The following is a 254,465-nucleotide window of genomic DNA, read 5'->3' on the forward strand; positions in this document are numbered from 1 at the left end:
TGACGAGACAGAGATGCCGTTTGAGGTTTGATTACTTTTTAGTTTCCTGTTTTCTTGAGGAAAGTATCATTTGTGTATTAAAGTTGTGAACTAGCTTGCTAATCATGTAATTGTTTAAGTAGAATGATTGTGTTACCAAATGAGATCAGGCAGAACTGTAATCAACCTCTTCAAGTGATAGTGGGCTGGAGTGACTAAACTCTAATTTTATCCTTGAGGAACATTGTGACAAATGTTTGGAGCTTTCAAAAACCAAACAGATTAGATGAGTTTTGGGGCCCAAATATTTTTTTTCTTTTAAAATAAACAAAGCCATACTATCATAAAGGATATTCAACAGTCATAAAAGTTTACTTATTCTTCGTTACCACACCTCATTACCAAAGTATCTGAAAGAAGCTGAACGTCTGGAGACTGGATACTTGGCATTTTTGCTATTTGAACAAAAAATTAAAATGTTAGATAGGAGGAGGTGGAACTGCTGAAGAGAGCCAGAGGAACTTCTGCATGGGGACTATGCAGAGGGAGGGAGATTGCAGGCACTGGGAGAAGTCTGTGTCCATCATGTCAGGTTTACAATTCCTAGATCCTGTCTTTCGTTGTATTTTGTGTTTCTAGAAATGCACTAGGCTTCATTCACTCTCTCAAATCCTTTGAGACAGACAAAGCTAGTTCATAAGTTTCATGAATGGAGAAGAATTCACAGCACTGTGCTATTTTATCTAGAGGGGTCCTGCATTCAAATTAGCCTTCCTTGAGCAAACATCCTTGGCCAAAGCTTCAGAGTCCTATCCTCAGAAAAGCTTCCTCCAAAAAGTAGCAGGCCAGAGCCTCAGACTTCTTTTCATTTTCATACCAAATAGGTCTTCAGAACATATAAAGCACCCCCTTTAGTCTTTCTAGATGAGCGATTTTGAAGTCCATGCAGAGCACATGCTCTATGACAGGTGATTTAAGGGAGGTTTTTTTCTCTTTTGGGCAACTGCACAACAACGTAATGAAAACCCAGAAATTTCTGCAGGTTTTGACAAAGACCTTATTCTCAGTGTCTTATTCTAAGAGCAGTTACTGGAAGTAACTCTTAAAAACCACTTGTGCTTTTGCAGTCATTAAAGCATCAGAAATGTACAGTAATGGCAGCGCTATGTCTGTACTGTGGTTTGTGTGTGTTTTATGGTGAGTCCTGCAGTTCCTCCTACTGCCCAAATTGGGAAATCTGTTGGAAAGCACCAAACTCCCTTCCCTTAGATCGATCGCCTCTGCAGCCAGAGTTGGTTTGGATTTTGTCCCAGAGCAGAGTCTGAATGTATCTGTGCTACTGCCAGGCTTAGGAGCAGGAACAGGTAAGATGCTCCAGGATAAATATGTGACATCTTTCCATATGAAACTCATGAGTTTTTAAGAGCAATTTCTACAAGAATTTGCTAGCTAGTTTAAATTCCAAACTAGGCCATTTTAGAATTTTGAGTGCTGCAACAGTTTGATAGCTGGAAAAAAAAAAACCAACACACCCACAATAACAGAGAGTTGTCATATTAGTTCTTAAAAGCATGCTCAGCTACTTTTTTCAGAGAGATTTATTTCCTTAAAATAGCATTTTCCTACTAAAACTGCCTGCTGGGCAGAGCCATCTGACAGGCAAGTAGAATTATCAGCGTGTTTACTTTTCAAACATCTCTGCCACACTTACACAGTTCTGCTGTGGTATCAAACATACATGAATGATGAGAGAGTGAATGATCAGGGAAGTGTTGTAAGAGTTTGTGTACAAAGGTATAAACAATCAAAAGGTTACAGCATTTAAAGAGCACTAACATTTCCATCCCAAACTAGTCAAAGCAATGTCCTTATACCAAGGTAAAGCATTTTCTGTGACTGAAGCACCCCTTATTGAAACACATCCTCAGCTCAAGAAAAGTTGCATTCCCATTAGCACAAGTTATATTTCTTGTGTTGTCTAAAAGATGCAGAAGCTCCTTTACAGCTTCAGTTATCTGCAATTTCTAGTAAAATTATGAAAGGATGTAGGCAGAGGTTTGGACGTGATCAGTGTACCATCTACTGTTGTTTGTGTCTGTGATATCCTAGAAGCAAAAAGCAAGGATTTCCAATGTAGCTTGACTCTGAAGGAAAGTTTTGAACTACACTGGGATGAAAGTAAGGGAATAAAGGGACAAGTTCCCTGGTGATTTTTTGCAGAATCACTATCGTTCTGCTACCACAGTTCTTTACAAACAAAGGAATGTAGAAGAAAAACTTCAAAACTTTCCTCGTTCAAAATAAGATTAAGGAAGTGAGATAAATTTATGAAGTATTCAGGGCACTACTTTGGATTTCTTTTATAAAGCTTGGGACTTGGCTTTTAAGTTGAAGACATTGAGATGTGAAATGAATTCTCTGGGGCTGCTGGTGCTACAAGGCTATGTAATCACTCTGGGATTGCCAAAGAGGGGGTTTTTTTTGTTAGATTAGTGTCACTTTCACTCCCACACATCTGGCAAGAGACCTCTCTGCACTGGCTTAGTTGAAAATCTTATCTCATAGATCATTACTAGCAATAAATTCCAGCCTTTGTGCTTACTTATATCGTCCCACAGCCTGGAGTCACTGATTTTGTGGAACTAGGAATGTGGGCTGTAAAATATTTACTCGCTAAAACACACACTCACACACACACACGAAAAGCCTCAAAACCAACTCTCTAGCTCCTTCTTTGTGAAGCCAGCTCTGAAAATGTAAATCACATCAAACCGACTCTCAGAGCCAAAGAAAACAGGCAGCTAGATTTCATCCCTTTAGCTAAGAATCAGCCCTTAAATAGCTCTTAAATATACTTTATATGAGCTATAGTTATACTCATTTTCGAGTAGTGTTTTCCCACGTGTCCTAGCAAATGCAAACAGCAACTCTCTGCATGTGGATGTGACTTGGGTACTGACAATGGATAAATGTTCCCAAAACCTGTTCGCACGCATCACTGCAAACCGCTAGTGCAGTTCTACCACCATTCTTCTCCAAGGTCACACCTACACTAAAAAAAGGATATATTTCTAACCCATGTCACAGTCTTTAAATATAGCTAAGGCAGCTGTGCTCAAAACAGTTGTCAGGAAATGGTCTGTGTTAGGTGTTTTCCTGTCTGCTAGTTCACATTAGTCAGTGAGAATTCTCCTGGTATTGCATTCTAGAAGCGTTCTTATTTATGGTATTTATTGTGCTATTCCTTTTCTGTATGACAGGGATGGGGAGCACAAAGGCAGAGGTACCTCGTACACTGAAGGCTTTGCAACTAATAACGAAAAAGACTGGAAAGGTAAGAGAAGGCAAGACAAATGAGGGAGCATAATGACCGGCATAGATGCAGTTATCTCTGCAGCATAAATTAAATATTTTGCTAGGGACTAAACCACAGATCTCTTGTTTAGTGACCTCTTCTCCTGGAATACTCTTATGGAGCAGGATCGGAGTTAGTAACAACCAGTGACTGTTGCTGGGTAGCAGAGGCATTCTCTATGTGTGTGGGGAAATGGTATAGAGACACTTGAGGTGCAACGTAGTCTTATATCCCTCCATTCTTGATTGTCAGACTTCAGAAGAAAAATTGGCAACTGGCAGATAATAAAGCCAGAGTATTTTTCCAAATGTCCTGATTATTATTATTTTTGAGTAACTTACCCCAGCAAAAACATGGCAGAATAAACAATCAGGGTATAAAAAACTTGCAATGCCTTCCCCTTTTGTTTTCACAGGACAAACTAAGACTATTTTGACTCTAGGTAGTGTTGCATAAGATGAAACATAGCAGTTTTAACTAAAATAATCCAGGAACAAACTGTATCTTAATTTTTGGCTTTTTTATTTTTGGTTTCCCAAGTGAATACCAGTGAGTGCATGTAGGTGTTTTTTAATCAGCCCTGGTCCGTATCCACATTCACTGCCATCTAGAATGAGGTTAGTGCATTATAGCTGATGCGGGAACCTTAACTCGCTTTCATTGACTTTAGGAGGATTAAGTCAGAAACAATACTATTTTAATGCAATTTTTTGCATTTACTTGGCAAATACTCTTGTCAATTTAAAGTTTCCCATGGGAGGTGTCAAGAGGTCACTGAAATTTTCCTGGGCAAGAGAGGGAGAACAGCTGAAACCTTGGCCTCCCTGCTGCTTCCTTCAGTGTTTTTCTTCATGTCATTAGTGCTGTGCTCGGCACTTTCCCCCCAGGTTCCATTAGAAGAGGGAATGAGTGAATGTAAAAATGTTAGTAAGAAATGGAGGCAAGAAACACAGAGAAGGCTTCCCTGCTGTTTTATTTGGCTAATTCCAGGCCTTGGTAACAGTAAACTTGGTCACAGAAAGTCAGTATAGAGTATATTGTCTTGTATGCACAAAAAACCTCCCAGATGCTTTCAGCACATTTTTTTTTTTCCCAGTTCATTCTATTACTCTACACAGTTTTCTGTCCAAGGATCACAAAGCCTTCTGACCTCTTCGTTATCCTATGGCAAGGAAATGCAGTTCCCTAAGGCTGGAAAAGCATCAGGGTTTGATTTCCAGAAATGAGGTACCTGCACTTTCCATGAACATCAGTGTAACTGTGAGCAGCGTATTTTTCAGATACTACTAAGACAGAAATGCAGAATGGAGGGCAGGAGAGACACCCCATGTCTTACAGACCTTGTTTTCAAGATTTCTGAATTTTAGCTGAAAATACCTGAGTTGAGGTATCAAAACCAGCTTTGTTAAAGCTAGTGACTGTAGGAAGGCATCTGACCCATCTCATACTATGGATTAGTGTCATCCCTCTAACAAGCCCTAGTGGTTTATCATATGACAATACAGGCAGTTTCACAGTTACTAGATATTTTAAACTATTTCAGTTATAGATTTCTCACATTTTCAACTGCTGTAAGGCAGAATAAAACATCTGTGGGGAGTTTTGCCAGCAAGTGAAAACAAAAACAGTGTTAAGTAAGCGCATTATGATTTGATTAATTTAAGATAAGCATTATACATGGCGCAGCTTTTGCTCCTCAGCAGGTCCGTTTCACATTGTATATTCATAGATAAATGTATCTTATTAACACTGCACAAGCTGTCTTGCACCATCCTTGGCAGATGAGTTTTAAGAAGTATTACAAGGTGGTTTAAGTTATAGCTCCATCTGTTACACTCCATCCTTCTGATGGAGGTTGCTTCCACTGTGGCAGAATAAGCAGAGTGGAAGATGTGCTGATATCCTCACCAACTGCAGCTCAGAACCTGGTGACTTGGCTTTAATCAACAATGCTATGCTTTGTGCCAAAGTGCAAGGTTGGGCACACATTTCATTCTCCATGTCCTGATAATCATCAGCAGAGGGAAAGAACAGACAGCTGAGAAGAGGAGCACCTTAACAGATCACAGTGGGATCTGACTCGAGTTTTCTTTAAGTTTTACTGGGAAGAGGGGGGCCTTATGACTGTGCTCATCCGTGCTCTGTTATTGTATGTACAGTTAGGTACTGGTAGTTATGGAAAATCTGTCTATGACTGATCTGAGCGGACTAGTTCTTGCAGTGTCACTGTATGGTTAATAAAGGTCACAGGCCAGGACTGAACTGGGCTCCCTGTTCCAGCTGGCAATGCTTAACCCCGTTGTCTTCTTGAGTCAGAATTTGGCAAGTCTCTTCCTGGACAAACAAGATTGCCCAATGGAGAGAAAGCAACAGTGGTCACCTGAGGAAAGGAGGCACTGCAGTGACTTAGGTGAATACAGTGAGTGAAGTTATCCAGGGCACTGTGATCATTAACTGATGTACTAAAGTCCATGGTGGAACAGGATATACAACTCAGTGCAATCAGGCTTTTCAACAGCTGAAAAAATGCGGTATTATTAATAGCTAAAAATCACGTGAGATGTTTTAGTGCTGTGAAAGAATTCTCCATATGTGTTTACTAACAGGTCATCTAAATAAGGCTTTTAAACTACTAAGCATGAAATACTAAAAAATGCTAACATTTCTTGCCATTAGAAAGGCATAAAAGTGTGTCCAGCCTAAGCCCAAACTTACTCTGTTGAGAAGCCCAACTGCCATGATAATCTGTACCTTTTGATTTTGTCCTACAAGGTTTGAAGAACAAGACTAAAATGCTCCAAACCGCTATGTAAGTTATTAAGACTATTATCAGTGGGAATGGATCAACTAAGTGCACTACAATAATGGTAAATTAGGTGCATTTTATTACTTTTAGATGTCTTCATTGAGAGTCATTACAGCTTTAATACAGAGGAAAAAACAGAGGTTTTTTTTAGTACAACAACTACACCAGTTTATAAAAAGGAGACTGACCAACCCTTAAAGCAGTGGTCATGTTGGTGTAGCCCCACAATAGACAGAGCTCTAGCTCATCATTAATAGCATCTCAAGTTTTCTGTCATTTCTATAGCCCCATCAAATCAATCCCTTCTTCAGAAAAAGGCAGCATACCTTACTTTTGCAAAACTAGTCTGATAACTTTTAAATAATTCCCACAGCAATAAAACAAAGAGCAGTGAGAACTCTTGCCAGCTGATGGGGAAGGCAATAGAAGGGAAAAATAAAATCCCTGAAGTATTGCTTGAGATTTAAAATTTTATTAAGAGAGCTAGAGCCACAGAGGTTTTGCTTAGGCAAAATTTGAATCAGGGTAAGTTTTTTCCTGTATTGAGGATACAGCGAAAATGCATACTTCATCCCTTCCCCTCGAGAAGAGATTACTGTCAGGACTGTCTGCAAGACACAGCAAAAATGAGGGTATGTCAAGGACCTGATTATGGTTCCATTATCCTCAGAGCGTGTCTGCATCCGCCTGAGCCACAGTGCTGTTTAAAACAAACTGTTTTCTCCTGGCTGGCTGTAGTCCCCGAGGGAACATCCATCAGCCAGGCAGAAGTGACTCACGCAACGCCCCAGCCTCACACTTGATACAGTCAAGCTCGGGGATGACTTGTGAAAGAGCTGTCACAGCCATCCTGAAACTGAGCAAATGCTGCCTCCCTGGAGTGCTCCCCCTGCGCCCCCTGCCTGGGTTTGGCTTTTGTTGTGCAGCTAACGTGAAAAAAAATCCTCTCCGAGCCTTTGGCTCCTCGAGTTTTTAAACTGCATCATTACAAAGAGAGTTAATGGAATTAGCTAAATCACATCTTGGTTTAAGAATGTCTTGGAAATAAAATCTGGAAGAGTGCACTGAATCAGAGGTGCTCAAGGCAAGCAGTTTAGCAGGAGCAGCTGAACTCCTATGTTCACAAGTAACTACAAATTAATGTATCTTTATGGAAGCAGCCCAATTAAGGGTTTAGTTGCTGAAGAAGTGTTTTTAAGACCGTTGCACAAGCCAGTCATTCAAAGTGCTACTATTTGTTCTGATGAACACATCAGCTCAGCTGGAAAACATATCAACTTGGAAATGTGTTTGAAGTGTGTATTGCATTAATACTCAAACTTAATTGAAAAGAAGCAGCTCTTAATGGATTTTAAAACCGGTACTTAAACTCTGCAAATTGCTCCATCTAAACTGCTGTGATAAAAATGGGCAAAATAAATGTTCTAGGAATGGTAACCATTGCTTTCTGTTTTATGCTAAATTTTAGCCTACATGGCTCATGAATGAACAAGTGTTAAAATAAGATCTGAGAAAGCACTTCATTTTATTTGGAAAGAAAAACATTTAAAAGGATTGAAAAGTCAAATTCCTATATTTGTCTTTGGTTTATCAGTTAGTAAACTCAAGTAGAGTCTTACCTTCATTTGAGCCTTGATGAGGTGCTCTTAGCGGAGAGATAAAAGTCGAATCAGTAATTTAGTCAGGGGCATTTCTGCCCCCCAAGTTGAAGGGAAGATTGATATAGTCTGACCATATACAACATCATAACCGTGCTAAAACTGTCATATTTTGTTTTATTAAAATTTGCATCTAGTGAAAACTGGACATATCCGGCTGCCCCTCTACCCGCCCAGGATAAGGAGCATAAGGATTGCACAACTGATACAAGCTGAGAAACTCTGCCTGCTTACCTAGTTGAGTAGGTTCTATATATTTCTCTATATTTTGATCTCTAAATTTTTTGTAACAATGTGTTGTAAACATATGGAAATCTTGTGTTTATGTGTAGGGTTTTCAGAACATGACCTTGTACAGGGAAATAAATCTTCATACATCAGGGGAACTTGAGAATTCCCAGGCTGATTCGGGCTCAGTTATGCTGCCACCTGGCGGCTGCACGGCGGCACCGCCGCCCCGTGTCAAACACGGAGGCTTGGGCCGCGTTTTCTAAATCCTGGCTTAAGAATTCGCGGTTCAACTCTTGAGTCGAGGACAGTCAGATGTTTGAAAGGGTGTGGTTTCCTCTTCAGATAAATTAAAACAAAAAAACAAACAAAAATATTTTGTAAATTTTCAACAGATTTATACATGGTTGCAAAGCTTTAGAACAGAAGGGTTAGCGGAGAGCGCATGTTTGAGTGGACATACAGCATTTATGCACAATTCAGAGCAAGAGGAAGACAGAAGCACTAAAAGCTGAATAAGAATTATTGATAAATGTTATAAATATCTACAAAAGCACAGAGGACCTTGTCAGGAAAAGGTACACTGGAACTTTGTTTTAATCAGCCCTCTGCTTACCAGACCACAGACACATTAGAGACCTGCTTTGGTTCACATTGCCCAACCAGGTAATAAGTTTTTGGTGTTTTGTTTTGTTTTGTTTTGTTTTCCTAAAGTACCTTCTAGCAGTAACTTCAAATAGTCAGAGTTCAGCAAACTGAAAAGCAAAAGCCTCTTCAGGCTTTCTTCTTCAAAAAAGATTTTAGGCACCAGTGCTTGTGGTAGCATTACTGTACATGTTTAGCTCAAAACAAAGCCAGTTGGCAGCCAAGACTCCCTGTTCCTGCCACAGGCCATGAGGACACGTTCGCACTCATTCTGTCTCGCTGCTGGGGTTTCACTCCTTCCTGCTGGGGTCACAAAACTCCCTGTGTACACACAGCAGTAAATAGCACAGCTGGCCAGGTGCCACTGACAGGGACTACAATCACATCTGCAGGGCAGCACAATACAGGGGAATGGTGGGGGTTTTTTTTGTTCTGTTTTGGTGGTTTTATTTTAATAAGGATTTCTCATCTGAAATACAGTGGGCTTCAGAGGTCAAGATGAAAGACCGAGGACAGGGAGATAATGTGGAATAGTTCAGAGAATTGTGCCAGAAATACCCTTCTGTATCTCAATTTGCTACTAGAATTACAACACAAATTTATTTATGGTGAATGTAATATGCATACAAGCCAAATACTCAACTAATTTCAATAATTTGTTACCTACAGACCAATAAATTATTCTGAAGTCACACTGTCTTTGATGTCATTATAATGTATGTTAAATAGGGATTTTAAATTTCAGATAAAACTATTTTTTAGCAAACTTATATACTGCGTCAATTTTAAATGAGCTCTTGAGGCATTTCAAGGATATCCAGTATTGGTTGGCAGGTTTGAAGATTATTCTTGAAAAACTCTGCACAATCTATGCTTATTTTTCAAATAATTAATTGATAAAAAGCTGTATGTCTGTAAAGCTTGGCATCTGGAAACTAGCTTCCTTTTTCTTACCAGAAGCAAGCCAGCACACTGCACAAGAAATGAAGAAAGTCAATAATGATATTATTTTAATTTTAAAATAATTAAACCCTCCCCAACCCTTAACTTCAATATTACCTTGAGAAAATTCAAAACCAGAGCATGGAATATAGCAGTCAGTTTATCTACATCCTTGTAAATCTACAGGTTTTGGGTCCTCCCCCAAAAGGTGAGCAAGGTTATGGCCTGAAAAAGGAAAATAACGCAGGCTCATTCTTTATGAAACCTTTTAGGATGTGTTTGTTAAATGTCATGGATGATGTAGCTCATGAGGATCATTTCACTGTTGAATAACCTATTCAGAGAAAAGTGGAACAGAAACCTTAGAAAAAGCTGCAAAATTCGCTGTGGAAAGTTTAACCACCACCACTACCACAAACAAAAAACCCTAAAACCAAAACCAACAAGCTCCCCTCCTCCTGCTCCCCCCCAAAAAAACCAAACAAAACCAAAAGAAAAACAAAAAACACCCCCATACACCAAAAAAAAAACCCAAACAAACAAAAACCAAACCAACACAGAAGAGGAAGGGAAAAAGCAGCAGCACAGGACAGAACCAGCACTATTTCCAACAGTGGTAATACTTTCATATAAGATGAAGCAAGATGTGTTTGTCAAGTGAAAAAGGATATCAAAATTTTAATAATTAAAAGGCATTTATGATTATTAATTTTATTTTCATAGCAGGTTCCCAGGATCTAGCTGAAAGAGAATACATTTGGTCCACCTTCAAGAGTTGGATGTCTTTAAAAATAATTAACACTTTTCAGTGGGCAAAACTTTAATAACAACACCATAAAACAGTTATACAAAAATCATGTACATATTTTGACAGTTCTAAATAATACATATATATATATATATACTTTATTTTATTTTGTGGAAAAGTAACTTTTGACAGTTTTAGATTGTGACTGGCTGTAGCTGAAAAAAAAAAACCAACAACTTTTTCTCCAAGAGGGCAGATGGAAGTTGGACAGTCCATCAGATTTGTACCAAGGAACATATTGTATGGCTAAGCCAGTAAAGCTGTTCCAGAGGTGATGATTGGAAAGTACACCTGATGTACTGCCCTGTATGGTGCTGCTTTGACCAGGAGGAACAAGGAAGTGCGGACAGAAGAAACCTGTTTTTTCTTTCAGGGCAGTGGAAATCAAGCTACAAAACATGAGCCAAAAGCTGCAAAGTACTTGTGCCTGGAATATTTAATTGCCTGTGGTGGCTGCTGGAACCATGAGTTTAACAGGAAGAATTTAAAAACGAACTGGAAAAAAACCCACCCCTTTCATTTCAACAGCATACCATATTATCATTGACCAGATTACAAAATTCAAAAGAGCTAAATACTTGGGAGTTTGGAAAGGGGCTGGGGAAGGGGACAATGAAGGGGAAGAAAAATATATATTAAAAAAAAAAAAAAAAAATTCTAGCTCCAAATGAATCTTACAATCTCAAAAACCCAGACATTGCAATGACAATTGAAGTACCTGTTTGCCTTGGCTTAGAAACACCATTGAGGTATTTCAGATGACACTGGTTAAAAAGTGATAGAAGCCTTCTGCTTCAAATTACAATAATTTTTTTATTAAGAAAAAAGTGAAATACTCAAACTGGACCACTAGGATTAAGATGCTATTAAAATACAACCACAATGGTCAATAAAATGAAGTAATTTCTTTATGTAGTTGTAAAGAGAGGCTCTTTTAAGTATGTAAGTGAACAGGGAGATGTACTTCTACAATACAGGAGTCCTTCCAGTTGCTTAACCGTACCAGCCAACTGCTGATACAGCAGAAATTCTGTTTTACAGGATAGGTCTCAGTTTTGTATCAGAACCTCTACAGGTATTCCTCTCTATACTTCTTCTGGAGTTTGAGAGATAACAGGTTTGAGTGGGTTTTTTTGGTTTTTGATTTGTTTTTAATTTTTGGGCATATGATAGTTAATGAACACACATGAGTAGACACAAGAAAAGTGTATAGATATCGCAGTTTTAAAAGGCATGTTTTTCCTGTTTGTCATACAATCAACATTCTTTTCTGAAGTCTTGCTTCTCCTGCCCCATGTTACATTCTCCACTATGATTTGCTGTTCAGCCATGCAGACTTCAAACACCGATCCCTAGTTCAGCATTAAGGAATTTCTTGAGTCAGGTTTATTCATCATTATCTGTAAAAAATGAGACGAGGGGGAGAGACCGGGTGAAAAGGAAAGACACGCACACAAGTGAAGCTGGGGTTACAAAAACTAGAAACCACAATTTCCTAGGCAATAATACAAGAATTAGCACTAAGTCAGTCACCAGTGAGGTGACTGTTACCAAAACTGCCTTGAAAGTGCTGTGCGTACAAATGCTGAACAATACGTCATCTTCACCAGATGAGTGAATTTCAGAGAGTTTCATCCCAAGTTGGCTGCTTCAGTTAGAACAATCCTCTTAGGAAACAGCCTACCATTTGTATGTCAACAGCAAAGTGTCATTTAAGCCTTTTAGTACTAGTTTTAAAATATCCTTAAGGTGAAGTGGTAAGGAAAAGAAACTGGTAGCACTATCGTTACCATTTTCTTCTTGTTCTACATTGCCAGTCCTTTGGACACTTGAAAAATGCACTGCCAAAATGTATCTTTCAAATTCTGTCACTAAATCAACACATTGTGGTTGAAAATGTATTTTTTTCAGGCACTTTTCTGTCATACTTCTATAATACAGCATGAAAACAACCTGGTACTGGTTATTCTTACTGCGTGGTTCTAAATCAGTAGCAAAGAAAAATTGGAAAAATGTAATTTGTATTAGAATTTTTTTTTTAAAGTATCGTTTCTAAAACTAGTTTTAAGACTTTTTTTCCTCCAAGTATTTATATATAAAACCCATAGAAAGACATAATCTTATTTGACCCTTTATTCACTGCTATTGCAATGTATTTGTAAAAGAACTGAAAAGATGCAGAAAGTAGACGTTGGTTAACATTCATTAGAATATTTTTTTAAAATTGAAATGTATTAAATAGTGATTCATTGCACACAGTTCTAAAGCCAATATGTAATGCTTCTGATTTCTTTAAAAATAATTGAGATTTCAGATTTTTTTTTTCCTCTCCAGTAAAGACCTTCATTGTAAGAAATCTAGAATTACACAACTGCAGTTATACTTTTGACATGAGATAAGAAAAAAAACAAAGACATTTCTCCCCAACAGTGGTTTGTGTGGTATTTCACAAAGTGACTCAGAGATCTAGGAACTATCCATCTGCCTAGTAACCTGTGCTAGGGCTCCAAAGCAACATAAATTCTCTTCGTGTATTACTGAGCCACCTGAAAACTAAGATGGATCGTGCCTCCATATCAAGTTCTTCTGAAAAATGACAATTATAAAGAGCCACATGAAATTTTTTTTCAGAAAAGTAGTGATGCTGCAACCCATTAGAGTTTTGTAAAGAACAATATTAATGTAGATTAAAAATTATTAATTCTCAAGAAAACATTGCTTCTAATTCTGAAAGTTTTATTCTAGATTTCCATCTTCCCAATCTGCATAACTGCTTGACAGAATCTAAATAATTATACTACACCCTTCATAAGGCATCTACTGTTACAGTTGACTGTATATGTACGTACTGTTAAATCCAAGTGGTCAGCATCCCTAATCAAAGTTTGTAACTCTCTTTGCAGGAATAAAAACACCCTTTGTGAAAATATTCTTTTTATCAATGTAGCCAATCGAGATAACAAAGCACAGATGTGTTTTAGCAGTACATTCGAATCTATTGTATATAACCAAGAAAAAACTAAGACAAGCCTTAATTGTCAGGACACAGTGAGATCACCTTCTTGGTAGGCTCCGTCTGCCATCACCAGGTGAAGTATTTTGGCATACAGGTGTTTGTGCTCGTTTCCAAGAATAGTTTGAACTATGGTGGAACAAATATCGATATTTTCATCTTCATCTTCATGTATAGCCTGGGAGAAAGGACAATCCACGTAGCCAAAATTAAAACTGGTATAGAATTAAACAGTTCAAATTTATTAAATGCAATTCATGGTTAAACCTGAAGACTTCCTCCTCTTTAAATCCACTGGTATGGCATTTTCTCTGTATTTTAGTGTGTTGAAACAGAATAAGAGACTAAAGAAATAAGCATTGATGCTAGTCACACAATGCAATTAGCTACTGGCACAGTAAACAGCCCTAGGTACATTTATCTTGTTTCTTAAATTATTTTCCGCTTGAGGTTATTCCACAAACCTTTATTTTCTCATAAACTTCAATGAATTTATCAAAGCCTATTTCCTGCTCCAGGTTATATCTCAACTCTTCCAAATGGCTGAAGATACTATCACATTCTTCGCATTCACTGGCAATCTCACCATCACTATTATCTGTAAAGAAAGAAAACAACAGTAGAAACACCTCAGTTTTCCTACATTCTTAATGTAGTTTCTGTGTCCCTGAACTTCATATTCACACAGACCTCTAAATGTAATGAAAGCAGGTAAGCTCAGGACCAGTAGATGATGTTGGCAGATGTTCTGAACAACCTGCAAGGAAACAGGAACAGTCCCTTTCTTAACAGCAAATAAATTCTGAATCCCAAATGGGAAGCATCTAGCTATCTCCTCTAAAGGTCCACTCTGATAGCTAGCCATAAAGGGTATTCACACCGAAAGAAAACCCCATATGGTCTTAGAGCAGACTTTGATTTATCAAAGCAATATTAGTAGCTCAAGTTCCATATAACCATTTCACATATTCCTGAGATGGAACTAATGCAGGGCTCAGTGGCTGTCCCACTCCAGGGAAAAGAGCTTTACCTTAACGAAGCAGCTGTCTTCTATCTGAAAATAAGGGCATGTCTATTAAGAATCAGTTATCTAACTTCTGCACTGAGATGCATCTTGTTCCATGGAGCAAGTCTAGAAAACTCAGTGCTAATTTAGCTAAAGTTCTTCATTCTTCTATGAGTGCATCTCCTTTATGCTGCAAATTTACTATGCCAATTGGTGCAATAAGATATGACAGAAATCAAGATGATTTTGCCTATAGTCTACAGAAACCTTACAAATAGGTTTGTAACAATCAAATATTAGATAAGTTTAACAAAAAAGGGTCTATTTAAAAATACAAGATAGAATCCCTATGTGAAATCCTATTATAAAATGCAAACTGCTTTTGCCCAAGAAAAACACTTCCTTAAAGTAAGCATTCAAATTGTGAAATAATTTATCTATCCAGGGAAAAAATATACAACTTTTTAGATTTCAGAGCTTATCAAATCTGTAAGAAAATACATAGTATTGCCTGGTAGGTGACCGACTTCATGAGTTAGTATAAAAACTCTACAGCTTTCGATTCCTACATGTGACTAGTGTCAGGTATAATCCTGACCAAATCATATACCTGATTCAAGTATCAATAATAAATTATTATGGAAATAAGAAGAAAACTCATATATAGGTTAAAGACCCACTAGATGACTTCTAATCCTGTATTTAACTTCCAGATCTTGAACAGATTTGGTTTCAAGTTCTGTCTGTTTCCCTGAGTTTTGAAGGCCTTCCTCCTACCCCCAAAAATGAAACCTGCAATTCTTATGAAATATAATGAATCTAGAAGGTGGGACACTGACACCAAATACAACAACACTTGCACCAACAACAGAATCACAGGAACAGAGAGTATTATATGTTTTCATTGTATAACATCAACACTATCAAATATGAAAGAAGATGGTATTACGCAAGTTTATTTTCCATAACATACTTACTGGAATATATTATATAGATAATATTTTACATGAATATTCACCAATTTTCAACTTGTTTAAAATTTTCTTCGATAAAGCAAAATTACACAAAAGCTATGGTTTAGATTAGTTATTGATTGTATACATATTTTCCTACCTATCTTTCTAAAAGCACTTCATTTTACTGCAGTAGTAAAATACTTATGTTTCAACCAGAATTTAAAAAGCAGGACTGAGGCTTCAGGACACCACTGTGTGTAGCTAATGCAAAATGCTAAAAGCAATAATATATTTTTCTGTCTTGTTTTTAGTTCGACTGCATTAATAGCTATTTTGGACCAAGGACAAGGTTGATAACTTCATGTTCATTTTGACTGCTTGTTAAATTACTAAATTGTAATGTAAGCTGGGTCACAGATATTCCAGTCACGTCAATTGCTATTTCTTTTTCCCCTCTTACGTTGCAGTCATGAATTATTCAAAACATATGACGTGCAGAGAGTCATCTTCCTTGAAAACAAATTTTAGGCAATTAGAGAAAAATTGACTTATAATAACTGCTGAATATACAGCCAACATTTAATTTGCAACATTCAGTGTTGATTAGATGTTGACCTTAACATTTAGGAAGTCTACATGTTATATGACTTTTTTAAACTTCTGTACAAAAACTATTAATTAGAGCTTTATTTCATTGTAAGTATACAATGAAAAAAACATTTTTTTATGTTCAAATTGTTAATATGAATAAATAACTTGTAAAACATATAACAGAAATTATACCTGACTGCCATTCTTCATTAAGTGCACTTTCACTACTGGGGTTATTTTCATCTCCTTCATCCGGCTCTGTACCATTTGCGATGCATTCGATGACATTTGCCTTTAAAGTAGACTCCTCCTCTTCACTGAATTCCTCACTAGGCTGCTCCCTAAGCAGTTGCTCCATTGAGGCCTGGAGTTCCTGCAGATCTGTATCTGCCTCCCCAAACATACTAAAAGAAAGTGATATAGAGGTTACATAATTAATGCCTTACAAAACAAACCCTGTCAGAAGAGCTGATTTCTTTTGTTGAGTCAACAAACTGGAAAGTCAGTGTAAGTGGAGGAAAAGATGAGAGAAATATTTGTGTCCTCAGTCCAATGTGATTACAGCACTAATACCACTATGCTGTGCAAGACACAGGGAACAAAGATGAGCTAAATGGATATTAGACTGCTTTGTAGAAAGATGACGACAGGTCCTCTGTTTGACTTTATTAGTAAGACAATTTCAAAAATCTTTCTATTAGTGCAGTATTATAGAACTCCAGAATCCCAATTAGTGTGAAATAGTTACTGAAACTCAAGGAGTTAATGGTAAGATTTTCCTTTTCTATCTCACCCTTCTAAGAGATTGTAGACTGAGAGAGATCTGGGAAGACTTCTCTTTTACACAGCTCAAATAGGTGATGCCCAGAGATGAAGAAAGGTAAAGACCAGGTAGTGATCAACCTGAACTGGCGTGGCACAACTGATGGGTAAGGAAAGAGAAAGTGATCTGCACAGATCTGCACTTGCTTGTCCAAAATAGAACACAACTAATAAGGCAAAAGCATCAAGAGAGCTGTGTAGAAGTAACAGGGTAGGATCTGAGTCATTTTTCAGGGCACTTTCTACATACATGTGGGACAATAATTTAAAAACAAAAGCAAAAATGTCCATTAGGAAGACAGATTACTTTAGTAAATGGCAACAGAAATTGGTAGTACAGGCCAACAGTACACATACATATCTTGAAAATTGAGGTGAGGGAAGAAGGGATGATTCTAAGTAATGGAGCAGAGAAAAATGTTTTGTTTTGTTTTGATTTTAAACAAGGAAGGGAGCTGGCATAGGAATACCAAAGATTATTATATAGTCAAACCAGGAACAAGTGATTTTTGTAGTAACATTCTAGATACAGGGTTATGAGTTAAGCTCATTTTTAATCGAGGCTAGGGGAAAATATGTTTAAGTATTTAGTCCTAAAACAGCATGAAACCAGTTGACTTTCTTAAGCCCATGAACAGAAAAAGCTGAATATTCTCATAAATGTTATTTAAGATGCAATCTGATAAAAAAAATAGGCATGGTTTGGATACAAAGACATAAAAAGCTTCAGTTATAGCAGCAGGAAATATAACGATATTGTTCAATGGGGCTTATATGAAAAAAAAAAATCAGGATGAAAAAAAAAAAGACAATTAATAGCTTGGTTTTCAAGTCCCTGGATTTGAACCAACATATTTATACATTACAAGGAAATGCTGGAAATAAATGAAAACTCAAATCCAGATAAAAATGTGTCTGAAGCAAAAATAGATCACAATCTCATCAGAATAGATCCATCAGATAATTTTATCCCTGCAGACTATCCAGGCTGCAGGGAACATTCAAGAGCCAGGGTCAGAATTTTAAGCCCCTGGAAGAATTTGAGGGACTTGAAGGACATCCCAGTACAACAGCAGAGGAGACAGATGAGCAAGATTCCCAGAGAACATGAAGAAAAGAAATAGTCAAGAAATCTTTATTTCTAGAAAAGTGGTAGCCATCAACTTTGATCTGCTTCAGCGGAATGCAAGGTGCAGAAGCCAGACAGAGTAGCGTCTTGGATGAGACTTGGAAAGGAATTTCAGACAGCTGCTGTAAGCAGTACATCCCATTAGCTTCTCTGGAAGAAGACTTGAAGTACATGGAGATTCAATACAGTATTTTTAAAATTTGGGTAAAAACCTCATGCATCTAACCAAAAATATTATTGATCTAAGATGCCTGTTGAAATACTCAATAAACTTGATACACTCACGTATCCTCAGAATCAGAGGGTCCTTCTTTGGCTTGCTCATCTTCCGTATCATCTATTTCAAGATTATGTTGATGCTGCACATCTGCTACACTGGGAACATCGACTAAAGTTCTACAGAGTTTGTAAAGATCCGGAAGAGAACATGTTCTCAGCATCTGCAAGGGTAAGAGAAAGTCTGTTTGCCAACACTGCTAAAGACAGTCTGAGCTTACAAAATACTTCAAAATGAGATTTTTTTTTGTTGTCCTTTCTCATTTGAGGGTCAATTTCAAAATAATGACGTGTCCAGCACAGATACACTAATTGCTGCAAGTCGGATGTCTTGAATTTTGCCTCTCAGCTAAAAGGAAAGCATTCCTTCTGCCTTCACAGTTACAGTGATTGAAAAGCTTTAAGAACGTCAGCTGACATACAGATCTCCATTTCTGCAGATTTGTTCGTAACCTTAATGGCTATCTAAAGAAAAGGAATGTTGCAGTAGATAAATTATATTTTTATATATATATATATATATATGCAATTGTTTACAATGTATGTCTGTCAGTCACTTTTAAGATGACACTTCATTATTTCTCTAGGTTGGTTACTGTAAACAGTTACTTTTGTTTACAGTATACTTCAAGGCAGTTCCATAGTATTAGAAAAAAGTTCAAATTACAACTGTAATTTGTGGCAACAGAAATAAAGCAACACGGAAACAAAACAGCTATTTGCTCAATTATCCACCAGATCACTTAAGAAGTCTAAGAACCCCCCAAATTTACTAAATATTCATCATAGTGTTAATAAAACAAAATCTCATATGCACTAAGAAGTTTTACCAATAAGCCTCACCTGCCTTCAGCATAGCTCTGAATACATGCATGTTCAGTGTTTGCTCCTAATGAAACCCACTCAACTTTAATGAAAAAATAGTTTGTACCAGCACAGTGTATTCATATACATGCTCAAGTATCAAACCTCTGTCAGCACATGGCCAAAATATTACTGCCATCAAAGGAATACCCACTCTTTCTGACCACTACTACCAAAGTAAAGGAACAATTAGAAGACTGACTTTACCCTGTTACTTGAAAGATTCCAGGTATTTCAAAAATGCTTCTTTTCCTATTAGCCTACTTCTGTTAGCATACAGAGCTACCTACAGACTGGACACTACATCTGCCCTGCTCCCTGCTAAAGGTTTTCTTAGCTTCTGAGGAAGAGCTGCAGCAGACATATATTTGAAAAATTCCAGAAAATTACATTTGCAGGTACTGCAAAGAAGTACTGAAATTACTCTTGTTGCAATCAAATCAGGAAAGGAATTAGTTGTTCTCTTTCATCAAGTCTACTGCAGCAGTAAGAAAACACATCTGTTGCTTTTCTTCAAGTTCTCTGCTATTATGTAGAGCTCATCTGGTATTGCATTAAGCATTAACAATTCTGTTACAAACACCGCCAAAATACATGCCAAATAGGAAGTAACAAGGGACATACTGAAGCGGTTCACAATGGTACGCTGAAGAACTTAATTATAAAACATTAATCTGTAAATCTGATAAGGGTACAAAGAATGTTCATCTGTCATCCAGCTGCAGATAACTTTCCTACTTTATGAAGCTGTTTAACAACAGACTAACTCTTGAGGAATCAAAATTAGAGTCATGAATCCATTATGATGATCAGAGGACTGGAGCACTTCTATGAAGCCAGGCAACACAGGTGTGCAAGTTTCCAGAGACCCCTTGTCACCACTGTTTCTCAAAAGCCAGTTCTTCTTCTTTTACATACTTTGCACTTGAAAACCCAGGGAAGTATTTCACATCATTTAAAAAAAAAATCTGTTTCACCTATCAGTTCCATAACTATTCTTGAAGTATTTTAAATTAATATCAAAACCACATTTCACCACCTTGTGCTCATTTCACAGACCATGAGCTGCCACTCAACCTTCTGTAGCTGATGAGGAAACACCTTCAAGAAAGCAGTTAGTTCCACTGACCCTTTTCCAGTTTTCTGCTTCATAGCCTTTGCTAATCTATTCAGTGTTTATGATGGCAAGGTAGCGATAAGTCTGAAAAACTGTACAAAAGGGAGAAAGCAGATATCGGAAGTCAGGAATTTCCTCTTGAACTCCCTCAGTTGTATCTCAGAAGTGGTGGCATTCCTGCATGAGCACTTGGACACAGAATGCTGAATGGTGAAACTAAAGACTCTCAATGCTGCATGAGTCCTGCTGACAGAATGAACACAGGACACAGTCCTACTGCAGGGCAGACATGGTAAGACAAATACAAACACGTGCTGAAACAGTTATGCCATCTGTTCTGGCCTCATTCAGCCTCAATAAGAAAATAAGAATAATATTACTATAGAAAAACAAGTATTCTTTTTCAGTTTTTTAAACTTGCCTTTGGGTCATTCGCATCAAAAAGCCCTGTAGAAAGTCCAATCAACAATGAACTTTTGCCTTTATTTTTTGCTGGCGATATGGAACGTGAGCGAGGTACAAAAGGCTCCTCCTGTGAAGACTGAGCTGACAGAACCGGTGAGGCTGTTGGTACAGCTGTGGGCTGTATTACCCTCTGGAATAAGGGTTCAGGTTGCAGAGAGTCACTGGAACAAGTTTCTGATGTGGTAAAAGAGAGTGTTACAAATCTAAATAGATTAAAAACCCCAAGCTCTTAAGCAAAATGCAACTAAAGTGAGTAAAACTAACTCATTTCTGTTGTACAATTAAAAACAGAAATAATACAGTTATTTGGATTATTTTAGAAAATACATTATAACATTAAATTGGCACATTTTAACTTTCTGAGAATATACAGCCCTCAGCTATAGCCTGTTCTGTTCTCATGCCTTCTAGTTTCTCATTAACCAGTCCATGCCTGAAGTTATGGTGTCATACCTTTTCATCTGTTGCTTTTTACCTTATACTAGATTTCTGCAAAGCTACCTCAACATAATTCACCCAAACACAGGAAAAAAAAAGTTTGCTTAAGCCACCCATAGATAGATGCAAGAGTTTCACCAATGATACTTGACAGTATTGCCAATGTATTTTCTATTCTACTGTAAAATACGCAGACCTTCTGAAGTTACTTCAAAGACCTCCAAGAGCAAGTAATTTTTCTATGCAATACAAACAAAAGATTATAATTAGCAGCTGCCTAAAACATTTAAGCCAAGCTGCAGCTCAAAATTAATTTGAGATGTCTATAAACAAAGCAAGAGTTAAGTAAAATAATCAGATTTCATAACATTTAAAACAGTAGTTTTAAAAGGTCATAACACTTAGAAACTTTCAAGTATCAGTGTGGGCCACTGCGCTGTTTATCTACACATACTCTGGCTTTGCTATTACAGGTTTTCTTCCCAAGTGGCAAAAATAACATCCACAGTTTCTCTTTGTAATCCCTCAAAAATTTGCTTTTTGAAGTATGAACTAAAAAAAGAAACCAAAACCAGAAAACCTGCTCTTCTGAAATTGGTGAAAAACTGAAAATGGATGGATCAAATATTCCATACTGCCAGCTACAATAAACAAAACAAGAGACCTCAACTGACCTTCTGGAGCTTCCCTTTGTGGCTGCACCTTGTCAGGCACTAGTTTCTGAGAAGCTGCCTCATTTCTTCCGTCATGTTGTGCCCTATTATAAAATACCATATCCAAGGGAAACACCATGTAAAGAAAGTCATTAATCTACTGAAGAAGTCACCAAGTGCAATAAAATTAACATGGCAGACAAGCCATAAAGCTTTAGTTAAGCTTAACATATTAGCTGATATATCTAAATCCTACTCAGTTAAAGGCAGTTGTTTGAACAGGAAAGAGAAGGCTAAAAGAAACAGAGTACTTACTCATCCTCCTTCTCTTTTACCCATACTTCATTAACAGTGATGGGAAATTTCTTACTCTGGTGCTTTTTATCTTCTTCTGTTTCTTGCAACATCTCTGTTTCCAAATCATCAAGCTCTAAAATTAATAAAGTCGTACACCCCATTAAAAAATAATCCAAACCAAACAAAAAGACAGGAGAGACTGCACATCTTAAGATTACATTTAAATCCTTCAGCTTTAATAATTTTCTGCATTTTGTAGAGACAACTGAAGTTTTGTAACCCCAGAGCTAAAGGTTTGCTTCTGATACAAGAAAAGCATCTTAAAGATCCAATGAACTATGTGTTCTGAAAACCTCCGTAGCGTTCATTCCCCTAGACATCAGCAGAGTGCTGGTATCACCTAGGGGAAAAGATTCCATCTCAATTGATGGGGAGAAACAAACAGAAAACTCAAGAACAACAAAATTGAAGCACTTTACAGTTCCACTGGTAATCTAGAGAGTTTTCTATAAGCACACAAAAAAGGTTTCCAGAAATGTCCAACATAGGCTAGTGAATCAAATTACAGCAGAGGAATATCTAACGTAGGCCTACCTAAAAGGCATTAATAAAAAACTGCTCATTACTTACGGGAAGATATAAAAGCATAAAGGATCAGTACTTCTCTCATCAAATGGGAAAACAGATTGTAATTATTAATGAAATTACCTACCATTCAGCATAATAGGTTTGCTCTGCACCTGGGTAGGTCCAGCTCTTTGAGATTCTTCTGGTATAGTCATGTCAGACACTGTGACACCAACTGGTACTGATGACTGAGCTTCAACAGGAGGAAAAGCTTTTTGTTCCTTCTCCTCTTTTACAATTAAGGACTGGTAACCTCCTTCAACAAGTTCTGCAGTACCTAGCACAAAAATTATTTTACTGTTTAAGCAGTACCTTGACACAGTTTGATAATAAACTACAATGTGACTACAAAGTAAGTTGAGAATTTTTGTTTTGTTAAAAGAAAACAGAATGAAAAAGTTTGCAAGCTTTCATTATAACTTACAAAGAGAAAAGCTAGAAATATTAAAACTTGAATTTTACTCGCTACATTATCATGAGTACAAGTTTATACTTGGAATAAACATAAATTCTTTGGTCCTTGGAAAGGATAAAATGCGGGAGCTGACTAGAAAATAATATCCACTGATACAGTAAGTTACATGCTAACAAGAATGTTACAGGAATTATCTAATACAGAAGTCAGTTGATGACATCCTTTTAAAAAAGACTTGTTTCCATCAGTAAGAAAAGTCCAAGACACCAACAAAATGAAGATACTTCCCTTTCACCACATCCTTCATCATTTCTTACCACTTCACAGAGTTAGAAATATTTTGGTGTCTTCCAGTATCAGCTTGTGCTGACATTTAGAACTGAGGCAACACCCCACCCAGAAAGGGAAAACAAGAGTGAGGGTAAAATATGCTTTTATGACTTCAAAATTATTCTCGATAGACAAACTGGTAATCTGACACTTCCTACACTTGCAGTGCAGATAATTAGCAGCTGTGCTTACCATTTATTACATCTAGTTCCTCGAGTAAGTCAGTTTGCAGCTGCAACTCTGCTTCTCCTAGGATCTTCAGGACCGAATCAGTAGGGCTTTTGCCCCAGACTTTCCTGTGGGGTTCACCAATATCTAACTTAAGTACTTCTCCCAGAGTTTGACCTGTTGAGACAAAAACACAATATAGAAATATTCAGAAATTAGAAACTTTTATTCACATTCTATATAATAAACAAAGAAACAAACTCTACAAACCTAAAAACTACAAAGCCAGAACTCCTGTCACTTCCCCCCAAGTCAGACAGCCTGAAGACTGTGCTCAAAAGTCTAGAGTTTTTCTTCAGCCAATTCCATTGAATAACAGAAGTTATCCAATGTCAGTTAATGCCTGCAACTTAATAGCAGCAGGAGATCTTTCAGTAATTCAGGAACGCCAAAATAAAACAGTATGAGAAATGTTTAAAACTAGCATGATGATGGTCTTGACTTTACCAGAAATGGTCAACTATAAACTCTCTTGTCCTGCTACTCTTTTACATTTGTTTCTGTTATTTCTCCCTTTAAGGAAAACAGAGGATACAAAGCAACAAAGGAAAACAGAGCAAAAGAAGTTTCTTGATCTTCTAACATTTCAGCTGTGTAAAACTACTGTGCTGTGAAGGAAGTATTTCACATTCTCAATGATTATTTATTTCTACAGTGAAACAGACCCTTAATAACACACACTGAAACCAGGAAACAGGTCTGCCACCTGAAAGACCAGAGAAGGCAGACTGAAAATTTGAAGACAGGCTTGACATAAAAAGAAAACAGGAAAAAAAACAAACCAAACCCAAAAAACTAAGAAGGACACAATAAAAGTAACAGATACAAATTGAGAAAGCCCTCAGTTTTTAATGTCCTAATAATAATACAAAATGATATTAAAGTTAAATAAGAAACTTTAATCTATCTTAAGTGCTTTTATTCTTTCTGTTAAATAAGTGCCTATTTAAAAGACACTTAAAAAGAACGCTCAAAGAAAGTAGCCACGCATTTATTTAGATAACTATTTGTTGAAATTAAGAAATTATTTGTTGAATCTCCTGCACGCCATTTAATTACTCAGCCTGTGCCTTATTCCTCATCCAAAGGAACACACAACCACCTGTTTTTCAGAAGCGGATGACACACAACTGACAACAAAATGGTAATAAGAAAGAGTACTGGCTTTATAAAACCAGACACTACACATGGTAAACTGATTTAGTCATGTCATGGTGACAAAAGAAAAAAAAAGTACTTACGATCTGTTCCAGAGAGAGAATCTTCCATTGATAGCTGAGTTAAAGGAACTACCAACTCCGATGGCTCAGGTTCCCATTTTTTGCGATCTCCTAGAAGTGCATGGTCACCTTCTTTTTGTTCCTTACCATCTTCAGACCCAGCTGATTCAGAGGTATTTTTACACTCCTTTTTTCCTTTCTCATCTTCTTGAGCTTTAAGATTTTGATTTAATCTTCTCAGTATTTCTCGTTTATTCTGAAATAAGGGGCAGCATGAATCACTCAAATAGTACCTTTCTTAAAATGAGAACTATATCAAATGGAATACGATTTGACATACTTGAATTGCAAAATCTGCCTTTTTGATTTCTTCCTCAGCTTCCTGGACAGCCATTACATTTTCATCCTTTAAGTCCAAGAAGCATGAAATAAAATGTAAAAGAATATCAGAAAAAGATAATCTTGAGAATATTAACAGACATAATAGGGAAAAATCACATCTAAAACCTTTTCATTGACAACTGCAGATAGACTGAGACAGAATGTATATTTCTGTTTTTATGGGATTTCCCAAAGACAGAATTTCAAGGGCAGCTTCAGTCTTTGGGCCATTCACTATCTGAAAGTGGTGAGCAAATGAATCAGACTCAGTTTAAGCAAATATGTGAAAGTTCAGAGCATGAAACACGTAGAGATAAAGCTACATATGACCTCTACAGCAAGATGTCATCAAATTCTAGTGCTAGAAACGAGTAATTCTATAAGAGAACAGAAAAGTGGCAGGGACAGAGTCAAGGAACACTTGTAAAGAAAAGCAGAAGCAAGAAGTGACAACTTCAGTGATATGTAAAACAGTCAAACTAAAAATCGAAGGCAAAAATGTAGAACTTATAATCCTTGTGTACAAGGCTTGTCTTCTGCAGTTGCTCTGTGTGCTAATTTGTAGTCAGGTATAGTCACCATCTTGCACTACTGTAAGACAAACTATCCACATGGAAAAAACACTCTAATGATTTAAGTATTTGCCAAAACATGATTTGTTTATTTCTCCAGCTGTCAACTGACATCTTTCAGCATATTTCATTTTACATACACTATTTAGCACTAATATTCCTATAGTCATAGCCTTCAGTGTTGCATACAGCACGCTACACTGAAATCTAGAAATAGCTTAGGTAAAACCACAAAAGTAAGCATTCAAATTAACACACACTGTGTTAAGAACTCAAATTACACAAACATTCACTAGTATGCTCCATTTCACAATTATTACTTAAATCAAATGGTGGTACTTGAGGTAAATGTGTAAGCATTTACAATATCAGGACCCGACATAACAGAAAATAGAAATTAGGAAGCCTCTTATAATGTTTTAGACAACAAGAAGAGACAACATTATCAGATTCAAGTCCCTTAAACTTTATATTCTGTTATATTCAGTACATACTTTCAAACTCACTGAAAACGAGAATTAATATAAAATAGTCTTCTTATTAAAAATTTATTTTCTCACAGCAGGTTACAAATTCCCTAATTCTCCTTTTCACAAGGCTTATGAAAATGCTGATATCTTCTTCCACTAATCATGACTGCTTTGATCAAAATTGAAATTGCAGCCTAAGGTTCATCATACGCCATTTTGTTAAAAACTGACTGATTTTGAGTTTCAGTGTACGGATGTGTTTCAACAGCTTCCAAGTTTTGGTTTCTTTATACATGGTTTTTTCCTTTCCCTAGTCAGAAACAAGTATCCTTAACAATTTTTTTCCCTACCTAATCTACACATTCTTCTAAAAATTATTTTTCAAATCAGTATTTTTTTTTCCCATTTATTTTACCCTCTTAGCAGAAGTACCTACCACACCCACTTCCTTCAAAGCAGAAGTCATTGAGATGACTGGTGTACTGGGCTTCACTGGAAGTTGTGGCTTAGGAATTGCTGCTCCAAGCTCCTGTAGTCCATGCACAGGACTGTGTTCTGTAGCTCCCACATGAAAAGGCACATTAGGACTCTTTACCCCTTTTGCTATCAGCTGTAGAGATTCAATTAAAAAAAAAAAAAAATTGACAAATTAACTTCAAGACTTTGCGCATGAAACACAGTATTATCAAATGGGCTCATGTAAATCTTAGAAAAGGACAATAATGCCACACATTTTTATACAAAAGACAACTGCCAACCATACATGTGAACTATTTCCAGTTTATCAGCTTCACAACATCCTGCTTTTTGTAGTGATATATATTACTAGTCGGACTTGTCACTCCATAGCATGCAGAAGCAAAAGAAGATTAAGTACACTTCGGTAAGTTACAGATCATTAATAAAATACTTAAGGTAATCCTAGTGATTCTTAGGTTTGATGTTCTTAAATGAAGAATTTTGTTGAAGAATTTAAGTATACCTAAGATTAGGTAACTAATGAGGGAATTCTGACTGACAGATGCTCTCCTCAGTTTCAGAACATAAACTAATTATATAGGCTCGAAAAAAAAAATAAAAAAACCACACAATGAGATTTTAACTATACAAAGATATGGCACTACATTCTTGGACTGTATGTAACAGATTTATTTTCTTACGTGTTCTTCCCAGGCTCTTTTCTCTCTTTCATATGCTTCCTTTCTCTTCCGCTCTAACTGTTCTTTCAGAACTGCAGCTCGGGCATTTGCTTGGGCCTGTAGTACACAAACAAGCGAAAAAAGGCCAACTTAAAATAACGTAAAGCATTAGTACCTAATTCCATGGAACATTTTAAAAAGAAACATTCTTGGATTACCTCATCGACCTTCCTCTCACTTACTGTATAGACTATGAAGGGAGGACTCAATTGATAATTGAGATCACACAAGTATAACAACAGATCTTCTATGTTGAAAATAATGGCAACTCAAAATTTAATTACAGCTCTTGATTTGCACAGTTATATTTTTACTGTACATAGTAATCTTAAACAGAGTAATGTAAGATTAGAATATCTACTTCAAATTAGTTTTGAAGTCTAAATGCATTAATTATAAAACATTACACTTTCAGTTTAAGCTTTACATACTTACTCAACATAAACACTAAAAGCTTCAGTTGCTGTTTCATCTCTAGTTTTAAGGTTAGGCATAAGGTTAGCTTGGTTTTACATTGGCTCTTTGAATATGATGGGGGAAAAAAAACCAGAGAACTGAGTAATACTTGCTATACATCATATGGTAGACACAGTTATTGACAAGAGAACTCCACAGGGAATAAAGTTCCAACCGAATGCTGATTTCTGCAATCACATTTGCTTTAAATGTACTTCACCACAGGGGTATATTGCCCACTTTCCAATCCATACGTAGCCCATGTCAGCACATGCAAGGAGTCTTGCCTTCTTTTATTCTTTTAACTAAAATAAAATTGTTGCTATTTAAGGTACATCTTCCTTTCCCCTTTAGTTTTTAAGGGTTATCTTAGTTATACCAAATTGCCTAAAGAACTAAAGCTAACCTAGAGGAAAACCTCAGAGATAGTAAAAATCCTTGATTTGCTATGTTATGTAACAACACATTTGAAAATTACTGAAATAACTCAGTTGAACAGAGTTGCTACCTCAGTACAGTTAAAGTAAAAAACTCTCGTGGTGGATGTATGAACAAATTCTTGATAGCCAAATGAAATGTAAGAAACTTTGTGAGATATGAAGCAAATCTGAAAACAGGAAGTTCCATCTCCTCCCTCCCCACAATTACCTTCTGCACTTCTATCTTTTTGCGTTTCAGTTCTGCTTCCTCACTTGATTCTTGTCCATCAGAACTGGCAGCATCATTCTGCAAAGCAAGAGTCCTCAAAGAATTATTATATAATTAATTCATGCATTGAAAAGCTGAGCAATCTAGAGTGACTACTCAAACAATTTAGACAAACTCTGGACCATATTTACTACATGGATTTTCTCTCAAATGAAACTTTTTGAAACAAGTAAATGGGTTGCTTCCAAGGGTGCCTTGGATTATTCAACAATAAGAAGTGCTTGTTCTGAATCTACTATCTACTGTTGTATTATGAAAAGATTTTGAAAAGTGATGTTTAAAAAAATGTATTGATTAAATTGAGCTCATGCCAGGAATTTCTAACTTTAATATACATCTACAGAATGTATGAAAAGAATTGCTTCATACGTATTCTGTGTGAGCATTGTTGAAAAGTGAATTCAGAAAAGTTCCTAACTAAAAGCAAACAAATGCAGACATGCTAGTGCTTGAGAAATGTATATGTCAAATTCAGATGTAACCTTATGTTGTCTTGTTTTTAAAACACTGTTAGTTCACAGGCACTGAAGCTGCACCCCCAGCACTGAAACAAACAAACATATTTTGCATATTCTGGAAAAAGAGACAGAAGTACATACACTAAGTGTGGAACAGAATTAAATGTCAAAAATATATGTCTCTATATAAAACTGCCTGTGAGAAAAGTCTTCCTGCATGGATAAAACAATACATCTCACAGCCAACTTCCATAAGTATTTAAGATTTTTCAAACCAACCTTTTCTCCACGAAGTTTTGCTCTAATCTGCTGACGTTCATTAAAGTTTTGTAGTCGGATCTGTCTTAATCTAGCCAAATATTCCTGAGACAAAGAAAGGAAATAAGCTTCAGCTATAAGGAAACCATCTCCGGTATTATTAACTTAAAATACGTAAGATTCCACAAAAAAATAAGATGGGTGAGCCCCCTCACCCCCACTACTGCTGTCACCATATTTGCATTTACTAATCTGCAGGAAAACCCTCACCTAATGAAAATAAAGAAAACTGCAATGTATGTTTCCCAGTATTAAGCTTTCACTACAGTTTACATCACTGAAGGCTTAGGAATAGTTACCTTTATCACAACAGGATTAAGATACAGAGAGTCATATCTACATGTATGCACATTCAAGAATCTCTTCGAAACAGGCTGATATAGACAATAATTTTGATGATTTAAAAAAAAACAAGAAGAACAAATCAACCAACCAACCAAAAAAAAAAAAACACACAACGAAAAAAAACAACACACCACACACCAAAAAACAACCAACACACCCAAACTCTTTATACAATAAATTATTTCTTAAGAATTTACAGTCCTTTTATTTTGTTACACAGATGGACCATGCAGGGAACTAGGCACAGTCAAGGTCAGCGCTATTTGTGCAATGAGCAAAGTGGTAAACATGCGGCAAGCGTACCTCTTCCTCCTTGTTTCTGGATTTCCTTCCTCTTGCAGAAATGGACCTGCCTCCATAGATATCTGCCATGTTTTGCAGTGTACCCTGTTTGCCATTTAATGGTATCAAATTTAAGGTGGCTGGGGCAGTAAAATTATCTGCTTTATCTAATAACTGTTCACTTACAAGAAACCAAATCCATCAATAATCTGCAGTTGTTCTGGAATTAATCAATAACCCCTTTTCCCTTACACTAAACATATGACAGTAGTAACTAAAAATCCAGAGTAGCTAAAGAGAGAATATAGTTGCCTACTCCCTGTAATTCTGATTTTCTCCTGCTATGTTAGAAAGCCTAAATTCTGATAGGCACGAGTTTTTCTACATCTGGTTTATATACAAATTGTGACACAAAATTGGCATTTCTGCCATTGTTGAGCCAAGCCTAAAGTAAAAGTAGAACCTTAGTATGTTCTTAGATTAAGCTTTTCCACAATTATGACTTATTTTTAAAAATATACTACAAGTTGCAAACTCAAAAACCTAATAAAATACTTTGATATACATATTACTTCAAGCAAGCTATGTTAAATGCCTAGTACGTGTGCATTTATAGTATAGCCTTGGTTAGTGTGATTTACTCTGAATCCAAAAGGATTCAACATTTAAGGCAGTCTGATACAAAATAATGCAGAGATCATCTAACTCCAAGTTTCCTGCTTGAATTAAAATCCAAATTATTTCAATTATTTTGTTCATGATATACCATAAGCCTCTGCTGAACGGGCTAAAAATATCTTGCTTTGTTAACTCAACATACAATTATAGACAGTAAGCATACATGTAATAGTTACATGGACCTTCTGCCTTATAAAATACTGAGGCTTTAGACTTCTCTAGTGTGAGTGTAGAGAACATCAGTAAGTAAATAGCCCAGTTAAGTTCTTCATAGGGATGACTGAATCCAAATAGTCTGGCTAAATGCTCTCTCAGATTGAGGGAAAAAAAAAGCATCAATAACTCAGGGAAAATAGCAAACTTATGCACTTCTGCAGTTTAGTGACTGAGGGATCAGAAAACAAATTAAAGGAACCATGCTGTGGATAAGAAGTAGCATACATTCATAGAGACTCCACAAATTCTGGTTTCAGCTTAAGCATTAAGCCCTACGAAATGGAAAGAAATATTTTCATATTTACCTTTTCAGAAAACACTTGGGTTTATTTTTATCTTTTTTATGCCTGTTCCTGAGTTTTACAACAGCTGACACTATTCAAGTCATCTCATTGTTTTTCATTCTAGCATTCAAGTTTGTTTAGATATTTTCAAACTGATGGAGATCTATACCTCTGTTCTTAAACAAGAAAGAAACTGGAAGCAAGATTTTTGAGCACTGATTTTCTTTCTGTAGATCATTATCTTTCACTCATCTGCCTACGTGAAAGTTATCAAAGACCAGGACTCGAATTTTTACAAAGCCACACAACTGTAGTGAAGTAGCAAATTAGGTCAGCAGCTGTCTCAAAGAAGAGATGACTGAACAGATCAACTGAACTACTGAGTCAAACTTCAGACTGTCACTTGGAAATTAAAATTTTCTACATTTAACATTAACTACATTTAACAGAAGCTGGGTAAATTAGTGTGAATCATTTGACTTACAACTATTTATATGACAAAGAGATGCATATTAGTTGATGATTCCTACTGATTTTCATCATGGTCTGGACAATAGCCCTGTCCCTATAAAAGAACTACAGCCAGCTAATCAAATTATTTTCCTGCATGAGTAGAAGGATGCTGCTGAGAACTTCTGCTGTCAAAGGTAAATGATAATACATGAAATTGGAGCCTTGTGTTCGAGTTACAAGTCCTAAACACCTGGAAGTTACTTTTACAACTGTTAAGTAACCTCCCTGTTTTATTATGGCAGGCAGTTAAAACAGTCGGGCTCGGTTGAATACATTAGATAAACCTGAGAAACCTTAACCTGAATAGTTAGGTATCATGCATCAATCGATATCACATATTTATATTAATGACAACAAAGTCAAGAGCAAAACAGAAGCAGGTACTACTGAGGACTTGTCTAAGAAGCAGCAGTCTTAACTAGAATTTTTACTTTTTCGAAACTATTTACTGGTCTTGGAGGTTTTAAAAAACAGAATCATATTTTTAAAGTGGAAGATTTATCATTTAAAACACATATACTAATGTAAGGATACTTCACCACCAAAGCAGTGAGTCAAAGTATCTAAGAATTGCTTACTGTGAACTGTAAGTGAAACAATCCCAGAAACAAAGACCTGGCTGTACATCATGATGTGATATTCAGCTATAACTCAGGTGATACTTCTGTAAATCTGCAGTTGGTCTTGTCTTACTGCAGTGCCAGCACAGTCAGTTTAATTTCAGCACCTGACAGTGATTTTGTGACGTAGTTGTATACGAATAGTGTGGAGAAGCATTCAAAAAGCAAAACCCTCCACATCACAAATACACATAGTTCAACACACAAAGTCCTAGTGCAAATAAGTAATTTCAAAGATATCTTTACTGCAAAACAAACTTCCTAAAGGAATACTGAACTTAGAACTGCAACACAAAGAACATATTGTGACACTGTCCACTAGTTAACCTCTACAGAGTAAAGGGTTTTGAAACATCAACCTTGGCAGAGATGTCTTTATAATACCTTCTCAGTAAGCAGAATGTGTTTTTGTAAAACACACTACTGTATCTAATCATTAGCTGTATCAGTTTAACCAAACTTCATTTTAGTTGCAAGCTACTGAATAATACATACAGTTTAATTTTAACCACATCTCTAAAGCTATGAACAGGAAAAAAGGTAAATGAATGATCCAAAATTCACTGTATCAAGTTAGACACATGCAAAAAAATATACTTTCCTTCATTAATAAATGTATAGTCATGAGAAGTGTATTGCAAAATTCTATTAGATTTTAATAAAACCAAGAACAGAATGCAAAAAACTTACCTACCCCCTTTTTTTAATACTTAAGGAAAATATTTAGCCAGCATTTCATGGTAATGATGCTACTTCAAAGATTCATAAAACACGCTGAAACAGTAATATACATAGGAAGACCAGATTCCATACCATGTGTCCCTCAGCTCGAGCTTTGTTTTCCATGGCTTCTCTCTTTCGTTGCCAGAATTCTTCCACTTGCTTTGCTCTATCTGCAGCTATCCAGCCTTTTTGCCTGAGTAATTGCAACACATTGCAAGATGAAAGTCTCCAAAATATGACACTCAAAAAACCCCCACTGCATTTATTCTGTTCTAACTAGGACACATACAAAAAAAAGTAACTTTATAGGAACAAAGCATCTTCAAAATACACCTTACATTAGCCAAAATACAAGTGAGACTTCCATAAAATGGAAGAAAATAGGCTCAACTAAGTTAAAAGAACAATTAAAAAAAAAAAACCCAGACCAAACCACTACATTGTCCTTCCAGATCCTGGTCATGGAGACAAAAACGAATGTCAAAACACAGTCTTAGTGCATTGATGTCTGAAAATGTCTCAGCTTGTTTCATTATTGTTGTCATTTGTGAAAAAGAGGACTCCTTCAACATTTCCCTTCAGAGATGAGTAAGAACTCACCACGTGAGCCACTCAGGAAGGTCAATACTGCAGCAGTCTTTCAAGACTGACCTACACTTGGAGTAATAGCTTCTACCACTTAGATAATTGGTATTCTCAGTGTTCTGGCAACAACTTTTGTTTTTTTTTTTTCTTTTTTAAATGGATTGTGAAGGAATTTCCCTACCTTAGAATTAGCCAGAGCAAGATATTTTTTTCACATTGTCCACCCCAGATCAGAGACCTGCTTGGGTAGACAAGGTAGCTGTGTTCAAGTTACCCCAACTGAGCATCTAGCAAGTCTCCTAGTACATATACATGATCATTGGCCTCAAGCTGCACCACAGAAGGTTCACATTGGATATTAGGAAAACTTTCTTAATGGAAAGGGTTTTGAAGCACTGAAACAGGCTGCCCAGGGAACTGCCTTAGTCACTGTCCCTGGAGGTGTTTAAGAGACATGTAGGTGAAACTCTTGGGGACATGGTTTAGGGCCAGAGTTAAGTTATGGTTGAATTTGATGATCTAGACGGTCTCTTCCAACCTAAAAATTCTTCCATTCTACAATTTAGTAGAGGAGCCAGTTTCTGACAAATTGTTTAAAAGTAGACTCAGAGGAAGCTTTCTATTAAAACAAGCAAACGAGACAAAACACAACACCCAACTGAGAAATAGTGTAAGATAGTCTAACAAATGGCAGAATGATGAGGCAATCTGCTTGCCAAGGTTCCCTTACCCTCAGTTGACTGAGGAATATTGGGAGTCCAGCAACAGAACTTGGAATAAGCTGATAGCAATAACCCATCAAGCTGAGACAGTTACAGACAGAACCACTTTGCAATATAGGAACTATTGCTAGTAAGTAATAAATGAATTAGCACACTTAATCAAGCATCTTTGCAACTTGTTTTTTCTCTCTCCTCGCCTCCCCCCCAAGCAATAAGAAAATGAAATATTTCTATATGCTACAATTCATTATGAGGACGACAGAGATAAAATTACTTTGATACAATAAAACAAACACTGTAGCAAACACCAAACAATTTATAATCTTTGTATACAGATATTTGACCCACTAGGAGATTTTTACTGTAACAGTTCATTACATATGAAGTTAATTGGTGGACAGTGAAATCTGTCCAGACCTGTGTCATACAACTGAAGTTTAGTTTACAGTGTTGGAGGAGAGGTGCTTCCCAAGCAAAAAAACCCCAAAGAACAAACAAACAAACAAACAAAAAAAAAAAGCCAAAACAAACCAACCAAAACAAACCTATTTATCTGAAGCCAATTCACAGGAAAAACTTATTTCAATTACAGTTCATGACAATAATTATGCCTACTCTAAAGCTGAGTCACTCATTTTGATAAAACATTTCTTCTTGGCTGTATTTCTGGTCAAGAGACAATTTTTAAAGATTGTTGATGTTGAATATACTTAGCTTTATGTTAGTTCTGGTAGTATAATCCAAAACATTGTAACTTAAGGATTTCTCAGCTTCTTTAATTTACGCTCTAAATTACCTGTGTTTAAGAAAGTTGTGACTATTTAAATGCTTCATTTGAGCTAAACATCCTGAACACTTACCTTTATATTTCAACTCTAGTTGAAAGAATACAGTGCAGGAGAGAAACACTGCTAGGCTAGTTATGATAATAAAATAGCTTCTAGATTATTAATGAAGTACAAATACTTACCACATTTTAAATGCTAAGAAAGAGAACCTCAGTTTATGGCTAAAGGTACTCTGGTTTATAAATAGAAGAAAAATCTCTAAATATTTTGAAATTACTACATAGTATTTTCAATGAGTTCTCCCAAGTTCATGTATTTAAGAAATATTGAATCAGTTTCTCTTCATTATCTCCATGTTATTAATAATTTGCAGTCCTCCACTACAGTTCTTTTCAATTTTAACACATTTAAAACACTTTACCCAGATGTAGCCAAGTATCATTTAATATTGTCAATGTGCGAGGCAGTGTTTCCTAATCTAGGCAAGACCTGGGGATTGTGGTGCTTCATGCCAAGCACTGAAAATAAATAGAGGAGGATAGAAATATGCATCTACATCAGCTGGGAAAATACACCTTCCAGTACTGGGTTCTACCAGGAAGAATTTAGCTCATAACAGCCCAAATTACTGTAAGAAATATAAAATATATCTTGTAGCTTGCAAAATTGTAACAGTGTTATGTTATTGCTGCAAATTTTAAAATAGAAAAAAAAAAATAATCTACAGAGGCAAAATATATTATTAATACATTGAAACATAAAACTGAATAAAATTTGTTTAGAAGAACAAATGTTTTCTTTGGCCTCTTTCTTTTCCTGACATTAACTCCATTTATTTCTTCCTCCATAGGATACATCACAGGATCTGCAGAAGTTTAAATAATGCATGAGAAAATTGGTCCCTCTAGGAAAGTTACTTAGTGACGCTCATATACTACACTTCTAGAAAGATATTTTCCCATTTATTGCTCAAAAGTGTGGACACAAATCTTTGGGCAATACTAACAAGCCTGAAGGAGTGCAAAGAAGTTTTGAAGAAGTGACCTGAAAGAATGAAATAATTAAAAAAAAAAAAAAAAAAAAAACAATCAGTACTTGTTTACAATCCTTTTATATATAAACCACTCAGTTTATAAATAATTGAAAAGAATAAGTGTCACCAAATAAGAAATTGCACATCATCATAACATCTTGATGAGGAAAGCTTCTGGAAGTTTTTCACTGATCAGTAAACAGGAGCTAACAATTCTGGAAGCATTCTAGACACTCTCCTATGCTAGAGAGCCAAACACTTAGATGTAGGGAAGGCAGTCAGAATGAGAAGACAGGAGAAGGAAGCATCTAAACACATAACACAAAAAGTGGAACTATGAAAACAGCAAAGGAGGAGGCTCATAATTATAATATTATCTGCAAGTTCATTAAGTTAATAATTTTGGCTGAAATGTAGTTTACTAAACAGTTGTTAGTAATCTACTTTTTTCCACTACTGGGGAAGCCAAGGTTTCCATTGGTTCTGAAAGAACTGTGGTCTGTGAGGGACTAACGCACCAACAGACAGAACAGTACCAATGGATAAGAGTGATTTTGAGACATGTCAAACTACTAAATGAAACAAGACACAGAACAGAATCTAACATGTAAGGACAGATTTATGGATTATTGTAGTCCAACCTGTTTGCATTGCCTTGTTTAGACACTTCCTTCAATCTTTTCACTTTTTTCCTAATTGCACCAGCATCAGGTAAATGGTGATGACCTGCAGGTCCCTTAGGAACTCCTGGACGTACTCCAGGTGGAATTCCTCTGTAGGTAAATATGTACAGTAACTTTCATTACTTTCATCTAAAGCAGACCACACACAACTTCTAATGCAAGGTAGCCGTACCTTTCAGAAACTTCTCGGCCTTGTACTTTTGCCCTCAATCTGGCTTCCCTCTCTTCAGCTACTCTAATGTTCTCCTTCTGCTGTTGCATCTGGTCAAAAATAGCATGATAGTGTTCATATGGTCCTCTGGAAGACACAGGAAAAGGGCCAACACCACCTCCACCGCCATAATATGGTGCCTGAAAATCAGAAAGGAGAGGGTGGAAATCTCAAATACTGGTTTTAACAAGCCCTTCCAATTTTCACCTCTTCAGCAGAATAAGAGCTTGAATATACCCTGCAACAATTCTGAATTGCTCCTAGTTTTATTCCTGGCATGCCCCAATCTTAAGGAACTACAAGATAAATATATTTAAAACTTTTTTTTCTGTTAGGACTTCAGAACAATACAGCATTTTACCTCCCTCTGATACCAGACTAGTTATACACAAGACACCTGTCACACATTTTGAAAGTTATCAGTAACACATCCATTGAAGTGCAATTAGAGATAGATGTTCCACACAGCAAAAATAAAAGTTTTAACACAAAAGCTAGAAGTGACAAAGTACTAACCAAAGTACTAACAAGTGATTTGTAGCCAAACATCCTTTTTTTTTTTTCATGAAGCTAGAAACAGTTAAGCACACTTCTAAGGTTGCTGAATGGCATTAAGTGCAGATTTATCTAAGAATCCCTCTTGCTACCAACCTATAATTCTGTTTCATCACTAGAACTGAGATGCTTCGCTATTAAAGCTCAGATCGGGGGCACATATACCACAAGTGACTACTTTATGCAAATTATCTCTGTCATTCTCAAAGAACTAGAGTTCCTACAGAACCTTCATATGAAAATAATAATAAAAAAATATGTTGCAAGCAGCTGTGTACAGTAGCAGGCAAGGATGGAAGCAGAAGATGTGAAACTGGCAAAACAAGGTTAAGGTTGTCAGCACATGCATAAAAATGTTCCCTTTACACCTGGGGAAGCAGTTAAGTAGCCCATGGTAGAGAATCTATGGGATTTGTTTTAACAATAGTGTAAATGTTCCTTCCAGAGTGGCCTTATGTATTTTTAAGAAATTTGAATAGGTGAGTGCACATATGACAGGTTCAAGATTGCCTGCTTAGCAGTTCTTGAACAGATTACATTTGGTGATGGAATTTTGCTCACATTCCAAGTTTCAGTTGCTCAGTACCCATCAATAGCTCCCTATAACCCATATGACAGAACACTGAAAGATTCATCCAGGCACTCAAATACTTATGCTGATATGCTGTTCATCTGAATAGAAGTAATTCACTATACAAGACTCCAGTTTCCACAAATAGAATGCAAGTCTTGCATTAGACACTATTCAAGGTTTCACCTATCATTATTACAGCTCAGTTTTTAAAAGGATTATCTAAAGGAATGGTATGATCAATCTCCAGGCAAATGCTGTGAAGCAGGTGCTCATCAATAACCTGCAGAACAGTTACAGCCCCTGCTAGAACCACAAATCCAAAAGCCAGGTCCTTGTCACCTCTTTCCCCACTTTCCCTCAGAAACAGGTACCAGCAACCAACCCAAAAAGACAACAGGAGGAGAAAATCATGCAGTGCCTGAGCCTACTGTGCTTTCATGAGAGAATGCAGTTAGACAGCATTGTCAGGAAGTTGCTGGACACTCTGTTTTCATTTTGGAGAAAGGAAAATGATAATGAAGTCAAGAATACTATAATAGCATATGGAAACCTGGAGTGATGATAACCTAGCAGTATGCAGTAAGATCTGTACTAAACCATCCAATCTGGAGAAGACATTTCAATGAATTTTAAAGCATGTTTGCCATGACATTTTGCACCGGTGATCCTTAGTGAAAAATATATGCAGTCACTGAACCCGTTTCCCTAGATAACTGAGGATACTGATAATGATGCAGCTGTAGCTACAGAATACTTCATACATTTGCAGTGACTGAGGACCTTGCAGTAAAATTCTCAAAGCTAACCAGAACCATGACTGTTTTCAGAAATATATATAGCTCTGATCCAAAAATGACAATGCTGATATATCATGTTGTGTGGAAGCTTGCATTGGTGCCTGCCAGTTTCATCTTGAGAGAGAAGCATGGCATGGCACAGCAAGCAAATTATGTATTTTGATTTTTCCATTAAATGAAGTTTTAAAAATCTAGTATGCTTAAGTGTGCTTTTATATTTAAGCTTTACTTATATGATGTGTGACACACATCCAAAGATTATGTCTGTTTTGAAATAATATACTTAATAAGCAGCCACGAAAACCTTGTCAAGTGCTTGTTTATTCCCCATATTCTTGTACAAGGAACAGAAAATAAAACCTTATTCATTTTGACTCTACAGCTCAGTCAGACCTTGTTTACAAAAACACTACTGAACATGTTCAGGCCAAATATTTTTGTAAGTCTCACTAACACCACAACAAATAGCTGTGTTTAATCCATTTTCTACTGTGAAAAAGATTTACATCACAACAATACTTAAATCCCTGCACTGGCTCTGTCTGATGAGAGTATCCAGACCTTTATATTCAAATAACTTCACAAGACTACTTCCCAGAACAGTTGTTTCTGTGAAACTATAAGACACAAACAGGCAAAACGAAACTGTCATAGAATCAGATTAAATTATGTAACTAAATTATGTAAGAAGTGAATGGCTAAAGAGTTTATTGTTTTCAGACAAAAATAATTAGATTTACTCAGAATTTGTCACCCCCCTCCTGAACAACTTATCAGTATATATAAACATTGTCATTTATGTTACTAAATAACAAAGAATGCTTAGAACTAGGTGTTTAATACTGGGGGAGAGGTCCGGTATCATAATATGAGAACCTGGAAAAAGATTTCAACAAAGGAATTCAAGAACAAACTTGAACATGAAAGCAGCTGTTCATGCATAGATTAAGCATAAGAAAAGTAGCAAAAGCGGGAGTGGAAAAAAGAAAGTGGTGCATGAAAACCATTACTGGCAGAAAGAGAAGAAATTCAGAAATTTAGGAAGTTGGAAAGTGAAAATTGCACGTTCTCCAAAAAGCCAGGGAAGAGAGTTTCACTTAAAATATCCATAGATTAATAGCAGACAGCCCCAAGAGTTGACCTCCAAGAACAGATCTTTCTGAAAAGAGAAGACCACGCCAGATAACCAAAGTCAGAGGGAACAGACTACAGCACATTTCTGCATCTGCTGCCAACCTTAACATCACCACTTCCACCTGAACCAAGCACATTCCTCCATCCTTGTTCCCTGGCTCTGTTTATTCGTTCCATCTGAAGGAGAAAACAATACAGGAAAACGTAATTCAAGGAATCGCTAAGTAAAAATTGAACTTCACTATTAACACATTTTAAACATATTTTACCCTTTCTTTTTCCAATCTTCTCATTTCATCCGCCTTCAGTAAACTGATCTGCAATGCGCAAGGTTTAAGCATGTTTAGTAACTGAGAAATTTAACTACTCCGTATTCTTATGCAATGTACAATACACCACAAGATATTTCATTAAAATTAATATGGGTGGAAAAAGAAAGTCTGAAGAATCTTGTCTACCTGATCTCTCTGGCGTTTTTCTTTTTCAGGCAATTCTAATCTTTTCTTTTTTGAAAGTTCCTGAAAAATAAGCATATAATTTGGTATTTATTACTGAACCATTATTCTGTCAAGTCTCTGTCAAGATAGGCCAGTGCTCCAACTGCTGCTGTATATCCAAGAAGATTAAAAAAAATAATATTTTTTTTTTCAAGTCACTGTTACATAATGTTTGGGAAAAAAGGAGGAAAGGTTTGAAGGTTTTGTCATTCTTTCTCTGTACTTCACTTTTGCTTAGTTTGAAAAAATAACATTATTTTATGATACCTCAAACATTTTCCTCCTTTCTTCTCCTGGACTAATTTTCTTCATTGGAGTTTAAAAGCCTAGATAAAAGGTGAAACTTCAAATTAGATAGTATGATGCCAGAATGAGAGAAAAATTCTAATTAGAAAAAAAATCTTAAACCCACAACTTAGTGCATGCAAAATGAGGTTTAAAGTAATTACTCAGGAGGTTTTAAATGAAAAGCACTGCTAGGATCTAGGAGTAAATGTACTACTTCATCTTCTACTACAAGCTCTGTCTTGAAAGTCGAAGGCAGTAACTTTTGAATCTGTTTGTCTTAATTTTTCTTCTCCGGCAGGATCATTCTGCATCACAATCTGTTCCTATTAGAAGTCTTTGAGGGTCCCTGGATTTCTCATTTATTCAGAGAAGAGATTTAGTAAGTTATCCTTAGGTTCTTGAGCCTGAGTAACTCTAACCAAGGCTCTTGCTACCTATGGAAAAGAAGAACACAGCCATTATTCAATACAGGGTAAAGAAACACCCAGACATAATAAACCATGCCGCTTAGTCTAGCCTTCTTAAAGAAGTGGTTACTTCTAAAGCACGTTTTTCTGAGCATGCTAGAACACAGAGAGCTTCATAGCATTTTCTTATGATGACCTAAAGACCTATCAAATGAGTACTTTAAAATCAAGTATTTCAGAAGACAAGCCTTTAGAGACTTAAGTCAATGTAGTTCAACTACAGTGAGTTAATGTAATATCACTAAACAAAGCAGATGATTGCTGCATGCTCGTCTGAAAAAACAGTTGAGAGATGCAAGCTCAGACTACCCTGGAACAACAACAAAGAGAAGAAAACGTATATGACACTGTAGTCATTGTTTCTATTTTACATCTTATTCCTCATCACCAGGTACAATCCACACAAAGAGTATGTCTTAAAATAGCAGCGTTACAGACTCCTTACATGTAGAGCAATGTACTCTGCCACTTTGAGTGCAAGTTGGATTGGTGTTGACTGGTGACAATGATTACAAAGAGCAGCAGCCTTAAACCATAAAAACCTCGTGGTCTCATAAGGCCACACAGAAGTCTGTGCTCTCCCTTCTTCTTGCTCTCTTTGAAAAAGTATGTATCCCAAGGCATCAAGACTTGTGTGATCAATAAGTTTTTCCCTAAACCTCTGATAATTTTGAACTTAAATGATAAGTTACATCTCAGGGATAATTTTCTATCCACCTATCAAATTTGACAGATGGGTAGAGATATCAGTATCATATTCCCCAAAGTGCCATGGGGAGAAGGGAAAAAAAAAAACAAACCAAAATCAAAAACCCAACACCTCCAAAATCCACAACAACAATAAAAATACTACTCATTCAGAACAAAATGTGAATTACTTCTCTTGCTGAAGTGGAAGCTTCTTGGTTGCTAGTTGTTTGGTGTGTGCATATAGCTCAAAACTAGCTGTACCATAAACATCTCCTGGCCATGCAGTAATTAAAGGAATAAAGAGAGAGAAGAGGAAAAAAAAAAAAAAAAAAAAAAGAAGTTTTACATAATAAGGACTACAGAAAAGATGACTGGCAGAAAGATCAAAAGTAAAGTATGAAGGTATACAGAAGGCTATTTCTCATTAGCTCATGGAATTAAGTCTGGGAAACTCCTTTTCCAATTGCATAGTTTCCTCTGGCTGACAACACTTCAGAAAATAACTAATAAATTTTCTATGTCTTGAAAATTTGAGACTATTTTTGAGTAAGGAAGAAAGATGTAAAGATTCTTATTGTGTCAATTATCCTGACAGACTTCCAATATTTCTAAGAGTGGTTAACATTAACAAAGGAACTGAAAACATGCAAAGCACATCTAATTCAGCAGTGGAATTAAACCCCAAACTTAAGGTAGCGGTCTCCAAAAATCATCATATTAAAACCAACTAAACAAACAAAAATCAATAACAAAGCAAGCCAAGCAGTTATGCTACTACTACTACTTTCTCTGCAGATGCATGTGTCCAGATAGAAGACATTTTGAAAAGGAATGCATAGTATTTTCATAGCATGTAAATATGAGCAAATCAGTTCAATTTAAGTAACTTAGCTTCTTACCTGCCTAGACTTAGCCAATGGCTTCTTTTCATTAGGCTTTTTAGGTGCATCACAAGACTTCCTGATTGCTAAAGGCACTCCATATTTTGCAGCAGGTTTGGTAATTTTCTGAGCTGGTGAAGTCAGTAATTGTTCTTGAGCCAGTCTTTTAGCTAAAAAGAAAAAAAAAAAATTGTTTTGCAGCTATCCAAGCTGGCCAGTTTACCATATTTCCTTTTACCAAGGTGTTGGAACAGCAAAACTGAAGGAACACAGATGAACTGCTAACATTTCATTCACGTGGGGTGATGTATAAGTGCAGTATACCCAGTTGTCTAAAACAGCTCATCTAAATTTCATGCTTGGTAAGAAACAGCAGAACACAATCCCTGAGCTTTTCACTCTCAACACTTCACTCTAAACTGCAGAACTGAAGCTTATTTCAGCTGCCGTGCTTTATTATCCAGTGGATATCCCATAGACACAGGGAAAAGTTTTCCTAATGGAATAGAGAGACAGGCTTCTGTCCACTAAAGACACTGGACAGCAACCTGCAACACTCATATCAGAAGAAGATGAGCCCTGGAAGAGCTTCAAGGGCCTTGAAGGACATTGTTTTCCCTGTAGAGTTCTCAAAAATATGTCAATATTGTGGATTTTATTCTGTGTTAGCAGGGTTTTCTTACTACAGAATAGCAGGGTATCAGTGAAACACACAATATTCTGACAAAACATCAAAGGATGTGCCATAGCTTCAAGTAATTACAAGGAAAAATAAAGAAGGGTAAGAAAATCTAGGAAAAAAGGGTAAAATAATGCAGGAAAAAGAAGTAAGATATGAACATCTAAACAAAGTGAAGCACAATCTCATTTCATAGAACATAGAATAGTTTGGGTTGGAAGGGACCTTCAAAGGTCACCCAGTCCAACCTCCCTGCAATGAGCAGGGACATCTGCAATTAAATCAGGTTGCTCAGAGCCCCATTTAGCCTGGCCTTGAATGTCTACAGGGACGGGGCATCTACCACCTCTCTGGGCAACATGTTTCACCACCCCCATTGTAAGAAATTCCTTTCTCATGTCTAGTCTGAATCTCCCCCCACTTAGATTAAAACCATTACCCCTTGTCCTGTCACAACAGGCCATGCTAAAAATCATGTCTCCATCTTTCTCATAGGCCCTTTTTACGTACTGAAAGGCTACAAGAAGGTCTCCCTGGAGCCGCATTTGCTACCAGTAGTAGAAATTCTACTGCTTTGGGCTAGAGTCAGGGCTAAATCCTGGAATCTTTACCAAAACCTCCCACATTTTTACAATAAATGTATTTCTCATTACCCATTTGTCATTAGTAAGGGAAAAAAATAAACAGACAATAACAACATATAAATTATTTCCAGTATTTGTAGTCTTCACTGTCTCCTTTAATTTTGGAAGCGTAGCATATTTCAGAAGGAAAAAAGTACACCTAAAAATCTTACAGAAGCATAGTTCATATTTGCATCATTTGTAGCCTACATACATCCCAGCTCCCTGGGGGAGACAGGAAAATTGCTTCCCTCTTTTTTTTTCCTGACACTTCTACAATCATGTATAAGAACACACCAAAATCAATAAAAGAACAAAGCTCTATACACCATCTTGCCAGAACTGAAAGCAAAAGCACTTTCCATACTTACTTACCTGGTGCGGCATGTGGTCCAAACTTCTGGAAGATTTTGTGATTGAATTCTTCTGCAATAAGCTAAACAAAAAGTCGAACAGTTAGCCAACAGCCAACAGTATTATGTCTGAAGCTTGAAAGAACTCTTTTACAGACAAACTTATCTGTGAAGATTTCTGATCTTATCTTTCATTGGGACTTTCACCTAACTATTATGAGTTGAAAGTCTATTTAATACACAAAACAAATGGCCTTCTCCTGAAATTTCTTCAGTTGCCAGTTAGAATCCACTAGAATTCTTTATACTTAGTGAGGTCTCCTTTTGCATTAATTTCCTGTATGTCCTTTCTCTGCCTATATTTATTTACCTTGTATTAGTACTACTATTCAATTGTTAAACTTGATCTCTTTTGATTAGATTTATAGTAAAAGGACATGAATAGATGTCAAATGTTATCAACAGATTCTAAACTGAATAGTGAGCAACTTCTAGGTCATATATACGTGATACATTTAAATATCAATACATTTAAAGGTGACTTCACAATATTTCAAAGAACACACTTTCAGGACATTCCAAATTCCAATTAAAAATGGCTTGAAGAAATTGTGATAAAGAAGTGATGCTGAAGTCATTGGCAGCACCGTTTTATGAAAAAACACATATGTAAACAAATCAACATCTCACTCATAATTCCTCACTATGTAGAAAACCACACAAAACAATGCTCTGAAAATGTCAACTTAAGTATTTGGTAGTTTCCACAAACAAATTTAAGTAATTTGAGATTTTTCTTTACAGTTTGTAGTAAAACCTTTTCTTCCACAACTGAAAGGATCTCTATAAAAGCTCTAGGAAATAACATTACTCCAATTTCTCATGTTGAATATTGACATTGCAAAAAAGAAAAGGAAAAGTTCTATGATGTTTTCAGCAAAGTTAGAATTAAAACTAACTCCATACCTGTGGTGTGAGAAATTTTTCAACCCGTTTGGCTATAAAATTTTTCTCCAATATGGAGTTTACTGATGGTCTATTCCTAGGATTCCTTTTAAATAACTGTGACAACAGATTACGTAGATCATAGGAGTAATGCATAGAAACAGGAGGGAAAGGTCCAGAGATTATCTTCAGTACCAAGTTCTTCATGTTACCAGCTTCAAACTACATCATGCAAGAAAGAAAAGTTATTATTACTTACTCTTTGTCCATATGTGAGGCTGCATATAAACATAAAGAGAAGAACAAAAACCAACACACCTTCCCTTGCCTCAACGTATCAAGACAAATTTTCAAGGCCATCAACAGTTCACATCAGCGGTTTGAAATAACCTGCTGCCTCATAATAGAGATATTTAACACCACAGAGATACAAACCTTGCTAACAATTAATTATTTCACTCCAGATCCAGACTGACAATGATATATAATTAAGGATAAAATAATTATATAATTATCTACTTCATCTCCTCTCCCACACACTTTCAACCATCACATGCTCTCTGCCCTTTTTAGCAAAGCCACATTTCAAATTAAACAGTCAAGTATTCACACTCGCACAGTGTGAAATCCCAATGAATGTTTAGACTTCAGCTTAAGCTCAGGAAGCACAGCACACTCTTTCAATTCCTTTGTACTATAAAAGGAAAACAGTACATATCACCCAGCTCACAGAAAACAACCTATTGCTATCAATTCTCAGGCAACATTGTCGGCATTGCTGCCACAGAAGAGACCAAGCAATAAGAAACTATAAAAGCTTGAAATGAAATGAAATCCTTATTCCTTGGTGGGTTTTTTTTTCTGATATTCATATTTTAATATTTTTTTCTTTAAATAAAAATAGCTATTTTAAAAAACAAACACAAACAAACAAAATCATATAAAAAACCACAAGCAAAACAAGACAGAAAAAAAGGTTTTTCTTCCCCTCCTAACTGGAAAATGCATGATAAAGATGTGTTCTTCAAAACAACACACACAAAAAGGCAACTCTTTCACCTCAGGAGTTTTTTCTAAGAACTATTTTTGTTCTAAACATAAATGCATTAATTCATCTGCACAAAAGCCAACGGTCCAAATTCAGACTTGCAATGAAAAAGTCAAGTTTTTGGAAAGAAAGGAAGACTATTCGCAGTATTGTTTTCTACAGCACCTGATATTTTTTTTCAGCTAGCACATTTCATTAGAAACTGACATTGAAACAAAATATACAGTACAAAGATTTCTGGAGAGGTTGGAATGAACAGAAAACAGATGGAAAATGTTGGTCAGTATAGGAAGAGGAGATGAAAATGTTGAGGGTAATTTTAAATAGTCACTATTAAAGCCTTTCATCAAGTGAGACATATTTGCATAACATCAGGAAAAATCCCTGTTTGAAATCACTACGATTTTAAAGAAACAAAACGTTGGTACTCACCGCATGTTTAAGTGTGCACATTTCATAGAGAACACAACCAAGAGCCCAGATGTCACTAAAGCAAAGAGAACATGCTTAAGAATTGGTTCTAAGTGTAACATGGCCATGTAACTTATATCTGTGAAGTCCGTCTTTGAAAAGGAAAAGGTTGTATTTTGAGTATGTACAAGCTCTCTTGTATCTTCCACCCTTTCAAACACAACACCCCAAGGAAAAGGTTGTATTTTGAGTATGTACAAGCTCTCTTGTATCTTCCACCCTTTCAAACACAACGCCCCAAACAAAAAAAGAATTCAACAAGCAAAAATCAGGCCAACCTGAAAACCAGCTGGGGTTATTTTGGCTCCAGATTTTATTTAGACCTTTTCATCTATACCACCCCAATCAGAGAAATTAAACAAAATATGGACAAAGGCTTTCCTTCTTTATATGCATACATTTACCTGAGGTCTTTGAATCAAACAAACAAAAATCCAAACAAAACCCACCACCCGGTTCAGCAAATAAAATTCTTACAGTCAATTTACTCTGTTTGCCCTTGACTTACCTCACCCTTACTCATGACAGGATTACAGAATTTGGTTAGAATACCATCTGATAATAAATCCCATGTAGGAGAAATTAAAGGACAAGCAACTGTAATAATTTTTATCTTTGAAGAAACCAATTGGAATTAGTACAAAGACACCCCCAACAATGGATGGAGCAGCTTAATGAGGCATAAGACTAAGTTGAGAGTGACCATGTTAATGACATGATGGATGCTGTTACCAGATACAGCCTACTGCCAGGACAGCAAATATATAAGCAAAGTATCTGTATGACTTTGTTATCTGAAGCAAGCTGAGTCACTTATTTATGCATCTGCTCAGAGAACCCAATTACTGTGTTTGTGATTTCATCATCATCATGCTTTCACATTCATAGTGGATAAATTAAGGCAGTAGAACTAGTGTGGAGATAAGCAAAAGCTGAGCCATCATGAAGAACAGAGCCAGATCAAGAACTCAGAGCATTAAGCTACATCATCTCTGCATCACATTGCTTTGTACTGCACAGACCTGCTAACGTCCCACTTGTACAGACTCAATACTTTCTTGGGTAAGAGATGGAACTAATGGCTCTTCACCATCATCTGAATAGAACAGCTTCAGATTTCTAAAGAGCTCACTCTATTTTCCTTACCAAAAATGTTTAATAAAATGTTTATTAGTACCTTTTATTGTTGTAAGGCTTGTTTTGACATATTTCAGGTGATAAATAGTACGGTGTTCCTATGCAAGTGCGAGCCAACTCAGCAGTACTAAGAAAAAAATAAGAATGAATGTTAACTAGTTAACTCACATGAAGCACACACATGATGTTTTCCTAGATCAAAGCGATTTACATTAAGTCAGAGAAAACAGCATCAAAAAGGAATTACCTGTTAAGAACTCTGGCGATCCCAAAATCTCCCAGCTGTATTGTTCCATCTTTGGTTAAAAATATATTCTTGATATAGAAATTTTAAGAAGTCTGTTAATTAAAACATTCATACAATTGCAAACTTCTTGTTCTCAACATGTTTTGGGAAGAATAAAGTTTTCTACTATTCAATCACTATGAAGTCACTAGCAGTAGCATTATTGACTGCTCCAATACACCAGACTTACTCTAGTCCTGCTTAATCAAAATTAAACACTATTACACATTCTAGAATATAACCTTTTCTGTCCCCACTGATAAATATGAATAATAATCAAGTAGCTTCATCAAATAGCCTCATCGGTTTGTACAAATATCATATAAATCTCTTCCAGACAATTCTGAGGAAGAAATGTGTTTCCAGTATTCAAAGTGTTTAGGTAAAAAGACTATTTTCTATAATTTTCCAACTTACACTAGCAAGATATGAATGTAATCACTTTGGAAGTAAATTAAGTTAAAAAATAGTTACCTACATACCTGTGACTTTATATCCCGATGCAAGATTTTTCTATCATGTATGTGTTTTAGCGCTAAACAGATTTGTACAAACCAATCCAGAATCTATGTGTGAAAGAAAATGCAACATTAGTACTGTTATTTATCTGAAAGCTGCCCCAGTTACATAACTGAAGATATTATCAAATTAGCTTTAGAATTCTAAGTCAAGATTTTACCCTCTTCCCACAAACCTGTCATTCATACCACAGAATAATTAAAACCTAATAGTACTGTCACTATAGTGCTAACTTTTAAATGAAAGATGCGTATTACCCAAATTGCATATTAAGCCAGAGACCACTACATATTATAAAGCTAAAAAAAAGTACACAATATGAATTTGATTGACTAAAATGTTTAAGACACAGAATTTACATCTTAAAGATTGTACTTTTGCTGTAATGACTACAAGTCTTCTTGCAGTCAATCAACCAAGAGTCCTATAAAACCATACCGATGTTTACAGGAAAACTTATTTTATCATACAGTAATTTTATCTATTTTACCGTAAATAGAAAAATAGTACAAAGCACATTTCAACTAGAAAAGCAACGAACTACACATACCTAGAAGATTAAAAACAAGTCAACAAAACCCATGTTTTTGTAAATTTATAAAAACCATAATATAAAGTGACTACCTGCAAGAATTTGTCCATGTGAACACTGGTTTCACATTTGCAACTTAGTACATACATGTCAAAATTACAGTATAATCCAAGGTGTAATTTTCACTTTTCTACGTTAAGTTTTTCTTGTAAAAGTGAGCCCAAATTAGAAAAAAAGTTTTACAAATAATATGCCAAATGTTTCATGATTATCCTATTCTAAACACCATCAATAGACCTAATATAATAGCAGGCCTTTCTAGCCAGAGGTAAACTGAGATACTACTGGAAACAGACACAAAAGCATAGAAACAGTTTTATAAACAAGGAAACATATGTTAGTTGTAAACAAAAAACCTGAATCCTACATAATCTATTTTCACATAATTGAATCAGATCTACATAAAATCCTCTCTTTTGTTCCAAACTCTCACACAGTACGAATGACTTTATAAGGAGTATCATGGAAAAAGAAAATCTGCTGGCATACATTTATACAAGATTAATTTTTTTCTAATGGAAAAATGAACTTTTGAATGATATCAACTTCATATTGCCATATTTCATATTATTGTACTTATAAAGTACGTTATTCTTTATTTCTCGTAAATGCAAATCAGTGTTACAAAACAAAATTCCTGTGCCATTATATATTTACAAAAATAATTCCAAAGGTTTAAAAATATTCATGTTGTCTTTCAGTATTTTTCATTTCTCAGACTTGGTTTACTTACTTCGTAAGAGATCGAACTTTTTTTTAAATCATCGTACATGTATAGACAAAACCCCAATTAACATAGCCAAAAATTTCAGCTACATTTTTTTTAAGACACTACTGTAACTGATGGCAATGAGAATCACAGTTTGAGAGCCTCCTTTAGATTAGTCAACTATATCTACCACACTGAACCAAAATACTTTAAAACTCATGAAAAAGTATCATGCAAGAAAACACTGTAGCAGCAGTTTCCTGTTACCTGATCTTCAGAGAACAAGATTCCTTTCTGGGCATTGATTTTTTTAAATAGGTCTCCTCCTTCACAGTAATCCATCACTATGTAAAGACAGCCATTTTCTATAAAATAAAACACAACGTATTTCAAAAATAAAAAGGCAGACCCATTTTTAATGCAGCTTTCCAAATATCTTCACTGCAGTCACAGAAAAAGCAACAAAAATGTTAATCTTTTCACATGCAGCTTCAGATATCACTTCAGTCCTTTTTTTTTTTTTTAAACTTCAAGCAAAATTACTTTTACTATTATGAGTTTCACAACATAAGTTTCCCATTTCTGGTAAGATAAGACTATTTTGATACGGAGAAAAAAAAGTCACACCTGCTGAACCAATGGCACAAAACGAGGTTCAAAACTACTGAAATTAAAGGTGTCACTTTATGAATGAAATATAAAACCACTCTTCAACCTGCTTTCAAACATCTTATAGACCCCCTACTCTAAAAACAGAGTTCTAATTCAGGTAGTTGCCTCTATTTGCCTAATTCTTTCTTGGAGTTTTATCTGGCCAAGGTATTACCCACACTAAGTGAAAGACTGTGACAACCATCAGCTCTCACACCAGACACACTGTTCATTTCAGAGACTGAATAAAACTTCCAGCAGATGATGACAGGTGGAAACAATTATTTTTCTTATTTTTTGAATTAAATTTGGGGAGACTTCCAAAAGTCCTATGCAAGGTTCCATTAGGATGTAAGAACATTTATAATACATTTCATACAAAGTTACAGTTTTGCTCCCCAATGCAATCTTATCCTGTTACTGATGAAAAAAAGACTGGGCAGAAGCAGGTTACTAAAAACTACGAAGAACTACACTAGCCACATATTAGGCATAATTTTGATAAGAGCTCAATGAATGCATTATATCAGTCATATGTCACTCAAAAGAAAAACTCTTATTTTTGAAAGAGATTGTCATAGCACTTAAAAAATCTAAACAGAGTAAAAATTAATTAAATCATCTAAGTTGCTTAAATTTTAGTCCTTCAGAATGCTTCTGGAATTTGCCTTTCAAAACATCAAATTCAAGACTTTTCTTTCGTGCTTACAGCTGTTTGTATCTTGATTAAGTTTTATAATGGTGTAATTTTAAAAGATGATCCTAGGATTCTGAGTTTCTAGTAGACCTGTTGCTGAAATAGTTCTCTTTTAAAAAACAAATCAGTACAACTCAAAATCAATGTGATTTATCAATAAAGATGCAACATGAATTCTGTTGAATTACAGATTACAGGATCTAGCCTGGAAAGAAGGAAAAAAGCAGTCTTAAAGAATAGGCTTCTGTTACAAAGAAAAAAGTGTAGATTTATAAATTAGAAGACTATGGCTGTGCAATGACTCCAGCACAAAATTCTAATTTAATGAATAGATAAAAATAAAAGCCCCAAGAAGACATAAGAAAACCAGCAGAAAAGAAGGAAAATAGAAAAGAGCAGTATTCCTAAAGAGTACCTCAAATAAAATTTACAGTTTAATAGTATTTTAACCTATAAAGTAGGCTCTTTGAATCTTTTATCTGTTCTGCTCACTTCCAAAAACATTCACTGTGAAAAATAATGTGGGATTATATTTCTCTTTCCTTCACAGCTTGATGAAGCAAATGGTCCCATCTATTTTTCCACCTCTGAAAGCAGTTATATGATTATAGTTACCGAAGACTGTATTCTAAGACAACAGGCTTTGACATCCAAATTGCTCTTGGTAGGTTATCAATACCCAAATTTAGACCACTCTCAGATTTAACACGCACAAGCATTCAAGTCATTAGAGTATACGCAAGTATTCAAGGAGACTTACACTATGGAGAAATAAGGGGAACATAACCCTTTCATTTAAGCATCAAACAAAACTGACACACATAAGGACAAGACGTGAATATTTCTATTTAATTGTTGCACATTAACTATGATTTTTAAACATGTAGGGAACTGTGGAAAAATACAACCAGAAAGAACTGAAAAGAGTAACAGAAGCGTGAAAAAAAATGATTAAAGAGAGAAAACACACTGACTTTTAAACTATGTGCAGTAAGTAATGCATGGACAGTCACTATCATTACCTCAGGTTCTACTGTGTTAATTAGTCTTACCTTCAAATGACTCCCTATACAGGACAATATTCGGATGTTTCATGTTAGCCAATACAGCAACTTCTCTCCTTGATTCGTCTCTCTCTTTATTTGACATCTTCAGAAGGAAAATAATTATTTTTGAGAAAAGGAATGCGAAAAGCATGAATCAGTAATTAGAGATAAACACTCACCTTAGATATGTTGATTTCTTTAATAACATACTGTTGGCCATTTTCTTTAGCTTTAACAAGAATTGCTTTCCCGAAGGATCCTTCTCCAATCTTTCGCACTTTAATATATTTATCCATAGTTATCTTCTTAAGGCATCCTTACTCAAGTACTAGGGAAAAAAACAAAACAAAACACACACACAAAAACAACAAACACAAAACAGATCTAGTTTGCTGTACTTAGTCATCTGACTTGCCAAGTCATCTTACTTTTTTTTTTTTTTTAACTCAAAATGTCAACCCCTTTGTCTCCTCAGTTGTATCACCTGCTTTGTAGCTTTTCTGTAAATCACCTACTCTTAGTCTCAATTCTATTTGGGTACAGTTGGCTCACTTGGTGTAAAAACAAAAAGGCTGCATTGAAAAATACAGTTTAATCTTTCTCCTTTACAGACAATATTTTAAAAATTGTGTATTTTATCATTAAATAAAGCAAGTAGTCAGTGCCATAACTTCTGATTCAGCTAGCACACAATCATCATATAGAGCTATAGCACCTGCTTAACAATCCTCCATTCAACTGTACCTGGAAGAACTATGATAGCAGTGAGGCAGAAATTCCTCCATATTGTTTCTTAAGAAGCACTAAATCCAATATTTTGGAAGTTAGTCACTACAATGAAGCAAAAAATGGACTAAACTCAAGAGAGCCACATCAAGTTTAGAATTATTATAAAATATAGAAAGATGTGACCTTAACTCTTACTGAAAACTTAGATAAATTATTCTTCCATGTTGCACAGAAAATAAATTCATTACAAAATGGTGCAAATCAGTAAAGTACTATCTGACCACTTAGACTACCTTTTGAGATTAAACAGATTACTCAACTGAATGTTGATGGTGTTTACGGTCCTATATTAAAAACTACATTGGTAAAAATAAGACACTAGTGAGTTGCATGTGCAAAGTATGGCAATATAGAGATGTGTCAAAACAAAGACCAAAGTGATAAACATCAAAATAAACTCATGGTGGACTAAAACGTATTTCCTACTGTAGATGGAACCTACATACCCTGAGTAAGTTTCCGTAAGCTTGAAAAGGCAAAAGGTTCCTAAGCTTTTCTGCATCCAAACCTCACTTGAGAGCACTAACAGTATTGTGCCCTATTAGATCCATACTTCACACACATCTCAGGTGCAGCTCTTCTTCCTTACCGGGGATTTTTTTTGGTCATGAAATTACCATGCACCACAGATGCTGCTAAATAGTGTCAGGATGATGAAGGACCCATACCACAGAAGCAGGCTAAAATGAGTAAACTGGATTAATATAGCAAGAAAAAACACAAGAGAACTGCAGTAATCTGTTCTGCAAAATAGAAGAAGGGGAAACAAGAAGGACTAAGGATAACTACCAGGAAAGAAAAGAGTAACAATAACAGGCCTGCAACATCTTGGGTGTTTCTTTGCCTTGGAGTACAGAAAGATAGTTTAGAGCAAAGTTGCACTGCTAAAACAAAACAAAACAAAACACTCAGTATTAACATTAACATTCTCTTTTGGGTCATAGTAAAATATAGCAGGTGAAACATAATTCTAACTTCACATGGCTTTACTAAGTTCTCTTCCTACCCCTGCTTTGTTTGTGAACCAAGCCATGCTGTACTACTGCTAAACCAGATGCATTAGGCGCAGCTTAGGGCTCTTACACTGTTCTGTGCAAATATAAGTGATCAAGAAGCAGCCTGTGGGTGAGAAGGTACAGTTCAGTCGAAGAGGGTATATAATTTCGTACGAGTTAGATGGCTTATTTTTACCCGTGGCATGGGAAATACAAGTCTTGAGAAAGGACCGTCAGCGCTGACTGGGCGTTGGCTTTTCAAGCCCTGGGCAAGAAGTCATTTTATCCATCACACACGCGCACAGAAAAGCGGCTTGTGCGCCAGGGCACAAGTTACATCCCGAGACAGACAGACTGACCAACCGCTGGGTGCGGAAGCGAGGCGACAAACCCGAACCGCACAGACGGGCCACAACCAGGCGGACGAAAAGCGGCACCGCGCCGTGCCCGGCGGCCCCAGCCCGGCGGCAGCGGAGGCCCCCAGGCCAGCGGGCCACGCTCCTCTGCCGGGCCCCACCAGGCCACCGCCTCCGCAAAGCTGGGACAAGGCCGGCGGCAGGTAAGGGTCGCGGCCAGAGACCCCCATCCCAGACCGAATGAAACAGGAAACCAGCCACCGGCCTAGCCCCACCAACAGCTCCTGCTACTGCTGCCGCCCGCCCCATCCCCACCCCAGCATACCTCCCCGCAGCGCCCGCCGCTGCCACAGCTGCTCTACCCAGCCTCACGCCGGCCGCGGGCCCGCCCCCTCAGCGCCTATTGGCTGAGCCCCCGGCATCTCAGCTCCTATTCGGTAACGTGTGCCAAGGCGGGGCAGAAGGTTCGCTTGACCGCCCTTCCCGCGTTAGCGGCACTTCACCGTGGTAACGCACGGGCGGCAGTCACGTGACGGGCAGGGAGCACTTTAATACAAATGAACCTGCGGGTATTTAACAACTTTTCCTTGGGGAAAAAAAAAACAACAAACAACCTGCCACAATATTTTCTGGAACCTCCGTTCTGTAGGTGCAAGTTCGCCCTTTGCTGGCCTCCGCACCTCGGCGGGCACTGCAATGCCTTGCGCCTGCCTCAGGCTGGGAGTGCACGGCAGTGACGCGCTCTGCCCGCCGTCTGCACGCCACCTGCAGGCAGCATTTGTGCGCTCTTTGGACCCCACAGTCAGAGCGCACGGCGCCCGTGAAACTCGGCCGCGTCTTGCTTCAGGCAGAAACCAAACGGTGCTGCGATGTACGGAGCCACCTCCTTTACCTGGGAAGCAGCCTCCTCCCCGTTCTGAAGCATGGGGGTTTCCTGCTCCCCCGTTACCGCCCGCTCTGCGCAGCGGCGAGCTGCGACCCGGGCCCGTCACCTGCCCTCACAGAAAGGGCCGCTGCCCGCGTTACGATCCGCCTGCGGCGCGGCTGGGCGGACCCTCGGGCACGGCGGTACCGCGGAGCGGCGGCGGCAGCGCTCCCCGGCAAGGCCCCTCATCGGGCACGCGCCTAACGGCAGCTCTCCTCAGGGGCCGCCGGGAAGCCACGCCCCTCCGCGCTCTCGGGCAACAGGGAGGACCCGTATCGGCGACGGACCGCGGGAGCCGGAAGCAGCGGCGGTGACGCGGCCTCGGGCGGCCCAGCAGGTGCCGAGCGGCGGCGGTACCGCGCGTGCGCGGCAGGAAGCCCCGCCCCAGGCCGAGGGGGCGGGGTTGGCTGCCGGAGCGACCGTTGGGCCGGGGGCCGAGCCGGTGTCCGCGGCGTCTCCGCGACCCCGCCCCGCCGGCGCAGGAGGATGAGCCAGCGCCTCCCCGGGGAGCAGCAGGCGGCGCCACCCCGACAGGTATGGGCGGAACTGGGTCCGGCTTGCCTCCTCTCCTCTCGGCGGAGGGCCGCGGCACGGGATGGTCGCTCCGGCACTGCGACATGACAGGAGGGGCCGCGGGTGGGCCGCTCGGTCCTGCCCGCTGCGTGGGAGCGAGCGAGGCTCAGGTGGCGGTTCCGGCCCAACGGCGGCGAGACGGGAGGAGAGGAGAGGAGAGGGCAAGGCAGCCCCCGCCGCACGGCCCGCCCGCCCAGCGGCTGCTGCGCTCGCGTTAGCGGGACCGCTTCGCTCGCGGCCAGGAGGCGGGAAGGGGCAGAAATGGCGGTTTCTCATGGACCCCTCAACTTATCTGACCTCCCCCCCCGAAACGGGAAAGGCCGGGGTCAGGGGAAGTGTTCCGTGTGTTTACTCAGCGTGTAACCTCATCACCTGATTTCGCTGTTCCATGGCAGCTGTTCTGAGGGGCTCTGCTGCTTGGAAGATCCAGAGTCTCCTCATCATGTAAACAGAGTTGGAAGTATTATTCTGCTTGAGTTGCTCACTTGATGTTGACTCACGGGTTTGGTTGGTAAAGCTGTTGTTGCACAAGAGAGGGAAATAATTGGTTACTCTGGGAGCCTCTTAATTAAATGAGGACGGTGCAGTCCAGTGAGGTTAAAACTGAAGATGACTACATTCTTTCGTATTATCTTCCCTCCTTATCCAAAATTCTTCCCTTCCCAATCAAAAAACGTGGAGCTGATTGTAAAACAAGTACATGTGGATTTACATCTAAAATGAGCAGGAGCAAGTGTGATAGTGGGAAATCATGTGCCAATAGTGAAATATGTTGTGTTGAATGAATAGCAAATTTGCTGTGTCACACTTTAAAATACTCATCTAGGTAAAACAAGGCCTTAAAAGCAAATTTAAAATGTTTCTGGTGCTAAATTGTGTTAGAGTAGCTACTTAAAAATATTTTTTGAAAGATGTCCCAAAATAGCAATCGTTTGTGTTTTAGGACTTGAACATTCTTTTTGAGGCTGTTGGACCTCTGAAATTTAAGGTGCAGAGTTTGTGAAAAAAATTAAGTTCACGATTATTTACGTGTCAGATATATTGGTACCTCTTGCTTTTTGACACCTCTCTTCTTGGTGGACCTGTGAAGGGTTTTATGGCCTGTATCCCTTGGCAACATGGATGCGTCTTTGCAAAAATAGCTATTTGAATGAAGGATCTGTGTGCATGTGTCTTTTTTTTGGCAAGCAGATGAAAACTTAGTGCTCAGTACTTGTCAAAACGGGAAGGAATTCCGCTGTGGGAAAACTGCAGCTAGCGTGAAGCTCACAGTTTGAAACAAAATGACTTTGCATCTGTCTTCAAAACTTGTGGAAATGGAAGGTTCCATAAAAAATGGTCTTGTTTCTTGTTTGCTTCTGTTTGTTATTGGTATATCAGTCCTGAAGAATCTTTGCCTGACAGTAGTAGATGTCATGCACAATGTGTATTGCCATATTTCTAGAAGTATATTTTTCTTGTTCTATGATTTCCAAGGCTGTCTTTGCCCAAATCTTTATGGCATCCTATCTTTAAGTGGTTTATGATACCACTGTTCTCCTTGTGCATACTTGCAAGTAAAAGTAATCCTGGGGTGTATGTCTTCTCTCTCTCGTGCTTCATATTGACTTGTAATAAAAACAAGGCTATCCAAATCCTCAACTGGAAAGACACTTGAAGCTGTTGGTCTTTGCTCTTCTACCTGGACTTGTGCAAAGCATTTGTTACTGTCACACATGACATCCTTGTCTCTAAATTGGCGATACATATATTTGTCAGATGGACCACTCAGCGGGTAAGGACTTTGCTGGATAGTTGCACAGCTCAGTGTCCAAGTGGAGACAAGTGGTGTTCCTCAGAGGTTGGTATTGGGACTGGCTTTGTTTAATATATTTGTCAGTGACATAGACAGTGGGATCAAATGCACCCTCAGCACGTTTGCTGAAGATGCCAGGCTTTGTGGTGCGGTTCACAAACTGGAGGGAAGAGATGCCATCCAGAGGGATCTTGACAGGCTAGAGAGGCGGGCTTGTGCAAACCTCATGAAGTTCAACAAGACGGAGTGCAAGGTCCTGCACATGGGTTGGGACAACCCCAACCACAAATATAGGCTGGATGGAGAATGGATTGAGATCAGCTCTGGGGAGAAGGACTTTGGGTTGTTGGTTGATGGGAAGTTCAACATGAGCTGGGAATGTGTGCTTTTAGCCCAGCCAACTGTATCCTGGGCTCCATCGAAGCATGGCCAGCAAGTTGTGGGAGGTGATTCTGCCTGTCTGCTCTACTCTTATGAGACCCTGCCTGGAGTACCGCATCCAGCTCTAGACCCCCCAGCATTAGAAGGACATGGACATCTTGGAGTGAGTCCAGAGGAGAGCCATGAAAATGATCAGAGGGATGGAGCACCTCTCTGATGAGGCAGGGCTGAGAGAGTTGGGGTTGTTCAGCCTGGAGAAGAGAAGGGTCTGGGAAGACCTTATTGTGGCTTTTAAATACCTAAGGGGGGCCTACAAGAAAGCTGGAGAGGGACTTTTGACAAGGGCATGTAGTGATAGGACAAGGGGTAATGGCTTTAAACTGAAAGGGGGTAGATTTATATTATAATAGATATAAGGAAGAAATTCTTCACTGTGAGGGTGGTGAGGCACTGGAACAGTCTGTCTGGAGAAGCTGTGGATGCCCCAGCCCTGGAAGTGTTCAAGGCCAGATTGGATGGAGCTTTGAGCAATCTGGCCTAGTGGAAACTGACTCTGTCCACAACAAGGGAGTTGGAACTAGATGATCTTGAAGGTTCCTTCCCACCCAAACTGTTCTGTGATTCTATGACTGCATTACGCTGAGCCACTTTATTTTGTGAGTTTGCCTGCGTTTTTCTCTTGTGACTATGTATTTCCTCTTGTGGTCGCTTCCACAGCTGATGTTTTGTCACAAACAGATATTTCAGTAACCTGCAAGTGAGAACCCACTGTGTGCTGGTTATTCTAGGAACAGCTTGGTCTAACTGTTTAATATATGTTCTCCGGTTCACTGAATATACACTTCAGGTTTTTTTTCCCCCAATCTGCTTTGGGGATTGTGTGTATTTTACACTGGTATTTGAACAGCAGAGTTGTATTATTTGAATGTAAACACTAAAGCTGGGACAACTGTTCCAAGTTTGCACCATTGCTGAAAGGCATTCTAGGAACATTTAGAATTTTTTTCCCTCCCCTTAATGAAGTGACTTCATATGCATGTGGAATAGGTGTTACTGTGCAGACCAAGTTTTCAGGGTGAAGCCTTGTAATAATTTGGTAGTAGGGATATTTTTAACTTCATCATAAGGAAAAATGGAGTAGAAGCTCTACTTTTGAAGAGAGTTGTGCCACAAATTATAATGCCAGTTTGTGTTGATTGAAGGGTTAATTTCCTAATTCTCAGCCTCTAGGTTGCATGTTCCTAAACTTCTTGCTTTGGCACCTCCTTGGCGCAACAGTAACAGATTAATCTCTGAAGGCAGTCAGCAGTGGCCGTTACCATGAGCATGAAACTGCTTGTATGCCCTCCCTGCTCATTTTCCCCAAACTAAGGTTTCAACTTAATACCTGCATGCTCGGAGAGCAATTTCCCAATTCTCTGCTCCCTCGGTCAGTCTTTCCCTTGTGTCATAACCTGAAAGTGCAGGTTCTGTGTTGGCTGATATCCGAAAGCTGTGCAGGTGTCAGGCCATCTCTTTCTCTGTGCTCATGAATGAGGTATGCAGTTTTAGGCTCCGCTACACAGTATGTTGTGCTTGTTTATGTGGCAGGCTTTGGAAACCAAAGGTGCTCAGAATATTAGAAAGTTGGCAATTATAAATTTTTATAGCTATTCAACTTGAAACTTTTTTTTTTTTTTTTTAATTTTGGAAGCCTTTATAAAATCACCTGAGAGAATTAGGCAAAACAATATTCATTGAAATTGATTCTGATAAGAGGGTTGTAAACCAACTGTAAAAATAATATTTGTTGGGATGTGTGCTCTGCTTTAAAAAGATTAAGTGGAAAAATCTACGTAAAACGTTGAGATGTTGGTTAAACTTAATGAGCTGATAATACCTGTCACTAGCAGAGAGCAGAGAATTGACAAAGTGATTCCTGGCCTTCATGCATAGTAGAAAGGATTCCAGACAAACCTATTAAAATAGTTGTAAATCTTTTTACATCTGTAGTGTCCTTATTTGTTTGTATTATGTAGTTGAATATGTACTCCTGGAAATCAATTGAAAGAAAGGAATTTATAATTTCACAGTGGGCACCAGTGGTTATTTTTAATGACTTGCAGGAAGTCTAGTTTGTTATTTCCCCTTAAGCTTTCTAGACATTCAGCTTTTTTGTTTGTTAAGCATTTTACTTAGGCTTTCTCATTAGAGGAGTAGACTCTGTGCTTACTTTGGGAGGGTAAGGAGGAACAGTAGATGAAAAAGTGAATTAAATTCCCCTCTAAAGCACAGACGCTTTGATAAAGATAACCTTTGCCGTTGCTTTTTTTTCTTGGTTTTTGGTATATTTTAATAAATTTATCTAAAAAGTTCATGAAAGAGGAAGTACTTACATGTCCATTTTGCATTTTTATACTGCAATACAGTATAATGGTGAAACATTTCCTGATTGAAATAGTTAACATGAAATTTTACTTAAGTAATATGTTTAAATTACAGATAGAGCTACTGAGGTGACTTAATATTTTGGTGTCCTTCCAGTTAAAGTTCAAGTACTCATTTTCATGGAAGATAAGTTTGTGTTTGAATTCCTTGCACTCTTATCCCCAGATTAGTGTTCCCTGCCAGATTTGCTGGGTTTTGATGTTTTATCTGGAGTTCTTGATCTACTGCAGCTTTCCCCCCAGGTTTCTGTTATTAATGTCTTTTGTGTATGTGTTGGAAAAAAACCCATGCAGTTCTCCATATGCTTCTGAACATGCTCATTTTATGATTCTGAAAACTGAATCTACAGATTTCCAAAGGAGGTATCTCTAGGAAGGAAAACTGAAGATTTTTTTAAACTATTATTTTTCTTTTTGCTTCTTGTTTTGCAGAAAACTTTTATTCTTATGTGGAACACTACAAGAATGAGTAAATGCAATTATTATCAGTCTTACAGATTACCAGTTTTCTTCTGGTTTGTGCTGTGACATGAATATTCTTTTAACTTGTGCAATGAAGCTTATAAGACTGCAGAAACCTAACTCACAAAATTCTGAATGCTTATTCCTCTAAGAAGTTTTTAAAAACCTTTTGGTTCTTTGTATAGGTAGAGGATGGGTTATTCTTAGTAAATTTGATCTATGAACCCAGTGAACTGATCTCATCTCTGTGGTTATGTAACGTTTAAGATAACTGACCTCCTTGTGTTAGTTCTGTTAACTAGAAGCCTTTTAGTGAAGTATTACTGAATTGTTTTTTTCTATAATTTTCAAAACTAAAAATCTCCCATAAAGCCACTTTCTTTTTTCCCTCATAAAATATCCACCTCAGTTAATGCTTTCAACTTGATACCACTATTTAACAATAATAATTTCCCTCCAGACTCTCCTGCCAGGAACTTGTCTACCATTTGTAGACCCCGACAAAGTATACATAATTTTACAAGTTGCATTTGCCAAACAGCCAGCTAAGTTTCACAGCTGGAGAGAAAAATATTCAAGTGAGGGGAACTTGCTATGCATTCAGAACAGCTAACACACTTGTTTTAGTGACTGCTTCACTTCTGGTGGTGTTTGTGCATCCAGGGCTTCACTGCCTTTTGGTTTGGTTTTGGGGTTTTGTTGTGTTAGTGTTTGTTGTTGTAGTTGTGTTTTTGTTTGGGGATTTTTTTTGTTAAGGTATATATTTTTATTCAAAATCAGAGACAAGCCATTAGCAATCTTATGCACTAACATCAGAGGTTCACGGGTCTTTCCTAAACAAATTTCTTTCATCCTTTGAGGAAGACCAGAATGGCAATCAGTAATAGTTGGATATGCTGTATTTACAAAAATGAGGCAGCTTCTCCCTAGTACATGCAAGAAGCTCAGCTATGAGCCAGATCCAGGTGTTTCTTGTAGATTGCTTCAGTCCTTCCTCACCTTGCTGCCTTAACCCTGCTGCTTAAGATTATCCAGAGCAAGAAAAAAGGCAAGCCTATTGTCAGGGCTCCCAGCCTTAAAGTCTGAATAGCTGCATCTGTCAGTTTATCTGTGCATTACACATACCAAGAAGAACCCCCAGCCTTTTGTACTTCTTGGCGACCAAAGACTTGTAATTTCTGACCTGAGTACAGTGAATGGGTTCCTTAGTAGCTGGTATTCACTTCTTTGAAGTTTGAAAATCGGTGGTAGGGAGAGTAAGTAAACAGGACCCACCAGGGGTCACCACAAGATTTCATAAGCAGTCGTTGTCTGCCTGTGCTAGTTTTTGGAGAGATCCATAGGATATTTTTGTTTCTTGATTCAGGGGCTTTAGTGTGTTTATAAATAAATTGGAGTTCAGTGCAAGGATCTTAAAAATCTGTGGTAGCTGCTGTTATTGAGAAGATGCTTAGAGTTAAAATGGGGATAGTGGTACTTCTTCAAATTCCAGTTTGACTATCCTGAATTATAATTTTGTCTATCAAGAATGAATACTTTTCATGTGCTTCTCTTTTTGCTGGAGTCTGCCTTGGCTTGCAGAACCTCTTTTCTGTGATGCTCTCTTATTTCCTTTAATATAAAGTTTCTTTTTCATTCCTTGAGTACTTTTATTAATCATTCAGATATAAATGTATTGAACTGGAACAAAATTATCTGAAAGATATCCAGCTCAAGTGTGACCCTGAACTTATGAATCTGTGCACATAGCTGAGGACTGTTCAGTGCATTTATCTGAAAAGAGAAAGTAGTATGAATGACAAGACTTCTGGTAATTCCTATGGTGTATTAAAGCTCTGTTCCATTGTTTGTGTAACCCTCAGATGACTGCAACACAAGTCTATATTAAAAAGGAACAAAATACTTTAAAAACTGCAAAGAGAAGGTTACATGCTATTCCCGTGTCTTTTCATCAAACAGAAAATGAGAATCGTGGCCAAAGACAGTCATAGTTCCTGCCCTTCAAAAGAAGAGTATGGGTTTTACCTTTCAGTTGTCTTAATGAATTTCCATGTCATTCTCATGTGAGTATGATCAGAGAAGAAACACCAAAGATTATTTTGCTAAAGAGATTCTCCATCTTCTCTGAACAAAATATTTACCCCTATAGGTACCAATCCATTAATTTAGAAACTAATACGAATATATTGCATGTATTTTAGGCTTGCTCTGAAGTGGCAGCCACAGACACAATTGTTTACCATGACTTAGCTAAGCATCAGTACTTGTCTGTGAAGCTTAAGCTTTTGAGTTGTGTTTGGTTTTATATTTGGTTCGGGTTCATGCTAAGGAATTATGTTCTTAGCGCTTTTGTTTTGTTTTTTTCTCTTTAAATAATTAACTAAAACCCTCTTAAGAGACCTTACCACTCACGTAGCTGCTTATTGCTGTCCCTGTGTGGGAGACTACTCTTCAGCTCAGATAGCAGGGTTTTTTCTAATGTATCAATACATGAGGTTAGTTTAGTGAGTTTAAATCCAAGTTTTTAGCTAATCCCACTAGTTTTGATTGAAAGCAATTTAAAAGTGTTTATATTGGTAACCTGGTGAATGTGAAAGAAGCAATTCCATCATATAGGTGAATATCTTTATGCCAGGTGGTACAGACCTTCAGCTGTCACAGCTATGAGTAGCCGCGGCCTTAGTGGTTAAGACATTTTTACAGAGTGGAGATGAAGTACTTTTGAATAGTTCATACAAACTGAAGTCAATACCCTTAATGTTTGGAATCATATGACTAGAAGCATGAGTTCAGTATTCATCCTGTAATTAGGCTGGCAGCTTTTAGTTTTTTGGTTTTGTGTGAGGTTTTTTTTAAGCTGAGAAGGTTAAAAGTCCTATAAAAATGAATATTTTTTATTGATTCCACTTCTGTGAAGATCAGATATAGTGCTGATATTCTGTGTTGGTACGTATCATAAAAGTGAAAAAACTTTGCATGCTGTTATATTATATTCAGCTTTTATAACTAAGAGTGGTAAGATTCAGTAAATTCTAGAAAGTAGATATGAATACTGGGTGGGGGGTGGTGGTGGTGTTACAGTTTTAATGCTAAAATTATCTTCCTGCTTTACAAGTATAATCTTTTCATGTAGTTTTGTCTGTGTGTTTCTGTTATTGCCCTTGCTTTTTTTCTTGTTTAAAGAATATTTGAGTTTGTGTATCTTTCCTCCACAAACATTGATGTTATTTTGGAAGCAGCTGTGAATGAAACTAGACTAAAATTTACCTAGGTATATTTTGCAAGTTGACTTTGAATCTTTTGTTCCAAGAGAACATAATATATAAACTCAGAGGTTGCTTTTTTGTTTTTGTTTTTAACGCAAATAGCTTTCAGTTAACTGGCAGTGCTCCTTTGTGACTTTATTTTTCTAAATATGACCTAAAAATTGACCAAGATCCTTTTTCACTAAATGACTGCAATGAGAACAGTATTGTCCCTGAAATGAGTTCAAATTAGTTTCAGATGGGTTTTTTTGAATCCTCTAGAGAATGATCTTCTGTGTATTTATTTTTGCAAGGTTAGAATATGCATTCCCTAAATTGTTAAGAGTTTGGGTTCTTGAGTATCCTTAAGAATTTTTATGGTCCAAGCTGACTTGAGAAAGTTCGGGAAAGCTGCTATTGCGCTTGTCTTCCCCTCTGTATTTGAATTGAAGTGTAAGATTTTTTTTTTAGCATTTTTATGAAGAAAAAGTCTGCTAGTGATCAAAAAACCTGAAGTTCAGAAGATTAGTGATGTTCTCATCTCACTTAGCAATCTTCACATGACAGGCAAAATAAATAAATGGAGGTTAGATATGCTGGGTCTGCGATGAAAGTGAGAATGTAATTCTGATGCTGGTGAGACTAAAGATGGTAGAGTGGCCACAACATGGTCTTTTAAAAAACTGTTATAATAGTCTTATTTCTGAGCTCAAAATTTCTTTCTGAAGGGTAGGCTTATTTAAAAAATAAAAAAGATGACACTGTGTAATTTTAAAGTAACATCATATGAAAAGTTTGGAAGTAAGCGTTTAAAGCTGTTCTTGACCTCTTGCATTTTTTGGGCAATTGTTCTGACACATATCGCCATATGTGAGGTATATGATAATTTTAATTTAAGTGTGGGTGTGGGGAATGTTTCTGTCATATTATTTACCTGTTCTTAAGGTATATAGTAGTTGGATACTTTTTAAATAAGATGATGTATTTAGAATTTCTGTTTATAACAAAAAATGACTTTTGAAGGTTCTTACCAGTTAAAACCTTTAAAATCCTTTTTTTTTTTTTTTTTTTTAAATTTACAGCAAATGACTTTTCTATTCCCATCACTGCATTTCCTCTACTGTAGGACACATGTTTAGAGATTGTATTCTTAATTTTCATTTCATTTGCTTTTGTTCTGTGTCTGCATAGCATTTATCACTAGGTGCTGTGCTTTTGTAGGGTTTGCATGAATGTATGTGTGAGTTAGGGGACAGATGACTTCCTTTTAGCTCTTGTTAGTACTGAACAGAAAAATGGAATATTACACTGATTTTGGGGTTTATTGAGATTCTTAGTTTTGGAAAAAGCTTTTCTGTTAACAAGAATAATCATTGTTTTGTTTGTTTGTGGGCTCTTTTGTTTGATTGTTGGGGGGGGGGGGGGGGGGAGATAGGGGGTAGTGTGTGGTGTTGGGGTTTTTTTCCCCCCACTTCTTCCTCCACTAAATCAGATTTGGAATCTGGAAGAGTACTTTTAAGTTTTCACTCCACCTTCCTCCCAGGGAAACAAGAAACTTAAGATGCCTTTGTTTCCTGCCACCCCTTTGAGATAAAGAAAAGTGTTTTTATGGGACAGCAGAACACGTAGCAGAGATTTACAGGTTACTCAAATCGCCTGACAACAAATGTCCTGTAAATCAGACTTCTAACTGTCCTACTCTGTCTTCTCTAGGGACACTTCTCTGAGTTGAAAGTGGTTCCCTCAGCTGACTCGCTTCTCTGCTTGACCTTTTCTTTGTAGAGCTTGGAAGATAAGCAGGACATCTGATGTTTCAGAGTAGAAAAGTGCCTGAGGTACTAGACTGTGCAGAAAACTGCAATAGCCTTACGTGCTTTTTTCTATTAATAATGTAACTGTTTCTGTGCTGTTCTCCTATACCAATGTAGTTCCTGCCTGCACTGTATTTGATTAGATCTTTTACAATTCGATATACATACTTTTTACTTTCTTCTCCTCTCCCTAGTTGTAACAGGAAAGACATCCTGCTTTAGCTGTTTGTTCTTTGGTTTTGTTAAGACTTTTTGTTGGTGTTTTTGTTTTGTTGGGTTTTTTGGTGGTGGTTTAATTTTTTTAGTGTCAGAGGCTTCTATGTTAACCTGCTTTGTAGAAGAATTTTGATGGGTCAAGACATCCTGGAAATACCTTAGTAATGGAAGCGTGACGGGTTAGTTGCACCTTTATTGCTTTACAGTCTTTTCATAGAAGACTTGGGTGTGTGAGTTGAGTCACATTCCTTACCTGTTCCAAAAGCTCCGTGAATATTGCTTAGAATTTTGTTTCTACTTTATTTTATTCTTACCGTGCATTACTTCACTTTTTTCCAAAGATGATCTGAAGCATTTTTGAGTCTGCTTTCTGAGGTATCTGGACTGGCCTCTGGATCAAAACTGTAATGCTTTATAGAAATAAGTTAAATGAAATATCTGTAATGTTCTCAGTCCTTTGTAATAGCTCTGGGATTTTTACAGTAGTCTAGGTTGGAAAAAAAGTTTATTACTTAAATATTTACTATAACTAGGGTTTTTTGAGACTGTGGCATAAGATTGTTTGCTTTTTCAGATTGTTGGTTTTGGCTAGCATTAGGCCAGTACCTTTTTTCCCTGTTTGCAGTTTCTCTTGAGTAATACCCATCTTTCCCCACTTGCCTTTTAGTGCCCATTTGGATAGGGCAGGGAATCTGTGGAATGAATCTGACATTATAAAATGGCAAGTTGGCTGGTTCGTTCTCTCTTCACAACTCCATAAGCATTTGTGCCGGCTCTCTTGTATGACTGCACGCTTCCAGTATCCACAAAGGATAATCAGCACCAGCCTGGGTTAGGCATGGTACTAGTTCTTTTCTGTCTGTTGTAGAAAAAATGTTTTTCTGGCTATTCCTTGCTATCCCCAGCAACCTGTTTCTGAGGAGGAGTCTACTCATGGTGTCCAGATCACTCGATTTCCTTCGCTCAAGCGAGTCAGATCTCTTACTTGCTAACATTATTTTAAAGTTACATAAGCATACGTTCTTAAGTTGTCTTGAAAGATTAACACAGCTCAAGATAGTGCATCCCTAACTTTGTATCCTACTTTGTTAAACAAAACCTTTTCTAACAGAATTTAACAGAATTTACTACTTCTGTCTCCTTAATTTGTGTCTGTTAACGCTATAGAATCAGTTCCTTCTGAGCTCAAGTAATTGCCTTTGCTAGTTGTGTTTCTGCCTGTGGTTTACAAAATGTGTGTTCTCTTCAGGAGTCCTTGGAGCAGTGTGAATTTTGAGCTTGGAGGCCTGGGCTTTACATAGAATTAGTAGTACTTTTGGGGTCTAGATTTGCTACCTCTTTTTTGTTTTGATGTATTTACAAGCAACTTTTGGTGATTGCTAACTGAAAGGTGGTCGTTCTCTTGCTGCTTAATTGAAGAGCTAATAGACAAATTAGTGATTGATGTGCTCCCAAGAAGCAAAATTTTAGTCCCATATGAAGCTTATCGGACAGTTAGCATTCTCATGCTCTTATTCCCTGCATAAGGTAGTATCTGTAACACAGTGTTAGATACAAAGCAGTTAGGGTAGTTGAGTCTCTTTGAATGCAGAGGACTAATGTACAGTTCTTAAGAATCTTGATTAGGGTGCTTGTAATGAATGGTTTTGGTGTTACTACTTCTGCTTGGTTGTAGGAGAGGTCTGTCAAAAGTGGTACTTGTGCAGCAGGGGACATATAGTGTTTCAAAACAAGAAGGGTCAGCCTGTAGAATCCTGCCTGTGGTGTAACTGTGTGCGTGTGTGTGCCAAAGGAGTTGGCATGAGGGATGGCATCTGTGTGGAGATGGTGTGTGGTTTCTTTGCAATATGCTTGGTCTGGCTCTGAAGAGCCTGTTGGGGTTGTTTGTCAGTTACTAGTTGATTAAACTTTCCCTTGCATTGTAGACCACCAGGCTGAAAGCTTTTTCTCAGTTATTGGAAGATTTAATATCTATAATCCGCTGTTCTGACATTTCTCTAAAGTGATTAAAAAGACATCTTATTCTGAATAGCAGGTGTGTAGTAAGATTAACTGAAGCTGTGGAATTTAATAAAAAGAAACTTATTTTTTTAAAGAGACATTTACAGTATTTCAGCTTCATGCTGTAATAAATATTTCTGCTGTGGCCATTACAGGAAAATGTCTTTATTAGATGAAAAATCTGTATGTGGCTTTCAAACTTGGTACAATAATTTGAAGACTAAGCAGGTTTTAGCCATGCCCTCAGTATGCATCAAACATAACAAAAGTGAATGTTAATAACAGAATTTACTACTTCTGTCTCCTTAATTTGTGTCTGTTAACACTATAGAATCAGTTCCTTCTGAGCTCAAGTAATTGCCTTTGCTAGTTATGTTTCTGCCTGTGGTTTACAAAATGTGTATTCTCTTCAGGAGTCCTTGGAGCAGTGTGAATTTTGAGCTTGGAGGCCTGGGCTTTACATAGAATTAGTAGTACTTTTGGGGTCTAGATTTGCTACCTCTTTTTTGTTTTGATGTATTTACAAGCAACTTTTGGTGATTGCTAACTGAAAGGTGGTCGTTCTCTTGCTGCTTAATTTTCTCCTTTGTAATAAAGATTAGTACATAACTGAAAAAAATTAACTATTAAAAAAGTCAGATATACAACAGGAAGAGAACACAATAGACTAAAATTTACAATGTGCTGCAGGGAGGAGTTTCTGTTCTGTGCTCTTTGTCTTCTAGTGCTACTTTTATGGACAAGGCAGGAGACTTTTTTCCTTACTTGCAAACCTCGTCTGAATGTAGGAAAAATCAGACGAATGTAAAAGTAACAAAGATTTCACTCAAACAGGAGGCCAATTGACAGATGAGAGTCTAGAATATAATTTTTGGTGCATGTGGCAGGTGGAGGAAGGTGATGAATGATGCAATGAGTGGAAACACTTCTGGCAAGTCCCAATGTCTCATTTCAGCTGTGCTGTGTGGCTTCGGTTTATGATGGTATCCAGTTGGCACTGGCAGAGTGGTATTAACAGGACTTTCTATGAGCATAATAATGAAATAGTCAGGCTGTTTGTGATCAGACTTTTTTTTGGTGCATTTTCTTTGTAGGTACCATTTTATTTGGAATGTCAAAAATTACTGTGTTTGAGAAACTTAGTAGCAGTTGAACAGTTTAAAGTATAGCTTCTGAATAAATAGTAAATTGTGATCTGATTTATTTGGGGAAAAAATGAAGATGCTTTTATTGTTTCCAGATATAAGCAACTATATTTTCTAATATAGGATATGGTTCATAATATGGCACTATGAAATTTTTTTGTCTGTCCATTAGGAAGTTTTTTTCTGTTACTGTAAAATGGTAGAAGATCAAACAGAATTATCACATGAAGATGAATGGAAGAAATTTATTTGAAGAGAGAGTATGTTTCAAATTGTAAATATTCTAATTTTTTTTTTCTTTAAGGAAATGAGAATGAGTAAAGCCAAAGGGATCTGTCTTGCCTGATAGCAGATCTCTAGAGAAGAGTGTAAGAACAGAATAAGCATATGCACATCTCCAGAATGCTTTCCTAGCCTCTAGCATTTCCACCAGAGGTGTCATCCTTAATACCTTTTGATGTTCTTTTTTTCTTCTGTGAATTTGTCAGGCTACTTTATGAACCATTGCCTACTTCTGCAAAGTAGCAAAGAATTCCACCACTTCCCTACATGCAGTGTGAAGAATCAGCTCTTTATTCTCCCGTTGTCACCTAACTTCTTTCATTATGACATGCAAGGACTATTGAAAAACAGTGGATACTCTTAACTTTCTTCATGACCTTGTGATTCTGCTGATGTAGGTTATGTTGGCTTCTACATGAATCTTTTCCAGACTGAGGAGTCCCGGTCCATTTTGTTGCCCTGTAGAAGGAAAGCTGTTTTGTACTCCATCATCACTGTGATCTTAATGAAGTTCTATCTCTTAACTGATAATTCTTGTATTAGATTAATTTGGGGATTGTTATTGCATGCTGAGCTCATTCTTGTGACTTTTGTGAATGGTAGTAGTTGGGTCAGAGCCCATTGCTTTGTAAGGTAAGTTGGGTTGGTTCTGCTGCCCCTCACCATGTGATGCGATTCACATTGATCTGTATAGAGCCTTATCTCGTGTTATCACGTGGCTGCACAGTGCTGAGAGTTCCACCTGCAGCTACCTAGCAAACCTTGTTGCTTTGTTTTTCACCCCTTCCTCTAGCTAACTTATTTACAAGGTTGAGTCATTTGCCAATATAGGAAAGCTGTCTGTCTGGCGTCCACTCTTAGCTCTTGATACTGGGCAGCCACTGTGGCGGTACCTCACAAGGCTTGACAGCTGGCTAGAGGAGAGGGATCTGGAATGGAAGTCCTGTTACCTGTTTTTATTGCTGCCAGCTGGCTGGATGTTTACAGTCTATATAGCGTTGTAGAAGTTAAAGTGAATGGTTACAGAATTTGGAGATCAGCAGAGGAAAAAGGGTATAAGGAAAAGATTTGGAGGTGGTTTGGGGGGACAACTCCTTTATTGGAGGGAATGAAAAATTTCTTATTACTGAAAAAATGTATATTGGACTGTTGTATGTTAATAAGGAATGATGATCTTTGAGAAATGACAAACACAAGATTTTCTTTTGCTAAAGAAGAACATGGAACCAAGGTCTGATCATGTCCTCCCTCACACCCCAGTCACAAAGTTATTTTTGTGGATTTAACTCCACAAGGCAAAGGAGGACTCAGCCTGAGTCTGTGAAAACCTAACATGTTAGTGCACAAAAGCAGGTGTTGCTGACACCTCATTGTGTTTAAAAATAAAGTAAGAACCAAATAAAAGGCAGGTAGGTATGGGTTTTGAAAGCTTTATGTGGACATGAAGATTTTGGGCTGTTTTCAACTTTTATATTTTTGCTCTTCTGTGCAAAATAAGATGAACAGTTACGTTCAAGGGGCTACAACTTCAGCTTGCCATCTGTTTCACTGCAAGCAGGCATAGTACAAAGATAACATGACTAAAGAAACTAATTTTTTAACCTTAACGTTGGCTGGGTTTTGCACCAGCTCCATGGTGCAATGCACATGCTTACGCGTGGGGCATGCACATTCCAACCACCTGTACTGAGAGTGAAATACTTTCATGATGATAACATTGAACTAAGGGGAGGCCAAGGAAGGGGATGAGGAAGCATCATCCAGTTAAAGATCATTACAGATGTGTGCAAAATGTTCTATATATAAAATGTTCTGTATTACTGCTACATGTTTTGTAGTTTAGAGTATTGTGACCTTAATATTTTTCCCTGAAGCATGAAATATAGTTTTTATTTTGTTTGTTTTATTTGATGTAAACTTCTCAGTCTTTTGTGCATATTCAAATAGAAAATAACTCATTTTCTTTATATAGGTTATAAAGCAGCTAAATGGAGTCTGAGCAGTTGTTTCATAGAGGCTACTATCGAAACAGCTACAACAGTATAACTAGCGCAAGCAGCGATGAGGAGCTTTTAGATGGAGCAGGTGTAATTATGGACTTTCAGACCTCTGAAGATGACAATCTCTTGGATGGTGATGCATCAATTGGTAAGTTAATGTTAATTTCCACTTAAAAGTTTCTTGGTGGTGTATTTTTCTGGTTTTGTGGGGTTTTTTGTTTTAGGGTTTTCTGTGGAGGGTTGTTTAATAAACAAAACCAACCTTTTTTTCATAACCAGTTAATGTTTCTCTTTAGTTAATCTGCCTTTCAGAGGGATCCTTTAAACCTGAAAGCGGCTGGATGTTTTTCTGTGTGCTTGGCCAGCAGTTACATTATATGGGATGACTTCTGATACCAGGCAGATATTAACTTATTTCTGGCAGTTGGCAAGTTTGCTGTCAAATAAGGGAAGGCTGGCTATTCTGCAGCTACCTGGTCTGTCTTTGCTGCAGCAGGATTTTGGAAGTCTTACTGTCTTCAATATTTCTTTGAGGCAGAAATTAACAGTCTCTTTTTAATCATTACTGCTAGAGATAAATCTGTTTCTGCTTGATTCAGAGAGGCATAAACCTCCTAAGTAGGGGTGTTAGAAGTAACAAAAAACACCATATGATTTGAAATTTTGACTAGGTGAAATGTTGCAAAGAAAGCTTGTTATTGTGAGCACTGAGAAACACACTGAAGTAATACAAAAAAGAAAGAACTGGGAAGCTCTTCCTTCCTCGCATTTTTTAATTTATAAGCAGTTAATTGAGTGAAAGTGTTAAAATTCTCTTAGCAATGGTCAAAGAGGGGAGCAGAAGAAGGGAAAGTAATTTCTGCTTAAGATAGTAAACTTGATTAAATATATACTCTTGTCACTTCCTCTTAGTTTGTTTAAAATCAAAGTCAGTCTCATGGGTTTTCTTTTTTTACCATCCTTTCCTCCCCTGTTAACATTTAGTTGTCTTCTGTCCATGCAGAGTCTCTTCCTTCATGCATCTTCCCTTTGCCACACTTAGCAATTGGATGCTGGCATTCTACTAGATAGTTGTGTTGTATCATTATAAGCATCCTTCTCATCTGTATTCCTTCCATCTAATTACATCTGTCTTGAATGTGCAGTTATTTAACTCTTACACCAATGCAGGTGTGAAGAGCCAGGACACCTTCAATCTACGTGAAAATTCCTTCTGCAAAATTACTTGGAGAACACCAGCTTGATGAAGTCAAGCACTTGGTAGTTAGGAAATTATTAAATGAACAGCTGGCTTCCATGTGTAATATTTTTTTTTTCTGAATATCTGGCACTTTTAATAAAATGAGTGCCTTGCTTGTCCAATGTAGTATTTGCAACCTGCACTGAAAATCTGAAGCTACTCTGGTTATTGTTTGGATAAATCCTCGCCATCACTTCAAGCTTTACAGGGAAATAAGTTTGCAATAAAAGAAGTGGTTTACAGAGACAGCATTCTGCCTCTTACTTGTTGTGAAATTAGATGCATAAATTGAGTTTAAACAGATGAGTTCGTTGTTTTGTTTGCACTGCCAAAGGCAATGTTAATTGCTGCACGTGCCCACAGCCCCTCTCTTGTAATGCTGAAGCATTAGAATGTGCATTAGAACTTAAAACTAATGTATTTTCTTTCCTGGAGTTGAATTTTTTGCTAATGGTGTGTCTGCTTGCCACAATTCTGGTCACTTGGTAAGAAGCAGCAATGGTAATAACCACTACTATTTAAGTGAATGGTGATTTATGTGTCTCTATGCATGCAAAATATTTTCTTGTACAGTAAATCGTAGCAAATAGCAGTAGATCAAAATCTGGTGTAAATTTTCATTTCCAGGTGGTAAGAACGTACTTCCAAAGAAGTTATAAATAAACTTACATGCAGGAGGTGAACATCTGTGTTTCTTGTTCCTTAGGTCTCCAAATGCGTAAGGTGGTTTTTCTTGTGTGTTTTTAAGTCAGCAAATCTCATTGACAAGACCAAACAAGCACTTTTTTGCTGGACTGCATGTGCCCTTTTTGTAGTCCTTTGTAACTTAGCATCAACTGTTTGATTTGTTTTGTGTTATTGTTATTTAAAAACTGTTATCCTGACCTGTTTTTTTTGTGCTGAGTCTAAGTACAGCTGAATTCACCACATGGAATCTATTCTACTTCCTGAGGAAGGGCAGAACCATCCCAGGAGCTGGAAGATCCCTTGCTTCTCAACACTTGCAGGCCCTCCAGAGCATTTTGTGAATGCAGAGGCCTTAGATCTAGCTCTGTACTTGAGCTGGTGAACCCTGCCAAAATGGGGAGACCTATTTAAATATACAGTTTGTGTTGTAGGTCTGTAGGGCTGGAAGAATTTAGAAGCTTGGTTTCTTAGCAACATGAACAAAATGGCAATAATGTATCTGTACTCAGAGTGATGGTGGAAATAAAGTGGTTAAATTGAAAGCTGTATAGCTGTAGAATGTAAGCTTGAACTACAAATGAGCACAGAAATGATTTTATCCAATCTGGGTAAGTTGCCATGGACAATAGAGTGTTCATCATAATTGTGCAGCTTATGTAATGAAACATAAAATTACAAAGTTTTAAAAATCAGGACCATGCAGTGAGGAGAAAATGAAGGATCAGAAAATTTTTTTTCCTCCTTTTTTTGGCTAATGAAAACTGAACCATAAACTACATATGTATTATGCAGATAAAAAACTAACAATATGGAATTTCTAAAATAATTGTAGTCTTTTCCCTTCATTCAGAGGGCAGTAAGTTAATGGAAGAAGTCTGCTCATTTCAGTAGGCTTGATAAATCCCTTGGCTGTTGAGAACAGTGATTCTATAAAGCCGGCGTGGTGCAACCATTCACGTTACCACTCATACTTAAGCACTTAACCAGGGTGTACAAAGCCATTGAGGCTGTTATTCGATGGTGAATATGCCTTGTGTTGAAAGCATGTGAAAATTGGATTATATTGGAAAAGAATAGTAGTGATACATGGTATTTTTCTTATTTGGGAAAATCTTTTATATCATATGAGACTAAACAAGTGAATGTTAACTGGTACCTGTCTTCAGAAAGTCACCTAGAATATTAGGTGTCTTTAATAAATGGTTCACAGAATGTTAGGGATTGGAAGGGACCTCAAAAGATCATCTAGTCCAATCCCCCGGCCGGAGCAGGAACACCTAGATGAGGCTACACAGGAAGGCGTCCAGGTGGGTTTTGAATGTCTCCAGAGTAGGAGACTCCACAGCCCCCCTGGGCAGCCTGTTCCAGTGTTCTGATACCCTCACTGAGAAGAATTTTCTTAAGTGGAACCTCTTGTGTTCCAGTTTAAACCCATTACCCCTTGTCTACCATTGGCTGTCACCGAGAAGAGCCTAGCTTCATCCTCATGACACTCAGCCTTTATATATTTGTAGGCATTAATAAGGTCACCCCTCAGTCTCCTCCAAGCTAAAGAGACACAGCTCCCCCAGCCTTTCCTCATAAGGGAGATGCTCTGTTCCCTCAGTCATCTTTGTTGCCCTGCGCTGGACTCTCTCTAGCAGTTCCCTGTCCTTCTTGAGCTGAGGGGCCCAGAACTGGACACAATATTCCAGGTGTGGTCTCACCAGGGCAGAGTAGAGGGGAAGGAGAACCTCTCTTGACCTACTAACCACTCCCCTTCTAATACACCCCAGGATGCCACTGGCCTTCCTGGCCACAAGGGCACAGTGCTGGCTCATGGTCATTCTGCTGTCCACCAAGACCCCCAGGTCCCTTTCCCCTACACTGCTCTCTAACAGGTCATTCCCCAACTTATACTGGAATCTGGGGTTGTTCCTGCCCAGATGCAATACTCTACATTTGCCCTTGTTATATTTCATTAAATTTTTCCCTGCTCAACTCTCCAGCCTGTCCAGGTCTCGCTGGATGGCAGCACAGCCTTCTGGTGTGTCAGCCACTCTTCCCAGCTTGGTGTCATCAGCAAACTTGCTGATAGTACACTCTATTCCCTTGTCCAAATCATTGATGAATATATTGAATAATACAAGCCCCAGTACTGACCCTTGAGGCACTCCACTAGATACTGGCCTCCAACTAGTCTCTGCTCCGTTGACCACGACTCTCTGGCTTCTTCCCTTCAGCCAGTTCACAGTCCATCTCACTACCTGATCATCCAGACTGCACTCCCTCAGTTTAGCTGTAAGGATGCTATGGGAAAGTGTGTCAAATGCCTTACTGAAGTCAAGGTAGACCACATCCACCCTCCTGCCATTGTCCACCCACCTCGTTATGTCCTCAAAAAAGTCAGTGAGGTTGGTCAAGCACAGCTTCCCCTTGTTGAAGTTATGTTGACTGCCCCTAATGACCCCCTTATCCTTGATATGCCTTGAGATGGCACCAAGGATAGGCTGTCCCATCAATTTCTCAGGGATGGAGTCGAGGCTAACCGGTCTATAGTTAGCTGGGTCCTCCTTCCTGTCCTTTTTGAAGGCTGGAGTGACATTTGCCTTCCTCCAGTCCTCAGGCACCTCTCCCGTTTCCCATTGATAGACATTTGCCTTTTTAGTGTCACCTGATCTGCAATTTGGATGATTTTTGTGTATTTCTACATGGAGGATTAACCATTATGTTAAAAACAATGCAGTACGATGATCTTGTTTCTCTTTAACACTATCTGAGACCATGTATTTTACCTAATCCTTCACTGTGTCATCTAACAAGAATACAGAAACTGTGAAGATGTAGTATTACATAAATATGAATGTATAGTAATTATAGCATATATGTAGTATATAATATGTCTGTTATGCTGCCCAGTAGCTGTTTTCTTTGCATAAATTTTAGACTTTTAGTGATAGCATTATGGAAAACAAGTAGGTATAGTGAAATTGTAAATTCTTTGATTGTAGTGTGTTTTAACATGCTAAATAATTAAATTGCTATGCATGCGGAGGCTTGGATGGCTTGCACTAAAGCCCTGCCTAGAAGGGATACTGTCTGTCAACTTGGGTCAAAACTTGTTTTTGTTGCTTATCAAAACTAATTTCTTTGTAGTTCTGAAGTTAGTGGTTTTCCTTGATAAACTGCTGTGTAATGAGAATTACAGTGACATTATGCTGATAACAGAAGTATCTGCCTTTTTGTAGGGAGGATGTCTTAACTAGTGGTTGTACATGTAATGTACTTCAATGGATGCAATCTGCGGAGATAATTTTCATCATGACTTTCTGTATTTATTTTTAGACTGTATACTCTGTTTCTTGCAAGGTCAGTTTAAACACATTACGCTTACCATTGAGAAGCTATAAATTATTTAATAATGAAGTCATACAAGCTAATATATACTGCTTTAAATGTTATAGGAAGAGATCTATACTGTTTAGAGAATAGTTCATTGTTTTCCATCACTTCAATAGGGGAAAAAAAAGAATTATTTCTGAACAGAAGTGAAATCTCCTAAATTGAAATATATTATCAGATTCATATTTTAGCTGGAGAATGTGAATGAGAAGATGAAATGTCTGATCTATTATTTTTCTCTCAACATTGACTTGCCTTGCCTTGCCTGTCTCTGAAGTTTGAGAGAGACACAATTTCTGGCTACTGGCTGGGTTTGAAGGGTATAACAAGTCTCTTCCAAAGTTCAGACTTTCACCTTTTATGACCCAGGGTTAGCCAGCTAGCAAGGTGAAACGGAGAGGTCTCCATAATTGTACTCAGAATTGAGAGTTGTTTGTATGATGTAAGAGGGAACTGCATCAGTTTTCACTTTTTAATTTAAGTGCAGGGCAAGTTTAGCAGAAGCTAGATTTCTGTGATGTTGTCAGACTGCAAATTTTTCAAGGCACTGACTGAAATCAGATTATTAAACCTTATTTGCAGGAAAAATGCTTTGCAAACAAATGATCTCACTGGTGTTTACATCTCAAGGTACTTTGATCTGCCTGTGGGAGTCTGAGTCCTGAATGAGCTTCGTGTTCTTTTCAATAGTTATAGTGATTCCTGCTGCAGTTGAAGGAGCTTGGTTGCTTATATTGTGACTTCAGTGTGGAGACAGTTTACAGTCTGGCATATGGTGTTAACAGAAAATTGGCAAAAGTTAACCTTAATATGACAACCTGTAAACTGGTAATTCAAAAGCTGCTGCTACAGCCGCTACTATCTCCCCACAGTGATAGCAGCACCACTGAAAAAAAGAATATGCCAACAGGTCATGATGTAAAACACTGCAGCTCTCCTATACTGTCCTTACCCATGAGTTGGAGTCCTTTGCCTAAAGTGAGGCTAAAATGATTAATTTCCAACACCCTAAAGACCAATATCAAAAATGTGATACAGTAAACTAATGTTATGGCATTATTTGAGGAATAGAATGTAATTTTCAGCAAGTGCAGGTTCTTCTATACAATCCAGAAATTCATACCACATCAGAGGTTAATTGTTGAAGCAAGATCTAGACATAATAATGTTTTCCAACAACTTGTGAACGTCTTTTCACGTTTGCTTGTTTGTATTTAAATATCGCAGTTCATAAAGAAAAGAAAGAATGCAAAGAAAAGAATAAAATAACTTATTTGCTGCCTAAAGAACTCCAGTTCCTGTTATATTTTTTATGCGTGGAAGTTGCATTAACAGGTGTACTTCCTCATGTCCATGGCTGATATAAAGAAGGCTCTTCAGTGTCATTTTGCACCATTGGCATTGTTTGTGTTTTCTGTGAATGTGGTACAAAACTGACATGACTGAACAGTCCTTATGACAGTTTGACAAATCTCTTTCCTAAGTTACATACAACCTGTTTTCCAAGTTAGCAATATTTGCATTAAAGGGCTCATTGTTCTTCTTGTGGAGGGAATATATTTGCTTTCAAATTATGTCATACAAATTGAAGCATGAGATGACTTGCTGTGATTACAACAGCAAGCGTGAGGCACAGCTAGCTTATTGTGAGTAGTTATATTGTCAGTAACCGTTTATCATTTACTTTTTTCTTTTGGATTGTGGTTAGAATTGTAGACATTTTGCCTGTGCTCCATGCTACGAATGCAGGTGAACACAAGATATCTGACAGTACAGAACAACGTTTCTTTTTTTTTTTTCCTTATTAGTAATGCGTGAAGGTAATTTTATCCATCTATCTGGAACACAGGTTGTTGTACATTATGTTTACATGGATAACTGAGCTAATTAACAAAGTTCTTCCGTCAAGGATTTCAAACTTCTGGCAGAAAATGAAAAAATTGACTGGAAGATTCTTAGGTTAAGGTTCAAAAAAATGTTTTCTCTTTAGTTACTGGATGTCATTATTGAATGAATTGCAGGTGTTTGAAATTTCTTTTGCATCTTACATGTTTATCGTGACGGTGATTTTCTCGAACTCTGATCTGTTGTGTGTGTTTGTTTTGTTTTTTTTTTTGTTTTGTTTTGTTTGGTTTTTTTGTTGTTTTGGGTTTTTTGGTTTGTTTTTGTTTTTGTTTTTTTTAACGTAATTATTGTCCAAAATGAAAAATCACTTGATGTTGTTTTAGTTGAACAACCTGTAACAGTGTTTAGAGTGGTAGTCTGTGCCTTTAGAATTGGATTGGTGTGGCATGAGACTTCCTAAGGGATGGAAATTATGGCAGTGTGTGTGTGTATGTAAAGTTCTAGTAATGAATTTCTCACAGATGCCAAGGTCAGTTCTTTGAAGACTTGTTTATAGGATATGAGAATTGTATTGGTTTTAGAACTTAACCCTCCCTACAGTTCTTGAATAGTCTTGTCAGTTTTCTTTGCCGAAGTTGTATTTACAAAATTAGGTTTCATCATCTTCCAAAACACACAAGCATATGCATTTCTAGCCTGTTACGCTGGAAGAAGATAAATCATAATACTAGTAACTCATTCTTTCTGTCTTTCAGATATTATATAATCTTGTTTTCCTTCTGCAGCTCTGCTGAAGTGCTCACAGCACACTGGCTTTGTTAACAGATGCTGCTGAGGCAGTTATTTCTGACTTGACAGCCCGGTAGAGTGCTGTCAGATGTGTGTCCTCCTCCCAGGCATGCTCTATGAATAGTGTAAGGAGAAGGAATGAAAACAGGAAATGTGATGGCAGATATGCAGGAACAAGAGTCTGAAGCATGCAATAGTCTAATATGACCATAAAGTCTTTAAGTACTAAATAAATAATCATAATCACAACATTAATAATAATGTTTCATTTATTCACTTTGCCTTTGATTTGTTCTCTCAAGTCAGCCAAAGGAGGCAGATAGGATTTTAACCAAATCGGTGTCAGGCTGCACTCTTGCTTTCTAACTTTGAGAATATTCTTGCTTACCAGCTAAGAAGTAAATTTTAAAGTGAAAGCATTTCATCTGCTCGGAATGAACAGAAATCTTCTTCTGGAAGAGGATATTGTGATGTTCCTGAAATGCAAGAACAGCTTTATAGGGTGAAACCACAAATCCACACAGCTCAGCATCCTGTCTCTGACAAGAGTCAAAAGTCAGTGCCTACGGAAGTTCATCTGAGTACTTGTACAGTGGTTTTCAATGGCTGAGGGCCTCTCTCGGCTGAGTGGTAGGTTTTAGAGTTTTAGTCTTCATCAGTGGATTCCTTTTTCATGGTCCTTAGCACCCACACCATCCTTTGGGAAGCTCTAACAGCTTAGCTACGCTTTATGTGAAGAACCACTTCATTTATTGTGAACCTCAATCCAGGTATAAATACTGCTAAGAAGAGCTATAACTGCCAGTCTTGCCTAGGCTGACACTGGCCTATGCAGTAGCATAGACTGACACGTGGACTTCTTTGTCCCTCACCCTTGTACAGCATAAATGCTCTTTTTTTTTTTTCTTGATATTGCAGCTGTGAAAACTCTTTCTGCTGATACATAGGGGCTTAAGAGGTTATTATTAGCTTGTTGAAATGAAACTGCTGTTGGTACAAAAAGGTTTGCTATGAAACTAGGACAGGGTGACCTGAAACTAGGGTGTCTTGGTTGTCTTGCCCAATACACATACTCCGATAAGGCCTGTAATGCATTGGCCATATGAAGGTAGAAACTAATGGCGGTCAGCACATGGACAGCATGGTGCTGTAGCTGTGGAAGGCTTCTCAGTGGAGAAAGAGAAGAATCACGGTTTAAAAACCCAAGTTCCCCACCAAAAAGAACTGCATCAAAGCAGTAATTCAATTATAGCAAATCAGTTAGTAGGTAAATTTGTTAATCACTAGTGTGAGGTATCAAACTGTTTATAGCTTATGTTTTGCTATACCTGTATACAACGTATAGTCATTAACAAAAATTTCTTGTTGTCCTTGCCCTTGTCATTTGTTGTTTTCTTGATCCTGCAAACCAATAACTATCTTAAGAGCTCTTTCATTAGAATAGATGGCAAGAATTTTATTTCCATTGCTGCTTATTTCTTATTTCTGCTCAGTTGTCTCTTTTCCAGGTTAAGGACTTCTTGTTTGCTCAGTTGGGCCTTGCAGCTATCCCATGCTTTGAATCCTTTTTAGTGCCCCTTTCTGAACCTTTTCTGTTATCTGTAACTTACAGGAGGGAACAGAACTTCACATAGCATTTGGCATGTCATGGAAATACCATGTCATGAAGTAGCAAGTCTTATTTTGACCACTACTAAGTATTGAGCTCATAGTTTCATGGAATTCCAATATGCCTGGCGTAGAATAGTATTATGTATTAACAACATGCAAAATTGCTGTTGGCACTATGTTCACACAGTTTATGTATGTATGGAGAAGATGTAATATTCTTGAAGACAAGAAGTAAGCTTAATATATATATATGGCACATCTAGAGAGGAATACATGTTGGTGCTGTAATTTCATCCCAGTGTAAGTTGGAAATAGTGGCAAAAATAACCCTAAAACTGAATAAGGGAAATCTAACAGATAAAGCCTATTTCCTTAAATGCATTTACGTAAGGGGGGAAACCAAATGATCTTGGTAGCAGAACTTTGGCTAGTCCTAGAAAAGGGAGAAGTAAACTTTAGGAAAGCTGCTAAGTAAGCCAGGATTGCTTCCTGCTAAGAAAGCAAAATTGTTTTGTTGATGAGTTATAATTACGGTTTTAGCATATTGGGGTTGTGAGGAAAGGACACGTCTGCAAAGGTAAAAATGCAGTAGGACTTTTTCTTAGGAAAAGCCTACCCTGTAAAGAACAGAAAAATGATAGAAAGTAGTTAAGAGGTACCTACAGAATCAGAGAAAGCAACTTGTTTGCAGAACATAGTCTTTCTTTCAAAGTCCTTATTGCATTATTAATACAGTAGAATTAGATATTTTTAATGTCAGTATAAAGCTAACCAATTACAAAAAAAAAAAAAAGAACCTCACTTCTCTCAGCTGATAGCTATATGTAGTTTTTTGATGTAAAGGGTTTTCTTCCAGTGTTGTTTGGCTATAGATGAAGAAGTATGATGGACAAACCCAGAAAGAAGTGAAAAGACAATTGAAGAGAGTAGTCTTGCTTTAAGTGTTTTGGGCCAAGGTGTCAAAACAGTCTTTAGGGACCAAACACTTGGGTTTTTTCCACTTTATTTTGGTCATGTTGCATCATGATTTCATTATTTCCCCTTTTTTCTGTTTATTTTTTTTCTTTTCCTGTCCTAAAGTTTTACATGGCAGTAGGGAACCTTTATTCATATTTCACTGATTCGCAGTGAAGGTTCAGCTACCCTGGGGGGAAGTCAGTCTCAAAATTGATTACACAATGTGCTTATAGCTATATGACCTGTTCTACGGCATTCTGTTGGCTGGTTGAGTTTGATTTAAATTACCATCTTCCGTGTCTGGACATTGAATCAAAGCACCCTTGGAAGTTACACAATACTGTAGAAGCATAATTGAGGAACATGTGGTTGGCCATTGAAGACACAAGCTTATTAGTTTAGATCCTGGAATCAAGTGTTCTCTGCTGGGTGAAATGATTGCAAGCAAAATTAAGGAACTAATTTGTGGGAAACAAATTATATTGAAAAAAACCCAGTGATTTAGAAGCTGAGTTTTCTTCTGTATAATAAAACACAAATAGAGGAAATATTATTGTGTATCGCTGCTGAGCACATTCCTCTGGGCTTTTTGACTCCTGTTTTATATAAACCCCATCTGCCTTGAACTACTCAACAGCATGTTATAATTTTTTCTTCTGCTTTTACATTTGGTCTAAAATTTTTCATATTGTTGTCTATCTGCCTCAGTGAGGCTTTTGATGAGGTGGCAATGGAAACACCTTAATGGAGCCTTCTGCATTATCACAGCATTAGCTTGGTACAGAGCTGGGAGCCTTTTGCTACCACCACTGTGATCAAGCATGGAGTTCTATATAGTGCTAATGAATGAATGAAGTTTGGGACTCTTTAATTTAAGATTAATATAATATAATTTTACTGTGTATTAATTTGAAGCTATGAATAACTGAACTAATGGAAGTTGTTTTTTTTTTTCCTCTCTTTTTCTTTGTTTTAATCACATCTTTGAGTTATTTCATTCTGGACTGTGTCTGGGTACCAGAACTGAGAGAAGCATGTTTGAAAAAAAAAAAAAAAACAAACCAAAAAAGCTGTATGATTCTATGCAGAATAAACAAAAGTTATACTGAAGGGGCTGTAAGATCAGTAAACTGAAGCACATTAAGTATAATAAGTCAAGCTGGTAGAGGGATTAGACCTGGTTTTAATTAGGCCTCATAGATTGAGAGAAGAAGAAATTGGAAAAAAGACAGGGTATTAAAGCTGGAAAGGAAAGGAATGGAAGGAAGAGAAATGAGACACAGTAGGTTTTAAGACATTTTGTTTATTTTTTTGGGTAGCCTATTGTAAATGGATGCTTTCATGCCCAGCCTTCAATTTAGGATGTGTACGAGTTAAATGGTTGGAGATGGCAGCCGCTTTGAGGAGTGCTCTATTATGTAGCATTTTTCAAGAGAAAATTATATCCTGGCTCTGCTGAAGGAAAAGCTTTAGTTTTGAATAATAGGAAAGAAAATGACAGTGAAGAGTCACCAAAATGTTCTGCATCAGTCACACTAACTTTTGTCATTATCAGACATATTTTTGGCATCTCTTGTTACTTTAATGAAATCATTCAGCTTCCTCAGTCTTACATTTGGAGTTTTATAAAAGACATGATTTTTTAATTTTCATGATCTGATGCAATGAAATTACATATTCTGTCACCAAAATAAACCAAGTATTTGAGGGAATTGAGAGATTATGTTTGGTTTATATATATCAAGATATCTGGTTGTCTCCCTTTAACCTAGTTTACCTTTTAATATGAAATGTTGGAGTAGTGCTTTGGAATTAAGGTCCTCCATCCAACCTCCAGTAAGCAGGCTGTCATGGCTCTGTGACACTGCTCTTCTTTTCACTGGCCTTGTTTTGTCACCACGAAACACCTTTACTTGGGTGCATCTGATTTGTCTAACCTCTCACTTGTTTTTGTATTTTCAGATATTTTAATGTGTTTCTTCTCTCTCCCTAAAAGGGAAAAGGTGTGGAGGGAGGATTAAGATATCTTTCTTCATTCTCAGTATTCATTAAAGGTGTGTCATCCATATACATTGTGATATTTATAGAACAATGGACTTAGAACTCTTTTCTGCAAAGATAAATGCATCTAAGGAAGGGTTAACCACAGCGTGTGCCAGCTGAGAACAATGGGAGCACTCAGATGTGTGAAGTTACTTGGACATGGAGGATTTCTGGGATTGAGGCCTTAGTCTGTAATTACTGTGATGAAATCTTAAAAGGAAGCTGCTGTACTAACCTGCTGTTTACATATAAGCTGTTCTGTGTACTGAATTGGCCATTTTAAAGGGTTCTCAGTCATTGAAAAATAAGGCTATTGTAAAACTAAGTGTTCATAATATTGGGTACTCCCTAATGCCCCAAGTACTTAGTTAGCTGGAGACACTATTTCACTAACTACAGTGTTGGAATTTGTTGAACTTCACAACAAAAATAACTGACATTCTGTTCCGAATATAAAATTACCAGTCAGACACTATTTCAAACCAGGTAGAAAAAGAGTAATTTGGAAAGATGAAATTGTAGACTTTTAAATATTAAAAAAGACTGGCTTAACTTGGTCAGATTAGCATGCATAGAATCTTTCTCTTGCTTAAAAAACCCACACTTTTCATTGTATTATAGGAAAGGGAATACAGACAGTGGTAGTGGTTATGAACAATGAGAACACAAGCTGCTGGTAATTGAGAAGGGAAAATGACTCTTCTGCTTTTAAGAGTAGACAAAGAAAGGACTGTATTTGGCAGCCAGTCTACAAGTGACCTTGTTAGAGCTGCTGCAATTAAAATTAGGTAGACTTGAAATACTATGTAGCAAATCAGAAGTTGTATCTGATTTACACTGCAGACTTGGTGCCACTTGTTTTCTATCTTCATCTAAAGTTTATGAAAAATGCCCTCCAACTAGTTATACCCTTTATCTTTTCAAACTTGGACTGAATATTAGAAATGTGTAGAAATTTTTCCATGTGCCTTAGTACAGTGAACAAGTTTAGGCCAATAAATTAGCCATTTATTTGCTATGACTGATTTTTATTAGCCGTTCTGAGACATTTCAGGCCTTTGGTAACCACATCAAACTCTTAAACTAGCGATGATCTTCCAGACTCTGTTAAGTCCTTTATATCCTTTATTTCATATTCTATCAAATATGAAGTCTTCTATTATCAAAATAAAATAAATGCACTAACAGTTCATTCTGTAATAATTCTTTCTTCAGGTTACAAAGATTGTTGTTGTATTTCTTCCTGCTGTGAATGACTTTTTATTTAGAGCCTTACAATAAGATTACAGACTCTTTCCAGGCACTGTTGAGGTAAGGAGTTGAGAATGCTCAGGGATTTCTGTTTTACTTCTACTTAATGGAGCAGTAATGAGGATAATTTGAAGTTCAGAGGTGCTTCGGTTTATTTTTCAACAGTCAAAAATATCTGGTGAGAATGCATAATGGCTTTGAAAGTCGCACCACTTTTGGATATTAAAGATCGTAAAGATTCAGTTGCTCTTGTTGAAAAGGTGATTGTAGGAGGCCACTCTTCAGAAAGCATTTCATTGTATAGATGACAGCAGATGCAGGTGTCTGTTTTAACTCAGTAGAAGACACCAGTATTTTAAAACTGAGTACCTGTGGTTCAAGGCTTCGCTTAGTCTTAGAGATAAGATAGTCTTTAAGGTTTTAAAATATATTTTGCTGTATTATCTTTTTTTTTTTCCTTCATTCTCATTTGTTTTTTCCATGTAGAGAGAGAGCAGCATTTTTTCAACATTTGTATTGGAGCAATATTTTAAAGATATTGACAGGTCTGTAAAGTAAATTTAATATTTCCTTGTCCTGTGCTCAAAAAGATCATTTACAGTACATAGGTTGTAACACTGACATTGCCTTATAAAATAAATCACTTCCTTAAGAACATACTTGGAAAATTATCTAAGAAACCAATGCATTTGAAAACTAAAGTAGTTGTCTGTCTGTCACACTTTCAGAGGTAAAAAAGCATACATAATGAAATTAATTTTGTTCCTTATGTCCTGTGTAAATGAAACTGAAGCCGGGCCTTGGTGCTGCAAGCATGCATTGTTCTCAACTTTGCTAAGCATTAAAGGTCTTGCTAATTTCACTGGAACCCCTCAGTTACATCATGTGTTTGTGTGTATACATACACATGTACAAGATATATTACAGTGTTACACTGAGGCAGTATGTCTAACTAGCATATCCATTTTCAGCTCTTGAGAGCATTTTTTACTGTTATGTAGTTTCACAAAAATGAATCTCTGCAACTTAAGTGGTAGTGTAGTTAATATATGACACGTTTTACTGAAGCAGAATACTTAAAATGACTGAGAATAATATCTCATGGAACAATAATTTTATGTGCTGAAGAGAAAAAAAAATATACGTACTTCTTAAGTATTTCATTACAAGTGAACTAACTATGGAAATCTCATGTAAAAAAAAAATTCTTACCAATAATTGCAAGGTAAGACCAGTACAAGATCATACAGTAAGTGTAAATTAATATATGGATACAATATATAGTCATCTGTTTCAAAAGCAAGCAATTTTGTAGTCAGTTCAAGATTTCATCTCTTTAGATACCAGTTATTTGAAGTGCTTGGGCTTTGACAAAGCTGTAACAGTCACTGTTTGGTGATGTATCACATGAATGCCTTGCGTAGCATTCATGTGGGTTGTTGCTTATTTTGTGTCTGAGACCTTTAAGAGACTTGGAGCATTTTATCAATGTGTAGAGTAATGCGAAGTTAAGTATGGACATGTGTTTATTACATTTGCTCTCCTCCAAACTTTTAAATATGAATATGGATATTATGTGGTTATAATACCAGGGCAATTACCATCAAAAAAATGGAGATACCAGACCATTCTAATTAAAGATGTAATTAATTCTTGCTTTAATGTTTTAGAGTGCATATGTTCATATCTGACATTCACTTCTGTAGAACTCAGAGTTCTACAATGTGAATGGGGTGGTGGAGGTGAAAGCAGGGCAAGCTTACCCTGTGTAGCAGTGCTTGGCTTCTAGCATGTGTTGTGGTTTAACCTGGCAACTAAAAACCACACAGCCTCTCATTCACTCCCCCCAGCAGGATGGGGGAGAGAGTCAGAAAAGTAAAAGTGAGAAAACTTGTGGGTTGAGATCAAGGCAGTTCAACAGGTAAAGCAGAAGCTGCACATGCAAGCAAAGCAAAACAAGGGATTCGTTCACTACTTCCCATGGGCAGGCAGGTGTTCAGCCATCTCCAGGGCAGCTGGGCTCCGTCACATTTTAAGGTTACCTGTGAAGACAAATGCCGTCACTTCGGATGCCCCCCTCATTCTCTTCCCCCCAAATATACACTGAGCATGACATCATAGGGTGTAGAATCTCCCTTCAGGCAGATGGGGTCAGCTGTCCTGGCTGTGCCCCCTCCCAGCTCCTTGTGCATCTGGCAGGGCCTGAGAAGCTGAGAAGTCCTTGACTACCGTGCAACTACTTAGCAATAACTAAAACACCAGTGTATTATCAATGTTCTTTTCATACGAAATCCAAACCACAGCACTATAGCAGCTCCTAGGAAGAAAATTAACTCTGTTAAATAACAGGACAGCAGCTTCTCTTGTTCTTCCTCAGTCATAGTAATTTTGATGTTTGTGTAAATAAAATTACTGGGCACAGGCTTTCCCCCCACCAGGGGTAATAAATGAACTTTAATCCTTTACATCCTTTCCGAATAAAATGTGATGGTAGCTATTTAAAAAATATGTGCTGGTGTGACTCCAGATGGGCAAATAAAATTAGTTCGAATATCTTTCTCCAGTTTCATTTGCCGAAATGAATTTTTGCCTTTTAAACTGAGCCTGTAACCACACTGTTCCCTTGTTGAAAAATCTGGCAGTTTTGGCAGCTTCACATGTGCAAGTGAGGTTCTGTCGTCGTTTGTCTGTCTGTCCCCACGACGCTGGAGCTGCAGGACGGGACGGGGCGGTGCTGGCAGAGTGGGGCCCCAGCCCTGCGCGCCCGCTCGGGGACACCTCTGCCCTAAGTCGCAAACGGGCTCTTTTCCTCTTCTTCCTGTCAGCCGTTAAATACGTGGCTTCGTTTTCCTGCGCAGAGGAAACAGCCCGCAACAGCCTCCCGTGCGTGGCGGGAGGCGCAGGTAGCGGGGCCGCCCCGCGGGGCCGCGCCCGCCCAGCCCCCGGCAGCGGCTGCGGCCGCCCCGCGCTGACATCAGCGGCGGGCAGAGCCCGGCTCCTGCGCCAAGGCGGCAGCGGCAGCTGCGGTGTGCAGGCCGGATCCTGGTCAAACATGGCAGCATCCGCCGCGGCCGCCCTTGTGTGAGGAATGCCGCGGCCCTGCTGAGCCGGCACACGGGCCTCGGGTTCGCCGCATCCATGGATGCCTCTTCTGATCCGTATCTGCCCTACGATGGGGGGGGAGAAGACGGCATTCCGCTTAGGGAACTGCATAAGCGAGGTATGCCGGATTCACGTTTGAGTTACTTGTTTGCATATCTGGATGTGTGAGACTGCTGTTCAGCTTTGAAGCAGAGGGCTAAAGACTTGTTAATCATCGCATTGCTTTGTTTTGCCAGCCTCGTGCCCTTTGTAGGAGGGGAATTCAGTTCTGGCTGGTTCCTGTGCTGTCAGTGACTGTTTTCTCTGTGGGCAGATTAGTCCTGCTGCACATCTCATCGGCTTGGGACTCCATCTTCGATATGTGGCAGTCTTGGCTTTCTCTCTTTTTTAAATCAATATAATAATCGTGCGTGCAAAAAAACCCAACACAAACGCAAAAAAAATGTGTTTGTGACTGACCATGACCAAATTGGCAGGAGTGTATTAAATAGGCTATTTTCATGCCTTTCACTAACTCGGAAAGGAACGGTGTCTAGCTTTGAAGTTTCCTTACGTGCTTTTAGTCTTGACTCTTTGTTGACGTCTTTGATATGTGAAGGGAAAGCTATATAATTGCAATATGTCTATTAATACAGTATTGATGAGCTATTAAGAAACTGGAGCTTTGTGGTAGGTTCTTCACAATGTTGCTTGCAAGGAAGCAGATTTAAAAAGAAGTGTATCATCAATGTTGGGAGGAAAAATCCTATTTGGAGCTTGCCTTTTGTTTCTGCAAATTTAAAGCAGAATATGTTCTATAAAGATTTGAGGTTGTTTTGAGAGAAGTTGTAGTGGGATTAAGTTAAAGTTATGCATTCAAGTTCTGAGGATATCTTGTTTTTTCTTGGTTGGATTTGATGGTTGCACTTTGGTGTTTAAAAACAGTAAATGTGGTAAATGCTTACTTTGGTTTTGCTTAAATTGGCTAATCTAAAATTAGAAAGTTATCAATATTTATGGCTGATGGTGATGGCATTAGAGGGGAGGTAGGCTGAGAATAAATATATGATTTACATAAGATTTTTTTTTTTCCTCGTTAATTTGTTGTTTCACCTTTCCTTGTAAAGTCATTTCTCTAAATAAATAAACTAGGTCACACTTTTTAATGTTCTTCTAGCATTTTATCTGTGTTTTAGTAGTTTACATTAAAGGTTATTTGTTGTCTTTTTATGATTTTTAGAGTGTTTTTCAGTGTATGTTAAGAATATCAACAGGTTCTAATATGGCTTAGAGTGTTTTAAGACAAGCAAATTTTTCTCTGCCCAGATAATTATTATATAGCAGGTGCTGGATAGTTCTCTAAGTCAGATTTTAGAATCACTTCCTAGAAATCAAGGATGGTATTTTCGTAGAGTATTTGTGAGGTGTGAATTGGAGATCTTATCAATGTATATAAATACCTGAAGGGAAGGTGCAAAGGAGCCAGGCTCTCTTCAGTGGTGCCAGTGACAGCACCAGAGGAAATGGGCACAAACTGAAATGCAGGAGGCTCCTTCTGAACATCAGGGAACAGTTTTTTATTGTGAGGATGACTGAGCACTAGAACAGGTTGCCCAGAAAGGTTGTGAAATCACCTTCCTTGGAGATATGAGAAAGCTGTCTGGACACGGTCCTGGGAAACTGTTTGTAGGTGGCCCTGCTTGAGCAGGCAGGCTTGGACCAGATGACCTCTGGAGGTCCCTCCCAGCCTCCACCATTATATGCGTGTAGATTTGTAGATAGTTTTAAAGTTGAAAACTGTAAAACAGACCTATTATTACACTTTCAAACTCTCCAGATTATAGTTAGATATTGAAAAGTGATCAGCTGCATATTCCTGGAAATTACCAGATTTTAGTTGATTTTACAGTACAAAAAGTAGAGATATTCGCAGTGCAAAATGGTATCCGGCTTACTGGAGTATTGGTATTAAATATACAGTTTACAAATACTGTAATGGAAACAGTGGAGGATTTGTTGACTGGGTGTTCCCATTTGGTGACAGCACTAGGAGCCAGGAAAAGAATTCCTGGTTGTGATGTGTCCCATTAGGGTTTGTAAATCCTGTATTCTGATACTGTATTTCAAAACCAGTGTTACTGTTGTTTCTTTGATTTGCTGTAGTGAGGTTTTTTTTTTTTAAAAAAAAAAAAAAAAGACAACAAGCAAGAACAAAAAAAACCCAACAGTGTTATCATAATCTCTTGCAAATCTTAATTTGTTAAGTGCATATGACTCAGCCATACCAGTTTGTTCTTTAGATTTCATCAAAATTTGTGTGTTTTTTCTGCTGATGTACAATACCAAAGTAACCTGTTACTGTCATCTTGCTATCAAAATGAGACTTGAAATGCTAACAGTCAAAACCAGAAATTTAAAGTAAATTCTGGACATTTCTTTATTATCTCTGAGTCTAGAAAAGGATACTGCCAAGATTTTTTTCATCTCATGTAGATTTCAGAGCATTTTAATAACAAGCTAAGATAAAATGGATGAAGATATTTTAAGAAAACAAGCTTAATTTTTAGAGCCTGCAGGTTTTTTTCCCTTAATTCACACGCTGACAGCAGTTCTTCATGTCATGCAGATCTGCTTCGTAACATCAAAGCATTTGTTGCACTAATTGACTGCAGTGGCTCACCCAATGTGACTGTACCTCAGCAATGATGAAATCACTATAGGGGTCTTCGAGATTTAATTACCGGCCTTCACTAACATTCAATGAAATGAGATACAAAATATTGTAATACATTATTACTAAAAGCCTGACCTGTTGGTTTGCATTAAGATATTTTATTTTTTTTTTCAATGCAGATATGCTGTGAAACATCAAATGGAAAGATTTAAAAATATATATTTATTAGTTGTGTTTATTTTTTGGTGTTGATTACTCATAATTATCTCTTTGAAAAAAAAAAAAAGGATATTATTGAATACTTTTTATTAGGACTTCCTTATGTTGCTCTGTCCTGAGACTTCTCTTTCTGTGCTAGTAAATGCATAGTTCCAGACCTTATCTTCCAGTTCCTTATGCTCCCTCATACACTGAAATAAAATTGCAGGAATACAGTTCATTTCTATTCTTCTCTGGTAACTAAAAGAGTTAAAAGTAGTGCTTCTCTCCTCAGAAAGGGTTTTTAAGTCCTGGTTTAGGATTGCATATATGGTAGGAATTATTTATAGAATAAACCATATGCTGGAATATATGTCGTGTAAATAAATTGTTAGTGTTGTTCACTTCTTTGCCCCTAGATTTATTTTTGCATCATTTTTGCTAGCTGGACCCTTTTGAAAGTTTGAAATTATCAGTATATTGCTTGTCTTCTAGCCATTTACAGACATGCTCACACTCTTTGATTCCCTTCTTGCCTTTTTTTTCCTAAATAAGCACTCATTTTACCTTTCTTTAATAATTTGAAATCTGAGCAATGGCAGTACCTGTATAGTGGCTAGGCTACCGGTACCAAAACTTGAGCTTCAGCAAACGTGAGGGTTGCCAACTCCCTTTTATTTGTTACACATAATAACTACATCTTAGATTTTAGGGTTTGGAAGTCCTCAAGCAAAATTAATTAAATGCTGTTCTGATAATAATCCGCAGATAGTGACCAGGAGATGTGAAAATTACCTCTGTGAAGAGCATACCAAATTTACTGATGACTTCATTTTAGTAAATTCTTTTTTTTGAGAGAGACAAAAGAACTCACAGTTTCATTTGTTGTGCACCAATTACCACTGCATGTAGGTGCAACTCCTGCTGCTTAGGTTACATACACTATTAATAGCAACACTGGGGAAACCCTCCCCCTTCCCCAGCTTCCCTTGTTATCCTCAGCTATGGGGCAGAGGATGTTTAATCATGTCTTAGGAAGATTTTCAGTCAAATGCCTGCTGAGCCATTTCAGATCCTCTAGGTGGTAAAAGTTATACTTTTGTATTTTAGGCTACATTTCTGCTTATGGGCCTCTCATGTTTAAGAATTAGTAGATAAATCAAAAGCAATTAGAAACCGGAATTCTCAGTGTGACCTTTGAAGAAAATGGGTGTGAAAGTTGTGTACACATGCTCAGAGCTAGAGTTTGACCCTGAAATTTTATTGGTAGCAGATGAAGAGTAATAAAATTAGTTTTTAGACTAATTACAGGCTTATGACAGAAAATGTGCTCAAGGTGCTTATAGCTGTCTAACATTGAATGCTTTGAGAGAAAGTATCGCTTGGAGGAACTCAATGTGGTTACAGCACTGAACTTCTGCTGAACTTTGTTTTAAGGTTCCTAGTATAAAAATGGGATAAGGATTTTCAATTATGAGTTTAGCATATTTGACTTTGGTGATTAATAGAAAATACCATTAGATATAACTGCAGTTCTCTGAAGGTAGTTACAGGCTATTTGTCTGCATCTGCTGTAAATCTCATAAGGTTCTCTATTGGGTTTGTATGTCTCAATTTTTGTAAGTCATCTTGAGATGTACTGTTATCTGAGATATTAGAAAACTAATGAACAGACTGAGGCCCTCCTTGGGCCTGAACATGACCTGACTGGGATAATCCTATTAGCAGAATTATTATTTTTGTTGCGTGCTGTCTTTACCTTCCAGAACAACATATAAGTAGCTCTTATGTACATGCAGCAGCAGCATTTTAAAAATCTGTTTATCTAAATTTCTGTTGTTCTGACTGTTACTGCCTTGGCCATTGCTAGATGATAGATTATTTTAGATTATTTCCCTTTTGTAATATTTACTTTATCTAACTTCATATATCTTTACACCTTTTTTTTTTTTTTTCCTTATCTCCTTCCTGCACTGTTCATGTTATATTGAAGTTGCAGTTCAGAAAAGGCAACTGAAGAGACAGGATGAAAATTCATAATTAGACACAAAGGGGAACATACTACTTGATTACAAAGACTTTAAAATCACCAACAGTAGCATATGATAGTACTCTGACATGGCGTGCTGTGCTTCTGATTCTGAAATTTAGAAATTACTTCTAGCCAGGAAAAGACAATAGTGTTTAATGACTCTTCTTGAGTGGTTACAGACAAATTTAAATAAATTAACAATTGTTTTTTGTTTTTGTTAACAGAAGGCCTCATATTTTGAGATCTGAATATGGAGACAGAAGCTGAGGTGCTAACACATATCTGTGTATACAAATCTTCTTTGTTACAAGTGCAAATGATCCTTATGGTGTCCGTTGCATTCAGGGTGCTTCCCGCCTCCGTTCCCCTTGCCACCTAATACCCAAGGACACATGGGTGAAGCAAAGCCTTGGATTAGTATCTGGCCTCCGGAAAGCTACAGCTCCTGCTGATTTTAGCACTCAGCAGGTCTGAATGCTCATGTCATGGAGAGCTTATTCCAGCCTCCGGTGTAAACTGATTAGCTTCATTTTACTTACAGAGGTGTATTTATTTTTTCTGCTTCTTTCACACTGCTCCAAGTAGCACAGGTAAAATACTTTGCACTGCTGCCAGCCAGAAGGACAACTGCTGCGGGGAATACCATGTAGTTGTGCACTCTCTAGAAAATGGGATGTGTGAGCAGCAGCAAACTAGTGTATTCTTGCTGAAAAATTAGCAGTTACGTAGCTTGTAGAGAAATACCTTTGAGAAATTGGCTCCTATTATTGCTCTGCCATTGACTTCAATATTGGCATTGTTTATCTGTTGGTGTGTTCACAACTCTGAAATGTTTCTAAACATAGCCACCTTTGGGAATTTTGAAATGGATATTACTGTGAAACAGATCTTACTGTATGGTGTCTGGATATTAATATTTATGTAAAAGTTTTAAATTGTTTCCAAAAGAAAGACATAATTAAAATCTAACAAGACCCCAAGGGTGCACTTAGGTATTTCAAAGTAACTAGTCTGACAGCTTGTTGCTGTGAAAGGGGGTGAATTTGCTTATTGTGCCTAGTCCCTGCTCTCAGTTCTTGCTCTTGCACTGGTTCTGTTTCTTGTTTGACAGCACAGAAGCTTGATTCCAGTTCTGTATAAGAGCAGAATTTTTTGTTGTTGTTTGTTTTGTCTGTTTAGTTGGATTAGCATGTTAGATTGGTTTACTGTGCAATTGGATCCACGGGTGACAGAGCTGGTCCAAGGGTGAGAGTGGGAGCGTGTGACCAAGAATGGAAAGAAGTAAGGGGAGCAAGATCTCCTGTTTGGGTGGCAGCAGTCTCTCAGGTCAGCTCAGCCTTTTGTGTAATTATGTCCTGAGAGATGTCTCATTTCATAAAATGCGGTAAGCTGATATATGCTGGGTTTAAGACCAAGCCACATATTTTGTGTCATACATTCACTAGATGTTTATCATATGCTGTACAGCATATGGAAGGGGTCTTAAATTTTATCGTAAAATTATGGTCCATTGTTAACTCTGCTAGCTGCTCTCTTGAGCCTGTTCATGTCTCAGTTCTGTACCTTATGCTCTGCAGAAGCTGTAGCAGTGTGGATTTGTTCTTTTGGTCATACTGGGTAAGTGTTAAGATGATCACATGGTGGAGAACCACATAAAAAGCTGTCATGCACCATTTGATTACCCAGCATGCCACATTTGTCTTACATCTTGATGCTTCTCATTATTCTAATGAGGAAAGAAGGAACACTGTACACACAGAAAGAGTTGGGAAGGATTGTTGAACAGTTATGCAGGAATCAGGAGCATCAATTATGTTGCAAAACCTCCTCCTTGTGTGAAACTGTATTTAGGTAACTGTGAAGCACCTGCTACCTCATTTCTTTAACTCAAGATGGTCCAAATTTACTTTGACTGGGAGTTTTAAATGGTAGAGTGTGGAAACCGGAATCCTCTGCCTCCCCAGAAGACAGAACACCAAGAAGAAGTGAGTCCAGTGGCTCTTTGTTTCTTCATACCAGGGCCTGGGTAGCAGGACGCTGAAGATCTTTATGATGTACTGGGTTCTATCACTGGGGATTTGTTCTGTGAAGTGAAAAATACGGCAGCCTATCAACTCACATTTTGATTAGTTAGTGTTTAAAATGTTTCATCTTGATGATTTTTGAACAGTACCATAGTGAATAGTCAGTAGTGGTCTGCTCATGTTTTAAATGTATTAGTTAGTCCTTAGTGATGTGATCTTTTTAAATGAATTAGCTAAAAACTTAGCAGGTATTTTTCTCAAAACAAAACAAAACAAAAAAAACACCACAAACCAAACATGGCTTTCATCAGCTTTGTGTTGCTCGGGGTTGCTTTTTTATCTGAAAGAAATCTACTGAGTTGCAAAAGGGCAAGGGAATATGGGATCACTACTAGAGAAGGTGAGACAGTCTTTGAAAATGCTCTGCATGGCACCTGAAAAGTGGTGTGTGTAATCTACATAAATCAGCTTTTTGTCATGTTTATCATAGTTCCAACATCAATCAAGACTGATTGTATGAAGGCACTTATACAGAATATGATAGAAGAGATATTCCTTGCTTCGGGGGGACATAAGGCAAGGAGGAACCTGTAATGTATAAAACCACTTGTGTATGTATAGCAAAATATTAGTTCTGTAAATTCTTTGTTCCTGCTTTACATCAGAGGGGACTACATAAGCAAAGCAGGAGGTTGGATCGGTGTTGGGAGCTGACAGCCATTCAGTATAAGTTCATGTTCAGAGAGAGATGGAAGAGCAGTATGGTAAGGACTGATTTCTCTGTAAGGCAGTGTCTTCTCAAGCGATTTTGGATTGCATTTTTTTTATTGTCATTAAAACAAGCAAAAAACAACACACAAAACCAACCAACCACCACCACCAACAAAACAATGAACACCCCACTTCAGAGATGAGAGCTTTTTCATGGTCTTGGAATCTACTTCTCTTATTCCGGTTTTGTCCGTGTAGTTTTTTTGTTTGTTTTTGCTTTACCTCATTCTGGTCAGGTGTCCCAGTGTTCCACTGTTAACCTTAATGCTTATTACATTGTGGGTTTGTTGTTTTTTAATTTTCTTTCAACATGATGCAGTATTATTTATTAGTTTTTCGTTGGTTGGTGTTTTCTTTCTTTTTTTTTTTTGAAGCAGCTTCACTTGAAGCAGTTCTTCAGCAGTACCAGAGCTGATTGCTGAGAAGGGATTGTGCTGAAGGCTTGGAATTACATGCATCGAAAAGATAATAAGTCAGCTGCCTTCCTAGAAGGTAGTTCAGGCAAGACTTACAGTGACTGAATAATCTAAAAAAGTCAGTCTCCTGTCTCTGAAGAAGCATGTTACTTTTTATTGTCTAGTCTCTGCAGCAGCTCATTGGTTACATGTTGAAGATACTGGATTGTTACAGATGCTGTTGGAGAAGACCATGCTAATAAAGGGATGCCAGCTACCTTAGTTTTGCTAAGTATGAAAGGGTTGTTTTAAATTTGCTTTGTAAGGATTCCTGTGAGTTGCATTGAGCCTCTAGAGAGGATCAGTGTATTGCAATTTGCCTCCCCATAGTGACATGGGTTAATTTGGAATGACAGTAATAATAAAAGTTCTGCCTGCCACTTCTACCATCTGCTTCCCAGTCTAATAAAGCCTTAAGCAAACTCATATACAACAAAGAGAAGGCTTTATTTTCTTTACAGCTGCAGAATGGCTTAGGTGTGTACATACAGAAAATTGAAGTGTTCTCTTTCCATAGCTAGAGGCTGTGCCTATATACCTTGTGTGCTAAGTGCTGCTTGTGGTCTTTAAGACTAAGGCTGCTTATATTTTGATGAAAAGTCCTTGCATTGAGTTGTAGCCTGAGAAAGTATTGAAACTTAAGGACTGGGGAGCAGGGGGAAAAGGGAAGGGGAAATACTCTCTGAACATTGGGAATGTCCAGAAGGATACCTCTGCTAAATGCTACAATTTATCAGAGTAATGGTGCTTTCCTGCTTGGAGGTTAAAATGTTGTGATGAAAAATACATATTATGGTAAGGATTTTAACGAAGTCTATTGAGTTGAAAATACATTCAATAACACTTTGATTAACCTGGCAATAAACGATGAGAATTCACATGTGTTTATGTTGGTGAGAATCATTATCATCATAGCTGGAAAGAGCATCTTATGTGAAATGCTATAGAAAGAAGAGAAAAAAGGGGAGCGGAAGTTTGGAAAAGCGTTGAGTATTGGTAAAGGTATATTTCTCTAAATTCTTCTTTACAACAGTTATATCCTGTGTGGATCATAATACTAGCTGGGGATTGTCCTTTTCAACTGCTGTCAGACTTACGTATCTTACCTGCAGAGCATCAGATTTTGTACAGTTGTCCTCTTCGTGGTCCTCTGTAGGGCAGCCTTTCTACCACACACTGCTGCAGGGATCACTGTTGCCTGTTACTCCCTTGGAACAGTGATTCAGCTGTGTCAGGCGTTCATGACAGCTCTGTATTCAACCAGACCACTTCTTCAGCTTCACATCTTGTTCTGTGTCTCCTCCCCATCATACAAGGATCATTTATATGCCAGTATTTGGTGTGACAGCAAATGCTGGCAAAGAAGGAACATGTCAGTTTCAGTGGGGTTTTAATGTATCCAGGCAATGACCATTCTTTGTAGCCTGTTTCAAGTTTTGTTTGGAGTCTGGTGCAGCGCATATGGTGCTGTCCACGATGGTTTCCCTGGACAGAATTCCAATTCAGCACGTTGTGATATGCATAAAATCCTGTTACTCTTTGTGATACATTTATAGCTCTCAACTCTCCTTTGCCTTGTCTAGCATAGGATTGCATGCTCCTTGTAGCTTGATAGTGCTTCATATAAAGCAGGTCGTAAAACCAGCTCTCGTGGGGCAAAGGCAAACTTTCATCCTACTGTGATCACTCAGATTCAGGAAACTGCTTGTGACTTTGTAGGAGATTAATAATTAAACTGTGCCTGAATTTAGTTTATGTCCCCTTGCTTTGTGAAGGAGGTTAATTTCATGTAAAAATAAGATTTTTCATAAAGTATTCTGTTATTCTTTTAAGTTGAGAGCTAAACTAATCATTACAGTGTGAATTTTTTTACTACATCTTCCACAAGATTGGCCTGCCCTTTCAGCTAGCCAGATGTGTATCTTAGTCTTCTAGTTATGAGACTTGGAAATGGTAAGAGAATTGAATCTCCCTTGTCCTAAAACAAGGTTTTCACAATCACCTCTATTAGCAAATCTGATTTAATTTGTTGTTGTAAGCCTTTTATTAATTGAAGCAGCTTTGGAAAGAGTTTTACAGGGCTTAGCTATGGTGAATAGTTGGGGGAGAATTTAGTATGGCATAGACTGGGGAAAAAAACGGTGTTAAGAAAGTTGGCAGCTGGGCTGGCATGAGAGAATGGTATTGACATGTTGAGGAGTTGTCACCTGCATTTCAATTCTCTTACTTTAAGATTAAAAAAAAAAAAAAAGAGTAATCTTTTTAGAGAATTTCATAACTGTTAAGGTTTTCTATATGTAGTGTTTATGTGTAATAAATAATATTTTTTGTCTTTGCACTGTCTTAATAGGATTTTTATATTATTTTCTTACATGTTGTCTTCCACTACTAACAAAATGTCCGAATAAACACTGAGTTATCTAGCAGGCATAAACCAGACCTCTCAAGCAATGTATGGCCGAGGCACACCTTTGAGGCTGAGTATAATGCCAGGTGTCACACTGCTTCTGCTAGAGCTCAGACTCTAAAAATTTAAAGGGAAAGAACACATTTTACCTATGTATAGATCTAATTGTCAGTTATTGGTGAGAGATGGGGCTGCTGAACTCTTGCATTTATAGCATTTGGAAGGAGGTTACAGGTGGACCCTTAGAAGACTCTTTTTTTCTTTTTTTTTTTTTTTCCCCTGATAAGTTGGAAACTTCTACTGTCAACACCAAGAAGCTGAGCCTGCAGTTAAAAAAACATGAACAACCCCCCACCTAGCTAATCATGCCACTGTCAGTCTACTGAAATGGGTTCTAGTGCCTGTCTGAACCAACAGAAGTCTTGGCCAACTTGGTCCTGCATCTTAAGAATAAAAGTTACTGTGGAACATCATATTCTGTTGGCAAGTTATTTTGCTCTTAGTCCAACATTGATTGTCTATATTTACCTAATTACAGATGTTCCCTGTATAGCAATTACTGTTGCAGAAGCAGTTTGTGTTGGGTGGGCAAATGGTGGCTGCGCTATATTGAGGCAGGAACTCATAAAAGTCAAGATATTACAGAACGGATGATGTTTGAAAGCTTAAAACAAACAAACAAACAATAACTTTCTTGATCACTTGCGAAGAAGGAAAACTTCTCAGTATTCCTCTTGCTCTTCTGATGACTGGAATAAGTACTGTTGGGGATGTTGCTATGCAAGCTGTTTGTGAAGAGACTAGCTAGTAATGACAAGTTAGTGGAAATACTGTGTAAAGAAAATGTCTTCTAACTTTTCATGACTGAGGGCTGTTCTGTGAATTGCCTGGAATAAATAAATATTTTTTTAAAAATTTGCTTGACTTTCTTTTCCTTTTTAGTTGCTTTGATAATATGTTGATTTTTTTTTTTTTTGAGTGTAGTGTAGGCATGTAGGAGAGAGTGGTAATCAATAGTATGTATGTTTAAAAATAACTGGCAACTTATGGAAGTGCTGTGAACTTTAATCATCTGGTTTTGTTCTCTTCCAGTCAGATTTTCTTCTGATAGATCATAAACTGAAATAAACTTCAAGTTAAATGTGTGTTGAAGCTCCTCATATTTCCTACTTTGTTCTTTTGTAGTTTCTCTGGAGTCTGCACACAAAGTGCAACAGTTTGACTAGTACATTGATACTTAACCAGTGGAGATACAAAGTTACCAATGTGCAAATTTAACCTACAGATGAGCGACAGAAAAATGTTATATGCAACTTTGAGAGACCTAAATTATTTGAAACGTGTATATTATGGGAAATGTCTTAATTACTTGTTCAGAAATTTTGTATACCTTAGTGCTATGAACATTCAGATACTTTGTTTATTGCAGAATTAGTTCATTTCTGTCTTTCTTCTGCCACAGGAACTCATTATACAATGACAAATGGAGGAAGTGTCAACAGTTCAACACATTTACTGGATCTTCTGGATGAACCGATTCCTGGAGTAGGAACGTATGATGACTTCCATACCATTGACTGGGTTCGAGAGAAGTGCAAAGACAGAGAAAGGCATAGACGGGTACTTGAGATAAATAACAGTGCTTGAAAAATATTTTTGTTATATGTTGGCATTAAGGTCTGATGTAGTGACAAATGAAAATATGTGCATACTTCAAATGTGTAAGTAGCTACATCAGCTAGAACTACTTGAATGCTATTAAAAAAGCACCATTTAATTGGTACCTGCAATCCTGCAGCAGTATTATAACTTGGAAAGGAAGCAGTAATTTAATAGAGTGGGAATAGTTCCCCATCACCCAAATGACATTTTTACAGTGCTTCCTTTTTTTGCATACTTGTATATTTAAGGCTGTTTTCCAGTTTAGATATATTTGTAGTAGTACAGTAGTGCTTACCGTGGTAGTTGTACAGAAAATGAGCAGTAATGTGTATTGCTTTTTTGCTGACACAAGTGTGTCTGTGCTATTGCAATGTAGTGCTGCAGTCATTTGGATTATGGAAAGTGAACATTTTCATGTCTAAAACTTATTAGTGTATATATGCTTAACAGAAAAGTAGTCTCAATATGCGTGGTGAATGTCCTTTTCACTCTCCCATCACGCTTCAGAGGATCATCAAAGTTCGGGCCATTCATCTTTATCAGTGTGCTCTGCCATGAGTTCTTTAATGAAATGGATTTGAGTTGTATTAGTCAGTAACATGCTAGATGCTGTCGTTCATGTAATAAGACTTGTGTAATAGCATTTCAGGAGGAAATATGCTCTTTAGAGCCTTATTGCCAGACTTCTGGGATGCTTACGTTAGTTAACCTTAAAAACAGAACAGAATTTGAGATGTGGTTTCTCCTAAAACATCTATAACTGATCAAAATTACTAGTTAAAAATGAATTGTAATTGTATGGAGGCATCAGAGGAGAGGTTCTTCACGTCCAACACTGTAGCATTATTCTGCTCTCTTTGGAAACACCATTTGTAACTTTCTGGAAGCAAATGTAGGGTGTATATGCTGATTTACTTTGACATGGTTAAAAAGAAAGAATCTTACCCCAGTTTTCAAACCAGAATATCCACAGTTGTGCTATCTAGTGCTTTTTTGAGGGAAAGAGATCCTTGGGCAATGGACCTGAAAGCACGCACCTCGATTGATGTCGGGTCCCACCCAGAGGTATGAGTTGGGGTGGAGAGGTGACTCAGGTTCGTGGGTGCCCTCTGTTGTAAAACAGTACACACGATACTTAAGGTCTGTAAACAAAAGGCATGTATTTTGCAGCTTGGCCTAATTGGCAAATGATTTGGTGGCAGAAGGATTTATGTGGTTTAAGTTCAATTGGTAAACATAAAAAGTTTGCAGGACATGTGGGGCTGTAGATTTATATATGTATATGTTACTATGTTAGTTAGAAAAGCAAAAGAAGTATAGGAAAGAAAGAAAAGAGAGAGAGATTCAACTATCTTTATGGCTCCACTTTGTGTATGATGGGGTTTGTTGTCTCAGATCCAGCAGTGTGCCGTGTCCTCCAGTGTCTTGTTCAGTTCCTGTGGTGAGACTGCTGGATGGAGTGGTCCTCAGGGTAGTGGGTGGGCACCAGCAGTATTTGTGCAGGTGGGCTTTTATAGTCCTCTGGATCGCCTGCTTGCATAATGTTTGCACTTTTGTGTCGGCATCTGTGGGGGGTGACTGTGAGAAATGGAAAAGTCCTGGATGGAGCAGTCACGGGTCTTCTCCCTTAGTACCATGCTGCCTATCAGAAGACAGGGCTACGTGCCCTTCAACACGTGCCCCAGCTGGCCTTTGTCTGTGGCTGTCAGCTTGTTGATATGTAAATCGCAATTCCAGTTGTCCCATCTGCTGCAACCAGGGATGTGACATCTCCTGCTGGATGTTGTAAAACTGGTTTTGCCACAATGTTTTGAGACATTCTCCTTTTCAGTCTCTGACAATTGAATGCTTTTCATTAAAAGTAAGGTGTTTTCCATGTAATGTTTTTTCATAATTTGATGTCTAAGCAGTGATTAACACAATGCCAGCTTTACCCTGTCAGTGTCCAGTGGACATGCCATTGGATAGAATGCCAGGCCTGACCAAATCCTGGCAAGGCAGATCACACCTGGAAACAGTTTGTCTGGGGTGAATTCTCCCAACTGTTACTCATTTTAATGTCTGAAACCAGAAAAGTCAAACAAGACAGTTCGCAGTTTGTGGTCACAGAATTACTGTGAAATTTATACATATGCTGTTGTGGTTTAACCCGACAGGCAGGTAAACACCACAGCCCGCCATTCACTCACTCCTCTACCCAGGAGGATGGGGGAGAAGGTCGGAAAAAAAGGTAAAACTCGTGAGTTAAGATAAAGACAGTTTAGTAGGACAGGAAGGGAAAATAATAATGATGATGATAATAATAATAATAAAATAATATAGAAAACAAGTGATACACAATGCAATTGCTCACCACCCACTGACTGATACTCAGCCAGTTTGTGAGCAGTGGTTGCTGCTGTCCAGCCAAATCCACCCATTTATACACTGAGCATAATATCATACGGTATGGAATATCCCTTTGGCCAATTTGGGTCAGCTGTCCTGGCTCTGCCCCTTCCCAGCTTCTTATTGTGCATCTCCAGCCTCCTTGCTGAATAGTCCTTGACTTGGTATCAATATTGCTTAACAACAACCAAAATTTAAGTGTATAATCAAGATTCTCCTCATACTAAATCCAAGACACAGAGCTATACCAACTATTAGGAAGATAATTAACTATTCCAGCCAGAACCAGGACATGTGTCTTGAATGATAAGAGATTGTCCATGTAATCAAAGATGTAAAAAGAAGAAGGACTGAATACTAGTTCACTGTGGTTTTGAAAGACATGATTCTGTAGGAACAACTTTTTTTATTTAAAAAAAGAGTTTGAGAATCTCACAAATGTCAAGGAAACTATAAAATATATTTATTTGCTTGAGGGATGGTATATTTTTCTAGATTTCCTTGTTTAGAATTGTGCTTTCTTGGTTTTGGTGGATCTTATTTGGTGGTGTTTTTTGGTTTTGTTTGTTTTTTCTTCTGTTTGTTTTAAATATTTTCACCCTCTGTTTACAGTATGAAAAAAATAATTAAAATAGAATCCAGTTACATAATGAAGGTTTAATCATAAAACAAGTTATGCACAAATTTGAGCTAATGGTAGAAAGTAAATAAGAATGTCATTAGTAATAGTTGTATAAAAGTGTCATAGGGTAGTTGTCCAGTTTTTGTTTTATTTTCATGAGGTTTTTAGTCTAAAGATAAAATACGTTTATTTTTAAAATAGAAGTTTAGGAATTTGAATTTTATGGAATAGCTTCTTAATAGTTCACCAGTAGTTTATTTGAGGTTCAACAAAAAATAATTTAAGATATAAGACAGAAATAATTTTTCCAATTATAGTTTTAGATGTGTATCATAGAAAGTATTCATTTATCCTACTAATGCATTTCTTACGTTTTGGTTCATTAAATTAAGCAAATTTTACCTTCCTCTGTCAGTTGTTTGATGTCTCAATAATCAAGGTGATTTATCGATGTAAAGCACTGATACAAGGAGAATGCTTGTAGTTTAAAGAGAAGATATATTTGCCTGCAGCTTCTGTTGTGCAGTTTGTATGTTATACTTACTTTTTTTCCTCCTATTCATATTATAGGAACACGTAGAAGTATACATGACAATTTCTCTTTGCAGATTAACAGCAAGAAGAAAGAATCAGCATGGGAGATGACAAAAAGTTTGTACGATGCGTGGTCAGGATGGCTAGTAGTCACGCTAACTGGTTTGGCATCAGGTAAATTAAAAAACAGAGGATTTCTTTCTTCATATTTGTCAGCAAGTATAGTTACTGTACTTTTTGTTTGTGTGTTATCCACCAACCCGGGTGAGAGCTGGTTCTGACCACTGCCAGAGTTCCATGAGGGAAGGAAAGGGTTGACTTTTTCGATGTACAGGCTTTAGCATTTTGAGGGGGGAGGGTTTACTAATCAAATGGAAAACAAAGTCCTGACTGAATTTAGTGAGAGTTTCTCAGTTATTGAACTTCCACCTACTAAATTATCGATGTTCTTTAATCCTGTGATTTAAATTGCCGTTTTCTCTTTCTGTTAAATTTGGCTTTTTTTCTTGTAGGATTTTTTGTGAAAGTGTATGAATTGATTCTGCTAGATGTATTTTCTGCTGTGAATTATTTGTTTGTTTGTTTGCTGGGAATTTTATTGAACCCATTAGTTGATTTCACATGAACCAAAAGTTAGCTCTGGTTTATGTATAGTTCTGGTAAACATACTTCCTTGTAAAGGATATGTTTATACGTGAGCAAAGTCTAGCTATATGTTTATGTCATACCTTTCTAGAGGTTGTTACACAGAAAATATTGGCTGTAACAGGTGAAGTTTGTTGGCCTCTACTTCAACTCTATCTTTTCTTTTCAATATATTTTAGGATGAGTTTTACAGCTAAAATTGTCTGATAGTTTGTGGCCCCACTGTCAAGCAGTGTTGCATTCTAACAGCATAGTTTGGAGTGACTGAAATGTGCAGGAGTGAGAAGTAACCAACTTAGTGCCTGCTTTTTCCAAAACAGTATTTCAAACAGAGATCCTAGATTAAATGCAAGGAAAATTGAATTAGTTGCAGAGTATGGCTATGCCTGCTAAAAAGGCATGGTAACTGTATAATTACTACTTGTATACATAATCACTTTCACAAATCACATATAAATTAATCTATATGCAAAGTATATGTTGTAGCGTGTTTATATACTTCCGAATGTACAAACTGGGAGTGTACAATTATTGGAAATTGCTTGTGATAATTTGGGTGGGAATGTGCAGTGTTGTGTTTCCACCCCCCCAAGCTGCTATGTATATTGAAATTGCTTTACTGCATTTCTGAGCAAAAAAACAAGCACATTCTGGTTGTGAACTTTCCTAGCTTTTTCGGTTTCAGTTGCTTTCTATTGTACGTGTCTAGTGAATCTTAAATGGTGCAACATTGATTTCAGTCACGGGGAGATGTTTTGTGCCCATATTTGATTAGTTTGGTTGAAATTTTGTTCTGCTGAAATATTGCTTTTACTTTGGCCCAGGATCCCAAACTGAGGGTCTGTAAAGTTTAGTAAATAGAAATAAGAAAATCAGAGGTAATTCTCTACCAGCAGCTTGCACAAGTAAACTGTGTCTGTCTCTAGACAGCTATTTCTAGTAGTGATTAATACTTTAAAAATAATAAATTATAACTAACAGCTGTACATATTCACAAAAATACTGACTTTAGAAGTATTAATAGTTTTTCAGTATACTGCTACCGTGAAAAGCTATTTTGCTTTAGTCAAAGAAAGGATTTTTTTTTTAAAATCCTTTGAAGCAATTCCCCATGTAAGGCCTGGTTTTTTGAGGACTCTTCAGCAAGTTTTCTGCATGTATTTACAACACAGAATCCTTCTTCAAGTTTGAGTTTGTGAACTGTTCAGTATCTCTACTGTTTGTTACCTGCAACAGGAATTTTAAGTACTTACCATGTTACACAATTAAGTTACTTTGCACATGGATTATGGGAATGTCATCAGCATTTATTTGGTGTTTTATTTATGTTGTTCAAAAACTGCTGTTGGCAAGGTAAGAATGGTTTTCTACAAATATGCTATTCTGTACAAAACATAGAAGAATAGCTCATGAGCTCTCTGAAGCATGGCAGGGTAGTTTTGTCAGAAGGTTTATTGTCTTCTGTGTCACAAAAATGTATCAGTTCTCTTTTGACTCTTAACTCCTTAGTTTTCAGTGGACTGTTCAAGAACTATGGCATAGGAAAAAAAAAAAGATACATTTAACCTAGGAACTATATACAGTACTAAATTATTCAGCAAATACTAATCTTATCATATTGCAAACAGGATATATTCCTGGAAATCAGTAATGTTTTAAATGTATATTTCTTTAGGTTTTCTGTAATTTCAATTTACATCAATTAATACCAGCACATTTAATCATTTTAGCTGTGTCTGTTATTTCTGTTTACCAGAATATTAATACAAACCTGTTTCTCCAACAGGGGCACTGGCAGGATTAATTGACATCGCTGCTGACTGGATGACTGACTTAAAGGAAGGCATTTGCCTTAGTGCTTTGTGGTTTAACCATGAACAGTGTTGTTGGGGTTCAAATGAGACCACATTTGAAGAGAGAGATAAATGTCCGCAGTGGAAAACATGGGCAGAACTAATAATTGGGCAAGCAGAAGTAAGTATGTACCTATTCTGTGATGATCTTGCTCAGCAGCTCGACTGAACATGGAAAGAAAATAATGGTCTTAAGGTTAGGGTACTAAACATGGATTTGGGCTGTACTGTCAATTCTCTTTTTCAGCATTTGAGTTGATTAATAGGTTCTCCTGTAATAAATATGCATTTAATGCACTGCAAGGGGGCTTCGAATGTTGCAGGTGTGAGTAAATTATGAGAATATAGAATGGTTAACAACATGAGAATTTCTGTTCATCATCATAATTATACATAACAAAAATTAAAATGGTGGTGTTCTCCAATAACTAAGGATAGATTTGGTTTATTTTTCCACCACAACATTTTTCAAGAAGTTTTACTCAGTATTCAGTAGATGTTAGCAGCTAATAGCTATTAAAAAATAGCTGTGCTATGTTTATTTTTTCTTTTTAAGGTAAAGTGTTAGAACACTTTATACCTTGTATAACCTAGTCTTTGCTGATTTGTGGGTGTCATGACTTCATGCTTTTCAAACAAAACTGTCTCTTGGCTTGGTAATAATTACTGTCCCGCAAAATGTGTGCATACTTGCAGCAAGAGTACTCCTGGCTTATTTTAAGTAGTGATTTTGCTCCTATATCAAATTTAGATTCTGACTTTTTTTGTTGTTGTTGTTTTTGCTTTTAGGGTCCAGGTTCATACATAATGAACTACATAATGTACATTTTCTGGGCTTTGAGCTTTGCCTTTTTAGCAGTTTCTTTGGTGAAGGTATTTGCTCCCTACGCCTGTGGCTCAGGGATACCTGAGGTGAGGTCTAACTAATATGTACATTACAGATGTTTCATATTAACATGGAAATTCCTGCTGCCTTTCATGGTCGGGTGAATCCAAGAGGGAGCGCCCTGTGACTTTGATGAAATCCATTAATACAAGTATTCAAATACGAATAATGTAATTGTTCTAATTTGGTGCTGAGAATTTCAGAGAATCCCCTGAGTTTGTAGGTTTTGCTGCCCACTTCTGGTTGGACTACTTTTTGAGGAAGCACTCAGCTTAGGAGAGTAAACTTCGGTAGAGTGATTGCCAAACCTCGCCCCAGTCCCCCCACATCCCTGCAGTGATGAGAAATCAGTGGTTCATTGGCAGGGTATTGGTCCTTTGATACAGCAATTGGTCTTCTGTTACACTGGTTTTAATCGCCTTAACAAGCACAAACCATCAGACAGTCACAAAGTAAAATGCATAGTAGCCTCAAAACCTCATTGTTTTTACAATTGCTGTCTGCTGCTGTACGCAGAATGGGAGGGAAAAACCCAAAGTCAAAGACTGGTGAGTCTCACTTCTCCAGTCATTCTGTAAATACTTCTGTATGTTTGTGTGTTGTAGAAGTTGAAGGAGAAATCCTGCCTCTGAATTCCAAGTCTGGAGTAGTTCTGTGCCATTATTCCAGAGGAGATTTCATCTTGAATTGCTTTCCAAATTTAGCTGACCTTTATTTTCCAGACACAGCTGCCCAGTGTTTTGTGTACATGCTATTTATAGACATGTTGTCCTTTTCTATGATAACTATATTATTTCCTATATATGAGCATATTTTCTGGGCTAATATGATGCTGGTAGGCAAAGTAATACCTTAGATGAGTGGCACATCTTTTTTAGTGGAAAAAAGCTGATCTTTTCCATCTTTATGTCGAGGAATCTACTGTTAAAGTTTTATATAGAGATGGTAAAACATAAGGAGAAAACCAAGAGGTGTGAAATTGGTGCAAATGTGATATTGCTACAGTAGATGACCTTGAGTATAGTTTTTGCAGTTTTATTTTTTGTTTGGGAGTTTTCTGACTTTCACTTGATAATTTACATCGTAAACCAATGAATGCAGTCTCAGAAGCTGCTGCAGATTAATTTTCTACTAAATGTAGTTGATAATGTTGTTGTATGTTATTGTCCAGTGTTTCAGAGTAAGTTCCAAGTGAAAGCCTCTGGCAACTAAATGGACTCAATGTAGCGATCTGAACAATTTAAAGTGTGATAAAGTTAGTCATTTGAAAAGGCTGGTTTTGAACTTATGCAGCTAAAATGATAACATGAACTATTTTCTGAAGAAAGCAGAACACAGTAACAGATATTGTTTCTTTTTCTTCCAGATAAAAACTATTTTGAGTGGCTTCATCATCAGAGGTTACCTGGGGAAGTGGACTTTGATGATAAAAACAATTACTTTAGTCTTGGCTGTCGCATCAGGTTTGAGTTTAGGAAAAGAGGGTCCCTTGGTACATGTTGCCTGCTGCTGTGGGAATATTTTTTCCTACCTCTTTCCAAAATACAGCACAAATGAAGCTAAAAAAAGAGAGGTAAGTTCTTGTAAAAGCATTTCTAGAATGTATTCAATATCCATGCATTTAAAAGACAATATTTGTTCTCTCAGACAGTCTTGAGCCTTCGATTATCAATAGTTATTTATTGTGTTAAAAGCAATGTATTAATTATTCCTATAATTCTCCAAGGTAAATAGTTTCCATGTCAAAGTAAGTTTGCACTTCTCCCACCTCAGAAACTGTTTGATTTTACTTAAATGCTTTCTGGGCTTTGCTCTACATTTTTGTAATGATGAGTGTCTTCAGTTGTGAGGACAGCAGGGAATTTTTGAATCCGTGAACAAAATATTCATGGAAAAGGATTGGTGACAACAGGGTTTCTGCTCTATTTCAGTTAATTGTTGTTAGTGAGTGTGGTGGATTAGCTGTGGTGCCCACCAAGCCGCTCTCTCACCCCTCCTCCTCAGTAAGATACCAAGAGAAAGTAAGATGAAAAGCTCCTGTGTCAAGATAAGGACAGGGAGATCACTCACCGATTGCTGTAACAGGCAAAACAGACTAGACTTGAGGAAGATTACTTATTTCCAATAAATAACAGAGTAGGATAGTGAGAAATAAAAACAAAACTAAAACCACCTTGCCTCTGCTCCACCTTCTTTGCAGGCTCAACTTCGTTCCTGACTCTTCTATGCCAAAGGGGCACAAAGGGATGGGGAACGGGGCCGCAGTCACTTTGTAACACTGTGTCTCTGCTGCTTCTTCCTCCTCATACTCTCCTCCCACTCCAGCAAGGAGTCCCTCCCATGGGCGACAAGTCTTTCACCAGCTCCTTCAGCTTGGGTCTATTTCCACAGGGTGCAGTCCTTCAGGAACAGACTGCCTCAGCCTGGATCCCCTACAGACTGCAGTTCCTGCCAGAAAACCTGCTCCTATGTGGGCCCCTTTCCACAGACCGTGGCTCCTGCCACGAGCCTGCTCTGTCATGGGTTTTCCACAGGCTGCAGCTTCCTGTAGGGCACATCCACCTGCTCCAACTTGGGGTCTTCCCTGGGCTGCAGGTGGATCTCTGCTCCACCATGGACCTCCATGGGCTGCAGGGGGACAGCCAGCCTCACCATGGGCTGCACCATGGGCTGCAGCAGAATCTGCTCTGGCACTTGAAGCACCTCCTGCCCTCCTTCTTCCCTGAACTTGGTGTCTGCAGGGCTGTTTCTCTCATGTTTTTCTCTCTTTCCCAGCCGCCATGCAGTGTTTCTACCATTTCTTAAGTATCTTATCACAGAGGCACCACCAGCATCACGGAGTGGCTCAGCTTGGGGCAGCAGCGGCTCCATTTTGGAGCCGTTTGGAACCAGCTCTGATGGATATGGGGCAGCCTCTGGTGTCTTCTCACAGAAGCCACCCATGCACCCCCCCACTACCAAAACCTTGTCACGTAAACCCAGTAGAGAGAGCTATGCTAACGAAGACAGTTACAGTCATAGAGAGTAGCAAGTTTTAACATTCTCATTAATTCAATAAAATTTTCGTATTGTAAAATATAAAAGGATATCATCCTAGCTGGGCTTCAGGTCTGAGGCTCAACTTCCGTACTTCTAGGAGACTGCAGAACATGGGAAATTTCGGTTCACTTCCTATTTCAAAGCTGTGTATTCTTAAATCATTTAACTCCTGTGGTTCAGCTGCTCATCTCCAAATAATGTAATAATTCTTTGAGTTTGTTTGTGTGTTGTTCCATAGGTATGTAAGGGCTACTACCTGAGATCAGTGTTCTTGCAAGGAATTCGTCCAATATTGTTATAATTAGTACACACTTTAATCATCCTCATATATTGAACATAATTCATCTATGATGCTGTAGGACCAGCTGTTGCATCAATTCCTCTTAATCTCTCCTTTAATCTCAGTTCACCTCAGATCTTTTGCTGGTTTTTGCTTGAACACTACTGGGATGAGTCCCATCAGGCCCCGTAGACTTGCGAACATTCAGCTAATAACAGCTACTCCCTTACAATTTCAGTGTCCACAAGTGGAAAGTCAGTGTTGCCACCCTTGTGGTCCTCTGACTCAGAGGACTGGGCAGCCCAAGGTCTGTCAGTATTATTAAAGACTGAGGCAAAAACTGCATTGAATGCCTCTGCTTCTTCCTCATCCTTGTTAGTCAGATGACCATCTTCAACAAATACAGGTCCAGTGTTTTCTTTAGACTACTTCTTGCTATTAACATACTTAGAAAAGCCTTTCTTGTTATCTGGCACAACACTGGCCAGTTTCAACTGTAACTGAGCTTTGGCTTTTTTGTCATCTCCTTGCATATATGAACCACAGCTGTGTGATCTTCCTGCAAAGCCTGATCTTGCTTCCAGAGATCATACAATTTCTTTTACTTCTTGACCTCCGTGACCTTCCCAGTCCAGCCAAGCTAGTCTTCTGTCCTGCTTGCTTGACTCACGACACAGTGGAACTGGCTGCTCAAGCACAGAAGAAGCTTACTACAGTTCCTTGGAAATGAGATACCAGCAGATTCATACTGAAGCACAGACTCCTTCATGTGCTTTGCTGGAGAGGCTTTCAGCAGCGTCATGGCTAGTACCTGTTCAGTGGTTGCTGCCGCCACTGGCCACAGCTTATGAGCATCCTGATATACTTCACTTTTCTGTTATCAAGTCTCTGTGTCCTTGATAGAAGCATAGAAGAAACTGATAGCTGTAATGAGATTTTGTTGTTCATGTTTAAAGCATATCACAGGCTGCAAATAAAGCCCTCACCATTGTTCTTTTTCAGGTGTTGTCAGCTGCCTCAGCAGCAGGAGTATCTGTAGCCTTTGGTGCGCCAATTGGTGGAGTCCTTTTCAGTCTGGAGGAGGTATGTCAAGAGATGGCACTGAAGGATAGATATTAAAAAGAATCTCTTTTAGCATGAGTAATCTTAGACCCCTTTAAGCTGTGGAGTCTTTTCTAAGAAGGAAATTATTTCTGGACCGACATTTTGAAAGTCAAGAGTCCTGTTATCAGCAAACTGCCACGGATTTTTTTTTTCTTTTCTCTGGATGAATGTCAGCTTTGCTTTATTGTCAGTTATATTTTTCTGGAGAAGAGGTGAGTCAGTTAATAATTACAGTTTACATACAGATAGAAATATAACAGTTTTTCCCTCTAGGAATGTATTCTAAAAAAGCAAAACAAACCCCAAAGAACAAGCAAACAAATAATACTCCAAAAACTAACAGGGAGCTTTCTTTTTTATTTTGCAAGAGGCTGGAGAAACCTATTTGACAGTTTTGTGATGCAAGTTTTTAAACATTTCTTAAAGTTTCAAACACTAAACACAGTTGAATACGTTAATTGTTAAAAAGACATATATACTGTAAAACTGATCTCCAAGGCAACCAAATTCTCTTCTCCAATAAATGTTTCATATTAAATCAGTTTTCATTAGTTGTTTTCAAAATACATAAGAATGTTATTTAGATCATTAGCATTTTTAAAGAGTCTAAAAATCTAAACATCTGAGTTGAAAAAAAGAAGCAAAATATTCTTTTGTATATAGTTTTGCTGTATCATTAGGGGATTTAGAAGAATTCTTTGTTGCCCCAGAAAACCTCAGAAGAAGACTCTATTGAAATTGAAATTCAAATCCGGCTACGTGAGGCTTAAGCACGAAATGGCGTGTTCTGTTTGAGGATTTTTTTTTTTTACCTTTTAGCAATACTTCATAAAAATAACACATGTGCCTGAAACATTTCAATGTTGGCTGAAGGGAGGTGAAACAGTATTAACAAACAGGAAACTCGAGAGAGTTAATAACTCGAGTGTAGTTAATAGCTCGAGAGAGCAGCTAGTACATCGTCTGGTTCTTATGAATGCTAGAAAAAGATACTTATAAACAGAGAAGCTTTTAAACCTAAATTGCCATGCATTATATTCTAGCAGTTTTGAAACAGCAGTGGTTTCAATACTGCTTTAATGTTGACTTGAAAACTGATCTAAGTATGACTTCTTGTAGAGCTTTTTAAAAATGTAGTATGTGCTGGAGAGCCGGTGTTCCAAGTGATATGAATAACACTGATACCCTACAAGTGCTTTTTTTAATCATATATCATGTGAACAGAAGGACTGTAATGTGCATAAAACAGTCTTCCCAGCATGTTTAATTGAATCACTAATAATTCTCATATTTTGCCTTTTGCAGGTCAGTTACTATTTCCCCCTGAAAACTTTATGGAGATCATTTTTTGCTGCTTTAGTAGCTGCATTTGTTTTAAGGTCCATCAATCCTTTTGGTAATAGCCGCCTAGTTCTTTTTTACGTGGAATATCACACTCCTTGGTACCTTTTTGAACTGCTTCCTTTTATTCTTCTGGGAGTATTTGGTGGGCTCTGGGGAGCATTTTTCATCCGAGCAAACATCGCATGGTGTCGTCGCCGCAAATCTACGAAATTTGGGAAGTATCCTGTCCTGGAGGTTATTATTGTTGCAGCAATAACAGCTGTCATTGCATTTCCTAATCCGTATACAAGGCTAAACACCAGTGAGCTTATTAAAGAGCTCTTCACAGACTGTGGGCCTTTAGAATCCTCCTCCCTCTGTGACTACAGAAATGATATGAATGCGAGCAAAATAGTAGATGATATTCCTGACCGTCCAGCAGGCACTGGAGTCTATTCAGCTATATGGCAGTTGTGTTTAGCACTCATATTTAAAATAATCATGACAGTCTTCACCTTTGGTATCAAGGTAAGCATGAATGCAGTGGTGGCATCACCTGTTGTGATGATGTAATTATTGCCTTTCTCATTTCCCATCTCTCAAAGCTAGCAGCTTTGTTTATAGATTTTTTTTTTTAATGTGGAGTTCTTTTATAGAAAGGTCTTTTTACCATTGTTACAAGCAAGTTTTGTAGAAAACAATATTAAGTTTAATTAAATTCAAACTAGCCCTTTGTTCAGCTGAATAGGAACATGTGCTAAATTTAATAAGGAACAGTAACTGTGTGGTTGGGTGGCTGTTTGTATGGGCATGATTCAGTAATAAGGATGATTCCAAAATTTCCAGGAGCTGAGTTCAGCTGAGTTCAAACAAAACCACTCAGATTCCCTAGTTGTGTTACATGAAAGAAGAAAAGACACTATTTCTTGAGCAACTTGTAGGTTTGTTTGTTTTAATCCCCTCTCTCATTTATCACATCAATGTAATTACTGCAGACTGTCAAAAGGAACAGATGATGATTTCTTTCCTGAAATTTCCAGTATTGCATGTCAAGACTAGAAAGCAGGCTTTGTTCATGTGAGTGTAGTGGGAATTTCTTCTCCATTACCGAGCAGCGTAATTTTTGTTTTTCCTGGTTATTTTGTACATCTGTTTTGATGCTCTCTTCAGCTTCTCTCCAAGCTGTGGCCATTTTGTGAATGGCATATAACTGTCATGCCTTCATCATTTTCTGTCTTTTCAGGCTCCCTTCATAGTTTTTTGCAACTACATCATTATCAAATGTGTCTTAACACAAACATATTGTAGAAAGTTCCTTAAGCGGGATTTGCGTTTAAACTGGCTTTAACTTTTCAGTCTACATGGCTGTTCCATGTAACTGTATACATAAGAAAACACTTCTTTACTGTGAGGGTGGCTGAACACTGGAATAGGTTGTCCAGAGAATTTGTGAATTCTCCATCTTTGGAAATACTCAAAACCTGACCGGATGCAATCCCGGGTAACCTGCTGTAGTTGACCCTGCTTGAGTAGAGGTGTTGCTTTACACAGTCTGGAGTGGTCACGTCCAACCTCAGCCATTCTGTCGTTCTGTAACTGACAGAACAATATCGTGTTGTGTTCCTCACTTGTTGATATTTTAGATGATGTTGCAATCTGTTATTTGAAGTTATTTTCCATATATTGATGGGTAAGAGAAATCCATTCCTTATATTTTAAATGCTAGTCTTCCATAGGTAAAAATTTCAGACATTATTCTATAACATAACCACTCCAATGTATTCACTTACTGTATTTCACTTATATCAAGGGTTCTGCCCTTCTAAGCATCACAACATTTACCATTCATTCATTTGCATCTGGCTCTTTTTCATGGGATTGTCACCACAGGATCACACTTTGATTACAGAAGGGTAGGGCTTACACTTCATTTGAATTTGGTTCATTTTCTCCTAACTTCAGCATCTGCAATTTGGTGGAAATATTTTTGTGAAGTTGTAAGAATATATTTTATCACTTTGGAAATAAGCAAGGAGTCCTGGTGTTGTCATTGATGGGACTCTTTTATACACATTTCTCTGAAACTTTTAAGCATATGGTTAGAAAGCTGGTTAGAATGTCAGCCAGTATCTGGAGGAGGAGGGATGTCAATTCAATATTACATTTACTTCCATTTTATGCTTTATTTCTATGAAAGTAGGAGAAAATGCAATTTTTTAAAAAATTACTTTGTAATTAAAATCATTATTAAGGATCCTCTGGGCTCTCCAGGTGTGTTCCTGGAGCTGTAGCCATGTGCAGACACACGCAGCCCCACAGGAACGGTTTCCCTGGGAGATGAGCAAAGGCCCTTGGCTGGGGCTGGTGGGACGTGCAGGTTGCTGCTGCTCCTGCTGCTGCAGACAAGGACCACCAGGAAGCTGATATGGCACTGTGTGGTTGGTTTGTTTTGATTTTTCTTTCAGGTTTTTGTACATAAACTGTACTGCTTGTTATCAGTAGACTCTTCGCTGTGCCTAAATGCTGATAATCAACAGCTGGCGTGGGATTTGCCTCAGAACCTGACTGGTGTGCAACTGCGCTACCAAAGAAGGGGAAAGTTGCACCCATATCCTGATTTCTTGTTCATTATGATATGTGTGCCACAGAACAAATAATTTCCTCTGTAGTATAACTTGGGTTAGGCTGGCCTGCACTGGAGAAGAAAGCTGAGATGAAGTACAGCATAACTTTCTTTCTTTGTTCCTTCTCAGTGAAAGTTCCTCTTCACTTTGTGACTTGTGATTCAGAGGCTTATGCAAACAAATGCCGCTGTAAAATCATAATTATGGTTAGACTAGTAACCATGGAAAGAAGTTAAAAAGTTATGTTAACAAAGGAACAGAAACAATTTGGGTGTAATTTCCATGTGGACACTGAATTTCTGTGGCATATCGCTGTAGCAGACTATAATCTCAGGCAGATTCTGAGAATTTTATTTAATTGCTTTAATATCTAAAATGTTAATTTTTCAGAATGCTACTGAACTGATTTCCAAGAAATAATTTTACTCAGGAAAAAAAAAAATAAGGAGTTAGAAAGGGGTTTAGATGCATGATTAATTGTGGGAAATAACAGTAGTGGTATAAACGCACAATTTGGATAATATGCTAAAATGATAGCATTGAATAGTTGCTTCTTATCGACACTGAAATGTTAGGTAATTCAGGGTGGGAATGAAGTACTACTAAATTAGTGAACTTTTTTGCCAAAACTGTTGCTGGCTTTCAAACACAAAGTTTGCTATGTCCGTGTGTCCTTGGTTTGTCTGTTAGAAATCATCTCTCCAACCATAAATACTGGCAATATAATAATAATGCAAATAGATTCTGAAATACAGTTCTGCACCAGCTGCCGGATTCCATGGCAAAATCCATGGTTTGGAATTGCACAATACTTAAATTTCACAGCTGTGCAGTGGGAAAAAATTATGTGTCCTGTTACACCAGGAGTGTGGTTCTTTAATGAAGTTATTTTGACAAGATGGATTTAGGTGCATTTAGATGAAAAGTAAAAATTCTACCACTTATTTGTAGTCAGGTTTGTACCTCAGTCACGGTAGAAAATATTTGGATACTAACAGCTGCTGTAAGGAGAAGCAGTGGGCATTTCCAGTTTAATGAGACATATAGACACCAGTGTGTTGTTTTGGAAAGAAGATGAGCTTCCTAAGGAGGAGAAAAGATACGCAACAGCGGTTTCTCAGATGCACCCTCACTCTTTATGAAGCTGCTGATGAAAGCAAGACTTGCAATAATATTCTGTTAAGCCATGTTGGTATTGCAAGGCTGTGTGGCCTTTTCAGGTTTTAGTTAATAACAGAAAAACAGTTTAAATAACTAAAACTACATTATTTTTGTTTGTTTGTTTGTTTTTCTTTTTTAAGTAATGTGGGGTTTTTTTAAGTAATGCGTTATCTACTTTTTGCAATGGGAGTTGTCCTGCCTTTTTCTCTCTTAGTGTATTTAGCATTCTATGTAGACTTCTTTGTATGGGAAACTGCAATATAACAAGCAAAGCCCCTTTTAAAAACCACCTGTTTAGTTGGCTGTGTAATGTATAGCAGTGTTAGGAAGCAGTTTGGGAAGGCAGTCATTTAGTAAGTGAATGTTGACTCATAAGAACATGAAGTAATAAGGGAGTTGGGAAATAGGAAGACCTTTTGATATTAGTAGCACAGCTCAGATTGGACACACATATGGTAAGAATTGCGCTGTTGGCACTGAGTCTAATTTGTGGTCCTGTGTTGGTGATAGATTTGCTCTTAAATACAGTAAAATACAACCACATTCCTAAAAGGGATCCAGCTAACTGGGTTGATCAGAGGTATCCATAGCATTGTGTTAAGTTTTACTAACCTTGCAATGTCAATTTACATCTTTTGAACATGACAATTTGAGCATTTGCATCTCTTTTAGAGGAAAAAAAATATAAAACTATGCATCAGGTGTGTTCCCTTCAGCATGATAGCAGTTCTTCTGTTTCTGTTGCAGGTTCCATCTGGACTGTTCATCCCTAGTATGGCAATCGGAGCGATAGCAGGAAGGATTGTAGGAATTGCAGTGGAGCAGCTGGCTTACTACCATCATGACTGGTTCATTTTCAAGGAGTGGTGTGAAGTTGGAGCTGACTGTATTACACCTGGTCTTTATGCCATGGTTGGTGCTGCTGCATGCTTAGGTAACTAAAGATAACAAAGTAAATACATATCTCATTTATTTTACATTGCCAAAATATCGATTAAAAATTAAAGGAGATAAAAACGTGTGCAGTTTTGGAACACCTTTTTATGTGGACTTCTCTCTCTTCAGAAAAATAGATTCACATCTCTACACAAGATTGTCAGATTCTTATGATCTGAGAAGTAACATGTGAAATTTAAATTGACTGTAGGATGAGAAAAAGAAGAATTCAAGTAGGAGTGCTTGCTTTCTCTTTCTGTTATCGAGAGGTGTCATTACTACATCAGTCAGAAAAATCAGTTTGTTGAAATGTATAAAGGAGAGGATTTGCAGAGTCAAGTACTGTTGAAATTATCACAAGGAGGTGACGTGATCAGCTGCCACATGTACATGAACAGCAAAAACTGTTCTTGAAATTAATAATCCAAACAAAACTTTCAGAAGTGTCTAATGATTTGAGGGGCCCACCTTGAGGTGTTTTTAACAAGCCTGATTTACAAACTGTTGAAAATCAGCTTCATGAAAAGAGGCTTAAGTTGGGCACCTGAACTAGGAGAGGTTTTTTGAATGTCTTGTCTTGTCCTAGCTTATAACTTCATTGCCTTAGAAATTAAAAGTTATTAGTACACATTCTGGAAAAAAAAAAAAGCAGAACTCTTCCTTAAGGAAAAGTACATTTGAGTGACCAGATAAACTAGTGGTATGAATTTATTTTCTGGAGAGATTTCTTCCTCTTTTACTAGATCAACTTGAATACCTTTTGAAAGGATTGAAAAAAAGATCATACTCTTTTACTGAGTGAAGATACAGCATCAGAAACCTTGGCAGAAAAAAACATCTTGAATGCTAACGTACTAACGAAAGAGAAATATAATTCCAGTCTTCTCCCATTGTACAAGACAGAGATTTCTTTTTGCCAGCTCAGAATTCTCTTAAGCTTTTGTGATTCAGCAACAACATTAGATTCCTAATCCTTTGGACAGCACAGCTGTTGAATTGTTACCTGTGACTTCCCTGCATTAATTCCGTCTTTTTTCCAAATTATCATCTTAGCAGTTTTCCTTGCATTTCTCACTATTTTTAATCTAGATGTGGTAAGGAGAAATACATAGTTGTAGTCTTAGCTTACATGAATGAACTGCACATGTTTTTTAAATCCCTTTATTGTCTTTCTAAGAATTTTCCCTAAAGCTCACTTTTAATTCTAAAAGTTTTGTGGTGTTTTGTGGTTTGTGGGTTTGTTGTTCTTGTTGTGGTTGTGGTTGTGATGGTGGTGGTGGTTGGTTGTGGTTGGTTGCTGTTGGTTGTTGTGTGGTTTCTTTGTCTTTTTTTTGTTTGTTTTTTTTTTAATGTCTACTTTTCTTTTTATTATACAGAATGTTTGTTAGGTGACCTCCAGTGGCAAAGTTGTAGTTCTCAACAGGAAGGCAGGAAATTCTAAATTCGTTATTACTTGTTATTATCTAAATTCATTCTTATCTACCATTTTTCTCGCAGGTGGTGTGACAAGGATGACTGTGTCCCTGGTAGTTATTGTCTTTGAGCTAACAGGAGGGCTGGAATATATTGTGCCCCTCATGGCTGCAGTCATGACCAGTAAGTGGGTAGGAGACGCCTTTGGTAGGGAAGGCATCTACGAGGCACACATCCGACTGAATGGATATCCTTTCTTGGATGCAAAGGAAGAATTTACTCACACAACACTGGCTGCTGATGTTATGAGACCTCGAAGAAGCGATCCACCTTTAGCAGTTCTGACACAGGATAATATGACAGTCGAAGACATAGAAAACTTGATCAACGAAACCAGCTATAATGGTTTTCCTGTTATTATGTCGAAAGAATCACAGAGACTAGTGGGCTTTGCTCTACGAAGAGATTTAACTATTGCAATAGGTAATTCTCTGCAAGTATTGCATGATTATATATGCTAAGTTAAATTGATTTTATAGCTTAAACCAGAGTTTACTCTCTGTATTTCAAGACTTATTTCAGGTTCCTTGCACAGGCTGGCTGTTCCTTTATTGAAGTATGTGATTATCCTCAGTAGCAGGCTCTGAAGTGGAAAAAATGTTTCTCTTTTTGTCATGAAAACAAGAGTTATCATACTAAAGTAGGCCAAAACATCATCTAGTCCAGTATTTTTGTTTGGTTTAAGGCTTTTGCTGGTGTTTCTTTTCTTCAAGTCATGCTACGCTAACATTCTTCTTCAGAATTGAGTAATTCTCATTTTAAAACAGAAGGATTCTGTGAGAATTACTATCTACAAGGCATTTTTAAACTTATATTGTACTTCTCTCTGACAATATGTTATTTACAGTTGTTTTAATAAGTAAGATTGTATTGTGGAGAGATAAGTAAAATATTAATTATTTTAGTTTTATATTTTTCGATTTGTTTGTGTAATGGGGCATTTGGCCCTGGGTATATGAGCACACAGGCCCATTTGGGCCCTTTCTCTCCAGGAACTTGTGTGATACTTGTGACAATGCTTTGTGCACTGGCAAGAAAAATTCTGTGCTTTTTGAGGATACTATCATAACCAAAGGAAAAAAACAGTATTGTGTAAGACAGTGTTACAAAACTGTAACATTTGGTACATGAAATCAGTGAAGTTGCATCTTAAACAACTTTTTTTTGGTAATTCATACATTTGTACATTGACAAGTATCTCTAACAAAGATACTTGAGAAAGAGACACAAACATCTCCCGTAACTTTTTAAAAAAATGTTTTGTGAACACAACACTGTTTAATTCAGTAAAACTTCTGCCTGTGGTCTTAATATTGTGTATACTATGGTATTACATTATGTAGGATGTATAGGAATGTCCAAAACTTGGAAATTATTATAGACATGATACTGTTTTAAATTTACATTTACTTAAGAGTAAGCAGGGGAATAGCAGCACATTCTTCTGATAATACACATTCACTGGTAAGACTCATTTCAGCTGCTGAGATTGCACAGTGCAGCTTGCTTAGTCGTGGATTTTGGCTGGCTTATTAGAGTCATTGTGTGAAAGAGCTCAGGGCACAGGGAGGGATGCTGATGTCACCAAGGTGATAAAGACACGAGGAAGATCCAGTTACACAAAGTTAAATAAATTCATATAACAAGACAACAGGATTTTCAGAGTGATCAGAAATTAGTTCTTTGGTTTCAAACCAACAATAGTTACAGCCATTGGAATCATGACGGGGGAGCTGGCAACTGAGATTGGCTTTCCCTTTCACAGTTTCTTCAGCAGCCATCTATGTGCTTCCTGCCTGGTAGTTTTTAAGCCTTTCCACCTCTTTATAGTACCTCTTTATAGTAAATAAAATTCATATTTTAGTAGGAAAGGCAGTAGCCAAAGGATGACTAAAGCTGTATGGTAGATGGCTTTTGTGATTTCTGCACAAGCACTTCTTAGGGATAAAGCAGTGGCTATGGAAACAGATCCATATAGCATCTGTCAGAATATCAGCATTTACAGGATAACATCAGAGTCTGGTAGTGTTGATTGATCTGTCTGTTTGCACTAAATTATCTTACTCCATGAATGTAAATTCTTCCTCCTCTGCTGTTTCCCCCCACTTCCCTCTTTTTCTTGAAGAAAGTGCTAGAAAGAAGCAGGAAGGGATTGTTGGCAGTTCCAGGGTCTGTTTTGCCCAGCACACCCCATCGCTTCCGGCAGAAAGCCCTCGACCTCTGAAGCTCAGAAGCATACTTGATATGAGCCCTTTCACCGTGACAGACCACACACCAATGGAGATAGTGGTGGATATTTTCCGGAAGCTGGGTCTGAGGCAGTGCCTTGTAACACACAATGGGTGAGTAAAGTGGCAGCAGTGCTGTTCATTTCAGTAGATACAGTAACTTTCACTTCCAGGGTCAGAGTATTTGAACCAGGATATAATCCAGGATCATGGTATTTTAACCCAGAAGTTTGTTACTGCAACTGAGGACCTAACTGTTTGTTATGGAGGTGCTGTGCTGTGGCACCTCTCAAGTTCTTATTCCTCCCTTGTAGACCAAGTAAGCAGGCAGGAGATTTCAGTCACTTCAGAATGTTATTTTAGAAATCAGCTCTTGTTCAGCAGCAGAGTTTTACATGTGACACTTGCATGTGGAGAAGACACAGCTTGTCTCACAGAAATTTAGTCTTGTGCACAGTCTGAGGCCTGTGTTTCCTCATTCTTATATATATTCTGAGAATGTGCAATGTATGTATCAACTATTGAACATCTACAAATATCTGGGTTCATAAAAAGTGAGGGAGAAAATGACCCAGTTGATATCTCCTCTTCTGTAGTTCAGTGATGGTGTTTACCACCAAACTCTTGGGTTTGGAAGACTAAGAATTAAGTAACTGCTACTAGTTTTGGAACTTCAATCTGCAACTGTTGTTTTTGCACTTCAAAATACTTCAATAAAGTAATTTTAAGGTTTAGAATGTTTGTAAATGAGATTATAGGGAATTATCAACCCAAGGCATGGAAACATAAATGCTCATCAAAGTTGCCTCTTATCTAAATTCCTCCTTTTTTTACATGATCTTTTTCTGTCTAGCGGTTCCTTTGACATTCTGCTTTCCTGTATCTCTTGCTTTAAACACTTGACACACAACACTGCAGCTCCTACCATAGTATCTTGCTTTCTCTTTAGCTTGTCTTTTAAGGCACCTGGGAAGTGAAACATGGTCTGCTAATCCACATCATTTAGGATCAATGTCCATGGCACAAAACCCAAGAAACCTGAAATATGAGCGAGACTTACTTTGTTTTGCTGTGGGCAACAGGACTGCTGTTATAAGTGGCAAATATTTACATATCACATTTGTTTCCAAGTTTATTTTTTCAGATGTGTTTTAAAACATATTTATTTTACATGTTATCCTGCCTTTTTTTTTTTTTTTTTTGCTTCAGTTCATCCCTGTATTGAATGGCGAGTAGATGTTTCCAGAAGTATAAATGATTCTCTAAAAACCTTTCTCTGATGGGGAAAGGACATAGTGATCTAACAGTGCAGGCATGCAATTATTCTTGTTTTGAGGAGGGAAATTTGAATTGATAAAACTTCAGTGAAGAATATTTACTATGATTTTTTTTTTCTTAGTTTCTGTTGTGGTTGACTGCCCAGACATTGCCATTGATGTCAAAATAGACTCTGTGCAAGGCTATGTCAAACTGTACTATAAATTTTTAACTTTCATGGTAAAGTAGGAACAAGTACGGATGGCTTTAATAATTCGCTGTTTTCAGACATCCGTATTGGTTGTCCTACTTGAGTTTACAAACTTGTGATATTCCATGAGTACACTGTCCATTACAACAAGATCAGATAGTAAATACTACTGTTAGTGGTATTTAACCACAGCATATTGCCATGTGGACATCAAGGACTAATCTATATTTTGGCAAATTTCCTGCAAATTGAATATACCCACATAAGGACACACACCACCTTATTGGTTCCAGTTCAGATTGGAATAGGAACTGTGCAGTAATTGATGCTGATGACAGACGTAGAGATATTTAAAGACTGAGCCCGACTCTTCCAAATTTGCATGACACTATCCATTCCAGGGAATTGCTCTTGATTTACACTGTCATGAACAACAAATTTGTCTGTTTCTAGGGCCACCAGATAACCCTGCTCTATAGTGCAGCTTCAAAAGTCAACTGCTGTGACTTTACACAATTACTACTTTGTTAATCTGCTGAGGCTTGTTAAAATGTGAATGATGATTTGTATGTGTGAGGAGAAATAACTATTGAAGAAAGGAAATAAAGTAGATTTTAGTTTGAGTGCCTCTAAGACCTGAAGAGATGTGAATCTGGGAGAAGGGGTGCAGTGCACTTCCCTGACCTGTACTTGACATGAGAAACCTACTGCTCTGGAGTGGTTAAAGACCCAATTCTGTTCAGCATTTTGGGAGAAAGAAAAGAGGCAATGTCTGGGAAAGGGTGCTGACTTTCAAATCATTTTTCATTTAATTATCTCATGAGCTTTCTTGCAACCTTTTTTTTTTTTTTTAATTATTAGTTTTGCTCTAATCCTTTTTCATTATGATTAGAACTACTTTTTATTTGATTTCACACCCAGTTATTAGCATAACATGATCTGTTTCAGGATTGTCTTGGGGATCATCACAAAGAAGAACATATTAGAGCATCTCGAGCAACTAAAGCAGCACGTCGAACCCTTGGTGATTAGATATATCAGATCTCATAATTAGACACATTAGAAGTCAGGAAGCATGAAACTTGTGAACTGTTCAGGGCTTTGATGACATCGGCTGAGCAATGAAATCACCTTATGCTAAAAATTTGTATTAAACCCTAAAATAATATGTGCAAAATCCTTTTGTAGAAATTAAGCTGTTAATATGAACATACTGTTAGTCACAACATTAAAGGAAAGTAAACAATAGACTTTCTGGTATTTTTTGTTCTTGAGATCACAACTCGGTCAGAGTTGATCTGCCAATTTCCGCAGGTGGGAAAGCGCACAGCTAGGAATACTTTTTCCCCTCCTAATGCAAATTAAGACTTTCGTATCTGCCTTTTTTTCTGATCTTGACAGCTGTAAGTAGCTGTTAAATAGCAAAGTATCATGTCTTTTGAGAAGCAAAGCCAAGCATATTTTTAATGTATCACAGCATTAGATCTTCCCTGTAATTCCCCTTTATCAACATGATTTTTTAAAAGTACTCTTGTTTTTAGTAAAGTCCTGTGACTTTATGTAAAGTCCTGTGATTCTGCGGCTGTTTCTTACAGCAATTAATGTACTCCTTTATAAAATATTCAGTGATATCCTAAGCCACTGAGTGGCACACTACTGTGTTGACTATTGACTTCAGAATCTAGATATTGTTTTAACCATGATGTTGTGAACTAACCTTAGACAGAAAGTAGACTTTGTCTTAATTTGGACATGGGTTACTAGTTACATCTCTACTAAACATACCCACCAAGTTTAGCTGCTTATGTGCAAAACATGCTAATTATGTTCTCATTTTATGCTAATATTTCACAAGTATTTCATGCGTCCTTTAATATGACCAAATAAAATGTACTAACCAGAATAACAAGGGCAGCAGCTCATTCATTCTGCTGTTTGCTTCACCTGTGATATTATCCTTTTGGACAGTCTCACCCTTTTTGATGTTTTGCAGAGTTATAATTTAAAAGCCATGAAGACCCTGTCATAAGAGCACAGTATCTAAATTGGAAAATGAAAACTTGTACTGTTCATAATTTTATTTTCTAAAGCTGTGAACTCCAAAAACTAGTTAACTATTGTTTATTCTACAAAAGTTTCATGGCCACTACTGTGCGCTCCTGTGAGCACATCCAGCCTGGGCCCGTGCAGCAGGCTGGCGGGTTCCTTACGATTTAAAAATGGAGGGAAGGGGAGCTTGATTTGCTGTTAGGATTTGGGGCCATCAGGTGGTACGTCACTTCTGATGGCCAGGTTGGAACATGACTCCCTTATGAAATGGGATCAAAATCACTTCTTTTTCATACCTCTTTTTTCCTTTGTCCCTCTTTGTTACTTTTTTGTTGGCATATGCTAATCAAAATTTCATTTTTGTGGAAACAAAAAATGAAATAAAAATTGTCATGGGCTCTGCTTGTAGTACTTGTATTTTATTAAAATGGACTACAGCTGTCAGAGACCACACGATATGGTGTCTCCGTATTGCTGTCTTTAACAAACTGGTGGTTCCTCAATATTTTGATTAATAAAACGTTTTTGTTTAAATAAGAAAATCAGGCTGTTTACTTTTGTTCTATTCCTGTCAACAAAAAGGACTTGGCTACAGATTTGTTCTGCTTTATGGTTTTCCCGCTTGGATTAATGCTGATCTTCCATTTATCCTTTCCAGGCGCCTCCTTGGCATTATAACAAAAAAAGATATCCTCCGTCATATGGCCCAGACGGCAAACCAAGACCCCGCCTCAATAATGTTCAACTGAAACCCATAGCTGAGGAGAGAGAGGAAACCGAAGAGGAGGTTCATTTGTTGAATAGCACAACACTTTAGTCTGCAGGACGCTTCTAAAATCAGAGACGAGAGCTGGGTTTTTGCGTAGCGGTGCCGCTGGCAATCGGGAGTTGGTCTGGGGGAACGCGTGGCGAGAGGAGGAAGGCAAAGGGAGCGTGGGAAGGGAGCGCTGCCGGCCTGCACTGGATGCGTCCCGAGACGTCAGGTCTGCCATGATAGTGCAGCAGGCGAGCTCTGCGAGGTGGCGCCGTTCTCCAGCCCCAGCCTGGTACTTCAGCGTTGAAGAGATGTGTTATTAGTCCCTGTTTCTGGAGGGATCATTCCGAATTGAGCCATCTTACAGAGACTGAAAGGTCTTGCCCTTTTTACCATTGAAAACTGTTGTGTTAACTCACGAAGCATTATAATGATTACACGTCACCTTTCTACATTCCAGAAGAGCTTTATTTCTCTCTCTCCTGAGCCGTAACAAAGCCTCTTTAAAATTGGTGTGCCCTTTTGAAGCCGTTGTTTCTCATATTGAGATGTACTGTGAGTTACTGAGGTTTGATCACAAGAAGGGAGTTTTTTCTTGTGCCATTAAATGTGTAAGTTTGTATATCATGAAATGCTTGGAGCAGTACAGATCCAGTGTGACAAAACCAGATGGAACAGGTAATACCTTGCAAGAACCACGCGAGACTTATTTCAGCCCATGTGCTGTCATGATGTGAGAAAAATTTAAAGCAGATGAAACTAGCATTTCAAAGAAAAATACTGGTTTTGCTGCAGAAAATATCAATAATGTGACCTGGTCTTATGCAATTTTTGTATTATTGAAAACACTATGATATATACCAATGTTGTGCAGTACAAGGAAAAATACTGCTGTTCTACTAGTTAAGAGCTGGAACAATTCTGTATACGTGTACCTGGTAAAAATTGCATGCTACAACACTGGAGATCTTTCCCCGCCCCCCCCGTAAAATTTGAGAATGGTCATTTTTATTTTTTCTTCTCCACAATAGACGTTCCACTGCTGACATGGTAAGAAGAAATGTAACTCATAACTTGCACTAAATGTATATTATTTTTCTTGAAGTTTTACCATTCTTTATTTATATTTCTATGGATTAAAAAAAATCTATTAAATATGAATCAGTTAATATCTCACATAACTAATTACCTTTTTAATGTGATTTTATAGGATAATTTGTAATCCTCTGCAAGTAATAGAGGATTAGCAAATGTTTACAACTAGATGAAGGGTTGAAGCAAACTGGTTTCTTTATGATCCAACATGCATATAAGGTAATTTTCAAATGTAACTTTCACTGCCATTACCTTGAGATTTCCTTTTTTTCTTTATGAGCATATAACTGGAACAGTAACATTAAAATTTTATTTAAGAAAACTGCAGGGTTTTAATAATGGGAAGAAAGCAATGATAATTATTAGATTGCTTTTGACTTTTTTTTTTCCCAAGTATATAGAGGTGTAAATGATACGCAGCCATAGAAGAGGAGGAGCAGGGCAGAAACTAATCCAGTACTTGAAACTTTGGCAGGACTTTAAAATTCAGCAGCAACACACACGCTCGCAGGTGAACTGACAGATCCTTAACTTCTTTACTTTACTTCTTTCTTTCCAGGCACTAGATGAATTTGTTTCATATTCACGTTATCAAACCACCACAAACACACACAGAGGAAAAAGGCAACGTGCCATAAGCCTGAAGTAGGGAAGTAAAAAAAAAACCAAAAAGAAATCTGGCTGACATAAATCATGCTTTATAATACGGGGCTAGATAAACTTTCCTCTTTTAAAAATTATGCCCAGAAGACTGCAAAAATATAAATGGTAAATGTCTAAAATAGTCATCCTAGGCATGCCTAAGGCAATCATCACAGTTACCTTAAGAACAGTAACATACTGGAACGAAACTGGTAGTTCTGGCAAGCTCCAAAATAATGCCTGTGCTGAAGTGCTCTGCTGAATTTTTAGCGATCTGAGTATAAAACTCCCATCTCATCATCTCATCTCTTACAGCAACTGGAACCAGTAGAAAATGAAATGTGCCTATGGGCTCATGGTGCTCAGCCCCTGCATTTAAAAGGGGGTGGGAGCTGAAGTCAATGCTAGTGGTTCAAAATGTGTTCTGTTACATTGTGTAAGCTTGAAGAAACTTCATAGAAGCAGCTTCACGAAGAGCAGGATTTGGCCCATTTCTAGAAGGCAGCTCTGGAAGTTGGCTCTGATGCCAATTTCTGCCTTTTTTTCTACAGTGAAAGAATGCACTATGTATGTGAAAATTGCTTAAATCAGTTTGAAACCTCTACCCTTTCAGATGTTCTTCTATTAACTTGCTCCTAATCCTGCAGACTTTACCGTCTGAATTCAAATACAGTTTACACCCCTGCTGTGTTTTATAATTTCAGTATGGATCTCAAATTCTGCATATAAGTTGTGAATCTTTGTTCTCTCTTCTTACCTGCTAAGCTTTCCCTATTGACATTTAAAATGTCTTCTGGTAAACACACATTAGAGTTTCTGATAAGGAAGTATGTGTGCCTGTGCTGTGCAACAACAATTTTCTAACATAAAACTTCCAGCGCCTTACTCAAGTTACTAATTTGAAACAAATGTGATGGATGGGAGGGGGAAAGTGTCAGCTTTTGTTTCTTTTTTTTTTTCTTTTTTAAAAACCATTCAGTTACTGGTTCATGAAGAATACATTCTTTGTTAATCTGTGATATTGCCTAGAGCTGTATTTAATATTGATCTTAATGTTTTTATTTATAATAGTGTGGTAGAGCTGCATATCATTACAGTAAAAATTCTGATTACTGTAATGATTTAATCAAACATTAAAAACTTCTGTATGACCATTTATTGTTCTGTCACATTCTCTTGTTTTCATGAACAATATTTGTGTTGAATTTTGTGTTTATTTTCTCTGAGAGAGAATTAACAGCTAGGAATTTTAAATACAAAACTATAGGAGATAGATAGATAAGAAACAAAAGAATGAATTTTAGGAGATGCAGTCTTCGTATTGCCTGGGATATGGCTACAAAGCAGTACCATATCAACCCATTCCAACAGATCAGTGTTAGGTATATGTTTTTTCTCTGAAGTAGACATTTAAAAAAATGTTTTAATTATAGAATAGTTGTCATCTTTATTTAAAAGAGTTAAAAGTAGATGATGCTTTTACTGTCTAAAAGCCAGGATTATGTATTTTCTACACAGTATATTTTTAGTACCTCCAGTTTAAAAAAAGAATTAAGTTAGACGGCTGTTGATGATGTAGATTAATCACATAGAACACTTCAGTATTCTTCCAGTTGTAACTGTTTTCCTCCTCACTGAGAGGTTAACAGGCAAGACTGGAAAATCCATACTAAGATCCCCATTTTTGCTGATTTAAGCTCAAATAACAATACAAAAAGCGAATACTTTTTTGTTACTTATATGATTTATATAGCATTAATATAAAGGTATCTTTTGCTTGCAACCTAAGATGTAAGGAGGAATGAGACCAAATTTTCAAGGAAGCACTGCTCATATAAGACATAACTTTCTGGGCCTGTGAAGAAGTCTATGTCCTTGTGCTTACATTTGAATAAATGGAACATTTATATGCCAAGTGTTGGGGCTGTCAAATTTACAAAAGTAAATGTGACATCTGATCCCCAGAACTGAAAATACCTTTTTGATTTAAAACTCAAGACCCACTTTTACAGAACTCTAACCTACAGTATGTTAGTTTATGCCAGAAAGGGACTTAGGAAGTGTAATAGTTTACCAAAAAGTAGGGACAACTTCAAAGTTTGAGCATGTTGCTACTGCCCTGTAATTTTGTCAGTAGTACATTGTCATTACTAATGACATGAACTGCTCCAACAGAAGCAGGCCGGGTGAGTAGGAGCAGGTGGTATCTTCCACTGCTTTCTAGACTCTTATTCCAAGCAGATACCTGAGAATAACACTCTTAATACCAAGGAAATAGAGCAGTGGACCAGTGAACTTGAAAACAATTCACATCTTGTACAAAATCAGTTTGATTCTATTTTTAAAGGTCCAGGCTGTTGAAAAGAGGGTGACTTCATCTGACTAGTGAAGTACCAGCTGCAGAAGAACTTCTAATTTGTCTTGTAATGTCAGTTAGCTGTTTTTCCAGCCTATTTGTTTCCTGTCAATTCAGCCAGATCCAGAAGACTGTTACCTTTGTTACAATCCAAGAGAACACTACTGTGAGTTTGTTACCTGTGTGGTGAGCTAGAACTGAGGAAACGCACAATGCCAGTCACAGGGCCCAGGAGCAGGGATACGGAGCTCAGTAGGTGTAAAGGAGCAGCTGCTTGCGACTGAGCTGCACTGAACCAGCTTGCAATTGATTACCTTTCCAGCGCCCACTGGTGGGCCAGGCCCAGCCCCTCCCATCAGCACATACACTAGCAGCACATACACCCCTTCAAGCCCCGGACAGTTTGGTGCGAGAAACCAACACAAAGAGGCACCCCATCATTAGAAAAGCTTTACTGAATGTGGGGCATAAACCCACAGACACGCACAACACAGAAAACCCAAACCCCACACCCGAGAACACAAGGATGCCCCCTCGCCTGCACCCCCCGGCTCAGGGAGCGAGCTGGTCCACCTTGTCCTCCCGCCGGCTGGCCAAGTGTGACTGGATGATCTCTGCGAAAAGGTTCCTCTTGAGCAGGGTGTAGGCCAGGGGCAGCAGCTGGCCCACCATCTTGTGGAAGTACTGTAGGGAGAGCAAAAACACAGCAGCCCCAGGGATCAGCAGCTTTAGGTACAGAGCTCAGGCTTTGCCACAACCAAACTGGTTTTTGCAGCCACCCCTGAAAGGAGTGAGCCCACACCTATACTACACCCCAATAGCCACAGGACGGCCAGGCTGGGGGACCTGAGCTGCTGCAGGCAGTTACAGAGATATTGTTTAACAAGGCAGTAGGTGACAGCTGTTCTTAAAGCATGCAGACATCCAGCCTGGGACTGAAGTCCCTTGGCCTGTCCCACTCTACAGCTGAAGGGGATGACAACGGTACTTAGAGTAACCATTTAAGTGCTCCAAATATATAGAAGTCATCAGTATATTTAGCATCTGTAATGTATGTGTAAGCCCATTATAAACCCCTTCCCCATCACAGGAGAGGTAAGTCATTTTCTGTGTCTTCAGCTACAGAGAAAGTGTCAAGGTTTCTTCTGGCTCTGCACACAGAGCTCCACTCAGAATGAAAAGCACCTCTAAGCATCTAGACAGGCAAAAAAACCACTGGGACCAAACCATAGTGCTATTTATGTGTGAAGTCATTGTTTTTCCTTTCTTTATACTAAACTAGAAAATGAAGTAAGGTTTCTATTTTCAGAAAACAGCTGCAAAGTTATAGGTGTTTCAAGTTACTCCATCAGGTATCAGGCCATGTCACAATACTGTAAAGATATCATTAATCATTGCACAAGTTTATCAGTGGTTAATCTCGTGTGCTGAGAAGCATGAAGTGTGAAAGACGGAGTTTCTCTCTACCTACTCAGCCAACTGGAAGTAAACATTTCCTCCAGTGCCCTTTGAGATGTAGGAAGGAATTAAACAGCTGAAACAGTATAATCACTGAAGGAAGGGTCCTCAATAAGCAATATACCAGAGGAAGATACATTATCAGATGCTGTAGGGAACTGAAAAAGTAGAGTGGGGAATCTTAAGAAACACATTAGTAATTTAACAGTGTATAGAAAAAACAGCAAGTTTTCCTTCATTTCAGTGGCTAAATACTTTAACTAGTGTTTAGCACAATGTTTCTGGGTCTACATTTAATATTGCAAGATTTTTATCTTTCTACATGATGCTTTGGAGTACCCCTTTAATACTGCTTTTACTAAAAAGCAGCTATTTTGCATGGGTGTTTCCTATGACTATCCTTTCCTACTACATTTATGTTCAAGCTTGTTATTTCCTAGCCACAGATTTATTACAGACATGACCCTCTTCAACAGGACAGTGGCTAATACAGAAGTGTTAAGTAGAATATTTATGTGTGATTAAGTGCTAGTAACTCAATGACCTTATTTATGATATTTGTTATTAACACAGAACCAGACACTTAGTGGGAGATCTTTGATGCAGCCATACAAGCAGCACCAGAAGGCAACTGACCTAGGCTCAAGTTTTCTCAGCTGGGGTTGCTACAAACAGTCTGTTTCTTGATCCAGTTGACCATGAGTGCTTGTGCCCATACAAGTAGCTGGGGATAGAGGGCTACAGCTATTCAGTATATCCCAAACATTCTGCATTTTTAGGAATCTTAATGACAACTTGTTGTCTTACATCAAATCACAACAGTTAAAGGCTGCTTAAATGCTTCTGGATTGCAGAATTATGCTTTCATACAAGCAATTTTTAATTCAACACGGAATGTTATCATAAGTGGGACTTTTTAAAGAGCCTTCACAAATTAAGACTATTCTTGTAGACTTTCACAATTCCTAGGGATAATTATACAATAGAGTTGGGAATAAAGATCTATGACACATAACTCCTGGTCCACACAAAAAATAATGCATAATTTTGTGACATATGGTTGTTGTATTACTCACATGTGATCCATAGCAGAACAGGTCCATGCCTAGTTCATACCCCATTCCATAGTCACATTCATCATTTGCAAACTGAACAAAGGTAAGCATTTCTTGAATGGGTGCAAAGGCCTTCAGTCTCTCATCATCAGTAGGAGCATCAACAATGGCCTTACAAATTTTTTTAAGATTGGCTGCAAAAAACCCAAATATTTACATCATTAAATAAAGAAATCTAATGTTGTACAGAAGTAGTTTGTGGCAAAAGCTTACTGTGTGTCACGCTTACAGGAAGACAAAGTGAGCACATCCTGAGCTGCTGGTGAAAAAGCCTCCCCCTTTGCCTTTGCTGCACATTCTTGACGCATACCCACCCACCTCAATTCCCCATATAGAGACAAGTATTTGTGTGGTGAAGTGGCATCAGGGAACTGATTCTTATTAGAACACCCCTAGGAGAAGACAGGGAATAAGAAACAAACCCACAAATCCCTGAATATAGGTCATCTCAACTACTGCTTCAGGAATTATTTCAGATGTAGCACATTTCATTGACTCTCATCTGGTTCATTTAGAAAAAATACTTTGAGCTCAGGTATGATGGTTAAGACTTCTGCCTTTTACTCATATTTTTCAAGCAGGAAATATCAGTGCAGTTTTGTTTTTGCAGAGTAGTTGTTTGACTAAAGTTTGTTTATTTAAATAAAACAGGGAAATGTAGCCAGCAAGATATTCACCATTTGTTTCAGGAAGTTCTCTGTATCCGACATCATTTTTGTCTACAGGAACAACTAAGCCTGCTCCATGAAATGCTTTGGTCACCACCTAAATAAAGAGACATTAAATTGAATATAGCGCTCTAAGTCAATACTGTGACATAAAACCACTGACTTCACTAAACAATATTAACACCTGACTGCTGGTGGTCAAACCTAATATAATGTCCAGGCTCCAGGACATCAACATACTTTCAAATTAAAATAGCAGTTACTTTTAAGTACTGAGGTTTAAAATAACTGGAAAATCTATTTCGGTCAGATTCTGAAGTCTAGGAATCCTTGTAGTCACTTGTGTAGCACTGTACTTCATCTGTTTAGTCACCTCCTACTATAGTTGTTTCTGATAGGTATGCAAAAAATCTGTTACTAATCCACATCATCCCTTAACAATCCTGTTTCCAATAGATCAAACCCAAATGTTTGCATTAATCTTCACTTTGAAGCAGTTTTCTTCATGCTCCCCATTTGTTTTAATTTTTAGACTATTTTCCTTTTTTTTCGTCGTTGTTGTTTTGTTTCTCTTTAATTGAATGCCAAGCTATCAAGCTATGATTTACAAGAATACAGTGTTTCAATTTAATCCTATTATTTGGAACACACTTGTATTAATCTTCCCCTTCCTGAAGTTTTAGAGAAATTCCTAAATGAAACATCCTTACTGACTAGAAGGAGAAAAAAGTTAAAAAGAAGGGCAAGTAAATGAAAAAAATTTAACAGAACTTGGTGCTCTCCAGTTGATCAGGAAAGTCATACTTTCTTATCTCTCTGTTTCATCTTCATGGTTTTTTGTTCCAAAGAGTAACCCAGTTCTTTGGCTGTTCTTGTTAGTTTTTCATCTATGTCTTTCAAAATAGCATTTTTCTTTTTATCAGTCACTTCCTTAAGGTTTTTTGACAAAAATAATCTGCAAATAAGAAGAAACAGGTCTTAAGAGAGCTTAACAGAAGACAAACAAATGAATAGCCTTCTAATCACTAAACCTCCAAATCTTATAATGAAGATTAGCAGTCATGGGTTTATTTATACACATAGACTTGGGATTGCAAGCCTCTTGACAATGAGAAAGATAAAAAGTTCAGCACAGACAGTACTTTGGCATTTCCTATCTGTATTTGCATTACAATCCAGCTTATGCAATCTGCAAGTGAAGATTCTCTTGGACTCAGTAGCTGTTCATCTATCTTAAGAATTCAATTTGCTGCTTCAGTGCCATTACACTATTTATCATTCAAGTCATGCACATACATATTTATGAGTTTCATCATGGTGCTTCCAAAACAAATGTCCTCGTTTAACTCTGCACTACGCAAGGGGTCTTTTGCAGAAGCTCTTCTTCGGTATGCTTTCACTTACTGACACGTGTCTGTAAAGAGCTCTCCATTTTTAACTGACAAGTGATGAAATGTTGTTTACATTCATGCTGCAGGACCATGTAAAGCTTCATTAATCATATTGAACTACATATCCATATAAATGTTATCCTGCCCCAAGTAAGAAATGGTACTTCTTGCAGTTATTCATTATATACAAAAAATAATGTATTTTTATGTAAGCAAGAACAAGAGATAGATACTACTTATTTAGTAAAATATTCAGATTTCCTTCACCACTGTTTGAGATGCCCTTTACTTATGAAGTACTTTAACACACCCAGTAGTCATTTTTTCTTCCAACAGAGCCTATTCCTGCCAACATATTTAAAGGATGAGATAATCAACACTTACCTATTTCATTTTTAAAAGGGAAACATTGTCAAGAAGGCTATTAAGGCTTTTGAGACTACCTTAAATCTTGTTAGGAGGAACAGAAAAATCAATGAGCATTTCTTGAGAAAGAGAGATACATAATAAATTGGCTACATTACTCTATATCACATCTCCCAATTAATCTCTTTACTCTTTGTGAAGAAAAGTAAATATGAACCTTACTTGACTGCTGCAAAGACATTATCACCAACTTGTGTAATCACACAGCCCTTCTTAGCTTCATTTGCACCAACCCACACTGGAAGTTCATCTGGCACATCCCTATATACAAAAAAATACACACAAACAGTGAAGCTGTGTCCATTTCTTCTGTTTTGAAGTAAAATTAATTTGCCTCCTTACCAAACTGCCACCTCCTTCAGAAACTTAACAAGAAACTCCCTTAGATCTAAAGCTCTGAAGTCTTACAGCATGGCTTTGAAAGGTACTATTATCAATAAAAGTACAGAGAAGACACATTCACTTTATTTCATAAGGCTCCACTTTTTCTTTAAAGTGACACGGCAAACATTTAAGATTAATAAGTGAACGTGCTCTAGAGGGTTGAGGAAGGTAATTTAATAAATATTTAAATCTAGTCTTCAACCCAATATCTGTGATCTTTCAAAATAAAAGATAAATCCATCTGATAATATCCTACTACAGAAGCGAAAGATTATTTGGTAGTAGCATACAATTCTAAAATCCTGTCTTGTGGAAAAAAGAGGAGAAAAAGCTACATGTAATTGCAGTCCAGCAAGAGTATGTATTAAATAAAATACCTGAAATATCCCATGTGATACTGTGTTTTGCTATCCCCAACAAGTATAGTCTGGAATTCTGGGGGATCATAGAAGAATCTCCAGTGAAGATTGAAGTCCACATCTGTTGATTTTGCTTTTTTGTGTTTTCCAGCAAGAATATCATATGGTCCAACCAGCTTAAGTCCAACACTTGACATGAGCGCATCTGAAAAGCAAATCATGACTTAGTTTACCTTCTGGTGGGCGCGTATCTAAAACCAAGAAGTTCCCGTGTCACTCACGTAGCAAAAGCTTCCATAAATACAAACAGTCAACCACACCACTTACCAGAAAGGGAAAGCAGAGATATTCTGTTAGTCAGATAACCTTACTCTTGAATGAAAGCTATTACACTTCTCATGTAAGTAGTGGTCAATGGTTCAGCATCCAGATGGAGACTGGTGACAAGCAGTGTCCCTCAGGGGTTTGTACTGGGACAAGTACTGTTTAATATCTTCATCAATGGCACAGACATTGGTATTGAGTGTGTCCTCAGCAAGTTTGCAGGTGATGCCAAGCTGAGTGGTGCAGCTGACACACCTGAGGGAGGGGATGCCATCCAGAGGAACCTGGACAATCTCAAGAAGCAGGCCCATGTGAATCTCATGAGGTTCAACACAGCCAAGTGCAAGGTCCTGCACATGGGTCAAGGCAACCCCTGGTATCAATACAGGCTAGGGGATGAACAGATTGACCGCAACACTGCCAAGAACTTGGGGTACTGCTGGATGAAAGATCGGACATGAGCTAGCAATGTGTGCTTGCAGCCCAGAAGGCCAGCTGTATCTTGGGCTGCATCAAAAGGAGTGTGACCAGCAGGTCAAGGGAGGCGAATCTGCCCCTGTACTCTGCTCTGGTGAGACCCCACCTGGAGTCCTGCATCCAGCTCTGGAGCCCTCAGTACAGGAAAGACATGGACCCGTTGGAGAGTGGCCAGAGGAGGCCACAACAATGATCAGAGGGGTGCAATGTCCTCCTGTGAGGACAGGTTGAGAGATTTGGGGCTGTTTGGCCTGAAGAAGTGAAGGCTCTAGGAAGACCTAATTGTGTCTTTCAGTGCTTAAAAGGGGCCTAGAAGGTGGGACAGGGTTTCTAGAAGGGGCTGTTGTGATAGGACAAGGGATAATAGTTTTAAACTAAAACAGGGGAGATTCAGACTAACTATGAGAAAGAATTTTTTATTTTTTCAATGATGGTGGTAAAACACTGGAACAGGCTGTCCAGAGAGGTGACAGATGCCCCATCCCTGGACACATCTGAAGTCAGGTGGGACAGGGCTCTGAGCAGCCTGATCTAGTTGAAGATGTCCTTGCTCATTGGAGAAGGTTGGACTGGGTGGCCTTCGAAGGTCCTTTCCAACTCAAACCATTCTATGATTCTAAAAGAAACTGTCATTTCTAGAGCACCCAGGGATGCCACATTCTGTTATATAATAAATTTGGGTAAGCTGAAGTGCTGATGGACATGAGGAAACTTCAGTTACATACTAAACATTTTCAATGGACTTGCAAGAAAGGCAGACTTAAACAACATTTAGTCCCTTTGTATTACACCATTTAAGGAATTATATTTTAGAAAGCCTGAAGTGTACCAACATCTTTGTAATTATCTCCAGTATTCTTGGTTACACTCATTTAAATGTCCTTCATCATAACTGAACACTGAAGCAGCATTAAAATGAATTTGATCCCCTCCAGTTTGCCTGTCTTCAGGCTGTTTTTAAGAGTGAAAATTAGAAAAGGCAAAAAATATTTTAAAACCCACCACTTGGTTTCTCAGGATCTAGTTCCTTGCAAAACTTCCAAAACTGATAAAAGTCTTCAGGCAGCCTAAGCCGATAGCATGCTTCTGCCTCTTGACGAAGATTATCGGGGATATCTGCCTGATTTGACCTTCTCTTCTTAACATCTCCATTTTTTTCACACTGCAGATAAAAACCAAACCAAAACACAAATTTCAGTTAGTGGCTTCCTGTCAGTTCTAGTGAAGGATTTTACAAAGCTTCTATATTCACAGAGGAACAATGATTAAAACCATCAAGTAATGCTTGTTACTTAAAGCAGCATATATACTGATTAGAACTTCTATTTTAGACAGAATCCCTTAAAAGTGCATTATCTGAGATGTGCTAAACATGTATGTAATATCAAAATAGCACTTGGATATTTATGGGTCACTGTAACTGACAGAAGCATTTTTATTAGTTAATCAAGCAAAGGACTAAGCAATCCCAAAGTTTAATCCAAGTTCGACGTTATTTTCAAATGACCATTTCCGAACACACAGCAGCTTGCATCCAAGAAACTCATGTCTTTTACAAACACTTGGGAGTAGGCATATTATTTTGTCACGTCTGGTTAAACGACACAACAAAAATCCATTGAGGCACAACTATCTGAACTACTCCGCTATTCAGCATCCAAACTAGCGCAGTTTACACCATAGGATTTTAAAGGTAAAGTTGTTTTAAAACAAGTGATGTAATATGAACCATTATGTTTCTGAAACAATCCATTTGGGCATGCACAGTGCTAAAGGGGTAACCTCAATTACCTCATTCCCACATAAGGCTCCAAGAATTTCTAGGAATTATTATGCTGCTAATTTAAAGAAAGAAAAAAAAAAGAAAAAAAAAGGCAAGGTTTCTTTTCTCTTGTCAGGACAGTAGATGAGGCAGACAACCCATCTCCTGAGCTGGCCACCACCAGGCACCTCACCACAGCAGGTGTTCCCGGTCAGGTGTGCTTACAGCACACCCCAAGGGCAGCGGTGACCCGGGAGATGCCCGGGTAGCGGGAGAGGCTCCCATGTCAGAGACCGAGGGGTCGAGAGTCCCAGGGGCTTTTACGAAAGCTGCGGGGCGAACAGAACAGGGGGCAAGGAGGCCGAGGCCCGGCACTACGACAAGGCACCCACGCCGACTCAGGCCTACGGCTCCGCAACTGCGGCCCTCCGAGCTCGCTCCCCGGCCAGGGTACCTCAGGGGCGGCTGCCGCTGCCCGCCATCCCCGCAGGGCCGGTGCCGCGCAGGCTCGGCCCCTCAGGCACCACCACCTCCCTCCCCGCCCCGCGCGCCCGCTAACGGCCACCTGCTCGCCGTCCGGGCCCGCCGCCCCGCGCGGCCTCCGCTTCCCGCCACCTGTCATGCTCCCGCCGGCCGCATCGCTCCCGCCCCTCGCCGCCGCTTCCGAGCCCGCGCACTGCGCCTGCGCACTCAAGCGACGCGCTCCTGGCCGGCCACGCCCAGCCCCTCGCGCACCGGGGCGTTAAACGGGAGTTTAACGGCTGCGGGCCCACAGGAGGGGCTGGGAGCGGCCGCCCATGCGCAGGCCGGGAGGGAGCCGGTTAGCGGGGGTCTCCGGGAGAAAGGAGACGCTTGGCAGGGGCCAGCTCGGCCTCCGCCCCTCGCTGCTGGCTGGCAGGGCAAGGCGGAGTGGAGGGGGGGAAAGAGGCGGCACGGCGGTACCCGGCACGGCTGCGTTAGCCCCGGGCTGAAGCGAGCGAAGGCAGTTAACCCTTGATTGCGAGAGCGCCTGTGGCTGGAGCCAGAGATCAAGCAGGGCAGTTTAGCGCCATGTTTCCTCAGCGTAGTCTAACCCACCTCAGGAGTGCCTGTACCAGGGGTGTCTAACTCATTTTCACCGGGGGCCACATCAGCCTCGCGGTTGTGGAAATGAGTTTGACATTCCTGGCCTATATACACTTTTGAGGCTTTTTTTTTTTCCTCAACCTTAATTACACATACGTGCAAATTACATAATAGAATAATTTAGGTTGGAAAAAACCTTTAAGATCATCACATCCAACCATAATTCCTGTAAATTCCTGTAATACAAGTTAAGGTAGTATGTTTGGATGAGACTGAGGGAAAAAAAGATGACCTGAACCAAATGTAATCTTTCCCTTCAGAGCCATTAGCTTCGGTCTAGAAATAAGCTGCAGTGCCTTTCAACTACATTGACAGTTATGCATCTAACACAAAAGCTTGATAATTTTAAGTCTGTCTACAGCATTCAGGATTAGAAATTACACACCACATCCCAGGAAACTTGATCCTGACTGGTGTTATTATATGTATGTAAAACAGCTAAGCACTTTGTAGAAACCATGGGTTGACATTATATAGATACAGGACAATCAATGATAAAGACTCCTCCTTCAGCTGGAAAAAATGTTGTTTAAATCAACATACATATTAAATAGTTTGCTCATAAAATCCTGCACACATAAGCAAGGAATACTAAGTTTCCAATCCAGACCTCATTTAAGGGATTAATTATGTTTCATAACCTGAGGTTATGCAGAAACAAGGTACAAAAGCCCACTAACGAACCACAAACCTAATTTTCTTCCTGAAAAGTGTGAAGAGTACTGCCCTGAGATTTCCTTGGGAAATGCTTTTTAGTATTAGTCTCACTCCATAACTTCTAGTATACCAAACCTTAACCATAGTGGATGGCACCCAAAGGAACGATATTTTCCTCAGTAGCTTAGTGGAAATCATTCTAGGTGACTTCAGAATAAAGCCATACATCCCCCACCCCCATCACGAGTATCCATTCTATACCCTAGCTAAGCCTCCCCAAATTCCAACATCATGCAGTAAATTCATTCAGTGAGATCAAAGGCACCAATATTCCCTATGTCAGTGTTGAAGCTAACAAATGCCAAGTTCTGAAACTGTTACTATTTTCAGGATAAGCTTTTTCCCCTGTTGCAAGGTGAGGTTAATTAAGGAATTAACCTCACCTCCAAGCCTATAGGTTTGCAGATGCTTGTCACACTTTCTCTTCTCTCCATTTTTACTGAAACCTTTCACATAAACATTTTCAGTTGCACATTTACAGTTTTACTAAGGCGAATGCAAAAGTGGCAATGGAAGGATAGCCCAAGCATCTTTAATGATTTAGCCTAGAGTCTCAAGTGTGTATTCTTGCCACATTAGTCTTCTGCTACAAAACAAGTAAATGAAGTTGACATGAAAGCTTCTACCTTTATGTTGGGTTAAGAAGAGAACAGAACTTTTTTACACGTGAAAAACTTTGAAAACTTAAGAGATTGATATTTGCTTCTTACAAGATTTTGCAATATAGCATTGAGAATAGTGGCATGACAAACTTGCAGTGGCCCCATTTTAGGTATGCCAGTATCTCACAAATCAAAACTATGCTGGAAAAAAATGAAAGTTAACTAGAAAAGTACCTCTGTGTTGGCTTATTGTTAATATTAGTGCTATGTCTCAAAAGCCTTTACCACTTCACTGAAGATACAGCTTTTTTTGAGCTTTATCAATCAGGTTTTGGGTTGGTTTTTTGTTTGTTTGTTTTGTTTGTTGTTGTTGGTTTGGATTTTTTTGTTCTTTTCTCCACACAAGCTATTAAGGTCTCTGAGAACACCTCTCCTCTAGAATAGCCTGCAGTCTGGTGATACCCCAGGAGAGAGAGACATATAATCCAGGAGGGAAGATACTAAATGTGAGAAACTCAGTCTCTCATCCTTTACAGGCATGTACCCCAACCACTAGATTATTGGCTAAGAGTAGCAGTGTTTGGCCATATTTAACATGGCATGGGCTTTTAAAAAAATATTTGGCCTGAAATAAGGCACCTAGCTTGGTTCCATTAAGATTATAACACTGGTTACATTCAGAAAACTAAATTTGCATGGCTGCATAGATAAATGGGGTATTTCTGAGGTTAGATGTATCTAGTCCCAGTTGGCAGCCAATAAGAACAGCAGTTTTGAGCTTAAGTACACACTTTAGGTTTGATAAATGCTTTCGGTTATTCTTCATTTAATTCTGTGCTCATCAGTTCTTCTCTGAAGTGTGGAAATAGATTGTGGAGTGCCACCATGCAAGCCCTTAAAAGAGAAACGAAGATACTGAATGAATATTCAGTGTACCATAGCAATTTTTTCCTCCTCTGAACAAGTGGTAACTCCATCTGCATGTATATACCCCAAAATGATTCATTCTCAAGTCAAGTCCTAGATTTGAAAAGCATATATAATTTGATATTGGTAGTCTTATTGTCATTCGTTCTGTTAATAACCTGTAATGCTGCAACATGGAAGACTTTTTACAAGGAAGGATAAACAACTAAAGCAGAGAGTTTACAATATAGTATTTTAACATCCCCCTCCATCAAACTAGTAAACGTAGCTTCCTGTGTCTGTACCATCAGACTTCTGAATCAGCATGAACAGAGATTATCTCAAGAGAATAATCTGCAAAGTAGCTTTATCAAGGTGTAAAACTTATCTATATGATTAGCCCTGCACTGCAGTGAGCCTAGCTTTTTTTTTAAAATAAAAAAATTTTCATAACTATACAGTAACAGATTTTGTGAGAAACCCCAGAACTGGGATCTGTTGTTTTGAAACAAAACTTTTCAGACCTGCTTTCTCAAAAGCCATGGTAGATACTTCCCGTGTATACACTTAATTTGCCCTTGGAAGTCATCAAGACCTCAGTGTGTCTTATGAGGATTCTTCCTCTCCGATGTGTATTTCCAATATCGTTGCTTGACATCCAAAGTATGCCCCATGCTATGATAAAATCTCAGTTATTAGTTTCAGAATTTTATTGCTATTAATTATTCTGAAGAAAGCCTTTATGAGTTAAAAGCCCAAGTAAAAGCTTTATCAACTATTTATAGTAGATACTAGAAAGAAGGAAAGAAGACTTTCAGGGTTGTCAAAATCCAGTTTATGCTTCCTCACTGCCATTCCCTGACTCATTTATCCTCATAGCTTTCCTCCAGAGTTGATTGCTTTCCTCCTGCCCCTTACAAGATTCAGATTTGCTCACCTGTAAAAACATTAGAAATAGATTAAGATGTGTTATGCAGATACTCTGTGCTAAGATGTTAGAGAGATTTATATTCAAGGACAGGGTTCTCTTCGAGACACAGTCTAGTCTGCATTAGCAAGTTAAATGGGGTGCAATACATATGGTTCACAGTGTATTTTCCCTACCCTTCACTATATATAACTGAAAGGTGGCAGTTTCAGGCATGCTTAGATAGTTTTCTTAGGTAGTTTCAAAACTACCTAAGCAGCAAGGCATGGATGTGTGCAGTTTCCTCATCACCAGAGCATACTGATGACTATACTATCCAGTAAAAATATATATAAACTCTAATTTCTGTTCAAATAGTAAGTTTTGCCAAAGAACAGTGCTGAATTTTTTCTCACCACCAGAGGGAGCCGTTTAAATACTTGTCATTAAAAAAAGAACAAGGACAAAACCATCGGTATCTTAATACGTTATTGGCCTCATTGATGTCATTTTGTACCATTCAGTATAACTCCTTTAAAAGTAGACAGCTTGTTTCCAAATACCAGGTAAAATAATCCCAGTATATGTAGTACATGTTGGATTTTTGTGCATGTCAGCTGTTATGTTGGAGTTGTACAGAATGCAGTGTGGCACCAATACAGTGAAATTATGCTATTTTAAAACAGTTTTAACACAGCAGTTTAAGTGAAGATCTTAATGAGTTGCTTTACAAAACTGCCAGCCTCCTTCTCTGGTCAAGCCTCAAATAATCCTCAGATCACACAGAGCCTCTGTTCCTTGGGTTATTAGCTTCTGTAGGGCAGCTCCACATTCTCAGGTTCAAAGGAGGACACATCCTGCCTTCCATCCAAATAAGGATGAGCAGGAACTGTGGACACATTCAATGTCAAAGACAAGGTCTGCCTCCAGGAAGGTTGCGAGTGAGCAGTGCTGCACCAGATTGCAAAGACACACAGAGCCTCTGCTGAGTCACCACCTCACTGTTGCCTGTGCTGACAGGTTGTGCTGGATCCCTGCCAGCTCCCCTTGCAATTCTGTGAGGTAGGCTATGTACATCAGGATGAATGAAAGAAAATGCTGTGGGAGGAGGGGGAAGAAAAAAAAAAAGTAGTGTCACTGGAAGAAAAACCATCAGGATGCTGCAATACATCTATTTCCTGAGAAATCCTGGAGGCTTCAAGTTACTTTGTATTGTGAATGTTTAAAAAAAGAATGAGTGAAGATACACAGCAGTCTTGCTGTGAAGGACTTGAAGTTAGATATACATTTTAGCATAGTGATTAATACTATTTTGGCATCAATTCAGTGAGACATGCAATAACTGCTCTTGACAAGAATATAAACTCACAGTTTGCTACAGCATTTTGAACCATTATTTGTATAGATCTGGCAGCTAGCAGTAGACTATGTTTTTAAGGTGGCAATTGTATTTTACTGCAAGCCAGAGTCTTCCTTTTTACTCTGTTTTGAGTATAAGGAAACCATTCTGATCACGTAAATTAGTGCTTCAAACACTGACCCCTACATCTACACTATTCTGCATTTAAACTACTTTTTAGTCCTGTGATTGCATAGAACTGCTATTTATGTAGGACCATTTGCCATACCTACCAGTTAAGTTTTACAGATAGCCATAGACATAATATTACATGTTGCCTGGTTTACTTGGAAACAAAGCTATGTGTGTTCAAAGCAGCAGTGAGGCACAGTTCAGCCAAATCTATTATCCCAGGAATTTAAGAGTCTTCCTGTAGGAATCTACTCCTGTAGAGGGCTACTGATGTGGACATCTATCACTAAATGGATTTCCTCCAACAGAAGCAGAACTATTGAGTTAATAGGTCTAATCCAATTTTATTTCTAGTAGGATAGTTTCCTGAACCAGGCAATCTAAGTACAAGATTTTTTCAGTTATGTTTTCTTGTAATTTAGGGGTATTGTGCTTCTCTTCTCTAACTTTTCACCTTAAATCTTTCTCTGCATATGTACAAAATACAGCATACAGGTAAGGAAGATAAAATGTATACATTCAAATGGGTACCCTTGGAGGCAATAGGTGAAAAGAAAAAAACAACTTTGGTCCAATACATAGTCTAACAGCAAGTTATTTTAATCAATGGCTTCTTAGTTAGAAATCCCCTTCTGATGCTTTACATTTTTAAATATGAAAGAAGAATCACTTAATAGACATGCTTGCCACCAAGACAAGCCCTACACACATTGTTTTGCCATTAGTAACTTCTGTCACGTCTTTCATATTTACTTATAGTTATACACACTAACTTTTAATCTTCCATTTCAGAACCCTGTTTTCATGGGGCTGTTTCCTAACATATAGAGCAATTCACATGCTGCTGTCACCAGATGTTAGGGTGACAATCAATACAAATAATGAAACTATTTGTATTCACTAAGTGTTGACTGATGACATTAACATTTCATCTAGTACACATGGCTTGCTTTCCTCCCCCAACAGATAATGGGGTGAGGGAGGTGGAAAATAGTGGCTCTGAGTCATTTCAGCTTAGGCTAGAATGAGTCAGGAGGCAAGCAACTCAGTATCATTCCTTTTCTCTAGGGTCTGAAGTTGGGTGAATTGATCATATTTTTATTATCTGGTCTTTAGAGGCAGAGAATTGCTTGGCTACAATTGACTGACTGGCAAGACTCCTTTAGGATCAGGGTAATCCATTTTTGTGTTTTAACATCTTGAGAGGCAGTAGTTCTCATTTATCAAATAAACCACTCTCAAATAATAACTTTTGTAGTCATTACTGCTGTGAGACTCCCTAAAGCTAAGGATTTAGTGTATGGTTTAGGGTGAAAAATCCAATTATTTCACAGCTTCTGTAAAACATTTTTTCTTGTGGTTTTTCTGAGCACCCTAGCAACCACAAAACCTTAAAAGGAACACAAGCTGGGTTTAGCATACATCTTAGAAGCAGCCCTAAAGTATAACATTGACTTTGGACTTGTGTTCATATTTAAGGCTCTTCCCTCAGACCTGCCATGATGTTTCCACTCCATACAGCTTCTAGTGCAGCAGCACAGTAGACTTCTGGCTAGTAACACAGAACCCAGCATGTTCTCACTGTGCCATTCCTAGCTAATAGCTTCAGTGCCTACAGCAGTGTAGCATTAGCACAGTCTGTTCCCAAATAAGTTAGCTCTCTGTCTATAAGTATGACTAATTCAGCTTCAGCACTGTGCTGACACAGCTCTACTGTTTCCATTTCTGGAACCAGTCAAATGTGATGCTTACCTGGCATTGCTACACTGTGACATTGCACAACATAGGTAGCACTGACAATATATCCAACTCTGGTTTAGGTGATCCCATTTCACATTCATCTTGATATTATGAGCTACCATAAACATGTGCCACTGCAGTGAAATACATCTAAATCCTTCCTCCATGATTATAGCATATTTAAAGACAACCACCCTAAGGCAGGTTTACACCCAGTATTAGGAAACAACCCCCTTTTCATCAGGATGGTGATGGGAGAAGGTGGAGCCTGGCATCCCCACTCAATACACACCTGCTGACATCTTAAGCTTGCCACCCCTTTCTCATCAGGGTTGAATCCGCCCTTAGTCCAGTAACCTACTTACTACAGACTCCTTTGGGAAGCTGCAAATACAGTATGTATAAAAGGCCAGGCCTTCACACCACAAGAAGAGATTGACAGCTTCAAGGACCAAACAGATTTCTTACATAACTTCAGTTACAATGTTTTGTACAGATATGCAAAATATATAAGCAATTTAGACAGCTGGAGTATCAACACTGAAATATAAAAAGAGGTTAATAGCCCCAAAAGATAGTGAATGCTTCTTTTACAGTAGGATTTTGTCTTTAGCATTATCACTGTTGTCTGTTGCTATCTTGTGAAGTTAAGCTTTATCTTTGTTGGGATGTACTACTTTTCACAAATGACAAATGCCCACAGTTTCTAGGGATATTCACAAGTACACTGAAATTGTATTTCAGCACCCACCCATGGCACTACACCAACTTTGTAAGCCACCAACTTAATTACCAACACATTACAAGCTTCAAGCATTTTTCTGATAACTTACTGACAAAAAATACATAGGCTTTGACTTTGTTTTAAAAGTTGATGTGGGACCCTTCCTAAGGATGACTGAGTTAACGGTTATTAGTACCAGCTAGCCAAGATGGCTTTAAAAAACAAATGCCTCCCTTCAAGCCCCCTCCCTGCCCCAAAATCCAACAACAAGAATAACCACAGAGTCCCCAACCAACCCAAATAAATACTACCACACAAAAAGCCAAGATCATAAAGAGTCTCATCCAGGTGTTACACAGATACAAGTCTCCACATACAAAGAGATCGGTTCTCCAGTTTAGAAGCCAACTACTGAGTTAAGTTTATCATCAACTCCACCCTTTGCAGCAAACATCAAAAGATTTAGAATCCCCAAGTTGGACTGGTCAAGAGTTACAAGGCAGCCTCTCTCTTCACTTCTTATTCTGCATTTCTACTGATAAAACTATTTCATAATTAGCCTTTTCTAATTTTTTAAGTATTTTCCAAGCTTAATAACACAATATAAAAAAATAGTCCCAGTGCACAAGACCTCTATGTTAAATTGAGAACAAAGTTGCTACAGTTTAGCCAAGTAACCTGGTTGTTAGTGCTCAGCTCCCTCACAGTTTAAGTATTGTTTTTCACATACTTCATAGGCAAGTTAGACCAGCAGTTTATCTCAACATAACCTAGCTAGTACTTCTCTTTACCAATCAGCACTTGTTGCTTTCTTAGCAGGAGGATAAATATACCAGCTATTGTTAGACAAGCTCCTTATTCTTCTACTACTCTCAAAGCAAATGGGAATAAAACCTCTTGTCAAGTTACAAATCCCAACAGTTTAAAAGAACAAACACTAAATGAAAACTCTTACCATTGCAGGACAAAAAAAAATCCAAAGTACTTCCAAAATCTGTGACTCTGTGGGAAAAGCTGTATGACTTCCTAACAAGCCAGAATAAAGCTGCTATGCCTTGTTCTCTTATGTAGATGTGCTCTTACCAAGGTATTAGCATTGGTTGATGGGTTGCAGGACCTCAGCTGTACCTGCTCTCTGGCCATTTAACCCCTGCATTTCTGGTTCCAGTTTTCAGCAGATATAACTGGAAAAAGAAGGTTTACAATTTTGGATTGTTTAGGAGGATGTAGCTTAAGAAACTTGTAGTGCACCCCAAAACACAGTATAACTCACTATAGCTGTTTTTTTCCTGCATGATTTCCATATTTTTCTCTTACTTGTTACAGTTTTTTTACTCCCTCTCCTTTATGTGGATCATCAGAAGAAATAACAGGTGTAAAATTTCCCCTGAAAAAGAAAAGGAGGAAGCTAGGCAGGGACCTCATCACAGAAAAAATGCTCATTAATATGGCAGTTGCAAGTCTTTGTTTTTGTGAAAGTGTCAAGACTCACTTGAAATAATAGAAATACTTATTATGTTGATTCTATAACTCAAATAATTCTGTGTAACTAGGGGGAACTAATTAAGCAAAAGGAAAGTACTGAAAAGCAGCAAATGTTGCAAGTAGGGCTTGTGGAAACTCTTGTTGAACTACCACTAGTTGTACTTTCACTATAATTGGACCATGATCCATTAATAGTAAAGAAATAAATCTTGGATATTACAAATAAATTCTAAAACCCACTTCTTTTTAATGCAAACTGTTCAAAGTCGTATTGTCTTCAGAGTGTCCATCTACATACTTAAGCACCTAAATAGACCATTTAAGCATTACTGATTTCTTCAAATTGGTATCTGTTAGAGGCTCAGTTTCTATCATTGATCATGTATAAAGCCCTCACGGTGTTAACACAGCCTACAGCATGGAATTTAAGCTGAAACATCAAACATCCTAAAATCCTTTTTTGCTGGAGAAGTTTGGATTTCTGATACCTTCTGCAAGGTTCTGGGAACTCTGAATTGTAGGTTCAACACACCTTTCAAGATTGGACCTCTAAGAGCAAACTCATCGCATTATGGGTTTTGCAACACAATTCATAGTTCCAGCAACATAATGTACAAGGAAGGGGTGTCCTCTGGAATGGTAAACTGTATAGTGTGATTCATGACCAGTGACTTCAAAAATTCATGGCAAAATGTGAACTACAAAAGTATGCATAAATCTGTTGTGGACATTGGACAGAAAGTTGTTAAAGGCTTTGAGCAATCAAAGAAGTTAAGTAGAGGGGCTTAAGTACACATAAGCAAGACATGATTCCAAGGGTATTACCGCCACATCCAGAAATATATTCAGTTATGTGGATATTCCAGGGCCAATGTTCAAGTCCATACAATGTCATAAGAAAACCCAGAAAGATGCATTGAACAATATTTACTGTTATGGGCCAAATTCTGATGAAAACATCCATTGGGATGGTAACGGGGAATCCAAAGGAAAGTGATAGGGCTGAGAATACTGGAGTGTTATTTCCTAAGTTAAAAACAATGAGAACATAGAAATTTAGACTTGCAGTTCAGATTGGAGTTGGAAGTAGAGCAAAGTCTTTCTCATCTTCCTCTTTAAAGCTTTCAGAACATTCCCATCCTCTAGTCCCCACCCTTGCCCTGAGATTGTCCTGATGGCTGGGAGCTTGGTGGTAGCTGGTGCAGCCCAGCACTGCGGTCTGCAGAGTGATTCTTGAACAGTAAGAAAATTCAGAATCTGTGGAATGGACACTCCATGGAAAGCTTGCCATCTACATGAAGTTTCTTCCCAGTATTTCTTTGAATTGAGCCCCACAGAGCAGGCAAGGACTCCTGTGCAAAGCAGGCTTCATACTCAGTCAGTTACGTGAGCACTGAACATGGCTAGAGATGTAACAAAATTATGTAAAATTTCATTTAACGTTGTAACAACCCATTGTTTAACTTTGCTGTTGTCTTCTCTCATATTCACCATTAATATGTTAGTTTTGCTTTGTGATATGACATATCTTTTTCCTTCTGTCCACTCCACCCCCTCAAAGGTATATTTTCACAACACTTATCTTGGCAATCTATGTAAGACATTTTTGAATTTACATATTCTTTGGGGCTGAAAAAAATACACAGATATTATGGTGTGTATATATACTTGAAAACAGCTATAAAGCACAACAATAGATGGTCACTGTCTTCATCCTGCAGTTGACTACACACTCATCATATTAGCAGCTATGTGTATAGTATGATATTGATAATCAAGTGGGCTTTGTAGTAGGAGATAAAATCCAAAATGTCCACAAATTGGAGAGTTTTGTTGTGAGAGAAGTATTAAAATCATTAAAGAAATACTTTTTTTCTTTTTTAACCACATGTCTGCTAAGGGTAATAAGGAGGCAAGCAGTTACATTTCTATAAATCAGAAAGAGCATTAACCTATTATGGTTTCAACTTTTTTAAAACAAATGGAATACTGTATGATTTGGCAGCTTTTCTAATAATAGTACTTATCAGCCATTCTTAAATCAGTCTATTATCACAAGATTAATTAGCGTCATCATTTTATTCTTCATTAATTAAATAAGGAATTTGTAGCTAATTGCTAACTCCTTGCATTTCTCAGAAATCCTTCCCCAAGATGATTTGCTTCTCTCTGCCTGTATGATATCGCCTCTAATGGGATGCAGCACAGCTGTTGAATGACTCCACATGCTTTTTGGAAAATGCAGGTAAATGACATGGTATCTTGCCCTTCTTACATGCATGTAGTCAATGTGTGTAATCTTATTTCCATGTGATTTATTGATTTCCTATTCAGTCCTGACAGCAGCTTTACATTTCGCTGAACTGTTTCAGGAGTTAAAAGTGGAACACACTTTTCCGGAGCCTTAATCCAGTGGAGAATACAACATGTGGCTGAAGAAGCTGGTAATGCCTTGTGAGTATCCTGTCACAATAAACAGAATGAGATGTAAAGCCAAAGTTCATTGCATCTAGCTTTGAACTGAATTGTATCCTATTGCTTTAAATTAATGGCTTTACTTGGGGTCCATCATGAGCAAAGAAAGTTGTCATGGAAACCTTGATGGGATAATTACTATCCAGGCAGAGAGCAATAGGGCCCTGGAGACTGTGTAATCAGGTGCCCATTTATTCTGGAAGACTTGGGCTTCTGTCTAGTAAAGGAGTATGGAATTGGTTGGTTAAAGGAAAGCTGCTCTAGTAGGATCCAATAATGAGACATAAACATTTTTCCTTGTGTATCAAAGATAGTTACTGCATGACACTTTCATTTATTCACTGGTAAAAATATTCTAAAGCTATTTAGAGGAGTTCAAGTGTGGAAGCTAAAGAAGGGTTTGTTCCGGAAGAAAGTTTTGCTCCAAGTTCTCCTCCCTTCTGCATTGTCTACACTCTTGCTGTAATTATCACAATTGTGTTCTTTCCTGTTAGCTTGGGTGTCTCTGTATTACACTGCATTGCACAGTGTACGCATAACCAAAGTGCCAGTTGCACCACTTGAGATAAATATCATCCTGTACAAAAAGAATATGCGTAATTAGTCTTGTTTAATTTGAGTATTTCACAGTGTAAGTGCAAAGGGCTAAAACAGTCATGCAATTGTAGTAGGAAATGTTTAAAAAGTACTCTAAGTACTTTTGTGAAATAGATGATTGGAAAGCCTATTGAGTCCTCTGAGTCATACTATTCTGGTTATCCAGGAATCTGGAATTCAAGCTGCACGTGTATCATTGATGTAGCTTTTGGAGCAGTTTCCTAAATTGATCATGTTTTTATGTAGTTACCATAACACAAAGGAGATGGGAACTGAAAAGAAATGTCTAGATTGTTTGCTAACTCGATACTAGGATTATGAATCTCTCCAGTGTCATTGTTTGCCCTTTAAAGGTATATAAAGTAACCATTCAGAACTGTCCATTTATTTACACCGGCACCATGTTGGAGACAGTTGTGTCTTAGATTGTAGACATCACTTGTAGGATGGTTAAAAATAAAATTGCGATTGAAACTGTCTCCTTCTGAGTTTCAAAACTGTCATGAAAGCAATCTGTTCACACAGTACTGCTATACATCAGGGCTGGATGCAGGCAGGATGTGAATAAGGGTGCTATTGAACAGCACAACGCATCCTCTGTCATATGACATGGAGAGCACATCAATCTATGCAGAGCAAATGGGGTCGAGCAGGAGCTGTAGCTTTTCTATGTGCCCCTGGGTAAATCTGTCCTTCTTCTAGAAGTAAAAATACTAGAACTGTAGGTATATAGAGGCTTTCAAAAAGATGGATTCCCCTTTTTGGTTTGCAGAGCTAATTCTTATTATGTAATTTTGGTCAAATATCTGCATGCATTGGGTGCATCAGTGGATCCGATCAAGTGCTTGGTGGTCTGTGAGATTCTCTAAATATAATTAGTTTAAGCAGATATTAACTTAGTGAAAAAATTATGTGTGAACAGAAAATACTGGAGTGGAGGATAAATTTTGCACAGGTGCTGGGGAAAAGTGAGGAGAGGGTCTGTGTTTACTTTCCCAAATAATTTTTCTGCTGTAGGAAACCAGTCCAAGAAACAACCTGTGTGAAGGTTGGGTGTAAGGTACCCCTATAACTACAAACTCAACCAGATTGTCTGTCTTTCGAGGACAGAGGTCTGTGTATGGGTGTGTTTGTCTCCCTGAAGAGCACAGGTAGTCTAACCAGGTTTCTAAAGTATTTGTTGGATCCCTGTGTATTTACAGAATCAAATGGAAATTTAAGACCACCTACAGATGGATTGGATTCCTGCTGTTCGGCCTTCAACTCAGGATCAATGTAGAGCCTGTTTTGTGCTCTCCATATTCAAATACATGCCCTTTGGAGGACAAAATCGTTAGAGTTTGTGAGGTGATACCTTATTGCTCTCATCAGAGCCTTATAAATAGCAGTTCAATACAGTTTTTAGTCCTGAATATTAAAGGGTTGAGTGTTAGAATGGATGGTTGTATCAAGTTAAAAAACTATTTAAAGCCTGCTTTGTTATCTGAGTGAGCTAAAAGCGGGTATATATCCTATATAAATTGTGGTAACAGCCCAGCAGTGAGACAAATGTCTCCCAAGACAGATACAGCTAGTGAATGATTTTAACTGCAGTGTAATTGACTAATGTGAGCAGTGTAGCAGTTCACAGTAATATAATGACTGAAACACTACCATAGAATCCAATACTGCTGTTTCTACTACAAATTCTGCACTGCTTTGCACATCTAAAGAAGAGTCTGTCCTTTTGGAATGTTGTTAATCTATCTGTATTCACTTTTGTGTTTTTCACCTTCAAAAATTATTTAAAAAAATACTAGGGATATTCTTATTCTTTGTTTTCCAGAAAGGCGCCGCTTGCAAAGGTGACCCGAGACAATTTAATATCTATTTGCAAACTGAGTAAGAATTATTTTTTTCTAAGTGTTCAGACAGACTGAAGAAAATATGTAATTTGCGTGTATGTCTTAAACATTTCAGTTGTGACACTTCTGGATAAACCGGGTCAAGACAATTTGGATGATAAGCAGGAACTGCTTAAAATGTTCTTCACACTGTTAAATCCTAGACTGTAGCCTGTCAGTTTATTGCAAGAAGTCAGTTGCTGCCTGGTAGAGATGAGGATTTTCTTTTACTTACATTATCTTTACAGTGTTTTCAACAAAAAAATATGATGGTCAGGGAATGCAAAAATTATTCTCATAAGTAGTTGTCCATTTGTCCAAAAGGTTTATGTGCTTGTGTTTTCTATCAATATTTGTGTAGAGGGAAGCCTTTTGTTTACTTGTGTCTGGCAAGACTTGATTGGATTTGTAATAATAATAGAAAAAAAAAATCACTTGGGTCCTTGCTGGAATATCGTAACTAAATAGCATTTGGATAAATCCTTATTTTATTTGGGGTTAGCCAACATTTTTAACTCACTGTTGTGGTTTCTGGTGAACAGTACTCTAGAAAGAGATGTCCTGTTGGCTCATGGAATTAGATACAGGAATGACAAAGCTCTGCAGGAGTATTGTGACATGGAGGAACATGTCTTAAGGAGAGAAAGTGTACTTCATATTTGTTAAACTCCCTATCAGTAGCGAAGGTAACTACAGAAAGCTGTGACTTTGTTCAGTTTTGAAATATGATATGCTGTCATATTTGAAATATTATATTCATCTCATATAGGCCAGCTCTTACTAAACTACACTCATGCTATTAGATCAGCTCTGAATTATGATGTACAGGAGAAAGATTCTGCCATTATCCATATCCACAAAACGCATTGCTAACATTTTATTCTTTCTGCAGTAGTAACTTAAGGGTGGCCCCTGAATTAGATATTGATGATGGAATTTGCTAGCGATGTAGCTATAGGCTTTGACATTTTGGTATCTGAGGCATTAGTATTCTGAGATTTAGTCAAGATCTAGGGCATTGATGAATATTCATAAATTATTAACCTAAATACTTCCCCAAAAGTAGAATAGTGGGAGGAAAGAGATGCTTCTATTGCAGCTTGTACTATTCTGTGCTAGTTCTTACTGCTTTCAAATTGTAGAAATAAATGATGCCTCTAGTCCCAGTGAAAATCAGCTTGCTTGGCTGTCTTGTATGCTAGCAGTCAGATCATCTTTTGATGGATGGAAGTTGATGGACTGTTGCAACACCCTTCGTGCATACCAGTTGAGAAATAAATGTTATGCAAGGTTAAAAGTATGATGAAAATAATGTGCTGTTATAATATCAGAAGGTGAAATTACACTTTTTAAATTAACTTTGTATGACCTAGAGCTTCTTGTCTTCCTCTTTTCCTTTCAGTCCCTTTTGTACTTGATTACCTTCACAGTGTCAAGATCTATATGCAAATGTTCCTTTTGGTCTGCAAACCAGATCTGTGGCTACCAGCATACGAAATAAATTATTTGATGAGTCTGAATGCCTTTGGATCCCTGATCTGTATCATGCAATAATACATAGAAAAGAAATTTTATATTTCTGAGTGAGAAGTGCCAATATAGTGATCCAAAATATTGTGATAGCACCTATCATAAACACTGGTTCTCCTTAATTTCCCATTATTAGGAAATGCTCCCTAAGCCGGAAGTTTAGGTTAAACACATTTAGGTTTCTAGTGCTGAGGGCGGGGAGTATGGTGTGACTCCCCTCCAGACCATGTGCTTAAGTGTCTTCCTCTTTGAAAAAAATACACACAAAAGTAATATTGGATATGCTGATGTGGAACCAGGCACATGTGCCTGTACCCAAGAGATAACAGATGCTCTCAGATCCCACAATACAAACAGAACCACAAAGGCCAGATCAGATTTAGATTCATAAAAAATATATTCTGCATCTGGAGATGCATTTTCTTCAAATAACTGATTTTTTAAAATTTTCATAAATAGAGGTTAAACTGAAATAATTTTATTTGTAAAAAATATTCTTGCAATACATGAAAATTAGACTAACTCCATTTGCCTTTTCATTCCCTCTTTCCTGCTGTTGAAAAGGAGGTATTATTTTCATCAGTAAAGATTGTAAAAGATGCTGGTGAAGCCTTGTAAATGACCTTTGAATTTACAAAGACAATGTTTCGATTCTATTGTCATGCTAGACTGTTACTGTAGATTTTTGAAGTCATCTACCTTTCTGTGTAGTGAACCGAGCATGTGCTGTTTTTCTTGAACTTTTCCCCCTTTCATGCTACTAAGTGGCAAAAAGGAAAGCTAATGCTGTGGACATTTCCAAATGCCTATTTTGGAGTGTTCACTTCATGAATTCTGTCTTCCAACTCAGTTCAGATTGCAGGCTAGAAAGATTCTGCCTTAGCACCAAACTGAATTATTCCTTTCCAAGTGAGAGGTACTATGCTTTGTGTCTTCAGGGACTGACAAGGGAGAAGGGAAAGAGAAAGAAAAGTTTGTTAAGAAATTTAAGTTCTTGCCATAAAACCAGAAATGTCAATCCTGATCTTTTCCCTACAATTGCAACACAACTTCTCCATGCTGTAGAAGGACGTTATTCAAGCAGCTTCAGTATGTGACTCTCTCTCATGTCTTCAAAAGCCTCTGCTCATGTGAATCTGTAGGTCTTTATAACCAGTCTCCTTAAATAGTAGCTTCCTGCATTAAATACTCTCGGGCTTACATATGCACTGTATCCTGCCCAGGGGCAACAAGGGGCAAATTATTAAATTCCATTAAAAAGCTGAAGTTATTTTTCAGTTTTTCTTGAGTGGAAAATCTGACTTATCCAATTAACATTTTGAAGATAGTTATGTTTTAAAGAGAGAGCCTTTTTAATAACAATGCAATGAAAAGCATTTTAAACTGTTCTGTGAAAGACTGATCTGCTTAAGCAGCTGTAAAATACTTCCTGCAGTACTGCAATAATAGGTGACCTGGTTTGTGTCCCCTTCTTTTTGTTTATTTTTCTTGAAATGTATTTTCTTAAAAACTCTGCCACCAGTTTTCCAATCCATTTTTGCTAAGATCTCTTCAGAAGCCACACTTCCTGTCTTCCCCTGCTCTCATAGTCTGATATTTTTCTCTCTGTTAATAAAGCTTCAGTATGTCTTTCTTATCCATCAGCAAGATGACAACTTTTAAATAAAGAAATTATTTTGCTGATGTTGAATATACACAGATATAATTCTAACTATAACCGATCTGCCAGAGTGTTACAATAGTCAGGATAGAATTTCTGATTTAATTTCACTTCAAATAAGACCAGTGCTGAGATGGGCTATACTAACATAGACTCTCAAGGACTCATAAATAGTGTTCCAGAGAATTTTAACACAAATACATTTGATCTAAAATAACCACTTTCTCTCCTTCAATAAGGTGCTGAGTTTGAAAGTAGATGAACGTGATTTATCTTGTTTATAATACACAAAGTAATGTGCTAATAGAACAACATTTTGCTTTGTGATGGAGATTTACATGTAATTTGTTTTTCTTTCTCATAACTATTCATTTGCAGCATTATAGGACTGGAATGGCATTTTGTTTTAGGTAATGATTGACTTTATAGCTTTCTAGATGATCAAATGCCTTTCATTTAAAGAATTTAAACTTTGTCGTGGGTATTTTGCTTGTTTTTCCTGACTTTCAATATTCAATGTTTTTTAATTTTTCTGTGTTGTTTCATTATGCTTATAAACATATAATCTTCTTCATAAAGTCACTTTGCGTTATATAAAAGTAGAAGACTCCTGCTTATTACAAACTTCTGAAGGCTTTCCAGTTAACATAGAACAAGATGAATATTGGGAAAGGAAGAATAAAATAACAAGCTTTTTTATCGAAAATAGTTTCAAAAATCCTTTATTAAATTTCTTCCAATTTGTTTAAACTTTTACAAGTTATATAATAAATAATTATTATCTAAATTAACACATACATATGTCTCACACAGCAGCTTTCCTGTGTGGTAGGGTATATATATATATGACCCTGTTACCTGTGGACATAGATGTTTGTTATAAGTATATTCTTCATCGTAATCTGTCTGTGTTTATGCTTTGTGACATTTATATTACATAGGCATAGGTACTGTTTTCTAAATTACTGAAATGTTGCAAAACTTTTAAAGCTTCAAAGAGCTGATCTTCCATAGAATCTTTGCTTCTCCCAGTTACTATTAAGGTAAATCAGTTATTTGCATGAAGACAAATATGAGATTGGTAGAGCTTGAAAGCAGTGCTGCAGGTTTGCTGCTCTACTATTTTGTTTTATATCAGCTATTTTGAAGCCTTTGACATAGTTAGTCATAGTCTTTATTACCAAAGAGAGAACATACAAAGTGACTTAGATGATAGCAGATGCTATTTTGCTTTTTCCAAACAAGTATGGACTCCTAAGCAATGCCTGTATCTTCCACTCCTGCCACAAATGGGAGCTGTTCCTGTATTTTCATTTTGTGTGACTTAGCTATAGAAAACAGTAACTGATTAAATGTAAGTGGGCTTATCAAACAAAGTGATTTGAAATAGTCTCAGACTTCTGGAAGGGGTAAAACCCAAGTGTTAAATGTTAACTAGTGAGAAGTTGAGCAAAATGTTTTTTACTCCATATACTCCCTTAATTGTTCAGAGAAGTGAAGTTGTAGGACCAACATGTGTCTTAATGGCTACACCTATTATGATACCAGTCGTAGTCTATAATTTCTTCTATAAGGTGTAAGCATACACATATGTGGGTTTAAATGTTGGATAGTAACAGATGAATATAGAAAAGAGGACTGAAAATACCCCTGGGTCACTAAGTGTAACCTCCAGCTGTTTTCAGAAACCATAACATAGAACATATTAGACTCCCTTTCATGAACGGCTTAAGATGCATTTGAAAGTGACTCATATTTCTGACATGTACTACTCTTGTTAGTATGCTCTTCTAAAAACTCATTTAACGATTAAACTAGAAGCCTGTTCCTGATTTTGGCCTAAGTTTATTCGTGACCAGTATGAATCCATTTGTTCTTGTGCCAGTATTGCTTAGCCTAGATTAATCTTCTCCTTGCTTGTGTTCTGGCTTCTAATGTGCTATCATAATTGACTTAATTTTCTTTTTCCCAGGATAAGCAGGCCAGCTTCTTTAGATCATCCCTTAGAAGACATGGAATCTCTCTGTTTCTCTGATTATCTTGGAAGACTTATCTGAACCTGAGGCAGTTTGAATGTATGTTTTTTTCAACATAGATGATTGGAAGCATAGACTGCATTTGTGCTCCAACATCAAAAATGCTTTATACAATGGCATTTATACTTCCTTTTCTTTGCTGGAAATAGTTTTCCTGATGCATCAGAGGATTTCAGTTGCCTTTTCCACAGCTGTATCAAATGAGTGTCTTGGGTATCCTGAGATGGCCATCCTTTTCCTATCTTGCTTCCATTTGTCTGTGCTTCATAGGACCCCTCAAAGTGTGTAACACTAATTTGCTGTGTTAATATTTCATCCAATTTCTATTGCTTCATTCTTCAAGGTCTTATACTTCTTTGTGTATGATATTCTGGTCCTCACCCAGACTTGTGCTGCTTCCCAGTTTTAAACATTAGCAAACATTAATTAGTACATGTATTTTTTGTGTCCAGGTCACCAATGAAAATATTAAGATAAGACTCACCCTAAAATGGATCCTTGAAGACCTCCTTTAAGAATTGTGCCCCATTCAAGTAGTTCCACTTTTGGTACACAATCATTGTGTTTGATTTAGCCTGCTTCTTGCCTTCATTACATTTCTTGTTCTCATTTCCTCCATCATGTCTAACTTATATTCCATGCAGAGTAAGTCAATGTCTGAAAGTCATTGTGTTCCTTTGGGGGTGGATGCTTATCTTTTCAATACCTTTCTGAAATCCAGATGTAATCTTTTCCATTTCCATTGGTTTTATGTAAAATAATATAAGATTTTTATGGAGAAAAAAATAAATATCTAAATAACCTTTCAATAGAGACTAGGGAGGCAGATAATAGGTCCTTTTCTCTCTGTGTGTATTTATCAGTGTGAACATATGGGTACAGAGAAGGATGAAGGCAGACTTGACTGGTAGAGTTGTTGGGATGTTACTTGGGCTCTAAGCTTCTAGCAGCCCCAGTCACGTGTCTGTGCAGCTGCCTTCATCACTGTTGGATTTATATAGCATCTACACCTTGTTTTCTCAACATCATTCTTTAGGAAAATCATTCTGCTTACATGGCTTTAAGTTATTGAAAATAGGGTAATTTCTCTCTTGGAATCTGTCTTCTTTCCAAACATTTATGTGGGGTCACCCAGAGCCTTAAAAATAGTTTATTTTAGTGTAGTGTAAGAAATGTTTTAATATTACTTTGTTTCTCCATCTGTGATATGCTGTCTTAGCTCCTTGATACTCAAGCTCAGTCATGCATATAGGTTTCTTAGTTTCCCTTCATATAATATGGGACTGTCAACAAGCGAAGGTGCCAACTGTGGTTGGCCTGATCTCAGAAGAATGTTCACAATTAGACAGTAATATCGTTTTATGTTTTTGTCCTCATTTGACAGAACATCTCTTTCAGTGTAAGGCAGTACCCTGATATCATGGTAGGCAGCAATTCAGTGGTGTCTCTGTTCTTACTGTATGCATCAGTCTTCACTTTACTTACTTTTGTGTGACTTACATGAATTACTCTGTTTGCATTCTGTGTGTGGACCAATTTTTTCTTTAATCGGACAGTACTTCCTTAGTCTGATCACCATGTCTCTCCTTCAAAAGGTGAATCCTTTACATGTAAGTAGTCCAGAGGAAAGATCTTTTCTGTCTCATCTTTATACAATAGCAAATCTCTACTTTTCAAATGGAGATTGAGAGAGGATCCTATTAACTACTGCAAACTTACAAATGTGCATGGTAGCGGTTAGAGCTGGTACCATTGAGTAACTCACTTGAATTCTAAAAGCTGAGATTAATGGGAAGCTTGTGCTAGTGAGAAATTTTATTGACCAGCTCTGGGAGTCAGCCAGACCACCAGCATGGATCCTGTGAGAACCTTTTCCCCCATAGGACAAAACCCCCTATCCTGAAATGAAGGCACTGTGTTATCCATTCACTTCCAGCATCTTTATTTTTCTGCCTTGTGTAATCAATCTTATTCAAGAGCTTTCTTTTACTTTCTAATTATACAATACCAAAGGGACCTTCATCTCATATGGGGTCTTTAAGGGCTACTGATAATGCATATAACCTTTTCCAGCACCAAGATTTGAGCTCAAAATTAGCGGGAAAAGGCAGAAACTGAAATTAAACTAGAAATAAAATTAGTGTTTTTACCAGAGAGTGTAATTAGCCAATAGAGCAGCTTCTGGTAGAAGTAGCTGATCCACAATCATTAAAATGTCAAAGACTTACTGTGGTTTTGTTTGTTTCCTTGTATTTAATATGAGCCATATGGCAATGAACAGTTCTTTATTTTGAGTATCCAAGAAGGGGAATTCTTGTTAACAAAGGCTTTATAGTAGCATGTGTGAAAGAGGGCTTTCATTATATTTGTAGGGTTAATTTATGTGGGGTAATGCTTGGTCTCAGTTAATCCATCTGTCTAATACTTTAACAATATTTTAATGAAACCTTGAGCCAGATATCAATGTAGTAGGAGTTGCCTGTTTTATCCGTCGATTTTCAGTAAAATATTGGAGAATGAAAAACTGAAAACCTAACTCTAACAAAGAGGTATTACAGTGATCATCATTGATTTCAACAGGGTCAAAATTTTATGGAGCATTTATATGTTTAACTGCTGAAGCAGTGAAATATAAATATACAGATTTAAGATTACCTTTATGCATGTAACAGAGGGAGTTATTGTAAAACCTGCAACTCTGTCATAATGTTTTATAATTCATAGGCAAAAAACCAAAACACAACAAAACAGCAACAAAAACCACACAACCCCCCTACCTTTGTAAAACATGAATTGCATGTCAGCTTCCTTCCTAGTTAATGGTAATCACAAAGCTGGTCTCAAATCTGTAGTTGCTAAGTGAACACTAAATTGATACTGGTCATTCTGTTTATTGTTCCCTAGTGTGGTCATGACTATTCTTAGCCCTTTGACTGAAAGTGTCCAGCAGATATTAATCTATCCTCATTACAAGCATATTTTAACTGTGCCTTCAATCTTTGAATTAGTTGCTGCTGTTGAAGAAGCACAGATTTATCAGGGTACTACTAGACTTCAATGGTTCTGAGCAGCCTTAGCTTAGATTCAGCACCTGTTCAGCTGACAAAGGGATGTTGCTTATGGATGTTAGGATTCTGGATTGAGTCAATCCCTGAAGGATTAAAAAGAAATCTGAGACAAAGTCAGCCTTAGTTGGATTCTGGTCACTAAAAATATTACATTTAATAGTTACATGCATGAGTCTGTGATTGAGGAGTTGTTACAGAGCGGTACTTGGTCATTAGAATATTGAACCTGTTTGGGACTGTATTTAGGAAACTTATGGGTAATATTCCAACCTATTGCAAAACAAGAGGCTTTTGTCAGGCTGTCATTTCTTCACTTGAGAATGATTAGATATTGCATGACATAACTACTCCAGATGGCTGGCAAGTCCTGTGTCCCTGATTTATTGAGTCTTCAAAATTTCACTGCTGTCAGACCCTTGAATGCACTTGTGGCTGGATATCATTTTGGTTTCTGTGGCTTTTGGTGAAAACTAATTTTTAGTTATTCTGCGCAACATTCATATCCCTCCTCCCCCTCCTTATGATGTGTGTAACATTTTTTTCCTCAGACTTTTACATCTAGCAGTACATGACTCATGGCCTATTACAGCTCGGTAAAATGTCACTGTCATGAATATATTGCACAATGAGCCTGCCTTGCACAGCTTTCGTGCAATATTTATTATTCAGCTCTTGAGGGAATCAATTGAAAGATTCCCATTAGGCTGCAAAAATATTTAGAGCGTGTCTGATTTTGCCTTTAGTGTGCCTGACTACTAAGTGAAAAAAAAGAGGTGTATTTGTAGACAGGGTAGCCATCTATTTTATGACTTTAATGTAGTTACTACTGGTGACTAAATGGAATTTTCAACATACTCTGGGCACAAGACTACATACCGAGGGCCTCTGAATGCTTGTAGGTTTTCACATGGGCTAACAGCATATGTGAACATGTGAGTATTAAGAACATGATGTGAGCATTAAGAACACCTCACCTATTTCTTGTTGCACAGGAAGTCTTTAGCAGTTGCCCACTGAGATGTCACCCAGCATGCTCTGCCCACTTCTCCTAACCTGAAAATTCTCAACTGGCTCCTGTCTGTCCCTAGGCAGAGCTCCATGTTCCACTATTCTGTCATGTATAAGGCAAATCCCCCCTCCTTGGCTTCTCAGTCTCTCCTTCCTAAAGAGTCTCCTTTCTTTCTGAATTTTTCTTTAACCCTCATTAACTGCATTTCACTCCTGTTGCCTATAATTTTTCCTGCCTTGAGCTCTTTTGCCTGTTTACGCATTCCTCCCTAGGCTCACTATTACTTTTCCTCATATTCCCTTGTCCCCATTCTTATATGTCTCCTTACCTTCCTCAGTCCCCTCTTCCTCTTTCACCACTTTGACTTTTGTTCTTCACCTCAGTAGCTATCTGGCCACACCTCAACAGATATGCTGGGATGCCATTCCCTCAGAAGTTGTACTTTTTCCTCTATTGTCTTCCATGGCTCTCAAGGCTTACCTTTTTGTAAAGTAATCCTCTGGAAGCAACACCTGTCTGTTTTCTTATAGTCTCAGAGCATTGTTATTACTGAAGTTGCTAAATGAAATTGTGAAGACACTGCTGCTTTCTTAAGAAAAATTAGAAAGTATTATACCAGCCAGAATAATTTGCGTTGTGCTGGTTATAGGATCTAAACTAAAGGTATGCTCTGGGCTTGGTTTTCATGGAGTTCTGTTTCTTCTGTATGTATTTATGCACCCAGCCTAAACACCATATATACAATCAAAGAAACCACATGAAATTTGTCTTTTGTGATGTGATAAAAATGTACCTTTTTTAAAGCCACCAAGATAATTTCATCGGATGGCACTGACCCATGCCATTCTGTGTGGGCTCACTCATTTGGAAGAGCTCCACAATAGCTGTGATATCCCAGCAGGATTTTTGCTGGATATCACAGCAAAACAGGAAATCACTGGCTGAATTTGAAAGCAGGGGAAAGAAAACAACATGGAATCCTAGCTTAAAATTATTTACAAGACAAATACACAAAAGGTTGGAGCAGTCACCATAAACATTTAACCCATTCTTAAAAGTTTGTGTCTACTTTTCAAGTAGTAAGATTGAGTAATTTTGTTCTTTATGTTATCTCTTTGATCTGAGGTTTACTAATCTCTGCTGCAGGAAGTACATTTGCTGACAATACACCATTACTACAACACAAATAAGTAGTTTGAATCCATTGCTTCTAGCTAACTGGTGTTCTTTTCTAAGCCTTGAAATTATGGAATTGATTCTTCATTAAGGCTGATGGGAATTGAGACTACCTCTGCAGAAATAAATGGAATAATAAGAAAACAGGAGGGTGCAGAATAAGGCTCAATATCTCTGACAGGAGGTGACATTTTTGGCTTAAAAGATTGTCAATTTTTATAGTCATTTATGACTGATTCCCAGAAGACAAACATAGTCTAAAATTAAATGCTTCAGATTTGCAAGCAACAATGAGTCATGGGTAGATGTAGAGAAAAGTAGTAAAACCAGCAATGATAGAAAGTGAGCGTTAATAACACAAGATAAATCGGAGGTCTGACAGCTGAATATTCATAATTAATCTCATTCTATTTCAGTTTTCTAGAAAGATGTTATTTGAGTTTCATTAGCTAGTTTTTCAACATCAGCAATCCAAAATAAGAGGAATAATATGTTATCCAAAACAGCAAAATATATGAATTCAAATAAGGGAATTTATGGGACATGTGAAAACCAATAATTAAAAAAAAACCTCACTGTTTTTTGAAAGAGTTCTTGTGTGTTTCTCAATTGTAATGGATTCTAATTTAAAATTTCTTTATAGCTATTTGTGCAAAAGTATTAAAAATAGTTTCATGTAGTTTATTATTTCTCCCAAAGCTTTTAGTCTGATCTTCATGGTACTCTGAATAAGATCTACTCATCCAGATAGCTTGTTTCTTAGCCTGGTACAGGCACATCGGGTGAATGATAACGATCAGACTTAGCACGTAGAATTGTGGGATCATATCGCAATGCATATTTTCTCTCCTGGAAAGGCTGTGAGTAGCTGGCAGTCATGTCTCTAGAGGATCAAAGCAGGATGCAGATGAGATTTTGATGGCAGCCATTTTTGCAAAGATTTCATTCCCTGAGGTGGGAAGATGAAGTACATGAACAAAGCAATTTCTACATGAGTGCATCTTACTGCCTTGCAGTCAGGTTCCCTTTTCCTTTCACTCCTGAAAGATGTGTTTAATAAAATAACAGATAATAACATCTATGCATTTAGTATCGGGTATACTGAGAACATATTTCACACAATCAGAATACATTTTAAAGGTATTAAATTTTAAAACTGGACTTCATACCAGAATGGGAAAAATTACATCTCAAGTGTTGATGAAAAAGGAGAAAATAGACTCTGTTGTTGAACTTTAGTTTTTAATTACAGATAAAATGTCTTTCTTTATGTGTTTTCATGAATGCTTTGTTAATTATGCATCACTGAATATTCTGACCCAGTTTGTATACTGGAGTATGCAATCCGTAATCTTCATGTATTAAACACTCCATCGGAAAAAAAGCTGTACCTTCTGTCCTAGGTAACAATAAGAAAACTTGATTTTCTGGGAGTAACATGGGATGGAAGGAAAAGACACTACTTCTGAAGAGGAGAACTTCCTGTGTCCAGTAAAGTCCTGGCCTTCTGTTTTGACTGCACTGCACTGAGCAGCCCTAAAACTAACACACAGACCAACCTGGGTCAGGTTAGCTCTTGAACAGAGCTAACACCAAGCACTTTCCTGTCTCCTTCTCCTGTTTCTTCTGATCTTTTCTCTTACTGATCAGTGATTGCAGCTCAGCTTTGTGGGGAAAAGTGAGGGTAGCTTTCAAGCTCTCATCCACATGCCTCCATTAAGTTGAATTGCAATCATTTGAGTGGGGAATATGAAATGATGCATCATCCTTTAATCAGGAGAGAAGCTGTCCCTCTCTCCCACTAAAATTAAGATAGAAACTAGGGTTAGAACTTCAATGTGGGTTTTCCCACTTTTTTAGTTTAATATATTTACACTGGAGCTACAAGTGACTTTTATATCCTAACATTTAAAATACAACAATGAAATAATAATTGGGAAAAGGCTGCTCTATTTATTATTATATCTAAATGAAGTGACCCTTAGCAGTTTCCCAAAGGACTGAAAAAAGTAAATAGTAATGCCTCCTACTGTGCTGTTGATAAGGACAGGCAATTATGTTTTATCCAGAAGCTAATAATCAGAAGCACAATGGAAAAGGCATGTGAAGGACTTTACAGTGAGGGCTTCTTTTATCCAAACTTGAGACTTTTGGCATTTAGGACACCTTTTTGGCCTCACACTGTGCAATAGGCAGCTGGACTGCACATACCTAATAGCCTGTACATATAGAGAGCAATGACTCTAGCTGGGTATGTGATGACAATCACGAATCTTAACCCTTAGAGAGGGCTTTTCTAAAAAGAGTGAAATGCGATGCATGAAATAAAGAATGAAATAACATCAGCTGATTAAGTAGAAAAGTGTGGTTAATTTTCCAAGTCTCGTGTAACAGAAATACTTGAAGATCTACTCATGGTAGGTCTCCCTCTTGCTTGCATCACTGAAATTCAAGACTGACTCCAATACAGCCATAAAAAAGTTGCAGGTCTCGATGACTCAGTGACTTGCACTATCTTTGTTTAACAGTGGTATGAGTGCTCAGTACCTGTAGATGAGTCAGCTCTTTTTCTCCCTGCCTCATTTTTCTACTTTTTCTGGTGCCACTTTTTTGATGGGTCTAGTCTGAGTTTGTTGTTGTTTTCCCTTTTCTGAGGCTGCTGTAGAAGCTATGTTTCATGCTCTTTTCAGGCTGCACTGCATAAAGGTGCCATTGTTTTGAAAGATATTATCAATAAGTTAGGTTTTAATATTTAAAATCCTTGGAGAATTTGAAACTGAAATAGTTTTCCTCACTAATACAGACTGCTCTTCCATTGTGTGAGTATAGGCTCACGTACGTGTCCAGTTTACAGCTGCCAATTCTGGCCTGCTGATTTTTGTCGTTGTTGTTTTGTGGTTTTGTTTTGTTTTGTTGTTTGTTGTTTGTTTGCTTGTTTGAGCACTGAAGGTCTTTGGTTTACTATCTCTACCTCATTTTGAAAGACAGGCAGCTCTGGCTGATGGAAGATCTGGGGAGAAACCAAATTAATTTACGCGCCATAGAACTTCACGGTGTTTTGTTAATTAACGCTAAAACCACTGGGGAAATGAGCTAAATAAGCAGCCAGCTGGAAGGAGTTGCACAAGCACATCACAATAGATGTAACTGTAAACTGATGGCTACAATCACTTTCATCAGGGAATTAAAAGAATGTGCTACATTTGAGTGCTTCTGAAGTGTTTTCCATGGGGCTTTTTTCTAATCCTTTAGGTAAACCCAAACCAAAACACAAATTATTTATAGAACAGAGGGTGCTAATTCTTCAAACAATGTTGCTGGAAGAATGAACTAGTCTGGGAGGAAAGGACACACATCTTTTCAGTTTGAGCCTGCTGCTCAATAATCTTCCAGTGTGCCAGCTGCAATGTAAAAATTTACCCTACACTTCTCCTTTTCTCCTTTTTCTGATGCCACTTTTTTGATGTGTCTAGTCTGAGTTTGTTGTTGCTTTCCCCTTTCTGAGGCTGCTGTAGAAGCTATGTTTCATGCTCTTTTCAGGCTGCACTGCATAAAGGTGCCATTGTTTTGAAAGATATTATCAATAAGTTAGGTTTTAATATTTAAAATCCTTGGAGAATTTGAAACGGATAGCCCCTTCTGTGAATGGAGATGCTCTCACAATTGTAGTTGTGCTTAATTGTTCAGGTCATGATCCTTCAGTCTTTGTAGGAATAAAACTGTGCGGAATATTGACACAAAAGGTACCATCAGACTCGTCACCAACAACTCTTTGTTTGTAGTAATTAATTTCTCATGTTGATTAAGTTCACCCTGTAACTTTTTGTTTTGGTGGTACATCTAAACCAGACTTTTCTTCAGACCAGAACTTCTGAACTCCAATATGCTTTGCCTGGGGACTGTTTCTTGCCCTGCCACCTTTTTTTATCCTCCTGCGCCTGGGTTAAACTGCAAGTCCATAGGTGTACCCTATGGACAGAATTAGGAATTTCAACTCAAGTTGAGTTTTGCACTAATGAGTACAAGAATTGTCATTTAGATTTAGGCCCAATGCCAGTTAGCTCTTTAACAAAAGAGTGCATAGTGCCTGGTCCTTTTAGGAACAGTGTAAGAGCTTGGCAGACTCCTCCTGTGTGGAGGCTTCTCATCTCTACTTAGAGATTGGCCAGGTCTGTAAAGTAGCCAGTCTAATGTCCTTTGAAAGATCTCTATGAGTCTCATGCTATCACTTGATACTTTCAGCGGAATGCAAATTTTCAGTCCAACTTCTGCACATTGGCACATATCTGACAGCCACTGGCAATAAATTCCTTAGTTTTATATCTGTTTCTGTGAAAATATAGTTTATCAACTGGGAATTTACTTTCTTTTTGTTTGACTGTATATATCCTTATTCTTCTGTCACGAGTCAGAGGCAATAGTTGCTCAGTGTTCCACTTGTTATATGTATGATATACTTGATGTCACTTAGTATTCTTCTTTCTGATGTAAAGTACAAATCCTCACAGCATCCTTTCATCTTTTTTTGTCAATAACCAAACATTTCTGATTCTGATATATATTTTCACAGAGTAGGTGTCCAGTGCTGCACAGAGTAGACCAGACAAGTCTGTACTGCTTATGCATATAAAGGTATTATCTGTAGTAGTGGAGGATTTTGAGATTGATTTTTTTTTAATGCAGTTTTTCTGACTTTCTGTAATAACGTGCAGCTCTCTTTGGATACAGTTAAACCATATGGGTGGTTTATATATTTCTCTTCAGTGTGCATATTAAATACTCAATTATGCTATCATAAGGCTCTTGTTTAGGTCTTTTTGGACTTTCCTACAGTCTTCACTAGACATTGCAAACTTTCGTAATTTGGTATGTGACAATTTGTCACCTTGCAAATTTATTTTATTGCAGCATTGCATATTCTCTTTAGTAAGTCAGTCATTTTACATTCAAACTGCATCTGAATGCTCAGAGACCCTATTTAGGTTTGATGATTTACTGGTTTTGAACTACTAGTTTGCATTTTCTTCTATCCACCTTTTTCTGAGTCTACCTCTCTTTGTTCATTCTATCTCAGTTCAGTGGTTTTCTAGTGGATATTTCTTATGATTTGGATACATTTGGATACTTTAATGAATGCCAGACTCATGCTTGAGTGTGAAGAGACAAAACCCAAATTGTAAGCTTCTAGCAGTGCTCTAGTCTTTGTTTAGAGAGGTGTGTTTCTGTGGTTTTGAATTTGTAAAAGAAAGCTCATAAAAGCTGTCAGACAAGTTTCTTACTGCAGATTTTATATAAGAAAGCCTCTTAAAACTTAGCTGATCTGGATAGAAATTAATCCTCTGGAAAAATAAATATCAGGTAACATAGTTTAAAATGTGAATGAATATTCTCTGTTAGTGTGTCAAATATTTCTACAGTCAGTTATCACAAAAAGCAGAGATGATTGTCAATACATTGCCTTAAAATGTACCCACTCATGGTAAGCTTCAGTGCCTAAAACTCTCACCTAATAGTCTAAAGGAATATTAAAACTAGCTCCAGGATTACCTTGAAGAATGGACAGTATGCACTGAAGGGAAAATATGACTGGAGTTTGGGAATACTTCAATTTGATCAATGAAATGAAGCAAAATTTTATGATAATCACAAACCTCTTTAGTAGGGCTAGGTACACTCTTTACTATTAATCTCTACTATTTTCCAGTGGACTAGTGGGTCTCAAAGGGAAAAAAAAAAGTAGCTTCAATTTATAGGTTGGACAGTATATGTACAACAAAAAATAATAAGCAACAGTGATAGTTTTATGCAAGCCTATGGAATGAGTCATAACCTAGTTGTATTTTTTTATTGGATTTAGGTTTGTCTTTGGCTGTTGGGAGAAAGAATGGAATCTGACTGTAAAACTTGCTTTTTGGAGTAGCAGGATATGGGGTACATTGCCATAAGCTGTCACTTTCTGTTTCTTTTAACTCTTACAGTTATGAGTCAATATAACATAAGCAACTGATTCATTCTTCATAAAATAGAAGAAAACCATTTTCTATACACTTATAAACAGGAATAATGCTAAAAATAGCAAATAGACAATATTTGCCATAAGTAATCTTAGTAATAATGGATTGTTCTAAGTGCAGTTCCTGAACAAAAAACTTTCAAACATGTAATCTAAGAAGTATCTAAACTGAACAACAAAGCAGAATAATGGCTTGCTGCTTCAGCTCTCCTACTAGAATATTTTATTATGTATTTATTTCAGCAATAGATAGAATATTTGTTTACTGAATAGAGATTAAAGATGAGAAATACTCTCTATTTTCCAAAGCAATTTGCTGCATTTCAAATATTACATATTCATTTTTATTTTCCAAAACCAACCAGAGACTTTACTTGAAAAAAAAAACAACAAACAAAACACAACCCAAACTGGGTAGATTTTTATACTGTATGAATAAGTCTAACACATAATTAATTTTCTTTTTCAAATTCTGCCTTTAAGTGTTGTATTACATATCTGTACTCTGTATATCCCATAGAGAAGTGTATAATCTGTTCTGAGTCATTTATCTTTGTGCATTTAAGTTCTACTTTTGTTAAGGTCACAACTTAGAAAGCTCTTGACAAGAAAATTTAATGATTACTGTAAGACAAAATGTATTTTTGGAGAAAAATTTTATTGCATACTGAGGCTCTTCCCAGAAATAACCGTTCATTTTATTTACCCCATGTTGCCATTGCTGTGTATGCATTAATTTGTGTTTGAAATAGCAAATACTGGTCAGCAATGAAAAGAAGCAAAGTGCATAAAGAAAAGGTGATGAAAAGATGATGATGGGATATCATGAAAAAAGAACAGATGTTGCTTAATAAATCAGTTCATCTTTAACATTTGATCTATTGCTGCTGAAATTCTGCGTATTCTCTAAATGCCTTCCATTGTCTCTTCTTACCTAAAAAGCCCAAAGGCTGTTTGGAGGGGGTTGTTACTTTAAATGCATTGCAATTTAAAATATGTACTGATATGCTTGCAGCTCTTTACTAGACAATGCTGTGTGCAGATATTCTTCAGAGAAAGGATTAAGAGGAACTAAAACCCCACAATGGTCAACCTTGCCAAACTGTGAAGAAGTTTTACTCTTGATTTGAATTAGAATTAAAAAAACTTTCCTGCTGGCAGCCACCTCTGTACCGCCTTGGAGACAGAGCACCTGAAAGGCATTATTTAAGACAAAATTGAAGGGTTTTTTTGTTTGTTTCTTATGTGTCAGTGCTGAAATCAGGTGTTTAAAAGAGCTGGACTAAGCAAATCTTGAACACAATAAGTGAAGCAATTCTTCATGTTTGCCATGTCTCTGACAAAATGCAAAGTGATGTTTGACTGCAGAGATGTTTCTCCATTTTAGATTAGTTATGTTTGCTACCCAGGCAGCCCATTTCTGATTTCAAAAACAAGCAAGAGTCTGATTGCACAAGTGTCTGTCAAGAGTGTAGCACATCTACCATAGCCTACGTGGATTCCATCAGAAATTGTAACTTGGGGTCATTGTTGAAAAGCACTGGAAGAGGAAAGGGAAGTGTAATAACCAAGCTTTCATAAAGCACTTACAGAAACATAACAAAGAAATATTCAGACAGTGTCACATTTATTTAATGGGAAGGAAAAAAAAGTGGAAGGCTTCTTAGGCCCAGCTGAGGCCTTGAAGCTGTGAAATGACACTGTGGACTAAGCTGAATAAAAAAGTGCAGGGAAGATCAATAAGATACAAAAGGAGAGAAAATCATCCAAGTTGCCTGGAAATTTCAGATTGCATATTGGTTTAGAGGAGAACACAGGAGAATGGGGATCTGGGGAAAATTATAGAAGTTACATGAAAACTTTCATACATTATAAGCAGTATAATAGGATAAAGAAAAGGAAAAAAAAAAAAAAGAGGGTTTGGAGAGTTTTGCTTGTGTAGGTGGAGTTTTATTTCTCCCTGGGATTAGCTGAATTGTAAAATAGAAAGCAGGATGTAAACGATTCACTATAGTCCCAGCTAACTGAAGTTTTCTGCAGGAGGATAGTGCTCAGTGCCTGTGTCTGTACACAGTAATATCAGAACCCCTGATCAGCTGTTCCCTGATGGGCTTCAGAGCCTTTTGAGACTACTTTCCAGGGCAAGCATAAATAATGTGTCAGGTATTACTGGATGCAGAAATAGAATAACGTGGGGAAAAAAAAATATCCCTAAACCAACCAACTAACCAAATAAATAAAATTTCCTGAAATATTTACATCGAGAAATCAGGTTAAGTGATGAGTAGAACTAGCAATTTTTGTGCCAGTGATATAAGGCAACCTGTTTTATTTGTATCCAGCAATGGGCAGCAGTACAGCCACACATTAGTCACATCCTCCCAGTGGGTCATGAGCCATTTGTACAACTTGTTTTCAGCTACACATTTTATTTGGAAGAGCTAGGATGCTCCATTCACTCTATAAATTGTTTAGATTGTGCTAGTGCTGCAATTCTAATAGCAGTAAAAGAGGCTGGTAAATAAATAGTGCTACTGTCATGCTTGTGAATTCAACCTTCAGGCAGATTTTCAATAAATTATGAGAATATGCGAGGCAACAGCATGGAGTCCTGAAGAACTGCCAGTTTTGCAGAAAAGCAGAAAATAAAAAAGCAGTAAAGGTAACCTGCTTAGAATAGATTTTTCTTTTTCTTTCTTTTTTTTTTTTTGGCCACTAAAGCATTTTTATAGAAGCACTGTGCTGAAGTAAAGATGTTTAAGGATGTATTTATACATCAGTTCTAAGTACGATGGTGGTTGACAAAATATGAGGAAAGCAGTATCAGCTATTCAATGTGTATGGATAGAGTTTAATATTGTCTGAACTGATTTCATAGAGGATTTTTCATTTTTGTATTGTGTTTTATTCTCTTTCAGCAAGGATCAAAGTTAGAAAGAGGGCTGTGCCTTTAGAGTGGTTTTAGTGAGGTTGTACCCTGTTTCATAACATTGAGTTACGAGAATTTTCCTGTTGACTTCAGAGATAGTTGGGCTGGGCTCTTAATGTTTGGTACATGGAACATTTAATTGATATTTTTGTCTTCTTAAATATCAGGAGTTTTGGTTGTGGGGTTTTTTGTGGTTTTGGTTTTGTTTGGTTTTTTTGATTTGGTTTGTTTTTTGGGGACTTTTGTGTGTGTGTGTTCGGGGGGGGGAGGGGTTTGTTTGGTTTGTGTTTTTTTGTTTGCTTGTTTTTGTTTTTTCCCCGTGCTAATGTTCAGGCTTTGTAGAATTTATTCCATAGCACAGCTGATGTGTTACTGGCACACCAACACAAAAGTTAAGCATATTGTTCCTACTTCAGTATGCATCTGTTCCTGTTTTATCAGCAGGACGGTTAAAATATTACTCCTTTTATGTGCCTTTTTGTCACTGGTGGGGTGGGGAAAGGATTAATACAATTTAGGTCTGAACAATTGTAGTAAATAGAAATACTGTGATGCCTAGCATCGCACCGTTTACAGATACATGTTAACCTGTGCTTACATATAAAGTGGAACTTCATTCTGATCTCATTAACATTAATGGGAACTATGAATAACTTATTTTAACTAAGTGGATTTGCATAAATGCAGGACTAGGAACAGAGGCAAAGGTGTTAGACTACCAAATTGCATACATTCTAGGGTACTCATTTAAGTTAAATAATTGGATTATGTTTTTTGTACAACAGGTTTTTTTTCAGCAAACTAGGAGTTTGTCTCCATCTGTGAGTGAATATTTTCAGTGGGTAGTTAAAAGACTTTATTCACACCTTCATAATTTCTCATTTGGGTTACAACAATGGTTAGGCACCATCCAGTACAAAATGTTACTGAAAAATGTCTTCTGCCTCACAGATCACCAGGACCACACTCAAGCTTCCCCTTCTCTGCTAAAATTCCCCCCTGAATTTTGAATTATATCACTGTTTTGACCCTGATAGTCAACATCTTCCATGGTATATATAAACAGCCAACTAAAAGCCTCAAGTAAAAGCCATCATCAGTAACTTTATTTGCTTGACACAGCGCAGCTCTCTATAGGTAAAAATTGTGTGTTCAGATGCCAGATGTTTTTCAGAGCAGTCAGACATGGGACTAAATGACCACAGAAATTAGACTGACACAAGCCTTCCTGCCCTGCACTTAAAGCATAACATGCCATTCATATACTTACCTTCTCTAACTTTAATACTTGGTAGCATATATAGTTAAAAAGAGCTTTCATATATGAAAAACATTCAGTCAATATATTTTTCCCCTGTAGAGCAAGACAAGAGCAGAAATCTAAGTTCAAAGGCAGAGGCAGGTAGTCAAGTTGCCTTTACTCAGAATGATAAAAGAAAATGCTGTAGTGTTGAGCCACAATCATATGATATGTGGTGCTGTTGCTGATCCAAACTAGACCAGAGCTGCAGCACATGCTGCAGTGATGCAGTTTCACATAAAGGAAGTGTGAGAGATCAGCAGTGATTTTAGTAGCAATGCTTACAACAAAATGAAGAAAAACATTTATTTTCTTCAATTTCCCTTTCTTGTGTTTCTTTTTTATTTATCTCGTGTGTTTGTTTTTTGACTTTTGTGTGTTGTTTTTTTTTTTTTTTCATGGCAGTTGTGTTGAGTTCAGATACAGATTATTTGATGCAGCTCTTTTTGGACATTTGCAAATTATTCTCATCGGTAAAGGTGTATTGTGGCAGCCCTTTGCTACATTTTTGTGATACCAGATACCTCATTCACAGATTCAGGACAAGAAGCTGGAGTTTTAGAATATTTCAAGAGGAGCGGTAATAAATAGGTGTATTTCCTTTTTCTCAAAATAATTTCCATATTTACATTAGATTTTGATTTATCTTCAGAAGCAAAAAGAAACATTAGCACTGAATATCAGCTTGTATTAGGAACTCAGATTTTACTGCGTTGGTGATTCAGGAGGCTGGTTAGTATTTGCAAATATAATTGTCCACTCTGTTTCAAAGGTGAAATGAGCATAACCTGTAACATTTGACTTGGCCATTTTATGGAGGTGTTGCAGAAGCTGGACACATACGAGCAACGCTTCAGTTACCAATAGCTGAAGTTTTGATTTAATAAAATTTCCGTGCCTTTCAAATAACTCTCCTTCTCTACCAAAACAGAAAGCTGTATGATAACATTTTCATAAACAGCTTTTTTAATGATACACAAAGCTTAACAATAACAGATACGAGTTGCCAAATGAAGGATAAAAGCATATAATTACAACCTAAGGAAAAAGAATCAGAGATGCCTTTTTTTTGGTCTGTTTGTTTAAAAGAGCTTGTTTTTCACTGCAATACTACAATAATTGACAGTTAGAAAGATAATTTCAATAAAAGTTTTGACATAGAAGAATAATCAGACACCTTCATTGTATCTCCTAACACAACATAGTCCAGATCTTATATTCTTCACTGGAGTAGACCGGAGTTTTACCCAAGTACAGAACAGAATGTGGGACTTCAATGGATACAGCCTGATGATCTACTCATTCCCTTTTTGTTCACCCTTGTTTTGCAGTTCTGTTAGAGGTGTTGAGTCAACTGGTCAAATTCGGTTGTTTATAATAGGTGGTAGATTTGGAATTACTTGCCTTAATTTTATGGAAGGCTGTAACTTTCTGAGAAAGTGGCTCAACGTTACAGATACATAGTGCAGCCAATACTTCATGAACGTGTTGTACAAAAATAATACTTCTGAGTGTTGCCAGTTTGTATCTTAAATCATAGTTTTATCTCATTTGTTGTATTTTCCTTAAATTACTGAGTTTGTGACTGAGATTAGAATTTATTTGTTATCAGAAGCAATAGTTCTTTTATTAAGAACTATTGAGAGGAACACTGCCTAATTCTGGGACCTGTGCTGGAGCCTTGCGCCTTCTCCTGCTCCATGCTGGGGTGAGACCTTCTTGCACACTCTTTCTCCACTTCAGTTTTCAGTGGAAGTGAACCCAGCTGTGTGGCTTAGGCAGGCACCCCCAGCGTCACTGCTGAGGTTCTTGTCTGTAAAGTCCGCTTGGTTTACATACAGCCTGGGATTGTTAGTTCTCCTAGCCATAGTAGCTGTGAAGAAAAGCTTGAAAATGTGATCATAGCTACCCTGACATCAGAAGACAATTCAACCTATCAAAAATCTACAAGGTCTGAGATTTCATGATCTTTTTTTTTTTTTTTGAGGGACTGGTAGTGTTTTCCTTCGTACAGTTCTGTTTGGAAGAAGATTTCTACTTTTGTCAAGAGTGTCTTTCTGTTTGCTATGTTAAACCTTGCAGGGATGATGCTTGTCAAACAGATGAATCCCTTGTGTAATTTCATTGGTTTCCCTGGAGCTTTTCCCAGTGCTATTTCAGGATGATCTCAAATGGCACATAAATGCTTTCTCTGGTTGGAGTTCTCCATGTTCTGCATTCATGAAAATGATGACTGTAACTTGGCCTTTAAGCTTTAGCTGTTTGAAGAGCTGTGTTGCCCATTAAGCTTCCTGATGTGTGTTACTGATGTTCAGTCAAATAGTGACAGAGACTGGTGTCACATTATGTGTCTCACAGTACTCTGCTTGAAACAACAGGTCTAGGGTCCACCCTTAATCCTCTTCTGAGGTTAGTTAAGGTGCTGAGCTCACAACTAGAAACATTCACCTTTTAAAAAGCAGAATACACCTGAATGATAAAAGATACTTGGCTGATTTAAATAAAACAGTTTCATAAGTAAGTGGGATAAGTTTATTCTATGGATCTCTTTTTTCATGAAGGGAAAAAAGCAGTTTTCCCTTTCTTCCTTTCCCCATAGGAATCTTTTACACATTTTCTCTGAAAACTAAACAACACCCCACTTCAACATACTGTGGTCTTCTGGACTTCTCACCACCATCCCTTGACTCTGAACGCATATATACATCACAGATAGAGCATTTCTCCTCCTATTTCCCCACCCACACACACTTTAATAGCACCAGTGTAAAGACCAGTTGACAAGCGGATCAACTACATAGATATGAAGAGGCATTAACTTCTGGAGGGAAAGTATGGCAATGGACTAGTCTGGACAGGGTGTGGAAAACTTGACTTTGCCACCAAAGTAAGAGTGAGCCTGGGAGGGAAGAAAGGAGACAGAGAGATTGACCCAATCTATGTCACAAAAATAAATGCATGAACTCCTTTTTTCCACTCCCTAGTCATCTTCTGGGTTGGACTTAACAAGTGCAAGAGAGTTCGTTCCAGGAGAAAGAATGAGGGTGTGTAAAGAAGGAGAGTTAGCGATGGAGTAAACTGCATGTTTTCTGAAAGAAATGTGATGGGCCAGCTGTTTTTTAGCACGTTCAGTTTAAATTATTGGCTGATGGTAAAATATGTCAATTGAATATTTTATTCACTTAAAGATAATGCTGATTTAGATTAAGTATATCTTTGTGTGAATGCAACAATTTGGTCAATAAACCCTATCAGAAATTCAAATGTTCTCATCAAAAGTGAAAGTATTTTGAGTTGATTTTTTCTTTTATTAAATGGTTCAGATTTCAATTTCAGAACATTTTATATCTAAGCATATTTACAAGTAGCTATAAGGAAGAATAGCCTTTTCAAGGTGGCAGCACTATTTATAGGCTTCCTTGTTTGTTTCTCTAGAAAGAAATTGAATAAACACTTCAGGCTGAAGTGTTTTAGTTTTCTTCTCAGCTTCCAAGTCAGTAGCTGATTTAGTACACTCAGTTTCACAAATTTAGCTAAAGCATCCCCTATGTCCATTGTTTGGTACGTAGAGAGATGGGGACAAGGCAGATCAAGAATCTCCCAGAATTCAAGAGGTACAATCAATATTACAGTATCACAATATCACAGTATGTTTGGGATTGGAAGAGACCTCAAAAGATCATCTAGTCCAATCCCCCTACTGGAGCAGGAACACCTAGGTGAGGTCGCACAGGAACATGTCCAGGCGGGTTTTGAATGTCTCCAGAGAAGGAGACTCCACCACCACCCTGGGCAGCCTGTTCCAGTGCTCTGTCACCCTCACCGAGAAGAAGTTTTTTCTCAAATGTAAGTGGAACCTCTTGTGTTCCAGCTTGATCCCATTACCCCTTGTCTTATCAACACCTATTTGTCCTATTTGCCACCGAGAAGAGCCTGGCTCCATCCTCGTGGCACTCACCCTTTATATATTTATGAGTATTAATAAGGTCATACTGCATCAAAGCTGAGGTTTTTGGCTTTTTAATCATTCATTTGCATGGGATCATCTTGATGAATTCATTTGTGTGCCTGTTCCCAGTTCAATTAAATATTATTTGAGACCTGATCTACTTAAAGCTAATACTCAGATTCCTGGAAATATGTCCTTTGTTTTTATCTTGGTTTTAGTTGTTCTATATCTCATTTTAACAGACGGTAAAAATTAACCTCTGAAGGTATTGGAAAGATTTTCTGATTCAATACAGATTTCATCCTCCTCTGACAAGTTCCATTTTCTGCTTTTTCAAAGAATGACAAATATAGAGTTTCTGGAAAAGCAGGACTGAAAATTAAGTGCTAATTTTCTGTCAGTATGTTACATTATCAGAATGATACAGTGTCTGCAGAGAAGATCTGCTTTAGAAAACAGGGTACTTCTGTAGTAGTGTGAGGAAAAGAAGACTGAAAAAGAGCATGCAGATACTTTCCAGAACTTCTAATATTAGAATGGCCATTGGTAATGGCTTTATCTCTAATTCAAATCATCCACTATTTAAAGAAAAATGCAGCTACATAAATGTTCATAAATATGAGTGTGTGAGCATCTTACACAATTTTTTCAGAATTTCAGTAATCTCATTGATAAAAGTTGTTGATAGCAATCAGCCAAAAAAACACTGTATCTTACTAAGTCAAATCAAATCAAATCAAATCAAATCAAATCAAATCAAATCAAATCACCTATACTCAGCTAAAGGAAGGGCTTTTTTTCTTCTTACACTGATGCAAAATATAAATAGTTTCATTCCTGTAAACAGAGCATATTAGTGCAGATGAGAATATATCATGGAATCATGGAAAAGTTTGGGTTGGAAAGAACCTTTAAAGGTCAGTTAGTCCACCCCCCTGCAATGAGCAGGGGCATCTGCAACTGGATCCAATTGCTCAAGGCTTCATCCAGCCTGGCCTTATATGATACGTTTGGATACCAAATAAAATCAAGACAATTTATGTGCTGCATAATAGCTTAGGAAAAAAAGAATATGCTGAAATTATCTTTGTCCAGTTTTTCTAAATTAATTATTTTCTTTGTCATAATGACATCATCTTGTTCTTATCAGCTAGTAGAACAGCAATGTTTTTTCCCACAATAATAGAATAGAAACATAATCTTTAACTATGATCACTATACCCATATTCCCTATGCCTTTTTGTTTCCTGTGATGTAAAGGAAAAAGTTGTACAATGGTTAGACTTCATGATCTTAAAGGTCTTTTCCAACCTAAATGATGCTATGATTCTATGATAGTAAATTAAATATGCCATAACCAACCATCTTCAAAACCGGAAGACTAATGTGGATTCATGTACTTTTAAATTAATGCCCTTCATGATTCTTTTTTCAATATTGGCAATTAGAAGGGAAAAAGATGACCAGAGTTTGTTAGTAAGTTAAACAATTCATATGGGTTATTAGAAAACCACACTAGAGAGCAATAAAACAATGGAATTTGCTGTGATTTCTTGTGTGGCAGCAACGCAGAATGGCTGCAGTTTACCCATTAGTTTCAGAAGACTTGAGAAAACAAGAAAATCACCAAGAAGATACCAGTTCAAACAGAGGTCCTTCTCCAAGTACCTGCTCAATACCGAATCGATTCAAGTTGCACTACTTTTCCAAGTGCACCTGGTTTACTGACAGCTGTATTTCTTATGTTTAAAACCTGCTGCCCCTGTGAACTTATTTGTCAACCGGGTCTGATTTTATCTCAGGCTAGGGCTTATTAATTGTTTTGGTTGCTCAGTCTTTGAGGACTTCCTATGCAATGTCTGCACAGTTCTTTGCATGGGAGGCGGGCTGATGCTTTTTAGAGTTCCTAGTTTTTATGATGATAAAAATGAGAAATAAATATTAATCACAACAATGTCCACTAGAAATTTCTGTCTCGTGGTTGAAAACTTCCTAGACATAACACCAAAATCATAACATTTTAAACCATGTCCTGAAAAATAGTGCTTTCTGACAAATCTCATTGGTATTTATATGTAAAACAACCGTTAAGAGCTTGCCCTGAGTTGACGTAATGTGTAGCTTAATCCGTGTGTCACATGTGCATTCTTTGATATATTTACCCACATTTTAATGGTGATACATACACATGGATTGTAAAGCCACATGTATTTCTGGGGAACAAATAAAAATATTTGATTTGTAGTTCTGTAGTTGGCTCGAAGTTTCTACTCAAGTGTTTGCTGACACATAACATGATTTTTAATTGTGAATTAAAGAAGCCTCACAAGTGACCTCTGAAGAAAGTGATCTCCAAACAAGGGGAGAAATGCTGGATTGGCCAGTCTAAAAGGTGAGAAGTATTTTTTCATTTAAGACCTCTGCTCTCTTCAGGCACCGTCTGCGTGAAACTCTTCAGTGAAGTATTGAGATTCAACAGATCTCTGTCATTAATTTCACACAGAGCAGGCAGTCTCCTGCAGAGCCACTCAGTGTTCTCTTTCCTCCCTTTTTAATCAGTTAGGATGCTGCTAAACCACAGGAAATTCAAGTAGTATGGTTAATGCCAATAATGAAATAAATTGCCTATCAACCCTGCAAGCAAAATATAAAAAATTTCGACTGCTTCAGGAAAAATAAAACCACAAAAAACACAGACCACCTCAAATAATTTTTTTTTAAATTTATATTATAAATACATATATAAAACATGTGCGTTGAAAAGCCAGTGCTGGGTTTTAGCTGGAACTGAGTGGCAGCTTGAAATGTGCTGTATCTCTCAAGATGGCAAGGATCATATTAAATTAAATTGGATTTCATTGCAGAACATGATTCCAGGGGCCTGTGGAAGCTGCTCACTAATATTCTGCCACTAAATTGAATGACAAGGTTGCTTTGATTCCCTTTTATACAATGGAAGAACTAATTTAACTTCTGGTTTCTGACAGATCATTCCTGTCAAGAAGCAGCATAGTCCCAAAGTTAGAGTCCATGGAAAGAAATACTGGTGGGGGGAATATGTGAAATGAATGAGATTGCACCAAGACTAAACTATTAAAAAAACAAAAGATTATGAGGAAAGCTACATGTTCCATTGTGAGATGCTCATTTACTCTGTGCTATTTCAGATAAAACTAATTAAATACAACAGCTGCTTCTTGATGGGCAAAGAATAGGATGGAAACCTTATAAAAGTGTGAAAAACAATTCTTGGTGTAAGTAGTGAAGGGTACGCATTCTTTGCTCCTGGTGACTGGTTAAATCCACTTGGGATGGGGATGGTCATGTTTGCCCTGGGAAGTTATCCTGGGAAGGAGTGAGACTTTTTTCTCTGCTATGGTAGGCAGCCCCTGTGCTGACTGAGTGACAGCTGTGGCACCTCGGAGACAGCTCAGCTCTCTTCAACACTGCTCTCAGCCAAGGACCCACCTGGGCATCAGTCCCTCCAGCGAGCTCCCCACCCAACAGTGCCAGAGCTCCTTCCTGAGCAGAAGGTTTTGGGTATTCCTTTTACAGAGATCTACTCCTTCCTTATGTCTGAGTGCTTTGATAACCGCTTTGAAGGGCTCTTGTCCCTGAGCGTGTCTCTGGAAAGATATGTCACAGCTCCAAGCCGAATTAGCTTTTGCATGTAATCTCTACCAAGCTGGGGAGAGAAATGTAGGAGCAGCCTTGGCCATCTGTGACTGCAGCACAGTGAGGTGGGTTCTGGCCTTTTCAAGAAAAGGGGATCACATACAGAATAGAACATTGATAATTACAAATAGTGGCCACATCTAAACTCTGTTGTCTCTAAGTTAGACCATCTCTAAGACCATCAAGTAATTGCTAATTTTGTCAGTGAACTTTGCCCTTCATTTTATCTGTATTTTCTTTCTTTGTATTTCAATAATTGCTGTCTTTCTCTGTAAATACTTACTTTTTCAGTGAGATCAGAATTCCTCATCTTACAATTCCACATATGAAGAAAAGGTTATCAACTAAGGCAGCTGATAAGGGGTGAGGAAAGACTGGTCCCACTGGGGCAAATGTTTGTTCATCTGACCACTCCCATGTCTCCCTCAGAGTTGTTCTGTATTATGAGGAACTCAGAACCAGGGATTTCAGTCTAAGCAGATTCTGGTGAGTAATTATTCTCTCTGAGGAGTCTGCCTTGCCCAGTTCCCATCTCTGACTCACTGTAGCTGTAAATGCTGGGGCATATAAATTTCAAAGGGCATATATTAAAACCCTTTCCAGAAGAAGTTCATCTGCTTTTACCACTGATTTCTCTATAATGTACATTTTGTCCTCTTGTGTAATAAATTCCAATTCCTGGCATTGGCAGATTCTTCAGGACTGGACTGCAGCTACAGAAATGTTAAATTTGGACAAGTATTCCTCAAATAACTTGTGTTTATGTAATTCTTTTATGTATATAAAATAGAATTTACTGACTCAGTTAAAACTGTAAAACTTGGATATAGAGGAAAATTACATTTTTTTCCTGTGGTTGAAACAGGTGTCCCCTGTTAATGCTATTGTACTGTCTGGATTTAATGAAAACCTTTGTATTTGGTGGATTGATCTTTTTTCGAACTTTGCCCTTTCTATTTCTAGTTATACCAGCATGTGAAATTGGGAGGAACTTTTGCTGTCTTACTGCAGGCTGAACCTGTGTTAAAATCTGAGCTGCCTTCTGTGTGACAAGATGACACTTGTTGGTCCCTGGATACTATGGTCCCTTTTCACCTGTAGGAGAAAATCCAGGAGATAAAAGCACTGATTTACATGCATAATCTCAGATCACAGAGTTATGTACTGCTTGTGTTTTCCTGTGGATATTTGACTAGCAAAGAAAAAACAAACAAACAAGCAAAAAAGCTCAAAACAGAGAGTCTTTTGGTACTTCTATTTTAGGAACTCAGAACTTCTCAGAAATTGTTCCTTTGGGCTGAAGTTCCATACCCTTGTTCTGAACTCAAGGGTGATTTCCAAAGAGCTAATCTAACAAAAATGCTTAAACTACAGCTCATGTTTTAATCCTAAAAGAAAATGTTATCAGCCTTGAAAAAAAAAGGAATGGTATATTTGTTACCTTGCACACATAAAGCCTGTGCTTAGGATATTTTAATGTATAACGGAATTTGACCTGCTGATTGTGCATTAAGATCCAAACTGTGCTTCTTGGACCTAACTCCAGTTAGCAAAAGAACTGCAAAATCATGTCAATAGTAGCTATGATAAAAAGACTATATATGCTTTTACATGAAATTTTTCATTGATAGATCATTTTTTTTCTGTTTTATGAATGATGGCTTCAAATGTGGAAAAGTTTAGTCTGTTTTCTGGACTGGTTACAATACTCAGGTTTTCTGAATCCCAGTTCAGAGCTCTGTACTTCACTCAGAGCTATGATATTCAAGCTGGTGCTTTTGTGTTCAGAGAGCATTGGAAATGTCTGAATTGGTCATGAGGATGTAGAAATGTATAGTTTGTCCGATAGTAAAGTGTTGCCTTTCTTCATGAGCAAGTTTACCATGTATCTGTAGTTACAGCTGCTACCAGAGGCAAGAACCGTGAAGCGTGAAGCACTATAAGCCACAGAGCCTGGGCGCATAGGCAAATCAAGCAAAGCCCTTTTCTGCTGGGCACAGAACAAGAAACCATCTGGCTTTCTTGGATGTTGCATGGCCAGCATAGTTGATAAAGTTTGCAGCAAAGAATCACTAAGTGGCCTCATTTGTTTGCCCTCAGCAGAATTACGCATACTGCAGCAAAACTGAGTTCAGGCTGTGCCTAATATCACCAAGCTTGCAATAAGGAAGCAGCTCTTTTCATTTTAAGCACAGTTTCCATCAGAATAGGTGAGTAAAAGATACAATATTGATGAAGAAAAACACAGTATGACCATCAAGACTGAGTTTCTGCATGTTACAGCTAAAGATCCTCTTTAAATAATTTCTGTACTGACTACCACATTTCCTTTTGAGAATTTGTATATCTTTTTAGAAATATCTTCTAAATCAGACTTCTGATCTTGGATTTCTTGGAAAGTAAGCACATATAAGTTATTCCAAAATAGTAGTTGAAGCTTCAGCATATATCCTTTAAAATTATTGCTGTGATGTATACATTGAAGCTAACAACAAATGAATGGTGTCCACAGAAATGTTTAGTGAGATTCACAGGGAGAACTCAAGACAACAGGTCATGAAAGATCTTGATTCAGACTAGCAGGACTTAGTGTCATGCTTAGTGTAACCAGCTCATTCTCATTCTGTCAATCACATCACACAAGAGAGACCAGCCTTGTTTTGCTGGAGTTCTTATTTTATAGCTATGAGTTTAGCTAAAAAATTATAAAATCTATTATCTTCAGTATTAATTATTATTATTCACTATGTCTGTATATCACCTTATATTTGTGATTCTCAAAGAATTACACAACAGTAGGTATTTTATTAGAGCTGGTTGGCAAGACATCAAGAATGATACTGACTTTGAAGGGCTTTGAAAGATAAGTTTTGCCCAGGTTAATTAAATAAACAAAAGCAAATAATCAAAAAGCCATTTGAGTAAGTTTTGGCATGCTTAGAATAAGGAGGGGTTTTGTTGTTGTTTGAAATTATGTCTATTTCAATTGCTTTCTTAGATTTTATTTAAAAAAAACAAAACCAACCAATCGAGCAAACAAAAACTAAAATGCAATCAAAAGATTCTGCTGGAGCAGAGAATAATTTTGCTTGGGTTTTATTCCTGTTTAAAAATTGTCTTTGTGTAGAATTTTGAAAATGTTGAAGAGCTTCTTTCCAACTTTGTATATCACCATTTTTCATTAGGCAAAGTTCTATTTTCCATTTAGGTCTAGTCTTTATTATACACTTGTAATGATTGGCTTTTTCCAATAGCTACCAAATGGGAGAACTAGTGAAAGGACCCGCCCAGTATGACAGTGGCTGCTGGTAAAGCAGGGCACCTCAAAGCCACTTCTCCAAGTATCGGGTTTGAGGACAGAGGTCAGGTCAGCTTAGTCCACATTCTCTGTTAGTGCACACACTTCCTATTTCTCCAAAGGTGAAATCACAGATCTGGAGGGGTGGCTGCCCACCTGCCAACCTACAAGCATCTGTCACAAACCAGCAACAGCAAATTGTCTCTTTCTCAAAAGTCAACCAACACTTACAAATTACTAAGTAGACCCACATTCTGTTTTTCTAATAAAAACCAAGCAGGCATCAAAAACACTGGCTCTGAGGTTGTTAGACTTTTTTTGACACAAATATAATGTATATTTTACAGTATAAACAATATATATTCTATGCTATAAATAATATGTTATATTCCCTACTGTGTACAGAATGTATATGTAATGTGTATGTTTATGCTGTACAAAAGTATTTTGTGCTGGTAAACAAGGAGTGTCAGCATCTCTGAATGGTGTGCAGGAGACTGGGACTCCATCCTCCCTTCTGCCATGATGTTCCATGTCCTTCTGGGTACACTATGTAAAATGCAACCCTATCACTACGTATCTCAGTGACAAAACATTGCTGCTGTTTATCAGTGTAAGATCATAGTCTTGTGCGTCAATTTGCCTCCTGTGAAGTGAGTGTTCTGAGTCTGCTTTTTCCCTGCCAATCTTCTTGCCTTGTCTGTTTAGCCCTCAAGTTCTTTTCTTTCTGGAACAGAGCTGATCTTTTATTATGTACATTTGTACTGCACAGTCGGGACACGTATCTGAGTTGGGGCTGCAGAATACAGTAACAGAAATAAAATTCAATATCAGCTGATGTATCAAAGACAGACAAATAAAATGGCCAAAAGACGAACATCTATGCTTGGAAATAGTACCTTAGAACAACTTTTTGCTTTAGCAGCATGTTTTTTATTACCTCTTGGAGCCGGCAATGAGCTTTTGTCTTTGTTTCTGTTTTGCTCAGAGATTAACGTGGGATTCCACCCTTGCATCAATATTTTTACTTTGTTGGCTTAAACTTTCATTTGCCTTGATCAGTTCAACTGACCGAACTAAATTAGCTGCTATGAGAATACACTCAAAGCAAAGCATTTTTATATGGCTCCTCTCATAAAAGTTTAATGCAGTGTATAATTAGAAAAAGTTGAGTGCTTCCATTAATTCTGCAAAGTTTTCTCACCCATTTGTTCTGATAAACCCAATATTTTGCTGACAGAATGAAGCTAGGCTCAATTAAAGGTGTACATCCCACAGGAAGGGAAATGAAGCAGTTTTCGGGAGGCTCAGCTGACATTTGCTGTCCTCTCAGAGCTTTAGGGAAGATGGAACAGTCTGTGGGAATGTTGAAGTCTGGAAATCCCAGATATGTGCTTAATGGAGTCGAGCAATGTGCAGATCACTAAGATGTCTCCAAGGAATTGGTGCCTCTCTGTTTCTGTTGCAGATCCCTTCCCCTAATAGCCCAGGCTGGGCAGAAGCCGCAATGTTGCCATAGTCGGGTAGCAGCAGAAGTAGGAAGAAATTTGTGAGAGTTAATACTACATGAGGCATCATTAATTCCTAATGAGGCTTGAAGATAACAGTATTGTGGAAATCTTCTCCTGCTTGAAATCCCATGCAGTCTAATCTCTCCGTGTACTTATAGTAGTGGTGTAAAACTATTCATGATTCTGTTATTACATCTTCTACTTTGCTCTCTGTTTATCTGCTTTTATTGGAAGCTGGCTAAAATTAGGCCTTCTCAGGAATTTGTAGAAAGATTTATCCTTAGGATTATGAGTTTGGGACTCTGAATATTATGTATATTTCTGCTGTACTTTGTGATTATAGAAGCTTCGAATATATCTTGCAGAGTACTATGTAATTTCTTAAATCATTTTAATACTGTTTCCAAACAGTATCGCTCACTTCAGAACGAAACTAATGCGGAACAAATCAGACCGTAAATGTGTCTTACAAGACTCACACCCTCTCCCCCTCCCTTTTTATTGTCAAGTTTCAATGCAAGATTTTGCCAGAATGCATGCATTTCCATATTTTGCCTGTATTTCCGTATTTTAGTACACTAAGCTACAAGATGTCTTTAATACAGACACCTCTGATCATCTCAGCGAAATAATTTCGTAATCTCTGACGTGTGGCCTCATGATGTGCGTGTGTGAATTCTTGACTCCTCTGAACCCCAGGGAACAGCAGCATTTTACGTCTCCTTAAAACACTTCAGACACCTCAGCAAAAGAACAGTTCAGTGATTCCTGCGCTGGTAGGTTGGCTGCTGCATCAGTTCCCAGCCGAGGTCAGCGCTGCAGGGTGTTGTAGGTAACGAGAAGCAGCTCTTCCAGCAGGTGTGTATCATCCTCCCTCAGAACTATGCCTCTCCTCTGTGCTTGTATATATGGGGAGAGGGGGGCTCTGTGAGCTTGCATGTGTAGCTTTTCCTGTTTAGGTTGAGTTAGTTCATCACTGGAGTATGAATGTATGGAAGTTAAAAGACTCTATCCCCCTAATAGAAATTTCTAATAAGCAGACACTAAATGTATGCTCAAACTGTTTCTGTGCTCCTTACTGCTTTCTAAGGTGCCTGTCCTGCTCTCTCACTAATCCCAATCTCTGTGCACATATAGGGGTACAAAGGATACACAATTTAAGTTACCTGTCTTCGAACAACTTCCCCATTTTCCCAGAACCAAGAACCCAGAACCCATATTGCAATATTGCTGCAACAATATAATTCTGTTCCTTAGATATGCACCCAGATTTTCTGAACGGCCAGGGAAGAGCGAGCAAGGCTCAAAAGCCAACTGTCTTCCTAAGAAAAAAATTAGCAACATTTTCCTAGAAGAAGTGGAACATGAACACACATGGCCAGCTGTCCTAACTGCTAGCTGTTTCTGTGAACCAGGTCTGCAAAGTTACTCCAGTGCTTTTAATTTGTAGCAGAGCATCTAGCATGCAGGCTATAATAATCCCTGCCGTAGTGCCACTGAAATTCGCCAGGGATGTCAGGAATGGATTTGGCTCCACTGTTTGTTGGCCTTTTGTACTTTGTCAAAAAGATTTTCCATTGTCTGTTTCCCAAAACAGTTGTATCTTTCCATAGAGGACTGTACTGAGTCCAAAGGAGAGGGAACAGATGCCTCATCATCCACTCCAATTAAAGAATTTTTAGAGGGAAGGAAATCCTGCTGTGGTGCCTGAGTCACCGAGCTAATGTCAGGGACCAGCATCTTGTTCCCATTGGGTGCTGAATAGACACTTCCTGATATAATTAAAATTGTATCACTTCTTCTGCTCTTACGAATGTGGAAAATTATTCTGGGTTCCCAGTTGCATTGCAATGGGTAACTTTCACTGAAATTTAGGATAGAACTTGGATGTACAAATACTCACGCATTTTCTGAACGATTTATCTGACGCAAGTTTTGTGCCACAGAGTTTTGTTTAAATTTTAAGGAACTGGAAAGCTAAGCAAAGAAAAAGAAATCCCAAAGCCCTACTTGTCATGATTGTAAAGAAAGCCTTAAAAACTGTGTCCTGGGCATGGTTATATGGTGTTATGCAAGAACAGCTATTCCTGAGCAACTCCATATGTGGGTATTCTTATTCTATAATTAGCATTAGTCTCATTTTTAGCTTAAGTCCTTTTCAAATCGCATTAAGTTGAGCAAGAACATAGCAGTTTGTGAAAGGAAGTGAAATTTCAAACCAGCCTCCTGAAGAATTGCCTTCCCGTCTTAGTCATAGAGTCACTTTACAGGATGCTTTGAAGAAGGAAGATGGGGAAGATCGTACAAACCAGCTGTCATCCCAAAGTGGTGACATTATTATCACAGTTGTGGTATAGACCTAGTAATAAGCCACATATTAATTTTTTAATACAAGTCTATAAATAAGCGATATGGACCATGAAGTTCAGGCAGCAAATGCTTTAAAATGAAATACGTGTAGTGAGTCATCAAGAGGGGCAAGGGAAGAATTTTACCCCTTGTTGACAAGAAGGACCTGTGTGGTGGGTCAACCCTGGCTGGATTCCAGGTGCCCATGAGGCTGCTCTATCACTCTCCTTCACAGCTGAACAAGGTTGAGAAAATATAATGAAAGGCTCATGGGTCAAGACAAGGACAGGCAGAGATCACTCACCAATTGCTGCCATGGGCAAAACAGACCTGACTTGGGGAAAATAGTTTAATTTATTACCAATCAAATCAGACTAGGGTAACGCAGCAGGTTTTTTTTCCTTTCTTAAATATGTTATCAGAGAGGTGCTACTTCCATTGTTGATGGGCTGAGCCTTGGCTACCAGCGCATCCAACTTGGAGCTGTCTGGAACTGGCTCTGTTGGACACAGGAGAAACTTCCAGCAGTTTCTCACAGAAGCCACACCTGTAGGCCCCTGCTACCAAAACCTTGTCACACAAACCCAATACAAACTGTTAATTAGCCAGTCAAGCATAGGACCTGATACCTCATCTAGAAAAGAGGTATTTTTCAACTCGAAGTGAGTGAAACAGTGCTTATTTTAACAAAGTGGAAATGGCCAGCTGACATTGTGGAGAAGGAGGAAAAAGAATGTTTTATGACCCCTGGAAGGATTTTAAATGGGAGTTGGCTTATAGAAGGTTCTCCAGCATGACAAGACACTCTTTAATAATTGTTACCTGAGATGTGTGTGTCACTGAAAGAAGGAACCTTTTGTCAGGAAAATCTGTAACTATTCAACTGTACCATGTAAGAGAGGTGTAGGTGTAGAAGGATGCTTGTTCGTGTGTCTCTAACTTGATTTCTGGTAAGAGTGATTTTAAAGTAGCTGCGTAGTAAGAAGGCATTCCACACCCACCTGCGGTGGCTCTAATGCCTTCACAGCTGTAAACTGGAGCACCAGGGGCATTGGAGCATTGTGCAGTGTATCCAAAGGGTAGCAGTTGCCCATTCCAAGTGAAGAACATGTGTTACTGGGGTCTAGAGAGGAAGAAAGGTTTTCTGGTGATAGGTTAGAGTTGATGGCAGAGCTCACTGACAATCAGAAAAATACTTGGAGTTTGGCTGGCTCAAAGGGAGTTCGCTACGGTCAGCAACTGCTCTTGGCTGGCACAAAATGCAATTTCAGCACCTCTGGTTTGCTGGAGCAGTAAAATAAAATAAATATCACAAGGCACAAAATACAGACTCCATGGGCAATTGTGCAGGCCACGCAGGAGTGGTTATAGGGAAACAACCCTCAACAATAGCACAGGGAGAATTTCCGAGTCTGCCTCAGTGAATTTATGAAGTCTTTGTAGACTGTGGTCGTTTTCATGGGTTGACTGAAATTGGAAGCAATGGTCTGCTGTAGTGCTGAAAAGAAACAAATGGTCCTTTGTGAAAATAACACAGCCAAAAAACTCTGAAAAACACTGCACCTTGTTTTGTGAGACTCTCTACTTCCTCTTTATGCATGAACCATAAAAGGAGTTAACATTGCTTAGAAGTGAGGAGCTCCATACAGGAGCAGGTTTTATTTTTGTATCAGTTTGTTCTTCTTTAACATATCGGAATAGATTGCTTTTTGCTATTTTATTTCTGTTGCCTGGAAACATTTAGTAAGTTGTCAGCAGCATAACGTGAGCTGATTTAAGATTCAATTGGAATGAGCTTTAACACAAAAGCTTATAGTCTGTTTTTTTAAAAACACCCCAAGAATATTGAATTAAAGGGTTTTTTGCTTTGTCAGGTTTTTAGCAACTAGGAATTAATTTTACTAGGACAACAGCATTGAATGTACCAGAACCAGAACCATTATCCCTTTCTCTGAGAACCAGAATGGTGACATTGCATGCATTACATGTCACTAATTCAATACATATTTTTTTTTTTCAATTGCTCTTTCAACTTTCTTTTCTGATATTAATCTCAGAAAACTGGGGTATCTGCCACAGGATGGGTCTATCAGGACTTGGACTTGGCAAGATTTTGAACACCTTCCTGAGACACTGTTAACTCCCATTAGTTCATGAAGGTTAATGATGAAGAATGTTTGATCAGCATTGGTATTTCTGCAATACTGACCATTGGACACAAATAATTCAGTGAGTAGTTGTACCATGTTGAACACATCTGCAGAGAGTCCATGTCTGGCATTTTAGAGTAAATATCCCTTCAGCGTTTTTAAATGTCTGGAATCTCCAACTGGAATTCCTAAGCCTAAAGTAGGATAATTGAAATTATTTGATTATGTGAAATTGCTTCCAGGAGAATTCTTGTTAATGATCGGCCTCAGTTAATACCTATCTCTGAATGTTTATTTTGCTTATGGGACTGTTTGAAATATATTGATATCTCTGCATAAACAGCACTGCTAACAGGTGAAAGAATATGAATAGACTTGCACTATCATATAATCCACACTTTATTTTTAAGTAGTTTAGTTTTAGAGTATTTAGCACTTAACGTCCCAACTATATTGTAACTCATAAACCTTCACTACTTCTTCTGCAGTGATACTTCCCTAACTAAATGAACTACTGGGATGATTTTCCTAAAAGTTCAAGCTGAACAAGCAAGCAAGCCAGCAGTTGCTCTGACACATGCTAATGGGTTGAGATGAGAAGCAGTGCCAAGAACTTTCTGACATCTCATTTTAAACACAGTTGTTTGCGTGTTTCATGTCTCAGTTCTTCTGAGACCCCTCTCCTCTCAGTCCTGGGGATGATCATATACATGGCCTGCACCCCATTTTGAATTTACAGGATATTTTGGAATAAACAGGCTACATGCAGTAATGGGGAACAAAGAAACAATAGCAGAGAAAAGACTGATGGCAAATATTGGGAAAGAGCCTGCACTCTTCACAATGATGCTATTCATATATATAAATCACGTGCTTATGTGTTTTTCTGGATCTGGGCCTAACTGCACAACTGGATTTCTTTCAAGTGGCAAGCAAGTGCAAGAAAAAGCAGAAGACAAACTAATTCCTCTGGCATGGAGTTTAGATCAGGCCCACAAATCAGGAAGTCAAGGACTGTAAAGGAAGGCTGCAGAATACCTGGAAAAGAGAAAAGAGTAGAATGCGACTTTGCACAGTGGTGGTTTAGCATTAGTATTTAAAATTGAAGATGCTTATTTGGTGAGCTTGAAGATTAATTTTCCACCTTCTATTAATCTTCGTGGGTATTTTAAGAGAATGGGACTGGTTGAGGACTAAAATCCTTCTGAGGTAAAGAACAAAGCTGTATTTTGTTCTCTGAGGAGGCTAACTCCTGTTTCAGTACAAAATAAGGTTTTGAAAGCTTTCATAAGAGTGCATTATGAAACATTGAATTGGTAATTGTGGTGGCTGTGAAAGATATCGAGGATATGGGATGTGGTAACAGATTGTTGAATATCCTGAGTGCTGTGCAGTGTAGAACTAAAGTGCATGTGGGTCACAGCAGATTCCCTTCAGGTCTGAGCAGTGTTAATATGCAGAAGGCAGAATACAGCTTGTTCATCTGCTTGATCAGAGATCCTGCTACCTTGCTTAATCTGCTTTTTTGTCAGGTAGCCAGTTGGCAGCCTAAGCTCTGTGCCATATATTTTCTTACTTTTAATCCATGTGTTGCATAATAAAAATATGAGAGATGTGGAAATAAAACTGCAGCTTGATTATTTTCGTTTTGAAGCAGATAATTCATTTGAATGGAAAATTAATGGCTATTCTAAACTGTATTTTCCTCTACACAGATATACATTTATTAATTGATGATATATTAATGTCATCTAAAGATGTAGTGAAACAGGAAGATAATTGGATTAATGTGTAAAGTACAATGTTTGAGCCCAACAAATCTAACAAATGTGACACTGTGCTTTATCTAATGAGTGTAAATGAAATCTCACATGAGATTAGAAAATGCAGTGCTTTGTACTGCACAGTCTTCCATTCCCATTCCAACCACATAGCCATAATCATAAGTCATTCATGGCAAAAATCAATGATCTTAGTTTTCTGACAGCTTTTGTTCACTGTTCTTAGGAACTGTTTTCTATCTTTTCTCAAGAGGGTATTTAGAATGTAAGCTCCCTCTCTCTGCTTGTTTATTATGTACAGTGCCATTCATCTACCGAGTGACCACGGTGCCAAGTTCCAGCTTGGCATTTGTGGAACATTTTCCTTTCAGTCCCTTGAGAACACATGCTTTGGCCTCTCCAAAGCCAGCAAATTCTCAGCACTCTAACAGAGTGGTGTGGTCTAGGCTGAAGTGGGTAGAAATGTCACAAGCATCTGCCTCAGTGTCTGTGGTTACAACACAGCACAAAAGGTAGAGCTACCGATTACAACTTTTGAAAGAGAAAATATGAAGGAAGACATTTTTTTCTGATTCTGTATTTGAATAAAATATTTCTAATTGCATGGGTAAAACATTAAAGTTTTCTAGTACATATTATATCCCATAGCAGACTCTTAAGAAAAAAGAAAAATGTGCAGCAGTAGGCCAGACTTGTGAAAGACTGTGTAGTTCTGTTCTAGTAAAACTGGCCTTTTACAATCCAAGTTAATATAAAGGCAGCAGACCTCATTTACAAACTGGGAATTCCCAGTGTAGTTGCTTTCCAAACAGGGTACCTGATCAAAAGCTTTTGCTATCAATTCTAATTGACGGTGCCTTAAAACCTTTAATTCTGTTACCTGAAGGCAAGCTGAGGACAACTGCCATAATTGAGAAAATATTGATTTTTCTAGGATATCCCTTGTTTGTTTTGCAATTACAAATAGACACAGAATATAATTTATACCATTGTGAGAAAAAAGTGTTGTGATTAAGTCTGCAATCTGTGTTCCCTTAACCCTTTATTGGTCAATTTTCACGGGTTAAAAAAAATATCATATAAAACTCTAATTTAAAACACAGCAGTAGGTCAAGCTCTGTTAAATCTGGCTGGCATCCTGACATTATCGAAAGAGAAGAGAAATAAGCATACAGGGCTTAACCAGGCAGAAGGTTTAAATCTGTTAATTCATCTTGATGTGTGTAGCTTCTGCACATCCTGCTTTAGGACAGAATATTTAGTCTGTTAGGTCTCTGAGGACTAGTGTGCTGGCAAGTGAATCCCATGCCTTCTTGCAAGTTAGTAATGGAGAGAGACAGGGCAAGAAGAGCCAGAACAAATCTCCATTAAGATTAGACAACCTTGTAGCTGCTCATTAAGACACAAAAACTGGCTGGTCAGAGCCTGAATAAGCAGAAGGACAAGGAGCTGTTGCTGAGCTGATGACGGTTGACATAGCTCTTTGGAGAAGTGGCAGGGGCAGGGAGCTGATTTTGCTGGAGGTGTTTTTCGGTGTGTTTTTAAGTGTGGGGCTGACATCTTAATTTCATTTCTACTGCACTGGCCGAGTCTGACTCCAGCTCACTCCTGCCTGCTTATTCTTCTCTGCTCCCGGCCTGTCCGGATTCCCAGCATCACAGCTCGTTCCCACTAGAATGCTGGCAGGCCTCTGCGGGAGTCTTAAGCTGCTACGAGCTGCCCATTCCTCTGTGCATTTGCATGGTTGTCTCACTGAAGAGCCCATGATTAGTCTCTCTTGAAGAACTATGAGGTGGTGCTAGGGCAAGTGAAGAAGAAGGGTACTTTGGTCACACTTTCAAGCCAACAGGTTCTCATGAAAGTGTCTGACTCCACCATCCCAGCACAGAGCCTTTGGTGATGCTCCAAGTGCCCTTCTCTAGTCAGGAAACAGGCTTGAGTTTCAGATGCAGTGCCATCACCTGAACAATTTGGGGATTGCAACACCACCCCTAGTCTCCTGGTCACGGCCAATTCACATGCTGTTGTATAACGTTTCTCTCCTTATAGTATCAAGGATTACCCTGAGAAAGTGTCTTTAAGCTACTGTCTGACAACTGGCAGCTACCTACAGGGAGTGATGAGCTTCCATGCTGTGCTGGGCTCCTGCATCAACTTTACAAGCAAGATCCCAAATAATTACCGAGGTGGTTTTGTTTTGTTTTGTTTTGTTTTCTGAAAAACTTGTAAAATGTTAAGTACTTCAGAGGTTTGCAGTCCCTCCTTCCCTGCTGAGAAGTGATGGGTTTTCTCTGGAGTATTTTTCTGGAGTTTCAATGGTGCTATATCATATGACACTTGGCTAAAGCTCTGGGGCTATTTCTGTTAACTGCAACAGGACTTACAGTGTCAGGATAGGTCTACTGTATATTCTAATAAAATAACTGGTAGTCTGATGCAGGCTACATGAATAACACAGTTTTGGAGCCTTTCATCGAATTTGTAGTTTATATATTACAGAATGAGTTCTGTGTTTAACAGAGATACATGGGGATTATGAAATGTAGAAACTGTAGTTGAAAAAAGCAGTTTTATTCAGCAGCAGATTACTGTCATTTTACTGCACATTTATGAAAAACTGGAGTTTGTAGTTAAAATAATACAGAAAAACGGACTCCATTAACATGTAGGTATCGGCCTATGTAGAAATACAGCATTTCATTTTAAAAAAATGGGAAAAAGCATTCATCAGTGCATTTGAAATGAATATCATTTACATAGCATCACCAAGCTGTCTGCAGTCTCATAAAAAATATCTGAATTAGAGAGGCTCCTGCACTTAGCAAGCTATCCAATGAATAAGATAAACCAATCCAGATAATGGATAGCTGATGTGCAAGTGTAGGGACTGTGCAAATGTGCTTGTCCATCCATGATGGGAGGCTAAGCAAAAAGATACATGTTATTTAAGGCAGAGATGTATCATATGTGCCTTCTTTTTGAAGTGAACAAACAAAAAACCATATTCATAGACCCATATATGACTGAGGACACTTATTTCACCTGTATCTTGGGAATTATGTATTTCCCTGTTTTGTTGATGCTGTTCTGCAAAAGAAATCTGCTTCAACCTATTGATTATTTCATCCTGCACCAGCCTGGGAATAGTTAATCGTATATCTGCATAATGAAAATTGAATTATACAGATTGGTGCGAGTGATCCTGCCCTAAAACAGGCAACTGAAAAAAATACTAGGATCCTCTGCATTATTTTAAAACATGAGGAATTTTAGGGCAAACAAAAAAAAATCCAAATAGTAAAACAAAACACACACAAAGAAAGTACCAAAATGGGATGCCACCTGGCAAAAGGAAGCAAGAAGATAAATCTTCAGTGGAATACTGATTTTTATACACAAAGAAGAGATCACACAGGGTAGAGAACATTTAACCAAGAAGAAGACCACAGAAAGGAAATGCACTTGCAGCAATCCCCTAAGGAAGCTGCAGTCACCTAAGCAGAACCAGAAAGGACTAGAAATATCTTCCCAGATAAAAGGTGTCCTGAAAGAAGGGTTGAGCAATACTTCTCATATTTTTGTGATGATTTACTTTGAGGTTAAGGGTAGAAATTTCACTGTTTTTAGGAATCTCCTTTTTTCCTACTTGAGTATGTCTAAAAACAAATGAACACATGATTAGATGAGTTAGAATTTAATATATTTTGAAGATACATAATCTCTAGATGTTTTGAGTGAGGAGAAAAATTTTCCATTGTGATCTTACATGTCTTTCTATTTTTTACTGTCTTTTCCTGAGGTTGTTTACTCTGCATGTATTAGGAGGATAATGGAGCATTTGAAACAGGCAAGATCCATGCTTGTCTCCTTAGAACGGAGCTTCTTTTCCTGGCTTTCTGACTAAGGGACTGTTCACCAGCAGGAAGGAGTTAAAGGATACCCAGAGAACTCAGGAGCTATTTGTCTGTCAGGGCTGATCTTGAGGTAGAAGCAATAAGATGGAATTGGTGGAATTACTGTCTTCGACCAATTTACAGACTTATACATGATACCATGGATCCACTAGTCAGCCTTTACTGTAAGAGTATAATGACTCACTTCAGGCCTAGGAGCCAGAGAGCTAAATATAGAACATAGCGCTAGAGCCTGGTACAGCTGGGAAGAAAAAAATAAATCCTTTTTGGGACTTATGAAAGGTCAGTTTGGAACAGAGGTGCCTGGAGCGCACAAACACTTGCCCCAGCCACTAACTCCACTCTGTTTTAATTTGAGAAGCAGCACTGCAGAGCTGGTGGGGACAGAGAGAAGTGCACGGAGGTAAGAAAAGGAGATGAAGAGATGGAAGAAATGGAGAGTGAAAAGGAACTGATTCTCAGGTCTCTTAGTTGGTTATTCCAGGCGCTGCTGCAGGATGTGGATTAGAAAATGTCCAGTCCTGTGGCAAAGGGGTGGTGTAAATATCTGGGGCATAAACTCTGAGCTATGCACTGGCTTTCCCTGGCTCCAGTCTTAGTAGGAAAGCAGAGACCCCCACTGCCCCTACCTTTGTCTCTGTGGAGATACTAGCCACCAGCTGCTTTTAGTTATGGGGTGCCTCTGTAGTACTGCTGTAAGGCAGTCTCCTCTGCATGATAAATATATTCTCTTTGTAAGAAGCATTGGGGCTGGGGAGAGCCTTTTTTAGGGTGTTGAGGAGCACAGGTCACTGGAAGAACTGCTTGGTGTTACCCTGCCTTCCTGAAAAATGCTCTAACAAGGCCATTGGAGAAGTTCAGCATACTGGAGGGGAGCAGCCTGAAGTGCTGCTGTTCTATACATAAAAAAAAGTCACAGCGTATCAAAAACCACTCCAGTTACAAGATGGTCCCAAGCTGAGACAATAAAATAGCATATGGCTCTAATCATATATATTTCACTTTTATGATCAGTTTGTGACCCCTTCACTATTTTTCATAGATATTTTTAGATAAATTGTGGACATCTCTCAGCTCCATTAGCTCAAGCAAAACTGTTGAACAAAAATGCTTCCGAAAGTATTTTTCAAAACTGGAGCACTCTTTCAAACAGCAAAGTTAAAACATGAAATAAATAGCTACTGTGTTCCTACTGTTGGCTATGTGTTTCAGCCTAGAACAGACAGCTGGCAAGAGCAAATCCTTCATGTGTGCCCCCTCCAGCTCTGTCAGTGATTGCCCCCGGCTGCCAGTTGTCTCACACCAGCAGAGCCAGGACAAGGTGTCACAGCGTTTGCTTCAACCAAGTCCTGCTGAAGACTCTTAGGGGAGTGATATAATCTAGCTGCTGTGGGACAGGAAAAGCAATTTCACCTCATCATTTTAGGGTGGATGAAAGAATGGGGGCGGGTATGGCAACCCACACTTATTTTGCGTTGGTACTAGGGTGCCTCTGGTAGAAGAGCCGCTTACTCAGTTGGCCTCAACTCTGAAACAGCAGCAAGACTTTTTGCAAGGCCCCGTGACAGGGCTCAGAGAGGAAACAGCTGACAAAAAAGTCCTTTGGATGACATGCAGAAGTGCTGACATGCTTCCAAAGAGAAGATGCTACATACATGAGCCATCCAGGCTATTAAAACCAAAACCAAATAACAATTGGGTCTATATTCTGAATAACAACAACAGCTCCCTTTCAGAGGTTTATTAAAACTTACTTTCTAGGTAAATAACTGTTTCTTCTGATCAAAGTTTCTGGAATGTTAGCAGATGTACAAGGAAAGACAGTTTATTTCCACTTGAATTGGAGCAATGGCATAGTTTTACTAGGAAACCATAATCTTGTTGATTGTGTACAAACTCAGCATACTTTGTGCAAATTCTTTATTGAAACAATGATCAATTTACAAGCTGGATCACATTTCATTTTGCCACTTCAGCATGAACTGGTCTCTTTGTGGTTTACGGCTGTGAACTATAAAATGACAGTTATTTAAATCAAAATACAGTAACTGCTTCTCAAAAAAACCCACATTCATATTTGTCTTACATTTCTTGTAAAATCAAAAAGGATTTAATAATAAATGAAATATAACTTAAGATACTTTAGTGCAAGCATTTCCTTTGCATCTAAGAAGCTTTCAGTTGTCCCACTAAGTATGGCATACTTAGGAGCCCAACTCCTAAAGTAGCATGCTGCCAAGATATTCCATGAGAACTTTTAAAATTCTACACTGTTAACACTTTCCAGAATTAGTTGATCTGAACCAAACTGAACATCAGAAAGCCCTGGTTATATGTTACAGTACTTTTGTCAAAAGGTAACTGCAAGTAGAAGAACTGACATAGTATGTACACTAGAATAAAACAGGCACTGATTTAAAAAAAACCATCTGCCCATATATGTAATTCTGCAAGTCTTATGATTATACAGAAATTTTAAGCACAGGCCTGAGCTGCTACACCTCACCTAACACCAATAAACCTAAATTAAAATGCTGATCTACGGGTTCTTTTAAATTTTTAAAAAGACACTCTCAAAAAATGGCTGAAGGGTAGGTTTCATCACGAGCATCCACAAATCAGAGAACAAAAAAAGAGATCAGCAGTAAATATATGCTGCTCAAAAAGAAAATGTTGAATAAATAAATAATGAGTACTGTATTCAAGTGGTCTGATTAATATGGTCTTACATGTAGTGCAAAAATAACAGTAAGTGTAAAATTCAAATCCAACACTGATTTCTTGTGCTGCAGAAAGTTAGTCACATTTCACAAAGTTCTGGCAAAAATAGTTTAAAATAGTGTAAATCCTGCAAATCTCTTTTCCTTTCTAAGCCTGGCTTGGTGTTCCTTATGCTGTTAGAAGGCAAATTTAATTGGACTGGACTTTCCAGATTCTGAGTGTTCTAAGAACCATTGGCGTTTGGTGATACAATAAATAGAACAATGTAATAAAAGGTGTGCATAGTCCACATATGGGAATAGATCACTCTGATGTCCCTGAAGTGCTTAAGGTGCATGAAAATACATAACAATGCAAATGTTCATGTTTTCTTATGGCCATCATTAATTTTATATTTCTCAATTGTGTTCTTGCACCATAAACCAGCCATTTCACAAGAAATACTCTAAGACAGAATTGTTTACTTTAAAATAGCATAGCCAGAAAGTTTGCAACAGGAAAGACGGGTTTGGATCTTGCTTCCCATCTGTCTTCCACAAAATAAGTGCCTGAGAGCGTGTAAAAAGCTTTCAGCTTGCAAATGTTATATAATGGATGCACAAAGATACTGAGCAGCATACATGAAAACAGAAAAAATACATAAACCAGAACGATTATAATCTGTGTTTTCTTCAGATCCAGTGCTATTCTCTTGTCTTTCTGACAATACCGCAAAGCTACACATCCAAAGACTTTGTGGCAGACTGGCTGGACCAGTCCTATCTGCGAACTCTCAGCTCCAAGCGAGTCCAGCTCCAGCAAAGTCAAGGTTCCCTTTGACCTTGTGACAGCCGGAATTACTGCTGTTATATGCATCTAATCCAAAAAACTGTTGCTCATACATGGTTTGTAATGTACCCTTGTGTGTACTTCAAATACCTGCTCTTTGTGAGCAACCTTTGATAAAAAACACAGCCTATATCTTCAAGGAAGTTCACACAGAGATACTGAAGAAAACCAGGGGAATTGTTTGCTTTCAAATATTTCTCAGTAAATAAATAACAAACAGGCCAGAGAACAGCCAGAGGGTAGTAGTCAGGATCAGAACTGTGTGGTACCCATCACCATATGAATACATGAAGGAGTCTGGTCTCTACTGTAAAAAGTTCATAATTAAAAAGCAATTAAAATACTACAGTTTAATAAATAATTATGAAACATATATTTAAAAAAGTAAAGTGTAATTTTAAAGCTATTTTTATGCTTTCAAGGAGAACACCCTTGCTTATCTGTGCAATCTTAGTTGGGTACCAGGCAGGTAACTTTAGAATGCATAAGCAGCTTGTAAATGCTGGACAGGCAGAAAAATCAAGATGTCTCTTTTCAGGAGGCTAAGGTGAATTAAAATAATTCAGTGCAAGTTCCTGCTTTTGTTTCTCATGTCCTCCTTTTTCATACCAGAAACAAATTAAATGACTTGAAAACCTGATGTGAACACTAAACAGAAATGTACTTTGGACTCAGAAGTTAACAGTTTACATCAGTAGTATTTGCAATCACGCTGGTCAGAAGTGAGGTTCTATATGGTATTCTCTTAATCTACCCTGTCTTCTAGATTTATATTGCTTCATTGGAACTAAAGTATTTCCAGCCACATTCCAAAAGGGACTTTGCCCATACATGTTTCCTTTGGGCATGTGCAAATGTATTTTACAGAGGTGCTTGCCACTGTGGTGAGCACAAACGTACGTTAGGCAACTAAATGTTGTCATTTTCATAAGTTGGTCAGAAAATCTGAAGTCCGTTATTAAAACATGTACCTTTTTTTTAATAACCACAGAAAGGTAAATATGGAGCCTTCTCTGCATCACCTACGTAAGTCACAGGGTGTTCCTGTATTACACCACTAGTGAAACTCTGCAGTTTAAGACAAAGAAGTTCACATAAAACCTCAGTTCATTATCGAGGTTTTTTTTTTAGATAGCTGCAACACTGACTTTCTTTGGTCTCAATTACCTGTGCAGTTAATTTAGCTGACTTCCTCCAAAGGACACCTTATGTAGATGTAGGTACTTCAATAAAATGTCAAGAGAGCCATTCATGCATCATCTCCCCATAGACCCAAGTGACTTCTTTTTCTGCAATATACTAGATTCCAGATTTATTTTGAGTAGACATACTTACACTACAGTCCTTAAAACCTATCAGGTGATAGTTTGTTCATTAGTTCCAAATTAAATGTATATCAGATAATTAAGAAATATGCTATTAATCCTACACAAACTCTTCCTTTTAAGTGCTTTCTTTCCAGACTCACTCTAGAGAAGGTCCTTTTTATTGTCTGTCTGCAATAAAAATTATCATTTCCCGTCCACTCCTGGCATTTCCTGGCATAACTGTCGATCCTTTTTAATGCCACCATCACTGTGATCATTAAAGCTTTACTGGGGTAGAGTCACATGTACTCAAGCAGTGAACATCTTACATAGGTAGGAGGTTCTTAAAATACCAAAGCAATTATACCACAATAAACTGTTTGCATGATGGTCATTGTAATTTCACAGGATGCTTGATTTTTTTAATAGTTTGGATAAAACACCTCAAACTTATGCTTACAGATGAACTGAGGCTTGATCTTCAGGCTATGAATCTGCACAAAATTGAGAATCCCAATTAAAGAGGCTTCTGCCATTTCAGCCTTGTCATCAGCTTATTATTGGCATTTGCAGGACTGTTAAGGAACCTGCGTATCTTCTGGTAAGCTAGTACATAACTTACTCCTGCCAAATTACTACAAAACAAGACATCTTGCATATTTGTAGCTGTTTTCTGCATAAAACTTCTGGTAAAGTAAAAAATGGTCAAATATATATATAAAAAAAAAAGGTGCAGAGCTGTTGTGACTGCAACTTTCTGTAAGATGTTTATGGGCGTTCCCACCTGTAAAATACACCTCAAAGTTGTTTCTGGATGTGAAAAAAAAAAAATGTTGGCATCTTCAGTCCATGGAAAAGGGAAAACTATTTCCCTTGTGCCTAAGCAGTGTGGTCTCAAATGAAATTGAAACATTTTAACTTTCTTTAATAGCCCTCTAAATCACAATGCAGCTGAGCAAACAGGCTTTGTAAATGGGATCTATTAGGATTTTATTTGGCTACGGGAGTGCTGCCTCTTGGGCAGTATTTCAAATTCACAAGATAATATTTGCAAAAATGCAACAGATGGAAATAATGAGAGTGGAGGAAAATGAAAACCAGTTTTATAAGTTCAAGTGTCCTACATCAAAGACTACCAATGACTTCCAGGAGGCCACCACAGGTGACTCCAAACTAGAAAATGCTGAGGTAAATGTTTCTTGGAAATACTCCTAATTGAAAAAAGCAATTAATATTAATGTAATAGCATTTACTCTGCCATATATCATGGCAAACTAAAGTCAAACTGAGAAGAAAGTGCCGAATAATCCACATACATGCTTTTGCTATGATAGTCTCCAGGTAAGGCTTAGCGGCAAGTACAATATGTATTTTTAAAAGAGCTCCACCTGATTTTCCTGCTATGCATAGATTCAGGAGTAACTATCATACATGGCTTTCATATATAACGCATGTGTTTGTGTCATTTGCCAATGCTGTGTCATCGGAACTGAGTTCGGCAGAAGGCTCAGGTGGGTGGTCTGCAGGAAGTGCTGGTGTTTGAGCAGTGTCTTCTTCCTTGGTGTCCAACTGCAAGCTTTCTTCTGACTGACCGTCCACGCAGTCCCTTTTGGACAATGGGTGAATTGACACTTTTATTGCAATCTGTTGAGGTGGTTCATGCAGTGACGATGCGTCAGAGTCTGCTGTGGGAGAGTCACTGCGCTTCAAAGCATTCGGGATCATATACAGTTCATCTGTCTCAGTGGTTTCTTGGCCTTCTGCTGTCTGCCGTACAAAATTCTGTCCTTGCTCCTCCAAACCAACAACCTCCATAATTTCTTCCATTATAGTCCTGCAGTTCATGATGAGAGGTGGCAAAGGTACGCTCCGAGCAAGCTCTTCAATATAGCGAGCAAATTCCATGGTCTTGAACTGGGTTACTTTGGCAAGCTCGAGTGTTTTGGCTGAAGTGATAATTGGGATACGCTTTGCAATCTCAAAGGCTTTCTGGAGTTTCTCTGCCCCTTCTGTTCTGAAGAAATCATTGATGGCTTTCTCTGTTTTCTTCAGATGGCTGCTCATCATACATAACCGAGTTATGTTCAGTATCATAACAATGGTAAAAGCTACAAGGCAGACAATCATGTAATAGATTCCCATATCTCCGGAGGTAAAAACAACCCTCAGTGTCACGGTATTGTTAACACTGCCGTACGGATTAGATGCGACACATGTGTATTTACCTCTGTCTTCAAAAGACACGCTGGTAATGTTTAGTAGCCCGTTATCAAGAAACCACCACTTTCCTGCTGGAGAGGAGACAGAGTCACTTAGTTAGAAGTGTTTTGTTCACATGATCAGCATAGCCTTAAACATCAGCTTTGTAAAACTGCCTTCAGTTTTTGGAAGAAAAAAAATAACGTTCACAGGAAGACAAAGAATTTACCATCACAAAGGCATGTCTGTCCTTGAGAGTTTAGCTGTGTTACTATCAAATCCCTGACATCAGCTGTGAATAACTGGATCATGCCCTAAAATGTCTCAAAAAAATCAGTTAATATGCATGACATGTACCACAATCTTATGGCCAGTTAAGTTACAAAAAATTACTACATACCCCAGAGAGCCTCCCAAACACGTCACACTTCCTCAAACAACAATAACAATGGGACTGCGAGGCAGAAAAATCCACTAAACTCTCCTTTCTTTATTCCCTGCCAATGCATTTTCTTACAATTGCATTGTTTTTGGTGTTTTGTTACAGTAGCTCATATAATTCTGCTACTGTAAACTTGAAAACCCCTAACATTTCAGACATCATATACTACACTGCCTGTCCTCTATGGTGTTCAGAATCTAAATCTGAAGTATGATTTTTAAAATGGGAAATAGTACGGAAGGAGTAAGGTGGATGGGAAAGCGAAGAACCATGGCCAACTAAGAGAACATCCTGTTTGCCAGTATGAACTTTTATGCACCACAGCAGAACTTCTTTTACTTCTAAAAGTAATTTCTATCTGTGTAATATAATTGATATCTTTGGTCACTACATGCAATTGTACATTTCATATCCTTTGAACCTGGCACAGCAGAGCAATTTAGCTATTAAACTGAGTTTGAAACAACATGTTAAAACCCAGCACTTCTATCACTGCTAAAGTGATTCAGAATTCAGCTAGTTATTGTGTTTGTTATTATATATTGATAGGGAAATATATTTTTAGTTCCCCAAGTGAGCTTCATTTTATTAAAATATCACTACCATTTAAGAGCTGAGCATGTATGTTTTTACTTTCTTCAGTGTGATACCACTTATTAAATTGCAACTTTGCTACAAAACACATGATTCAGCTACAACAGAACTGCCTGGTGTCAATTCTTTCCTTCATGTAAACCCAGGCCTGAAAGTGTTCAAATGGTGGAGAGCACAGCCATGAAGTGTATCTGTATCTTCTGAACACTTCATGCAGGGAGCTGTCACACACAAGATTTCCTTGTAAAACAATGACATCAATACGCACTGCTGCTCAGGGGCAGACTCAACTGTTTTCGATCTCTGTAACACAATCCCAAGCCATTCCTGACAGGTATCTGTTGGAGGCAGTAATGGAATTTCAATAACCTTCCACAGCAAGGAATTTCATTTGTTTACCTGTCTTTACTATCAGAAAGTTGCTTCTCTTAAACCTAACCTAACCGGCTGCAATTTAAGTCTATTAAGGCAGCTGAACAAAGACACAGAATCTGTCATTAGAGGACTGAAACAGCACAAAACCCCTGTGCAATGCATGAAAATCACAAGGCAAGGATTGCAGTCCTGCCACAGGCTGGTGTACACTTCGCTTCTACATGTATTTTATTCTTTTCATGGAAGTTCTTTCATTGTTAAAAAGATTATTATTACTTTTTAAAAATGTATTTATTTCAAGGAAGAATCTGTGAGCAATTCTGAAACTCATTAGTCAAAAAAAAAGCCTTTAATTCAGAGTAGTTATGGGCTTTTACCATTTTTTAAGTTTTTCTAATTAAACATGGCTTTATCCAAATCCATTTTTTATATTATCTCTAGTAGAGCTTATGTAGAAAGTATTCCCACAAGATCCCTGCCTCAGTTCCTGTATGGACAGTTCTTAATTACATCTTTTTATCTTCTTACTTACAATTTTTAACTTAGCTGAAACAGTATTTTTTTGCCATAGCTTAATTCCTGAAAAGAGCTGAATCACTTTGTCTGAAATTTAAAAATATAGAATAAATAAAAAGCTCAGTCTAAAGCAGACTTTCACATAAAAAAATCACCCCAATCTGCTAAAGTTAGACAAATTCAGAGGAAAACTCTCTTAGACAGGAAATGTCAGCATCTATAACAGATAACTCCACCTCTAGAACAAGAAAAAATACAGAGTAGTGGCTGCTCAGTACTTCTTTGAATGGCAATGTTGGCCTAGTAGGTCTTTATTAATTGTAAAACGACAAGACGCCTTGCTGCTGTACCCTGGCTCCAGCTGTTAGAAATGATGTCATGGCATTGAAATGTGACTCAATGGCTGGGTCTGTGTCGATGGATCCTGGCAGATAGTATGAGCCTAATGAGAAAACGATGATGAGAACAAGTTTCAAGAAGCTAGGTTTTGATAACAGTTTGGTGCCATACTCAATACAGCTATATACATCGTAAAGAAAGGTCTTGTGCTAGGAAACATTTCTTACAGGAAGACAGTCAGTTTCTTAAAGGAGCAAATGAACTGCTGAAAGTCAAAGTGATGTTGTCTTAATACTACATCTACAATTTTTACTGATTTGGTCAAAGTTTTTGCTCACCTACCTGAATGTGTATGTTAGTAGCTACCTCTCTCAGTTGACTATACAAAGACCTAAAGTTAGATGCCTAACTAAAGGGGGAAATTTCTGTTAGTGAGCCTTAGGGAAACACTCTAGTGCAGTAATCACAGTATGTTGTTATGATCGTACAAATTATACCTGAAGGTCTGTTTACTAGCTCAAGTAGTTCCTTTCTCTAGCTTTACTCAGAAAATTATAAAGTACTATAAAGTAAAATATAGCCAGTTATGCAATAAGCTTTTGCAGATACACTAGGCTGTTGCACATCCAGCTGGGTCAATCACTACTCCTACCATAGCAAAGTTCTCCCTCAGGTCAGCTATTAGTTAGGCAAGCTATCTTGCATCTAGCATGAATAAGAGTTTATTTCATCATTCTGTGAACAAAGAAATCAGTACGGAAGGATTACATGAGCTAAACACCTTCCACCCCCCTTGAAATGTTCTCTAGAAATGTAGCTAGGATTACCACCCAAACCTTCCATTTAAGGAAAACAAGCTCACGTGTAATTAAGGACTCTGGCAAATGCAACTGAAGAGTCTTAACTAAAGCCATGAAGGCTCAAACTTGGCTTGTCCTTCTGACTGCTGCCCTATGTAGGTTTTCCTGGTGGTCATTCAGGGCATCTCCTGTTTCTCACACTCCCATGGCGCTATGCGTAAAGACAGGAGGCATATCAGTTAGCTGTGTTGAATTCATGTCAACAAACTACTCCCATATGTCAAGAGAATCCTTCCTTGAGCTGGAAAATAGCTTTATAGTATTTTTTTTTCTCTTGTGACAGAGAAGAATAAAAGAGGACAGAATGAGAAACAGGATCAATCCCAAAGTCTTCCAGTTAAAAGAAACCTGTCTACAGCTTCTGTTAAGTGCTTCAGTTTCTTGTTATGTGTTGCTATAAATAACACATTACAAAAATGTTACTGTTTTCTTCCAAGGTGTGCACAACAAATTTATGGCTGTCTCTGGGCTTTCATATATTTTCACACAGGAAAACACCACAGTCAAGCCATTAAATTCAGGTTATTAGTCAACCTGGTGAAATCAGAAGTGTCTCTGGACAGGCTACATTGTGAGAATACTACGATCTTACCTTTATTCTCTTCCTCTTGGAGCAGGTGGCCATTGGAATTGTACCATCTGTAATGTGGACTAGGACTACCTTGGACATTGCAGTCGATCAAGGCACTACTCCCCTCTTTGACTATAATATGGTCAATGTGGGAGATCACCACAGGCACAGATCCTGTGTTCATGCCAGTGCGGTTCAAAGTGCTGTTAGTCACATCCTCAGCAGTTGTCAAAGCTGCTAATAAGATGACAAGGCGTGTGGTAGGCAGAAAGTACAAAATGTGGTGGCTGTTCAGTATGTTCATTTTCCCTCAGTGGTACACACAACTGGCTGGAAACTGGGATCAGTTCTGTTGAACGCAGGCCCTTGAGGTGAGGGATTCACAGGAGAGTTCTACTTTGATCCGTGCAATTTTGTGTTTAAAATAGCCTGTAAAATAAATAAGTACAATGAGATGGCATATATAAACAATCCATTAGATGCGCTCTTTTAAAATAGTGACACATCCATTAATGCATTTCCTGATCATCAGCCCAGTGTCTTGTCTAAATGGTAATGTTATCACAGTCCTTATTCTTACTGGAAAAAGATGCATACATTTTCCTGACAATAAGTGTTGTTCAGAATGGCAGGCGTGGGAGAAGGCTTTTATCACCTAAACACTTAGCAGCAATTTAGCTACAGCAGCAGCTACAGTTTTATTCCTAATCTACAGATTATTTTTTCTTTGTGTTGTGTTTTTTGGGTTTTGTTTTGTTTTGTTTTTTTTTAACATTTGCAAAATCAACAGGAAAACCAAAGGTACAGGACATTAAAGCTGTCGCTACCAGTTCAGTGCTGCAACTCCGACACGTACATTGTCTTAGGTGAATTGTGGGACGTGGTATAAGAAAGATCTGCTCCAGGAAAGGATTTTGGATCTTATGTTGGAATCCTTAATATACACAGTTTTGTCCAAATACAATAGCACATACACCAGACCATTCACTGTTCTTAAGCTATTGCATTTTTTAAAGTTTTCTGAGTTAAAACAGCACTGAAGAATATTCTTAAAAGAGGATATTTAGTAGTTGATAAAGCCATTTCAGTATCATTTTTAAAGCAGACTTATAGAGAAAAATACTCGCTAGTGACATAATTATGGGTAAGGTTTCTTCGAGACACAAATGAAGTCAGGATTTTTCCATTCCTCCTGTGGAATTAAGCATTTTGCCTGTGTACCTTTTGCACACTCTCACTACAATATTTTCCCTCAACTAATCATCTACAATGAGCCCCTTCTTAAACAGCGATTTCAGTTTGTAGACAGAGGAGGAGGGTTACAAATGTGCTCTCTATTGGCCTCATTATGCTCCCAGTGAACACAACTGGCATTCAGTACTGTCTGAAGGCACAACATTGGCATCAAAATGGGCACCTACGAAAATTTCACTCATTTAACTACATTGTTTTTACTCATGTTTTTGTAAGGTAAATAACTGAAAATTAGTGAAACTTATTAGGTAGAGGAATCTAACTGGAATCCAAATATAGGTAACAGTAAGTATCTATTAATAACAAACCTTCCCTAAATGCACGTGTTACTTGTGACTATTCACATTTTCTTGAAGATCTGTTTGACACCATGATAACTTATCTATCTTAGCATGCAAAATGACTGCTGACAAGGTTAAGTCAGTTCCATATATAAAGGAATCACTAAAATAAAACCAACCAAACAGTCCTCTTCCCTCTTCTTAATTCAAAAACGGAAAGAAAACAACATTACTGTCTGTCACTGGTAACATTTTATTTGGGTTGTTTTCTTCTCCACCTCCTGTTCTCTGTAAGATAATGAACTTGATTTTATACAAATAGATACAGCTGTTATTAAAAGAGCAAAATAGTTTCCTCCATTTTGTAGGATGAATCATTACTAGAAATGACAAACTATATTTTTCTAGATAATCTGCATGCATGGCGTGGATGCCTGACACAGCTCCAAGCCTGCTCTCATTTTTTCTCTGTTTTTGTAATTATTGAATGTGGAAATATTTGTCTTGAAAAGCCAGAAAAATTTTTAACTTTAAATTAATATGCAAATCTCATTTGTCATTTAAAGCTGTATAAACAATGACTTCATAAATCCATTTCCAATTATGCAAAGCGTGTAGAGCCTGCACTTTTGAAGTGCTGTATACATACAACCTGTCTGTATCTGCACTTTGGAAAAAATCCTTCAATTCTGCCTATTTACATCTCATTTCTACTACTCCATGAACCTTGGAGACAACCATTCTTTATGGTTACACATATTCACTCTATAAAATGTTTCTGTACAGTGTTATAGATCTGCATTGCACCATATAGAAAAGCCAAAAGACACGTCACACTTCCTGGCAAGGGAGTAGGAACAAAGACTGGCTGGATTAAAACAATGGGAAGGGCAAAAGAACAAGATAAATTGATTAAGCTTTGTGTTGCTAATTACTGGCTGTGGCTTGTTATTGTATTTGAGCCGACCATTTTTTTGATGGCAGAAAAATCAGTAGCAATCAAAAAAGGTGTTTAGCATGGGAGGGAGATTTGCATTCCAGAAGAAAATGAAACAGCATCACCCCAACGGGTGAATAGAAAACCTGTAAGGAAGCACTTGCAGTGTATTGGGAAGCTCAAAGCATTGATGGGCCACTGAATCCCTGTAGCACAAGGATGCTGTGGATGGATCTTTGGGAAGTGTGGGATGGCAGTAACAACATAAGGTGTGCCCATTCTGTACAGTTACCTGTGCTTAACACAGAGCATGTGAAAGCAAAAACTGTACCTTTATGCAGTGATAACAAATGTTCTTAACAGGGTCAAGAGGCCAATTACTTGTCTGAAAAGAACAGTGACTCCCTCACTCTGGCACAGAATTGAATCACAAATAGCTGCAAGTTTAGAAATGGTCCCAGGGCAACTAGAAGTGACAGAGAATATTTTATTTGGTGTCCATCCTCTGCACTGTTAGTGGAGAACAAAAAAACGGAAGAAATCAAAGGTTTTCTCAGCCTCACCTAAGAAAGTCAAAGCGTGGCCACACAAAGAACTACACATCCAGGACCCTCCGCTAACCTGTTGGGCAGGACCAAAGTGCTAGATTCAGGTTAGGAAAGCAAGAAGAAGCAGAGAGAGTGAGCTGAAAGAGTAGAAAATGCGCTCACACCACACTCTGGTGCAAAGGGAAATTTCCCAAGAGTTTCTGCCCTACTGTTTTGCCATAGGCACAATAGCAGCCTGAGGATATCAGGGTAAACAAATCTGGGAGCCAGCTGCTTTGTTAAACATAAGTGATGTAATGGGTTATGACTCAGTCACACAACTAAATGGGGAGAAGGGTAAGGAGACCAAAATAGGACTGCTAGTGATGTCAGCCCACTTCTGGCAAAGAAGAATCCAGAGTATCAGCAAAGTGGGCACAGTGCTGCCACCCCGGATCTTGACCACTACAGGTGGTAGTGGCCCATGATAAACCTGATGAAGGCAGCCAGAATTGTAACCTTTTAACATGACCCGAAGTCAAACAGCTGTTTTGACTGGACTAAAACAAAGATTCTTTTAATAACTCCTCAAGACTGAGAGTAACACAGGACACTACTGAAGGACATCTGCAATATTGAGTATTGCTCTGTAGGAACAGACTGAGTCTCTGGGAGCATTTTGGCCACAAAAGGAAGTCACTATAAACAAAAAGTTAAATTTCTGGTTATGGAAAGAATGGAAGCATTCCTTTCTCCCATCTTCAAAGCACATGAGCTACCTGTGAAAGACCTATAATAAGTAAAAGTTTATAGTAGACTTAATGTGGTTACATACACTTTTTTCCTTTTTTTAAAACTGTGGTGCATGAAAAGGAAAAAGCACACCCCTAGCTATCCTCATCTACCTTTTCCAACAGAAGTTGTAGTCAGGGACAGTCTTACCTCCCAAGATGGAATCAGAGGAATCCCCAAACTCTCCTTCAGCACCTAGAACATATATATAGATAACCTACTCTGCCATATGGTATCTCTGGCAACATTTACCACTGAAAGATGGTTGCCAGTGGTCCTTACATTAAATAGTTCTGTGGTTTTATAATCCAAATGGTATAAACTGAAAATATGAAAGTAGCAGATTTACTGTTCCTGGGATTAACTTCCAAGGAAAATTGCATGAGACTTGAGCCACATGAAGGAATTATGACAGGTTTTTCTTCTAAGTGACAGGATAGCCATCTTTAGCCTGCTCTCTATGCATTTCTATCCAGAGAAGTCCCCTGGAATGTGCTCCAGAACAAGCATAGCTGCAGGGTGGTGGTATTACTCCTCACTATATGAAACAGGGATGAAAACTGAAGTTAAAATTTCTCTGTCCAAAATGAAGCATCAGTCTGAACAGAAGACACAGCTTGGACTGGCTAGGAACATTAATCACCCAGAGAACTGTTCTGACTGGTCAGGGGCCACATTTGTAAGTACTGCATTTGTGCAGAGCAACATGATGACAGAGCACAAAAGAACAGAAAAGGAGGGCAGTGATGCATACCTTTCCTGGCTTGCTCACTTCTGTAAGACTGGCCTGTTCTTGTTCTTGGAATAATGTGTAATCCTATTAACTGTGAGGTTATTCAATTCAGAAGTGAAGAACAGCTTATTGTGTAATGCATAAATTCTGTTCCTGTAGCTTTAACATCCCAATGTTATCTTGCTTGACTCGTAAGTGATCAAGAAAATGAAATTATTTTCATTCTGGTTCTCATTTGTCTAGAAATACCTATCAAAAATGATGCTACATAACAAAACTAAAGCAGATTCTTTATTATTTAAAAACTACATACCACGTTTCCTCAGTTCCATGGGCAATGCCTTTACAGAGTAGGCAAAAGTAAAAGTTAACATGTTTTACTGGAACAGGAATGCAAATGAAGGAACTTACACCACATGGAAGGAGAGCAGCTCACTGCCAGTTCACAGGCTTAAGAGTGAGAACCACCTACTGAAAAGGTTATACTATTAGGGTCCAGAGAGGCAGATGAAATGTCATTCATTTGCAACCAGCTTTATTTTTCTAGTCATTTGCTACTCAATAAAATGTTATGGCTTGGTTCTGAAAGAGCTGCTCTTTTCATTTTCTTTAGGGAGATTTCAGTCCTTCATAACTTCATGGTTTTCCACTTTCCTGGCTATGCTGAATAGGTGGCACGCTGGTGATATCTGTAAGATAAAGAGTTTCCTTCTGCTCATCTAAACTGGGGCTTCTCAACTGGGCAGCAGCTCCCAGTTCTGTGCATGTTTCAGTCTCTTCAGCTGCTTTCAGCTGCCTGGGAACCTTTCAGAACCTCTTTGTCAGGGCTGTGGGATGCTGCCCTGGCCACGTGTGCTCAGCTGCTTGGTGTCACACTTGCTGCTCTCAGCCACCTGATGGAAGGGTATAAAGAAGACAGACTTGGGCTCCTCTCAGAGGTGTGCAGTGAAAGGACAACAGACAAGGGACAACAAGCTGCAACAACACAAATTATGATTATTTATGAAGAATTTTTTAAGCAGGAAGTCAGTCAAGCCCTGCAACAGGTTGCCCAGAGGGGCTGTGGCACCTCCATTCTGTGAGGTGTTCAAAATTTGAACAGACACAGTCTGAGCAAAGTAGTCTACACTGGCCTCCAGAGGCCACTCCCAACCTAAAGAAACTCTAATACTCAAGAAACACAAATAAAAGAATAGCCTTGGAGAAGTCAGTGTGAAAAAATATGGCAAGTCTTAAAAATTTCTATATGGGATGGTGGGAAATTGCCTTCATGTTCCCCTTCATGATTCTTTTATTTTTGAGTAGCAGTATTTTAGAATGACAGGACACGCTGAGAGTGTTGACTAGAGCCTGAAAGATTGTACTTACACGATAAGTAAGTACAATGATAAGTCTTCTTTACCACATAGAGAGGACTTATTTCCAGCCTAGGTAACTAATGAAATATCACTAATTTAGGGTGCCTGCAATGGTGAATGTTGGGCTTTTTCCCACACACAGATAGCCAGGCTCTGAAGTTCATAGGTTATTATCTGCTGATAGGTTTGGCTTCTTGATGCTAGAGAATTGCCAGTTGTGGTGAATCTAATCTTGAAAAAATAAGGCAGAAATAAGTCAGACAGGCTAAGATAACCTTTTCAGACTACTAACTTGAGACAGTAGATGAGTAAGAAGAGACGTTATTAAAAATATACGCAATATTGAATGGTGTAAAGAAGAGAGCTGAGGCACATGTATTTACCGGTTCTCAGAATACTAAAACAAGACAAATTTCAGTGAAAGATGGAAGATGGGGCAGTAGGAGGAAAGAGAGGGAAGTTTTTTGATTAATGATGCCTAGACTGTAATTTCTTGACACAAAATAAAAAAAGTGCTGGGAATTTAGGAAGATTCAAGAGACTGTAGATAATTTACCTGCACATGTTAATAGATTATGACGGTTAATGCAGAATGTGGGGACTTAACCGTCTAATGTGTATTCATTGTCCCCTCAGTGTATGGCCCTGGGCAGTGAACAAGAACGCCTGTCAGTATAGCAACCTGGAAACCCTTCCTAAAGCTCCTGTCTAAAAGAAATGATAATAAAGAAGGCCACAAATTAATTTTGTGTTTTGTAGGTATATTAAACTATTACAGGCAAACAGTTGTTAGTTTTGTAAGGTGACAAATGATAAATAAAAAAAGAAAGAAAACGGAAAAATCAAAGGCCATATCTTATTCTACCACTAATGGCCAAAACGATTGAAAATTTTAATGAGTATCTTATACAGTTCTTTTGTCCTGAACACATCCAATGTTGTAGGGAGTAACAGAGTAAAGTTAACGACTGTAAAGAATGAGTTATCTTCGTTTCAGGGTTCCATAGTGTATCAATAAACTGCAGCAAGAAAGTATCAATAAGGTGATTCCACATTTTCTATCTGTGATTGAAAATTAATGCTATATCCAGACTTTTGGTGTAGGGGAAGAAGCACATGCCATTCTATTCAGCCATGGTACAATGAAGGAGTTATTCATGTTACCTTTGAGTGTGTAAATACTTTAGAATATTTTTACTGTAAATTTCCCCTCATTTTTCTTAATCTTTTTTCACTCAGAGAACCTAATCCACTAACCCAAAAATGAACACATGAAGGCTGTTGGCAGACAAATATTGGAGAGATTATTTTAAAGTACCTCAAGAATGTCAGACCTCTGAACAATTGTCTTTTGATGTCACAGCTCCTGTAATCCCAGCATCTCTGCTGTATCAAATCAACTTTTTTGCAAAATACACTGAAGTAATGAAAACTCAGACAACCTGGATGCTTAACTTTTCATTACACAACTTGTAGTTCATATGTGCATTTTGATATGGACAGAGCAATTAAAATGTTCTTTCTTGGAGGTATTTTAATTAACGCAGCAAAAACAAAGCAAAGTTTCATATTCAGTGAAGAATCTTGCTGGTTTTAATCAAGACAGGCACTGTGATGGAAATGTCCTACTGAGCTGTGGGCTATCCAGATCATAAAGCAGATTCAACATTACGAGTAGTGGAGACTTCTTAAGGTCCAGTTTATATTTGATTAGGTACACATTCTTTATAGGATTTTTAATCTTAGAAAAAAATACTTATTTTATGTGGATTATCTAGATTTATTTAGCATTTGTATTTATTTGGAGGCTGGACAATTACCACTCAATTTAGTTTTGTATACAAAGCTATTATTCCAGAAACATCTGTATAGCTTTAAGAGACACTTGCTTAACTCCTTGTGAGCTTTCAGCAGAGCTGCTCTTTTGCTGTTGCAGTAAATGCAGATGGATCAATGCTTAAAAGTCCCCTTTGTTGAGAAAGGAGGAACAAAGAAGATGCACAGAGATGCTCTTCCACACTTGCACACACATCTGTGCGCTGCCTGGCCTCACCAAGTTCTACATATATTTCATTTTCTTTACTCACCTCTTGTCTTTCATTTATACTGGCACTCTGTAAGCATTATTCTGCCAACAGTTTAAATAACCGATCAACAAATACAACAGATCTCATGTGCTTTTGACACAGCTTACATGACCCTGCTAAGAACACAGCAATACAGAATGCTGCCCGATTCTCTTCCCCCTGCTTCCTCTTTTGAGCTGTGTTTGCCAAAGCTAAACATCCTTTAAGAACATCTAATTGTTTTCTTTTTTCCAAATGAATAAGAAAAATTCCAGATGCAGGACGTTCAAACAAGATGTAAAATTAAAAATTACGTTTTGTTTAAACAAAGATATGAAGGGCTTTGCAGGGCTAAAGACCTCTACTATCAAACTCTACATTTTGTATGTGCTTTGAATACGTGAACGTTTACACGCACTGCTACTGTTTTCATTATACTATTTTAGCAAAAGGCTCCCATTTTAGCTGGAATATAAAGAGAAAAAAATAGGAGAAAGCAGATGTGAGTGTGACTAATTCTTTTCTATTCCTATAGAATTGCAAGATAGATATGATTTTTAACAACTAGTTTCCACGTTTAATGGTTTCCAGGATACAGGGCAAAGAGGTTACACGTGGATGCTGTGATTAGGACAGGATTAACCTTGTCAGAGAGTGAATTTAAAGGAATCTAACCATTCACAACTGATTGCAGTAGAAAAGGATTATTTCAGGTTAAAAATGCCTGTGTCAGTTTCCTCCAGGGAGGTGTCACGGCCCCAAGCCTGACAGTGTTCAAGAAGAGACTGGACAACGCCCTCAGACACTTGGTGTGAACTGTGTCATACGCAGGGACAGGAGTTGGACCCTTGTGGGTCCCTTCTAACTCACGACATTCTATGATTCCACAAGAAACATAGGGGACAGCAGATGGGATTCAAAGGAGTTTGCCCTGCACTACACAGTAACTTAAGTCTTGCTTGTACACAAATGGGATCAATTCAGCCCTTTCCAAGCATGCCTATATCAGGCCATGTATATGCTATAATTTAGCTAGAAGCCTTCAAGAGTTTAGTAAACTCTTGAGTTTAGAACCTCTATAATTTCAGACTTCTGTGCCAGTTACCTCTACTTCAGATGGAAAAATATAACATTAACATAACTTCCTCAGCATACAGTACTGCTATCAGCATCCAGTATTGTTGGTAGGACTGTATACCACACAGTCACACACATATGACTGGGTACCACGCACACAGCAGTGCAGTATACATGCCCTGGCACTGCATGACTTAAAAATACGAGCAGAAATCTCTTCTTGGTATAAAGCTCTCACAGTGGCAGAATCATGTCAATTAAATGTTACATTTGGGGTAGGTAGGTTATTCTTAATGTAATTCCTCTGCATGTGGTGGCCCTCTTCCAAAATAAGACATTTACACACATCTGTACAGAGTTCCTTATTTCTGAAAAATAGGCGGTACTCATGGTAATTACTTTTACTCTGAAATAAGAGAGTACACCGCTGATATTTTTTAGCACAAAAATGCAGAAGTTTTGTCTGCCCTTCGCAGCCTTCCTGGCACATAGAAGACATGATTGTCTAAAGTACTGCTACAAATTATTTTAAACACAGTAACTACTGAAAACTAATAGCATCTCCATTGTCTTGGAAAGGATGTTTCTAAGATGCGTCTGTACATGGACAGAAAATGGCACTGTTAACAGAACTAAATAACAAAATTAAGACTACAAAGGGAAGTTTGCAAAGGCTTACAAGTCTGCATGGATGGACAGCAGCTCAGAATTCCAGGAATGAAAAAATTCCAGGAAGTATCCAGGAGCTTGGTCTTATACCACAGTCATCTGGTGACACATTAATATGGTCCAGGATAGCCCAAAATAGGATCATAGACATTTGTGCCTGCAAAAACTTCTGCAGAAGGTGCAGCTTGGTGACAGAGAAACGACCTTGCTAGCAAAACTCAGTCCAGGTTCCTTTAGTTCCCTGGAAGCTCACTCTCCCTGTTACAAGTTGCATCCATATCTCAGTGATGCCTTACACTGGCAATGAGTTTAAACCATAATAAAAAATGCCAGTCCCCAGACTCCAAGCTTTCTAGGCAAGAGATTGGTTTTGTTCCATTTAAATAATTCTCCAGTGCCCATATCATTGTGTCACAACTATGACCCTCTTTTAAACTGTATGGGGTGGCTTTGCATAGTTCTGGTGGGTTTTCTGTTTGGCTGGGTTTGTTTTGGTTTTTTTTTTTACCCTGGTTAAATTGATGAATACACTTTAAACAGGTTCCTACGCCAACTCCATCCTCCTCCATATTAGAGCAAGACCTGACTAACTGCAGGCAGGCAAGGAGGATGAGGGAGGGAGGCAACTGGAGCTGTACAATACAGATTGCTGCAGAATTCACTGCCATGTTCCCACCATGTGTTAAATATTTTAAGAGTGACTGATTTTATCTTTAAGCTTTCAGGATGAGAAACATGCCTTGGACAAATACAACATATTACTGTATTGAAGTAAGAAGAAAGCATTTTTTTTGGTGGATGTCCTGCTGTCTAGGTCTCTGAAAACTTCAAATTCTTCAGGAAAAAGGGTGTACAACATGCACTCCCATTGTGTAAGTTGCACTTAACATCAACTGATGTTGATATACTGCAGTCTTAATGAGAAGGCTTTCTAATAAAAAAGGATCCCCACTACACCAACCACAAGGATATCAATGATGCTGTTGCTAACTGTACATGCTAAGCCAGACAAAAGATTCCTGCCATGCAAACATCCTCACCACTGAAAAGAGATCTGCCATATTTTGTCCTACTGCAGTGAAGAGAGAAACTCTTCCACAATCTAAAGGCTCTAAACAACTAAATGTTACCTACTTTCCCTTTTAACTTCTCTGTGTTTTTCCCTGTGAACTGACTTTACAGTCTTTCAGGCAAATACATACCAAATGAGGTTGCATGGAGTATTTAGCACTGCTTACACAGTTGGTACTTTTATTTCCAGAGCACGATTATCCAAGATCTCCATTTGAGATGCTTCAATTTAACAACTGGAAGAGGACTGTTAGGAAGTGTAGTCTCTTACAAGACTCTCCAGATAAGTGCAGTAGAAAAGTGCCTGCTCAGTTGTGCTCTCTGTTCTCTGAAGCTCGTTCCTCCCAAGCTGTTCGAATTTGCCCGTTAAGAAACAGTATTTGACAGTTATTGCAAGACCGCTCTGAAGTTTTAGATTGTTCCCTCAGGGCGCTTTTGAAATTGAGTTTTATCTCGTGAGACTATCCTGTGAAGTAAAAGGGTAATTAAACCAAATATCAGGAGGCAGCCTTTATTTTAAATTTAAAGTAGCACAATTTAAGCTCTCTCTTAAGAAGCCAGCTCAGTTGAAGAGGTCTCTGCAGTGAATTACTCCCTCCCTTTCTCCTTCCCAGCGTGGGACAGTAGCGGGTGCCGTGGCCGCGGGCTCCGGCGGCAGCGCAGGAGGTGAAGGTCCCCGGTAAAAGCTGTGGGCTCATTAGCTTTTCTCCCTAAAGAAGCACATTTTCCTGCAAGCCACGATTCTCATTTGAATTAATGTCTTCAACTTTCGTGCCTAACACAGCGTTACTCCACTCCCGGTGCGCGGGTAGCTACCGCTCTCCACCGCGGACTCCCAGGGAACCACCGCGCGACTGCCGCCGCGGGAGAGGGACGATGTCGGGCTTGCCAGGCTCGCCGTGCTCCCCCAGGCACAGCCACTGTCCCTGTGCTCCGGCCCTCTAGGCTCCCCTGGGGCCGCCGCCGGCGGGGCAGCGCGCACGCTCCGGGGCTCATCGCGGGGGCTCCGCGCCGGGCGCCGGGGAGCTCCGCAGCCACCGCGGCGCAGGGGCCGATACGCGGGTCCCCGCAGCCGTGGCAGGTGCCGGCGGCAAGGCCGGTCGAGGCGGCGGTGGGCAGCGCCTCCTCGGGACCGCCGCCTGCTTGCCCGCCCGCCCGCCCGCCGCAGCGGGAACCGCGGCCCGCGCCCCGCGCCGCGCCCGCTCACCTGCCCGCCGGCTGCTCCCGCTCGCACGCCGCCGCTGCTGCTGCTGCTGCTGCCACCGCCGCCCCGCGGCAGCGCCCGCCGCCGCCGTGCCCCTCAGCGCGCCCCGCGCAGCACCACGCTGGGGCCGGGGCGGGCGGAGCGCGGCGCTGCCGCAGTGCCGTGCCGTGCCGTGCCGTGCCGTGCCGTGCCGTGCCGCAGCGCTGCCCGCCGCTCCGCCGCTGCCGGCTCCGATAGGGGAAAGTAGGTCAGGGCGGCACTGAGCATGCTCGGGGCCGGGCCGGGGGGCGGCCCCGGGGCCCGGGTGGGGGGCCCGAGGGGCGGCAGCGCCCGGGAGCGCCGGGGCGCGAGAGGGGCTGGGGCACCGCCGCCTTTGCGGGGCCGGCGGGGGCCGTGCGGCGGCTGGAGGCGAGGCGGCGGAGTGTGAAAGGAGCGAGCGGCTGCGAGGCCGCTGCGGGGGCGGCGGGAGTAAGGGGGGGTGTCACCCTGGCGGTCCCGGAGTCGCCTGTGCCCGTGCGGAGCCTGTGGTCCGGCAGGAGCGCTCCCCGCGCCGGCCGGCGCAGCCCCGGCGGCGGGATGCGCACGCCTGTCACCGCATCTCTTCTCAGAGATGTCTGCGGGAGCAAGGGCTGCAAGAAAGGGGGAGAAACCCAACCTGTTTGGATAATCTTGAAAATCCAAGTGCTGTGCTTCAGGGGAATGCTACACGTGGCTTCCCCGCAGCGCTCTATTCGTAATGGGATTACAGCACCCAGCTCCAGTTTAAACCCAGTCCAAAGAAGTCCCCGCCTTTGGGAAGCTGACACTGACCCTGACCCTGTAGGTGTTCACGTGCTCTGTCACAAGAGGGTAAAGCTCTCTTTTAGTTTGAGCAGAAGTGCTTGAATGTGATTGGTGCTACCTGTGCAGCCGCTACAAATGGATTGGGATGCATGCAGGCAGCCGCAGGCAGGACTCTGGCAGGGACCTCGTGTGTGTCGGTGCTGTCCTGCACCACTCACATACTTCGTCTCTGACCTTGTGGCTTCAGAAGAGGAGGATGAAGGGCTACCTTCAGCTGAGTATCAAGGGCAGTGGAAACAACAATGGAGGTCTGTGTGTCCAGATGTTTGTAATTCTCCTATAGCCGGACTTGGACCTTACTCTTAACATCTTCTTCTGATTGCTTCCAGGGCAGTAGCAACTGAAGCTCCTCTGCTCCTGGGAGGAGTAATTGGATAAGAGAGCATTTGGTGAAACTGTCAGAAAAACTTGGATTAGGACTGCATCTCATTGCAGGGGTAGGGGTATGAGAGGCACACTGTGGTGCACGTCCAAGCAGGTCTCCAGCCTGGATAAGGAAAGTGGAACAGCAACAGAGGGTTCAGAAGTGGAGAGGAAGACCCACTCCAGGGAGCTGGTCTAGTCATGCCAAGGGCCTGGGCACCTTGACCTACCACCTTGCATGCAAGAAGAGCAGAGGTGCATGCAGCCATTGAACAAGGATGCAGCCAGTGCTCAGGTGTGCCCAGAGCCAGGTGCCACCTGAGTGAATAGGTCAGGGAGTGTGTTTCTTCCTCATCCACTCACACAGCAAAACATTTTCTTGATGGAAGGAGCTGTTTTGGTCATAGGACCTTTTTTCCACTGACTTATGACTTGTACTAGCTTGGCCCCACTTGCTATGCATTTGTTTTTCCTTCTTCCCATGTTTAAGTATGAGTTTTGAACAAATCTGGGGTTTGTTTCTTGGCTAGTGATGGAGCAGTTAGATAACTAAGTCCCCAATCTCACAAGCTCCTTTAAGTTGGGTAGGACTCTGCTGCTTTCTAAATGCATGCCAGATCTGTGTGAGATGAGGCTGAATTTTTGTCACATTTTTCCTCAGTCCCTCTGAAAGTGGATACCGTTTCAGTCGCCTTGGGTTTCAGTGAACATAGGCCTGTGTTGCTAGAGACAGCCATAGGAATTTGGATGCCCACACATCTGCTGAAGAGGCAGTTTTACTGGAACTTTTGTCTCCTTCCAGCACTTCCACATCTTGATAGGACCCCACCTCTGACAAGAAGGCCACCACATTATTTGCTCTATGCCCTTTCCCGGAGATCACTATCTCTCATGCTTGGTGTGGCCCATGCTTGTCCTCCCATTCACTGTAGCTGTTCTGGGGGTAACATAGCAGGGAGGTGTAGCTATGTAGACAACCATGGGAAGTCTCCTCTTGCTCTTCATGGTCTGCAGCAGGTAGGATGCAAGGACTTAAACCACCACAGCGGTTAAAAGCAGTGCACACTTTCCTTCAGTTCGATGCTTCCTCGATGTCCGTTTCCATCTCCCACTCTTGGAACCAGTGTGTAGTATCCATGAGGAAGACAGCTGAGCTGTGAATGGGAACTGCCACAGTCACAATCTGACAATGAACTCCTCATGGCCAGTGGGGAACTGCCCTCCAGCAGGTCAGGTTGCCTTGCCGAGGGCTTGAAGTGGCTGATCCTGGCCCTTGCTTCTAGCATTAAGTACACCCACCTAGTATATCATTTGTGCCTCAAATGCTGCAAGTTTGGCAAGCTTTTTGAACTGGTTCTGCACCCTGGTGGCTAAGCTTCATGTCTTTGGTGCACAGGAAAAGAACAACTAAGGTCTCTGGGAGAGGGAGAGCTGGCTTCAAATTTGTGCTTTATCCAGCCTGGAGCAAGGTCTGAAATCCCAGTCTGTCAAGTAAGTGTGTGGACTTCTGGAGGCATTTTTCCATGCCAACTTTCCGACGGTGCTTGCACCAGCTGCATGCAGAGGACTGGCACACTGAGTGCAGCAAGGACTGTAACAGAGGTCTTCTAGCTCTCGATTAGCTATAAAATCTCTCTAAACTACCCAAGATTAAGTTATTATATTTAGATGAAAGTGCATAAAGAATAAATTTGAGAATGTTGTTCTTTTATTTGATAATGCCTGCTGTAGATAAACACTGGCATTTTAGACTTTGTGCTACAGTGAGCACATTTAGCTCCTATAAAACCATAGCATCATTTCGTAAGAGGTAACCTCTCACCTTAGAGCAAACAGAAGTTTGTTATTGCTGATAGTTGTATCTGGACAGCATAATCAGGGAAACCTTGTAATCATGCTGTTAGATAAGATTAAATGGTACATTTTGTGTAATTACAGACCCTCCTTCCACTAGGCAGAGCAGGATACAGGAATGGCTGAAACAAGCTTGCGTGCCACACAATGTAAGGTAACAGAAGAGAAACAAAAGAAAAAAGAGAAGTTTTCAATTGGTATTGAGCAAAATAGCTGTATTAGCATGCCAGTCAACATAGATACATGAGGGGATATTCAATTTAAAAATTAGATTGGCATATTTCGCATAAAGTAGAAAGGAAAATTTTGATTACAAGAAATCCCTTTTTTCAGTATGGTGATACTACTCCTTCCTTTTTAAAAATTTCTGGACCCAGGTAATATTAGATCTTGCATGAATACTAATGAGAAAATACTAACTATTATTATCTATGTCTTTCAGCATGCTATATTAACTCAATTTAATTATTTTCTGAAACGTGAGCTGCATTTTAGTTTTATTTGTATTAATATCTGTTACCTGAGATTGTTACATTAGTCACTGTAATCACATTATTCCCATCTGAAAGACTGCAGTTCCAGGCTAGACCAGCACTGCTTTCTGAGTTGAGTAGCAACCCAGTTTTCAGGAAAGTTGGAATGGCATGGATCTGGCCTGGCACTGATCTTGGGTGGGATGGAGATGCAGAAATGGCATGGTCCTGGGAACGCCTGGCCTGCACTAAATGTGCTAGACTGATGTGGCAGGAGATGTCAGGGGAGGGGATGGACATTCCTGCCTTGAGCCAGGCAACTGGAGTCTAGTTCAAAATACTTCATTTGTTTATTTTTTTAAACTAGCATACATTCTTGCAGCAAGTGAAAAAGGACTCACTTCTTTTGGTACCTGATCAGGGAGAGAGCTTGTTTTGTATCAATCCTTCCAGAAATATCTTATTCTGAGTCGTATCCTAGAGCGTCATAGCTTCTATCATGGCTTGTGTTTTGTTCTTGTTTCTCCTCCCTACCTTTTGAAATCACTCAAATAAATCTAAAAAAAAATAGTATGAAGCTCTTGATCTTATGGTGTTTTTTATTTATATCTCATAATATCACATAGCGATAACTATTTCTCTCGTGAACTTCTGGATTTGTTACTTTTTTGTTGGTGATTCCTTTTTGTCCTCTACAAGTGTATAGATGGGAATGATCAGTTAAATTTTATTCCTCCCTCTGCCTTATCTTTTATGGGATGGGGTTACAAAAGTAACTTGTTTTTTTTTTTTACTTTTACTGTGACCCCTCTCTTTGCTTCTCTCAGGGGAGAAAAAATTCTTGTTTTGTTGAGGAAGACTTTCTCTGCAGTGAGCCACTTTCAGCACTCCTGAGGGAAATTCCTTCCTGAACTATGTTGTAGACACACTCCATAAATAAAACAAAATCATAGGTTATGTAGGCACTATAATATTTTACACAAATGAAAATATGATTCTTCTCGAAATTTACAGCATATCTTCTGTGGTTTCATTTCCTCTTTGAGGTTCTCTTGGCTTTGCAGTATATTCTCTTGTCATAAAGGTCTCTCCCTGTCCTACAGCATGTACATGGGTAGTTTTTACATGTGCTTGTAGTTGAGTTGGAAGTGGTGTTGCTCAGGATCTTCAGTGATGTGTGCTACCAAATCCTAGCTGCATGGATGTGCCAAGCCAAGGGCAGATATGTCTGCATAAATTATTGGCAGCTGTCGAGAGGGTTAAATCAACACCTCTTGTGATCTGAAGGGAAAATTCCACAGATTCCATAGAAAACTGGGTTTAGAGGGTTTGGCACCATTGCTTAGGAGTTGCCAAGCTCTTTAGGACATGAGTAAATAAAAGAAGGGCTGGTGAAAGCCCCTATGTCCCCATCCTTCCCCCCAGCAACTTGCAGAAAAAACTTCCTGTGTGTAAGTTGAGGCCAATTGAGAGCACTTCTTAGTGATAAAAGAGTTTTGGTTCCTTTCTTTTTCTGCACCCTGCCCCCACCTCCCTGTCCCATGGTTTCCTATACATTTCCTTCTAGCTACTGAAAACTGGAGACAGGGCATTTCGTCAGATGATACTGATGAGATGGAACTCTAGGCTGAAAATGAAGAGTTGCTAAGCCAGGAATAGAAGGATCTGAGTGCTCTGTTAAAGCCTAAGAGGGCCTTTTTCTTCAAACAGAAATACTCGATGACAGATGGATTAGTGGGGACCCTGGGTGAGCCAAAGACCTAAGGGTCAAAACAATTGGTTTACAGTTACCTTAATAATGTCAGTTCCCTCGGACCCTTTAATTCTTTTCCTTTCTACTTCAAATTATCTTATCTATTTCAACTTTCTATTATATGAAACAGTGATAATTTCTCTAATCGTCTTTGCTGACCTCACCTGGCCTATAGCTCTCCAGCTGAATAAACTGAGATAAGGCAATAAAAAACAAATCTACACCACTAATTAGCTTTTGAAACATTGGTGTTTACCATTCACTGCATGAACTGACTATCAGACATTATACCACCATGGAAACCATCTACAACTGCATGTCATGAATGTAAAATAATATGAGGCACAGAATACAGTGCTGAATTGCACATGAATGAGAAGATACCAGGAATGCTGTGTGACCTTCAGCAAGCTTCAGTGTTTATGTCAGTGAGAAAGATGAGCCAAATTATTCATGAGGCTGAAAGGGGGAGAAAAGACACGTGATCTTGGAGCAGTTAGAATGATGTTTTTCTTGTGTGAAAAAAATCAAGATGAATACATTAATTTTACCATTTCTGTTACACTGGCACCAGATGCAGAATTTTAGGACTGTGTCAAGCTTTGTGAGTATTATCCAACTGCAAAAAGATGGTAGGACTTTAAAGCATCAATCAATGCAGATTTTATTCCTTTTTGGGGCTATATTATTAATAAAGCAAAGGCTTTCAGAAACAAGGCAAATCAATAGATAAGAATCATCAATAAGGTGTCTATAGGACAAGGTAAACTTTAAAGAATGTAATGTAACCATGCATCAATATGTAAAAAACAACAACAAATAAACGACAACAAACTATGAAAGATTTTATAGAACAAAAACAAAACTCCAAACTGCCATAGTCTGAAGTTACGTTCTTTAGTGACCCGCTACGGTTATCAGAGGAAGTTGAGTATATTATTGCAGGAAATAATAGGAAATGTGACTTTGAAGATATTGTTTCTCATTAGGAATGATAATTCTGTTTTTCTGCATGGTCCACAGTCAGATAGCACTGCTGAGTGGCACTGGTGCAATAAAAGCAGAGTTTGTCCTAACACTGCGGGTGTGCCAGGCTGGGCCTTGCTAATTTTCAGAAGCCCTGTGTGTTGTAATCCATGCATTTTCTTATTAAAACTTAACAAAAGAAAGCAGGTATCATCTTTTTTATGAATAAATATAGTATTTCTACAAATCCTCTAGTTTCACAGTATAATAGTGAAATTAAATATGTGAGTGGTTTCAGTGAGGCAAGCCAAATCTGGCACAGACCAAATGAGAAGCAAACGTATTGGATGTCTGATGTCTGAATCTTTTCTGCTAAATAAAACTCTATCAAATGTGGACTGGCATTTTTTTTTTCCTGCAGCCAATGTACAGAGATTTGACATCAGTGGTTGTCCACAAATGTTTTTAGACAGTGTTGACACAGCCAGAATGACTGCATTTATAGCCTCCTCACCAACATCCAGCTGTTCTTCTGGGAGATGCCCATACAACCTCAGAACACTCACAAGGGAATTAACTTACTAGGGTCATTTTAAGTGTTTGAAATACAGTGGTACACTTCTTACTGCTTTGGCTAGAAAAGCAGATTCAGAGAACTGTATTTTTAAAAAGCCTCACCCATTTTCAGACAGTAATTACTGTTATACTGGGCAGAGCATTTTGGTTCCTGACACGTAAAAAACATTTCTGAGATCCTCAGGGTGCATCAGGCTTTCCTCCTGGCTGCTTCTGAGGGGGGTTCCCAACCTCTGAGCGTGTTCTCCACCTGCTGAGGCCAGGATTTCTCATATTGACAGAAGCGATACAGAATTCCCTTTTTGGGGTGCTCTACGTTTGTTCAGTCCCTAGAAAGAGGTGAACACTGAAGTGTGCAGCTGAACTTATCTTGGTCTCAAAAGCCGCTTTTGCTGATCGCTTTCAGTAATATTTGTGAGGGCTTTTTGCTTTTTCCATGACTTTATTCTACAGTCAGCAATTCCAGTGGATTCTCACATTGAATAATGTGTTTTCTGAATTACCAGTTTTGTGACATAAACAGTTGCCTAAATTAAACTCATTTTTAATAAAGCTTATTTTTAATTGTGTTGAGGTTAAATATATTTTACTACCTTTAAATATAACTTCAATATTCCTTAGCTTGCATTAGATCAGTTAAACCTACATGTGTTTGTGCCTTTTCTGATATTAATTCATTCTGCTAATTAAATATACTTAATCAGTACTTGAACCTTTATCCAACAGCCCTTGCAACTTGAGACTTCCAGCTTTGTCACAAGGTAACCCTGCCATCTGCTGGGAGGTCTTTAGTAATGGGCTTTGGTCTGTAAAACGGGAGGGGATGTTAGCAGTTTTTAACTACTAAAAAGCCACGTCTAGTTTGAATAGCACAGGTTGATTTCCTATTGCTCGGGGAAACGTACATCTGAAATGAACAGATAATAAGTTACCTGGGAAGGGATCAACTATGTAATAATCAAGGGCTTTTCCTTTCCCTCTTGAACTGTCAACATTTTCACCATCTCTCGTCCTCTCTTGCAGCAACTTTTTGGGCAGTGTCCCAGGACTAGAGCAGATGGCTGAGGAGTCCCCTGTCCTCCCAGTTCTCTGCATGGTCGGACAGACTGAGAGTTTGGTGGGCAGTCAGGGATGCACGGCTCCTTTGATGACTCAGAGATTTTGCACATGTGGGTCTGATTTCCAGTTGAGTGTGCAACTGAACCCTGGGGATGGCGAGGAGAGAGAGGGAGGAGGCAAACATCTGGGTAGAGCAGCTCTGAGAGACCAGCTAGCCTGGGGGAGCTGTACGTGTTTCTATGTTACCCGTCCCCACTTGCAGGTGATGCTGTGGAAGAGGCTCTGGGGCTACCTGGTCCAGTTTGAGGCTAGTTTGTCCTCTTCTCTGTAAGTTACTTTGCAGCTGGTAGATTGCTGGCATCTGGCAATACTGGGTCTAGTAAAAGGTGAAGACTCTGTTGGCTTTCAGAGCTCACTGTGTATCTGTGTGGCTGAGAGGTGTGGAGAAGTTGTTGTAACACAGTCAGACATACACTGTTATGTCTGTGCTTCTGGGAGCATCTTGCTTTGAAGGCATCAGAGGTGAAACCTCTACTGACCACAGACTCACTCCATGTTGTGTTCTTCCTACACCCATTCTTTGTGGGTGAGTTTTGCTTTAGTTATTCCACAAGACTGGTTTTCTGCCTAGAGTTAAGCCTGTAACTTCGTATAAAAGTCCATCTAAGGCGCAAGAGGAATTATCTCCTCTGAAAGAGAGGCAAACAAAACCCAATCCCCAAAAAGTAAAGCAAAGTTTGTCTCATGAAAGTGTCGGAGGAATGCAGCAATCATCTGGTATTGGTTTGCAAGGACTGGGAGCTATGTCCCTGTTTAGTCACCTGCCATACGGAGATTCGCAGCTCAATTTGTCTGTAGGGGTTCTGTACCCCTTAGCACAACACAGGCAACTTCAGCAGCTCAGGTACACCTGTATGCGTTGCATCATGTTCAGTCCCAGCAAATAAACTCAACAGCACTTGATCAGACTCACATCCAAACATCTTGGGTGGTGTCTCCATGTGGAGTCCCTCCTGCCAGGCTCACAGCTAGGTTAGCTGTGCCAGCACCTGGCAATGCAGCTATGCCTAACCAGGACTGGCTTAGCAACCATGACAGCTTCCCATTAGCAAGCAGAAATTTCTCCAGAATGATTTTTAAGTGTAAACAGCTTTGCAAATGAAGTGCATTAAGCATCAGTTTCAGTTTTGTTTTTAAGTCTAGATTAAAATCAAGATACAAGAGGTGAGTAATTTTAAGGATTTTCAGGTAATGGCAGAGCTGTAATCAAAATCTCATTAGGGCTGTCCTTCCTCCACATACTATTTTTTCAAAAGAGATTATACTTCTTGACAGGAAACACTTGTATTATTGGGGAAATAATGTACCTTTCTCTTTGCTAGCAAAAAAGACCCAAATTGTTATCTACTTTCCATTAAAACTGTCATTTTACAGCTCACCTCCTCATGGAAAGACCTTGAATAGGGTTGGTATTACTTTCAGATATCAAAAGAAAAAAGTAATTGGTAGCAGCACATTGTCTGGATGTTAATAATACTTCAGTTTTACCTTGTTAATAAAATAACTTATTACCACCATATATTAGAAGGGAGGAGGCTTGGCACAATTATAGGCTTACTTAAATTTAAGCTCAAAACCATTTTAGGTTATTTAGTCTTACAGAGGTTTGTCTCTTACAACATAATAGAGGGCAGTTTTGGATAGCAAGGTTTTGAAGCCCCAGACATGGGATATGGTTTATCTAGGACTGAAATGGGATGAAATGTAGAATGTTCTGTGTCAGGGATGGGACCGGTGGGCAGAAGCATCTTGGCATTAGGCATAAAGAGGGTAGCTTTGCAGGGAGAGGACACAGGAACTCCTTGAGCTGCTCATGATCAGAAGACAAAAAAGAAGGATAATTTGGGTGACTGTCAGTGAAACAGTTTCTAATTATCTGCTTCAGCACTGAAGTAGTGCTGCTTGTACTTAGGCTGAGAAAAGGGTGGGATGGGGTGGGAAAAAGTACTGGGAGAATGTCACCTCTCCTTCCTGCAGTCAGGCAGTTGATGTGAATTGGATTATTTTTCTTCCTTCAGCTGCAATACATCTCTGCATATTGCATTGAAGTACTTCTTGAACAAAAGTGGGAAAATTTCAGTCATGTCTAGATCCTAAAGGGAACAAATAACATTCTGGTTTAACTGCTCCTGTCAGATCATGATACAGCGTATGGAGCAGTAGTAGGAAAAATCTTTTCCATTTCACATTTCACCTCCTTAAAAGACCAGCTACTGTCTACCTTATGCAGAACAAGTTATTTTTTGCCCACGTACCTCCTTTTTAAAATTCTCATAGTTTTTAAAAGCTAGTTAAAACCAGTTCTTCCTTTTCACAATCCATTTCACAGAGCTTTGATATTTACGCATTATAAAACTTCCCTTTTGTCTACAACACAGGTCGATTTTATTGCCTACTCTTACTGTTCCCAAGCCTGCATTAATGAGTCACTTTAGGAGAAATCCTAACAGATAGTGGCAGATTGCCTAAGAGGAAGGAAGTCTACTAGAATAAATAAAATTCCAAGAAATTCTGAGACTCATAGACTGTTGCAGGGTTAAATAGGGTAATTATCGCTTGCAGAAAGCTACCTATGTACTTTTCAGAACAGACAAATACACTAAACTTCTTTGAAAACCTGGAAGAACAGAGCAGAATATCCATTTGCCCAGCCTCCCACCAGTAACCCTGCTCCGAAGATGGGAATGGCTGCTGTGAAGAAACTGAGCATGGTCAGGAAAGGGTAACCACAGTAACTCCAACTGGCAGAACAAAAAGGGTATATTTCATGTTTCTTCTGTGTTCTGCAGAATTTTATTCTTTTACTTTCTTTTGTCCCTAATACACATCACCTTTAGCACTCGCATGGAGTAGCAGTGAGTTGTCCCTCCACTCTGGAGAATGGTGTCTGTTCTCATTTACAGTGGAAATGCACTGGAGGGAAGCAGGACCAGTACACCTCGAGATTCTCTTTTCCCTCTCCCTTATGGATTTAGAAGCCAGGAGTCATATTACATAAAGCTCATTTGCTGTGAGCCATGTCCATCCACCTCACAGGTGTGGTGGGACAAACATATTCAAGCTATCAGCATCAGGTATTTGGTGGGAGATGTAGCTGAGCATTTCAAGCAAATAGATAATTTAGGATAGTTGATTCCTCACAGCAACAGGAGCACACGGCTTTCTCTTCATTGCACATGAACTGATATGTGGGTAATTGGTTTCTCTTTGCATGATATAGATAGCACATGTATTGATGACAAGTAATTGTTGAAAGAATTTGCAGCTCTGGAAAAGTGAAGCACTTCCACTCTTGGTGTTTACTGTTTGGTGAAAGATACACAATTTTGCTTGAGGAGCTTATTTCTGGAGTACAGAGAACAGCTTAATCACTTTAGAAGGCTGATTTATGAAACTGCTGGAAAATATCACAGTCCATAGAGTAACTACACATGTGTACAGTGTGGCTCATAAAATAAAACGGTATTTAAGCGTAAAAAGTGAGAATATTATTTGATTGTCTATCTATTATTTAAAAAAAATCAGATAGGAGATCAAGATGTATTAGAAAAAAAAAGCCTATGCTTTCTTATTTTATTTGGAAAATATATATTGGAGGTAAAATGAATTAGCTGTAATATCTATCAATTTTAAACTCAACTGAGACTTTTAAAATATAAAAATTAAATAGTTATTCACTCAAATGTCATTCATTCTCATAAAGATAAAGCAAACTGTCAGTTCATCTGAGTGGGGATTTCCTATCATTTAGTTGTTTGGAAATAGTTTATGAACACATTTTCAAAACTAAAATTTGTCTTTTAAAAACATTCTTATTAAAAATCACCAAAATGTTAAGGAAAAGGGGCTCTGTGCTGTAAAAGAGATTTAACTTTGGTGACATTTCTTTATGGAATGTAAGGCCAAGCACATCAGACTTGCTTAGGTCCTATTGAAGTACATAGAGGTGCTGCTGAGTGGCTGCAGACAGACCTTGTGGCTCTCCTCTCCCTCATATGCCATGCAAGGAGGATTGCAAATGCTCATATTTTATGTGGGGAATGTAGAATTCATCCTTTTGGCTCTGCTCTTTCATGTTTTAGGATCTCGGAGTGCTAGAAATAGTATATGAAGCCACTGGGTGTACGCAGCCACTTTTGTTAGTATTACAAACCTTATAGCGGACATGATAGTGGCAGCACTGAGCAGGCAGTATTTCTTTCTCATTGGGGTTCCTGGGCTGCTTGTTAATGAGCATAAACACACTTACTAAGAAGGAAACAAAATCATTGTGCGCTTTGGTCACATAGAGAGGCAACAGCAGTCTTAAATCACACATGCAAGGGGCTGGAAGCTCTGAACTCCTGAGCTCTCAGTAAGGTGGGTTGTACCCTTGAGCAAACTGCTTAAACCCTTTGCCATGAGCTACAGTTTATACACCAGTAAAATGGGGGTAGTAGATTCATAATTATGTCACAGAGGTACTTGCAGGAGGCCATTGCTGGATGTTCTGTTGTTTGCATATATTGTGTAAATACTTATTATTTAGAATTATTGTGCAATTCTTGATAGTTACTGAAGGTAAGATTGTTAATTTTTTTCACTATCTCAGTGAAATTAAAGCCACAATTTCTATACACTAAAAAATGCAGGTTTCACCAGTTCACAAGAGAATGTTGTTTTGATCTCTTCATACAATTTATCATACAGTTTCAGATAGTGTCCTGAAATTCTGCCATTGAAAATATAGGAAAAAGCAGGTAAAACAAGTGTCATAAAAGAAGAGAAACTGGAATTGACTTAATCCAAATACTAGCAACTAACATGCTGACTGCTAATATCAAACTGTAATACTGTGCTTGTGAGGAACTCCAGGCAGCAGTGTCATTTCACCTGTTAAAAACCCCACGCAGACTTCCCGTCTTACTCCCCTCTATACCATTCCACTTGATGGCACTTTGAGCCTCCATCCTCCCAAGTCATGATTGACTTGACTTGTTTGTTTAGGAGGGCATATAGGCTGATGTCTTACATTTCAGAATTAATACTTCAATGCAGCAATTTGTCAGTGTCTGAAATGACCCGGCTCTGCAATCAACTGAATAATCAGTCTGAGGGAGCTGGGGAGACATGAGCAGCACTTCTACTTGCCTGGGACAGTCACCGATATCTGCAATCAGCAAACACAACAACAGTGTCTCTGAAAGCTGCATGGTGAGATGCACAAATTGTATGTGAGCTAGAGATATATGGTTCAGCTCTGGAGAAAAGCATATGAAAGCAGTGAAGTATATCAGGAAAAGTGCATGGATTTGTCATGCTGAGTTTGCTCCCTTCCCTTGGGCAGGTGGGTGATCTTGCTCTGCACCTTCTGAGCAATGAGGCTTGGCACTGCAGACGCCCGGTGCTGACTCCATCCTGCACATCTCACCTGTACGCTTTGCATCAAAATAGCTCGGAGCGCTTTGCGATAATTATCTGTATAGCTCAAAGTCGCCAGGCATTAACAATTATGAATTTGCCAGTATTGTAAAATTTAATTTGACTGTTTACGACTAATGAAAATAACCACACATTAATGAGGAGATAAAGATGGGTGGCTTTTTGGATGGGCCCATTAGGTAAAGAGAAAGCTAGCCATGTGCCGTCATCTTGCTTTTTGGTACTCAGGCTGGCGTTGGTTGGTGTAGACAACATTTTCTGCCTGGGCCGACTGACTGTGTGAATGGCTATGAGTCCGTCGCTACCACATTGGGAACTGCTGAGATCTCCAATGCCTTGGCTCGGCTACTACTGACTGCTTTTATTCTCACACCCAAACATCTCCTGGGCTTTCTGATCCACAGGGTGAGAGCCACTAAGTATTTCCAGAGAATTCCTGTGACAGAGGAAAGAAGGGTTTGTGTTCATGTCTGCTGTGTCAGCTGCCTGAACAGTCTTGAGAGTTCAGCCCTACCAAGCAGAGCTTCTGGCTTAGTCCTCAGAAATAGCCAGACTTACTAGTATGGCATCATCCTTAAGCTAACAACCCTTCTCTTTTAGTTTATGCATGTCACCACTCCAATGTAGCTTCACTGCTGCCAGTTTCAAGGCAAACCACCTCTGCTAATTTGGTGATACGGTCCACTCCCTGTGGCCATCATCTGCTTGATGGGATTGTAGGGTTTGCAGAGTGAGGCTGCAGATCCCTTTGTGCAGCAAACAGGGAATGCTCCTAGGAGTGAGTAATAATTATGATCCACTCTGGATTTTACTCCTTAAGCTCCCAATGGCAAAATGAAGCTTTTATCTGCATAGTAGGCATGTTGTGAAAAGGCCTACATTGTATATTATCCATCCTTCCAATACTATGGTAGTCTTCGACAAGCAGAAGCAATGATACTTCTGATTTTCTTCAGGATGCAACTTCTTAGGTCTTTGTGACTTCAAGTAATTACTGACATACAGGATCACATACCAACTTTAAGCTTTTAAGAGAGTTTTTAATAGCTGATCTTACAACTACCTGGCATCTCCTTCCTCTCTCCTGGTATTACACTGATCCAGGCTCAAAGTGAACAGAATTGGCTCTCAAGTTGTGACAATGTCAAATGTGATTATAAGCTATAAATAACTAACTAAAAGGTTATCACAGACCCTGCAGGCCAATGGACAGAAGAGATCATGCTTAACAGGATCTTGCAAGGAATATAATTGCTTCATTTAAGTGAGTAAAATCCAAAGAACGAATTTAGGCTAAATGAATGCATTTTTGATGGATGTGCAAACCAGTTCCAGTGGGGACATAAACCAAGAGTTGTTAATTGTGTTTCAGTTGCCAAATGACTGGCAAATGGATGAAAATATTTGATAGTGCTACAGAGTAACCACTGTTAAGTGTCAGTTTATATGACTTCGGCATTCATCAATGGTTTCAAACAAATTATTTGCATGTGAAGGCAAACAAAGTGAGGAAGATTTAACAGGACTCAGCAGAATGAAAAATAAGCATCTTAGTCATCAGCTTTAGTTTTTCTCAGAACACTCACCTATTTTTTTCAACAAGCTTAGGTGTAAGGGCTGTCCCTTCTCTGCCACCTGTGGGGATTATGCCTTCTTGAGTCTAAAGCTTAATTTGAGCCTTACAGAACTTCAGATAAGTAACAACAAGTGTTTTGGGCTAGATTCTGACAAATAACCTGTACAACTATTTACAGAAATAATGGAGGTTTTTCCTATTATGTGGAAGTATCATTCCTGTTCAGTAATGGTGGAAGAGTTAGGTGTTGCTTTCCTGGTTGTATGAATGTCTCTTGTCAATACAATAGTGAAGGAGGATGTATAGCAGATGTGGAAAACTGTAGAGTCCTTTCGGCTAATTGAAAAGTGATCCACAGTGACTGTAAGATTAGGAATGTGTGTCTGGTTTTGTCCTGGAAGAAAGTAAGTCAGTGGTTTCTTTACAAATGCAATTGATGTTAGAACAAAAATTGAAGATGGAAAGAAAGCTAGACTATTGCAAGGGTATTTCTTAGACTGTAGAACAGCTGCTTGTTTTTTTTTTCCTCCACTCTGAGGGTTTTCTTTTCTAGTTTCCTTTTGGTTTTGGCATAATATTTGCAGCAAACCGTGGTACCAGTTTGCTTTGTATTTCACTGTGAAAGCTGTAACTTTAAAATTATGCATCCTCTTGAATAAATACTCCTTCCAGTCAGCCTGTTTGCAGCTAACACCTTTCAGTGAGAGGCCTGCTAACTTCATTTGTTCCTATCTGCTTTCACACAAGTGGTGGGCTGTAGGTTTATTGACAGAGTCAATTTTAAGGAGAATTTTAGGTCTCTAGTTTTTGTTTTTGTTTTTTTTTTTTTTTTCCTAGCAAGTTCATATAGGCAATACCTTCTGATTATCAGCCTATGCAGCTGTTTGAATAATATCCTCAGATGATTTATTTCATTCTTATCAATTTTCTGCTAATTGTCAAAGAAGCTAAACAGTGTTTTGTGGAAGATCCAGATCACCAGGTCAATTTTGCGTGGCACTTATTTTTTAAATAAAAAAGCATCACAAAACAACTTCCTGGGAACATACACATCTCATGTAATTACCTCTGAGTAAACTTATGCTGAGAACATCAATCTGAACTGCAGGGTTGTTTGATGCAGTTAGAAAACTTTCTAGATAGTTTTAATATTTATAGCAGTTCTTAAAAAATGGAAGTCCAGCAGTTTTAGTGAGATGTGCCTTGCATCGCTTATTTACTCCACAGACAGCAACTACCTCTACAGTTAATCAGGTGAAAACATATTTCCCTAAAGGAAATGAACCTACTGTAGTATATGCTGTGCAGCTTGTATATAAGCTCACAGCCTGCAAAACATCATTCAGTTGCCTTAGCTGTGCATTTCAGACACCTGCCCATCACACAGACCCATGCTGAGACAAGCAGCTCCTGCTCTCAGAGCAGCAGGAAAGGCACCAAACTTTTCTGTTCTGAGTACAGGCTAATGGCGTTTGTGAGTTACTGACCATTTCGTCTGGAAGTCATGACTTACCTAGGTAGCAGAGTGCTGTCACTTCCTACCACCAGAGTGACTCAAAAATTAGGTCCCTCGAGGTGCTTCCTTCTCTGTGAGTCTTGGGCTGTCAGCTGAGCTCAGAAAGTCTTTTATATCCTCACTAGGCAAAAGATTTCACTGGAACTGCCTGCAGTCACTGTCCTTTGGCAGACAGCAGGACAACCCAGAGCTGAGGGTGATTTGTGTTTGGATCCCCGTGACTTCCTGCAGCAGATGAGTCACCTGCTTTGTGAGTGCTGCAGTTGATGGGCTTACAGCCCTGGCTCCTGCCTGAGTGTTGCTCTCTGATAGCTTCTGGTAAAACTGCAGGTATCACTTGTAATCTATGATGACCTGGGTGATTCAGGCTTTCTGATCTTTGCTTCTGTCTATACCACTTCTTGTGTGCAAGGAGCTCACTGAAGATGCACGGCAGGGTGTCCTTTTCAGGATGGGCTCCCAGCTGAAATCTCCCTGACTCTCATGTTCAGAAATCTGTGAAAATTGTCCTGGAATTCATCCATGTGTAGTCCTTAGCATCTGCCAGTTCCTTAGTGTCTGTCTGCCCTTCTGTGTGGAAGTGACTTTGTGCTCCAGGTGAAGAGGGGCTTCTCCACCAGGCTGATTTCTGGTAGCCTGGTGAGGTGTTACAGCCCATGTGACCTGTATGTTTAAAGCCAGAGATGATTATGCTAATTTAAACATTTCTACGCAGTTTGGCCGTATGTATGCGTAAGTGTAACTATTCAGACCCTCACTTCCAAAGACAGGCAGAGGCTGCATCACCTCTCTCCCTCATTTGATTATGTGGTTCACTGCTGCTGCTAACAGATTACATTTTCAGCTATCACGAGTGGCTCTTAGTTATAATTTGGTGTTGTTAGATGCTTGCTGTGATGTAGGCAGAAAACAAAACAGAAAAGGACAATCAGTTATCAGATCATAATACTCTTTCCTCATAAAACCTTTTCAATTATTACCTTTAAGTTAGTCAATAATGTGTTCTGATGCTATAATGTAAGTGGAAATGTGGTATCCAGCGTAATATGAGGCAGTACACGTGCACAGGAGACATTGTCTCATCTCTAAAGCATCACTGTATCCGTACTGCAAGAAAAAGATGTTAATTTTCATAAAAGCTCAAAGAAACTCTCTGATTCTTGTCAAGCTTTGAGGATTTTAATGTGTTTGAAGTTGTCTTGGCACTACTTCTGCCTTAATAAAAGATACAGCTTACTGGAAGATAGGCAGATCTGAAAGGCTGGTATTCCTGACTGTATATATTCCTGACTGTAAACAGGTTTTGCATAGAATTAGAGGTTGTTTATGTAAATTTATAAAGTCATGACTTCAGCAAGGCTTTTGACACTATCTCTCACAACACCCTCATAGGCAAGCTCAGGAAGTGTGTGCTGGATGAATGCATGGTGAGATGCGTCATGAACTAGCTGGTTGGCAGAGCTCAGAGAGTTGTGATCAATGGTGCAGAGTTTGGCTGAAGGCCTGTAGTTAGTCGGGTTCCACAAGGGTCAGTGTTAGGTCCAGTCCTGTTCAACCTGTTCATCAATTACCTGGATGAAGAGACTGAGTGCACTCTCAGCAAGTTTGCTGATGATACCAAATTAGGAGGAAGGGTTGATGCACCAGAAGGCTGTGCTGCCATCCAGCAAGTCCTGGACAGGCTGGAGGACTGGGCAGAGAAGAATCTGATGAAATTCAACAAAGGCAAGCGTAGGGTCCTGCATCTGGGGAGGAATAACCCCAGACACCAGTACAGGTTAGGAGTGGATCTGCTGGAAAGCAGCACTGCAGAGAAGGACTTGGGAGTCCTGGTGGAAAACAGGTTGACCATGAGCCAGCAATGTGTTCTTGTGGCCGAGAAGGTCAATGGTATCCTGGAGTGCATCAGGAAAAGTGTGAGCAGCAGGTCAAGGGAGGTTATCCTTCCCCTCCACTCTGCCCTGGTGAGGCCACATCTGCCATACTGTGTCCAGTTCTGGGCTCCTCAGATTAAGAAGGACAAGGAATTACTGGAGGGAGTCCAGTGGTGAGCTATGAAGATGATTAGGGGTCTGGAGCACAGGAGATTCCATCTGAATAGGAGGAGAAACTTCTTAGAGGGTGACAGAGCCCTGGAACAGGCTGCCCAGAGAGGTTGTGGAGTCTCCTTCTCTGGAGACATTCAAAACCCACCTGGACACATTCCTGTGTGATCTGCGCTAGGTGAACCTGCTTTAGCAGGTGGGTTGGACGAGATGATCTCCAGAGGTCTCTTCCACACCCAACCATTCTATGATTCTGTAATAATTAACAGCAATTAATGGGGCCTGTTAAACTAAACTGAGAGGGGGTGCAATCCATTGTCATTGTGAAATGAGCTCTGAGAGAAGAGGTTGGGTCACTGGGTAACATGGTGGGGTAAAGTTGGACTTGACCTCCAGAGGTAAAAGAAAAAAGACAAAGCTTGAGTTCATAGCAGGTTACCAGGGAAACTTTTCAGAGTTCAGACATAAAGCACTGAGCTGTGTTCATACTGGGATCCTAAAGCAGTTTCTAGGCTATGGCTTTGGCTGAGATGTAGGTGAAGAGTCAGACTGAGTAAAACCTTGATTTAGGGAAACCTAAGTAGTGGTTCGAAGCTTCATCATAATCCTAATTGTAGCTTCTAGCTGGTCTAGAAGAAGTATGGGGCAAAATTATGCCTGGGGAAATGTGGGGGACTACGGTGGGTCCGTGGATTCCCTGACTGAGGGCATGGGAACAGAAATAAGCCTTGAAGATATGAAGGCCTACCTGTGAGAAAGATGGGAGTAAAGGAGTATCCGGAGATGTTAAGGATGTACCTGTGAGAAAGAAGGGAGTAGAAGAGTAACATTAATGATAGTAAAAAGAGCCAACGACATGTTACTGCTGTAACTTGTAACCAATAGTGAGGAGACACATGAATTGGTAAAACTGTATAAAAATGCACTTGTGGCAATAAATGGCATCTACTACTTTCATCCTGGAAGAACTTGATCTATGTCGTTTGTCCGTCTCAACCACGACAGGGAAAAGAATGGGGGTGGAAAGGCTGGAGCTAGAGTTGGAGCTTGAGCTCACAGAACTCCAGGATAAAGGAGAGTGTCTGCAAGGGGAAACAGAGCTGCTGTCCTGGGTTTTGGCTAGCAGGTCCACGGCAGGCTAGGAAATTCCAGTGTGAAAGGATGGAGGTGAGATTGGGATATATGTAGTCGAGGCTGAGATAAATCAGAGGGCCTGTTTCAGAATGACTTAAGAAAAGATACCGAGTTTGGTTTCTGAGCCACCTTTTGCTCTACAGCCTAAACACAAGCTTGGGGAAAAGATTAGTATTAGGATTATGGTATAAGGTGGGATTTGATTCTGCTAATACCAGTAAGTGTTGCTGACAAGTTGGTTACACCGAGGTGGCCATACTATGTTGAGTGCCAGTGCCAGTTTGTGTCACCGTGATGTTTGTACATGTGGGACTGGATGCTGTCACAGGTTAGGGGAAACACTAGGCTTGTACTTAGAATTAGAGGGAGTGTGCAAAAAAAAGAGTGGAAAAACTCAGATGCAAGCCTGTTTATATTGAAGTGGACTGTCCCACAGAAATGTATAAATAAAAGCTGGCAATGAAGAGTATTTTTCATGAGGCCAAAACATCTTCAAATATCATTTGCTTCTTTGAATTTGTTTGGATCTTGGCAAATATAACAGCAGCACAGATGCTGCCAGTGCGCACTGAGCACACTGACCTTTCAGCAATCTGCCTGTTTGTCAAGTATTGTATCCTTCTGGGCCCTGGGGAATCCCAGGATGCTGCAAACGAACCCAAGTAAAAGTATAAAAAAATCAATGCTCTTGATTTCAAAGAACAACAAAGACATGAGTCAGTCACAGAGATGTCATTCCTTACTACCCTCCCTGTCATGTTCAGCCAGAATTTCATTGGAAATCAATTTTAAGTGCTATCTTAGATGGAGCTGCTTCTGACTATATTTTTCCCCAGTCCTTTGATAGTTTTTTCATGCAAGGTTTTAAAAAAACCAACGAAGTTGGTGGCTGACTAGTGGCAGCTGATGGGTTATATTGAATGTCTGGCTCTGTGAGGAAGCAACCGGGCAAAAAAAGGCAGATAACAATTGCCTGATCAGTGGGTAAACTGTCCAGCCTGCTGGCTTCTGGCAATGGAGCAGCACAACCCCTGGGGATAAGATGCTCTCATACCACTATCTAAAACTAGAAAAAAAGGCAATGTCAAATTCTGTTGTCCATTACATGTGTTCTGTAAGTGAAATTTATGGTAGACTTTGGTCTATAATGCACCACTCTGATTACATGGAGAGGATGGTCTTGTTGCTGAATAAAGTCAAAAGGTCTACATTGCCATCTCTATCACAAGCTTCCTGAGGAACCCTGGACAAGTTGTTATTTTTGTGTCTCAATATTCCAAACTACACAATAAAAATATTTAAACTATGAGGTAAATGTACCATTTTTTGGTAAAGAGCCAAAATGTTGCATACCTACATCCATCTGGGCTTGTGAGCTCAGGCATGATATAGTTCACTTTCTTACCTGAAAACAGGTACTTTTCCTTACTTTTGCTTTGAAGTCGTGCCTAGAGAAAAAGCATCAAAACAAATGTGTATAATCTACAGCAGTTTATATTTGACTGAGGTTTTGCTTTGTTAGAATCTGTCAGATAGATTTCATCATATTTTGGGAAGCTGATGAGCCACTGCACTTGCAGTGTTCTTTGTGGGTTGAATTATTGTTTCCTATTATCTTACACACATTGCATATTATGTGAAGTAGCTCTGCCTTAATTTACTCTACCATCAATCACTACAAGTAAAAATTAAACATAGAAGGAGTTTGTGCACATGGTGTGTAAGGTTTTATTGACAGACTCAGGAGTGATACCTGTTTGGTGTTTGCCTTTGCTAAGTAATATAAAGGCTGCTTGCCAAGGATGAGCCCCAAAGGAATCACAGATCTACAGATTTGTGTTTTTAGAGTGTAATCAGTAAGAGACCACTCTGTGGTCACTCATGGGTGAGTCAAGAAAGAATAGTACTTGATTCCTCAAGGACTTGGGAGGGCGAAGGACTGTCACAATCAGCCATGCTGTTTGAAGCACTGCAAAGGGCATACTGCATGGGAGTGTGGCATCAGGGAGAGAAGGAAGATCTTCTTAGACCTTTGCAACGAAGTACTACTCCTCCACTGGCCTCGACTATGTAGCTAGAGGTTTGCTTCATATAGGACATTATGTCCCAGCTTTAAAACAATTTTTCAGCAAAGACTATTGAAGACTTGAGGTTCTCTGTTCATGTGAATAGTATAAAAATCATCAACACATTCTGGAATTTGGTAATATGAGAAAACATTGTGAAGTTGGCTTGCCCAGCAAAGATGATTTTGGGAAAGAACCTAAACCTGACCACTTTGCCATCAGTGTTCATGGAAAGAAAAGATAGTGTCTTAGGCTTTTAATATTATATTTAAAAAGCCTGGATGGCTTTTCTGGGATAGAATAAGGAGGCAACCTCTTTGACTTTGTATCTCTGTGGATGGTCAGGTGAAGCTTAGAAGAACCTCACGGTGCTGAGTTAGTGTCTGTGGGAGCAGAGGTTTGGGGAAGCTGAATTCTAAGGCAAATTCAGTGACGACTCTATGGAAATTCTCCTTCTCCAGCTAACGTGGTCAACTTCACCTGCTGGGATCTTTGAGGAAGGGAATGGTGCGTTCAGCATCCCTTAGAGTGTGTGTTACTGACCGCCCTGCCGTCAAGTGCACTACTCGGGCCACAGGAGGCCCTCAAGGTGAGTATTGTGGTAACCAGCAGACCTGTCAAGGCAGCCTGATAGGATCAACACCCACCACCTACTTTTCTTTGCACAGGTCCATGCAGCGGTTCTCCTTCCCAAACATCAGTGAGTATAAGTGGCTCTTGAGTTTCCAAATATACACTTGCATACATTTCACTCTTGCAATAATGTAAGTGGGTTTCATGGCTCAAATTTGATCACAGGTGAATGACAGCTTGTGTGGCCTCCATCTGCCAAAATATATTTAAAACAAAGGATTCTTTCAATGTGTTTTACTCTTTGCATGGTTTAACTAGGGCAGATGAAAAGACATTGCTCCTTGTGAAAGAAAAGTTGTTCATGACAGGAATACTAAAAACCACAAGCAAGTACTTACCTTTTCCCACTGAAGAATATAATATGGTTCACCCTCTGTCATAAGGAAATCAAAGTCTTGCAAACAAAAAGGAAACTGTATTTTAAAAGGGGCTATACTCTACATTTTCTTCATATCACCGAAGCATACTGATAGAGAAGAGGTAGTGTGATCCGTGATAGTGCAACAAGAACCAGTCGAATTAAATTATATTGCTCCTGGAGTTGTTTTATTCCTCGCACCGTACAGGCACTAGGGAAACTGAGACAAGGTTACAAGCTGGGCGAACTGGAGGATTTTCTAACACCTGCAGGTACAGAATCAATGATTGTTTCTCTCGGAGTTATATTCTGGCTATATTCCCCCATAGGAGGGACAGAAAAGAAACTGAAGTCTGGTCAAAGTTACATTGCAAATTTGTCATTGACAAAAGGTGCCTTTCATTTACACAGACTTATCGCTGCAAGTTTTCTGTAACTCAGCAAACTGACAGGTTTGGCTGTCAGAATAAAATAGTCTCTCATGGCGCAATGCCAGAGTTCAGTGTGCTTTCACTTAGTGTTATCAGATACTGAAAGTCAATAAAATTTATAGCAGCAAAATTTTCCAGCACATCCACAACCTTGCTGGAGAAAGTTGTGCATTCAGCAGTGCCAGCAACCGTCTCCTGTTCAGAGGTTGAGTCCTTGCTGTAGTTTTTATATAGAATACCTTTGTAGGGGAGGAAAAGGATGGAGTTTCAGGACATTTTAAATTCTAGTCTTATGATGTGGTGCAATTTAAACTAGATTATATATTATAAAAACATTGCGTGTGGAATTGGTCTCTGCATCTTGCTTTATCAAGAAGTGCAAGACAGCACTTGCCCATAAGAACTTTAAAAAGGGATGATTTTCCTTTCTGCTGGGGGAAGTAAGAAAAAGCTTCATGGGGCAGAAATCTGGCTTATTATTCTGGTCATCCTGTGTGTTTCTTTCTAGCTAGAATAAGTTCCATTACTTTATTATGGGCCCAGTCCCTCAGTTCATGAAGGTGTTTGATTAAATTTCTGAAATTATTCTGGAGAATTAAAACCAAAATGTGAATTCAAGAAATGCTATTCACAGGTTACACAGTCTAGAGAGTGTATCCCTTTTCACTTCAACAGGCTGATGAAAAAGACCCTGCATGGCCTCGCTTCGGCTTCACGATATTGGCCTTGGCTATGGTGGGGTTTCTAAAGCTTCCCATCATCTGGATGCTCTGTGCTCTCAGTATTCTGTTCCTTTTCGATCTCTTCTCAATAGGATGATTCCTCTCTCTTGTTAATAGGATGATGATGACTCCTTTGTCTTCAATAAATCTAATACATTGCTCACAAATCAAGTGGTGGAAAACATCATACCCATTTCTGCTGTGGAAATATTGAAATGATTCTGGTGTTCTGCTCAATGTTTTTGGAACATTTCCCATAAAGCATTTAATTATGTTTTCTCTTTCTCTGATTATCTTCACCTTTATCTCCATCCTTTTTTTTTGGCTGCTTCATCTGGTTGTATAAACTAAATAGCAAAGCAGCATAATCCTTGGGCTGGCAACAGTGTTATATGTTGTTAAGGGACTACTTGTTTTGTAAATGTTAGATTTAGGTCCTGAAATGCATTCTCATTAAAAACTGTGCTGTTGGATATTAACAGATTATACTTGCCAGAGATTGGCATCAATAGGCAGACAAAGGCAAAAATTAAAAAAAGTGCTAACTGCTTGTAAATTCACTTGAAAAGCCTCCAAAATGAGGTGGCCCCTCTAGTAGATAAGCACAGAATTTCAGTGAATAATAAAGGAAATTAATATACACGTGCAAAACTACCTTCCTTAAGCTATAGCTGTTGCAGCAATTGACTAATTTACCACCTCAAACCAAAGCAAATCAGACTTGGTTTGATGCTGTCTGTGGAGAAAATAAAAATCTTATTTTGCAGATAAGATTGAGTGAAAAAATAGGGCCCCAGAACAGTGTAAACATAAACACCTTCTCCTGAATGACATTATCAGACCCATCTGTTCACCCAGGGCTATTCCTATTCAGCAACACTATGCCTGCTTGGTCCATCTGGTCTAGAGATGCACTCTGAAAGAAGATTATACAGAATAAATGGGATCTGTGCTACCACTAAATGCATGACCAGAGAACAACAGTACTTCAGAGTTAAGACACTGCAATAGTTTTCTTAAGATGTACCTTAATTTGAGATAATTTGCTCTATAAAATGAGTTGTGAAAATAACTTGTGAGGTTTAAATATAAATTTAAAAGTATTAAAGTATATTGTTCATTGACAGCATGCATACAAGGAGGTATTTTTTCTTGCTGCTCTTTCCAATACTCTTCTGATAAGATGCTTTCTGAAAACTTGAGTTTTCTTCTTACGCAGCCAGGAACAAACCATGTAAGAACAGAATTCTTTATCTGTGATTGCAGTGGGATTGGGCAGATTCAAGACAAGGGAAATTTTAAGCATGTGATTAAAACATGTGAGAGAAAATATAAAACAGTTTCTTAGAAATGCTGTCAAGTAATTCCTGATATAATTTTCATTTTTAAATGGCAGGCAGTGTTCCAAGCAGCAGATGTTTAGAGACCTCCCCACTGGGAAGTTTACATCTAAATCCATGTTTATTGGTACTTCATCTTTTATGTAACTAATGCCAGTTTCAGCAATGGAAAAGGAAAATGCTGTATAGTGTTATAATACAAACACATCACATACCTATATACTTCAGGAAGCTTCATCTTCCTGTCTAAAGAAGTTGGGATAATGGTACCCAAGAAAGAAGTATCATAATTACTGCTTAATAATTTGAGTGCTGCTTTGTTCAGACAGTGATCTTGTCTACATTTTGAGTGGTAGGACAGCAGTTCTGTGTGCTGAGCTCTATCTAAATATTGTCACCTGGAGATTTACTAAACTGTCTTTCTGCTTCTCCACTGGGGTGGTGAATGATACTTCAGTTTAAAACCACTCATTGCTTTCCAGCCCGTTTTATCTTTTAATGCGAACACCCCAAAGCCCTACATATTCATGCTCTTCTAACACAGGTGCTGTAGACCATATGCTTAATTCTTAAAGGCTTCACAGAAAAAGCTTTTGGCTTTTAAATTTTCCTTTACTAGCACAATATTTTTTTCCACATGTCCTGCCCTTTTGACAGCTCTGTAACCCTGCTCCTGGTTAACCTCATGCAAAAAGCAGAGCTGGCATGCATAAAAAGGAAAAGGCATTTCTTTTTCATTTGCACACTGGTACTCATCTATGTGAAAGTGCCAAGATATGCTCTGAGATGTGCATTTGTAGAACTGTGCTGACAATAAGATTGTGGGATCACTTAAAAGGCCCAATTATATTTTTAATAAAGCTCAACTAAGTAGAAAAGTGAACTCTTTAGGACTGCTAAGAAAAGATACCTTGAATTGCAAAGGTGAGTGTACAGACTGAACAATATGACCAGAATAGAGTTTTATCTGTTCTGAGGTTTTGATTGCGGGGTGACAATGTATTAGAGATGGCAGATGTATTGTTAACCTCCTCTCTTCCTCCTTCCCCCTTTGCCCCTCCCTCTCCCCCTTTCCCACTAAGGACAAGCGATTGGGAGGGAAAGAAGAACAGAGAGAAGAGAGTTGGAAAAATTAAAAATGTTTTACTAATGCTACTGATAAACTAGAGGAAAATAATACAAAATATACAAAACCAATCTTGAAAGTCCCAGCAACTGCTCTAGCAGATTGTAGGGCTGGCACCCGAAGTCCTGGATTGGACTCTGCAGCCAACTGGAACTGGATTCAGTCTGTCACTAGGCCTCAGTTTACACGGATGACTTACAAGGTCCTCTCCTAATGTCGGCCATAAGGAAAAGGGATGAGATCCTTGTGATCTCCCACTTTTATATGAAGTATGACGTGAATGGGATGTAGTACTCCGGTTGGTCAGTTTTTGGTCACCTGTTTCTCATTGCCCCTCTCATGAGATCTGCATCCATGCTTATCAATGACCTTGCATACCATTGCTGTGTTTACCAAAACATGTATCTGGCTTTTCAGGAAAATGCAGTTAATATGAAGGCTTTAGCTGACAGGCAAATTCACTAAAAGAGAAACTTGTTTTTAACAAAACCAGGACAATCTGCGAGAAGAAAAATACTGGGAAGTGCTGGGAACCACAGCTGTCTGCACATTGGAGAGTTATGTCCTGATCACTGTTCTGGAGCAGCGCTACTTGGGAGGAAAAATAGCAGATGTACCAGGCCCTCAGCTTCCACTAACAAAAATATTGGTGGCTAAGACATGCTTTCATCAACCAAGAAAACAAAAAATATTGCAATAATTTCTAAAAGCTTTCATTAGGCTGTCACTAATACACATCTCTAACAGGAGATCCAGTGTGACACGGAACAGCAAAAACATAATGTCATGAAAAGAACTATGGAAGATGATATTCTTCTCATAGAGCTTTTGATAGCTAAAATATAGTCCTCTGTAATGAAGCAAGTCACTGTCTACAGAAGGAAAAATAAACCTTAGAAATATGATTCATCTGATCGATTTTACACCTCAGCTATACAAAAGATGAATTGATTATGTGAATAATTCAGATGCACATACATTGTGGCATTCATAAATTGACATTTGTGTAGACGAGTTCTCAGAGCAGCATCTAGTAAAAAAGCCATTTTTAAAAAGTGTTGTAATTATTAATAGCTTAATTTTCCCTCATAATTACTGTTAATGTATTGATACTTTTCCCCCCATTTCCTGCCCTGTGCTTCAAATTGAATTGAAATGAAAACACTATAGGACCAGTTCTTGCTGCAGCTCTGATCACTGAGATGTTTCTAGCACGTGCTTATGAGGGGATCTACAGATGGCAGGCAACACCACTGATGCTCTGCCAAGGTGAGACATCTTGAGCAAATGCTGCTTCAAAATCAGTCTGCTTAAGAACGTGAGAACCACTACGGCAAGTTGAGAGTCATGTATACAACCCTGTAGTACCCAACTGCCTCATTTAACACAGGATTACCTCATATGCATCTCACTTTCTGCATTCAGAACTGCATGTTATTGGAAGGCTGGGTTAGGAGACCATCTTCATGGGCCCCCATGTATGTGGTGGAGAGGGATGGGCTAATGACCTTCATTGCAGCTAGAGTGACTTGGAATCCTGAAGCCTCCGCATCTGGACATGCCTTTCTTCCTCTGTTGCCTTCAGAGTTACCAGAGAGATGACCCTCCTGGCATGGAAGTGATACAAGAGCTACTAGTTTAGATTGTTGAAGACAGGGTGTATGCTCTTACCTTTCTGCTCTCTTCTTCCTCTCCCCTGAACACTAATAAATTCAGAAAAGGACTTTTACCTCTTTGAATTGCAAAAGATAATATGGGTCATCCTCTTCTATAAGCAAATCATAATACTTTGCAGCTGTGAATAAAAAGAATCTCAAATAAATCTGCATTCTTTGTCAGGTTCTACTAAGTAATTAGATGATGTAAGTACCCAAGAATGTCAATAGCATCACTGTATATCAAAGTTCTTCACAAATGATGATAGCTATTTTTATCCCCATGGGGATACAGAGAATGAAGGTACTTGTTCAAAGTTACTCAGAAAGGAGCAGGAAATCTGGGTCAAACCCATTTACAATGCTTTGCCCACTTGGCAGCACCATTAGGATTTTTTTCCCATTTTCTTCACATAACCAACATGTTATTCCAATGCAGCTATTCATTCCATCCATACTCAACTGCAGTTAGAAACTGGAAATAAGATATTGTATACAGACTCTACATTATAATGTAGCCACTGGCTTAAGTTGAGCACACAGAGGCCAAGACAAGGCTGGAAAAAAATGTGACCTAAAGAAAAGCTTGAACTTACTTAGCAGCAAAGTGACTTGGTGCCCATGTGTGAATTGATGATTACTTCTAAACCTTGTTCCTAGACTTTAATTCTCACTGTCACTAACTTCATACACAATAATCTGTCTTGCTTGAATCATCCTTGCTAAAAACAGAGACACAAGGTAACACTAATATCTGTATTGCCATTCTAGTTTAGACAAGGTTTTTTAGTCCAAAATAATGTCTCTGACAATTGCCAAAGCAAGAGCATAAGAAATAGGGAAATATTTAGTGATCCTTTGAGCTCTTCCGTCATTCAGGCAATCATTGGATTAGGAACTCCTGGTCTGGACCATGTAGGTCATTGTGTTTAATAATCTTTTATGGAGCTGTTCCCAGTTGTTGTGTTTAATCCCTTTTCCAAACCCGTTTGTATATTTGGCCTGCACAAAGTCCTGTGTGAAGTTACGGTGCATGTAACACTTTCTCCCGCCACCCCTCCCCTCTGCTGATTTAATCTCCCCCTTCTTATTTTGTGATGAGAACAGTGCACACTACTCCCTATGTGTTTTGCTTATGCTGTTGTTGGACTTACAAAGCTGTCTTGCACACCTTCAAGTCCTTTCCTAACTGCAGGGCCTGGCCCATTCTGCACATCCTTTAGGGAATCCACGTTATAGTCCTGTATGCTGTGATGCTGGCTGCATGCATAAAACAATTCTGATTTTCTGAATGAAGAGTGCTGCATAAAAGCGAGAGAACAGGTTTTGTTGCAGGTTTTGGTTTTTGGCAGGAACAAAACATTTGTGTAGCTCATTCATCACAGGATATTGTACTCTCTGTGCTCTGTGAATCTGTTACCGGCAGCAATCTGTGGCAGCTATCAAATTTCTAGTTTGGTAGTAAATATGTTAGCAAAGTTATTAGAAAAATTCTGTTATAGCCTGGGAAAAAAACACAGTAAGCAGTATTTTCCATGAGATTCCTCAGTGTCAGATAGTCATATATGATTGTTTGGGCCTGATGTTTATTATTCTTAATAGCAAAATAAATTTTAGGGAAATAAAATATTAATCTTTTTGTCCCTTGAGAAAGAAGGCCATTTCACAATCAGAAAGTGTGGTTAGCACTGTGAATGAGTATTACAAACATCCCTAAGAGTAAGTCTCAACAATGTGCATGTGGCCTTGGGGAAGATTTCTTCTTTATTATGACTGCACTTTTCTCATGTGCTTTGTCCTACGTTGCTCCTCTGCTGTTGGACTTCTCTCCAGTGTCACCCTTCTCACTTCATTTGTCCCGAGTATCACCAATACTTTAATTTGAACAGTGAGATAAAGGTCATGCCACTAAGCTGTTTGCAAAGATCTTTCCCACTCTCATTAGACCTCAGAGGCAACGGCTGGGTATATGTGTGGTCATGGTGTTGCAACATTTCATTCAGGAAGCTCACAAGAACGTGCCTAAGATTTCCTCTTGCCCTTATAGTTCTGAGTCATGAAACTTTTCTATGGGATTTTACTAAAGACGACATCAAAACCACATAATTGTATTAGAAATTTTAGTTCCATTTTAAAAACTAACTTGATCATTCAGGAATATAATGCACAAAAATAAGCAGTAGGACTTCACTTTCCTAAACACTTCACTTACTTTGAAAATCAGTTTTCATTTAAAAACACTTAGGTGACTCTAGGAACTTTTTACCCCAGTCCACCTTCATTGCTTTGGTACCACAGGTAAGCAATTCCAAAGATTTTTTCTGAATATCACTTACAAAATAGCGCAAGGCCTAAATTGCCAGGATGCAAAACAGTCACATCCAATGGCCTTTTAAAATAAAATGCTACTGACATCAGATGTCTGTGTTTTTTATAATATGATTATCATAAAAGGCTCCAAATCAATTTCCTTATTTCTGACACTAGACAGGAAAGGACAACTTGCCAGTACAGAAACTATTTCCAGTGGTGTTTTATCCCACCCGCTCCCTTTTCTATTTTACAAAACCTTCCTGTCTAAAAGGGAAATTTCGTATTTCCCTGCTTACAATAGGTTTTGAGAAGACTATGGAGACTCTTTGGAAAACTAATTAATTAGGGAAGCAGCTCGAGACTTCTGAAATACATCTTTTTTATCCCTTACTTTTGGCTTTAGGGAGTTAGCTGAATTCATACAAGTGACATGACTGGAGAGAACCCCATGTAATAACGGGCTCTTTAATCTGACAGACTATTTTGGTGGGTTTTCCATCATTTTAAGATGTAAAGCCAAGAGAGGATATCCTTCTCAGGGACACTGAAAACGTGTGGCCTTCATTATAAAGCTGCTGATGATTTCCTTTGGCTTTGAAACTCATGAGTCACTGGGATTCTTGTTCACAGCAAACACCACTTGCAAACATGACTGATACCCACAGAGTTAATTCCCTGAATCATCTGTGCATGTTGCTTTCTAAAAGCCCTCTCTGTGGTGATACGTTTTGTGGGAACTAATTTAATGTCTAAGAGCTACTGCAGAATTGCTAGAGAGAGAATTAAACTTGGCCATAGAATATTTCTGTTGTAATAGGCTTCATGAAAATATCGTTGCTGAGTAACCTAATTGATCTTGAGAGTAAAAATAAAGAGTTCCTAAAGGTATCAAAAAGTTTAAACAGAGCAACACAAAGTAGCCAGTTTCTTGATGAATATATCTAGTTTCTAATTTATATGACTGATAATAAATAACAGTAATGAAACAGCAAGGAATAAGAAAGATAAAAAATGGGAAAAATTTTATTATGCCAATTAAGAATAATATTCTTACTCATTTGGTATAACTGCTGTTACTTGAAGATATAGGCAATATTGTGTTCCTCATAGTAACCCTTCAGAGATCCATCTCCCCAAAGTCAATGGTGGTCTCCTAGAGTGATACTGGTTGCTTTAAATGAAAAACTTTCCACCACACAGAGATTAATTACAGATGGGATTACAAATGATGTGACCTACAAGAAGTGCAGAAGGTAATAAGATACTAAGTCATCAAATCAATAAAAGAAAATAAATAGGCCAGAATCACTGGCTTTGATTATTGAAAAAAATATGTTACCTGGGGGGCTTGTGGAGGGAATGATTAGAGAGATCCTTAAAAAGATATGGAAAAACAGATGAAAAGAAAAGATGCACGGAGATGCAAAAGTGTGGGTTAAATACTTAGGGCAGAAAAGGTATGAAAAACTTGGACACTAAATAACACATCTCTAAGTATCATGGTTATTCTCTTTTGGTTTAGGTTTCTGATAAAGTATTTCTTTTCCTAGGTGTTTCTAAAGGGCCTTTGCTACTTTCCTTCATGTTTGTGGGATGCCTAAAATGTTTACAGTTTCACTGGCTATGCCTGTATTAAGACAGCAACAGTCTTTCTCAGAGATGCAGGAACTTGTTTATTCGCTTATTAAATAATGTCTTCTAGTTCTCGGCACTGTGCTGAAAATGGTACTTTACAGCATCTACTAGGAGGGTTTTAAGGCTGACATCACAAGCTGGATTTAGTTAGAAATTCCAGCAAACAACATTCAGGAGCCAAAATTTTGGGCCAGGCCAATAGTATTCTACCTCTGTTAATGCTCAGTTTTCTTTAGGAAAGTATTTTTAATCTTTTGAATCTTTTAGGTCCAAAGTTCATCATCAACCAAACATAGAGAAAGATACAATTCAAAGTTCTATACAACTCAAGAAACCAAAATACCTTCACATTGATTTTTTCCGGATCACATCCTGGCAAATTCACTTGCTGTATCAATCCAGATCTGATTTCATGTAAGTTGAAAATAAAAAGAAAATATAATTTTGAGATATTCTTCTAATTTTGTACAGCTAGACTGGAATCTTCCAGCAGCAGTCATATTTGTTAACACATTTCTGGGATATTTGTTCTTGAAAAGAATCAGCAAGACCCTTATACTTCTCCCATAATAATATCCTAGCTTTGCAGGGCTACACAATGGCTTCCACAGTCATTATGAGAAAAGTGAGGTACCAGCATTCCTGGTAGCAATGTTGGAAGAACGAAAATGTATGTTGCTTTGTATTCACAGAGAACCTTCCATTCAGAATGATTACAGTTCACACACTGCAATCGTTCTGTTCGCATCTAAGACACAGCCTACAGTGGGCTACTCAAGAACTGTTATTAAATAATAAAGAAAACAAGACAGATTAGGGCATACATCAGCACAGCTCAATGCAGTTCTTTTAAATATTTACCCCAGGGTATTACAATCCAGATTGTAAATGCAGAACTGTAAGTATTGCAGATCTGTAGGCCACAAGGTTTTAAAATACAATGTTCCATACAAAGGAAATTATTTTAATGAATGAAGTTTAAAATGAAACTTCCATTTAGAATTTAGGGGAAACCCCCTCAAAACTGAATGAAGTATTTTCCTCAAAACCGCTATAAATTCTTGGACACCACCACTGGTGCTTGGGGAACTGACATTCAATTAGACAAAATAATTCTCTGTGTGCTCATAGCTTAATGTAGTAACTGTCATATTGTATATACATATACATTCTCTCTTCTAATGAATTCCCCATATATATATTTTCTCAATAATTCATTAATCACAGCTGTGCTGAAGGGCTCTTTTTTGGAAGTAAGAGGGGATATTTTCTTTCAGATCAATGACCTGTGTGGACCTAAAATTTCTAAATGTATTTTATGTGGAAGATGAAGTTAAAGTTAATATTTCCATTCTTCCAGGAAAAAATCTGCTCCCCCTTGCTACATCTGTACCATTCCCAAAGGAAAAGCGGGATGCGTTGCACAGTGAATCTTAATGTGTGCGACAACACGGGCACACATGGTGTATGTAGGATGGGTTGTGAGTTATATCCCGTGTATGGCAGAATTGTTTGGGTCATGTACAGTGGTGATTTGTCCAGGACTTCTAGGTGTTTTTTGTCAACCAAAAGCCTGAAAATCCAGTGGATCCGAAGTGTAGGTACACCAGAAAGGGCAGTTAATTGCCACTCAGAAGCAAGTCTGGAGACGCAGCTGAGGCAGCTCTGCAGCACTGCTGTCAGCTCTCTCACAGCTGCCCATGTATTGGTACCATCAGAGGATGTGTCTACCACACCAAGTCCTTTCCTTCCTGTGTCCTCTCATCCCCAAAGATAGATGGTGTCACTTGTACCAGATGGCTTAAATCCAGCTATGAATGAGAGAGGTTATTTGGTCTTAGATGGATGAAACGGAAAGGGAAAACTAAACTTTAATTTGCCAGATCATTTCTTCCTATGTGAACATGTTGCCCAGCCTTTTCCTTTTGTCTCGAAGTAGGTTCCTCCAGGAACATTTAATCACAGCAAATGCTCTGTCCTAGGAGATCAGACATTGTGCTTTAGGAGATTCAGGGAACCACTATGTGCATATAAGATTTCACTGCCATTGTTCAGTTTGCATTGTTCAGGATATTAATTTAATTTTAGATGCTTCACTACAGTCAGGGAAAAAACCAAAATCTCTCTAAATTAAATTAGCTGATAGCAAAAATGTCTAATGTGCAGCAGATGGAATTACATTTTGCTTACATTGAGCTAAATTAACATTTAGAACTCTGGAAGTTAAGAGATGTATTATTCAACACATCAGCAACATAAAGCTTGCTTAATAATTATATTTTGAATACATTTTACTAATTCAGGTCTGGCTGAATGACAATATGACAATAGCATTTGACAATGACAATAGTATTTGCCTAAGAACTAAAATCAATCTTAAATGATGTTTAGATTTATTCCTGTGTAAAAATATATTAATTAAACAGACATGTTAAGTCATTCTGTTGGATAAAATGATTTTCTAAATTGAGCCCAAAATAAAAATTGCCTTACTGATGATAGTGAAGAGCTTCCAAAACTTCTATACGTGGTTAAGAAACTGAGTTGAAACATGAAAACTTGCTGTTAAGCAGCACTGCACAGAGGACACTGCTAATTTAGACCCTTCCTTAGCACCATCAAACAGTGTAAAAAGGGATCGCTTAGTCTTCAAAGACAGTGTTGGTGCCCTGAAAGCAACATGGGAACTGCGGGCTCTTC

At 38.4% G+C, this 254,465-nt stretch overlaps 4 protein-coding genes across 8 annotated transcripts; 1 reads left to right on the plus strand and 3 right to left on the minus strand.

Annotated features, from left to right (window-relative positions):
* Nucleotides 1-10,353: 10,353 nt before the first annotated feature.
* NEK1 (NIMA related kinase 1) lies at nt 10,354-53,048 on the minus strand (the record flags this gene model as incomplete). Its single annotated transcript, XM_080343369.1, is given in 35 exon segments — nt 10,354-11,821; nt 13,480-13,612; nt 13,899-14,032; nt 16,180-16,391; nt 18,224-18,378; nt 20,617-20,834; nt 21,773-21,855; nt 22,067-22,181; nt 22,761-22,952; nt 23,613-23,765; nt 24,890-25,124; nt 25,209-25,274; nt 26,728-26,901; nt 27,452-27,547; nt 28,595-28,672; nt 29,392-29,475; nt 30,079-30,162; nt 33,182-33,284; nt 36,861-36,992; nt 37,075-37,253; nt 40,276-40,350; nt 40,443-40,490; nt 40,632-40,691; nt 40,938-40,988; nt 40,994-40,996; nt 43,015-43,166; nt 44,674-44,734; nt 45,618-45,818; nt 47,077-47,131; nt 48,293-48,379; nt 48,500-48,567; nt 49,021-49,104; nt 50,626-50,723; nt 52,759-52,855; nt 52,932-53,048. Coding segments are annotated over 35 exon segments (3,897 nt in total). The 3' UTR covers nt 10,354-11,807.
* Nucleotides 53,049-56,210: 3,162 nt separating this feature from the next.
* Nucleotides 56,211-129,591, plus strand: CLCN3 (chloride voltage-gated channel 3). Of its 5 annotated transcripts, XM_080343537.1 has the most exons (14): nt 56,211-56,351; nt 72,127-72,302; nt 101,063-101,220; nt 104,881-104,980; nt 107,238-107,425; nt 108,094-108,216; nt 109,557-109,763; nt 112,512-112,592; nt 113,919-114,464; nt 118,469-118,655; nt 120,155-120,553; nt 122,256-122,472; nt 124,775-124,850; nt 126,534-129,591. In XM_080343537.1, exons 2-14 carry the CDS (start codon nt 72,143-72,145, stop codon nt 126,690-126,692), a joined length of 2,601 nt encoding a protein of 866 aa, XP_080199663.1. In that variant the 5' UTR covers nt 56,211-56,351; nt 72,127-72,142; the 3' UTR covers nt 126,693-129,591. The 5 variants fall into 5 exon arrangements, with proteins under 5 accessions (XP_080199663.1, XP_080199665.1, XP_080199664.1 ...); XM_080343539.1 differs by lacking the exon at nt 124,775-124,850; XM_080343538.1 differs by lacking the exon at nt 108,094-108,216.
* Nucleotides 129,592-131,274: 1,683 nt separating this feature from the next.
* Nucleotides 131,275-139,804, minus strand: HPF1 (histone PARylation factor 1; the record flags this gene model as incomplete). The annotated part of the gene is made up of 8 exons (XM_080344115.1): nt 139,652-139,804; nt 138,327-138,486; nt 136,542-136,728; nt 135,943-136,041; nt 134,768-134,918; nt 133,973-134,060; nt 133,257-133,429; nt 131,275-131,406 (listed from the first exon to the last, which is right to left on the minus strand). Exons 1-8 carry the CDS (start codon nt 139,706-139,708, stop codon nt 131,275-131,277), a joined length of 1,047 nt encoding a protein of 348 aa, XP_080200241.1. The 5' UTR covers nt 139,709-139,804.
* A 63,603-nt stretch (nt 139,805-203,407) lies between these two features.
* On the minus strand, nt 203,408-208,182 carry MFAP3L (microfibril associated protein 3 like; the record flags this gene model as incomplete). Its single annotated transcript, XM_080344036.1, has 2 exons — nt 203,408-204,273; nt 207,900-208,182. 2 exons carry the CDS (start codon nt 208,180-208,182, stop codon nt 203,408-203,410), a joined length of 1,149 nt encoding a protein of 382 aa, XP_080200162.1.
* Between the last annotated feature and the right edge of the window lie 46,283 nt (nt 208,183-254,465).

The sequence above is a fragment of the Nesoenas mayeri genome (assembly GCF_963082525.1).
Source record: "Nesoenas mayeri genome assembly, chromosome: 4".
In the NCBI taxonomy this organism is placed as follows: Eukaryota; Metazoa; Chordata; class Aves; order Columbiformes; family Columbidae; genus Nesoenas; species Nesoenas mayeri.

Coding starts and splice junctions, on each gene's coding strand:
- CLCN3 (XM_080343537.1), top strand. CDS start 72,143: ATGGAGTCTGAGCAGTTGTTTCATAGAGGCTACTATCGAAACAGCTAC. Junction 109,764..112,511: donor ATGAAGCTAAAAAAAGAGAG/GTAAGTTCTTGT, acceptor GTTCTTTTTCAG/GTGTTGTCAGCTGCCTCAGC. Junction 118,656..120,154: donor TGGTGCTGCTGCATGCTTAG/GTAACTAAAGAT, acceptor TTTTTCTCGCAG/GTGGTGTGACAAGGATGACT.